The following is a 248,815-nucleotide window of genomic DNA, read 5'->3' on the forward strand; positions in this document are numbered from 1 at the left end:
AGGCAGAGCTTGCCGCGAGCCGAGATCGCGCCACCGCACTCCAGCATGGGCAACAGAGCGAGACTCCGTCTCAAAAAAAAAAAAAAAAAAAAAAAAAAAAAAAGATGGGGATGTCCTTTGCAGTCGCAGGATGTGAAATTAGTTTTAGTTTCAGAGTCAATTTCTCAGAGTCAAGCTGGGTGGATAAGGTGAATGATATCCTTTGTGTGGGTGAGGGAGGGGGAGGGAAAGGCTAGTTCTGTTGCATCCAGGTCCCAATAACAGTAATCAGTGAGGTTTTAGGGCTTTGATGTTCTTATTTTCTCTGATCCTAGGTTCTTGGTAGGACTTAGATAAGTCCTATACTTATTAAGGGATAAGTCTCCCTTAATAAATGATAATGTAATAAAAGTAACCAGCACAGTGTCTCTGACACAGAAAAGGCAGATGTTTTTGAAAATGAATTTAACAAGAAATTGAGGCCTGGAGAAGTGACACAGCTTGCACAGGGTCACAGAGCTAACATGTGGTCTCTGGTGTTCCTTTTCATAAAGCTAATCTTTTTTTTTCCTTTTTTTTGAGACAGAATTTTGCTCTTGTTGCCTAGGCTGGAGTGCAGTGGTACGATCTCAGCTCACTGCAACCTCCGCCTCCCAGGTTCAAGCAATTCTCCTGCCTCAGCCTCCCGAGTAGCTAGGATTACAGGCATACGCTACCATGCCGGGCTAATTTTGGATTTTTAGTAGAGACGGGGCTTCTCCATGTTGGTCAGGCTGGTCTTGAACTCCCGACTTCAAGTGATCCACCTGCCTTGGCCTCCAAAAGTGCTGGGATTACAGATGTGAGCCACTGCGCCCGACCTCATAAAGTTAACCTTCTTCTTTTTTTTTTTTTTTCTGAGAGGAATCTCGCTCTGTTGCCAGGCTGGAGTGCAGTGGCTCGATCTTGGCTCACTGCAACCTCCGACTCCTGGGTTCAAGTGATTCCCCTGCCTCAGCCTCTGGAGTAGCTGGGACTACAGGTGCGCACCACAGGTGCACCACCACACCTAGCTAATTTTTGTATTTTTAGTAGAGGTGGGGTTTCACCATGTTGGCTAGGATGGTCTCAATCTCTTGACCTTGTGATCCACCTACCTCGGCCTCCCAAAGTGCTTGGCCACCGTGCTGGGCCAAGTTAATCTTATAATTACGTAAGTTATATACCAGTGCCTTCTCCAAGTAAAAAGCTAAAACGTGAGACTGCAGTCCCTTTGGGCCAGCAACCCCAATCAGAAACCTCTTTCCCACCCTTCAGAGCCAGCCACTGTTATCAAGTTTGTATATTCCTTTCAGAATCCTTTTCTCCTGATCTGTCCATTTTTTTCTTTTTGAGACAGACTTTTGCGCTTGTCACCCAGGCTGGAATGCAATGGCGTGATCTCAGCTTACTGCAACCTCCGCCTTCCAGGTTCAAGTGATTCTCCTGCCTCAGCCTCCCAGGTAGCTGGGATGACAGGCACCTGCCACCACGCCTGGCTAATTTTTGTGTTTTTAGTAGAGACGGGGTTTCACCATGTTGGCCAGGCTGGTCTTGAACTCTGGACCTCAGGTGATCCGCCCGCCTTGGCCTCCCAAAGTGTTGGGATTACAGACATGAGCCACCATGCCCAGCCTGATCTGTCCATTAAGTCTTTGACTCTCAAGGGTGGTTTTTATCTTTGATGCTCCCACACATTTCTATAAAGCAGCAGGACAAAGAGGAGGAAGACAACAGACAAGACACAATCCTAGCTCATTGTCAAAAGAGGTGAGATAAGATACACCTACACATGAATGGTGATGATGATAAGTTCTGTTTTTTTTTTTTGAGATGGAGTCTCACTCTGCCTCCCAGGCTGGAGTGCAGTGGCACAATTTTGGATCACAACAACCTCTGCCTCCTGGGTTCAAGTGATTCTCCTGCCTCAGCCTCCCAAGTAGCTGGGATTACAGGCGCCCGCCACCACGCCCGGCTAATTTTTTATATATTTTTAGTAAAGACAGGGTTTCACCATGTTGGCCAGGCTGGTCACAAACTCCTGACCTCAGGTGATCCACCCACCTTGGCCTCCCAAAGTGCTGGGATTACATGCGTGAGCCATCACGCCCGGCCCAGTTCTGTTTGTTAAAGGCACAGTCTAAGCATTCTTTGGTTTTGTTTTTGTTTGAGACAGAGTCTGCTCTGTCGAACAGCCTGGAGTGCAGTGGTTCTATCTTGGCTCACTGCAACCTCCACTTCCTGGGTTCAAGTGATTCTCCTACCTCAGCCTCCTGAGTAGCTGGGATTACAGGCGTGTGCCACCACGCCAGGCTAATTTTTTTTTTTTTTTTTTTTTTGAGACGGAGTCTTGCTCTGTCGCCCAGGCTCCTGGAGTGCAGTGGCGCGATTTCGGCTCACTGCAAACTCCGCCTCCCGGGTTCATGCCATTCTCCTGCCTCAGCCTCCCGATTAGCTGAGATTACAGACGCGTGCCACCATGCCTGGCTAATTTTTTTGTATTTTTAATAGAGACGGGGTTTCACCGTGTTAGCCAGGATGGTCTCTATCTCCTGACCTTGTGATCGGCCCGCCTTGGCCTCCCAAAGTGTTGGGATTACAGGCGTGAGCCACCGCGCCCGGACATTTTTTGTATTTTTAACAGAGACGGGGTTTCACCATGTTGGTCAGGCTGGTCTCAAACTCCAGATCTTGTGATCCGCCCTCCTCGGGCTCCCAAAGTGCTGAGATTACAGGTGTGAGCCACCACGCCCGGCAGCATTCTTTCATTCAGATGAATAACAAAGGCCTTATTTGAACTAGACAGGACTGTTTAAGATGTCAATTGTTTTACTTAATAACCAGCAAATTAGTAATTAGCATAGTGCCCTGTACAAAGTTCAGTATAAGCTAATTCCCCCTTTCTACCTTACTTAGACTTGTTGGGCCCAATGGGTAGAGTGTGAAAATGATTACTGATACTTATCGAGGGTTTATTATGTGTCAAGCAGGCATTTTACATAATCTCATTTAATTTTCACAAGCCGGTGAAGTGGTGTTATTACAGAGGAAAGCTCCAATTGAAGTAAGGCATGCCGGGACTGCAAAGTCCTTGTATGTAACTAGCTTGGGATAAAACAGGCCAGTAAGTAGACCTTGAGAGCTTGTTTGGAGGACCTTGAGAGCTTGTTAACAGGGGCGTGCAGCTACTCCTATATCCTTGACTTGTCCTCTTCTATGGGGGATGCTCCTCCTTTTCGACCAAATATGCAGCTTCGGGAGGGACGCACATGGAGAGGTGCGGGAGGAAGAGGCCACCCGCCTAGACAGCCAGATCAGCCGAATCAGCCCTGGCGATCAGTGGGGTGACAGATATCTCAGCCAGATCGCCCTCACATCCAAACAGGCCAGTAAATGGAAAATACTTTGAAATACCATGCTACAATTATAAACCATCATCTTATTTATTCGTAATTCTTGGAGTTGACAACAGGTCAGATCCTATTGAGAGGAGGTCATTAATTTTCTAAGACAGAAAACCTGGGTCTCTTCGGTCAACAAACAACTCTAAGCTTCTTTTTTTATCCTTAAATAGGGGAAATCCTGGACTCAAGGGGTTGATTATATGATATAACAGAAATAAACGGCTGACTTGGAGTAGGCGTTCAATAGATTCTAGTCTTTTCATTCGGAAGGGGCTTGGGAGGGCAAAAGTAAAACCGCACTGAACAAGACTAAAAGTGGGCGCACCTTCCGCCTTGCAGAGGTTTTGGCTGCTAGCCGTTGGCGTTTTCCCGCGCAGGGGGCAGGGCGCAGAGCGAGCCCAGGAACGTGGGAGCGGAACCCCACCCCCCGCCAGGACTACACCTCCCAGCAGGCACCACGCTCCGCCACCTGGCGGGCGGCATCCAATGGTATTAGTCCTTCAAGTCAGCTTAGTCCGCTTTCCGTCCCGGCCTTCCCTCGGCACTAAGGTCACTAGGGGGTTCGTCTAGAAGCCCGCTGGAGAAAGGCTGCGGTAGGGGTCGCCTTGGCTGTGCAGCATATTGGGAGTCGTGGTCCCCTCGTGCAACATTTGGGAGGCCGGGCTTGCCCTGAGTGGTTGGACCACATCACGTGATGAGCACAGGGCGGCCACAGGGGAGCAACCTGTGGTGCTTTGTGAGGTCATCACGGCGCGACGAGCTGCAGTTGTGGGCATCCTGGATGCGGTGGGTAATACTCTCCTGATGACTCCGAGTACAATACATATTATCAAGTCTCCCTTATTTGTTCCTTTCGGTGGTCCCCACCTCCACGCGGTTGGCCTCGCGGGGTTGGGGTGGAGGTGGTGGCTAGAAGAGGCTGCGCGCCGCCTAGGCTGGCTATGAAGCCGCGCACGAGCTACGTGTTGTGGCTCCTCCTTCGTCCGTGACGCGAGGCCACGTGACGGGTTGGGCAGCCTGTGCCGCCGCCGCCGCTTTGTAAGAGGCACATTGGCAGGTAACGAGCGGCGGCGGCGGCAGCGGCAGCGGGTTTTGAGTCCTCCGAGAGCAGCAGCGGTAATTGCCATCCTCTCCCTCTCCTTCCCTGTTCTAGGTTCCTGAGCGCTGCAGCGTGTGCTTTCTAGTTCTGGGTTCAGCTCGTCTGAACCCCCACCGCCTGCAGACTGCCCCGGCGCCCACCCGTGAGGACCGGGCCGAGCTTCACGCGCCAGGTCCACGGTCCCTGTATGTCCAGGCCCGGGCTCCCTCCTTCCTCTTCTCCTCACGTTGCCTTGTGCTTCTTCCTACTTTCCCCCGTCCAGGTCGGCCGGGCCCCACCCAGCCCCAGGGGCGCCTCCCCTCCCCCATTCGGGTTTCTGCCCTGGAGGGTGTGGTTTTCTCTCCCACCTCGGTGCCTGCCAGTAGACTGGAGCTTCCCCGCCACGCTGTCGGTCCCATCTGATCACCTTTCCGCTTTCACGCCCGTAGCTAGTCTTGGGACTGGCCCTCTTATAGCCCCAACTTAAGCGCTCTCTAACCTTTCCTGGCTTACCCGGAGTCGCAGTTCAATTGTACTTCTTTTCAATTCTGTAGGGCATTGGTCTCAGTTGGGACTCAGTTTTCCTCCTCACCCGCCGTTCCTGTAGTCTGGTTATATCACAGTTCATTCTTTAATGTAGGTTTTTGAGCGCTTTGTAAGCCGCAAAGCTCTCTCTGTTAATAATACATACTCAAAATGTTATTCTTTCTTTGGTGCATTACAACTCAGTTCTGTTTGCCTCTGAATCACTTTCCCACTCGGCTTTTCCACATTTTCCGCTGAGTTTTTAGTCTAATTAGTTGCCCACGCATCTCAACTGTCACCACTCTGGTCTCTAATCCTTGCTCGCTTTAGGGGTTGATCCCATCATTATTACTGTTATTTCCTGTTTGATGTAATCCAGTCATTTACTACCACTTCTATTGGATATTGTTTTTACCTCACATTCAAGGAAGGTATATGGTTTGCCAGTATTTAGGCTTATTATCTTTCTACAGCACCAGTGTATCCTAACAGTTGAGAGATTTTAAAAAATTACTATTAATTTTAGAGATATGGTCTCCATATGTTGCCCAGGCTGGCCTGCAGCTCCTGGGCTTAAGCGATTCTTCCACCTCAGCCTCCTGAGTAGCTGGGATTACAGGTGTGCACCACGGTGCCCAGCTAGTTGAGGGTTTTTTCAGGTCTGCATAAGGTATCCAAAGATTATCTTTTATTTGAAGGGCGTATAATTTCTTGGGTGAACCCAGTTCTTATATTCCTCTTCCGTTGTGACAGCACTTTTTTACCAAGGGGTACGCGACTAGTTATTGCATTCCTCACTTTTCACTGTGAATTGTGTATCCTTTTTAGTGCCAGTTTGTGAAAGGTGGAAGGAAGTTGAACATGATACCTAAGCTCTTCCGTATCCTACATTGGTGTGTTCCCCTTTTACCTCAGGAAAGGGAATGTATTCCACTCCCTGGAGATGATAGTTTCTTTCAGTACACTCACCTGTGGAGCCCCTTCGCTAGGGTTGTCCTTCCATTGCTTTGAAGGCTTCTCTTATCATTAGGCAGAAGTGATTAGTTTCCCCAACTGCCCTTTTGCTTGCTACCAGCGTACTCCTGATTCTCCTACTTATGGCTAGTTGATACATGTGACGAGAGATTTTCCCACAGCGCTGATTTCCCCCATTTGCTTCCCTGTTGCCTCTCACCCTCAATAATTATGAAATCTTTCAGAGAAGGAAGGTTTTTGTTGTGATTGAAATATGCCTGAAAGTGGTAGCATGGGAGAGAATGAGGCCATGGGAAAGGGTTGTGGTAATTGCCTCTCTTGCCTGTTTCCTGCTGCTCTGGTTTCTTCTGTCCTCCCTTTAAATGTGGGCTGGATCAGCAGTAAGTCACATGGAGTTGCCTTTAGAACTATATTGGAACAACAACAACACCTCTGCTTCCCTTTCCTGGTTACTAGTGCAGTCTATGTAGTGATCACCAGGAGTGTCTCTCTTAGTATTATCCTGAGTGACTTTTATTGTGTGGGGAGAAACGGTGTGAGAACATGGAGACTAATAGGTTTATTTCAATATGTACTTGTATTGTGATGGGAACTGGTCCCTGTATCTACCCTCTTAAGTATAAAATATGTGTAGAAAGTACAAACTTTTCTTGAAGGTTTGGAGTGGTCTGAAGTGAAGCCTTTACTACTTTTTTTTTTTTTTTTTTGAGACAGAGTCTCGTTCTGTCGCCCAGGCTGGAGTGCAGTGGAGTGATCTCACTGCCAGCTCCGCCTCCCGGGTTCACGCCATTCTGCTGGCTCAGCCTCCCGAGTAGCTGGCACTACAGGCTCAGCCTCCCGAGTAGCTGGCACTACAGGCACCCGCCACCACGCCCGGCTAATTTTTTGTATTTTTTAGTAGAGATGGGGTTTCACTGTGTTAGCCGGGATGGTCTTGATCTCCTGACCCCGTGATCCACCCACCTCCCAAAGTGCTGGGATTACAGGCGTGAGCCACCGCGCCCGGCATGAAGCCTTTACTTCTAAAATGTTAGCTTTGAAGTGTTGATTTCCCAGTCCTCTTTTTTTTTTTTTTAAATGATGACTTATTGTTAAGATTTCCTTTGTTAATAAGACACTTTGTGGGGTTGGGAGTGGGGGTGGTTAAGTATATTAGCAAGGGTTAATGCCTGCTCTAAAGAAGCAGTCCGCAGGCATTTACAGATTGTAAAGTTCTCTGCCCTTAAGCACATCTGTCTTATTTTGTGTATTTTTCCTTGTGAGAAACCTGTATGTCAGCAAATACCCGTTCATTCTTAGTCGTTCATTCTTAGTCGTTATTTTGAGTAAATGGAGCACTCTTAAAAGCTAAGTGTTACGGTACCCATGGTGTTGACTGATAAGTTAGCAGATCTCTGATAGATTTTAGAAGCAGCTGTTTTTTCCAAGAAGAGTGGAGATATAACCTGAAGGAAGGCAAAGAGAGGGAGGACATGTAGGGAATATCACCATGTAATCTTTGTGGTAGATTTTGAAGTAATTTTGCCCCAACTATCAAGTATTTAGAAATAGGATCCTTTTTTTACTAACTCAAAGAATCAAATTTATCAGATTAGTTTTTACAATTTTAATGTAAACCGCTTGTGCTGATATTTCCTGCTGAGTTTACTTGACATTTTTTAAGTTTCTCAAAGATGCTGCTTAAAAATTTTCTTTTGTGACTGGGCACGGTGGCTCATGCCTGTAATCCCAGCACTTTGGGAGGCCGAGGCGGGCGGGTCACGAGGTCGGGAGTTCGAGACTAACCTAACCAACATGGTGAAACCCCGTCTCTACTAAAAATACAAAAATGATCCTGGCGTGGTGGCGCACGCCTGTAGTCCCAGCTACTCCAGAGGCTGAGGCAGTAGAGTTGCTTGAACCCGGGAGGCGGAGGTTGCTGTGAGCCAAGATTGTGCCATTGGACTTCATCCAGCCTGGACGGAGCAAGACTCCGTCTCAAAAAAAAATTTTTTTTAATTTTTATTTTTTTCAACCATTTTTTTTTTTTGTTTTGTCTTGTTTTTGAGACATTCTCACTGTTGCCCAAATTGGAGTGCAGTGGTGCAATCTCGGCTCACTTCAAGCTCCGCCTCCTGGATTCATGCCATTCTCCTGCCTCAGCCTCCTGAGTAGCTGGGACTACAGGCACCCGCCACCACGCCCGGCTAATTTTTTGTATTTTTATTAGAGACGGGGTTTCACAGTGTTAGCCAGGGTGGTCTCGATCTCCTAACCTCGTGATCCGCCCGCCTCGGCCTCCCAAAGTGCTTGGATTACGGGGGTCAGCCACAGCACCCGGCCTTTTTTTACCCGTTTGTAAACAATGTTTGATAAGTTTCCATTTTTTGATAACTCATTTTCATGCTGGACGTAGCATAATTGAATTGGAATCCAGTTAACTATTTGTATTTGAAGTATGAAATAGGGCTCACATTAAGGAGTAGAGTAGGTGTTTTATTTAAGACTAGGTAATACTCTTCATTTATTTATTTATTTAGAGATGGAGTCTCGCTCTGTCACCCAGGTTGGAGTGCAGTGGTGCGATCTTTGCCCACTGCAACCTCTGCCCACCGGGTTCAAGCGATTCTCCTGCCTCAGCCTCCCGAGTAGCTGGGGTTACAGGCGCCTGCCAACACACTTGGCTAATTTTTGTAATTTCAGTAGAGATGGGATTTCACCATGTTGGCCATATTGGTCTTGGAACTCCTGACCTCAGGTGATCCGCCTGCCTTGGCCTCCCAAAGTGCTGGGAGTAGAAAAATCAGCCATCACACCGGGCTAATTTTTGTATTTTTAGTAGAGATGAGGTTGCATCATGTTGGCCACATTGGTCTGGAACTCATGACCTCAGGTGATCCGCCTGCCTTGGCCTCCCAAAGTGCTGGGATTACAGGTGTGAGCCACCACACCTGGCTTCTTCTTTTGTTTTTATTTTCTTGAGACAGTCTTGCTCTGTCGCCCAGGCTGGAGTGCTGTGGTGCCTTGGCTCACTGTAACCTCTGTCTCCCTGGCTTAAGTGATTCTTGTGCTTCAAGTTCCCAAGCAGCTGGGACTACAGGCATGCATCACCATGCCCGGCTAATTTTTTTTTTTCCGAGACGGAGTCTTGCTCTGTTGCCCAGGCTGGAGTGCAGTGGCACTATCTCGGCTCACTGCAAGCTCCGCCTCCCAGGTTCACGCCATTCTCCCGCCTCAGCCTCCCGAGTAGCTGGGACTACAGGCGTGTGCTGTCAAGCCTGGCTAATTTTTTGTATTTTTAGTAGAGATGAGGTTTCACCATGTTAGCCAGGATGGTCTCGATCTCCTGACCTCTTGCGTGATCCGCCCGCCTCGGCCTCCCAAAGTGCTGGGATTACAGGCGTGAGCCACCGTGCCCGGCTAATTTTTTTTTTTTTTTTTTTGAGATGGAGTTTCATTCTGTCATCCAGGCCAGAGTGCAGTGGTGTGATCTCAGTTAACTGCAGCCTCCGCCTACTGGGTTCAAGCGATTAGCCTGCCACCGTGCTCTGATAATTTTTGTATTTTTTGTAGAGACAGGATTTTGTCATTTTGGCCACGCTGGTTTTGAACTCCTGACCTCAGGTGATCCACCTGCTTCGGCCTCCCAAAGTGCTGGGATTACAGGTGTGGACCACTGTCCCTGGCTTTTTTTTTTTCTCCTAAAACATGGAGTATATGTTTAAAAAAAAAAAAAAAGTTGGAACCTGGCTCCATGGCTCCTGCGTGTAATTCCAATGCTTTGGGAGGCTGAGGTGGAAGGATTTCTTGAGCAGGAGTTCGAGACCAGCGTGGGCAATATAGTGAGACCCTGTCTCTATAAAAAAATGTAAAAATTAGCTGAGCATGATTGCATGTACCCAGAGTCCCATCTACTTGTGAGGCTGAGGTGGGAGGATCGCTTGAGTCCAGGAGGTTGAGGCAGTGAGCTATGATTGTGCCATTGCACTCCAGCTTGGGTGACAGGGTGAGACCCTATCTCAATAAATAAATAAATAGGATCATACTTTGCATACTTGCTGATTTTTATTGAAAACTACAGCATAGTCTGGATGTGGTGGCTCATGCCTGTAATCCCAGCACTTTGGGAGGCCGAGGCAGGTGAATCACTTGAGCCCAGGAGTTGGAGACCAGCTTAGACAACGTGGCAAAACCCTGTCTTTACTAAAAATACAAAAATTAGCTGGGCGTGGTGTGCTTGTAGTCCCAGCTACTCAGGAGGCTGAGGTTGGAGGATTGCTTAAGCCTGGGTGGTTGAGACTGCAGTGGGCTGTGATTGTGCCACTGCATTTCAGCCTGGGTGACAGACCCTGTCTCGGAAGAAAACCCCAAAAAACAGCATACATACTGTAGATGGTATATGAGGCATAAAAACATGTAGAGCTGTCATTGTATAACGTAGAAGGTGATTGGGGGTAAAAACATATGTAGAGTTGTTTTTTTTGGAGACAGGGTCTTGCTTTGTCGCCCAGGCTGGAGTGTCATGGCATGATCATGGCTCACTGCAGCCTCTATCTCCCAGGATTAAGCCATCCTCCCACCTCAGCCTCCTGAGTAGCTTGGACCACAGGGATGCATCACCATGCTCAGCTAATTTTTCTTTTTGTAGAGAGGGAGTCTTACTGTGTTGCCCAGGCTGGTCTCTTAGGCTAAACTGATCCTCCTGCCTTGGCCTACTAAAGTGCTGAGATTACAGGTGTGAGCTTAATGCCTGGCCCCATATGTAAAATTAAAAAAAAAAAAGTAAAATGAACAACCAAGAAATAGGACATTACTGCTACCTGGAAGTCCCCTGTGTATGCCAGCTCCCAAGGCATTTCTTTTCGCTTTCCTAGAGGTAACCGTTACCCTACATTATAGGTTTACTATTCCTTTGTGTTGTTGTTTTAAAATAGAGACAAGGTCTAGCTATGTTGCCCAGGGTGGTCTTGAACTCCTGGACTCAAGTGATCCTCCTGCTTGGCCTCCCAGAGTCCTGGGATTATAGGTATGAGTCACTCTGCAGGTTCTACTGTTCTTTTTTTTTTTTTTTTTTTTTTTGAGACGGAGTCTTGCGCTATCGCCTGGACTGAAGTGAGTGTAGTGGCCTGATCTCGGCTCACTGCAACCTCCACCTCCCAGGTTCAAGTGAATCTCCAGCCTCCGCCTCCCAAGTAGCTCAGATTATAGGTGCCCACCACCATGCCTGGCTAATTTTTTGTATTTTTGGTAGAGACGGGGTTTCACTGTGTTGGCCAGGCTGGTCTCAAACTCCTGACCTCATGATCCGCCCACCTGAGCTCCCAAAGTGCTGGGATTACAGGCATGAGCCACCGCCCCAGCCTACTGTTACTTTTTTACAATAATTTTACCTTATATGTATATCCATAAGCAACATATGGTTTAATAGTGCCCATTTTCAGTCTTATTCTCAGTGTAAGAATTGTATGATTCTTCTGATGCTTGATTCTTTCACTCTTACATGCTTGAGATTTATCCATGTTGATTTTTTTTTTGAGATAGGGTCTCTGTTGCTCAGGCTGGAGTGCAGTGGCTCGATCTTGGCTCGCTGCAACATTCACCTCCTGGGTTCAAGCGATTTTCCTTCCTCAGCCTCCCGAATAGCTGGGACTACAGGTGCCCGCCACCATGCCTGGCTAGTTTTTGTATTTTTTGGTAGAGACGGGGTTTCCTTGTGTTAGCCAGGCTGGTCTCGAACTGTTGACCTCAGGTGATCTGCCTGCTTCGGCCTCCCAAAGTTCTGGTATTACAGGCATGAGCCACTGCACCCAGCCCCCATGTAGATTTCTTTTTTCTTTTTTTTGTTTTATAAGACGGAGTGTTGCTCTTTTGCCCAGGCTGGAATGCCAGTGGCATGATCTTGGCTTCTCAGCTCACTGCAGCCTCTGCCTCCTGGGTTCAAGCAATTCTCCTGCCTCGGCCTCCCGAGTAGCTGGGATTACAGACACCTGCCACCGTGCTCAGCTAATTTTTGTATTCTTAGTAGAGACGGGGTTTCACCATGTTGGCCAGGCTGGTCATGGACTCTTGTTTGTTTTTTTTTTTTTTTTGAGACGGAGTTTGCTCTTGTTGCCCAGGCTGGAGTGCAATGGTGCGATCTTGGCTCACTGCAACCTCTGCCTCTTGGGTTCAAGCAGTTCTCCTGCCTCAGCCTCCCAAGTAGCTGGGATTACAGGCAGGCGCCACCATGCCTGGCTAATTTTTTTTTTTTGCATTTTTAGTAGAGATGTGGTTTCACTGTGTTGGGCAGGCTGGTCTCGAGCTCCTCACCTCCAGCGATCCGCCCACCTTGGCCTCCCAAAGTGCCGGGATTACAGGTGTTAGCCATCGTGCCCGGCCCGTTGATTTCTTATAGTAGTATGATGTTATATTGTAAGGATGTGCCATATGTTATTTGTCTGTTTCATTGTTGATGGATATTTGTCTCATTTCCAGTTTTTTGAGATGACCAATTGTACTTGTCTTCATGTGGACATTTGCCACCCTGCCCACAACAAACAAAGTCCATTTTCTCAAGACTACATAACTGAGAGTGGAATTTTTGGTTTCTGTGTAGGGTATGTGTAACTTTACTAAGTAATGCTAAAGTGTTTTCCACATGTTGCACAGTTGTTCTCAGGCTTGTCAGCTGGACCACAGAACACAAAGTTGAGTGACTATTTTCTCAAATCTATCAAGGATAGTACATAATGAATTTCATTCTAGGTGTCTGGAAAAAGTTCAGCTTATACACACAGTGGATGCCCTAAGAATTGGGAATTCATTCTCAAAGACTGAGTGGTTTAAGAGTTCTACATCCTTGTCAACATTTTATGTTGCCTTTTTAGTTTTAGCCAATTGTAGTGGGATGTTTTAGATATATCTTTTATGAACGCCACATAGCTGGATTTTGCTTTGTTAAGTTAGCAACTTGCTAACTTCTTTTTAATTAACTAGAGTGTATTGCTATGTTGGCTGGGCTGGTCGTGAACTCTTGGGCTCAAGTGATCTTCCCACCTCAGTCTCACAAAGTGCTGGGATTGCAGGAGTGAGCCATCAGCTAACCTCTTTAACTAGAGCATGGAGACCATTCATATTTGTTGTAATTACAGATATTTTGGATATATTTCTGCCATTATATTTAGTCTTCTAGTTGGCTGGCCTGTGTGTTTGTTTTCTGTCCCTTTTGCTTTTTTTTTTTTGAGACAGAGTCTCATTCTGTCACCTAGGCTGGAGTGCAATGGCGTGGGCTCGGCTCACTGCAACCTCTGCCTCCCGAGTTCAAGGGATTCTCCTGCCTCAGCCTCCCGAGTAGTTGGGACTACAGGCGCGTGCCACCACACCTGGCTAATTTTTTTTTTTTTTGTGAGACAGAGTCTAGCTCTTGTTACCCAGGCTAGTGTGCAATGGCGTGATCTTGGCTCAACGCAACCTCCGCCTCCTGGGTTCAAGTGATTCTGCTGCCTCAGCCTCCCAAGTAGCTGGGATTACAGGCATGTGCCACCATGCCCGGCTAATTTTGTACTTTTAGTAGAGGCGGGGTTTCTCCATGTTCATCAGGCTGGTCTTGAACTCCCGACCTCAGGTGATCGCCCACCTCGGCCTCCCAAAGTGCTGGGATTACAGGCGTGAGCCACCGTGTGTGGCTTGTATTTTTAATAGAGACAGAGTTTCACTATGTTGGCCAGGCTGGTCTTGAACTCCTGACCTCATGATCTGCCCACCTCAGCCTCGCAAAGTGCTGGGATTACAGGCATGAGCCACTGCACCCGACCTTTTTTTTTTTTTTTTTTTTTGAGATAAGGTCTCACTCTGTCACCCAGGCTGGAGTGCAGTGGTGCAATCTTAGCTCACTGCAGCCTTGAACTTCCCACGCTCAGATGATCCACCTTAGCCTCTTGGGTACCTGGGACTACAGATTAGTGCCACCATGCCTAGCTAATTTTTTTTTTTTTTTTGTAGAGACAGGGTTTTATCATATTGCACAGGCTGATCTTCAACTTCTGGGTTCAGGTGCTCACCTCAGCCTCCCAAAGTGTTGGGATTATAGGCGTGAGCTGCTGCTCTAGGCCCACAAAATATATTTTTTTAGCCTCTTTCCCATCCAGTCGGGGTTTCTGTGTTTACATATTGTCACTGAAGTATTTTTATAGCCTCTTTTCCCATCCAATCAGGGTTTGTGTATTTACATATTGTGACTGAAGTACACTACTGAATGATAATCCTTTTCTCAGATGATTATTTTCTTAATTATTTATCAGATATAATTGCCAGTCAGGTCATCTGATAAGCAAGAAATAACTACTGCTGTTACTTAGCTCAGGTAATTTTCATCAATGCTAAGTAAATTGCTAATTTATTGTAGGATAAAATGTAACTTTTTGGGGCTTTTGGAAAGTCTAAAAATATGTATTCTATGACTGCTATGCCAACCCTAAGTTTTGAAACACTGATGAAAGTTTCCTTTGATTTGTGGGAATGAGGCAACGTTAGTAAAAACTTAAGGTAGTATATGGGCTGGGTGCAGTGGCTCTCTCCTGTAATCCCAGCTCTTTGGGAGACCAAGGCAAGTGGATCACTTGAGGTCAGGCGTTTGAGACCAGCCTGGCCAACATGGTGAAACCCTACCTCTACCAAAAAATACAAAAATTAGCTGGGTGTGGGCTGGGCGCGGTGGCTCACGCCTGTAATCCCAGCACTTTGGGAGGCCGAGGCGGGCGGATCACGAGGTCAGGAGATCGAGACCATCCTGGCTAACACGGTGAAACCCCGTCTCTATTAAAAATACAAAAAAAATTAGCCAGGCATGGTGGCACGCATCTGTAATCTCAGCTAATCGGGAGGCTGAGGCAGAAGAATTGCTTGATCCCAGAAGGCGGAGGTTGCAGTGAGCCGAGATTGTGCCACTGCACTCCAGCCTGGATGATAGAGCGAGACTCTGTCTCAAAAAAAAAAAAAAAAAAAAAAAAAAAAAAATTAGCTGGGTGTGGTGGCACATGCCTATAGTCCCACCTACTTGGGAGGCTGAGGTGGGAGAATTGCTGGAACCCTGGAGGGGAGGCAGAGGTCCGTGAGGTGAGATCGCACCACTGCACTCCAGCCTGGGCAGACAGAATGAGACCTTGTCTCAAAAAAAAAAAAAAAAAAAAAAAAATCGAGAAAAACTTAAGGTAGTATATTCTCTGTTATTTCTGTGAATGCTCAGTTTGCGTTACTACAGATTAGGCCTGAATGATGGTTCTCCCTGCGCAAATGGTATATGCTACTCTGTAGCTACTTTATAGGTGTTCACTTGAACGAATATTTATTGCTGCCAGTTATCAACAATGTTAGATGCTAGAATACAGATGAGTAATGTAGGTTCCTGATCTTCAGTTGCTTACATGTTGGTGAGCAGACAGACACAGTTTAAATGTGTGTATAGGATTCCAGGGTACTGCTGGCTGTGACAGAGAAAAGCATTGTTGAATTGAGCTTGAGTATTTGGCAAGGATTCCTTGAGCTGGGGAGGCTGAGCCTTAGTTTTCTTAGATTCTTCCTATAGAATCAAGTATCAAGGCTGGGCATGGTGGCTCACGCCTGTAATCCCAGCACTTTGGGAGGCCGAGGCAGGCAGATCACCTGAGGTCGGGAGTTTGAGACCATCCTGACCAACATGGAGAAACCCCATCTCTACTAAAAATATAAAAAATTAGCCGGGCATGGCGGTGGGCGCCTGTAATCCCAGCTACTTGGGAGGCTGAGGCAGGAGAATCGTTTGAACCTGGGAGGCGGAGGTTGCAGTGAGCCGAGATCACGCCATTGTACTCCAGCCTGGGCAACAAGAGTGAAACTCCGTCTCAAAAAAAAAGAAAAAAGAAGTATCAAATTCCTGAAGTTACAATTAAATTGTTAAAACACTTTAAATGTTGTATTCAGAGTTGTTTTATTAGAATTTGCTGTTGTTTTGCTTTGTTCTATTTTGTTTGAGACAGGGTCTTACTCTGTCACTCAGGAGTGCAGTGATGCGATCAGGCTCACTGCAGCCTTAACCTACCTGGGCTCAAGCGATTTCCCCCCTCAAAAAAAAAAGAGAGAAAATGGGCACGTGCAGTATGTCCTTGAGTAAACATGCCTGTGGAACATGAAGGCAAAAAGGCAGGGACAATTCAGGAGAATACCAAGGCTGGTTTGACCAAGTGTAGGGATTGGAAGGAATAAACAGTTTGCATTTCATTGAGGAGTTGATGGTTTGTGAACAGAAGTTGACAGTTTTTGTTGACAGTGTTTGTTTGTTTCTTTCTTTCTTTATTTTTGAGATGGAGTCTCGCTTTATATCCCAAGCTGGAGTACAGTGGCACGATCTCGACTTACTGCAACTTCTGCCTCCCAGATTCAAGTGATTCTCGTGCCTCACCCTCCTCTGAGTAGTTGGGATTACAGGCAGGTGCCACCACACCTGGCTAATCTTTATATATATACTTTTTTTTTTTTTTTAGATGGAGTCTCGCTTTGTCACCCAGACTGGAGTGCAGTGGCGCGATCTCGGCTCACTGCAACCTCCACCTCCCAGGTTCAAGCTGTTCTCCCACCTCAGCCTCCCAAGTAGCTGGGATTGCAGGCACCCGCCGTCATGCCCGGCTAATTTTTGTATTTTTGTAGAGATGGGGTTTCACCATGTTGGCCAGGCTGGTCTTGAACTCCTGACCTCAGGTGATCCGTCTGCCTCGGCCTCCCAAAGTGCTGGGATTGTAGGCATGAGCCACTGCGCCTAGTCGTATGAAATGTTTTGAATGACAGAGACAGATGAAAGAATGAGAACAGAAGAAAGATTTGACAATTAGGAGACCAGTGGTGACCTAGGGAGTAGCATTTTTCCTACTGTTAGAGTGATAGGGTGATGGAAACTAGAATAAAGAAGGTTAAGGAGATGTTTAGTGAGGAAATGGAGGCAGTGAATGTATTCATTTTGTGAAATACGGTTTATGTAGTTGTTGCTTACAAGATAGAACATGAAGTTTCAGGAGTGCTTGGAAGGTAATTTTTCTGAGCCTTTGTTTTCGAGAGTAATCCGGATGTAGAGAACAGTTGAGCGATTCTTTTTTTTTTTTTTTGAGATGGAGTCTTGCTGTTTCCCAGGCTAGAGTGCAGTGGCGTGATCTTGACTCACTGCAACCTCCGTCTCCCAGGTTGAAGCAATTCTCCTCCCTCAGCCTCTCCAGTAGCTGGGACTATAAGCTCATGCCACTACACCTGGCTAATTTTTGTATTTTTAGTAGAAACAGGGTTTCACCATGTTAGCCAGGATGGTCTTGATCTCCTGACCTCATGATCCGCCCGCCTCTGCCTCCCAAAGTGCTGGGATTACAGGCGTGAGCCACTGTGCCCAGCCAGTTGAGTGATTCTTTTAGACATATAAGGATGTGGGATATTTCTCATTAGTATAGTGCTTTCTTTATTAAGGAATTTTGTATTTTGTTTTTGGATGAAAACTGGGCCAGATACTTATGTGGCAGGTGTGTTAATGTTTAAATGGATGGTATGACTTTGTTTTGATAGATACATTCTTTAGGTAACAGACATTTTTAAGAAAGTTGCTTTTGGCATGAGTGATTAAGTAATGAGGATGTCAGTAAAATAAAACCAATATACTTTTACTAAAAAAAGAAAAACCAGGACTTGATATCCTGGATTCATTAGGAAAGTTGAAGAACTATAATGAAAAACTGTCTTAAGTATTAAATCAGTATTTATATTTTAGGCTTGTAATAAAACCTAGAGATGATGTAACTGTCTCAAAATGACTTAATAGGTATGTTGAACTTTTATAAATCACTTGTGAAATAATTTGTGAATTTGTGACAATTGAGTGCCAAATGTTGAAATGGTTCATGCAGAGATGTGAATAATGAGAATTATTATTTTAGGTCATCTGGTCTTCATTAAGAATTGATTTGAAGCTGGGCCTGGTGGATCATGCCTGTAATCCTAGGACTTTGGGAGGCTGAGGCAGGTGGATCACCTGAGGTCAGGAGTTCAAGAACAGCTTGGCCAACATGACGAAACCCCGTCTCTACTAAAAATGCAAAAATTAGCCAGGCATGGTGGCGGGTGCCTGTAATCCCAGCTACTTGGGAGGCTGAGACAGGAGAATTGCTTGAACCTGGGAGGCAGAGGTTGCAGTGAGCTGAGATCATGCCATTGCACTCCAGCCTGGGCAACAGAGTGAAACTCTGTTTCAAAAAAAAAAAAAAGAATTGATTTGATGCTTGACTGTAGTCGCAGCTACTTGGGAGGCTGAGGTGGGAGAATGTCTTGAGCCCAGGAGGCAGAGGTTGCAGGGAACCGAGATTGCACCACTGCTCCCCAGCCTGGGCGAAAGAGTCAGACCCTGTCTCAGGAGAAAAAAAAGTATACAATTAAGTTATTGACTATAGTTACCCTATTGTACTATCAAATAGTGGGTCTTATTATTTTTGTACTCAGTAACCATCCCTACCTCCCCCAAGTCCCCCACTACCCTTCCTAGCCTCTGGTAGTCCATCCTTCTACTGTCTGTGATTATGAGTTCAATTGTTTTGATTTTTGGTTCCCACAACTAAGTGAGAACATGTGATGTTTGTCTTTCTCTTCCTGGGTTATTTCACTTAACATAATGATCTCCGGTTCTATCCATGTTGTTTCAAATGACAGGATCTCATTCTTTGTTATGGCTAAATAGTACTGCATTGTGTATAAGTACCATGTTTTATCTATTCATCTGTTGATAGACACTTAGGTTACTTCCAGATCTTAGCTATTGTAAACAGTGCTGCAACAAACAGGAACGCAGATATTTCTTCAATATACTGATTTCCCTTACTTTGGGTATATACCCAGCAGTGAGATTGCTGGATCATATGGTAGCTCAATTTTTAGTTTTTTCCAGAACCTCCAAATTGTTCTCCATTGTAGTTGTACTGTGTGTTGAGTACTGTCATGGTTTTTCTGTTCTTGAAAATAAGAAGCAAGAGTTAAACATTGTGGCTTAGAGTATCAAGAAGCAAAGATGTTGATTTTTTTTTTTTTTTTGAAGACAGGGTCTTGCTCTGTTGCCCAGGCTGGAGTACAGTGGCGGCTCACTGCAACCTCTGCCTCCCAGGTTCAAGTGATTTTCGTGCCCCAGCCTCTGGACTAGCTGAGATTACAGGTGCGCGCAACCACGCCCAGCTAAGTTTTGTATTGTTTGTAAAGACAGGGTTTTGACATGTTGGCCAGGCTGATCTCAAACTCCAGACCTCAAGTGATCCGCCTGCCTCGGCCTCCCAAAGTGCTGGAATTACAGGCATGAGCCACCACACCTGGCCTAAGAAACAAAGATTCTTAATCTCTGTGACTGGTTGTGGTCATCATGACTCTACTAGAAGAAAAATTGTTTTATTGAACTTGTATCCGTAAGAAAGCTGAAGTAGGTTAGCCTATATTTTGATACCTTCCTTCCTTCTGACTGGCCAAAGGGGGAAGATGGTTTCCATCCTTATCCCCTTTCCTGTGAAGCCTTGAGACAGAGTAACTAGTGGGAAGTTAATCTTACTTTGGTGGATGCAGAGCTGGAGACTCAGGGCAGAGGGAGTGTGAGTGTATAAAGACAGAAATATGCCTGAGTCTTTATCACAGACTAAGGTTATTGTGTTGTTGGCATTAAATCTATGACTTAATTTGCTCTTACTTTCATCCTTTCAAGAGAGGATAGATGGGGATTCCTGCAGCTGAACATGGTTGGCGAGAGAGCTGTGTTTAGCTAGGTTTAGGGATAGAATTTGACATGGATGAGGATGTTCAGTTGGCAACATATTAGCACTTTTTAAATTTTTTGGTGCTATAGGGTCATGCTTTGTTGCCCAGGCTGATCATAGCTCACTGTAGCCTCGAAATCCTGGGATCAAGCAATCCTCCCGCCTCAGCCTCCCAAGGAGATGGGACCACAGGCATGCGCCACCATACCTGGCTAATTTTTAAATGTATTTTTTAGTAGAGATGAGGAGGTCTTGCTGTGTTACCCAGGCTGGTCTCAAACTCCTGGGCTCAAGAAGTCCTCCCTCCTTGGCTTCCCAAGGTGTTGAGATTATGGGCATGAACCACCACACCTGGCCTATTAGCACTTTTTGTTAATACACAGGAAATAGATACTCTTTTTTTCTTTTTTCTTTTTTGTTTGGGACAGGGTCTTGCTGTGTTGCCCAGGCCAGAGTGCAGTGGTGTGATCTCAGCTCAGTGAAGCCTCAGCCTCATACATTCAAAAGTTAGCCGGGCATGGTGGTACATACCTGTGATCCCAGCTACTCGGGAGGCTGAGGCAGGATAATTGCTTGAATTTACTTAGGAAAGCAAGTTAAGGCCGGGCATGGTGGCTCATGCCTGTAATCCCAGAACTTTGGGAGGCCGAGGCGGGTGGATCACCTGAGGTCAGGAGTTCGAGACCAGCCTGGCCAACATGGCGAAACCTGTCTCTACTAAAAATACAAAAATTAGCCAGGCGTGGTGGTGGGCTTCTGTAATCCCAGCTACTCAGGAGGCCGAGGCAGGAGAATAGCTTGAACCTGGGAGTAGAGGTTGCAGCGAGCCAAGATTACAGACACATACCACCACGCCTGGCTAATTTTTGTATTTTTAGTAGAGACGGGGTTTTGCCATGTTGGCCAAGCTGGCCTTTTTTTTTTTTTTGAGACTGAGTTTTGCTCTTGTAGCACAGGCTGGAGCGCAGTAGTGCGATCTCAACTCACTGCAACCTCTGCTTCCTGGGTTCAAGCGATTCCTCTGCCTCAGCCTCCCGAGTAGTGGGATTACAGGTCCATGCTACCATGCCCGGCTAAGTTTTGTATTTTTAGTAGAGAGAGGGTTTTACCATTTGGCCAGGCTGGTCTCAAACTCCTGACTCCCACCCTGCCAGGCTAGTCTTGAAACCCTGACCTCAGGTGATCCGCCTGCCTCGGCCTCCCAAAATGCTGGGATTATAGGCATGAGCTACAGTGCCTGGCCCTTATTTTATTTTTATTTTTATTTTTATTTTTATTTTTTTGAGATGAGTCTTGCTCTGTCGCCCAGGTTGGAGTGCAGTGGTGCGATCTTGGCTTACTGCAAGCTCCGCCTTCTGGGTTCATGCCATTCTCCTGCCTCAGCCTCCTGGGTTGTTGGGACTACAGGTGCCCGCCACTATGCCCAGCTAATTTTTTAAAAATATTTTTAGTAGAGATGGGGTTTCACCATATTAGGATGGTCTTGATCTCCTGACCTGGTGATCCACACGCCTGGGCCTCCCAAAGTGCTGGGATTACAGGCGTGAGCCACTGTGTCTGGCCCCTTATTTTATTTTTGAAACAGGGTCTCACTCATCTTTTGGGCACTGTACTAGGAGTGCACTGGTGTGATCACGGCATACTGCAGCCTTGAACGCCCAGGCTCAAGTGATCCTCCCATTTCAGCTTTCTGAGTAGCTGGGACCACAGGTGTGCTCTATCACACTGGGCTAATTTTTTTTTTTGTTTGTTTTTGAGACGGGGTCGGGGTCTGGCTCTGTCGCCCAGGCTGGAGTGCAGTGGCGCGATCTCGGCTCACTGGAAGCTCCGCCTTCCAGGTTCACGCCATTCTCCTGCCTCAGCCTCCCAAGTAGTTGGGACTACAGGCGCCCGCCACCATGCCTGGCTAATTTCGTTTTTGTATTTTTAGTAGAGATGGCGTATCCCCGTGTTAGCCAGGGTGGTCTCGATCTCCTGACCCCGTGATCTGCCCGCCTCAGCCTCCCAAAGTGCTGGGATTACAGGTGTGAGCCACCGCGCCCGGCTCACCTGGCTGATTTTTAAACTTTTTTGTAGAGACAGGGTCTCTCTATGTTGCCCAGGCTGGTCTTGAACTCTTGGCCTCACACTGCTCTCCTGCCACAGCCTCTCAAAGTGCTGGGATTACAGGCGTGAGCCACCGTGCCTGGCCTATGTATGCATTTCTTTGTTTTCTTTTTTTTTTTTTTTTTCCGAGATGGAGTCTTACTCTGTCACCCAGGCTGGAGTGCAGTGGCGCAGTCTCGGCTCACTGCAACCTCTGCCTCTCAGGTTCAAGCAGTTCTCTTGCTTCAGCCTCCCGAGTAGCTGGGATTACAGGTGCCCCCACCACAGCGGCCTAATTTTTGTATTTTTAGTAGAGATGGGTTTTCACCATGTTGGCCAGGCTGGTCTCGAACTCCTGATCTCATGATCCACCTGCCTTGGCCTCCCAAAGTGCTGGGTTTACAGGTGTGAGCCACTGTGCCTGGCCGCATTTCTTGCTTCTTCTTCTTCTTCTTATTTTTTAAAATAGAGACAAGGTCTTGCTATGCTGCCCAGGCTGGTCTCGATCTCCTGAGCTCAAGTGGCCCTCCCACCATGGCCTCCCAAAGTATTGGGATTACAGGTGTGAGCCACTGGGCCTGGCCTATGTATACATTTTCTTTTTTTTTTTTTGAGAAGTTTTGCTCTTGTTGTCCAGGCTGGAGTGCAGTGGCATAATCTTGGCCCATTGCAACCTCCGCCTCCTGGGTTCAAGCAATTCTCCTGCCTCAGCCTCCCGAGTAGCTGGGATTATAGGTACCCGCCACCACATCCAGCTAATTTTTTATATTTTTAGTAGAGACGAGGTTTCACCATGTTGGCCAGGCTGGTCCCAAACTCCTGACCTTCTGGTGATCCACCCACCTCGGCCTCCCAAAGTGCTGGGATTACAGGTGTGAGCCACTACGCCCGGCCCTATGTACACATTTTTAGGTGAACGTGTTTTCAGTTCTCTTGGGTGCATACCTAGGAGTAGGATTGCTTGGTCTTTATCATAACTGTTTAATTTCTTTAGGAACTGTTAGGAATTTTTTTAATTTTTTTTATTTTTTAGGAGACGTGGTCTTACTCTATTGCCCAGTCTGGAGTGCGGTGACATGATCATAGCACACTGCAGCCTTGATCTCCTAAGCTCAAGGATTCCTCCCACCTCAACCTCCTGAGTGGGTGGGACTCCAGGTGTGTGCCGCCAAGCGTGGCTAATTAAAAAAAAATTTTATTGTATAGACGAGTACTTGCCACGCCGCCCAGGTTTGCTCACCTCCTGCTGTGCGGCCCAGTTCCTAATAACCCCGGTCTTCAGCCTGGGAGTTGGGGACTGGGGATCCCTGCTTTATAGTGTAGGCTTTTTTTTTTTCCTTTTTGTAGGAGAGAGAGAACTGTTAGAAGTAGTGGTGAAGACTGGTTATGAATAATTACATGCTTTTCAAGAGATTCCACGGTGAAGAATCCTGGTTACCTGCTGGGCAAAAGACAAGGTTTAAGGCTGGTTGCAGTGGCTCACATCTGTAATCCCAGCACTTTAAGAGCCTGAGGCAGGCGGATCACTTAAGGTCAGGAGTTTGAGACCAGCCTGGCCAACATGGTGAACCCCATCTCTACCAAAAATACAAAAAATTAGCTGGGCGTGGTGGTGGACGCCTGTAATCCCAGCTACTTGGGAGGCTAAGGCAGGGATAATCGCTTGAACCCGAGAGGCAGAGGTTGCAGTGAGTCGATATCGGGCCACTGCACTCCAGCCTGGGTGACAGCAGCGAAACTCTGTCTCAAAATAAATAAATAAATAAATAAGTCAGGGTTTACAGCTGAATTAGCAGGATACGAATAGGACAGATGTGTGCAAACAGCTGTGGGCAATTAATTCCCTTCGTGGCCTTAGGTAACCTGAAAGAGAATTGTGACGATATCAAATAAATTTTGATGTTCTATAGTGTTTGAGTTCACCAGCACTCATCCTTTCCATGGGCAGATTATATCCATGGAACAGCAGATAACTTTGTGATTCTCTGTCAGCCAAGTGTGGGTGTAGGGGAGTTCAACCTTGTCCATCAGCTGCTAGAGGCCTGACCCTGCCTTTAACAGCTGCAGAGAATAGAAGTATCAGCTTGTTCAGCTCCTGGCATGTAGGGTACAAGCAGTTGAGCTGCATGGAATTGGATCTCATAGTTGAGTTTCTTGGCACCCTAGATACCTTATTCTCTCCTCGATTACGGGTGTAGACTTTGTCTTGGTGGCTGTCCTGGGCCTCCTAATTTAGTTGAGATTCTTTTCTTTCTTTTTTTTTTTGAGACGGAGTCTCGCTCTGTCGCCCAGCCTGGAATGCAGTCGCGCAATCTCGGCTCACTGCAAGCTCTTGCCTCCCAGGTTCACGCCATTCTTCTGCCTCAGTCTCCCGAGTAGCTGGGGCTACAGGTACCCGCCACCACGCCTGGCTAATTTTTTTTTTTGTATTTTTAGTAGAGACGGGGTTTCACCGTGTTAGCCAGGATGGTCTCGATGTCTTGACCTCATGATCCGCCCGCCTTTGCCTCCCGAAGTGCTGGGATTACAGGTGTGAGCCACTGTGCCCTGCCTATTTTTTTCTTTTTTAAATAATAGAAATGGGGTCTCACTGTGTTGCCCAGGCTGGTTTTGAACTCCTGGGCTCAGGCGATCCTCCCCCTCTTGGCCTCCCAGAGTGTTGGGGTTACAGGCATGAGCCACTACACCAGGCCAGATTCTTTTGTTTATTTTTTAATAAATAAATTCAAGTGGATTCTCCTGCCTCAGCCTCCCGATTAGCTGGGATTACAGGCATGCGCCACCACACCTGGCTTATTTTTGTATTTTTAGTAGGGTAGGGTTTCACCATGTTGGCCAGGCTCATCTCAAGCTCCTGACCTCAAGTAATCCTCCCGCCTCAGCCTCCCAAAGTGCCGGGATTACAGGTGTGAGCCACCGTACCTGGCCTTGGCCTCAGATTCTTAATCTGAGCTAATTTTGTCTTCTGCAGGTATGAATAAATGAACTTCCTCTGCAGAAAAGGTTGAGAATATTGACTGTTTTCTTAGTAGAAAATGCAGGAACACAGATTAGAAATTAAACAAAAATAATAGTAGTGGTCACAGAAATATACCAATATAGAACATATGGGTATCTGAAAGGCTGAGAAGCCAGGTGAGATCTGGTCTAGACCAGATCTTTGTCATCAGGCACAAGCTTTGCAGGTGATGCCAACAATAGTTATGCTGTTGTATAGAAGAGGAAGCTGAATTGGGAACTATTATTTATCTGTGACTAAACAGTTAGCCTTACAACATAGCGTAATAGTTAAGTGCACACTCCGTAGAACCAAATGTCCTGGGTTTGAATACTGCCTTTACCACTTACTAGCTGTAATTCTTTGTGTGTCTTAGTTTCCTCTCTGTAAAATGGGAGTAAAGTAATGTATACTCTAGAGTGTTGGAAAGATTAGTGACTTAATACTGTACATATAAAGTGCTTAGAATGGTGTCTGGCACATAGTGAATGGTATGTGCTTTCTGCTAGTATTGTCATTACCATTGGTTTTAGATTTTGGGAATGAGTGGACATATATAGATGAAGGACCTGAGACCCATCCTTGCCAGTCTAAGATAGACCTTGCACCACTGGTCTCATGACTCAGTGAGCAGCATCTCTGGACATTCTTGATGAAGACTTGCTTCTTCAACATAAATTGTGTATCCTGTTTTTAGTAGTTGAACCCTTAGCCCATTATGTAATTCATGTCATCTGAATTATATTTGGCTTGAAAAAAACATTAATTTTTCTGTTCTGAAACGTAAATTTATTTGATGTAGTAGCTGAGATACTTTGCACAAGTGTGTCAACATCCTGGTTTTAGAACTATCTTCCAATCAACGCTTTGTGATGCTGTCTTGAATACATGCAGTGTATGTATGTAGTTTGGGATTTAATTAACTGTTCAAAATTTTATTAAATGGCTGTTGAAATCTTCCCTCTTCTCAGTATGTTGTCAGCAAGTGTTCTCTAACTTTTCAGAATGATAAAATGTGTCCTTGCTTTTCGTTTAGGGTATATTACATGGTTTTTAGAAAAGTTTTTACCCGACCGTGTTTTTTGTATACCTTAAAGTTAGATGAATTTGTGCTTATGTAAGCTTTAACAGAAATGGTGGTGGTTGTTAAGTCAACCATTTTCAGTTAAGTCTAAACTGAGATCACTTGAAAATGTGGCTGTTTCACTGAGGTATCTTATCTTCAGAACGGTCCTTGAAAAAAACAGCAGTTAAGCCGGGCATGGTAGCTCAGGCCTGTAATCCTAGTACTTTGGGAGGCCAAGGTGGGAGGATCACCTGAGCCCAGGAGTTTGAGACCAGCCTAGGCAAATATGGGAAGACCCTATGTCTATGAAAAAGAAAACAAAAACGGAAACAAAACTTTTTAGGCAGTTAAAACTTTTTTCCAAAACTGTTTCTTCCATAGAGAATATCTTTGTAGTTTAATCAGGTTGGTTTATTTGGCTGGAGACTTTCTTTCCTCATTACATTTAGACAATTTTTTCACTTTAATCGTTAATAGGAAGCTTTATATTATATTTTGCTGATTTTGTTTCTAAAGAAGTTAAAAATGTAGCAGCAGTTATTTACCTGTGTTAAAATCTATCACATCTTTAATTCACTTTGAGGTGAGATATGGGTTTCAAAATTTGGTTGGATAGATTGAAGTAAACCTGGTGCTTCCTGCCCCTCAAGAACTTGAGATATGTATGTTTGAGTTTCTACTGGATTATTTTTAGAATCTTTGCTCTTGTCTGTTTCTATTCTGAGAATTCTCTTGGAACCTGTTCCAGTGTAGTAGAACTCTTGGGAGTGGAAAGTGATAGATGATGGAACACAAGTGTACACTGAATTCCTATGGTCTGGCAACTGGGTACTTGTTGTAGAAGCATTCCTATTTACTACACACAGCTCCGTTTCCCAGAAAAGGAGGACATAGAATTTCCTCATAACAGTATGTTAGTTGAAGGTGTTGATTTTTATGGTCTAGTTTCCATGTCTTAGTCATTTTTACAGTTCAGTGGTGGTAACAGTTTTTAAGGGTCTTGAAGAATATTTTGGTAACTTATGCTTTTATCTTGATTTAATGGATTCACAATTATCAGAAGTTTTTTTTTTTTTTTTTTGGGAGACAGAGTCTTGCTCTGTTGCCCAGACTGGAGTGTAGTGGCATGATCTCGGTTCACTGCAACCTCCGCCTCTCGGGTTAAAGTGATTCTCCTGCCTTAGCCTCCCAAGTAGCTGGGATTACAGGCTCACGCCACCACACCCAGCTAATTTTTGTAGTCTTAGTAGAGACAGGGTTTCGCCATGTTTGCCAGGCTGGTCTGGAACTCCTGACCTCAAGTGATCCACCCGCCTCAGCCTCCCAAAGTGCTGAGATGACAGGCGTTAGCCACCGCGCCTGGCCTTATCAGAAGTTTTATGTAAAATTAATACGGGAAAATTTGTCTGTTGAATCATGCATCCTGTTAAAGTCATTTTCTGACCCCTGTTTTTCCAGAAGATTTCAGTCACATCCCCCATACCCTGTGATTGTTCTGCGAAACCTGTTTCATCTCTGGAAATTTTTTTGCTGGACATCTTTAATATTAAGACTTTTTATGAATAGGGAATTAGCTATTTTATAACATTTCAGTGATAGTGTGGAGAGGCACAATTGACAGAAGACAAGTTAATCTGAATTTATTTAAGCATGCATTCTTGGATGTCCTGAGGCCCTTATAATTATTTTTATTTTTCAAAGAATGTATTTGCTAATTTTTTTTTTTTTTTTTTTGAGACGGAGTTTTGCTGTTGTTTCCCAGGCTGGAGTGCAATGGCGCAATTTCGGCTCACCGCAACCTCTGCCTCCCGGGTTCAAGCGATTCTCCTGCCTCAGCCTCCTGAGTAGCTGGGATTATGGGCATGTGCCCCCACGCCCAGCTAATTTTGTATTTTTAGTAGAGATGGTCAGGCTGGTCTTGAACTCCCGACCTCAGGTGATCCAGCCGGCTTGGCCTCCCAAAATGCTGGGATTACAGGCGTGTGCCACTGCGCCCATCCTTGTATTTGCTATTTTTATTTTTATTTTTATTTTTTTTTGAGACGGAGTCTTACTCTGTCACCCAGACTGGAGTGCAGTGGCGCCATCTTGGCTCCCTGCAAACTCCACCTCCCAGGTTCAAGCGATTCTCCTGCCTCAGCCTCCTGAGTAGCTGGGACTACAGGCGCGTGCCACCATGCCCAGCTAATTTTTTGTATTTTTAGTAGAGACGGGGTTTCACCTTATTAGCCAGGATGGCCTCGATCTCCTGACCTCGTGATCCGTCTGCCTTGGCCTCCAAAGTGCTGGGATTACAGGCGTGAGCCACTGCACCTGGCCTGTATTGGCTATTTTTAAGCTAGAAGTCTTTGTAGTAATTTATGAATATATAACCCAGAGCAGTAAACCTTAATTAAGAGGAAAACTTTTTCCAAACAATAAAGTAAGCCATGTAGTTTTTATGTTTCACAAAGCAACTATTCTGGTTTAGCCATGCAACCGGGATCATTATTTATAGGCTAATTACATATTCATTATGGAATATTAAGAATTGATGATTGGAAGGAGATATAGTCTTAATGTTGATACTGTGAACATGGACCAGTAAAATTTTAATAGTTTGCGTTCTAACAAAGAGTTATGGTTTTCTTCCTTGACAAGTGAGGATTCATGTACATTATATCAAAATGTTTGGTTATAATAGTGAGGCTATAAAGATTAAGTCATTTTTCTGTAAATCAAAAAATTAATGTACATTGAATATGGGTTAAGTATATTCCTTCTGTACATGCAGATTTTTATTACCGGATGGCACTACTGTATGGAGAAACTCTCATTTTGTTATTTCACCTAGATTATTTTCTTTCTTTTTTTTTTTTTGAGACAGAGTCTTGCTCTGTTTCCCTGGAGTGGAGTGGCGTGATCTCAGCTCACTGCAACCTCCACCTCCTGGGTTCAAGCGATTCTTCTGCCTCTGCCTCCCGAGTAGCTGGGACTACAGGCGCGTGCCACCATGCCCGGCTAATTTTTTGTATTTTTGGTAGAGACAGGGTTTTACTGTATTAGCCAGGTTGGTCACCATCTCCTGACCTCGTGATCTGCCCGCCTCGGCCTCCCAAAGTGCTGGGATTACAGGCGAAAGCCACTGTGCCCAGCTGATTATTTTCATAAATGGGGTCACTGAGAATAAACAGTGAGAAAAAGATCAGATAATCCAATCAACAGAACTGGAAATCTATGAGTAAACTACTCACTTCTTAAAAAGGTTTTATGGTAGGAACACCACTCAACCAGTTAGCTTTTGATTAGATGCTTAATTCTGTTTTATTCTTTTCTTAAAATGTATTTATTTAATGAGATAGGTGGCTGAGCATGATGGCTCACACCTGTAATCCCAGCACTTTGGAGGCTGAGGCTGGTTGATCACTTGAGGTCAGGAGTTCAAGACCAGCCTGGCCAACATGGTGAAACCCCATCTCTACTAAAAATACAAAAAAATCGGCTGAGCGCGGTGGCGCACACCTATAGTCCCAGCTACTTGGGAGGCTGAGGTGGGAGAATCACTTGAACCTGGGAGGCAGAAGTTGCTGGGCGGAGATCGTGCCACTGCACTCCAGCCTGGACAACAGAGCCAGACTATGTCTTAAAAAAAAAAGATAGGGTCTTGCTGTGTTGCCTAGCCTGGATTTGAACTGTGGGTTAAGTGGTTAAGTGATCTTCCTGCCTCAGCCTGCTGAATAGCTGGGACTACAGGTGCATGCCACCTTGCCCAGCTTGGATGCTTCACTTTAGATACTTAAGATGGAATTGCAGAGTATTAGTGCTGAAGGTGATTTTTTTAGATGGTGTCTCGCTCTTGTTGCCCAGGTTGGAGTGCAGTGGTGCAATCTCAGCTCACTGCAACCTCCTCCTACTGGCTTCAAGCAATTCTCCTGCCTCAGCCTCCTAAGTAGTTGGAATTACAGAGGTGCGCCACCATGCCCGGCTAATTTTTGAATTTTTAGTACAGGTAGGGTTTCACCATGTTGGCCAGGCTGGTCTTGAACTCCTGTCATCAGGTGATCTGTCTGCCTTGGCTTCCCAAAGTGTTGGGATTACAGGCATGAGCCACCGTGCCTGGCCTGGAGGTGATTTAAAAAATAATCAAATGGGGCCGGGCATGGTGGCTCATGTCTGTAATTGCAGCACTTTGGGAGGTTTAGGTGGGTGGATCACCCGAGGTCTGGAGTTCGAAACCAGCCTGACCAACAAGTTGAGACCCCATCTCTACTAAAAATACAAAAATTAGTTGGGTGTGGTGGCAGGTGTCTGTAGTCCCAGCTGCTCGGGAGGCTGAGACAGGAGAATTGCCTGAACCCGGGAGACGGAGGTTGCAGTGAGCTGAGATCGCACCACTGCACTCCAGCCTGGGTGATGGAGTGAGCTTCTGTCTCAAAAAAAAAAAAAAAAAAAAAAGGATTCTTTCTCAAATACAGATATGCCTTACATTTGTTTAAATGCATCACAGTTTTAAAACAGTGTGTTCGTGTGCATTTATTCATATCTGAGAGAATGCTTTAAAAATAAATGGAATCATGGTAAAACAATTAACCTTGTTCTCTATAGTACAACCAAAATGATAAACACAAACCAACAAAATTATAAAGTTGTTAAACTGAAAAAGGATGTAAAATGTGTATTCATACTGACTGGAGAGGCAGATTCAAATGCAGTAAAAAGTTTTAAACCAGTGTATTGAGCCTATGAGAAATTCTAGTTAATTGGTTGTTACTATAATGTAAAAGGCAGTACAATAATACGTCTGTGGCCTTTAGCAAGCCAGTTAATGAAGCTGTTGAAAAAATAAGTTAATATTAGTGCAGCTAACACAGAAAAATACTTGTCAGACCTCTTCTGGCTAAAATAGGTTTCAGGGACACAGTGTTCTTTGGTACCTGAATTAGTATGATGAATTATGGTTAGTCTCCTCTATTTTATTTTATGATACACAGATCAAAAATATGTAGAAATGTTATAATGTCATTAATCTGAAATGTATAAGATTTACAAATAGTGGAATATCTTTCCACATCATGGGAATGCTTGCTTTTGGGTGTCTAAAACTGACTGTTCTAGAAAACAGAATTCCGGCCAGGCGCAGTGGTTCATGCCTGTAATCCCAGAACTTTGGGAGGCCGAGGCAGGTGGATCACGAGGTCAGGAGATCGTGACCATCCTGGCTAACACGGTGAAACCCTGTCTCTACTAAAAAAATACAAAAAAATTAGCTGGGCTTGGTGGCAGGTGCCTGTAGTCTCAGCTACTCAGGAGGCTGAGGCAGGAGAATGGCGTGAACCCAGGAGGCGGAGCTTGCGGTGATCGGAGATCAAGCCACTGCACTCCAGCTTGGGGGACTGAGCGAGACTCTGTCTCAAAAAAAAAAAAAAAAAAAAGGAAACAGAGTTCCATGTATTGTTAAAATCACTGGCTCTGGGCTGGCTCGGTGGCACACGCCTGTAATCTCAGCACTTTGGGAGGCCGAGGCTGGTCGATCACCTGAGGCCAGGAATTTGAGACCAGCCTGACCAACATGGTCAAACCCCATCTCTACTAAAAATACCAAAAATTAGCTGGGCATGGTGTCACGTGCCTCTGGTCCCAGCTATTTGGGAGGCTGAGACAGGAGGATTGCTTGAACCTGGAAGGCGGAGGTTGCAGTGAGCCGAGATCGCACTATTCATTGCACTCCAGCCTGGATGATGGAGTGAGACTCTCTCAAAAAAATCATTGGCTCTGCATTGTTATCATTGGAGATGATAGCTCTATGTGTTATTGCACTGAAGACCTTCCAGTGGGACAGATGTGGAGATGGAAGACAGTAGTATTGATGATCGTGACCCTGTGTAGGCCTAGACTAATGTGTGTGTTTATCTCTTAGCGTTATTTTTTTTTTTATTTTTTTTTATAATGGAGTCTCCCTCTGTCACCCAAGCTGGAGTGCAGTGGGCTCACTGCAACCTCCGCCTCCCAGGTTCAAGCAATTATCCTGCCTCAGCCTCCCTAGTAGCTGGGATTACAGGCGTCTGCCACCATGCCTGGCTAATTTTTGTATTTTTAGTAGAGGTGGGGTTTCACCATGTTGGTCAGGCTGATCTCGAACTCCTGACCTCGTGATCTGCCTGCCTCGGCCTCCCAAAGTGTTAGGATTACAGATATGAGCCACCGTGACCAGCTGCATATTTGTTTTTGTTTTGTTTGTTCTAGGAGCTTCGTAAGAGTGGAATTGTTTGCATAAACAGTTTGTTTCTGATTGATGGGTATATTTCCTCTGTGGAGAATTCCATTTTGGAAATTTAACTTCTAAGGCATTGCCACATGTTTTTCTGTGCGTGTGTGTGTATATGTGTGTGTGTGTGTGTGTGTGTAGTAAAATGTACATAACATAAAGTTTATTGTAACCATTGTTACGTATACAGTTCTCTGACATTAAGTACATTTACATTGTCGTGCAACCACCACTGCTGTCCATCTTCTGAACCTTTTTATCCTCCCAAACAGAAACTCCATACCTGTGATACAGTAACTCCCCATTTTTCCCCTACCCCCAGCCTCTGGTAACTACCATTCTGCTTGTTTCTATGAATTTGACTTTTCTAAGTAACTTGTATAAGTAGAGTCATATAGTAGTATTTGTCCATTTTTTTTTTTACCCCTTGCCCCGAGAGTTTTGCTCTGTTGCCCAGGCTGGAGTGCAGTGGCACTACCTTGGCTCACTGCAACCTCCGTCTCCTGGGTTCAAGCAATTCTCCTGCTTCACCTTCCTGAGTTGCTGGGATTACAGGTGTGCGCCACCATGCCTGGCTAATTTTTGTATTTTTAGTAGAGATGGGGTTTCACCATGTTGGCCAGGCTGGTCTTGAACTCCTGACCTTGTAATCAATCTACCTGCCTCCTCCTCCCAAAGTACTGGGATTACAGGTGTGAGCCACTGCACCCCAGCCTTATTTGTCCTTTTTTGACTGGCTTATTTCACTTAGCATAATGTCTTTAAGGTGCATCCATATGGTAGCATGTGTTAGAATATCTTCCCTTCTTAAGGCCGAATAATTTTCCATTGTATATATATGTCACATTTTGCTTATCCATTCATCTATTGATGGACACTTGGGTATCTTCCACTTTTTGGCTATTATGAATAATGGCGCTTTTTAATTAATTAATTAATTTATTTTTTTTTATTTTATTTATTTTTTTTGAGACAGAGTCTTGCTCTGTCTCCCAGGCTGGAGTGCAGTGGCACGATCTCGGCTCACTGCAAGCTCCACCTCCCGGGTTCACGCCATTCCCCTGCCTCAGCCTCCTGAGTAGCTGGGACTACAGTCGCCCACCACTACGCCTGGCTGATTTTTTGTATTTTTAGTAGAGACGGGGTTTCACCGTGTTAGCCAGGATGGTCTCGATCTCCTGACCTTGTGATCCTCCTGCCTTGGCCTCCCAAAGTGCTGGGATGACAGGCGTGAGCGACCGTGCCCGGCCAATAATGGCACTTTTAACATGGAAGTACAAGCATCTCTTTGAGACTCTGCTTTGAGATTTGTTTTTGGTGCCTACCCAGAATTGGAATTGCTGGATCATATGATAATATAGGTTTCGATTTTTTTTTTAAGGAACCACCATTCTTTTAATGATGGTTGTACCACTTTAAATTCCCGTCAGCAGTGCACAAGGGTTCTAGTACATCCTCACTGATGCTTTCTGTGTTTTAAAAATTAAACAAAAAAAAATTATAGTATTACAGCTCTTTTAGAATTTGTCTAGCAGGTTTTCTGGTCTTTATCGGAAAATTCCCGGCTCTTCTGTCCAAAAAAAAAAAAATTGTAATCGCTATCCCTAAAGGGTAGGAAGTAGGAATCTTATTGTTATAATTTTTTTTTTTTTTTAATTGAGGTGGAGTTGTTCTTGCAATGTTGTCTAGGCTGGTTTCAAACTCTTGGGCTCAAGCAGTCTTCCCATCTTAGCCTCAAAATAGCTGGGATTGCAGGTGCATGCCACCGTGCCCAGCTTAGAATCATGTTTTGATGACATACTTAATTATGTGCTTGACACTTAGTAGCTAGTCAATAAATATTTGTTCAACAAATCAAAGAAAATTATATGCACAATTTTTTTTTTTTTTGAGACGGAGTCTGGCTCTGTCGCCAAGGCTGGAGTGCAGTGGCGCGATTTCGGCTGACTGCAACCTCTGCCTCCCGGGTTCACGCCATTCTCCTGCCTCAGCCTCCTGAGTAGCTGGGACTACAGATGCCCGCCACCATGCCCAGCTAACTCTTGTATTTTTAGTAGAGACAGGGTTTCATTGTGTTAGCCAGGATGGTCTTGATTTCCTGACCTCATGATCCGCCTGCCTCGGCCTTGTGAATTGCTTGGGATTATGGGTGTGAGCCACCGCGCCCGGCCACACAATTGTTTCTTTAAGATTTATTATTTACAGGTGACTTTTGCTTTTCGACATAGCTTGTTTCTTGACACATTTTAAATTGGGTTATTGGCGGGTAAAATCTTGGCGGGATGCAATGTTGTTTTGGGGTTCAAATACCAACTGCAAGTAGTAAGAGGCAGATAGCATTTCATGTACAGTGACTACATGTAGTGATAAAATGGTTGCTGGTTAAAATTGATGGTACTTGAGATTTTTGTTTAGATTTGCTAAGCTCGTAAACCATAGACTTAGATTGCAGTAGTTGAATTGGTTTAACAGATACCAGCAAAATGTAAAATCCTCAAGGGCTACTTCTTGAGAGTTTGTATTCCAGAGAGCTTTTATCTTTTATTGTAAGTGTCCTTGTTTTCTCTGAAGTACATGCTTATCTTTTACTATGATTGTTTTGCTTACCATCCCTACTTTCTTGCAGATTTTCTGTTTTGTACATACGTTATTTTGTATATACTGTATATGATGACTTCAGTGAGCAGTGACCATTGTCGAGGTGCTCGGGAAAAACCACAGATTTCAGCAGCACAATCAACGCAACCACAGAAACAAGTGGTACAGGTAAGTTTTTGTGGAACTCTTGTTTGCCTTGTTTAGAATTAAGGAAATTAAGGGAGAGCATATGATTTAATGTCTTCCTTTGTAGGGAACTTTAGGATTTTGGACCCTGTGTTTAAACAGTAGGTGATGGCCAGGTGTGGTGGCTCACGCCTGTAATCCCAGCACTTTGGGAGGCCGAGGTGGGTGGATCCCTTGAGGTCAGGAGTTTGAGACTAGCCTGGCCAACATTGTGAAACCCCGCCTCTACTAAGAAAATACAAAAATTAGCTGGGCGTGGTGGCGTGTGCCTGTAATCCTAGCTTCTCGGGAGGCTAAGGCAGGAGAATCGCTTGAACTCAGGAGGCAGAGGTTGCAGTGAGCCCAGATCACGTCACTGCCCTCCAGCCTGGGCGACAAAGCGAGACTCTTTCCTAAAAAAAATAAAATAAAATACATAAAAAATAAAAAGTAGGTAACGAAGAATAGAAAGGAAAGAGGTCTTGTACTTGATTCAGGTACAATTGGATGTTGTTCCATGAGAACTCTTTAATGCTAACCTTTTCCAGGTACCTCTTAGCTATTAGGCTGCCACTGCCACCACCACCACCACCACCACCACCACCACTGCCACCGCTGCTGCTGCCGCTGCCTCCTCCTCCTCCTCCTCTTCCTCCTCCTCCTCCTCCTCCTCCTTCTCTTCCTCCTCTTCCTCCTCCTCCCTCTCTCCCTCCTCCTCCTCTTCCTCCTCCTCCTCCTCTTCCTCCTCCTCCTCCTCTTCCTCCTCTTCCTCCTCTTCCTCCTTCTCTTCTCCCCTTTCACCTTCCTCTGCTTCCCTTCCTCCTCCTTCCCTGCTGCTTCATCATCATCTCTCCCTTTTCTCCCTTTTATTAATTTAAGTGTGTCCCTGGAATGAAATATGAAAATCCAAGGTAGATGGAGAACTAATAGTCTGAAGTAATAAAATACCTGAATTACAATAGACTTTAAAAAGCTGCCTTTGCTGGGCATAGTGGCTCATGTCTGTAATCTCAACACTTTGGGAGGCTGAGGCAAAAGGATTGCTTGAGCCCAGGAATTAAGAGCAGCCTGGGCAACATAGTGAGGACCTCGTCTCTACAAAAAATTTAAAAAGTAGCTGGGCATGATGGCTTCCATTTGTAGTCCCAGGTACTTGGGTGGCTGAGGTGGGAGGATCACTTATGATGGTGCTACTGCACTCCAGCCTGGGTGACGGAGTGAGACCTTGGCTCAACAAAAAAACAAAAACCCGCCTTTTCTTCAAAGCACAAGGAAGAGTGCTTGAATCTTAGAATGGCTTTTAATGATCAAGATCCACTTGAGGCCAGGCGCAGTGGCTCATGCCTGTAATTCCAGCACTTTGGGAGGCCGAGGCAGACAGATCACATGAGATCAGGAGTTCGAGACCAGGCTGGCCAACATGGTGAAACCCTGTCTCTACTAAAAAAAAAAAAAAATACAAAAATTAGCTAGGCGTGGTAGTGGGTGCCTGTAATGCCAGTTACTCGGAGGCTGAGGCAGGGAGAATTGCTTGAACCCGGGAAGCGGAGGTTGCAGTGAGTCAAAATCACACCACTGCATTCAAGCCTGGGCGACAGAGCGAGACTCTGTCTCAAAAAAACAAAGACCTATTTGAATAAAATTTTTAATGTTAAATACTCCCTCCTCCTCAATTTGATTATATTATTATTTTAAGTGAGATAAGTGCTAAGCACAGTACCTGGTGCAAAATTAAGCATTATATGCATGTTACTGACTAGATTGGCAAACCCTTTTTCACAGGCAATATGCAAGTAAGTAAACTATATCTAGTTTGTCTTACTTGCAGATTGATTTGACTATACTTTGATAGTTAATTAAAAGTGCTTCTTATAATCACTCATTTATACCCAAGTGCCCTGTTGATGTTAAGGGACATAGTGAGGAGATTTAAGTGTTGCTTTACATTTTTCAGTATAAAGTTAGTATAGTATTCTGCTGGTATTGACAGACAGATATCTCTGCTACTCAGTGCTTGATCCTAAATACACTTACTCTGATAGGAATTTATTCACAAACTGATCTAGTCCAGTGATGGAAAAATTTGGAAGTTTTAGGCTAGGTCCTCCTTTTATAGTTGAATTTACTTAGGAAAAAGTTTGCTTAATGAATGGTCTTTTTTTTTTTTTTTTTGAGACGGAGTCTGTCGCCTAGACTGGAGTGCAGTGGCCAATCTTGGCTCACTCCAACCTCCACTTCCCGGATTCAAGTGATTCTCTTGCCTCAGCCTTCCAAGTAGCTGGGACTACAGGCAGGCAACATCATGCCTGCCTAATTTTTTTTTTGTTTCTTTGAGATGGAGTCTCCTGTCGCTGAGGCTGGAGTGCAATGGTGCCATCTCAGCTCACTGCAACCTCCGCCTCCTGGGTTCAAGCGATTCTCCTGCCTTAGCCTCTCAAGTAGCTGGGATTATAGGCGCCTGCCTCCACCCCCAGTTAATTTTTGTATTTTTAGTACAGATAGGGTTTCACCATGTTGCCCAGCCTGGTCTCCCAACACCTGAGCCCAAGTGACTGCCCCCCCTTAGCCTTCAAAGGTGGTGTGATTATAGGCGTGAGCCACCGCACCTGAACTTTTTTTTTTTTTTTTTTTTTGAGACAGTCTCGCTCTGTAGCCCAGTCTAGAGTACAGTTACTTTATCTTGGCTCATTGTAACCTCCGCCTCTGGGGTTCAAGTGATTCTCCTGTCTTATCCTCCCCAGTAGCTGGGATTACAGGAGTGAGCCACCATGCCCTGCTAACTTTTTTGCATTTTTAGTAGAGATGAAGTTTCACCATGTTGGCCAGGCTGGTCTCAAACTCCTGACCTCAAGTGATCTGTCCCCGCTTGGCCTCCCAAGGTGTTGGGATTACAGGTGTGAGCCACCGCACCTGACCCTTTTAAATTTTTTTCTTTTAAACACTAGTATGCAATAGGAAAATTATTGATGTTTATTTATTCATTAATCCTATTCAGGGAAGTATTTGCTAAGAAAGTAATCTTAAATTGGGGTCATAAAAAGTGGCTTTATTTGGTAATTTTTTTTCTTTCTCTTTTTTTGAGATGGAGCCTCGCTCTGTCGCCCAGGCTGGAGTGCAGTGGTACGTTCTCAGCTCATTGCAACCTCTGCCTCCTGGGTCCAAGCGATTCTCCTGCCTCAGCCTCCGGAGTAGCTGGGATTGCAGGCACGTATCACCATGCCTGGCTAATTTTTGTATTTTTGGTAGAGACGGGGTTTCACTGTGTTGGCCAGGCTGGTTTCAAACTTCTGACCTCAGGTGATCAGCCCACCTTGGCCTCTCAAAGTGCTGGGATTACAGGCGTGAGTTACCACGCCCTGCCGGTTGTAAGATGTTAATTGCTCCATTTTAAATGTCCACTGTTATGTTAGAGGTGTTCTGAGATAACCTATTCAGGTTGCATGATGAAAGAGAGTTTTTTATTTTTTATTTTTTGAGACGGAGTTTTGCTCTTGTTGTCCAGGCTGGAGTGCAATGGTGCGATGTCGGCTCACTGCAACCTCTGCCTCCACCTCGCCTGGCTAATTTTTTGTATGTTTAGTAGAGACGGGGTTTCACCGTGTTGGTCAGGCTGGTCTTGAATTCCTGACTTCAGGTGATCCACCCGGCTCCGCCTCCCAGAGTGGTGGGATTACAGGCATGAGCCACTGCGCCAGGTGGTGAGAGTTCTTTTGAATCCATATAAACCAGGATTTTTGTCCTGGATCTAGCACTTACTAATTAGATGAGTTACTTATATCTCCTTTAAACTCAGTTTTTTTTTTTTTTTTTTTTTTTGAGATGGAGTCTCACTCTGTTGCCCAGGCTGCAGTGCAGTGGCTTGATCTCGGCTCACTGCAACCTGTGCCTCCTGGGTTCAAGTGATTCTCCTGCCTCAGCCTCCAGAGTAGCTGGGACTACACTTGTACATCACCACACCCGGCTAATTTTAGTATTTTTAGTAGAGAGGGGTTTCACCATGTTGGCCAGGTTAGTCAGTTTTGAATTCCTGACCTCAAGTGATCTGCCCACCTCAGCTTCCCAAACTGCCCGGATTATAGGTGTGAGCCACTGGGCCTGACCGTGAACCTCAATTAAAAAAAAAAAATACATTGTGAGACTTACAAAAAAGTTGCAATGGGAATATGAATAATTACTGAATACCCTTTTCAGATTCCCCAGATGTTAACATTTCTATCACATCTACTTTATCCTGTTCTCTTCCTTTCCCTACAGTTTATTCCCAGAAATGTTTGACAAGTAGTTGTGAATAAGGTTCTTCTTCACTTAATACCTCAGTGTTTTTTTAAAAAACAAGGATCTTTTTACATAATTACAGTGCAATTATAAAAAATCAGAACATCTACAGATCATACTTATATTTTTTCAATGGTCCTCATAATGCTCTTTTTTTTTTTTTTTTTTTTTTTTTGTTTTGAGACACAGTTTTGCTCTGATGCCCAGGCTGTAGTGCAATGGTGCGATCTTAGCTCACTGCAATCTCCGCCTCCTGGGTTCAAGTGATTCTCCTGCCTCAGCCTCCCGAGTAGCTGGGATTATAGGCATGCGCCACCATGCCTGGCAAATTTTTATATTTTCGGTAGAAACGAGGTTTCGCCATGTTGGCCAGGCTGGTCTTGAACTCCTGACCTTAGGTGATCCGCCTCCCTTGACCTCCCAAAGTGCTGGGATTACAAGCATGAGCCACTGGGCCCAGCTGTAATGTCCTTTTTAGCTAATTAGATTGTGGAATATACATTCTATTCAGATGTCAACTCTCTTGTGAATTTATGTGAAAATTCCACAAAATTATCTGAACATTCCACAATTATGAAGTGATTATAAGAATATTTGAAAATTATGATATAAAATGTCTTAGAAAATGTATGCTTCCTGATCAACTGAAAAAATATGTACAATTAAAGCAAAACTGTTGAACATTAATGAGAACAGGCTTAGTAGACTGTTAATAATGTTTATCTTTGGTGGTGGGCATAAATAATCCTACTTTATTATTATTTACAATTTTTTTCTGGGTGACAGTTCTAATTAAAAAAAATTTGGTTTCATTTGAAAAATTTCACATTTTCCACTGTGAAAGCAGCTTAGTTCGTAATAAGCCATGTGAATGGATAAGAGATCCAGACGAAGAGCTGTAGTGATGCTACTTTTCTTGGCAAGATATTTTTCAACTTGAGATGTGACCTAGTGTATGTCACTAATGTTTATTGCAGGGGAGGGTGCACTGACCTTGTTTAACTTAAGAATTACCAGTTGATCCTGATTTTTCCTCTTTTTTCCCAAGCTGTACCGACCTCTTGACACTTCCTAGAGCTCAGCCTGGTAACTTCCCTATTATACTCTTATGTTTGGTGCTTTGTTTATCAAATATTTATTGAATTGTTTATCAAAGAAAATTATTTTTTTCTTGACTTGGTATTTTATAAAGGTAAAAAAATACTTAAAGTTCTCATTAAAATTTATTTTCATAAATATGCTAGCACTAGTGTTACTATATTGTTATTGTTAAATGACTATTATGTGTATTGGCTATGCTTTCAGAAGTAGTCTGTCTATCCCTTTTAGGAATAAAAAAGATATTACTGAAGAGAAATACAGTATTTGTGTCATATAATACTTAAGCTGAAAAAGCTAAGTCTGAATAAATCAGTCATTGGCATTTACCTTACATATGGCAATGAATAGTGACTTTATAGTTAGAAATGTATGGGTGAAACAGTATCAGAATGATAATGTAGAAACATATATAAGCCCCAGACTGCCCCCTACAGCAAAACGCGATTATTAATAACTATTCTGCTTGAAATATTTGGTGAGATTCTTTCACCCATCAAGTGCTTGTTTGTTAATATTTTAATTGGGTCGGTAAGTGTTTCTTTGGTTTTGTAAATTGTGCACGTTTACAAAACACTGGCTATTCTCAGGCAGTTTTCAAGTTTAAATATTCTTGCCTTTAGAGTCATTATTTGTTCCTGGTTCCCCCACTCCGCCATTACTTTTTCATACTTTTTCCACAAAGATTTCAGCCATACTCCCTGACTTTGGTTTATCTTCTACTCTGACATTTCTGCATGAAGTAGTTTCTGTCTGAAATGTCTTGAAACCAGGGATGTTCTTATAATAATACTTACTGTGCAGTGAGTGGATATCCGCAAGTAGTCCATAATTTTACTTTAAAAAAAAAAATCTTTGTTGTAGCTCCTGTTTAACACATCTACCACCCCAAGCCGCCACCTCCACTCCTTTTCTGTCTGCCAAAATCCCTCCCCACAATACTTTATTATGAAAATGGTCACGCATGAAGAAAAGTTGAGAGTTGTGCAGTCAATAGCCATATGTTCTATTACCTTTTTGCTCTATTTGTTTTATCACATCTGTTTAGCCAGCCATTATTTTATCTAACTTTTTAATGCTTTTCAAAGTGAATTAAATGATTAATGGTACTCTTAATCACTTCAGAATGGATATCATTGACAAGGGTGTATTATTTGTTTATTGTCTCTTTTTTTTTTTTTGAGGCAGAGTTTCTGCCCTTGTTGCCCAGGCTGGAGTGCAGTGGCACGATCTGGGCTCACTGCAACCTCCATTTCCCAGGTTCAAGTGATTTTCCCACCTCAGCCTCCTGAGTAGCTGGGATTACCGGCACTCGCCATCATGACCGGCTAATTTTTCTATTTTTAGTTGAGACGGGATTTCACAGTGTTGGCCAGTATGGTCTCAAACTCCTGACCTCAGGTGATCTGCCCGCCTCGACCTCCCAAAGTGCTGGGATTACAGGCGTGAGCCACTGTGCCTGGCTGTTTTTTTTTTTTTTTTTTTAATAGACAGGACCTCAGGCCGGGCGTGGTGGCTCATGCCTGTAATCCCAGCACTTTGGGAGGCCGAGGCAGGTAGATCACCTGAGGTCAGGAGTTCGAGACCAATCTGGCTAACATGATGAAACCCCATCTCTACTAAAAATACAAAAAATTAGCCAGGCGTGCTGGTGGGCACCTGTAATCCCAGCTGCTTGGGAGGCTGAGGCAGGAGAATCGCTTGAACCTGGGAGGCGGACGTTGCAGTGAGTGGAGATCATGCCATTGCACTCCAGCCTGGGCAACAGAGCGAGACTCCATCTCAAAAAAAAAAAAAGAAATAAGAAATTGCCAGGTGAGGGGGCATGGTGGCTCACACCTGTAATCCTAGCACTTTGGAAGGCCGAGGCGGGCGGGCAGATCGCTTGAGCCCAGGAATTTGAGACAAGCCTAGACAACATAGCGAAACCTTGTCTATACAAAAATCCCCCAGACGTGGTGGCCTGTGCCTGTAGTCCCAGCCACTCAGGAGGCTGAGATGGGAGGATTGCTTGAGCCCTGGGAGGTGGAGGTTGCAGTGAGCAGAGATTGCGCCACTCCACTTCAGCCTGGGTGACAGAATGAGACCCTGTCTCAAAAAAAAATTGCTAAACTGTTCTCCAAAGTGGTTGTACCATTTGCTTTTCTGCCAGCAGAGTTCCAGTTCTGCTGGTGTAAAATCCTCACCAACACTTGGTTGCCATGCCTAGTGTTTTGGATTGATGTAAAGGTAGACAGTGAAATAAAATGGAGAGTCCAGAAATAAACTCACTTATATGTCGACAACCAGTTTTTGAGAGTGAGAGGCAATGTAGAGGGGAAAGGATGGCCTTTTCAATAAATAGTATGGGAACTATTGTATATCAATATGCAAATCACTCATAAAAACAAAAAATGGGTCATAGACTGAAAACCCCAAGCTTAAAGTTTGAGGTTTAAGAAACTTTAAATATGGGAGAAAGAAAGTATGGGAGAAAATCTCCATGCTATTGGTTTAGTCAAAGGTTTCCTAGATGTAGCAACAAAGGCATGATCCATAAAAGAACAAATGGATAAACTGGACTTTAGGAAAACTGAAAACTTATAGTTTCAAAAGATTGTTCAGAGAATGGAAAGACAAGCCACAGATCGGGAGAAAATCTTTGCATCTGATGAAGGACTTGTCACAAACTTTTGAAACAAAAACAAGGAAATAACACATTTAACAAAATGGACAAAAAGTGGAGCATGGTGGCTCATGCCTGTAATCTCAGCACTTTGGGAGGCTGAGGCAGGAGGATTACTTGCACCCAGAAGTTCAGGACCAGCATAGGCAACATAAACATAGGGAGACCTTGTCTCTACTAGAAATAAATAAAAAAAAATTGGCGAACGGGATGGTAGGAATCTTTAGTCCCAGCTGCTTGGGAGGCTGAGGTTGGACAATTGCTTGACCCCAGGAGGTCGAGGCTTCAGTGAGCTGTGATTATGCCACTGCACTCCAGCCTGAGTGACAGAGTAAGACCCCTGTCTCAAAAAAGGACAAAAGATTTGAATGAAATTTCACTCAGGAAGGTATATGTGTTGCAAATGAGTACGTGAAAAGATCCTTTACTTCATTAGGCTTAGGGAATCCATATTAAAATCACAATAACATGCCAATACAAAACTTGTTAGAAAAGATATGTCATTTCCTGCTGGGCGCAGTGGCTCATGCCTGTAGTCCCAGCGCTTTGGGAGGTCGAGGTGGGCGGATCACCTGAGGTTAGGAGTTTGAGACCAGCCTGACCAAGATGGAGAAACTCCATCTCTACTAAACATACAGAATTAGCCAAGCGTGGTGGCACATGCCTGTAATCCCAGCTACTTGGGAGGCTGAAGCAGGAGAATCTCTTGAACCCAGGAGGCGGAAGTTGTGATGAGCAGAGATCCCACCATTGTACTCCAGCCTGTACAACAAGAGCGAAACTCTGTCTCAAAAAAAAAAAAAAAAAAAAAAAGGAAATATAAGTCATTTATTTTCCGCTCACTTGAGTCCAGGAGTTCGAGACCAGCCTGAGTAACATAGTGAGACCTGTCTCTACAAAAATTACAAACTTCTTATACTGTATGGTAGGATAAGTGCTTGAATCTATTGGCTTACCAATTAATAAAAAAACATTTTGAACTGGGACATGGTGGCTCACACCTGTAATCTCAACACTTTGGGAGGCTGAGGTGGGAGGATTGTTTGAGCTCGGGAGTTCAAGACCATCCTGGGCCAAGTAGCGAGACCCTGTCTCCATAAAAAATATTGTAAAAAAAATTTATAAGAAAAAAGCCTTTTTGGCCAGGTGTGGTGGCTTGCGTCTGTAATCCCAGCACTTTGGGTGGCTGAGGCGGGTGGATCACCTGAGGCCAGGGGTTTGAGACCAGCCTGGCCAACATTACAAAACCACATGTCTACTAAAAATAGAAAAATTAGCTGGCCGTGGTGGTGTGCATCTGTAATCCCAGCTACCTGAAGGGTGAGGCACAAGAATCACTTGAACCCAGGAGGCAGAGGTTGCAGTGAGCCGAGATTGTGCCACTGTGCTCCAGCGTGGGCGACAGAGCAAGATTCTGTCTCAAAAAAAAAAAAAAAAACACCAATTTTTAGGGAAAAATTATTTTGGAATAATTTTAAGAGTTGTAAAAAAGTTGCAAAGAACGATAGAGATATTGATATATTCACCCAGCTATCCTAAATGTTAACTTTTTTTTTTTTTTTTTGAGACAGTCTCGCTGTCTCGCCAGGCTGGAGTGCAGTGGTGCGACCTTGGCTCACTGCAACCTCCGCCTTCTGGGTTCAAGCCGTTCTCCTGCCTCAGCCTCCCAAGTAGTTGGGACTACAGGCGCACATTACTGTGCTCAGCTAATTTTTGTTTGTTTAGTAGAGACGGGGTTTCACCATGTTGGCCAGGATGGTCTCGATTTCTTTACCTTGTGATCCGCCTGCCTCGGCCTACCAAACTGCTGGGATTACAGGCAGGAGCCACTGTGCCTGGTCACCTTTTTACATAAAGGATTGCCTAATCTTTTCTGTAAAGTGTTAGATAGTATCTATCTTACGCTTTGCAGTCCAGACACAATCTCTGTTGCATTTTTATTTTATTACGTTTTTGAGACGGGGTTCTCATATTGGCCAGGCTGGTCTGGAACTCCTGACCTCAGGGGATCCGTCTGCCTCAGCCTCCCAAAGTGCTGAGATTACAGGCCTGAGCTACTGCACCCAGCTGATGACAGGGTTTTTAACTTCTTTTGTGTTATGTCTTATTGCTTCCACACACCACCCTGGTTCAAAGGGAACCAGAAGGTAGTAGAATCAGATTATCCCAAAATTACTCATTTCCTGTGTCCCACTTTTTTTTTTTTTTTTTGGGATGGAGTTTCGCTCTTGTTGCCCATGCTGCAGTGCAATGGCGCGATCTTAGCTCTCTGCAACCTTCGCCTCTTGGGTTCAAGCAGTTTTCCTGTCTCAGCCTCCCAAGTAACTGGGATTACAGGCATGCGCCACCATGCCCGGCCCGGCTAATTTTGTATTTGTATGTGTATTTTTGTTTTTTGAGACGAGTCTTGCTCTGTCGCCATGCTGGAGTGCAGTGGCGCGTTCTCTGCTCACTACAACCTTCGCCTCTCAGGTTGGAGCGATTCTCCTGCCTCAGCCTCTGGCCCTCTTTTAAAATAATTGTGTCAGTAGGATGGTTCAGCATATGCAACTCAATGAACAGGATACATCTCATTAAGAAAAACAAGGACAGGCCAGCGCGGTGGCTTATGCCTAAATTGCAGCACTTTGGGAGGCCGAGGCGGGCACATCACGAGGTCAGGAGATAGAGACCATCTTGGCTAACAAGGTGAAACCCCGACTCTACTATAAATGAAAAAAAAAATTAGCTGGGCGTGGTGGCGGGTGCCTGTAGTCCCAGCTACTCGGGAGGCTGCGGCAGGAGAGTGGCGTGAATCGGAGAGGCAGAGCTTGCAGTGGGCCGAGATCACTCCACTGCACTCCAGCCTGGGCGACAGAGCGAGACTCAGTCTCAAAAAAAAAAAAAAAAACAGGGACAAAAAACATGATCATTTCAATAAACGCTGAAAAATGTATGTGAAAAAATTCAACATCCCTTTGTGGTAAAGATTATCAACAACCTGAGTGTGGAAGGAACATACCTCAAAATAATAAAGGCTATTTTTTTTTTTTTTTTTTGAGACAGGGTCACGCAGGCTGGAATATAATGATGAGAACATGGCTCACTGTAGCCTTGACCCCCTAGGCTCGAGATCCTTCTGCCTCAGCCTCTCGGGTAGCTGGGACTACTGGTGCGCACTTCCATACCTGGCTAATGTTTTATTTTTTGTAGAGACAGCGTCTCACCAAGTTACCCACAGGGCTGGTTTCAAACTCTTAGGCTCAAGGGATCCGCCTTCCTCAGCCTCCCAAAGTGTTGGGATTACAGGCGTGAGTCACTGCACCTGGCCTAACTTGAGTACTAGAAGTTCTAGCCAGAGCAAATAGGCAAGAGAAGGAAATAAAGGGGTCTAGATTGCAAAGGAAGAAGTCACATTATATTCTTATTTATAGATGACATATTGTATTTAGAAAAACCTAAAAACTCCACCAAACAACTGTTAGAACTGAGAAATGAATTCAGTGAAGTTGCAGGATGCAAAATCAACAAAAATTAGCCTTTATAATCAACAGCAAAACAGTTGTACTTTGTCTACATTGTTTAGGTACTCATTATATAGTATATGCTTCCCCTTTAGCCATTTAGTAAATAATATGTTTAGTAGTCACTGTCAATACTTAAGTCAGTTTCTCTAGTCGTTTTGATTGTCTGAACCCATTGGTTTTGTTGATTCCTCTGGAAAGGATTATGAGAACAATATTCCTTGTGTTTGATGTTGTTCGCAATTTATACTTTTTATACTTGAGTAGAACATCAGTTTTGTTGGCTCTAAGTGCTAGGCCCACATTTTCTTTACGTTATCTTTTTTTTTTTTTTTTGAGACAAGGTCTCACTTTGTCACCCATACTGGAGTGTAGTGGCACGGTCACGCTCACTGCCCTCTTCTCCCTTGACCTCCTGGGCTCAGATAATCCTCCTACCTCAGCCTCTTGAGTAGCTGGGAGCACAGGTGCATGCCACCACACTGGTTAATTTTTGTATTTTTTTGTAAAGGATTTTGTTGTGTTGCACAGGCTGGTCTCAAACGCCTGAGCTCAAGCAATCTGCCTGCCTCAGCCTTCTGAAGTGCTGGAATTACAGGTGTGAGCTGCTGTACCTGACTATCTTAAATATTAATTTTTTCTTGCACAAAGCATTGCTCTTGAGAAGTTTGTTGATATTCTAATTTCATTCTCTTCTATGTCTCTTGACATTTCTGCCTAGTTGTCCAGTGGATGTTTGTTCTTTTAGAGTCCAGTTCTTCTTCTTTTTTTTTTTTTTCTTTTTGAGGTGAGTCTCACCCTGTCTCCCAGGCTGGAGTGCAATGGTGTGATCTCAGCTCACTGCAACCTCTGGCTTCCCGGGTTCAAGCGATTCTCCTGCTTCTGCTTTCCAAGTAGCTGGGATTACAGGTGCATGCCACCATGCCTGGCTAATTTTTTTGTATTTTTAGTAGAGATGGGGTTTCACTGTGGTGGCCAGGCTGGTCTTGAACTCCTGACCTCAAGTGATCTGCCCGCCTCAGCCTCCCAAAGTGCTGGGATTATAGGCATGAGCCACCACGCCCGGCCAGAGTCCAGTTCTTAAACTAAAGAATGTCTTAGTGTGGACTGATTATTTAGGGATTGATATTCTCAAGTACAGTGTATTTTCATTGACATATTTATACATTTTTTGATTTGTTTTCCAGACATTTTTCTTAAATTTTAGTTTTAAGGATCTATACTGTATTTTTATTCTTTGGAGGCTTATTGTCCATAGCTTTAAGTTGGGTTGTCTTTTACCTATCTTCAGTGTTTGACACTTTGCTTTCTTTTCTCCCATTCCTATTCATCTCTTCATTTCTCTTTTTATTTCCTTTTTATAGGAAAAAAATTTCCCCAGTTTTATTCTCTGTTATTCTTGAGGCATTAATTGTTAAGTTTTATATTCCTTGTAGTTTAGACTCCATTTTCATATGTGATAGGACTTTCTTTAAATAATTATTTCTTGAATTCTGTAATTTAAAGAAGAAATAGAAAAACTTAGAGATATGTTATTCTTTTATCAGATTTTTTTTTTTTTTTTTTTTTTTTTTTTCGAGACAGGGTCTTGCCCTGGCTTCCGGGCTGGAGTGCAATGGTACGATATAGGCTCGCTGTACCCTCTGCCTCCCAGGTTCAAGTGATTCTTGCACCTCAGCCTTCCAGGTAGCTGAGACTATAGGTATGCGCCACCATGCCTGGCTAATTTTTTTTTTTTTTTTTTTTTTTCTTGAGACACAGTTTCATTCTGCTGCCCAGGCTGGAGTACAGTGGCACGATTTCAGCTCACTGCAACCTCCGCCTCTCGGGTTCAAATGATTCTTATGCTTCAACCTCCTGAGTAGCTGGGATTTCAGGCTTGTGCCACCACGCACTGCTAATTTTCGTATTTTTAGTGTAGACGGGGCTTCACCATGTTGGCCAGGCTGGTCTTGAACTCCTGACCTCAAGTGATCCACCTGCCTCGGCCTCCCAAAGTGCTAGGATTACAGGCCTGAGCTACCATGCTCGGCTGTTGTTTTCAATGGGATTTGAGAAAAAGGTGATGCAAGAAGTGTCTGATTTTTAAATGTTTTATAGAGATGGGGGTCTCACTATGTTGCCCAGGCTGGTCTCCTCCTGACTCAGCCTCCCAAAGTGCTGGGATTATAGGCGTGAGTCACTGTGCCCAGCCTTAAAATTTACTTTTTTTTTCCTTTTTTTTTTTTTTTTTTGAGACAGAATCTCGCTCTTTTGCCCAGGCCGGAGTGCAGTGGTGTTATCTCGGCTCACTGCAAGCTCCGCCTCCCGGGTTCATGCCATTTTCCTGCCTCAGCCTCCCGAGTAGCTAGGACTACAGGCACCCGCCACTGTGTCCGGCTAATTGTTTGTATCTTTTTAGTAGAGACGGGGTTTCACTATGTTAGCCAGGGTGGTCTCGATCTCCTGACCTCGTGATCCGCCCGCCTCAGCCTCCCAAAGTATTGGGATTACAGGCGTGAGCCACCGCGCCCGGCCTTTTTTTTTTTTTCCTTTTTTTGTGACCAGGTTGTTCTGTCACACAGGCTGGAGTGCAGTGGCGCCATCTAGGCTCACTGCAACCTTGACCTCCTCGGGCTAAGGTGATCTTCCCACCTTAGCCTCTGGGGTAGCTGGGACTACAGCACTTACCACCACACTTGGCTAGTTTTTCTGTTTTTTTGTAGAAATGAGGTTTTGCAGTCTTAATAGTGAGCTAAGAAATAAAAATTACACCAAATATAGGCCATTTTAAGTAATTAAAAAGTTTTAAAAGCTTTTTTAAAAAGTTCATTATGCCCATTTTGGGAAAGGTTTTGAGGAGGCAGGTTCTCTTATTTACTGCTCGTTGAGTATATATCTTTACAGCCTTTGTGCAGAGCATTTTTGTGGAGATGGTTTTAAACTCCTTTTAACACTGGTAGACATTTCTTTGACCCTATAGTTTTACTCTTTGTATTCATTATTAGAAAGCTATATTTGGGGCTGGGTGCGGTGGCTCATACCTGTAATCCCAGCACTTTGGGAGGCCGAGGTGGGCGGATCACCTGAGGTCAGGAGTTTGAGACCAGCCTGACCAACATGTTGAAACCCTGTCTCTACTAAAAATACAAAAATTAGCCGGGCATTGTGGCATGTGCCTGTAATCCCAGCTATTCGAGAGGCTGAGACACTAGAATTGCTTGAACCTGGGAGGTAAAGGTTGCAGTGAGCCAAGATTGCACCACTGCACTCCAGCCTGGGCAACAAGAGTGAAACACTGTCTCAAAAAAGCAAAAGAAAAGAAATCTATCTTTGGCCGTGTGTGGTGGCTCATGCCTGTAATCCCAGCACTTTGGGAGGGCAAGGCAGGAGGGTCATTTAAGGTCAAGAGTTCAAGACCAGCCCGAATAACATGGTGAAACTGCATCTGTACTAAAAATAGTAAAAATTAGCCAGGTGTGGTGGCGAACACCTGTAATCTCAGCTACTGGGGAGGCTGAGGCCAGAGAATCGCTTGAACCTGGGAAGCAGAGGTTGCAGAGAATCCCTTGAACCTGGGAGGCAAGGTTGCAGTGAGCCACGATCACCCCACTGCACTCCAGCCTGAGCAGCAGAGCAAGACTGTCTCAAAAAAAAAAAAAAAAAAAAAAAAAGCTATCTTTGATGTATGTACAGATTTGGGTATAAGAATGGACCTCGGCCTGCCACAGTGGTACATACCTGTAATCCCAGCACTTTGGATGGCCAAGGTGGGCAGGTCACTCGAGGTCAGAAGTTCAAGACCAGCCTGACCAACATGGTGAAACCCCGTCTCTACCAAAACCAAAAATTAGCAGGGCGTGGTGGCATGCCTGTAGTCCCAAGCATGAAAATTGTTTGAACCTAAGAGGCGGAGGTTGCAGTGAGCCGAGAGCATGCTACTGCAAAGCAACAGAGGGAGACTTCATCTCAAAAAAAACAAAAAACAAAAAACAAAAAACAAAAAATGAAAGAAAAGAATGGATCTCTGGCAGTGTTTTAGTAGTAATAAATATTTGCAGAGTAAGAAAGATATAGGCTGGGCACTGTGGTTTACACCTGTAATCCTAGCGCTTTGGGAGGCTGAGGCAGAGGAATTGCTTAAGCTTGGGAGTTCAATATTAATCTGGGCAACATGGCGGAACCTTGTTTGTACTAAAAACAAAACATTAACCAGGTGTCGTGTTGTGCGCCTGTATTCCCAGCTATTGGGGGAAATTGTGGGGGGTGGAGTGCGTGAGGTGGGAAGATTGCTTGAGCTTTGGAGGCAGCTGTAGTGAGCACTGATTGTGCCACTGCACTCCAGCCTGGCCAACACAGTGAAACCCTAGCTTAAAAAAAAATGTAAGGCTGGGCAGGTGGCTCACGCCTGTAATCCCAGCACTTTGGGAGGCCGAGGTGGGCGGATCATGAGGTCAGGAGTTCGAGACCAGCCTGACCAACATTGTGAAACCTGGTCTCTACTAAAAATACAAAAATTAGCCAGGCGTGGTGGCGTGCGCCTGTAATCCTAGCTATTCAGGAGGCTGAGGCAGGAGAATCGCTTGAACCTGGGAGGTGGAGGTTGCAGTGAGCCGATATTGCGCCACTGCACTCCAGCCTGGGCGACAGAACGAGACTCTATCTCAAAAAAAAAAAAAAAAAGTAGCACCTATGCAGTGGATTGTCATGTACCATTAAATGTGATATAGATATTCATAATAAATTGTGTGTGTGAGTGATTCTACATGGTAGTATGTTAAGTATTCTGTTTTTGATAAAAGGAAAATAGCCAGGTATGGTGGCTCATGCCTATAATTCCAGCTCTTTGGGAGGCAGAAGTAGGAGGATTGCTTGAGTTCAGGAGTTTGAGACTAGCATGGGCAACACAGTGAGACCTTGTCTTTACCAAAACAACAGCAACAACAAATTAGCCAGGCATGGTGGCTGCCATGGTTGCTACTCAGGAGGCTGAGGTCAGAGGAGTGCTTGAGCCTGGGAGGTCGAGGCCTTGGTGAGCTGTGATTGTGCCACTGCATTCCAACACAGAGTGTAATCCTGTTTTTTTTTTAATGAAAAAATATAAATACCAAATACATAAATAGTTTTGGTGTTAGATGGTCACATTATGGATTTTTCAATTTTTCTTGTGTTTGACATGTAAAGCTTATAATTTAAGAAACTGTAATGATGGGAAGGGATGAACATCAGTGGTGCTTGGATTGGAACAAGGCTACCTGAATCTGCTGGATAATGAGTATGGTACATTTTTTAGGGTTGAAACACAGGGAGCAGAAAATAATAGTATTAGGGAAAACGGGCAAACTCTTCATACAGGCTTCTTGCAACAGGGACACCAACAGTCTACTTTCATTTTGTGAAAATTGATTATATGAATTGGAGTTATCTTGTCATACCCAACTAAATTTAGAGTCAATGGACCAAAGGTTACGGTAAAGAAGTGCTTGGGGCACAAAGCACTTGCCCAGAGATTATATTGCAAGCCAGCTGCCACAATGACATGCTGTAACCTTAAATCCAGTTTTACCTACTAGCTGTTGAGATGAACTCTTGTGACTCTAAGTGTAGTTTTACCAACCGTGTTCACTCGCCAATCAGAGCTTACCAGCTCCCAAAAGCTTTAGTAGTTCCAGTGAGTTTTCTTTCAAAACAGTAGGCCACATTTCTTTTTCTAATAAAACTCCCAACCTTCTTTGTGTTCTTTGGACACACTGGAGGCTACCCTAGTATGTGTATGTATGTATGTCCTGGATTGCAATCCTACTTATATATTCTTCCCAAATAAAAGCTTTTTTACTTAGAGATTTGTTTCTCTCTATATTTTTGACTTTAACAGTTCATAACAAGTTGTCATTACTCCAAACCCAAATGTATAATGTGGAAATGCCATCTTTTAAAAACCCATCTCTCCCTTTGCTTTTCCCTTTTACTTCATCTAGTTATCACAACAATGGTGCTCTTGGCTGTGGCACTGGAACTTCTTGGTTGGTTATGATTCAGGAAAATGATTGTCTGATTTAGGGATAGTGAGAGTATATGTAAGGTCCTTACATTTACAAGGAACAATGGAGGTAAGATTTTCAGTAAGGGTAGACACTGAATTTCTGTACCAGTCTCTTTTTGGGTATAACGTAGCAGTACTGCAGCAGTTAAACTGAGGTCTCAGCAGGCACAGGTTGGGATGAACAGGCCAAAGCCCCTGGAGTTTGTATAATCACCCACCCACATGGCCTGGAAAGGCCTTTTGAAAAGTGCTTTAAAATGCAAAAAATGTCAACAACTCCCACTTATCCCACTTTAGTCAAGATTATTTGAAATGAGTGTATATAAAAAACTGAGAATAAAAGCTGTTTATTAGTTCCTTATGGCTTTTCTTCCTCTAAGATGTTTTTGTAAACTGTTCAGCTTTTTAAATATGTGTTGGGAGTTAGTATAGACTTGGTTAACAAGGCAACTTAAACTATTTTGGAGTAATTTTAGATTTAATAGACTGTTGTACAGAGATGATACAGATTGTTCCTGTATATTCCTCACCTAATTTCCCTGTTGTAATAATTATGGTACCTTCGTTAAAACTAAGAAACCAGACTGGCACATTACAAAGTCACTCCACAGAAGAATAACTTTCTTTAGAACTTTTCTGATTTTTTGTTGCTAAAAACATCAGAAAACGAAACTTCAGTCAGTAATATGATTGAAAAAATATTTTGAGTGACAAAAGTAACTAGAAGTTTTTCTGCAAATAGCCAGATGTGGTGGTGCGCACCTGTAGTCCAAGCTACATGGGAGGCTGAGGTGGCAGGATCTCTTGAACTTAGGAGTTGGAGGCTGCAGTGAGCTATGATGGCATCACTACACTGCAGTCTGAGGGGACAGAATGAGACCCTACCTTTAAAAAATTAAATAATTACAGCTGGGCGCAGTGACAGGTGCCTGTAATCCCAGCAACTCAGGAGGCTGAGGCAGGAGAATTGCTTGAACCTGGGCGGCAGAGGTTGCAGTGAGCCAAGATCATGCCAGTGCACTCCAGCCTGGGCGACAGAGTGAGACTCCATCTCAAAATACATACATACATACATACATACATACTCCAGCCTGGGCAACAGAGTGAGACTCCATCTCAAAATACATACATACATACATACATACATACATAAAAACTTAATGAAATTGTGATTTAGGCCAGGCGTGGTGGCCCAACGCCTGTAATCCCAGCACTTTGGGAGGCCGAGGCAGGTGGATCACCCGAGGTCAGGAGTTTGAGACCATTGTGGCCAACATGGTGAAACCCCGTCTCTACTAAAAATACGAAAACTAGCTGGGCGTGGTAGTGCATTTCTGTAATCCCAGCTACTCTGGAGGCTGAGGCAGGAGCATTGGTTAAGCCTGGGAGGTGGAGGTTGCAGAGTCAAGATCACGGCACTGCACTCCAGCTAGGGTAACAGCACGAGACTCAATCTCAAAAAAAGAAAAAAATCATGAAGAGGGTAACTTTTGCCAGACGCAGTGGCTCAGGCCTGTAATCCCAGCACTTTGGGAGGCTGAGGTGGGAGGATCACTTGAGCCCAGGAGTTCAAGACCAGCCTGGGCAACATAGTGAAACCCTGTCTCTTAGAAGAACAAAATTATTGTGTATAAAAAAGATAAAGTAACTTTAAAAATATTTTTAATTTAGCTAAATACAACTTTTTTTCTTCAGAACTGACCAGCATACCTTTTTAGACCTGACAACAGAGCTTTTTTGACACAAAGTTCAAAGCCTGTGTCTGGTCAGTTGTTTGCGTTCCCTTTTATTTTTTCTTTTATTATTTTTTGCCTACCAACTACCTCTAAAGATTTCATTACTTTTTAAGCCTTTTTTTTTTTTTTAATCTTTTTAAAAATTAAATAGAGACAGGGTCTCTCTATGTTGCCCAGGCTAATTTCGAACTCCTGGGCTCAAGCAGTTCTTCTACCTTGGCTTCCCAAAGGCATGAGCCACCATGCCCTGCCAAGATTTCATTATTTTTTGTTGTTCTGCTTTCTCTTGAGCTGATTTCCCCCACTCTACCAAGGGAAAGAAAATTCAAGTAAGTCAATGGCCGGTTAAGGTGAACAGTAGCTTTAGGTCATTTGGTCAAAGGAATGGTTCCTTTATGTTATTAATTTGATGCTTATTTTTCCTGTGGGAACAGGTTATATATGGTTGAGAGGCCTAAATTCAGGGTCTTTTATTTGTTGTTACTTAGTATTTCTAGTGCTTGAGAGCCTTATCTATTTGACCCAGATTTTGGAATCTAACTTATGCTTTTGGTGTTCAAATCCTTAACAATTGTATGTACTTTCCAGGCAACGGCTGAACAGATGCGTCTCGCTCAAGTGATCTTTGATAAGAATGATTCAGATTTTGAAGCTAAAGTTAAGCAGGTATGTTCCTGGCAAAGGATATCATCATTTTTTAATCTATTTTGATTGTGCTTAAAAAGATAATTTCAGTAAAGATTTTTGTTTTAAAGTATTACTTCGAGCTTCTAGTCTCACCTGAAATCTGTGTGTTGGATTTTGGACTTGTGATTAAAAATATCTTTACTGGTGGGCAAGTGAAGGAATTGAATACGTTCACCTACCTTACAATACAGTCTTTCTGAGTTACTAGTGTTTACATGTGAACACTGAACCAGACATTTCTGTAAGCACACTGAGATTTTCCACTACCTGTGCATAGGAAGTATATCTAACATTTGGCACAGTCTCTGGGAATTTTGTTTAATGTTAGAGATGAACTGAATTACCTTTAAAAAATTTTTTTTTCCATAGAGACATGGTCTCACTCTGTTGCCCAGGCTGTAGTGCAGTGGTGCTGTCATAGTTCACTGCAGCCTCAAACTCCTAGGCTCATGCTATCCTGCTGCCTCAGTCTCCTGAGTAGCTATGATGACAGATGTTCATCACCATGCCCAGCTAATTTTTAAAATATTTGTAGAGACAGAGTCCTGCAGTGTTGCCTAGGCTAGTCTTGAACTCCTGGGCTCAAGCAATCTGCCTTGGCCTCCCAGAGTGCTGGGATTACAGGATTACTGGCCTGAATTGCCATTTCAAACATGGTTGTGATTTCATACTCTTGCTGGAAAAGTATAAAATTAAATTTTAGGGCAATGTCTTCATTTCGAACTTTAATAAGAGGTATTTTTGATACCCTAATCTTAATTTCCAACTTTTCTTTGCTGACCCTTTCTCATCAAGATTCTAGAAATCAAGCTGTAACCCCTACCTCAGTGCCAGATATACCAACTCTTGGTAGATGTCGTCTAATAATTGTTCTTTGGAGTAAAGGTCTCACAATGAAATCTTATTTTGTCTTACAAGAAATCATAGATTTCTTTCTCTGGAATGAGATCTTCATACAGTTTGAGATATACTTCTATATATTACATTGCCTTTTATCTGAATAGTATAGATAGAACACTGGCCCAGGAGTTCAGAGGTTTAAGTTCTAATTTTAGTTCTGTCTGTCAGTAATCTGATCACTGGGGAAATTTTGATGTTGACTGTGTGTCTTAAAAATTGTATGTTGCAGGCATTCACTTAGTACAGATCATTGATAAAAATGAGACATTTATTAGTAGCTATCCAAAGACTGAAGCATCAGAAAGCTATAGAGTATGCAGAACTTTTGCTGCTTGATAAAATGAAAAGATGAAAGCAGGGAGGCCAAATGGTGTAGTGCAGAGAGCTGTGATTATGAGATCAGGAGGCCTGAGTTCTAGATGGGCGTTGCTATTAATTACCTTTGTGACCATAGACAAATCACTTGATATGTTGGGATCAAGCTGTTTTGAACTTCAACTAGTACATGTTAAAATAGTTAAATGTAGTTAAAATGCAATAGATATTAAATCATAGGTTTATTCACTGATACTTGAGAAACCTGCATTTTGCCTAGTCTGTGATCGTTCTAGCGATGCAAATGCTAAGTAACAAGTATCCCTTACTAATGAGAATAAACTGAAGAGTTTCTTTCATCATTACTTCAAGCATGGCACCATGTTGAAGATCCTTGAGAAAATATGTCTAGGAGTGTGTTTTGTGATAGTAGCAGAATTCCACTTGTAAGACTTTAGGGTGTTATATAACTTAGTATGTATATGGAATGATATTTTTTCTTCTTTTTTTTGGGGGGGGAGACAAGGTCTTGCTCTGTCTCCTGTGCTAGAGTGCAGTGGCACAATCATGGCTTATTTTCAATCTTCGCCTCCAGGGCTGAAGCAATCCTCCTACCACCACGCTTGGTTAATTTTTTGTAAAGATGAGGTCTCACTATATTGTCCAGTCTCGAACTCCTGGGCTCAAGCGATCCTCTTGTCTCTGCCTCCCAAAGTGTTGATTATAGTCGTGAGCCACTGCGGCTGGCCTTTGAAGTGTTCTAATCCAAATGGTGAAAGCCAGCATGTGGAATATTGTCCCTGACAAAAAATTTGTATTGGATTTTCCATGAATGATGACTGTGTACTCATATAGTTCCACCTCATATTTAAATTTAGGAATCCTGTGTGCTTGAATTAAATTTGATTATTCAGATACTAGATCTTGGGTATTCTGAGAATGTTGGTACGTATGTATGTGCTGCTGATTAATGATCTGCTCCTTGGTCAACTTGGAGGAAGATTGATTTGTAGTTAGATTCTACCAGTGTTAGTGAAAAGACATGCATGGAATGGCCACAAAAATACAAGTAAACATGTCCTCATTGTAAACTCAGAGTCTAGAAGAGGCCATCTTCATGTAGAAGGATTATGTAATTATTTGTATAGAAGAATCTTAATATCAAGTGCCAGTTTTTGGTTGCCTCTAACCATTTTCTGATATGTTCACTAGCTTATGGAAGTGACAGGGAAAAATCAGGATGAATGCATAGTGGCCCTACATGATTGTAATGGAGATGTGAACAAAGCTATCAATATATTGCTGGAAGGGAATTCAGACACAGTAAGTATTATTAATTGATTTGCATTGTTTACATTTGTCTCCAATTCCGTAGCACATTTTCAACTTCACCTTGGTTGGGGGTGGGGATGGAATGGATTATGGTGCCATTCCATATTTGTTTTAAGTTCCAGAAAGAACGATTACCTGAAAAGACTGTTTTTGTTATGTATGGTTTCTTCATGAAGTCGTAGAATCTGATGACTTGAAAGAGAACTTGTTGATCTACTCCAGCCTTACAGTTTCCAAAAATCTCTGTGCCTGTGTATATTTTCACCACCCCCACCTGAAAAGCATGTCTTGGCTCTGTTGCTTATGTTTCTTCATCTCAGTCCTCACCTCTGATTACTTCTTACATCTCTATTATAACAGAAAACCGGGATTTGCTGGTATATGTATTTGCTTATGTGGAATATTAAGTTTTCTTTTTTTTTTTTTTAAATATTGGATTAAGTTTGGTGAGCTTGCAGGCTCATGAGCTCAGGCCTTGGATTTTAAGAAGGATACAGCTAAAGCTACACCAGGCACTTGTGAGCCCTAAAATTTTGCTGTGTGTATATATTTATATTTATATATTATATATAGTTTTTATACATATGTATATATTTATTTATAAATATTTATTTATTTATAAATATATATTTAATATTTAATTTTTAAATTTTAAATAATAATTTTAATTTTAAATAAATTATTTAATATATTTAATAATATAGAAACATTTATAATATTTAATAATGTATAAATATATATTATATACAATATTTATAATGTTTGTTTAATAATATATAAATATATATATATATATTTAATGTATATATATATATATTTATTTTTTTGAGACGGAGCCTCACTCTGCCACCCAGGCTGGAGTGCAGTAGCGCAATCTTGACTCACTGCAACCTCCGTCTCTTAGATTCAAGTGATTCTTTTGCCTCGGCCTCCCAAGTAGCTAGTACTACAGGCATGCGCCACCATGCCCGGCTAATTTTTGTATTTTTAGTAGAGACGGGGTTTCGCCATGTTGGCCAGACTGTTCTCAAACTCCTGACCTCAGGTGATCCACCCGTCTCGGCCTCCCAAAGTGTTGGGATTACAAGTGTGAGCCACCACACCTGACCTGTGTTTATGTTTCTTAAATTGAGGAAACTATTTTAGAGTAGATTAAAAAAAAAATGACTCACCTAAAAGAGGATACAAAGATGAACACATCAATAACTGCCTTTCCTTGGAAAATTTAAAACAAACTGACCGTGTCAGTGTTCATATTTAATTGAAGTCTCATTTTAGGGTCATGCTGCATTAGGTGCAAGAAATACAAAAATGAACTCTGAGAAACTGAAAGCTAAAATGACTATCTTTTTAGTTGATGTGAAACAAAGAGAATGAATTCTTTTAGAGTAAAAATTAATGTGGAAAAGATTTCACTGTTTGAGTGTAGCAGTAATTGTTGGTAAAATTCCATGTAAGAGAACACTGGTACACAAGACAAACCACCAAATTTGTGATTTTTTTTTGAGAAAACCATATTAAATGATAAATTAAAATTTTGAATAGTTTTTGTTTACTGACCTGGGAATAAGTATCCTGGGTTTTGCAAAATATGGAGGATCTGTTTACCTTATTGCTAATGGGTACAGCAGAGAGTGGCTTTCAGTTATTTTCAAAGTGAACTGAAGAACCTCACTGCCCTCTTTGTTTAGGGAAAAAAAAAAAAAGAAAAGAAAAATCTTTGGGAATAGACAAAATAATCCGAATTGTTCACTGGAGAGGATCTTTTTGGATCTTTTTATGGTAGAGATAAGTCCAGACACTATTTTTTGTTGCCTTTCCTTTAGCTCCAGCAGATTTAATTCCTTTTCTCTGGTAGTTTGGTGAATTTTTAAGTCTTAAATGTCCAGTTTTCTCTTTCTGTTTTGAGTTTTAACACCCCCTCCTCATTTGGGACCGAACCTGAAGGAGCCGGTTCTGGGCTATGTATTAGAAAGTAAGACTGGCTGGGCACTGCGGCTCACGCCTGTAATCCCAGCACTTTGGGAGGCCTAGGTGGGCAGATCACGAGGTCGGGAGTTCGAGACCAGCCTGGCCAACATGGCGAAACCCCATGTCTACTAAAAATACAAAAAATTAGCCAGGTGTGGTGGTGGGCGCCTGTAATCCCAGCTACTCAGGTGGCTGAGGCAGGAGAATCGCTTGAACTGGGAAGCGGAGGTTGCAGTGAGCCGAGATCGCGGCATTGCACTCCAGCCCGGGCGACAGTGCAAGACTCGGTCTCAAAAAAAAAAAAAAAAAAAAAAAAGAAAGAAAGCAAAGCTGAATTTTTCATGAAGAACACCTCTTTGGTTACCTCTTGAACGATTTTATAGTGTGGGCTATATCTGACTTCTTGTTTTCTTCAAAGATAAGAAAATAGCAAATGAAGTTCTGAATATAGTTGTGAAAGAATACTTACTCGTTCAGGGCTGAGTGGGCTGTGGGGGACGGAAGTAGAGGGAAAGTCTTTGTTTTACTTGTTTGGCGTTTTGGGTTTTTTATTAAGACAGGGTCTCACTCAATTGCCCAGGCTAGAGTGCAGTGGTGCCATCATGGTTTACTACAGCCTCGACCTCCCGGGCTTATGCCATCCTCCAGCCTGCCGAGTAGCCGGGACCACAGGCGCATGCCACTATGCTTGGCCAATTATTTTTATATTTTGTAGAGTTAGGGGGTCTCTGTGTTTCTATGTTGCTCAGGCTGGAGGGAGTCTTTGAAACCCTGGTTTGTTGAGGACCATTCTCTGGTACATCTTGTCTCTCATACTGTTTGCCTTATCTCTTACCTAGTTGCCATCTGCCAGCACCCGTGGCTAAACAGCTTTGATTATCTTCCCTTGACTGAGATAGAGTTAATTGGAGTAGGGTTGACAGAATATAAACACTGTGATGTTGCTAGGAGCAAGAGCATGAAGGCAAACGATTCTTTTCCTATTGTCTAACCTTCCTCTGTGCCAGTATTCTGAAACAAAATTATTACTTGGAAAAGGTGTTAAGTGGAATCGTCCATGATGTTTTTAAGGATAAATTTATTTTTTCTTATGTAAGTATATCTGTCACAAAGGAAGATATTGAACATAAGTACTGAACTTTTTGTTTCATCATAATGTTTGGTTGATGTGACAAAATTGTTTTGAAGTATCAGTCTCTTGCATTAATGTACTTAACTGTTTTTAGTAAGTTGTTTGTGTTGGTAGTTTTTGGCAAAGGCAAAGTGGTGGGAGAGTAATTTTTGAACTAGCTGGCTTCGAAGACTGCTGTTCTGATTATTATGTGGTGGCTGGGAGGACCTGTCCTCTTAGAGTTTCTTCAGACCCATTCTGCAAGTAGCAAAATACCGATAACAGAGGTTGCCAGAAATTCTCTTGGAAATCCTCCATAATTACTTGGTTAACTTTTTAAAGTATGCATGCGTGCATACTTTGCAGACTTCTGCAAAATACACAGTAATCTTTTCAGCAGTTACTAAGGTATTGTAAAGATTGCTTCTTAAAGGTTCTTTTCCCTATTTGTGCCCCCCTGCCCAATAAGTTGTCTTTGTAGAGCTCATAAACCAAGAGTTTGCTTGAGGGGCAGTAGGATGGGGAGGGTATCTTTTTTTTATTTTTATTTTTTTGAGGTGGAATCTTGCTCTGTCACCCAGGCTGGAGTGCAATGGCATGATCTCAGCTCACCACAACCTCCTGCCTCCCGGGTTCAAGCGATTCTCCCGCCTCAGCCTCCCCAGTAGCTGGGATTACAGGAATGCGCTACCACGCCCAGCTAATTTTGTATTTTTAGTAGAGATGGGGTTTCTCCATGTTGGTCAGGATGGTCTTGAACTCCCAACCTCAGGTGATCCGCCTGCTCAGCCTCCCAAGGTGCTGGGATTACAGGCATGAGCCACTGCGCCTGGCTGCTAATTTTTGTATGTTTAGTAGAGATGGGGTTTCACCATGTTGGCCAGGGTGGTCTGGAACTCCTGACCTCATGATCTGCCCACCTTGGGCTCCCGAAGTGCTGGGATTACAAGTGTGAGCCACCGTGCCTGGTCAGGATATCATTTGCTATATGAAGTGGGGTAAAGTGTTTCTCAGATGTTTTACAAAGACAGCTGGCCCCTTTATAAAGATAGAGTACCTTTAGGCGAGGCCGTGTAAAGATGTACATTATGTATACATACACTTTATGCCAACTCTTCTGGGATGATTTTTCCAGGACCTCTGGAATTTACTTTTTGTATTCTAACCTAAGAGGACTGGACTCTGTTTTACATAGTTGTCTAGTATTTTCATATTAGCAAACATAATATATTGAGTTTGTGCAGTATGGGCATTATTTTCGCTGGCATAGATAAGCTTTATTGTTTAATTAGAAAAGAAATGCATAAAAATATTAAAGATTAAATCAAATTAAACATCCTTACTTAAATAATGACATACCTCTTCCTTCAGTAAGTACATAGGCTCCTATTTGAACTAAAAAATGTAATTCTATATGCTGTTTGCTGATTGCTTGCTTTTTCTATCAAGGACCTCTTTCTATATGTACCTATGCAACTGGTAAAATGGCTACATACTGCTCCATTTATGGATACACTAGACTACTTAGTCTCCTGAATTTGATATTTTGGGAATCCCCCTCCCCTCTTTTTATGCCGTTGATCATTTTGTCTGCACATAAATGTTTGAACAATTCTTACATTATTTTTTTTTTTTTTTGATACAGAGTCTCGCTCTGTCACCCAGGCTGGAGTGCAGTGGTGCGATCTTGGCTCACTGCAACCTCCACCTCCCAGGTTCAAGCCTTCGGGTTCAAGTGATTCTCCTGCCTCAGCCTCCTGAGTAGCTGGGATTACAGGTGCCTGCACCACTCCCAGCTAATTTTTGTATTTTTAGTAGAGATAGGGTTTCACCATGTTGGCCAGGATAGTCTCCAACTCCTGGCCTCAGGTGATGTTCCTGCTTTGGCCTCCCAACGTGCTGGGATTACAGGCATGAGCCAGTGTGCTCGGCCATGTTGTTTTATTTGAATAAGGGCCTAGAAGTAGAATTGCTGGGTTGAAAGAGTATGCACCAAATAGGCCAGGCGCAGTGGCTTATGCCTCTAATACCAGTACTTTGGGAGGCCGAGGTAGGTGGATCACCTGAGGTCAGGAGTTTGAGAGCAGCCTGGCCAACATGGTGAAACCCCGTCTCTACTAAAATTACAAAAATTGGCTGGGTGTGGTGGTGTACGCCTGTAATCCCAGCTACTTGGGAGGCTGAGACAGGAGTTATCGCTTGAACCCAGGAGATGCAGGTTTCAGTGAGCCGAGATCGCGCCATTGCACTCCACTATGGGTGACAGAGTGAGACTCTGTCTCAAAAAAAAAAAAAAAAAAAAAAAATTTTTTTGGGTACTATTTCTAAGTAACCTTCTAGAAAGGTTACAATAGATGCATGCTCACCAGAACTGTATGATAATACCTGATTGTTTCACCTTAACTGTTAGGTGACAGTATATTCAGTCTTTCATTATTAAAGCTTAGAGGTGGAATATAATTTATATCTTTTTCATATTTATTTTATATCTAATTAAATATGTGAGTTCATCACAGCTTTGCAGAAGACCAGATATTCCATTTCAGAAAAAGAGTTTGGAAGTTGGCTTCCACTGTTATGGAAATAATTCAGCTTATCACCCAAATTTCAGTTTATTAATTTCCAGTGCTAATGTTTACTTTGGATATACAATATCAAATTCTGTTTTTCTGTAAGGTTTTTAAAAAGCATAAAATAGTTACTCTTAATTTTGGATGGAATCACTTCCAGTCTCTTCTGAAATAAGGTAGATTATGAATAAGTAAATAGAAACTATTGGGCCAATTTTAGGATTTCTCTGTAACTACCCTGCTGGATAATTTTTATATCCACTTATAGTCAAGAATGTAGTATCTCTTTCTTTCTCAGCCGTTTATGTATATATGGTATGATTAGATTTGGTATCACCATTAGGGGAGAGGTGGAGAAGGGAGGTTATATAAATTATTTGACTTCTCACTAGAAGAATTCTTTGGAGGTTAAAAATTTAGGTACTTTATAAATTTTTTAAAAACCCACCAAAACCAAGCTAAAATTTTACTTACCTGCCATTAAATTGTTTTAGATAATTAGTTTGAATAATGGAACAGGCAAGGTTGTATTCCTGGAGCTTTTGGGGCATCATTCTAAGTAATTTTGTGGTCTTTGAATTAATAAGTAGATTTAAGGCCTAATAGAGAGGTAAGTGAGGTGGTGTAGAATAGGAGCTTGGGGAAATGACTTTTACTGTATTCCTAAATTTGCATAGGAAAGGGCTTTATGTTGGGAAAATGTACAGTATTTTGTCACGTCAGCTAATAGCTGTAATTATTTAGCAACAGGAGCTTAGCAAGAGGATTGTTATCTTGATCATCAATAAAGTAGAACTATATGGAAAGAATTTAAATGATAAGTAGGTGAGCTGCAAGCTGTGGGTAGTTAGGTTTGAAAGATACATGCATGGGCCGGGCGCGGTGGCTCACGCCAGTAATCCCAGCACTTTGGGAGGCCGAGGCAGGCAGATCACGAGGTCAGGAGATCGAGACCATCATGGCTAACACGGTGAAACCCCATCTCCACTAAAAATACAAAAAATTAGCTGGGCGTGTGGCAGGCGCCTGTAGTCCCAGCTACTCAGGAGGTTGAGGCAGGAGAATGGCGTGAACCTGGGAGGCGGAGCTTGCAGTGAGCCCAGATGGTGCCATGCACTCCAGCCTGGGCGACAGAGCGAGACTCCGTCTCAAAAAAAAAAAAAAAGGAAGATACATGCATGTGCCCTTGATAATTGTACACACTTTGAATGATAAATGATTAACAGCCGTTCTCTGATAGACTTCATGGGAGACTGTAGGGGGGAAGAAAAAGAATTTTGCAAAAGAAAATTCAGAAAACAAAGAGAATAGAGAGAAGAAAAGCGAGAAAGAATCCAGTCGTGGACGTGGAAACAACAACCGGAAAGGAAGAGGCAGCAATCGTGGCAGAGAATGTAAGTACAGACTTTCTCCTCAATTTTTTCTCTTCTCTTCTTTCATCTCAAGTGACCCTCCCGCCTCAGCCTCCCAAAGTGTTGGGATTACAGGCATGAGTCACTGCGCTCAGCTTTCTCAAATTTTTTCTTAGTTTTCATACATCCTGAACAACTGAAAGATTAGTCCATAGCATGCTCATAAATTCGTTCCTCAATGCAGAATTTGTTCTAATAGTTAACACTAGAAATGAGTGGCACCTGAGTAGTTTCATAAGAGCCTCCCATGTGGTATCATATCAGCATTGACTTGGGCTGTAGGCGGGTGGTTGTGTAGTGTGTCTTATGACTCCCTTCTGTTATGAGTCAGACACATTTGTTAATTTTAGAATGGTGTGTGTGTGGCGAAGAAGGGGCCAGGGGTCATTTACTTACAGGTAGATAAAGCTGTTTTTTATTCTCCATTTATAGACGCTCATGGTATAGACAAGGGTTAGATTAAGAGGAAAGTTGCTGAATAGGCAGGATTTCTTATAGGCAGGTCTCATTTCCATTAGACCTAGGTTTTCTAGGTTTTGTCACTGTTTATGCAAAACAACCTTGTCTGCTGTGGCAGTGTGTCAGTGTAGTTAAGTTATGAAAGAATAAAATGTAAATATTTAACATATCACCCTGAGACTCTTGCTGTCTCATATATTCCACCGATAATTGAGTATCTACTATGTAGTGGATACTTTTATAGGCATACAACAATGAATAAAATAGGTAAAATCTTTGCCCTTCTAAAACTTTTAATGAAGGTCAAATGGGATGTAACAATAAAGAAGATAAAATATTTTATATTAATATATTTTAATGATGTTATGTAGAAATTATGTTATGGGGAAAAACAGAGATGCAAATTGCGGGAAGAGGTCTGGCAAATTTAAGTGGGTTGCTAAGGAAAGCCTCACTGGAATTCATGTGAGTCAGCCTCTGAAAGAGGTGAGGGGAGCAAGCCATGCCAATATCCTTCATGAAATTTCTGTATTATATAGAGCTATTAATGCCAATATAGGGATGAGAAAAAGAAAAGACTCCGTGTTGGCATCTTCCCGTTAGTATCCTAGAAAAACTCAACTCTAGTTGAGTTTTAGTTTAGTTTTTCTAAGAACTCAGTGTTTCCTTGGTATTGCTATTTTGCTATTCTGTGCCTTTCCAGGCTTTGAACCTAACTAATGAGCAAATTCTGTGATATATTAACTTAGTTGCATAATGGAAGTAGTTTTTTTGAAGCAAAAACTTCACAGCAAGTCCACAAAGAAGAAAGAAAAATCAGTATGTTATTTTATTTTCAGAATTTTCATGTGAATTAAGGAAGATGTGATTTCATATATATATATATATATATATATATATATATATATTTTTTTTTTTTTTTCAATTTTTTTGAGACAAGGTCTTAGTCTTTCACCCAGGCTGAAGTGCAGTGGCATGATCACAGCTCACTGCAGCCTTGACCTCCCTGAGCTCAGGTGATCTTCCCACCTCAGCCTTCTGAGTAGCTGGGACTACTAGCTGCATGCCGTCACAACCATGCCTGGATAAGTTTTGTATTTTTTTGTATTTTGTGTGTTGTATTTTTTCTGAGACAGAGTCTTGCTCACTTGCCCAGGCTGGAGTGCAGTGAGGAGATCTCGGCTCACTGCAACCTCCGCCTCTTGGGTCCAAGCAATTCTCCTGCCTTAGCCTCTCGAGTAGCTGGGACTACAGGTGCGTGCCACCACACTTGGCTAATTTTTATATTTTTTGGTAGAGACAGGGTTTCCGTGTGTTAGCCAGGCTGGTCTTGAACTCCTGGTCTCAAGTGATCCACCCGCCTCAGCCTCCCAAAGTGCTGGGATTATAGGTGTGAACCACTGCGCCCGGCCAATTTTTGTATTTTTTTGTATGTTGCCCAGGCTGGTCTCAAGCTCTTGGGCTCAAGAGATCTGCCCCCCTCAGCTGGAAACTGCAAGTGCTGGAATTACAAGTGTAAGCCACTGTGCCTGACCTCATTCAGTTTTTAAGTCACTTTTGTTTTTGTTTTTCCTGTTTCTGAACCCGTTGTTTAAATTGTAGCCTGTTTGTCATTCCTTCTTTACCTTTAATAGGTGCTTGATAAGGTTATGTACAAGAGGTTTGGAAATGGAAATTTGATTTTTCTGCTCTTTTTCCCCTAGTTAGAGGTGAAGAAAATGGAATTGATTGCAATCAAGTGGACAAACCTTCAGATCGTGGCAAGCGAGCCCGAGGTAGAGGTAAGCTAGAGTAAGAGAGAAGAAAATGCTTTCAATTAGGGGGAAGAAGCAGGCAGTTGCTTTGCTGGACTGTGACTAGGGATGGCAGTGTGTTCTGAAAGAATAGCAGGTCATCTAAAATCTGATAATTTGTTTACTGATGCCTGTAAATGAACTATTTTGGGTTATGTAGTTTTGAAGAAACCAAAGGGTTGTTTTTGGATGAGCTGAGAAAGCCCTTTCTATGAATAATTTAAAACTTAAAGCTCTAACCAAAAGTATTGACAAATTATAATTGCATTACGTTTGGAATACAATGCAATAGGGTTTTTTAAACCTTATTTTAAAAATACTTTATTGCTAAAAAAGGCTGTGATCATTTGAGCTTTCAGTGAGTTGTAGTCTTTTTGCTGTAGTCCTCACTTCTAGCTATTTTGAAGTGTATAATACGTAACTGTTAAGTAGTCATCTTACTCTACTGTTGAACATTAGAACTTATTCCCTTTTTTTGAGACCCTGCCTGGCTAACACAAGGAAACTCTGTCTCTACCAAAAAATATAAAAATTAGGCAAGTGTGGTGGTGCGCATCTATAGTCCCAGCTACTCGAGAGGCTAAGGCAGGAGAATTGCTTGGACCCAAGAGGCGGAGGTTGCAGTGAGCCGAGATCTCCTCACTGCACTCCAGCCTGGGCAAGTGAGCAAGACTCTGTCTCAGAAAAAATACAACATACAAAAAAAATACAAAAATTATCCAGGCGTAATTAAATGCAGGGTCTTACTTTGTCACCCAGGCTGGAGTGCAGTGGCACCATCTCAGCTAACTGCAACCTCCACCTCCTGGGCTCAAACAGTCCTCCCACTTACTCTCCTGAGTAGCTGGGACTACAGGTGCACGCCACCATGCCCAGCTAATTTTTGTATTTTTGGTAGACATGGGGTTTTACCATGTTGGCCAGGCTGGTCTCAAACTCCTGGCCTCAAGTGATCCACCTGCGTAATCCTCCCAAAGTGGTAGGATTACAGGCATGAGCCACCGAGCCTGGCCTAGAATTTATTCCTTCTCTCTGTGTTTTAACCTATCCACCAATCTCTCTTTATTCCCCACCCTCTATACCCATCACCTTCTCTGCCTCTGGTAATTATCATTCCACTCTCTACCTGGATGAGATAACCTTTTTAGCTCCCACATGAGTGAGTACGTGTAATATTTATCTTTCTGTGTCTGGTTTATTTTATTTAACACTATGTCTTCCAAGTCCATTCATGTTGCTCCATAGGACATGATTTCATTATTTTATGGCTGAGTAGTATTCCAACGTGTAAATATATCACTTTTTAAAATCCATTCATCTGTTGATGAACACTTAGGTTGATTCTCTATATTTGTGAATATTGTGAATAGTGCTTCATTTTAAAATAGCTAGAAGTGAGGACTTGAAAAGTTCCCAACATGTAGAAATGATAAATGCTTATGGTGACGTATATCCTAAATACCTCAACTTGATAATTATATACTCTCTGCATGTAACAAAGTACCACATGTACCCCATAAATGTGTTTAAATATTATGTATCAGTAAAAAGTTAAAAATTAAAAAAAAATAGAAATTGCCACAGCCACTCCAACTTGGCAATCATGAAGCACTATTGGTTTCCTTTTCTTTGTATAAATATCCACTAACGGGATTGCTGGATCATATGGTAATTAATTTTTTGTTTTTGATAAATCTCCGTACTGTTTTCCAAAATGGCTGTACCAGTTTATATTCCCACCAATAGTGTATGAGAGTTCCCTTTTCCCTGTATCTTCACCAGCATCTGTTTAATTTGCTTAATTAATTAAATGCAGTGTCATGATCATAACTCACTGCAGTCTTGAACTCCTGGGTTCAGGCAGTCTTCCTGTTTCAGCCACCTCAGTAGTTGGGATTACAGGCTATTTTTTGTCTTTTTGATAATAGCCGTTCTAACTGGGGTAAGATGATATCTCATTGTGGTTTTCATTTGTATTTTATTGATGTTTAGTGATGAGCATTTTTTGTGTACCTTTTGGCCATTTGTATATTGTCTTTTTAGATCCTTTGTCTACTGTTTTTTTTCTCTTAAGAGACAGTGTCTCACTCTGTTGCCCAGGCTGGAGTGCAGTGGCGTGATCATAACTTACTGCAACCTTGAAATTCTGGGCTCAGGTGATACTTCCACCTCAGCCTCCTGAGCAGCTGGGACTATAGGCATGAGCCCCACCATGCCTGGCTAATCTAAAGAAAAAAAAATTTTTTTTTTTTTAAGAGATGGGGTCTTGCAGTGTTGCCCAGGTTGGTCTGGAACTCCTGGCCTCAAGCTGTCCTCCTACCTCAGCATCCCAAATCTCAGGGATTATAGGTGTGAGCTACTATGCCCAGCTGTTTGCCTACTTTTTAATGGGATTATTTATATTTTGGCTGTTGAGTTCTTTAGATTCCTTATATTGTCTGGATATTAGTCCCTTTTCAGATGAATATCATCCTGCAAATTTCTTAGGTGATACTTCCTTAATGCTGAGGCTAAATTGGAGACCATATTTTTAAATCCCAGGGATTCAGGCCAGGTATGGTGGCTCACACCTGTAATCCCAGCACTTTGGGAGGCCAAGGTGGGCAGATCACTTGACATTAGTAGTTCGAGAGCAGCCTGGACAGCATGGTAAAACTCCATCTCTAATAAAAATACAAAAATTAGCTGGGCATGGTGGTGTGTGCCTGTAGTTCCAGCTACAGGCTCACATCCAGCTCAGCTGGATGCTGAGGCACGAGAATTGGGGGAAGTGGAGGCTGCAGTGAGCCAAGATTGTACCACTGCACTCTAGCCTGTGCGACAGAGCGATGCTGTGTCTCAAATAAAAAAATCCCAGGGATTCAGTATTATTCTAGGTAAAGTTCCTTGTCATATGCCACATAGTAAATTGGTAAAAACCAAGTATAATTCTGTGTTCCACAAGCTGAAACTGCTTAGTGTTTTTTATATTTAGGATCAGGTTTCTGTAAAGCAAGTTTCAAACTTATATTGTCAAAGATAGAAAGATGGCAACGAAGAGTGTTGGCACGTACGCCTCTACTAATTTATTAGGTCTTAAACCCTGAAGTACCCACCTTGGGAAGGAAAAGAAAATAGACGGTAACAAAAAGAAAGAATAAAATGACTTCATTGACCCCTAAATTTTACTGTGTCTCACCAGAGAGGGCGGTCACAGTATAAGACCAGCGTTACGTGTGTGATTAGTCCTTACCACCCTGTTCTGGTTAAAATATCATTGCTCTGATATTCCTTTGTTCTTAAGGTTTTAGGAATACATAGTAACCCAGCTTCCCCTCTTACCAGGGAGAGGGTTTTCTTTCCTAGGGTATTTAATCTCTCAGATTCTTCTGCTGGCATTAATGGGTGTCTTAGAGAAATTGTCAAATCTTCATGACTGAAATCCCACTACTGACTACACTGTTGAATCCTTTACTTTTACCCTTTGACAGTAGGAATTTAGTCACAGTATGTATTTGGATTGGTTGTTTAGAGACATGTTTAAGGATTACAAGCTGATCCGTGTCATAAATCAGACAGGTTTATTGTTATAAAAACACATTATAGGGGGACTGGGCACGGTGGCTCACACCTGTAATCCCAGCACTTTTGGAGGCCGAGGCGAGCAGATCATGAGGTCAGGAGTTCGAGACCAGCCTGGCCATCATAGTGAAACCCTGTCTCTACTCAAAATACAAAAAAATTAGCTGGGTGTGGTGGCATGCACCTGTAGTCCCAGCTACTTGGAGGCCAAGGCAGAGAATCGCTTGAAACTGGGAGGCGGAGGTTGCTGTGAGTCGAGATCATGCCATTGCACTCCGGCCTGGGTGACAGAGTGAGACTCTGTCTCAAAAACAAAAAAACAAAAAAGACACCACACATTATAGGGGATAACCAGTGAATTGGAGATTGAGTATCTGTTAGGATGGGTACTGTTATTACTTTGAGGAAAAAGTTGATATGTTTACCTTGGTATTTAGGCTAATAAACCCCAAATAAATAAAAGTTAACAGACCATGTAAAATCACCATAGTTTTTCTTAATCACAAGTATGCTAGATAAATTTTGCAGGGGGTATGGTGTTTTATTTGACCTGTTCTTCCTGTTCTTACTGGGACTGTATGGTGGCTGTTCATATAATTTTCTCATCGGTATATATACCGGTGAATAGGAACAGAATGCAAACAATCAAAAACATAGTCCATTTAAACTATCTGGGCGACAAAATGGGCACTTAATTTTACTGTCAAAATCTATTACGTTCACTTTATATAAAAGCAGCTATGTAGGCAAACTACCTACCTATTTTTTATTTGTTTTGATTTTTGTTCTTAGCTTGATCAGTTGGCCCTGCTGGATAGTAAGTTGTCGTAAGTGTGGAGCAGAGTTTGCATTCAAGCTGAAGCCACTTGAAAAATCATTCCTATAGAGTATATCTTTCATAAGCTTTTTTGCTAGTGGAGTGTAATTGAGGATTTTTGCGAAGGATTTGGGTTGAAGCGGAATTATTAGAATGTCAGGTAAGTATGTTTACCAGCAGGCCCTTTGACAGCTTGGGTGAAAGAGGGGCTGTTGGCTGCTGGCTGCTGGCAGTTCTGCTGAGATTTTTTTAAGGACTTTCCTGAAGCTTAGCTTCAGAGTTGTAAAAAGCAACTGCAAGGAGTGGGGCTTGTCTTGGGATCTGCCGGGTATGTGATGATCATAGGGGAAGGAGCAACTGTGTTATATCTTAACAATTCTATTCTTCTCACCGGTATCCTGAAGAGAGGAAAGAGAAAAGCAGAGAGAAGTTTTCCACTTCATAGAGATAATGTGAAAATTGCTATGATTCTGACATTATTTTTTGTAGTGTACCTCAGTGTATTTCTTTCTCTCCCCTTCCTTCCTTCCTTCCTTCCACCTCAGTGTATTTCTTTCTCTCCCCTTCCTTCCTTCCTTTCCTTCCTTTCTTTCCTTCCTTCCTTCCTTCCTTCCTTCCTACCTTCCTACCTTCCTACCTACCTTCCATCCTTCCATCCTTCCATCCTTCCATCCCTCCTTGCAGGAGTCTGTGTTGCCTTGGCTAGTATCAAACTCATGAACTCAAGCAGGTCTATATCAATGTATTTAAAAAATAATTTCAGGCCAAGTACAGTGGCTCATGCCTGTAATCCTAGCACTTTGGGAGGCTGAGGTGAGAGGATCACTTGAGCTCAGGAGTTCAAGATCAGACTGGACAATGTAGCAGGCTTTTTTTGTTTAAAAAAAATTCGCCCAGCGTGATGGTGTGCATCTGTAGTCCCAGAAACTCAGGAGGCTGAGGTGGTAGGACGGCTTGAGTCTGGGAAGTCGAGGCTGCTGTGAGCTGTGATTGTGCCACTACACTCCAGCCTTCAGATATTTTAAACTTTTCAGACATTAGGCCTTTATTTACTATCATATCTTTCCCCATCTTTTATTTATTTGTATTTCTAGATATTTATATATATGAATGAAGTAAATAAGCCCATATTATTTTTTTGGTCTTGACATAATTTAGGAGTTCCAAAGCAATATAAAATTTCGTGTGGCTCACCATTTTTATTTACTGTATTTTTATTTATTTATTTTTGAGACAGGGTCTTGTCTTGTCACCCAGGCTGGTGTGCAGTGGTGTGATCTTGGCTCAGTGCACTCTCCACCTCCCAGGCTCAAGCCTCTTCCCACCTCAGTGTCCCTAGTAGCTGGGACTACAGGCACACGCTACTATGCCCAGCTAATTTTTGTAGAGAGAGGGTTTTGCCATGTTTCCCAGGCTGGTCTCAAACTCTTGAGCTCAAACAACCTGCCCACCTCGAACTCCCAAAGTGCTTAGATTACAGGCATGAGTCACAGCGTCTGGCCTGCTATTTCATTTAACTTTGTTTTGAATGTGCTTTATGCAGAAAAAGATATTAATATACTTAATGGACTTGACATAGATCCACCTTTTTTTCTTTGCTGTAATTGAGTGTGTTTATATATTAGAAATGACACTCGCAGGGTGTGGTGGCTTACGCCTGTAATCCTAGCACTTTGGGAGGCCAAGGTGGGCAGATCACGAGGTCAGGAGATTGAGACCACCCTGGCTAACATGGTGAAACCCCGTCTCTAGTAAAAAAAAAATAGAAAAAAAGATTAGCTGGCATGGTGGCGGGCGCCTGTAGTCCCAGCTACTAGGAGGCTGAGGCAGGAGAATGGCGTGAACCTGGGAGGCGGAGCTCATAGTGACCCGAGATCACGCCACTGCACTCCAGCCTGGGCAACAGAGTGAGACTCCGTCTCAAAAAAAAAAAAACAAAAAAACACTCAGGATTTGGATTAAAGCAGAATTATTAGAATGTCAGGATTTGGATTAAAGCGGAATTATTAGAATGTCAGCTAAGTATGTATTTGCCAGCTTTGCTTGAAGATTTGATTCCATGATATAGTTTTGTTTTGTTTTGTTTTTGAGATAGAGTCTCTGTTGCCCAGGCTGGAGTGAGTGCAGTGGCGTGATCTTGGCTCACTGCAACCTCTACCTCCCAGGTTCAAGCAATTCACCTGCCTCAGCCTCCCGAGTAGCTGGGACTATAGGAGTGTGCCACCATGCCCGGCTAATTTTTTGTGTTTTTAGTAGAGATGGGGTTTCACTGGTTACACTTATTTATTTATTTAGAGACAGAGTCTCGCTCTGTCTCCAGGCTGGAGTGCAGTGGTGCAATCTCGGCTCACTGCAACCTCCGCCTCTGGGGTTCAAGCAATTCTCCTGCCTCAGCCTCCCGAGTAGTTGGGACTATAGGCACCCGCCAGCACGTCTGGCTAATTTTTTATATTTTTAGTAGAGATGGGGTTTCATCATGTTATCCAGGATGGTCTTGATCTCCTGACCTCGTGATCCGCCTGCCTTGACCTCCTAAAGTGCTAGGATTACAGGTGTGAGCCACCGCGCCCGGCCTAGTTCCTGTACTTTTAAAACTAATTATTACATGAATACGGTCCGTATAGTACAAGTGCAAAGTAATTTTGAGCACCTACTATGTTTTACATACTTAAAAAATTTTTTTAAGGTAGAGAAGGGGCTCTTGCTCTGTTGTCCAGGGTGATCTCAAACTACTGTGGCTCAAATGATCCTCCCACGTTGACCTACCAAGGTGCTGGGATTGCAGACGTGAACCACCAGACCCAGCTTACTTTTACATTTCGAATCCTCTGTAGTACCCTCTTTGGGAGTCTCGCTGAGTCCTTGTTCCACACAGCATTTAATAAAATGTTGATTCTCAAATCAGTTACTGAACAGATAGGTTATTTCCTGTAATTATATAATGCCATTATTGTGCCTCTATATATGAGAGTTTAATCAATGAACGACTCCATATTTATGAAGTTGGGATTACAGATCAGTCCTTTTTTTTTTTTTAAAGACAGAGTCTCGCTCTGTTGCCCAGGCTGGAGCGCAGTGGTGCGATCCTGGCTCACTGCAACCTCCACCTCCCGGGTTCAAGGGATTCTCCTGCCTCAGCCTCCCGAGAAGCTGGGACTACAGAGATTGAGACCATCCTGGCTAACACAGTGAAACCCCGTCTCTACTAAAAATACAAAAAAATTATCCAGGCGTGGTGACGCACACCTGTAATCTCAGCTGCTTGGGAGACTGAGGCACAAGAATCAGTCGAACCTGGGAGGCTGAGGTTGTGGTGAGCCAAGATTACGCCACTGCACTCCAGCCTGGGTGACAGAGCAAAACTCTGTCTCAAAAAATGAAAAAACCTTGAACAGTCATTCAACAGAGATGTAGTAGAGTCCCAGGGCTTGAGGAGGAAAGGTACAGCATTTACCATAATATGGTTTATTCGCTTTGATAATCTTTGGAAACGTTGGACTTGGTTTTTGTGATTAAAAGACTCTGGATCTTTATTCTGAGCTGCTAGATTAATCTGTTCGTTCCAGATAACAATGCAGGGAAATGGTATATACACAGAAGCCAATGTTACTAGTAGAATTGCTACCAGGTGAGTAGGAAACAATAATTCTATTGTCTTGCTAGAATTTATGGGGACGATGGATTAGATTTTTTAATTTTAAAAAATTTTTTGTTTGGCTGGGCGCAGTGGCTCGCGCCTGTAATCCCAGCACTTTGGGAGGCCGAGGCGGGCGGATCACCATGTCAGGAGTTTGAGACCAGCCTGGCCAAAATGGTGAAACCCCGTCTCTAATAAAAATACAAAAATCAGCCGGGCGTGGTGGCAGGCATCTGTAATCCCAGCTACTCAGGAGGCTGAGGCAGAAGAATTGCCTGAACCTGGGAGGCGGAGGTTGCAGTGAGCTGAGGTGGTGCCACTGCACTCCAGCCTGGGCGAGAGGGCGAGACTCTGTCTCAAAAAAAAAAAAAAAAAAATTGTTTTTGTTTTTTCCAAGACTGAGTCTTACTTTGTCACCCAGGCTGGAGTGCAGTGGCGCCATCTCGGCTCACTGCAACCTCTGCCTCCCAGGTTCAAGCAATTCTCCTGCCTCAGCCTCCCTAATAGTTGGCATTACAGGCGTGCGCTACCATGCCTGGCTAATTTTTGTATATATATATATATTTTTTTTAGTAGAGATAGGATTTCACCATGTTGGCCAGGTTGGTCTTGAACTGATGACCTCAAGTAATCCACCTGCCTCAGCCTCCCAAAGTGCTAGGATTACAGCCACGAGCCACTGCTCCCAGCCTAAAAAAGAAAATATTCTTTATAAAATTTACATACCATACATTTCATCCATTTAGTGTACAGTTGAATGGTTTTTAGTATATTCACCAAGTTGTGCAATCATCACCACAATCAATTTTAGAACATTTTCCACACCTCAGAAGTATACCTTACCCTTTAACTATCATTTCGCCAATTCTTTCATTCTTTCACCTCAACCCTGAGCAGCAGTAATCGCCTTTTTATTTCTGTAGGTTTTTGTGTTCTGGACATTTCCTGTAAATGGAATTGTATAATACGTGGTCTTTTGTAACTGCTTCTTTCTCTTAGATAATGTTTTGGGTTCCCCATCGCCTTTACCCTGAAGGGCTTAACTTAACGTTTTAAACATTCATCCATGTTGTAGTATGTATCAGTACTTCATTCCTTTTTATGGCAATATAATATAATGTTGTATGAATATACTGCATTTTTTTTTTAGTTCAAGGTTTTAAGTCCTGAGAATAGTTTCCTTGTTTTGTAGCTTGTTTAATTTTGGCCTGTATTCTTGCCAAAAGCTGTAGACTGAAAGTTTTCTTCTTAGAGCTAATTAGCTGAATTTCTTACATTCTTGTAAGTCACAGTAATACCTCTGTGTGAAGTCTTACTTTTGCCTTCTTAAAAAAAAATTTATTAAAAAAATTTATTGTAGAGGTGGCGTCTCGCTCTGTTGCCCAGGCTGGTTTTGAACTCCTGGCCTCAAGCGATCCTCCTGCCTTGGCCTCCAAAAGTGCTGGGATTACAGGTGTGAGCCACCATGTCAGGCCTCAATTTGTTGTATAAACATATACCCACAAGCGCAATTTCATGATCATATGGTCAATCGTATTTTTTGAGGAACTGCCATACTCTTACCCATAGCAGCTGTACTATTTTACTTTTTTTTTTTTGAGATGGAGTCTTGCTCAGTTGTCCAGGCTGGAGTGCAGCGTTGTGATCTCGGCTCACTGCAAGCTCTGCCTCCCGGGTTCACGCCATTCTGCCTCAGCCTCTCGAGTAGCTGGGACTACAGGCGCCCGCCACTATGCCCGGCTAATTTTTCTTTTTTTTGTATTTTTAGTAGAGATGGGATTTCACCGTGTTAGCCAGGATGGTCTCAATCTCCTGACCTTGTGATCCATCTGTCTCGGCCTCCCAAAGTGCTGGGATTACAGGCATGAGCCACTGCACCCAGCCCCATTTTACGTTTTTACCAGCAGTGCACAATGGTGTGCTCCACATCTTCGTCAACACTTTTTTTTTTTTTTTTGAGATAGAGCCTCACTCTGTCACCCAGGCTGGAGTGCAGTGGCGCGATCTCGGCTCACTGCAACCTCCGCCTCCCGGGTTCCAGCATTTCTCCTGCCTCAGCCTCCCAGGTAGCTGGGACTACTGGCGCGTGCCACCACACCTGGCTAATTTTTGCATTTTTTTAGTAGAGACGGGGTTTCACCATATTGGCCAGGCTGTTCTCAAACTCCTAACCTCGTGATCTGCCTGCCTCGGCCTCCCAAAGTGCTGGGATTACAGGCGTGAGCCACCGTGCCCGGCCGTCAACACTTGTTATTTTCTGTTTTTTTTTTACTTTAATTTTGGTAGTAGTCATCCAAATGAATATGGGATTGTATTTTATTGTGGTTTGATTTGGATTTCCCTAATGATCAGCAATACTGAGTATCTTTTAATGTGTTTATTGGTCATTTGTATATCTTCTTAGGAGAAATCCATATTCAAGTCCATTGCCCACCACCCGCCACCCGCCTTTTTTTTAGTCTCACACTGTTAACCAGGCTGGAGAACAGTGGCACAACTTAGGAACTGTAGCCTCCGCCCCCTGGGTTCAAGCAGTTCTCCTGCCTCAGCCTCCCGAGTACCTGGGACTACAGGCATGCACCTGATTTTTGTATTTTTATTAGAGATGGGGTTTCGCCATGTTGGCCAGGTTGGTTTTGAACTCCTGACCTCAGGTGATCCTCCTGCCTTGGCCTCTGAAAGTGCTGGGATTACAGGCATGAGCCACCGGTCCTGGCCGTTGCCCATTTTGAATTGAGTATTTTGTTGTCGAGTTTTAGGAGTTCTTTGTATGTTCCAGATGTTACTCTGTGATCAGATATATAATTTATAAATATTTTCTTCCATTCTATGGGTTGCCTTTTTACTCTATTGATACCGTGGTGTTTTTTTGTTTGTTTTTGAGAAATGGTCTCACTGTCACACTGACTAGAGTACAGTGGTGCAATCTCAGCTCACTGCAGCCTCAACTTCGCAGGCTGAAGCAATCCTCCGACTTCAGCCTTCCGAGTAGATGGGACTACAGGCATGTACCACTATGCCCCATTAATATTTGTATTTTTTGTAGAGACAAGGTTTTGCCATTTGCCCAAGCTGGTCTTGAACTCCTGAGCCGAAGCAGTCCACCTGCCTCGGTGTTCCAAAGTGCTGGGATTCCAGGCATGAGCCACCGTGCCTAGCCAATATGTGTTTTGTTGCAGATTTTGTTGTTGTTGTTGAGACAGAGTCTTGCTATGTGACCCAGGCTTGCATACAGTGGTTTGATCATACCTCACTGCAACCTCCAACTCCTGGGCTCATGGATCCTCCTGCTTCAGCCTGTCAGGTAGCTAAGTTAGAGGCGCATGCCACCATGCCCATAAAAATAGTTTTGTAGAGAAGGAGTCTCCCTATGTTGCCCAGGCTGGTCTTGAACTCCTGGCTCAAGCCACCCTTCCACCTCAGCCTCCCAAATTGTTGAGATTATAGGTGTGAGCCACCATGCCTGTCCCAGAAAAGTTTTTAATTTTCATAAAGTCCATTTTGTCTATTTTTTCTTTTTTTGCCTGTAGTTTCAGTGTCATACTCAAGAAATCATTGCTAAATCCAGCGTTGTAAAGCTTTTGCTTTGTGTTTTTCTCTGAGTTTTATAATTTTAGCTCTTAAATTTAGGCCTTTGCTCTTCAGTTTGGGATTTTAATGAAGAGAATGTGGAAAGGTGCTAGTCATAATTTTCTCTTCTTGCTTGCTTGTTCTCATGCTTGCTGCCATTTTGGTCTTTGATCAAAGACCTAGTATTTAAAATGATATTTAACAGTGCCTTCAGCTTACTTTGCATTTTCCTCTTTCTGGTTCTCATTTCATTTTATAGTAGTGGGTTATAATTCCATGGTGTTAGCCCTTTCTGATTTTAAAAGATGCAGACTATTTTATAATACAACCTCCCTGTGTTTAGCTGTCAAATACCACAAATATAATACAAGGAGAATTTAATTCTTTGCTAGCCTTAGAAGTCACTAACTGGGTATAGGTAGTTGTATCAGCAGGGATCAGTAAATTGGATGCCCTGGATTGGAATGTTGGTGCCATTAGGAACAATGATAATATTGTGTGGGTAGTGAGTATAGGATGAAGAAGGAAGTGTAATTGTGTAGGACATAAGTATTATTTTATACTATAATTGTGTGTTTTTTTAAAGGATTTGGACGTAGCAGAGGGAGAGGGGCAGGAAGGTTCTCAACCCAAGGCATGGGGTAAGTGATAGCCATCCTATTTTTATAATTATTTACTTCCCTAGTTTTTATTCTGCAGTTGCTTCTAATACCCTGCATCTAATTTAGTCATCATGGTGAATCTAGTGTTTTCTATACTTAAAGAGATTTACAAATAAGAAAAATAATATGAATAAAATTGATTTTTTAAATAGGCATTAGAGCAGGGTTTCTAGCCTTGGCATTATTGAGATTGTGTATTGGATAATACTTCCATGGGGTGGTAGTATCTCCTGTATATTGTAGGATGTTTAGCAACATCTCTCCTCTCTGTACTATTAATAAATGTCAGTAGCACTTCGCCTGAAGTTGTGACAAAATACCTATAGACGTATTTAAATGGCACTGCCTAAGAGCCATTTTAGCTAATCCAGCAATTGTCTTTGAATGCTAAGTAAATGTAATGCTTATTTATGTATGAGTGATAACTTTTTCCTGAATTGTAATAGTGAACATTGAACAGACTCAAAGGCACTAAAATCAGAGGTTTATTTCTTGTTTCTGGGTGTTTTTTTATTTTTTGTTGCTTCTAAAACATTAGCTCCCATTGGATTTTTAGAAAAAGTTTTAAAACATCCTGTGGAAGCCATACGTAGATGCAGTCAAGGAAAGGAATTGGCTCCAAGAAAAGCCCTTTGTCTCTCTCTAACTTCAGGCAGCACTCTTGGTGTTAGTGCCTTCTAGAAGTGGTGGTGCCTCGTGCAATCTGCCTTCTGCCTAAGCTCCTTTGAGGAAAAGGAGAGATGAAAACACAGAGCGCAAACTCTCAGGAGCACTTTAAGACATAGCCCTGCTCATTAGCTTTAAATTGTTTTGTGGATTTTTCTGTTTACTTCACATTCCTTTGTGAAAATTTTAAAGGTAATATTTGTTTTGGCTCATGTTGGACCTCTGAACCATGATTCAATTAAACTGGGTGTTCAGTTTATGATTTTATTGAAAAGAAATAGAGGTGCTGAACAAAATGTTTTCTTCTTTATCTAATGTTTCTGTAAAGGAGCATATAAATCTAAGCTGTAAAAGATTCAAAGCCAAACTTGGATTCTGACTTGGGAAGAAAATACCTGTTGCCTATTTATGCCTTATTTTTCAGCAGGACTCTCATAAGAGCTCTTATTTTGCCTTGAAAGATTATACGTCTCCTTGTCTGCTTTAGGATGCTGAGGACCGTGTTTTAGGAAAATAAGGCTATTATACCAGAATGTGTGGAAGGTCCCTAGGCAACTTCTGGTTTTCACATCTGCATCTCCATGGCTGGCAGAATTAGTTATATTTAAATAGGGGAAGGAGAGGTGACGTCTTTTACAGTGGCTGTGAGAAGGCACTGGGCTTGTTTGGTGGAAGATCATGTATGGTTAATATTTTGGCTTAGGTGCTTGCTTCTTTTGCCTTTATTATTTCTTTATTTCAAACCCCAGGACATTTAATCCTGCAGACTATTCAGGTTCTACATCTACAGATGTGTGTGGGACAAAGCTAGTAGTTTGGGAAGCTGCTCAGAATGGTGCAGATGAGGGAACTGGTAAGTGTTCTGTTTTTGCCAGAGATGAGTTTTAAATGTTTGAGCTATTAAGAGTTTTATGTTCTCATACAAAGATGAAGTCTAAATGTGCTGATGGAAAAGAATGAAAAACAGGCTACTGTCTTACCTCTGAAACTATTCTTAGTTGGTTCTTACCACCAAAGTCTGTCACATACAAATCTCATGATGACAAGGAATTTGATTTTCCCTTCTGCAAGCTAAGAAAGAGGCTATATAAGGTAGTCGGCATAAATCAGCACAAACCCACACTCTGATCAAAGTATGTCACAGATACATAGAATTTCTGAGGAGAAGATTTTTTACTGGAAGTACTTCCGATTTCTAATGGTGGATTCTTTGGCCAAATAATGTATGATAATGTGGTAGATGATAGATGGGTTTGTAGCAACGTTGCCTCTGCAGGTTTTTCCGTATCATGCTGTTTCTGGATTATTTATTTTCTGAAATTCTTGGGGTAAATATTGGTTGTTTATTTATATAGAGTTCTTTGTACAGTAATTATTGAGATTATATTTATAGATACATAATTTAGCCGGGCGCGGTGGCTCACACCTGTAATCCCAGCACTTTGGGAGGCCGAGGCAGATGGATCACTTGAGGTCAGGAGTTTGAGACCAGCCTGGCCAACATGGTGAAACCCTGTCTCTACAAAAATACAAAAAATTAGCCAGGCATGGTGGCACATGCCTGTAATCCCAGCTACTCGGGAGGCTGAGACAGGAGAATCGCTTGAACCCAGGAGGTGGAGGTTGCAATGAGCCGAGATTGTGCCATTGCACTCCAGCCTGGGCAATAGAGCGAGACTTCATCTCAAACAACAACAAAAACAAAAAACAAAAACATAATTTAACACAATGAAATATAACCTAGACTTAGAATATAGCTCAATAAATCATCAAGGCCAGGTGCAGTGGTTCATGCCTGTAATCTCAGCATTTAGGTGGCTGAGGTGGGAGGATCACTTGAGCCAGGGTTTGAGACGAGCCTGGTTAACATAGTAAGACCTCATCTATACTAAGAAAACTTAAAAAATTAGCATGGCATGGTGGTGTGCACCTGTGGTCCCAGCTGCTTGGGAGGCTGAAGTGGGGAGCGTCACTTGAGTCTGGCAGGTTGAGGATGCAGTGAGCTATGATTGTGCCACTGCACTCCAACCTGGGCAACAGAGCAAGGCTGTGTCTGAAAAAAAAAAAATAATGCACACAAACATCCATATAACATCAACTCTAGCCAAAAAGTAAGAAAGTACCGCCAGAAGCACAACTAATCAACTGTAAATAGAGAAACTGTAAAGAGGGTCAACAAAATTTATAAGTTGTTATTTGAAAACACTAGTAAAATTGTTAAGCTTCTTATGAGATCATCAGGGGAAGGTGAAGAATGTGAATAATTGGTTCCAGGAAGGAGAAAAGGAATATTGATATGGATCATATAGATATTAGGAGATTATAAGATAACTTGGCTTGAGCTCAGGAGTTTGAGACCAGCCTGGGCAACATGGTGAAACTCCGTCTCTGCAAAAAAAATTAAAAAATTAGCCGGGCGTAGTAGCATATGCCTGTGGTCTCAGGCATGTGCTACTTGGGATGCTGAGGTGGGAGGATCACTTGAACCTAGGAGGCATAGGTTTCAGTGAGCTGAGATTGTGCCACTGCACTTTAGCCTGGGTGACAGAGTGGGACTCTGTCTCAAAAAAAAAAAAAAAAAAAAAAGAATTATACGTGGTATTTAAGTTTGCTTAACTGTTTTTTTTTGGGGTGGGGGGGTGTTTGAGGTGGAGTCTCTGTCACCCAGGCTGGAGTGCAATGGCACGATCTTGGCTCACTGCAACCTCCACCTCACAGGTTCAAGCGATTCTTCTGCCTCAGTGTCCTGAGTAGCTGGAATTACAGGTGTCCGGCACCCTGCCTGGCTAACTTTTTTGTATTTTTAGTAGGCAGGGTTTCACCATGTTGACCAGGCTGGTCTTGAACTCCTGACCTCAAATGATCCACTCACCTTGGCCTCCCAAAGTGATGGGATTATAGGTGTAAGCCACCGTGCCCCACCTTCTTTTTTTTCTTTCTTTCTTTTTTTAAAGAGAGAACATCTCACTCTGTTGTCCAGGCTGGAGTGCAGTAGTGTGATCATAGCTCACTGTAGCCTTGAACCATTGGGTTCAAGCCATCCCACCTTAACCTCACTAGTACTTACTGCTGGAACTATGGCACACACCACTGCACTGGGTGAATTTTAAAGTTTTTTGTAGAGATAAGATTTTGCATTGTTGCGGAGGCTGGTCTTGAACTCCTGGCTTCAAAGATCCTCCCATCCAGCCAGTGCTAGGATTACTGACATGAGCCACCATGCCCAGCTTAGTTTAACTTCTAAAAAACAAGTCAAATCAACTCCTAGATGCATACCCAAAAGAAAGGAAAATATAGGTTCACATAAAATCTTGTACAAAAAGATTGATAGCAACATAATTCATAATTGTAAAAAAGTAGAAACAACCCATACTTCCTATTGAACAGGTCTGTCTGGGGGGAAAAACCTCAAATGTTATCAATGGATGAATGTATAAGCAAAATATAGAATATACATAGAATGGAATAATGTTCAGCCATAAAAAGGAATTAAGGTACATGCTACAACATGGATGAACCTTGAAAATAGTATGCAGAGTCACAGAAAAACCACATATATTGTATTTTATGATTTTATTTATCTGAAATGTCTAAGGCAAATTTATAGGGACAGAAATTAGCTTGGTGGTTGCCTAGGGCTAGAACTATTTGGGAAAAGTGGTGACTACAAATGAGTATGGAGTTTGTTTTTGGAGTGATGAAAATGTTCTAGAATTAGAGGTGATGGTTGCACAAATTGTGAATATACTAAAAATTATTCAGCCGTCTGTTGTAAAAGGATAGATTTCATGTTATGTGTATTATATATAAAAATGTAGAAATTAGTATTATCCATTTAACAAAATTAAGGAGAAAAATCCATATGATTATTTCAATAAGGAAAAGCGTTCAGTATTCTTTCATAATTAAAACAAACAAACAGTGTTTCTGAGTGGCATGTGGGATTTGAGTCTGATAATGGCCCTTGATTCCATCAACGTGGAGACTTTGTACCACATCCCATTAGTGCTCGAATGTCCCAACCTGAAGCTGAAGAAGCCGACCAGGCTGCACATGCCCTCGGCCATGACTATGTATGCTCTGGTGGTGGTGTCTTGCTTCCTCATCACCAGAGGAATAATTTATGATGTTATTGTTGAACCTCAAAGTGTTGGCTCTGTGACCGATGAACATGGGCATCAGAGGCCAGTAGCTTTCTTGGTGTACAGAGTAAATGGACAGTATATTATGGAAGGACTTGCATCCAGCTTCCTGTTTACAATGGAAGGTTTAGGTTTCATAATCCTGTACCAGTCGAATGCACCAAATATCCCAAAACCCAGTAGATTTCTTCTTCTATTCACTGGATTTGTCTGTGTCTTGTTGAGTTTTTTTATGGCTGGAGTATTCATGAGAATGTAACTGCCGGGCAATCTGATAGGTTAGAGTGCCTTTTGAGAAGAAATCAATGGATACTGGATTTGTTCCTGTCAATGAAGTTTTAAAAGCTGTACCAATCTGCTATTGTGAAATGTGGAACAGAATGAAGAGCAGCAGTAAGGAAATATGTAGTGAAAACACTGGAAGTGTAGCTTGGAGTAAAATTTCTTCTTGGTATCAAAGAGACAAGTTTATCATAGTATTTTTTTTCCTGTTGACCTATTGACATCAATGATGTTGAGTGACATTTTCTTCTTAGTTTTTCATTCTTTAAAGAAAATATACTCCAGTTTACAAATATAATATTGAATAAGTGATTATTTTTTACAGCCCCTTTAACTTTTTTTTGGAGATGACATTTCTGATTTTCAGAAATTAATACAAAATCTGGAAGCAAGATTCCATAAGTGTAGAATTCTAGATGGCTAATCAGCTTTACCTGTGGTGCTTTGCCTTTTAATAGGTAGTGTGATGATACATTATTTCAGATATGTATTTATGACTGTTTCCTGAACAATAAGATCTATGAAAGGAGCAGAAATAAGTAATTTTTCTAGTTAAAAACAAACAAAACCCTGGCAGTCAGGAATACAAGGAATTTCCTTAATCAGATAAGGAATATCTGTAAACTTACAGCAGGTGTTACAGTCAATGGTGATATATTGAATGGTTTTCCTCTGGAACAAGATAAAAACACATGCGGTTACTGCTTCCATTCACACTGTACTGGAGGTCCTAGCCAGTGCAATAAAGAAAAAATAAGTAAGTCATAAGGATTGGAAAGGGAGAATAAACCGTTGTTTTTTGTGCTTGTGTAAAAGAATCTATAGACAAATTATTGGAGAGTTTCACAAGCACAAGATGCAAGACACAAGTTTCATGAAGGCATGTATTTCTATAAATCATCAACAAACAGAAAATGGAAAAAAATTGCTAGTAGCTTCAGAAAACACCAGATGCCTAGGAATAAGTCTAATGATATGTAAGATATGTAAGATTAGAAAAAAATATAAAACAATATTGAGAGAAAAAGAAGACAATAAATAGAGGGATATATCACTTTAATATATTTTAGTCTCACTGTTGTGACATTTAGTTTTTACTGACTCAGTCTTTGAATTTATTAATCCACGGTAGTCCGTCTCAGGTAAATTTTCCCCACTGATTTTTTAAAAAAATCAGATTTTTTGATGTAGTTTTTATATATATACACTTATATTCTCCCCTTTTTAGAGGTACAGAGGATGAATTCTAACAAATGCATATAGAATTATAACCATCATTAAAATATAATTATGGTACTTCTTTACTAGCAGTGAACAATTGCAAACAAAGAATAAGAAAAACAGTACTTTTTTTAGTAGTACCAAAAAAACAAGAAATAGTTATTTCTGACTACGTATATGCAAGATTTGTATGTTAATATTATGCAACATGTTCCAGAGGAACATGAAGATCAAAGAAGACCCTCATAAAAGGGAACATATTCAGTGTTCATGAATTGGAAGACTCAATATCTTTGAAATGTCATTTCTCTCCAAATTGATCGATAGCTTCAGCACAATTCCAATCAAAATCTTAGCAGATTTTTGACAACTTGATTCTTTTTTTTATTTTTATTTTTTTCGAGATGGAGTCTCACTCTGTCACCCAGGCTGGAGTGCAGTGTTGCGATCTCAACTCATTGCAACCTCCACCTCCTGGATGAGTGATCTCCTACCTCAGCCTCCCGAGTAGCTAGGATTACAGGTGTGCGCCACCATGCTCAGCTAATTTTTTTTTTTTTTTTTTTTTTTTTGTAGTTTTAGTAGAGACAGGGCTTCACCATGTTGGGCAGGTAAGTATTGAACTCCTGGCCTCAAGTGATCTGCCCACCTCAGCCTCCCAAAGTGGTGAGATTACAGTTGTGAGCTATTGTGCCTGGCCTTGACAACTTGTCTCTAAAATTTTTATATAATATTAAAGGGACTAAAGTAGCCTAAACAATTTTGAAAAGAAAAAAAAGTTCCAAGACCCACACTCCCTGATTTTTTATTTTATTTTTTTGAGATGGAGTCTGGCTTCGTCACTCAGGCTGGAGTGCAGTGGCACGATCTCTGCTCACTGCAAGCTCTGCCTCCCGGGTTCACGCCATTCTCCTGCCTCAGCCTCCCAAGTAGCTGGGACTACAGGCACCCACCACCACACCTGGCTAATTTTTTTTGTATTTTTAGTAGAGACGGGGCTTCACTGTGTTAGCCAGGATGGTCTCCATCTCCTGACCTTGTGATCCACCCGCCTCGGCCTCTCAGAGTGCTGGGATTACAGGTGTGAGCCACCGCACCCAGCCGACACTCCCTGATTTTAAGAACTGCTCTAACACTATAGTAAGCAAGACACATAATAGCATAGTAGTTTAGAAATAAACACATATACATATGGCTAATTGTTTTTTGTCAAAGATTATGAGGCAATTCAGTGCCGTACGTTATACTGTATACAAAAATTACCCTCCAAGTTTACACTTAAACATGAAACCTAAAAGTAAAACTTACAAAGAAGATATAGTGGCAAATCCTAGTGACTTTAGTTTAGGCAAAGATTTCTTATATAGAATCCAATAAGCCTGAGTCGTAAAAGAGAAAATTGACAAAGTACATTTTATCAAAAATTGTGAAATTCTTCTGAAGAGAAAAATGATAGAATGAGACGTAGTCTTGGAGAAAATGTTTATATAAAATCCATATTTGATAAGGACTTATATACAAAATAAATAAAGAACTCTCACAATTCAGTAATAAGAAAACAACCCCCTAAAACAAATGAGCATTTAAAAATGGGGGAAAAAATGGAAGAAGTTCTAGAAATGGATAGTAATGATTGTACAACATTGTGAATATACTCTGTGCCACTAAATTGTACACTTGGAGAGGGTCAGAAATGGTAAATTTTGTGTAATGTCTGTTTCAACACGGAGACTGGTGAAGGATAATTTCCTGTGAATCTATAATTATTTTAACATAAAAAGTTAATTAAAAGCAAAATATTTGCATTTATAAGGGAACATGATAAATGGATAGTAAGCAAGTCCGTGAGTGTGCTCATCATTATTAGTCATTGGGGAAATACAAAGTAAAGCCACATTGAGTTACCCCCATTCACCTATTAAAATGGCTTTAAAGGAAATGAAAAATTCCAAGTGCTGGTGAGGATTGTGGAATAACAGGTACTCATATACATGCCTGGTTGGGAAAGCATACCTTTATCATACAATCTGACAATCCCATTCTTAGATTTATATAAAAGTGGAATGAAAACACATCCAAACAAAAATCTGTATGTGATATTATAGTGCCTTTATTAATACCTCCACTAATGTTTTTTTTTCTTGCTTCTTTTTTTTTAAGAGATGGGGGTCTCAATTTGTTGTCCAGGCTGGAGTGTAGTTGGTATTCACAGGCATAATCTTAGTGCACTACAACCTCAAACTCCTGGGCTCAAGTGATCCTCCTGCATCACCTTCCTGTGTAGTTGGGACTACAGCCCTGCACCACTGTGCACAGCTTCCACACAGTGTGGAAGAACTGTGCGTGGAAGCTGTGCCCGCGTCCATGGTTTTGAAGCCGAATGTTGTGCAAGTGTTGAAGCAGAATGTTGAATTAGTCAATTAGTTACTTTTTTTTATTTTCTCTTTCCTCCTCTCTTTCTTTCATCTCCTCCCACTTATTATTTAAAGTAGCAGATTTCTTGCTGAAAAGCATTTAGATAAGCAAAACCAGTTTGTTGTAGAATACAGTTAAAGGATGTCATCAGCTAATGGTGCTGGCTGTTTTTCCAGAGGCCTCACAGAATGGTATTGGCTTGTTGATAAGAGAGTTCTGAGTCCAGGACTCAGCCTTATAGGCTCAGAAACCCAACTGTTGACAGTATAATAACCACAAATCTATTCCCGATGTGAGGAACACTCAAATTAACCAAACTAGAAAGACTTGTGTATACTCAGAAGGCTAATTTATAAATTTTCTAAAAACCGGTACCTGTTGAACAGATTAGAATGCTCTCTTTGATGAGTGAGAAGGGAGCTTGGTAAACATGGGCGTGAGAATGAGAATAATTGAAGTAATTTGAGTGTCCAAGAGCCATCAAGGATAAGATTCATAACTTGATTTGCAGTGACCTGTAAGAGTATGGATTTCAATTACATTTCACTATCCTTGGGCAGTAACGCAGCATATACATAGCTTTGACAGTGACCATCTTCTCTGTGATGAATACTTTCATTCTTTTGGTATGTTTAAACCCTCAATTTTACATTGGTCCACAGAACTGGCATCAAATACTCACAACATAGCTCAGGATCTGTCAAACAAAAGTTCTTGTGGACTCAAAGGTATGAATACTTAATTTTTTAATTTTTTAAATTAAGAATCTTATAAATTGCTTGCAATGTCTTTCATTTTTTATCAAAGCTAGCAAATAAAAATTTATCAGATAAATGTTTGTAAACTATACCTATTTATTTGGTAATCAGATTTGCAGTTTGCTAATGGAAATGTTTTATTGATTGACTTTCAAGGTGCCACAGAATTTTCATCATTGTTTTCCTTGTTCCTAAGTGGCCTTAACACATTCGTTAGAGGACTAACACCAAGTTAAATTGAACATAAAGCATTCATCTCAAATATATTGTTTTAAGCTGAAAATAAGGATTGTTGAAGTTTTTCCCTTATGTTTTGGGGTGTAGGTCTAATGTGGACCAAATTAAAATTTTAATATTCCAAAATATGATTAGGACCTGAGCCTCTGCCTTCTGTATTTAATGCCTAGAATTTTTTATAGTCTGTGTAGGTATGGCTAGTTCCTGCAACAACGTGGCACTTGCTTCTGATGTGGGAGTTTCCCCTGTAATTTCCTGACTTACCACTCTATCATGTTGCATCTCTGCTTATAACTGTTTCCCTGTTTTTCCTTCAGGCTACATACATAGTGCCTTGTACTTGCTCTTAAATGTACTCAGATTCTCACCCTATTATGCAAGTCCAAAGTTGTGTTTAATTATTTTCAAAATACTGCTCTCAAAGTGGTAGGCCAGTCTTTTTTATTTTTATTATATTATTTTTATTTTTATTTTTATTTATTTTTTTTGAGATGGAGTTTTGCTCTTGTTGCCCAGGCTGGAGTGTAATGGTGCAATCTCGGCTCACTGCAACCTCCACCTCCTGGGTTCAAGCAATTCTCCTGCCTCAGCCTCCCAAGTAGCTGTGATTTACAGGTGTGAGCCACCACCCCTGGCTAATTCTTTGTATTTTTAGTAGAGATGGGGTTTCACCATGTTGGCCAGGCTGATCTGAAACTCCTGACCTCAGGTGATCCACTCACCTCTGCCTCCCGAAGTGCTGCAATTACAGGCATGAGCCACTGCTCCAGGCCCTATTTTTTATTTTTATTTATTTATTTATTTATTTTTGAGATAGAATCTCGCTCTGTCGCCCAGGCTGGAGCAGTAGCATGATCTCAGCTCACTGCAACCTCCGCCTCCCGGGTTCAAACGATTCTTCTGCCTCAACCTCCCCAGTAGCTGGGACTACAGGCACACACCACCGCACCCGGCTAATTTTTGTAGTTTTAGTAGAGACGGGGTTTCACCATATTGACCAGGCTGGTCTTGAACTCCTGACCTTGTGATCCACCCACCTCGGCCTCCCAAAGTGCTGGGATTACAGGCATGAGCCACCATGCCCAGCCTTTTTTAAACTTTTAATACATCTCCTGAATTGCCATGGTAGGCCATTCTTACTACATATCATGTATAAAAGTCTGTTTTAACTTACTACATTAACTGTACGTACAGTGGCTGAGCTGCTCAAATTTTTATGTATTTTATCGCAATTTTAAAAATTAGAAAAAATAATGTATATTTTAAGCTTTAGAGTACTTTTAATATTTTTTTATGTAGGTTTTTGTAATGTTTCATTATTGTTTTTCTCCTGGAAATTTTCCTTTATGTCCCTGTGTGTGTATGTTTCATCTTCGCCATCAAGCTTTCCCTTACCATTCTGGCTTTCATTAACTTCATCCTCCAAATTTCCAATGTATTAGTGGTTTCTCAGACAGAATTAAATGTTTTCGGTTTTGAAATATCTGTATTTTATTTACATCCAAATATTGGCTCAGTTTACATCACATTTCACAGAGAGCCATCCCAATCTGAAATCAGGTACATCCTGTTAAAAACGTTCCATAAATAAGGGCTCTCTTTCTAGGAAACAATCATCATTTTACTTATGAGGAGGTCAGTTGTTTGGCTGTTTACATGATTCTAAGGAAGGTAGACATGGTTACCTGACTTCTTTTGTCTCACAGGCGTGCTCCTCCTCCTTTTCCCTCTCCATACACAACTTTTGGAGAGAAACGGAATTTTGTATGTCAGATGATTAACTCCTTTCTTCCTATAAAGGAACTGAAAACATCCATAATCCCGCTTTCTGGGGTTGTCGTTAATTTCTTAGTGTATTTCCTTTAAAACCATTATCTATGGGCATTTTTTTTAATACATGCTATAAACAATGGCCCTCTACTTATATAAGATCTGTAAGTAAGTATTTTTTGAGTAGCAACACTTTTGAAAGTACTTAGATGTGTTATGGATGAGTATTCTGTGAGAACTGTTTGAGCGCATCCTGTATACTGACTCCAGAACTTAAAGCAGCAGACTTGATATGAGCAAGAGTAATGTTAAACTTTGCTGGAGACCTATTAGGAAACCATGTAGTAGAGCTAATATTTTATAAAAAGGATGCTTCTCTAAATTTGATAATTCAGTAATCCACCTGAAATAGGGTCCAAGACAGGTTTGCCTTAAAATGAAATTTTTTGTTTTGAAGACTATATCATAAGAAATCAAACCATTGTTAAATGTCTATATTTGTGCTACATCCATACTTTCTTACTCATGGCAGAATTGCTTGGATGTGACCTATATTGAAGCAAAATCCATTTGAAACACTGATTTGAGGTTATGTAGATAGTGACTACTAGTCAAGTTGCATTTGTAAACATTACTTCAAAGAGAAGAGGAGAAAAGAAATATTACTGATTTTACCGAGAATAGATTAAGAACGTCATGTTTCTTGGGTTGTAAACTAAATTGCTAGTGAGGCGTATGTATCTTTTTTCCCGCATAGTACACAAAAAGGAATCATTTGGACTCAGACCGTATTTGACTTTGTGGTATAAATTTTGATTGCTGTTGTTTCCCAACAGGGGCTTGGAAGAATTCTGTGGAAGAGTGGACAGCAGAAGACTGGACTGAAGATGTAAGTGTTTGCTGTCAGATGAGATCTTTCTTTTTTTTTTTTGAAATGGAATTTCACTTTTGTTGCCCAGGCTGGAATGCAATGGTGTGATCTCGGCTCATTGCAACCTCCGCCTCCCGGATTCAAGCAGTTCTTCTGCCTCAGCCTCCCGAATAGCTGGGATTACAGGTGTGTGCCACCATGCCTGGCTAATTTTGTATTTTTTTTTTAGTAGAGACGATGTTTCACCATTTTGGTCAGGGTGGTCTCAAACTCCTGACCTCAGGTGATACACCCACCTCAACCTCCCAAAGTGCTGGGATTATAGGCGTGAGACACTGCGCCCGGCTGATGCCTGTCTTTCTTTCGGTGTTTGGTGGGGACTTTGGTGCTTGGAAGAAAGAGCCTGAGACATCTTATCTCATCTTGGCTTATTTTCTGGCATGTATCGTAGCCAGGGTTTTCAAGAGTTGGCTTTTTTAGCAGATGCTTCTTAAAAGGAACTTAGATTTTCAGATTTTAAGAATATTTGTTTTTGTGCTTAAAAATGACCAAGTGTCAAGATGATTGGGAAATTGGAAAAAAACAAACAAGAAAAAAGGTTGAGGTGTTAGGCTGGGCGTAGTGGCTCACCACTATAATCCCAGCACTCTGAGAAGCTAAGGTAGGAGGATCACTTGAAGCCAGGAATATGAGACCTGGCTGAGTAACAAAGTGAGACCCCTGTCTCTACAAAAAAATAATAATAAAAAAATTACCTGGGTGTGGGGTTGTGCATCTGTAGTCTCAGCTACTCAGGAGGCTAAGGCAGGAGGATCTCTTGAGCCCAGGAGTTCAAGGCTGCATTATTGTTCCACCGCCCTCTAGCCTGGGTGACAGAGCAAGAATCCATCTTAAAGCAAACAAACAAAATTTACCAGGTGTTAAGTAGGATTGATTTTTTTTTTTAAGCTTATCTGTGTTTTGTTTGGCTTGATAGCCAGCTGACACTGTTGCCCAGATTTGTGAACTACTATTCTTTAGAATATTTTCATTAGAGTCTATATTTTGGATCACAGTTGAAATTAACCTGAATAAGTTTGCTCTGGTTCCATGGCCAACCTCTTCCCCTTTTGACTAGAAGAACCCTTTTTTAAAAAAAAATTCCTTTATTCCACAGATATTTTTGAGCATGTTACACTAGCTTCTGGGTACTGTCAGTCTATAAGTTCTGCTTTCAGCATAGTATTTTTTTTGGAAAAATAAGTTAAATAATAAAGAGAAAAAAGGGATAAATAACCCAATACCATAAAATTTTATACCTCTTTTCTGTTTGACTGCCAAGTTCTAGAACTCTTAAGTTTGGTATCTGCCTGACACAGAGTTTGAGCAGACATTGAGAGGGAAAGAATAAATGGGTTACAAATACAGATCCTCAAAACTGTATACAATGACACAGACTTTGAGATTCTGTCTTTTTCTCTGTCTCCATATGTGTTTCCATTTATGCTAACAGGACCTGCTTGGAATGAGAAACAAGAAACATGATTTCTACTTGACTTGTTTAATGACCTTAGGCAGGGCATTGTTCCTTGGGTCTTACTACTCCTTCTCACACAGTATTATTTGGGTTTTAAGTGGTGTTTGAACAACTCACTACCATAGATAGATTCATTTTACCTTGTAAAAAATAAGTACTTTAATTTTTTTTTTTTTTTTTGAGACAGGGCCTTGCTCTTGCTCTGTCGCTCAGGCTGGAATGCAGTGGTGCGATCATAGCTCACTGCAGCCTCAACCCCCCAGGCTCAAGCAGTTCTCTTGCCTTGGCTTCCCAAAGTTCCAGGATTACAGGCGTAAGCCACCATGCCTGGCCAAAATTAAGCAATTTTGGACAAGCATTTTTTTTTTTTTTAAACTTTGTACTTTTGCTTCCTGTCTTTTTTTAGCAGGATTAAATCTGGATTGTTAGGAGTGAGCTGGGTAGAGTGTGACAAAGATGAGAGTAGATATGCTCCTTTAGTTGGGATTTGGGGGATATTTTCACTGCTGCTATATACTAATTGAAAGTCCTTAGTGTTGTGATGCCACCTGGCTCTCTAGTTATCCTTGGCTGTGCATCATACTGGTATGACGTTTGATACCTTTAATATCAGAGACTGGACTTGATAAGTGGTTATTTAAACCAGTGGAGGGTTGGGCACTAGCAAAGTGAATAGTCTTTGGACACCTTACCTTATTTTGAACAGAACCATCCCATGTATAAATGTTTTTTATTGTTAGATGTTTTGCTAAGGTTTTGTTGCGAGGTGGGATAGGAGAAGGTTGCAGGGCTAAAAGCTTTACATCTGGTTGCCTCTCAGGATCAGCAGGCGTGTTAGAAAATCAGCAAGGGATCAGAAGACAAAATTCTATGTAAATTCTAGCTGTTGACCTTCAACAAGGCATCTTTCCAGTCTGAGCCTCCTATTTTTCATCTGTATAATGAATATCATAATAGCTGTCCTGCCTAAATTATTGGAGTTTTCTGTGGGTCACATGAAGTCTTTTGATGAACATCTAGTATCAGGCAGTATACATGTACTCCAGAGAGTCATTAACATTCTGCTGTGTCAAAATATGTAATTCCTGAAAAGAGTTAACAGAGAGAATTTGGGTATTTTTTCTTTGGAATCATAAAAATTGTAAATTTCTCTGAGGTGATACAAAGTAATACTGATTGGTAGGGGAATAATCTGAAATGTGAATCCTAGATTCCTTCTAGATTTTAGAACAATAACTAGTCATCTCTTTTCTCCTTTTTTAAAAAATTTAATTAATCTATTTTTTATTTTTTGAGATGGAGTCTCTCCCTGTTGCACAGGCTGGAGTGCAGTGGCACGATCTTGGCTCACTGCAACCTCCACCTCTGGGTTCAAGTGATTCTCCTGCCCCAGCCGCCTGAGTAGCTGGAATTATAGATGCGCGCCACCATGCCTGGCCAATTTTTGTATTTTTAGTAGAGACGGGGTTTCACCATGTTGGCCAGGCTGGTCTCGAATTCCTAACCTCAAGTGATCTGTCCGACTTGGCTTCCCAAAGGTCTGGGATTACAGGCATGAGCCGCTGCGCCCGCCCTTTTTTTAATTTTAGAGGCTAGGTCTTGCACTGTTGGCCAGCTCACTCCAGCCCCAAACTCCTGTGCTCAAGGGATCCTCTTGCTTCAGCCTCCAAGTAGTTGAGATTACAGGTGCATGCCATCATACCTGGCCCTTCCTTTAAAAAAAAAAAAAAAAAAAAAAGGCCGGGCACATTGGCTCATGCCTGTAATCCCAGCATTTTGGGAGGCTGCAGTGGGCGGATCACCTGAGGTCAGGAGTTCAAGACAAGCCTGGCCAACGTGGTGAAACCCTGTCTCTACTAAAAATACAAAAATTAGCCAGGTGTGATGGTGGGCACCTGTAATTCCAATTACTTGGGAGACTGAGGCAGGAGAATCACTTGAACCCGGGAGGCACTTGCAGTGAGACGAGATCACACCGTTGCACTCCAACCTGGGCAGCAAGAATGAAACTCCATCTCAAAAAAAAAAAAAGGGGGGAGAACCATTCAGTGTTTTATTATCATGTTTAGATATGTCAATGTTTATAGTAGTTCTCATTTACTTCTTTTTCTCTTTTTCTTAAATCGATTTAATTTGTAAGTTTCAGGCAAAAATGGATTGACTGGGAATATTAAAATATACTACCTTGGGGCAGGCGCAGTGGCTCATGCCTGTAACCCTAGCACTTTGGAGGCTGAGGCAGGAGGATCGCTTGAGCCTAAGAGATCAAGAGCAGCCTGGGCAACATAGGGAAGCCCTGTCTCTACAAAAAATTTTTAAAATAGCTGTGTGTGATGGCAGGTGCCTGTAGTCCCAGCTACTTAGGAAGTGGAGGTGGGAGGAATGCTTGATCCTGGGAGGTTGAGTTTGTAGCTGCAGTGAGCCTCAGTGATCATGTCACTGCATTCTTGCCTGGGTGACAGAGTAAGGTCTGTCTCCCAAAAAAGAAAAGAAGAAAAAAAAAACCCTTCCCACACACCCTGTTTTGGAATAGGATGCAACTTAGGCCCTTCTTGTTGACTTGTTGAACTGGTAAACAATTTAGCACTTGTATACTGTTGAAGAAAATGAACACCTACTGTCTGCTGTACCTCCTGCTTACACAAAGTGTCTCATGCAGGAAGTCTCGTTTTATACAGTGTTTCTGAGACATTTAGAGTTGATAAGAATTATGGGAACCTTTTGAGTAGCATTTTTATGTTTTCCGTGTTACCTCATTAGATCAACATTTTCAAGCCTTTCAAAGCCGAGTCTCCACATTGAAAACATAAAAAGAACATGTATCTTTTATTAATGTCAGTTGAGGTTTCAAAAAATTTATCCTGAATGCCCTAAAAGTGAGTCAAAACAATGTGCATATATCCCAAAATAATTATGCTGAGTGAAAGAAGCCAGGAATAAAGGTTAGGATACTTTTATGATTTCATTTAAAATTCTAGAAAATGCAGCCTAATCTGTAGTGTCAGAAAGCATGTGAGTGGTTGCCTGGGGATGCAGACAAGTTGTGGGAATGAGTGATTCCACAGGGACAGGTGGAAATTGTGGGGGAGTAAAGAATATGTTCACTGTCCTAATTGTGGTGATGGTTTCATGGGCGCCTATGTATGCCAGACTCATTCAGTTATTCGGTTTGAATATTTGCGGTTTATTGGATGTGTTAGAATGCGATAAAATTAATTTTTTTAAAATAATAGAAACTCATGGTTTAATAAAAATGAAATGTAAAATTACTCATCAATTAAGTACTAAAGACATCTGTCTTGGGGGGGGGGGAGAAAACATCGATTATTTCACCTTTACAAACTTCTTAATGACTTCTTTTTCTTTTTTTTTTTTTTTTTTTTTGAGGCAGGATCTCACTTTGTCCCCTAGGCTGGAGTGCAGTGGTGTGATCATGGCTCACGGCAGCCTCAACCTCTGGACTGAAGCGATTCTCCTGCCTCAGCCTCCCATGTAGCTGGGACAGGTGCACACCACCACGACCAGCCAATTTTTTTTTTTTCCTAGAGATGAAGCCTTACTCCTGGCCTCAAGCAGTCCTCCTGCCTCGGCTCCCAGAGTGTTGGGCTTTCAGGTGTGAGCCACCATTCCTGGCCACCTTCTCAACTTCTTTTTGGCATTTCTGTTAGCATTGTTGGTGGGTTTATTGGTGTCCTCATTTTGTGTAATGACAAATAGAGAAGTGAGTCTGCGGTTGAGCCCTGGTTTGAGTGTTTCACTGTGTTGTTTACCATTAGTCTCATCATTTTCCTGATTTGAAATCATTCTTGTAGGCCTTTCAATCTAAAATTACCTTCACTTGCAGCCGGGCGCCATGGCTTATACTTGTAATCCCAACACTTTGGGAGGCCGAGGTGGGTGCATCACTTGAGGCCAGGAATTGGAGATTATCCTGGGCAACATGGCAAAACCCTGTTTCTACTAAAAATGCAAAAATTAGCTCGGTGTGCTGGCGTATGCTGGTGCGTGCCTGGAGGCCCAGCTACTCAGGAGGTTGAGGTGAGATGATCGCTTGAACCCAGGAGACACAGATTGCAGTGAGCCGAGATCACGTCACTGTACTCCTTCCTGGGCAACAGGGCCAGACCCTGTCTCAAAAAAAAAATTGCATTCACTTGAAAATCACTTGTCATGGTCACTTGTATATTTCATTTTCTTTAGAATAACTGTTATGTGAAGTGTAAGAGACTACTGATGACTACAAATGATCAGGAAGTCAGTGTTTTGGGTTTAATAGTATGTAGCATAAGATTAAATTTTTCAACTTTCCATACAGCTTTCTGAAACAAAGGTCTTCACTGCCTCATCTGCTCCAGCAGAGAATCACATCTCACCTGGGCAAAGGTAAATACTTTTTGCCATCTTATATTTGTTATTCAAAGCATTACTGAAATCTTTTGCCTCAGGAAAAGTATTTTCATTTTTGGGTCTCTTTCTATTTTTTCCCTTTTTATCCAAGGCCAACCTTTATTTTACCACTACTTGGTAATCTGACAGAGCTTCAATCATTTTCTAATTGATGTGTCCACTGATGAATTTGCTAGCAGTTGTTGCAGACATCATGTTAAACTGTTTTTTTTTTCTTTTTTGAGACGTAGTTTTGCTCTTGTTGCCCAGGCTAGAGTGCAATGGCGCTATCTAGGCTCACTGCAACCTCTGCCTCCCGGGTTCAAGTGATTCTCCTGCCTCAGCCTCCCAAGTAGCTGGGATTACAGGCATGCACCCCCACGCCAGGCTAATTTTGTATTTTTAGTAGAGACAGTTTTTCCATGTTGGTCAGGCTGGTCTCGAACTCCCAACCTCAGGTGATCCGTCCACCTCGGCCTCCCAAAGTGCTGGGATTACAGATGTGAGCCACCACACCTGGCTTTCTTTTTTTTTTTTTTTTGAGATGGAGTCTCACTCTGTCACCTAGGCTGGAGTGCAGTGGTGCGATCTCGGCTCACTGCAACCTCCCCCTCCCGAGTTCAAGTGATTCTTCTGCCTCAGCCTCCCAAGTAGCTGGGACTACAGGCGCCCGCCACCATGCCCGGCTAATTTTTGTATTTTTAGTAGAGATGGGGTTTCACCATATTGGCTAGGCTGGTCTCGAACTCCTGACCTCGTGATCCACCAGCCTCGGCCTCCTAAAGTGCTGGGATTACAGGCGTGAGCCACCACACCTAGCCTAAACTTTTTTAGTGGTTGCTATTTTCGCTTTTGTAGACCTGTTTTTTTCCGACAGAATGAACTTAATACATTGTATTCTTTGGTTTCTTCATGTACCATTTATTTAGATCTTCTGAAACTAATACAGATCTCTTATTTTATTTGAATTCTACTAGTTTTACTCTACTAGATTACAGAAAAGGAAGGAACTTATGGGATAACAACAACATTCTTAGAATGTACACTGAACCAAATGACTGAAGAGCATTTATTTACATTCTAGTTTTCACACTAAACACCTTTGAAAGTGGTTTCAAAGTATAGTGATCTGGAAAGATAAAAGACTGGTTACATATGATACCTTAGAAATGAAGGCAGTTTTGAACCTAACAGGATCAATCTCATGCTAAATGAGATGGTGATGAGATTTCATTGTAGGGAAATAAAAATGATTAATGATTATGTCTTATAGTATATTGTTTTGAGATTGTTTAGAGTTTCTTGTTAAATGCACATATTCTCTATTGTATTTATGATTCAGTGAATTTAGTGGGATCATTGTCATGAAATTCAACTTGGCTATAGTCTATAAGGGAGAGGAACTCAGGCTAGGAGCTTTGCCACGTGTCAGGAATGAGTCTTGAATTGTCCTATAATCTGCCTGTCTCATTGGCATGGTGAGAATGTTAGTTAGGAGAACTGATGGAAACTGGCCTTTGAAAGGATTGAATGGCATTCATTACAAGGTTAGGTAATACGGTGCATCTGGCAGGTCCTACTACACTAGGTAAGTTTAGAAAAGAGTTGGTACAGGAAGTTTGTAGCTCATTCTTGTCAGGTAGTCCAAATTGGAATATCTGTCTGGGGGTGTTTTAAGAGTTCTGGTTAACAGTATATTTGTTATTATACTGTGCATTTATTCCTGAATATTTTAAAGATAAAATTATATGGGCGCGCGTGTGTGTGTGTGTATTATATACACACACACTTAAATGTATTATGGGATAGAATGTAAAAATTTAAGATAAATATGAAACTTGGCCAGGTAGGGTGGCTCACGCCTGTAATCCCAGCACTTTGGGAGGCCAAGGCAGGCGGCTCACTTGAGATCAGGAGTTTGAGACCAGCCTGTCCAACATGGTGAAACCCTGTCTCTACTAAAAATACAAAAATTAGCCAGGCATGGTGGCACACGCCTGTAATCCCAGGTACTTCGGAGGCTGAGGCACGAGAATTGCTTAAGCCTGGGAGGCGGAGGTTGCAATGAGCCAGGGTCACACCACTGCATTCCAGCCTTGGTAACAGAGTGAGACACTGTCTTAGAAAAAAAAAAAAAAAAAAAAAAGTGAAACTTACTGAATTGCTTACTGCAGGTGAGGTCTTCATTCCCTAGAAATATGGATTTATTAGGAACTCTGGTTTTAGGTAATAAATGGGTAAAATATTCTAGGTAAAATGAACCAAACTTGAGAAAATTGTTTAATTTTACTTTATTGCTTCAGTTTATAATGTGTTAGTCATTACTTTGAAAATTTCTCAATACACCTTTTGATTCTCTTCTCTGCAAAGCCCTGCTTCAGTCTCTGTGGCTTGGTATGCTCTTTTGTGTGGATGATGCCCCCCTTTTGCCCCCTTAAACCCCATTTTCCAAAGGTTCTCCTCATTTGATTTTTAATGTAAATTCACTATATATTGATTGACTTCTCAAATTCATTTGTTGGTAAGATTTGCTTATGACTGGTTCCTCATTGCTTTTTGTCTGCTTAGCATTGATCTGGTAGCCTTGCTCCAGAAGCCTGTTCCTCACAGTCAAGCCTCAGAAGCCAACTCCTTTGAAACTTCCCAACAGCAGGGCTTTGGCCAAGCCCTTGTCTTCACAAATTCGCAACACAACAATCAGATGGCACCAGGGACTGGCAGCTCCACTGCTGTCAACTCCTATTCTCCTCAGAGTCTGGTAACTCACTTTTATTTCAGTGTGGGATTTTAAGAAATATACCCATTAGCAAATGTATTCTAGAATATGATACCTGCCTTATAATTACTTTCTAAATATAAAAATATCTACAGTAAGGCCAGGCATGATGGCTAATGCCTGTAATCCCAGCACTTTGGGAGGCTGAGGCATGAGGATTACTTGAACCCAGGAGTTTGAAACCAGCCTGGGCAAAACTCTGTCTCTACAAAAAAAGCAAACTAACAAAAATTAGCTGAGTGTGGTGTTGTGTGCCTGTAGTCTCAGTTACTTGGGAGGTTGAGGTTGGAGAATCACTTGTGCCCAGGAGTTTGAGGTTGCAGTGAGCCATGATCATGCCTCTGTACTCCAGGCTGCGTGACAGAGCGAGACCCTGTCTCTAAAACAAAACATCAAAAAATTCTACAGTAGATCTCAGTCCAGAAAACAATGATGTGGTAATTTCCAAGCACATATCTGATGATTCCATGTGGAATTTAACTACCTGAGTTTCCTGGACAAAGATAAAATTTTTTTTTATCGTTTGTCGAATTCTTTGAACTGATGATCACTCTTGAGATTGAAAGCACCCCTTTCTTCTGAATGATGTTTTTCCTTGTATTTTGTTTCATATTGTGTCTCTCTAGTTAGTATATTCAATTTCTTGTTTTCCAATTAAATGCAAAAGTTCATCAGAATTGACTTGCTATAAAATCATGTAAAAACAGTCTAAGTCTGCCTAGGTGCTTATGTTTTTTGCTTTTTTTCCCCCCTAAGACCATAAAATAAGCTACATTTTCTTAAGATGCCAAATGATTAACAGAAGCCCTTATAGTTTGGATGTGTTTTTATTGAAACAGTGTCATTTAGTACTGTATGACTGACTTCCAATGTGAGTTAAGCTCCCATCCAGAAGGAACTTCAGGAACTGTTAGTGAAGGCTGTGAAGATAGGCTTATGGAAGTATAAGCTTAGATCATAGCTTATACAAGAATGTTTCTTTAGAATGGTGAACTGAAGTTCCTACCCAACTACAGGAAGTTCTGAGCTGGCAAGGGGAAGTTGGAAAGGTCTATGGATGCAGAACTACAGCTCTTACTAGGGATAATTATTTTAGTTTGTTGCTGTGTTTTTCCTGAAATTTATTGCTGAGAAACAGAATTTTCTCCCCTGAGTCAAATCATTTGTTTTACCCTGATAAAATTGATAATTGAATATTTAACCTTTTCCTTAGTATTTTCTACTCTGTGTAGCCATATCATGTGTTGGGCTTGGGGACTTGGTGTTTTTAGTGTCATTGGTATATGAGCTGGTGTCAGTGCTTGAAGTAGGACAGCCCAAGGCTTCTCTATTTTGAGAAGGCCTAATAAAAACCCTGATTTTTAATTGAAGCACCAGAGTCTTTTCCTCCTCTGCCTTTCCCTCTGCTACTGGTATAATGATGTAATGCCCTTGCTGAAATCTATGTGTGTCCACTGAATTGATAAGAAGGACTTGAGTTTTTACAGCGATCTTCAGATATGTTGCTTTATGTAGTGACCAGCATGAGAATGACCAACATGAGAAGGCAGAATAAGAATTGTTTGTGTGGCGTTGTATTAGAGCAGTGGTTCTCAACCCTACTCTGAACTTTAAAAATCACTGGGGGCTGGGCGCGGCGGCTCACACCTGTTATTCCAGCACTTTGGGAGGCCGAGGTGGGTGGATCACCTGAGGTCAGGAGTTCGAGACCAGCCTGGCCAATGTGGTAAAACCCCATCTCTACTAAAAATACAAAAATTAGCCAGGCATGGTGGTGGGCACCTATAATCCCAGCTTCTCGGGAGGCTGAGGCAAGAGAATCACTTGAACCCGGGAGGTGGAGGTTGCAGTGAGCCGTGATCACGCCATTGCGCTCCAGCCTGGGCGATGAGAGAAAATCTATCTAAAAAAAAAAAAAAAAAAAAATCACTGGGGAGGCCAGGCATGGCATGGTGGCTCATCCCTGTAAATCCCAGAACTTTGGGAGGCTGAGGCTGGAAGATTGTGAGATGCCAGGAATTTGAGACCAGCCTGGCAATATAGCGAGGCCTCATCTTGCTAAAATAAAATAAGCTGGTTGTCATGGCACATGCCCTGTAATCATAGCTACTGTAATCCCAGCTACTTGAGAGGCTGGCATGGGAGGATCACTTGAGCCTAGGAGGTTGTTCTGTGGCCCTCCAGCCTGGGTTGACAGCAAGACCTTGTCTCCAAATAATAATTAATAATAAAATAAAATTGCTGGAGAACCTAGTAAATAACAGCAGCAACAGAAGTGATGATGATATTTCCCGAGTCTCTAAAACAAAACGTGTCCTCATCTTTGGGATTGGGATTTGGGTACTGTGTGTGTTTGTGTGTATGTGCATGTATGCACATGTGTGTATTGTATACATTTAAAAAATCTCTCCATTGATTTAAATGTGTAGGTGGACTTAAGAGGCCTATGCTGTGTATTACCTAGGGCATGGCAGTAGTCATTGATTCAGTGATTTCGCTGTGTTGTAAAGCACATAGTGCATTTGATAAAACTAGCTGATGCATGTTAGGGATTATGTAGGATAACAGGATGAAGAGAGTCATCACCTGGGAAGCCTTCATTAAATCAGTGGGCCTGAGCTGGATTTTTGCAAATTGGTAGCAACCTCAGACCAGTGTATTGGGCAACCTGAAAAAAGAATCTGGAGCAGTGATAAGTAATGTTAGCACAGCTGTTTCCATATGAGCAGATTCTGTGTCACAGCTGTCCGTAACCTAATGTTTTACTCAAAGCGAAGCTAGGATTTCCATACAAGTGGGACATTCCTTGCCTTTGAATGTTGATAATAGAAGTAATTGTTTCAACTTACTTGAGGGAAGGCAAAGTATTTGTTTTTGACCTTAAATGGATATGAAATGTTATTTTTGGGCCAGGCGCGGTGGCTCATGCCTGTAATCCCAGAACTTTGGGAGGCCGAGGCAGGCGGATCACAAGGTCAGGAGATCGAGACCATCCTGGCTAACATGGTGAAACCACGTCTATACTAAAAATACAAAAAAAAAAATAAATAAATAAAAAATAAAAAATAAAAAAGCTGGGCGTGGTGGTGGGCGCCTGTAGTCCCAGCTACTCGGGAGGCTGAGGCAGGAGAATGGTGTGAACCTGGGAGGCGGAGCTTGCAGTAAGCCGAGATCGTGCCACTGCACTCTAGCCTGGGTGACAGAGCGAGACTGTCTCAAAAAAGAAAAAAGAAAAGAAGAGAAATGTTATTTTTGATGAAGAACTTATATTTCAGAATGATCTTGATACATAAAAATGTAGTTGATCTTCCATTGTCTTTTCTAGTCATAGGCTTTCATTCTCTTTAGATCTCGACCTGTCAGGACAGATGGGGGAGGAGTAACATTGTTTTTCCTGTACTTATTTATGGAACATATTTGGTGTTCTTAGTCATCTAAACAACTTGAAATGAAAATAGCAGTGTCTATGATATTTGCTCAACTTCAAATACCTATGTATTGCAGTGTTTCATTTTGGAATATTAACCACTTAAGTTCAGTTCTTTGACCTGTATTTGATCTTGTGTGTATGTGTGCGTGCATGTGTGCACACACATGATAGACGAGTCTAGCTCTGTCACCCAGGCTGGAGTGCAGTGGTGCCATCTCACCTTACTACAATCTCCACCTCCCGGGTTCAAGTGATTCTCCTGTCTCAGCCTCCCGAGTAGTTGGGATTACAGGCGTTGACCACCATCCCTGGCTAATTTTTGTATTTTTAGTAGAGATGGGGTTTCACCATGTTGGCCGGGATGGTCTCTAACTCCTGACCTCAGGTGATCCACCCACCTCGGCTTCCCAAAGTACTGGGGTTACAGGTGTGAGCCACTGCGCCCAGCCTGACCTGTATTTGATCTTGCAGGGTCATCTCACACTGATCTCTTCTTTGACTGTACATCTTGTAATCATTAACGATGAAGACTGTGGTTCACAGATTAGGAAAATAATGTGTTTTTGTTGGTCAAGCATATCTTTGTCATGTATTTCATGGCATTCCTCTTTAGTTTTTTTAAATAGTGATATTTAATTGTGAACTTACGACATCACTTTTTATTATTTTATATTTATTTATTTATTTATTTATTTATTTTTTTGAGACGGAGTCTTGCTCTGTCGCCCAGGCTGGAGTGCAGTGGCGTGATCTCTGCTCACTGCAAGCTCCGCCTCCTGGGTACCCCATTCTCTCCTGCCTCAGCCTCCCGAGTAGCTGGGACTACAAGCGCCTGCCAAAACTCCCGGCTAATTTTTTTGTATTTTTAGTGGAGAAGGCGTTTCACTGTGTTAGCCAGAATGGTCTCGATCTCCTGACCTCGTGATCCGCCTGACCTTGTAATCCGCCTACCTTGGCCTCCCAAAGTGTTGGGATTACAGGCGTGAGCCACCGCGCCCGGCCAACATCACGTTTTTAAAAATTGATTTCTTCAAATTCATGGCAAATATTTCCCTTCCCTTTAACTTCTTATGTCAGAATGAGGAAGGATAGCTTTATTTATTTAGTCAGTTTTTATTGCATAGTAATATTTTCATCAGTATTTTCTAAGTTATATTTTAGTAATTCATATGTTTTAGATTATAGGTTTTAACATACTTGTGAAAACACTTGATGTGTTTTAAAGCCTTGGGTAGAAATTCTGTGTTGTTGAGGATTTGTTCTTTTATCCCCCTTTTAAAGTCATCCGTCCTTGGCTCAGGATTTGGAGAGCTTGCACCACCAAAAATGGCAAACATCACCAGCTCCCAGATTTTGGACCAGTTGAAAGCTCCGAGTTTGGGCCAGTTTACCACCACCCCAAGTACACAGCAGAACAGTACAAGTCACTCTACAACTACTACTTCTTGGGACCTCAAGCCCCCAACATCCCAGTCCTCAGTCCTCAGTCATTTTGGTAGGTATACATTGTTTGTGGGTTTGCCCCTACTGAGGACATTTCAAGCTTTGGCAGAGTGTGTTGACTTGTGAACACTAATGTGGAATTTGTCCAGAGATGTTTCTTTTTAGTAGAACTCTTGCAGTTTCTCAGTTAAATCAGTCTTCCTTTGTTGTACAATACCTGCATTTGTTTTTGTTGTTGTTCTTGATAGTTTCATTATTGTTGGTAGTAGTGGTGGTGGTAGTACATGCCTTGAAAAGTATGGTAAAAGCATGCAAATATGAACATCTAACACTTTGTGTAAATGCATGGACAGAATTTTCTGAGCTCTATTAGAAGAGGGTGGTGATAGAACATAGAATGTGGAAAACATTTTAAGACTTTTTTTTTTTTTTTTGAGATGGGGTCTTCCTGTGCTGCCCAGGCTGATCTCCACCTCCTGGCCTCAAGCAGTCTTTTCATCTCAGCCTTCTGAGTAACTGGGATTATAGATGTGCACCACTGTATCCAGCCTAGACAATATTTTAATTTATTATTTTATTTGATTATTATTTTTTTGAGTCAGGATCTTGCTCTGTTGCACAGGCTGGAGTACAGTGGTACAGTAACCCGTCACTGCCATCTTGACCTCCCAGGCTCAGTTGATCCTCCCACCTCAGCCTCTCTAGTAGGTGGGACTATAGGCACATGCCATCACTCCTGGCTGATTTTTTTGTATTTTTTTTTATGTGACAGGGTTTTGTCATGTTGCCCAGGCTGGTCTGGAACTCCTGGACTCAGGCAATCTGCCCACCTTGGCCTCCAAAAGTGCTGAGATCACAGGTGTGAGCCACCACGCCCAGCCTGGACAGTATTTTAACTATCATACTCTCATGCTTTCTCATTCTAACATTTTGAAGTATCAACTATGATTTCATCAACCTTTACATTCCGTGGTTTGTATTGTAAAGGCCCCATGTATAGACTGGATGTTTTGTAAAGTAAACTCCCACAGAAATTGTAACATCAAGCCACCATTCCCCACCAGCACTCACATGCCACATTGTATTAAGGAATAGCAGGGGATTTCATTCATTACGGAGCTGGCCATGTGGGCTGGTTTATGGTTAGGGCATATGGAGAGACAGGGAAGCATATTCCTCTGTTCTGTGAAATGACTTACTGTGTTGTAAGTACCTGAGACCACTCCTGGGTTTGAAGCGATGTCTACCAAGGGAAATCATTAGAGACTCAGTGTCCAAAGTTTTTGCTGGGGCAAGAAATGTAGGTACCCTGTGCCTACATTTTTTGCTATAGCACATAGCAAAATTACAGATTCCTAGAAGGAAAGCAGATGTTGAGCATAAACCACATTGTTTATACAGACATTCTTAGCACAGTGAGCCACTCTAATAGGTTAGTGTGTTGGCACCCTTTGCCAAGTGCATACCAGCAGTCCAAATTCGCAGACATTAGCCAAGGTCCAGTCATCAAGCAGGCCTTTTTGAGAGGAATTGTAGGTCCCTATATTAACTTTTTCTGCACACGTAACTAGTGAGTGATAGGACTTTTTAGATAGAACCATGCTATTCCCATATTCTTTATAAAGCCTGTGTGTTTGGTGCATGCCTATAATACCAAGTTCAAAAATGAATGCATCTAAACCAGATCTGCCATTTGTTTTTTTAAAATTAAATTCTGTTGACACTCAGCCAGCTGGGCACAGTGGCTCATGTAATCCCAGCACTTGGGGAGGCAGAAGGAGGAGGATTGCTTGAGCAGGAGTTCGAGACCAGCCTGGGCAATGTGATGAGACACAAAGGTTAAATAAAATATTAGGTTGTTGTACTATCTGGCCCCATAGAGAAAAAGATGGCCAACCTCTGTCCCATGTGCTACAACTGGCTTTTCAAATCAATAGTGAAAAAACGGTTTATTAAAACCGTTTGAAAAATGAAGTTGGATCTCTATACCAAAATGCCAGTGGGTCAAATAGTTAAACATAAATAGTGAATCTAGAACTATAATAGAGAAAACACAGGAGAATTTTTTTGTTGTTCTGTGTGAGGGAGACCTTTCTGGGTATGGCAGAAAACACCAAATTAGGCAGACAAACAATGAAAAAATACTCAAAGTTTGTATCATAGACAAAAAGAGTTAATTTCCTTAATATAAAAAGAGTAACTAAAAATAAAGCAGATCAACAAACAGGTTAAAAAACTGGCTAAAGAGATAAGAACAGAGTCTATAAGTAAAGAACACTTAAGTATATGAAATGATACTAAGCATATTTGTATCATTTTAGTTTGTATTTTTTAATACCATTTTCCACCAATTAAACCAGGAAATTCAAAAGTGTTTGATATTAGAGTGTGTTAAAAAGGATGTGTCCTGTCTGTGGACAGTAATTTTATAATATTTATCAAAATTCAAAATATATTCACCCTGTGAAGGAGCATCTTTATCCTAGCAGTTGATCCTACAGGTATACTTGTACTTGCACAAAATATCTTACATACAAATATATTCATTAGTGCATTGCTTTTAATAGCATAAGATTTGACCTAAAAGTCCATTAATATAGTACTGGTTTTATAAAATGATACCTATGTATACTAGATTTTTGTGTAGTCACCAAAATGGGTATGAAGTAGCTGTTCGAACATTAATGTGAGACACTCAATGGAAATTAAATGATTTGTGAGACAGTAAGGTATACAGTGTGTGTATATATATGTCTGTCTGTCTGTCTATATATATTGTGATACAGTATCTCTGAAAGAGACATTCAGGAAAACCGGGTACAGTGTTTGCCTTTGTGGAGCAAGTATGGGAGGGTGGTGTGGAAGAGAAACTTAATATTCAGTGTACATATTCTTGTATCTTTTGGATTTTGTTTTTTGTTTGTTTGTTTGTTTGTCACCCAGGCTGTCACCCAGGCTGGAGTGCAGTGGCCCGATCTCGGCTCACTGCAAGCTCCGCCTCCTGGGTTCACGCCATAGGGCCTGCCTCAGCCTCCTGAGTAGCTGGGACTACAGGTGCCCGCCACCACACCTGGCTAATTTTTTTGTGTTTTTAGTAGAGATGGGGTTTCACTGTGTTAGCCAGGATGGTCTTGATCTCCTGACTTTGTGATCTGCCCGCCTTGGCCTCCCAAAGTGTTGGGATTACAGGCATGAGCCACTACGCCCAGCCATCTTTTGGATTTTGTAACATCATATATATATATATATATATATATATATATATATATATATATATATATATCTCAATTAGTCCAAAAACTTAATAATTTTTTTTTTTAATTTTTGGATGAGACAGGGTCTTGTTTTGTCACCCAGGCTGGAATGCAGTGGTGCAATCATAGCTCACTGCAGCCTTGTACTCCTGGGCTAAAGCAATCCTCCCACCTCAGCCTCCCAAAGTGCTGGCATTATAGGCATGAGTGACTGTGCGTGGCTCAAATTTTTAACAGTTATGTAGAAAATCCATAAAATAATAAAAGTATGATTCTCTGTTAGCTAATGGTCAGGTGTGTATAGCACCATAATATTGTTCTTACGAGTTCATCACCCCCTGTGCTTAAACATAAACCAAATCTCTCTGGATAGGAAACAAGGTGTGTACCCATTTGGGAACTTTTCCCGTTTATCATAAATGAAGTGTTACACATAGTGTGTGTAAAACCTAAGAAATTCAGCTGGAAGTGATTTGGAGAAATTGGTGGTAATAGAACACTTCATGTTCTATTGAAGAACATTGTGAAGCCATTGTGCCTCATTAATTGCTGCTTACTTTTTTAGACTTCAAATCTCAACCTGAGCCATCCCCGGTTCTTAGCCAGTTGAGCCAGCGACAACAGCACCAGAGCCAGGCAGTCACTGTTCCTCCTCCTGGTTTGGAGTCCTTTCCTTCCCAGGCGAAACTTCGAGAATCAATGCCTGGAGACAGTCCCTCCACTGTGAACAAGCTTTTGCAGCTTCCCAGCATGACCATTGAAAATATCTCTGTGTCTGCCCACCAGCCACAGCCCAAACACATCAAACTTGCTAAGCGGCGGATACCCCCAGCTTCTAAGGTGGGCATTTCATCATGAAGTCAGCGTCCTAAAGCTGGAATTATTTTTACATTCAGCTCAAGTAGTGGGATACTAAGTTTTGGAAACTGGGGTACAGTGTTTTTCAAGCACATAGCTTATTGATTGCATAATAAGGATATGGCCATTTCTGAGTGACCAGGCTAGCATTAGAGGGAATGGGTTTGTGCTGAGAGCCACAGATCCTTATTTCAAGTACAGATTTGAAGATCTGGCTCAGAGAACTGTTGTTCTCGAGGGTTTTGCTGTATCCCATAGTTGGAGGATGCATGGTTCCTTGACCAGGTGATACTTTCATCATTGGTGAGTCCCCAAAAATAGAGTAGTCAGCTCAGTGTTCACTCCCCACCCACCATCACAACTCCCCCGCATTGCTCTTAGATGCAGGTGGTGATATTAATGCCAACCATTCCTGTTTAACTTTTAATTTCTCCTTTTTTTTTTTTTAAATGAGACAGGGTCTCGCCGTGTTCTCCAGGCTGGTCTTGAACTCCTGGGTGCAAATGATCCTCCTGTCCTGGCCTCCCAAAGTCCTGGGATTACAGGCGTGAGCCACCATGCCCAGCCAACTTTTAATTTTTCTTAGCTTGTTTCTTTTCTTTCTCTTTTTAGAAAAGTCTTAGCCTTTTTTCTCCTTGTTTCTCATTCCTCCTTCTTGCCAGTATTGCTTGGGAACCTAAATGCTTGTTTGGCTCTGTTATAGGCCTTTGTGACCTGGAATCTGTGATCTCTGTTCCTGACACGACAGCTTTGCTTTTTCAGATCCCAGCTTCTGCAGTGGAAATGCCTGGTTCAGCAGATGTCACAGGATTAAATGTGCAGTTTGGGGCTCTGGAATTTGGGTCAGAATCTTCTCTCTCTGAATTTGGATCAGCTCCAAGCAGTGAAAATAGTAATCAGATTCCCATCAGCTTGTATTCGAAGTCTTTAAGGTACTGAATTTAGTCCTTTGTTATGAAGCAAAATAGACCCTAAGAGATCACCTGGTGGAAAGAATACATCCTGTGGTAATAACATTGTGCAGCTATCCTCAGTGTTTATCCAGACCTTCCATCATCTCCATGAGAAACCCCATACCTGTAGCAGACAGTCTCAGTTTCTTCATTGCCCTGCCCCTTAGCAACCAATAATCTGTCTCTGGATTTGCCTACCTGGACATTTCATATAACTGGAATCTTGGAATATGTGGCCTTTTATGTCTGATCTTTCACTTAAAGTTTTCAAGGTACACCCATGTTTAATGTATCATTTCTAGTGCCAAATATTTCATTGTGTTGATATACCACATTTTATTCATTCATTATTTGGCAGACATTTGGGTTGTTTGCTCTTTTTGACTAGTGAATCATGCTGCTATGGACATTTGGTTTCGAGTTTTGCATGCTTTCAGTTCTTTGGGATGTATATCCCAGGAGTAGAATTGCTGGGTCATATGGTAACTTAACCATTTAGGAAACTCCCATACTGTTTCCACTGTGGCTGTAGCATTTTACATTCCTACCAGTAGTCTATGAGGGATCTAATTTCTCCACATCTTTGCAGCAGTCGTTTTCCTTCAGTGGAATATTTTATAAATACAAAATCTCAGATTTTAGTTTTCTTTTCTTTTCTTTTTTTTTTTGAGATAGGGTCTTGCTCTGTTGTCTAGGCTGGAGTGCAGCAGAATGCTTGGCTCGCTGCAACCTCTGCCTCCCAGGCTCAAATGATCCTCCTGCCTCAGATTCCTGAGTATCTGGGATTACAGGCATGCACCACCATGCCCAGCTAATTTTTTAATATGTTTTGTAGAGACAGGGTTTCGTCATGTTGCCCACACCGGCCTCAAACTCTGGAGCTCAATGAATCTGCCTGCATCAGCCTCCCATAGTGCTGGAATTACAGGCATGAGCCACCGTGCCTGGCTGACTTTGTTGTTGTTGTTGTTTTAGTTTTTCCACATTCCAGAGGCGCAAAACCTGATATTTGTTTAAGTTTCCTTTTTAAAGATGGTCTCAAACACCTGGATTCCTTAAAGAATCTTCTTATTTTTTTTCTTTTTTTCTAGACAGAGTCTTGCTCTGTCGCCAGGCTGGAGTGCAGTGGCGCGATCTCGGTTCACTGCAACCTCTGCCTCCCGAGTTCAAGTGAGTCTCCTTTCTCAGCCTCCAGAGTGGCTGGGATTACAGGTGCCCACCGCCACGCCCTGCTAATTTTTGTATTTTTAGTAGAGACGGGGTTTCATCATGTTGGCAAGGATGGTCTCGATCTCCTGACCTCTGGATCTGCCCACCTCTGCCTCCCAAAGTGCTGGGATGACAGGCGTGAGCCACCGCACGCAGCCTGTATTCTTAAAGTATTCTTAAAGTATTCTTAAAGATGTCCCCCTATCTCTCAGTTAAATTAGGTGGGTCTCATTTGGGGTAATAAATTGATGCAGTAGTTGCATTTCGTGAAGCTGTTTATGTTTCTTTTTATGAAGCTATTTAAAGTAACAAAATTATGTTGAATATCTTTGACTCTTTTCAGTGAGCCTTTGAGTACATCTTTACCAATGACCAGTGCAGTACAGAACTCCACATATACAACTTCCGTCATTACCTCCTGCAGTCTGACAAGCTCATCACTGAGTTCTGCTAGTCCAGTAGCAATGTCTTCCTCTTACGACCAGAGTTCTGTGCATAACAGGATCCCATACCAAAGCCCTGTGAGTTCATCAGAGTCAGCTCCAGGAACCATCATGGTAAGTGGTATTTTAGTTTTTTTCTCATAAGATGTCTGTCTTATTTGGAAATTAATGTTTGGTTAAATTATGCTTCTTGGATATGATTTTATTTTACAAATTGACTACCTTTTGAGTAGAATCCTTATAGTTCATTGAGTTTGTTTACAGTGGGCATCTCTAGCACCCATGCTCTTGAGTGTGTGGATAGATCCGCAGGTTCATACACTTTGTGGAGAAAACCAAGCATGCATGTAGTATGAGCACTTTGGCTGTAGTACTGGGTACTTCTACATTGTCTGAAATATCTCTGAATATTTCATGTACTGCTTTCTCTCTGATTGCCCAATTTGCTTTGAATGTATTTGCTTCTTCATCACTGTTAGGTATTTTTGTGTTAAAATTGTGTATTTTCTACCTAGTTTTTGTTAATAATACTGGACTATAGATAAAGGAACCAGATCTATTTTTGATATAGTTTTAAAGTTTTACCCTTCTAGATTCTTGCTAGCTGCATATCTGATGGTCATTGCCAGTTGTATTGCTTTCTGTTAAATTGAGATCTACCAATATCTCCTGAGAATCTTAGAAAGAAACTTAAAAAAGAACAAGTAAGTATACACATTTCATGTCACACTAGTAATACTTGAACATCATTCTCTCCCAGGAAATTAAAATAATATAGATGACACTACAGGCATACCTTGGAGATACTGCAGGTTGTTTTAGACCACTGCAATAAAGAAAGTTGCGCTAATTTTTTGGTTTCCTAGTGTGTATAAAAGTTACAATGTGGATATCTTAATTAAAGATACTTTATTGATAAGAAATGCTAAAAATTAATATGTGAGCATTCAGTGTGAGCAATTCTGTGGGTTGGTTGTTTGTTTTTTGGGGGAGTACAGGTTCTTGCTTTGTCACCCAGGTTAGAGTCCAGTGGCGCGATCACAGCACACCATAGCCTTGACCTCCCGGGCTCAGTCAGTCCTCCCACCCTAGCCTCCCAAAGAGCTGGGACTACAGACATGCATTGCCATGTCTGGCTGACTTCTGTATTTTATTTAGAGACAGGGTATCACCATGTTGCCCAGTCTGATCTTGAACTGCCAGGTTCACATAATCCACATCTTGGCCTTCTTCCAAAGTGCTGGGATTATAGGGTGAGCCACTACACTGGGCTCTTTGTTCCTTTTATCACTTGACATTATTTTGTAAATATGACATGATAGCTTAGGATTTCAGCTTGACAACTCTATATATCCAAGGTTTCTGAGTAAATTTTTAAGCCAACAATTTTTATTAACAGTGCTGGAACTTGATAATCCTATGAGTAAATCCAAGCCCTTGCCCCACAAGAACCCCTCCTACGATGTATACACCCTCACACATACATTTGCAGCATCTTACTTGGTGTAGGCAGCTGAGAAAAGTATAGATATGCTTCCAGTTTAGGAAGAAGCCTTTCTAGAGCCAAAGAAACAACTACACTGTGGTTGTTCCTATATTAAATCTGCGTGCATGCATCCGATGTCTTAACTGCATTTGAATTAAGGAATCTTGTCGTCGTGGCCTTCTTCCTCCTCCTCCTTTTCTTCTTCTTTTTCTTTTCTTCTTCCCCCTCTCCCTCTCCCTTTCTTCCCTCTCCCTCCTCTCCCTCCTCTCCCTCCTCCTCTCCTCCTTCCCCTCCTCCTCACCCTCCTCCCTCCTCCCTTCTTTTTTCTTCTTCTTCCTTCCTTCCCTTTCTTCTTCTTCCTCCTCCTCTTCTTCTCGTCCTCCCCATCCTCCTCCCCCTCCCCCTTTTCCCTACCTCTCCTTCTCTTCTTCATTTTGATACAGGGTCTGGCTCTGTCACCCACTGAAGTGCAGTGGTGCGATCACAACTGCCTGCAGCCTCAGCCTCCCGAGTAGTGGGGACTGCAGACACATGCCACCATACCTGGCTAATTTTTTTGTAGAGATGGGGTTTCATCATGTTACCCAGGCTAGTCTCAAGGAATCTTGTCTTATAAAGCACACAAATGGCTGAGAGCATTAAAAACACATAGGAATCTGGGCTCAGTGGCTCACTCCTGTAATCCCAGCACTTTTGGAGGCTGAGGCGGGCAGATCACCTGAGATCAGGAGTTCGAGACCAGCCTGGGCAACATGGTGAAACCCTGTCTCTACTAAAATACAAAAATTAGCCTGATGTGGTAGTGCGTGCCTGTAGTCCCAGCTACTACTTGGGAGGCTGAAGTGGGAGAATCGCTTGAACCCGGGAGGCGGAGGAGGTTGCAGTGAGCAGAGATCACACCGTTGCACTCCAGCCTGGGTGACAGAGCAAGACTCCATCTCAAAAAAAAAAAAAAAAAAAAAGACATAGGAAATCAAATAATGTTTTTAAGCTATGTTTTCTGAGATTATGCCACTCTACCTCTAATGAGACATAAAATCACAAACAGGAATAGAATCTTGGAACATATTAGCTGAGTAAAATGGAGCTTTCCATGTTTTGTCTTTTTCATCATTCCCTTCAACTAAACATTTAGAAAAATATTTGTGTGCCTTGTCCGTCTTGGATGGATCATCCTCCCTTCCTTCTTCTCTTCCCCTTCCACAGCCTGGAATATCCACAGATTAAAATTACCTTCTCAGAGACGCTTTGACAGAAATAAGTTAGAGTCTATATCCTGACAGATGGGCACTAAAACAAGAAAAACCATGTGAACTATGGAAATTTCAATGACAAGCTTGTTTTTTTTTTTTTGAGATGGAGTCTTGCTTTGTTGCCCAGGCTGGAGTGCAATGGCATGATCTTGGCTCACTCCAACCTCCGCCTCCCGGGTTCAAGCAATTCTCCTGCCTCAGCCTCCCGAGTAGCTGGGATTACAGGCACCCATCACCATGCTGGCTAAGTTTTGTATTTTTAGTAGAGACAGGGTTTCACCATGTTGCCCAGGCTGGTCTCGAACTCCTGACCTCAGGTGATCTGCCTGCCTTGGCCTCCCAAAGTGCTGGGATTACAGGCATGAGCCACCACGCCCGGCCAATGACAAGCTGTTTTTGTTTCAACATAAGTTTTTGAGAAGCTCATCGTGTAACATTTCTTACATAATCTAAACAACCATGTTGGGCTGGGCATGGTGGCTTATGCCTGGAATCCCAGCACGTTGAGAGGTGGAGGCAGGTGGATTGCTTGAGGTCAGGAGTTCGAGACCAGCCTCAGCAACATGACAAAAAACTCTATCTCTACAAAAAATACAAAAAGTGGCTGGGCGTGGTGGTGCGAGCCTGTGGTCCTGGCAATTTGGGAGACTGAGGCAGGTGGATCACTTGAGCCCAGGAGTTCACAACGAGACTGGACAACATGATGAGACCCTGCCTCTACAAATAATAATAATAATTAGGTGTGATGGTACACACCTGTAGTCCCAGCTACTCGGGAGGCTGAGGTGGGAGGATGGCTTGAACCAGGAAGCGGAGGTTGCAGTGAGCCAAGATAACGCCACTGCACACCTGCCTGGGTGACAGAGCCAGACACTGTCTCAAAACAAAAACAAAAGAAACCTCCCAAAACAACTATACATCTGATAATATAGTGTGTGTAAATATATGTATCTATTTTTTGAGAGGGAGGTTTGCTGTTGCTGCCCAGGCTGGAGTGCCATGGTCCCGGCTCACTGCAACCTCTGCCTCCTGGGTTCACGTGATTCTCCTGCCTCAGCCTCCTGAGTAGCTGGGATTACAGCCGCCCACCACCACACCTGGCTAATTTTTTTTTTTTTTGTATTTTTTTTTAATAGAGATGGGGTTTCACCATGTTTGCCAGGCTGGTCTTGAACTCCTGACCTCAGGTGATCAACCCACCACAGCTGCCCAACGTGCCAGGATTATAGGCATGAGCCATTGTGCCCAGCTTAATTTTTTTTTTTTTTTTTTGAGACAGAGTCTGGCTCTGTTGCCCAGTGCAGTGGTGCGATCTTGACTCACTGCTACCTCTTCCTCCCAGGTTCAAATGATTCTCTTTCCTCAGCCTCCCGAGTAGCTAGAACTACAGGTGTGTGTCACCCCACCTAGCTAAGTTTTGTATTTTTAGTATAGGTGGGGTTTCACGATGTTGGCTAGGCTGGTCTCGATCTCCTGACCTCAAGTGCTATGTCCGCCTTGGCTTCCCAAAGTGCTGGGACTACAAGGTGTGAGCCACTGCATCGGCTGTCAACTTGATACTGTGTATTCTCAACTGCATGCTAGATAATTTTACTTATTTACACCCCAGACACAGTTAAATTGAACCTTTGTTAGACTTTTCCCTCTGTATATTGCTACTTGTTGATTTTCCATCCTGGTTTTAGACATTAGTTCTTGATGTGCTACCATGCAATATAATTTTCACTTTTTTTTTTTTTGAATCACCACCAGTCTCACTTTATTTTTTAGAAAGAGTTTGTGTTGAATTGTTCTCCCTCCTACCTTAAATATTTAGTAGCATTCACCAGTATAGCTGTCTGGGCCAGAAGTTTTCTTTGCAAGGAGTTTTGTAATTGTAAATTCAATTCCCTCAATTGGTAGAGGGCTATTCAGACTTTTTTTTTTTTTTTTTTCCCGCGCTGGAGTTTTGCTACAGTGCCCAGGGTGGTCATGAACTCCTGGGCTCAAGCAATTCTCCTGTTTCAGCGTTCTGAGTAGCTGGGATTACAGTTAGGAACCACTATGCTTCAGTTTCTTTTGTTATTTGTGTATGTCAAGGAATTTGTCCATTTCATCTAAGTTGTTAATTTACTGGTATAAAACTTCAATGTATTTCTTTCCTGTTCTTTTAATGTTTCTGAGATCTATAGTGGTATTGTCTCCTTCCTTTCTTTCTTTCTTTGTTAGTTTTGTTCTGTTTTGTTTTCTGAGATGGAGTGTCACTGTTGCCCATGCTGGAGCTCACATGGCGGCCCACACCTGTAATCCTAGGACTCTGGGAGGCCGAGGCGGGCGGATCACTTGAGGTCAGGAGTTTGAGACCAGCCTGGCCAACATGGTGAAACCACATCTCTACTAAAAATACAAAAATTAGCCTGGTGTAGTGGTGCGCGCCTGTAATCCCAGCTACTTGGGAGGCTGAGGCAGGAGAATCACTTGAACCTGGGAGACGGAGTTTGCAGTGATCTAAGATGCGCCATTGCACTCCAGCCTGGGTGACAGAGCAGGACACCATCTCAAAAAGTTACCTTTAAAAAAAAATTATTTGGGTCTGGGTGTGGTAGCTCATGCCTTTAATCCTGTGCTTTTGGAGGCCAAGGCAGGAGGATTGCTTGAGCCCAGGAGTTGGAGACCAGCCTGGTCAACATGGCAAAACCCCATCTCTACAAAAAATACAAGAATTAGCTAGGCATGGTAGGATGCACCTGTAGACCCAGCTCCTAGGCAGGCTAAGGGGGCGGATCACCTGAACCTGGGGAGGTGAAAAAATTTTTTAAACATTTTTGTTCTTGCATGAGAGTTTGTTGTTTACCTTCCCTTTATTAAAAAATAGAATAAAAGAGATCATTGTTTCTTGATTAAGCTACATGTTATAGAAAGTATAAAAAGCCACTCAGGTAATGATTTCATTTTGTAAGTTTATGTTCTCTTCTTTTCCTTATAGAATGGACATGGTGGGGGTCGAAGTCAGCAGACACTAGACAGTAAGTATAGCAGCAAGCTTACTCTTGTCATGGCTGGTGCCAACCAAACAGAGGAAGAGGATAGCTCACGTGATGTGGAAAACACCAGTTGGTCAATGGCTCGTTCGTTAAAAAGCAGCCCTTTTGCTTTTTTTTTTTTTTGGACCAGGTGTTGGCTGTGGTGTTATTAGAAATGTCTTAGCCACACAAGAAGGAGGTGATGGTCTCATATTCTTGTGCCCTAATCAGACTGCACCACAAGCGCAGCATACAGTATGCATTTTAAAGATGCTTGGGCCAGGCGGGGTGGCTTATGCCCATAATCCCAGTGCTTTGGGAGGCCAAGGCGGGCAGATTGCCCAAGCTCAGGAGTTTGAGACCACCCTGGGCAACATGGTGAAACTCTGTCTCTACTAAAATATGAAAAATTAGCCAGGTGTGGTGGCGCATGCCTGTAATCCCATCTACTTGGGAGGCTGAGGCACAAGAATCGCTTGAGCCAGCTTGGGCTACAAAGTGAGACTCCGTCTCAAAAAAAAAAAAAAAAAAAAAATTCTAAAGCAAAAATCTACTGTTCTTGTTCAGGAAAGATAGGCTCATTGTCTTTAGGACCTGAAGGACTGTTGCTTAGAAAGAGAGATATATGTTCACTGTGGACATTTGGGAGAAAATGAGACCCCCTTTCCAATAGCTCAGTGATTACCAAAGATAGTGCAGGCAAATCCGTTAATTGCTTCTTTTCTGTAGTTGGCCAGCTTGTCTGTGATTGTTTATAGTAGTTTTCTTTCTTTATTCAGGAAGGCAAATGGGTGGGGAAGCCAGAAAGACTCTCTTTAAATAGGATTTTCTGGGAGTGCGGATATTGAACTTAAGTAGACCGAGGTGAGCCTCAGTTGAAACTGTAATGACAGATTTGGAGCCCCAGGATTTTGGTTTGACATTTGCTGGTACTGTTGGGCTGCCAAGGCTGTTTGGAGATTCGTTGGTCGTTCTGAGCTTGTTGGATGACAGAGGAACTTTTTACTCTAGCAGTGGTAGTGGCAGGTTTCTTTTGTCTAGGCATTGGTCGAGAACTAAAGTATCTGGGAAGCAGTGTACATTAACCTACTTTTCATTTCCCATACTCTCTTCTCCCTCACTTCCTCCTCCCCTTCCCTCCCCATTTTGTTTGTTTGTTTGTTTGAGAGAGGCTTCCTGTGAAGCTGTTAGCATCATAATACAAGGCCCAGGGCGGTACGTTTTGGGGTCTTAGTTTTAGGTGAGGTATATCTGTGGTGTCTTTATACAGTTTATCTATGAACAAGGTTTATATATGGAATAGACTGCCAATAAAAAGAAGCCCTCTGTAAGAACTGACCTCGGTGTAAGTTGACCCTTTCATTGCTTGTGTTTGTTTTTGACCTGCCCTTCCTTTAGAGACTCAAGTGCTTTCCCTGGGTTTTAGAAGGGTCAAGGTTGCTCCTCTTTCCTAACTGGAAAAGACAATGATGTTTTATTTCCAAGCACATATCTGAATTGTATGTGTGGACAGCACTGAGACTGAGTCTTTCCACAGCTAGGACTGAGTGTCTCCACGTCCTTTCTGAAGCCTTTGAAGCTCATTTATGTGCTCTGAGATTCATCTATTCAAGCACATACCAAGGAAATGCTCACTGTGCATTTGGAAGTAGGTGTTGGACAGTTGGACTGCAGATATTAGGTGTCTGTGTCTCTCCACAACATATGCATCAACCCCAATCTACCTTACGTTGGCCGTGAGCATTGGTAGAGTCAGCCTGACTTGGTGGAAGCACGTGTAGGTGGTCTCGCCTGTCAGCTTCTTACTCCCCCTTGCTGTGCCCTTTGAGGAGTTTGCCTCACGTTATAATTCTACATATTAGGATCAGCACCTGTTTTTCTTTCTGGTTGCATCTACAGCTTAGGTTCCTTTAGGTGGGAAAAGTATGTCCCCATATAGGATAGATTGGGTTATAAAGGTGTCATTTCCTATTCTTTGCTGCATCTTGAACAGGTGACCATGGTGTGTCCTTTGATAGTGTTGTTTGACAGACAAGGGGCTATCTGGCGACATGCTTGACATTTTCCCGGGGAATGTAACTTTATGGACGTCTCAACTGAGGCTGACATGTCACAAGATATTGAGCATATTTTCAGGTACTTAGGATTGGTTTTAGAAATAAACAGATATGCTTCTTACAGCTACTTCATCTGTTCCGGCTCCAAAGACAACAGGCCCTCCCTCTGCCCTCCCGTCTGTGAGCTCCCTGCCCAGCACCACCTCCTGCACTGCACTTCTGCCGTCCACATCCCAGCACACTAGCGACCTGACCAGCAGCCCTCTCTCTCAGCTTAGCAGGTATGCGGAAGGTGTGGGCCCAAAGTGAGAAGTACCTTGGGGCAAAGTCCTGGAGCTCCTGTAGAAGGTTGCTTCCATGAACAGAGCACACTTGTTGTCTCTGACGTGATATCCTGGGCTTTTGCATTGTGACTGTAGCTTAGGTTTTGGCCAGGTTGTGCCTTAAAACCACCAGATATGGAAACCTTGCCTGCTTGTACCGCCTCTGCTGGCACAGAGCACTGGGTCCCCTGGGAGTAGGGTGAGGCCAGCAGCTCCCTCCTACCTGTCTTCACCCTCCAGAGGGTACCTGAGCCTAGCCTTTCTGGGCATCGCTGGGCCCATGCCACTGAGGTGGAATGAGAATGATGGATTTCTGAGCAGGTGTCTGACTTGAACTTTCCATGGCTGAAGAAACGATGTTATTAGAACAAGGTGTAGGAAAATGGGTGGCGTTGCTACCTGTGTCTTCTGAGGAGTGTTCTCCATCACTCTTTAGCTAGGAGCAAAAGTGGATTTGATGGGAATTGGCATGTGGAGTTGAGCATAGGAACTTTGATCCCTCATTCACAGATTGAATGGGGTTGTCAAGGATGACCGTGTTCTTAGTGCAACTCTGTCTTCACTTTTCGCATCTGAGGAGCAAATGGATGTCGTTGAGGGAAGCTGGCTCTGGAGTTTTCCAGACCTCATGGCGAGTCATTCCTGTCCACCAGGACCCCATCACTGGGCTCTGTGGGGATAAGAATGAGGATGGGTCTGAAGCTGGTCCTTTGCTAGGAACTAGGGACAAGTTTGAATCTAGCTCACTGACCCACATGGGTCTTGTTCATCTGGAGTCACTTGTTCAGGTGGACATACGGCGCTCTGTTTTGTCTTCTAGTTCCCTCTCCAGCCAGCAGAGCAGCCTCTCCTCTGCGCATGCAGCCCTCTCCTCGAGCACATCACACACAGTAAGTGTCTGCGCGGCTTCCTCTTCCTCCACCATGCTTGGGGAGCCTGGAGCTTAGTCACATGCAGTTGGGGCTTCAGTCTGATTTTTAGTATCTGATAATCTAGAGTTGCTTGGCTGAAATGTCTTGATGGCGTGATCTGGTTTGAGCTTCTGATTTCCTGGGCACCATCTGGGGACATCTTGCTTTCTAAGTTTGTAGCGCCTGGGAAGAATCGTTGCTCCAGACCTTATCTGTTATTGGCAGGAGTGTCAGGTGGTGACCTTGCTCCCAGGAATTTGCTGTTTGATCCTTCCTCGTGCCTTCTTTCCTGACTCAGGCAGAGACTGTGAGGAGGTCGATGTTGGAGAAGGGAGTCTTAGAGGGTGGAGGACAGGAGTGGAAGCCAACATGCACTGTCGAGAAGCCAGGCAGGAGGGCTGGAGTGGGCGCGCCAGCTGGGAAGTGTCCTCATATGCCGAAGAGTAGCCCTAGATTATGGTTATTGAGGTGTGGTTCAGTGGGTCCTGGAACCATGAGCATGGTTTTAAGTGGTAGGAGTCAGCCAGATTGTGGTGGGTTGCGGAGTGAATGGTAGTGAGATGGAGAGGAGGAGGCGGATTGTAGAAGGCATGCAATGAAAACTTAGGAGAGGCTGGCGCCTCTATTGGGAGGATAGAAAGGTGCCTGGATTAACAAAATGTGCATGCTCCTGGACAACAGGAGGTGTCGGGTGAGGTTGGAGTAGGCAGGTCCACAGGCTGGGAGGAAGGATTAGGGTGCAGACGAATGGAGGAGGCAGGAAACTGATGAACTTGGTGTCCTCTGAAGAAGGCAGTAGCTCACCAGCAGAGTGAGGTGGTGGAAAAGGGACGTCCTGTCCTTTCCTCTGGATCTGGCTGATGCTGTGGCTTTCACACTCTAGTGTTCCAAGTCAAACCTTACACAGAATCTTTTATCATAAAACACACAAACTGCCACTTTCAAAGTAGAGCATAGTGTGGACACCTCTGCCTGTCCCCCTGCCTCTGCCCTCTGTGGCTCATGGGAGCGGTGGGCTGACCTCAGCAGGAGTGCCGTGGAGCTGTCCTCTATGTCCGTGCCACTGCTGCCTGGGAGCCCAGTGCTCCTGCACTCATGGGGAGCTGCACTCTCCATCTCCCCAAAAAAAACTCCAGATCATGTATTCCAACCTGCCACAGCCAGAATCGTCTCATCCAGTGGGTCCCATACTTTGTCAGCATGACAGAACTGTGACATTGCTAATACAGTTGTCCCTCCATATATGCAGGGGATTCATTCCAGGACCACTGCATACACCAAAATCTGCACATTCTCAAGTCCCGCAGTTGCCCCTGTGGAACCCGCCTATAGGAAAAGTCAGTCTTCCAAATACGGGTGTTTTCAAATTATGCATGCGTGCATCGGGTTGAAAAAGAAATCTGCCTGTAAGTGGACCCATGCATTTCAAGCCTGTGTTGTTCAGGGGTCAACTGTTTGTTCATAATATTTCATCTGAAAAGTTACGGAAAGATAGACAATGAAAAGTTTTTCTGTCTCTCATCTACTTGGCTCTACCCTTACATTTTCTCCATCCTTTTAATAAATAAAAGTCAAAACACGCAGTGCATACACATAGTCATTTCCCCATTATCATCTGCCTTTTTTTTTTTTTTTTTTTTTGAGATACAGTCTCACTCTGTCGCCTAGGCTGGAGTGCAGTGGCACAATCTTAGCTCACTGCAACCTCCACTTCCCGGGTTCAAGTGATCCTCCTGCCTCAGTCTCCTGAGTAGCAGGGGTTACAGGATCATACCACCACGCCTGGATAATTTTTGTATTTTTAGTAGAGACGGGATTTCACTGTGTTGGTCAGGCTGGTCTCAAACTCCTGACCTCGTAATCTACCTGCCTCGGCCTCCCAAAGTGCTGGGATTACAGGCGTGAGCCACCGTGCCCGGCCTATGTGAGCTATTTATATTCTTGGTTCCTTTTTTTGTCAGGTCTTTGGTCTCTATTTCTATATTAGGGAGCCCTTCGTGATGGGAAGTACAGGTATTTTTCCCTAAGTTTGCTGTTGATGATTTTTTTTTTACATAGATCTGTGTATTTTCTTCCATTTTTTTGTAGTTAGATCTTTACTACTCTCCATCAATACATAAAGGAAATCTCAGCATCTTCTCCTGCCTTTATTTCTCTGGGCCCATCCTGGGGAGTTGACTGCATAGGCCCCATTGGATGGACTGAGCGAGGCCTTGAAAATTAGTGTTGACCTTTTAATCCAGCAGGTTGATGTCCTCCCAGTTCTGGAAGATGAGGGCCAGAGACAGGAACCCCATCGGGCAGCTAAGGGAGAAGAGACTTGCCAGATGACTCTTGAGTCCCTTTCAGCAAGTCAGGACCTAGTTCCCTAGTGAGCATCTCTTAGCGATGGGGAATGTGTATTTTTCCTTCCGAGATTAAAAGGTTGTATATATCCAAGTACACTTGCGAGCACTGGTCAGAGCTGTTCCAGATTTCTGTGGCAGTTGGTGGAGAGTCTGGCTCCTTAGCGAGAACCTAGATGGTGGGCAGGCCAGTGCATCCTTTGCCCTGCTCCGGGTGGGGCTCTCTCCAGTCTGGTCCTGCCCATCTGTGCTGAAGGAACAAGACGCCTTGGAGCCCCAGGAAACCATGTTTTTGGCTGTCTTTACCTTGGTGAATCTGTTCTGGATGTTACTTCCTTAAAGCCAGTGCCCAGGCGGGTAGTGACCTGTGGGCATGGGATGGCGGCGGAGAGTTAGTCTGCGGAGGCAGGTTGGGTCCTTCTCCTGGGCCCTTCCTGTTCTTTGGCTTTTCTTCTACAAGTTTATATGCTGCTTTCTATGCCCTGGTTTGGAGACTAGTCTCCCTCTTACAGAGCTTTTCTTCCCTTTTTTGGGACTTGCTTTGTCCACCTAGGTGTGCCTCTCCCACCTACCTGCTCAGAGCTTGAAGTTCTTCATAGGACCCTGTTGCTAGGCTTGGGCACTGGGCAGGGCTTCTGGGACTTGGGGCTGATGGAGCATCCGCTGGTTCACTCTTTCTTCCCAGGGGTACCTTGTCAAACAGGCATAGTGGCAGGCCATACCCTCTTATGTGGGCACTGGTGAGGCATTGGTGGACTGAAAGGTGTCACCAGGTTTTGGAGCAAAGGCCTCTCTCAGCCTCCTGTTGTTTCCAGACCACAGTGGCTGAGAATCCCAATAGAAGGGAAATCTCCAAAAGATTGAGACTTGCGCTGGGCTTCCTGTGGCCTGTGCTCGCCTCTTCTCAGACTGTTTGCTTTGCTTTGAGGTAGGTACTCGTCCCGTATTCAGAGAGTCTGTGTTCATTTATGATCTGAAGTTATCTTGGGATTTCTATGCCCTCATTTTGGATGCCAATGCATGAGCAACTTGAAGGATTTTTACAGAGAGTTGTGGTCATTAAAGCTTAATGTTAATAGTTTTGATGTTCAGTTTATGTATTGTATCCTGATGGCTGGAATCAGCTGCTATGTGAGGGGCCGCAGTGAGCACTGAGCACAGAGCCTCTCACCTTAAGGGAGCCTGGGTTGTTACATCATTGCCTGCCTGCTCAGCCTTGAGACTGTGGACCCAAGCGCCAGGCCAGGCTCTCCCCAGCACCCTCCTCCTCTGCCTCCAGATCCATGTGTCCTGGCTTTTCTTTTGCCAGCATGCCAGTGTGGAGAGCACCTCTTCCCACCAGTCCTCAGCCACCTTCTCCACGGCAGCGACCTCCGTCTCAAGTTCCGTATCCTCAGGCGTCAGCCTGTCCAGTAGCATGAACACCGCGAACAGCCTCTGTCTGGGTGGGACCCCCGCGAGTGCATCCAGCAGCAGTAGCAGGGCCGCGCCCTTGGTGACCTCAGGTATTTGCTCCAGAGGCCTTTCCTGCCCACCCCTGAGCCCCTCAAAGGTGCCTGCTTGGCGTCCCAGGAAGGCAGTGCAGGTGTCAGGAGAGTCTCAGGCCCACCAAGTGTGCTGTGTGCTCCATTGACCTTGAGGCCCGGTCTCCCCACCCCGATGGGGATGAATTCTTCCTGGCAGGATTCCTGGCCTCTGCGTGCTTCTAGCTTTTCAATCTTTCCTCTTTGTTCTTTCCTGGAGCCGAGTTGACATTGTGACTTGGAGGGGCTGGGGACGACTTATTGTGGGCTCCACGACTGCAGACCTAGGCTGTCTGTGGGCCCAGCAGACTATGATTTGATGGTTGCTGTTAAAACCGACTTCGAACTCAGCCTGTCCCTCTCCTGACACTGCATGGCTTCCTTGCCCTCTTTGGAGGAGGCAGATTCTCTTTATATTTCTCTTTGCTCAGTGCAGTGGGACCTTAGGGATTGGGGGAAAGGGGCTGCTTTTGTCTGGGCCCAGAACTCTCTGACGTTGAAACAACCTCAGTGTGGTGGCTGGGCTTTCTGTCTCCCCTTCACTGCTTTGTAGAATGACCCTCTGCCTCATTTGGCCACGCCCTTCTTTGAACCCATCTGGGGTAGCTCAGTGACTGAAGCAGCCGAGGACTCTCACTCTTTGTGGTGACCACTTCACTCCATTTGATTTTTCCCTCTATATAGGCAAAGCACCCCCAAACTTGCCTCAGGGGGTGCCTCCCCTGCTGCACAACCAGTACCTCGTAGGTCCCGGAGGACTGCTTCCTGCCTACCCGGTGAGTGTATGGCGGAACTCCTGGCCTGCCCAGCTCCCCTGGCCCCGGGGGCTGGCACCTGGCAGGAACCTGGCGTTGGGCCCAGGTTGCCCGCCTTGAGCTGCCCTTCCATCCCTGAGCCCCCCCGTCTCCGCCCCGCTGAGCCCTGGTGGTCTTCTTCCATCTAGACTCCATGAAGGCAGGATCTGTTCCCGTAACAGCTGATCCAGATCCCATTCCCGGGTGTGTTACAGTCCCCCAACCTTGTTTTGACTCCTAGAAGGACCTGGGCTTCCCAGGGGATGGTATGTGGTTCCTAAAATACACTTTCTGGTTCTCACACAGATCTATGGCTATGACGAGCTCCAGATGCTGCAGTCACGGCTGCCAGTGGTGAGTGGGGTATGGACTGGTTGGAGCAGAGGGTTCAGAATCTTTTACATGTCCCCCCTCTTATGGTCTTGGCTGCCACACTCTCTGGCCCTTAGGATCCTCTGCCTGAGGAACCTCTCAGCACCACTACTGAGAAAGCTGTTTTCATCTGGCGGTTGTGCCAGGTGTGACCATAGCTTTGGCACAGAGTGTCCAGTGCTCATCCCTGGGAAATGTGAAGGCCTTTGGGCCCTGGGGCCCTGGTAGGCCATGCCCCCTGTTAAATGTGGGTCCTTATCTTCCCTCCTCCATCTTGTTTTCTCTCTCTTTTTTAAAAAGAAAAACCATATGACACAAGACATGGAGGTTGCTTACTTGGCCCTGGAGTTTTATACTGTCTTCCTCTTCCTCAGAGTACCATATAGTGTCTTTGGTCTGAGGTGGCCAGTGACTGCTCTTCTGCAGTCAGCTGAGTGAGTGGCTTGAGCTGATGGTCTTTAAGGTCTCTTCTGGGTCTGGCCTCCCATCTAGATTTGTGAGAATGCCTGCCCTGGGACGTCCCTGGTGGTTGCAGCCTTACTCTGAGACCAGGGTTGCCTCTTTCTTCTGACCGTTGGTGCCAGAATGCAGTGTGGGCCTTTCCTGGGATAGCCACATGAACAGAACTGTGGGGACAGAGGGGAATAGGCCCGCTCCTTGCCCTGCCCATGGGTAGGACTTCCTCCTGGGAGCCACTGTCTTCTTGCTCTGCCATTTCCCAGGGCACTTGTCAGAGAGTTGCAAGCAGTTTGGACACCGCCTCTGCTGGAGTCTTTCCTGTTCCTGGAGGAAGAGGCTTTCTCCCTTGTGCAGTGATGCCTTCTTCCCCGTTGGTGTTGCCCCCTTCTCTGCCGCACCACAAAGAGCTGATGGAGCTGCTCTTGTTTCAGAAGAGTAGCCCTTTCCACTGGCTGGCCGTATTTCCAGAAGCAGAGACCTAGCCTGGGAGCCGAGCGGCTTCTCCCCACTGTGCAAACTAGCAGCCCTTTAATCTGCTGGCCAAAGGCCCAAAGTGCAAGAGGTGGTGCTGAGCCCCGGGATTCATTCTGCTTCAGGGGCTCTCCGTGGTCTCCACATTTATTCACAGCACTCTTTTGGCTTTTATCACTTTGTGCCTTAGAGAAAACACCCTCTGGAGCCCACCTTTTGAGATATGTTGCTCTATCCCTCGGGTTGTTTGTTCACCTCTGCTGCTTGTGAGCCTAGTTCCCTCCTGGAGATTTCTCGTGTTCTGTGAAAGTGCTCCCCCTTCTGGGCTTTCTCTGCTCCCGTCCTCAGTTGTGCAGCTCTGTGTGTTCCCAGCTCTGCCTGCCTCTCCCGGGGGTTCTAGGATGCTATGGGTTTCCGGGAGGTTTCCTGGAGGGTGTGAGTGCCATTCCCAGCCAGGATGGCTCCTTTCTGGGATCGGGCACAGCCCAAGGGCTTTGCCTTTCCCCAGGAGCCAGGTGTGTCCAGGAGTGCGAGGCCCTGGATGGTGAGTGAGGGTCAGGTCAGACCTCCCCTCCTCCACGAAGCTCCACTGTGTTTTGCCGTCTCTGTCTCCACACTTTGTTGTATCTGCCATACTTCCCCCAAGTCCTGGGCCAGGGGTGTCCAATGTTTTGGCTTCCTTGGGCCACATTGAAAGAATAATTGTCTTGGGCCACACATAAAATACACTAACATTAAAGACAGCTGATGAGCTTAAAAAAATTGCAAACAAATTTCATGTTTTAAGAAAGATGAATTTGTGTTGGGCCACATTCAAAGCTGTCGTGGGCCGTGGGTTGGACAAGCTTGTCCTGGGCCATGTCAGTGTTTCGAGAGCAGTGTAGGTGGTGACAGGCCAGTTCCAGGCTTCACCTGGAGTCCTGCTTATTCCTGTGCCTACCTGGCACTGCCCCCTGTCTCCCCTTAAACCTTTCAGGCCCCTGCACTTCTGTTGCCTCCTTTTTCGGGTCTGTTCTGTTTAGTCAGCTTTCCTAGCTGCCCTGTAGTCTCTCACACAGAAAAGCCAGCGAAGTTGGTTCAGCCCGAGGCATTCACACAGGCATCTGCCTGTGGTGTCAAATGGATGTGTGAGGCTTGGTCTCCAGCAGCGCTGCCTGGTGAAGCTGCAGGGTTGGCTGGTCTGTGTGCTCATGTGTTAGGCAGGCCGCCTAGTTGCACTCTTCCGAGGGGGCACCATTTACTTGGCGTTCCCTGGGACTGCTGGCTTTCAGGCGTGCAGTCTATTTCAGGAGCGTGGCGTCACCACTTCCATGTGCTGGTTCTGCTCTCCTGGGAGTCAAGCAGGGCCAGTCGCTGATCGAGCCTGCCTGGTCTCTCCTAGGACTACTATGGAATTCCCTTTGCTGCACCCACAGCACTTGCCAGCCGAGATGGGAGCCTAGCTAATAATCCATATCCAGGTGAGTTTGCTCAATGGATGTGAGGAGTAGCCCGGGGCCGGCTTAGCGCGAACTCCAGGAGCTGGGAAGCAGCAACAGCAAAGCTGAGAGAGGCCTCTTAGCAGCCTGTGCTGAGCTGGCAGCCAGACCTGTTCTGTTTGCAGAAGCCAGCTTGGCCTTTCTCTGGTTGGAGGAAGGGCAGTGGCTGGAGTCAGTGCTCTTTCCTAGGTGATGTCACGAAGTTTGGCCGTGGGGACTCTGCATCCCCTGCACCCCCTACCACACCAGCTCAGCCACAGCAGAGCCAATCACAGACCCACCACACAGCCCAGCAGCCCTTCCTGAACCCTGCACTGCCACCTGGCTATAGCTACACTGGTCTTCCCTACTACGCAGGCATGCCCAGTGCCTTCCAGTATGGCCCCACCATGTTTGTGAGTATTTCAGCGGGTGTGACTGTGTCTCCTGGCCTTGGGTTGCTGGCAGGTGGAAACCTGGGACCTGTCTTCCAGCAGGGAGGGAGGGTCGTGATTCCAGTCCATCTTATCTGGTCTTCAGAAACTGTTCAGGCTGGGGACAAGGTCACTTTTCCCCTGCTGTGTTTAGGTCCAGCATGTGTTGCACTAATGAAAACACAGGTCCCCTGTGGTTGTGGGTATGTCACCTGCTGCCTTAGGCTCTGGCAGGGGTACCTGACCAGCCTCAGCTTGCCTCTTCCTATACTAATAGCTCATCTGCCTGCCCCCGCTAGGTCTCTCCAGCCTCAGCCAAGCAACATGGGGTGAACCTCAGCACTCCCACACCTCCCTTCCAGCAGGCTGGTGGTTATGGCCAGCACGGCTACAGTACAGGTGAGGGGTACTCCCCAGACAGAGACACACGGGGTCAGACAGGCTTGCCTGGCTCACACGTGCCTCTTGTACCCTGCCACGCTAGGTTATGACGACCTGACCCAGGGGACAGCAGCAGGAGACTACTCCAAAGGTGGCTATGCTGGATCATCGCAGGCACCAAACAAGTCTGCAGGTTCTGGGCCTGGCAAAGGTAGTGTTTACCTCTCCTTTCCAGGATAAGTCCTGGAGTGGTGGGCTCCTGCCTGATCCCCTCTCAGGCAGGGCAACCCCTGGGTGACCCTGGAGGTGGGGAGCCTGGAGCTGGGAACAACTGCTGTGGGGAACAACTGCTTTTCCTCCTAGGAGTATCAGTGTCTTCAAGCACCACTGGTCTACCTGATATGACTGGTTCTGTCTACAATAAGACACAGGTGAGGGACAAAGGTGGGTTGGGTGTATGTTTTTGGGAAGTTACAGCCCAACCTGACTTTCACCATTGTCTTCTTTGCCCTGTAGACTTTTGACAAGCAGGGATTTCATGCAGGGACCCCTCCACCTTTCAGCCTGCCCTCGGCCTTGGGCTCCACTGGGCCCCTGGCCCCGGGAGCGGCCCCTGGCTATGCGCCCCCACCATTCCTGCACATCTTGCCAGCCCACCAGCAGCCCCACTCACAGCTGCTGCACCACCACCTTCCGCAGGATGCCCAGGTGAGCACAGTGATGGAGGCAGCCACCCTGCTCTGGGCCAGGGGTTCTGCTCCAGCCTTGACAGCCTTCCCTTCTCCTCTTCCTCAGAGTGGCTTGGGTCAGCGCAGCCAGCCCAGCTCCCTGCAGCCTAAGTCTCAAGCCTCCAAACCTGCCTACGGCAACTCTCCATACTGGACAAACTAAACCCGGAAGAGAGGGGTGGGCTGGGGCAAGGCTTATCCTGGGCAGGAGAGAACACACGAGCACATATTTGGGAGCCCAGTGCCCTTTCCTAGAATTCCCCAGACACGTGTCAGCCATGCCTCTGTGGGGAATCTGCCTCCCAGACTGGCTATTGTATGTAATGTATTTATGTATGTATTTGTAAATGTGATAGAAGTCTGGGGGGGAGTTGGGGGATGGCGGCAGATGTTAGCCAGGTCTGCCCTCCCCATTCAAGCCCCTTCTCCACTGTAGCAAAATAAGCACCCCCACCCCACCTGCCTTCAGGTCTTCTTCACAGCCTGCACTGCCCAGTGGGCCATTAGGGGCAGTCTCTGGAAGGGCTGGTTCAAGGCTGTTTGGGTGTAGGGGTCAGGTACCAATGAAGAATCACGACTTGTCTCACTCCTTTGGAAATTGTTTTCTTTCCTGTGTAATTACTTTATACCTCTGTTTTTGAGAAACTGTTCCTTTTGTCATCTGTCATGGGCTCCTTCCACCAAATCTTGATCTGGGAATAGCAGCGATAGCCCTCCACCCAACACAAGTATGGGCACCTGTTTGTCTTCATATAGAACACAGGCTTCTGGTCTGGTAATGTCCCTAGAGACTTATTAGAGACTAGCTGACCATGAAAAAAAAAAATCTGAGTTGTTCAGCCAGTCAGCTCCCCTTTAAAAATCAAAGGTATCTCCAAGCAACACATCTCCATTGTAGTTGTCTTGAACCACATGGGCAACTGTTTCAGGGGTTTTCTCTTGCCCAATCCCCACCTAATAAAGTTCTGAGAGCATGCACGGTCTCTGTGTGTGGTGTGACTGAAGGGCAGCTCAGGGCAGAAGCTCTGGACTTCACAGGGCTAAAGGAGACCCCACATGGTCATAGTCTTCTGACACAGGCTAAAGGCTAGAAATGGTTTTCCTTTTTACTGGACCCTCTTGGCCCAAGTCAAATGGCTGTAAGGACAGCTAAACCTCCTTACAGGGCCCAGGCCATGTTGATCAAAGTTAACCTGGCTTTTCTTATAGCTCCTTAAGAGACTTAGGGATAGGGCAGTGTCCCACAGAGCCCTGGCCACTGGACACCAGGGCAGGGTAATTTCTTTTCCAAATCTCAGTGGACTTTTAACAATCTGAAGCAAAGCCAAGAACTGAGAGCAGGGTTCTAGGCCTTAAGGGAGAGTAAGTAAGTATGAACAGGTATACCTGTCTTTTGCTTGTCATCAACTGAACATAATCTTGATTGGCAGTCAAAAGCTATGGTAGAACATGTGACTAGTGAGTTTTGGGGTGTCATGAGGTAGGCTGGTGGATCCAGGGCTACGCATCTGCTCCAGAAAAGCCCAACCAACCATTCACCTTGTGTCAGGTCAGAAGCCAGGGACTAGCCAAGGGCCATAGGAAGGAGGCAGATCTCCTGTTGGCCAACCACAACTGTGCTCCAATCCAGCAGGCAGGAAGCTCAGGGCCTAGAAGTGTTGCCCAAGGTACTACAGCCTCTCTTTTCACTCCTAAATCGCTGCTTCAGATCAGTTAAATAAGGAAATAAAATGGCTAGTCAGGTCATTGTGTCAGAACCAGCCTAGGGTCACAATCTACTTTTTCTGCTTTTGGCCTCTACAATTGAGAGCGATAGTCCTGTCATAAGATGGGACCGATACTCCTATTAACCCACAGCTTGGGACCTTATCTAGAAAAAAGGTAAGTGTCTACAAGTAAAATTAGGACTTTTATTAAATAGGGTGATCTGCCTGATCCCTACTATTAGCAGAAGTTAGGAAAACAAATGACAGTGAAAATGTTTGCCTAAGGAAAGCAGCAGAGCACCCCTCAATCCCTCACTGACCTACTCGTATCAGCTCCCGTTTTCAGAATCAAGTTTAACAAATGGCTACGTCTATAAGGAGCTTGAAGGGATTGGGGATACACCAGGGAGGTGAGTTAGAAAGGCAGACTCCCCAGTTTTGGTTTTCGTCTAATTTTTCAGCTGAGCCCTAGCGTAATCTGCAAGCGTAACAGTGATAATGAGACCACTTTTTAGTTTCCTTTAACACAAGGTAAAAAAAGAAGAGGGTCATTTCATGGGGAAGTAGCAATACAGGTATTTTATTTCACATTTTATTAGTAGACAGATGATGGGCAGAAAAAGACAAAATAAACCACTAAAGGGGAAGTCAACACAAAATCCATCAGATAATCTTTGCTCATAAGTTAAACTGAAGAAAAACATCTACAATTTCAGCTAAAACTATTAAAGTCAGGTGTGTCCTGCTGGTTTCAGAATAGTTGAAAATTGCATCTGAATCCTTTTAGTTGTAAATGTAAACCTTGTTTATCAGGATGGGAGGGGTGGAGAGTTCCTTTTCAGTGGAGAGCTGCACATTTCCCCTTCCAATCAGTTTCTTACAATATGTGCCCCAAACGTAAGGAAACCAGCAAGTTAAGAAGCAATTTGCCAGGGTAAGGGAAAGAAGGTTCTACAAAAAAGTTTGACTAATAATTAATAGAAAATAACTCTGGAATGATAAAAGGAGAAGGGGGGAAGACTGAAAGAATCAACAGCGGAATCATATACTTTCTCCACCCAGCCTCAAAATACACAGAACTGAAGAGCATCTGGTGAGGCCTCAATTAGAATGAAAAGGAATCTAAAAATGCAGGATTTTGAGTTCATGTCACACCAAATAATAAGCAAAATTGTACGTACATGGTTCCGGATTGAGCCTGAGACCTCCACTCCCAGAAAGGGGAAAAAAAAAAAAATTACAAACTCAAGTATTTTCCACAGGGATGTGTTCTCAGGGACAGAGCTCTGGAACCAGCCTCTGGGTTTCATTAAGTCAGTCTAAAATACCAGAATGTCCACCTGCTAGCAAGAGACTTACCCAGTCTTCTGGAACTGATTGTACTCATCAGAGGCAAACCCAGCCCTTGACACTTAACACCTCAAAGGGCTGAAAGGTACAACCTCCACTTGGCGCTCTGGCTCCCTGAGTCAATGTGTAACAGGCCAACAGGGCCTGATGGAACAGAGCTGTGCAGCACAGCACCTCCCGCAATGCCAGGGTGCTGGGGCTGCCCTGGGGGTGAGATGCTTTAGCAAAGGGGAATGAAAGGCTTAAGTTTAGGGCTCCAAGAGAATAAGAAAGACCAAGCTACTGGCTGTAAACTTGCATGGAGGTTTGGGGGCATTTTTGGGGAGGTAAATCAGAGCACTGTGAGAGGCTTTGGCTCCACAAGATTTGCAGGTTAATCTGGAAGCATTACTTACAAAGTATGGGGAGTAAAAAGGTAGTTCCAACATCTTTTTATGAGAGTTTGTAATCAGGTAACTTGACAATGTATTACAAAGCTGTTCTGTTCCATGGATCTGACTAAAACCACTAGATTCTGGGCGCAAGTAGCAACCCTGGCCCTGTGGAGATCACAGAGATTCTGGGACCAGGCTCAACAGTGTCCCCTAAGAGCCTTGCTTGTTAAACAGTCCCATTTCATACCAGACCAAACTAGAGGCCGGGAAGGGCTGCTGGGAAGAAGTCATGTGTTTGGGAGTTTGAAGAGTGAAAACCCTGAGATCAGAATGGAAGGAGGAGCTAAGGAAGTAATCGTCACCTACTCTGGCCGTCCTAGGATCCCTCCTGCCCCTGTCCCTCATCTGCCCTTTGGTTCTTTCTGAGTTACGAGCCAAAGGAGGAGTTGACACTAGTGCCCAGGGGTCTGAAATAGGACTACAGTCAGTCCTTGCTGCATTTTCCTTCTGAAATCTGATTTTACGTTATAGCGGTTTCCTCCAAATAATGCCCTCCTATGATCTGGTGCACCCCCGTAACAACCAAAAATTACCTTCAAGTTCTGAAGTCCCCTGGATGGTGAAGGCTGCTGGATCTCAATATTGATTGAAGCAACACAATTGAGATCTGGAAAATCAAAAGCTGCAGCGAGTGCATCACAGGAAGATCTAGCCTTATCTGGCCTAAAAACTGCCTGCAGTCAACTCCCTCAGCCCTGCCACAATTTCTATGCACAATTCTGCTTGCGCTCCACAGCCTAAGTATGTTGAAAGGAGAAAAAAAGTCCAGATCACGTCCAATGAAGAAAGCGGTAACTCATCTCACACACATCCAAGTTTTTCACTATCAGTATAAGCAGCTCGATGAAAACCGAAATCTTAACACATGCACCTAGGATTAATACTGAGTAATTAAAAGTGGCTACTTAAAAAACAAAAACAAAACGTCATGGTAAGAGTGTATTTTTGATGGGAAGGCCATGCTAAATCTGTAAAACAGATGTTTCCTCTCCCAACAGTGGTCACCAGTAGTTTCAACTTTTTCCCCCCAGTAGCATCAACTTAGCATAGTGATTTTTAACTCTGCTCCCACACACACTCATCCCAACTTCCCCACTTGCCCCACTCCCTGGGGGGAAAAATAACCCTGCCTTTAAAATAAATAGCAACCAAGTGCTCAGTTCTATGTAAAGTATGAATATTTATTTTAGGCTTTCGATCCCAATCGATTTCAAAAAACAAAGTCTGATTTCTCTCCTCAGAGCAGCTGAGGCCTCCATGTTACGATGGTTTCATGGAGATTGAAGGAGCACATTTCATCAGGCTTAGCACAAAGTCCCTGACGCCCACCATGTCCCAGCCTTAGGAAGGGAAAGAAACAGAATTCACCACCATGGGGCTGAACGAATGCACACACACTAACGTAAATGAGCAGCTAAACCTTGGCAAATTTGCTTTTTTTTTTTTTTTTTTTAAAAAGTTTGTTTTGTGGGTTTTTTCCATTTTCTTTTGCTACCCAGTATATGCAGCACTTGTGAACTCCCAACAGGTTCCCAGCTTTAAACACATTAAACATCTTGAAAGACTATTGAATTCTTCAAGAATCTAAAAACAGACCAAACGTGTTTTGCTGTGAACATTCTGTAGAGACGAAGTGAGGCGGGAGTTTGGGTTGATGTTTTTTTAAAAAAGAATCAATATAGTGATGGAAGGGTAAAGAATGCAAGAATTCAGACATTCTGTGGAGGGTTACTCTCTCTCCATTAAAGGTCCATAAAAACCAAACTGAGATCCATAAGGGGAGTCAGCAGGAGCTGTGTGTGTTTCCCCACCCGCTGTGAATAGGTTTTTGCTGAGGGGCCATGGCCAGGTCCCCACTTGCTCCCCTCCCTTTGGCCTGAGACGGCAGGGCAGTACAGGGGCACTGAAGGAGCGCGTCACGACTCCTCATTCCCAGAATCATCATCATCGTAACAGTCGGCATCTTCCTCCTCCTCATCTTCATCATCAATGTCGTCGTCATACAAGTCGTCGTAAAGCAAATCTGAGCTGTTGTCATTGGAAGGCACTTTAGTTTTGATGCAGTATTCCGCCAGGGTTGTGGGGACCTTCACTCCATCCTTTTCTGCTTCGGCCTTAGTGGCTGAAACTTGTTTCCTGAAGGGAGGGTGACACAGAAATGGTTTATCGTAAGTCTTGTCTTAAGACAGATTTATAATTGGCCTTAAATAATCAATATTACTTATGACTCAGCTCTCCAAACTTCAGTACCTGCCTGAAAGCATCTGACAGATACCCTGTACTACACCAAATGCTTTCAACCCATTGGGTACAATTTTGAAGTAAACTTTGACTTTTTAGGGGGGGAAATAGACTGTTAATATCAAGGGAGTTTAAAGCAGTGGATCAGTTATAGCCAGAATCACCTCGTCAACTGGCTGTCCTCCGATTCATGTAAGGGCCAATAGGTCGGCAACTTAAGAATCAGAACAGGTATTGACTTAGTGGGCGGAATGTCATGCTTTGTTGTTTGCATGTGTGAAGCACAGGGATAACTGCCAGAATAAGAATAGATAATAGAAGGGCTAATACACCTCCTAGTTTCCTGGGGCTAGATCATAAAGATTGCATATGTGAATAAAACATGCCACTCTGGTTTAATGTGGGGTGGGGTGCTTAGGGGATTGGCTAGGGTATAAGAGTTTTGGCCTAGTCACCTCACCACCAAACTCAAGTGCCCCAACAATTGTTAATTTAATTATCCTCTTAATTTTCACTGATAGTAAAATTCAAATGCCTATGCCAGATTCCAGTGTCTTGCACGACCCACTCTTCCCCACCCAAGACGGAGTCTTGCTCTGTCACCCAGGCTGGAGTGTAGTGGCGCGATCTCGGCTCACTGCAACCTCGATCTCCCAGGTTCAAGCAATTCACCTGCCTCAGCCTCCCAAGTAGCTGAGATTACAGGCTCCCGCCACCCCACCTGGCTAAATTTTATATTTTTAGTAGAGATGGGGTTTCACCATGTTGGCCAGGCTGGTCTCGAACTCCTGACCTCATGATCTGCCCACCTAGGCTTCCCAAAGTACTGGGATTACAGGCGTGAGCCACTGCACTCGACCACATGACCCACTCTTACATTTTCTCCAGCCCTTCAACACGTTCACCCTGGTCTTTTTTTGGAATCTCGGACCCACCTTGTTGATTTTTCTGTCTGGACCAGTTGCTCTTCCCCTGCCCCACACATGCCTGGCTCCTTCTTGTCACTCAGAATCAAGGCCTCAGATATTAAGGCTTAAATATCACCTTAGAAAAGGCCTGGCCTGACAACCCAATTTAAAGCAGCCATCTAGTCATTCTTTCACATTATCCTACTTAGCACTATCTAGTATTTTTTGCTTGCTCACTCTTCTGTCTCCACATATTTGAATGTGAGCGTAAACGTCTTTCTTAGTCCCATTTCCCCAGTCAGTGCCTAGCACATAGCCTGGCACATAAGAGGTGTGCAATAAATACTGATTGTATGAATGAACAGAGCAATAAATTGTTTCCTTCAACAATCATAAAAATTTGAGTCATCAAGACTAGACCACTCTTCCTGGTCTTCCTAATGTCAATCTCTTAGTTGTGCTTGAAGCTTTTCTTCTGTTACCTTGCTTTGAATATTAATGGTCCTGAGCCTTCTGGGCTTCAATCTCCACACTCTCAGCACTCTCCCTGGGACATCATCTCTGTTCCCATAATTTTAACCACCACTCCCTTTATGCTGACAGCTCTTGGCTTATATAAACAAATGCCTTTCGGAAGCCTCTGTCCTGATGTTCCATATGCAGAGGTAGACTACATATGCATTTTCTACCACTATGGACAGTTTCTCCCATTTTACTTCTCTGAATAAATGAGCATTGCTTCTTAAAATAATAAATCTCACTCCAAAGACCTATTGCTTTACAGCTTAAATATTTTTATATCTGTCCCCTCATCCCCATTACTACTACCTCAGTTTAGTCCATGTTGGTCCCCTGGCCAACTGTTTGATTTTTTTTTTTTTTGAGACAAGGTCTCCCACTGTCACCCAGGTTAGAGTACAGTGATGCAATCTCAGCTCATTGCAACCTCTGGCTCCAGGGCTCAAGCAATCCTCCCACCTCAGATTCCCAAGTAGCTGGGATTACAGGTATAAATAAGCCACCTCTCCTGGCTAATTTTTCTGTAGAGATGGGATTTTGCCATGTTGCCCAGGCTTATCTCGAACTCCTGGGCTCAAGCGATCTGCCCGCCTCGACCTCCCAAAGTCCTGGGATTACAGGCGTGAGCCACTGTGACCAGCTGACTTTTTTTTTTTTTTTTTTTTTTGAGACGGTGTCTTGCTCTGTTCCCCAGACTGGAGTGCAGTGGCGCGATCTCAGCTCACTGCAACCTCTGCCTCCTGGGTTCAAGCGATTCTCTTGCCTTCAGCCTCCCGAGTAGCTGGGATTACAGGTGTGTGCCACTATGCCCGACTAACTTTTGTATTTTTTGGTAGAGACGGGATTTCACCATGTTGGCCAGGTTGGTCTCGAACTCTTGACCTCAGGTGATCCACCCACCTCAAAGTGTTGGGATTACAGGTGTGAGCTATCACACCAGGCAGCCAATTCTTTTATCAGAACTCAAATAGCATCACCTCTTCCCTCCCAAAAATACTTAAGTGGTACCCCATCACTTCTTAGATTAAGAACCATATTCTTATCATGACTTCAATGTCTTTGAAGACCCTGGTGCCTCTCTTGCTTAATTTTCTAATATTTCCCACATCAGAATTTACACTCAAGCATTTGAAATTCCCTTAACATGTCATGCTATTATACTCCTGTATTTTAGCAAACATGGGTGTTTTCCCTTTTTTCACCTGAAAAAGTATTGGTTATAAGGAATTATCTCTGCTAGGAAATCTATTACTTATATATTTTTCCCAGTGTATCTTGTTTAGGCTTCTATACGTATAATACTACATGGTCATTTGTTTTCAAATGCTAATAAAGTGAGCTCCCTAAGGAGACAGGCTATGCCTTAATGAGTACCTGACACAAAGCTGTTGCTTAGTGTCAGGTACTGTACTAGGTCATTAAGGAATAGATAGAATGAGATAAACGGACCCTTAAACAAATTAAGAAATATATAGAAGTACCTTGGGAATATGTATACCTAAGCTTTCCGATCTTTCAATCCTTAGTACACTCCCACTCCTCTAAATTTCTGTAGGATCTTACTGTTTCTACTAATTATCTTCAATGTTTGGTACACATCAGTCACCTAGGTGAGATATATATACACACAAAGATGCCCAAACTCTGTCCTTGTAATCCCATAAAAGACAGCTATTGTTTAGGGACAGTTTAAAAGTGATCCCAATGGGCAGAAAACTTAGAACTGCTGATTTTATATTACTCAGCAGTCACCTCATGTGCTTTCCCAGCATTGTTTTAACTTTCTTCATATCACATGGTCTCAAGCCAACAAGATTTTATTCTTATTTGTATAAATGCCAATGCTTAGTAAACTCCTATGCACAGAGGAAGCTGTAACTGTATTTGGGGTCTCTATTTTAAGAAATAAAAATGTAATATCAAGGGGGGTTGAGGCCAGGCATGGTGGCTCACACCTATAATCCCAGAGCTTTAGGAGGCTGAGGCAGGAGGATCACTTGAGGCCAAGAGTTCAAGACCAGGCTGGGCAACACAGCAAGACCTCATCTCTACAAAAATAATAATAGAAATTAGCTGGGTGTGGTGGTGCATGCCTATAGTCTTAGTTACTTGGGAGGTTCAGGTGGGAGGACTGCCTGAGCCCAGGAATTTGAAGTTACCATGTAATCACACCATTGCACTCCAGCCTGGGCAACAGAGTAAGACCATGTCTGTCTCTTTAAAAAGAGGTGGAGGAGGCTGAGCGCAGTGGCTCATGCCTGTAATTCCAGCACTTTGGGAGGCCAAGGCGGGTGGATCATGAGGTCAGGAGTTCGAGACTAGCTTGGCCAACATGGTGGAACCCTGTCGCTACTAAAAATACAAAAATTAGCTGGGCATGGTGGTGGGCGCCTATAATCCCAGCTACTCGGGAGGCTGAGGCAGGAGAATTGCTTGAACCCAGGAGGTGGAGGTTGCAGTGAGCCGAGATCACGCCACTGTACTCCAGCCTGGATGACAGAGTAAGACTCCATCTCAAAAAGAAAAAAAAAAATTAATCAGAAACAAAAAAAAAGAGGTGGAGGGTAGGGGAAGTGTAGGGTTTGTATTTATTGCAAATTTCTTGGGTACTATTATAAGAACCTGATGTCCTAAGAGATTAAAGGTTAAGCTTTTTTCCATTTTATACAGAGGAGAAAGTAAAAGACCCCAAAAATTATCTGATAAATGGTCCCATGAGTAGATTCCAAGTCCCCTGAATCTTATTCTAGGGCTCTGTTATACCATACATTAGTGTTGCTGATAATGAGGATTTCCAAAAGATCCTTGCTGCTATGGTCAGGAATGCCAATAAACTGGAAGGCTTTATTTATTCCATTTTTTTTTTTTTTTTGAGATGGAGTCTCGCACTGTCGCTCAGGCTGGAGTGCAGTGGTGCGATCTCAGCTCACTGCAACATTCAACTCCTGGGTTCAAGCAATTCTCCTGCCTCAGCCTTCTGAGTAGCTGGGATGACAGGTGTGCACCACCACACCTGGCTAATTTTTGTATTTTTAGTAGAGACAGGGTTTCACCATGTTGGCCAGGCTGGTCTCGAACTCTTGACCTCAGGTGATCCGCCTGCCTTAGCCTCCCAAAGTGCTGGGATTACAGGCATGAGCCACCGCGCCCGGCCAGAACCTAGAAGTTCTGGTTCCTAGAAAATCAGGTCTGCTACTGCCTTACCTTCTAGTGGCTGTTCTCTCAGTAAATAGCAAAGTTCTTTAGGCTCAGGCAGAAATCTTCTCTTCCCACACTATAAATCTAATAGAGGAAAATTATCCTGGAATGGACAGGATATTTAAGTTTGATTTAAACCCTTGGTTCCAGAATATATTTTGGTTTTGTATAACTTGAGGTAATAAAAAAAAAAAACCTTACCTAATAATTTCAGCATATTCTTTGTCTTTTCCTTTACTGTCTCTCCATTTCCTGAACATAACTGAAGCATCGACATTGGCTGGGGAGAAGGTGTTGGGCTCATTAAGCAGTGAGATTACACTTAATAGGATAGTCCTAGAAACAGGAAAAAAGGATCAGCTATGAATACCCATATTTACAGTATTTAAAAGTATTCTGCTTTTTAAGATAGTACAATCAGATTTCAAATTCTCCCTCCCTTAAAATTTTTCTGATACAATTAAATTTAAGACCTTGTGGGAATAGAGATATAAATTTTTTATTGATAGTTTTCATAAAAGGCATTTAAGAAAAATAAAAAAAATTTTTTTTTTCAGTACTAAGAAACAAGCTGCTAACTTGTAGGCAAAGCAGAGGAAATCTGTGATTCTAAGTCTAAGGTGATGCACAAGGCATAAAAATGAACTTGATAGAAGGCCCTGTTTCAACTGGTCACATGTTCCAACCTACAGAAAGCAGATGTCTTAGAAGCTTTCAAGTACTGTTTATTTTAAAAATTACAAATTAAATGGCATGGGGGAAAAAGCTTAAAATATTTAGTTTCAAGGCAATCTTGATGTGGGAGAGGGTAAAAATGATGCTATTCTATATAACCAGGTTTTTTTTTTTTTTGAGATGGAGTTTCACTCTTGTTCCCCAGGCTGAAGTGCAATGGTGTGATCTCGGCTCACCGCAACCTCTGCATCCCAGGTTCAAGCGATTCTCCTGCCTGCCTCAGCCTCCCGAGTAGCTGGGATTACAGGTGCCTGCCACCACGCCCTGCTAATTTTGTATTTTTAGTAGAGATGGGGTTTCTCCATGTTGGTCAGACTGGTCTTGAACTCCTGACCTCAGGTGATCCGCCCTCCTCAGCCTCCCAAAGTGCTGAGATTACAGGCATGAGCCACCACGCCCAGCCGTTTTTTTTTTTTTTTTTTTTTTTTTGACAGGGTCTCGCTCTATCACCCAGGCTGGAGTGCAGTGGTGCCATCTCAGCTCACTGTAACCTCTGCCTCCTGGGTTCAAGTGATTCTCCTGTCTCAGCCTCCTGAGTAGCTGGGATTACAGGCATTGTACTACCACACCTGGCTAATTTTTGTATTTTTAGTAGGGACAGGGTTTCACCATGTTGGCCAGGCTGGTCACGAACTCTTGGCCTTCAGTGAACTGCCCGCCTTGGCCTCCCAAAGTGCTGGGATTACAGGCATGAGCCACCGCACCTGGCCCTATATAACCAGTTTTTATTGTGGCCTCTTAACCTGAAAAACAGTGCTACATCCAAATGTATTTTTTCCATACTTGGAAGGAAGACAAGAGTAATGCAGGAGAATGGAGGAAAAGTAGAATCCTTCAAACAGAAGAACTAGAGTCTCTGAATAATAGAAATCTTTATTCAAAAGTATTTACTATGTACCTACTGTGTGCCAGAGGCACCAAGTGAGATGCTGGATGTACAATGGTGAGCAAGTTAGATGCCATCCCTAGTCTCCCATGGCTTACAAATCTAGTGGATGTTACAAACGGCCAATTTTCATCCACAGATAAAAATTAGACATTCCAAATAATCAGGGAATAAAGTTTATGTTAGAAAGCATAATAGGGGCCGGGTGCAGTGGCTCACACCTGTAATCCCAGCACTTTGGGAGGCTGAGGCAGGCAGATCATGAGGTCAGGAGTTCGAGACCATCCTGGCCAACACGGTGAAATCCCGTCTCTACTAAAAATACAAAAATTAGCCGGGCGTGGTGGCAGGCGCCTGTAATCCCAGCTACTCGGGTGGTTGAGACAGGCAAGAGAATCGCTTGGACACGGGAGGCGGAGGCTGCAGTGAGCTGAGATCACGCCACCGTACTCCAGCATGGGCAACAGAGCAAGACTCCATCTCGAAAATAAATAAATAAATAAAAGCGTAATAGGCTCCAAAACTGTTCCAAATTATTCCTAGGCCTTTTCCCCCTAAAAATTATGTGCATTAGGAGAAAATGGGAGGAAAAATGAAATTTCTCTATCTTTTCTCATTGATGAAAGGTTAGAGATTGTGTTGTTGCAAAATACCCTTTTGCTCCGGGCCCCAGGTCAAAAATAAAGGGAGGAAACCAGGCAATTAGATGTTTGATTTGTTGAAAACTTTTCCTTAAAAAGGTGAAGAATTTCTGTTACATGATTTATACAAGATTATGACAAAGGCATTTTCAAAGAAAACATTTCTACCTAATTAAAATCCATTGATTGCACATGCTCCTATTAGGTTAAGGATAACTCCTTGGCCTTCCTCCCTTAAGAGCTTTCTGGATTTCTTCAGTAATTACATTAAAAAGAATCAAAGGCCAGGCGTGGTGGCTCACGCCTGTAATGCCAGCACTTTGGGAGACCGAGGCGGGCAGATCGCAAGGTAAGGAGATCGAGACCATCCTGGCTAACATGGTGAAACCCCGTCTCTACTCCTGGGGTCAAGTAATAGTCCTGCCTTGGACTCCTTAAGTACTGGGATTTCAGGTGTGAGCCACTGCTCCTAGCCAGAAAAACAGTGCTTTTAAATTTTTATTTATTTATTGTTGAGATGGGGTTTCACTCGTTGCCCAGGCTGGAGTGCAATGGTGTGATCTTGGCTCACTGCAACCTCTGCCTCCCGGGTTCAAGCGATTCCCCTGCCTCAGCCTCCCAAGTAGCTAGGATTACAGGCGCGCACCACCACAGTTGGCTAATTTTTTGTATCTTTAGTAGAGATGGGGTTTCACCATGTTGGCCAGGGTGGTCTCAAACTCCTGACCTTAGGTTATTCACCCACCTCAGCCTCCCAAATTGTGGGACTACAGGCATGAGCCACCTTGCCCGGCCAGAAAAATAGGTTTAATTGTCTAGATCAGTACTGTGTACTAACAACTTTCAATGACAACGATGATGATGATGATGATGATGATGATGATGATGATGATAATGTGTAACCTATGCTGTGCAATACAGTAACCACTAGCCACATGCAGCTACTGAGCACTTTGAAATGTATCCTGCACAAATGAGGAAGTGAATTTTAATATTTATTTATTTATTTATTTAAAGACAGGGTCTCACTATGTTAACCCCGGCTGGCATACAGAGGCTATTTATAGGCGTGATCATAGCACACTACAGCCTCAAACTCCTGGGCTGAAGTGATACTCCTGCCTCAGCCTCCCAAGTAGCTGGGACTACAGGTGCGTGCCACTGTGCCAAGCTAGTATTTAATTTTAATTCAAATGTAAAGAGCCTCATGCAGTTAGTGGCTACCACATTGGACAACACAGATCTAGATGAATCCTATTACTTGAATTAAGACAAAATTCCCACAAGTAGTTTCACCAAGTTGGTTTTCTTACATCTTGTGTATTAAGATGATGTGTATATTGCGAAACAAATTTTTAAATGGTAAATCATCCATATCTAACAAAATGAGAAGTTCTAATTCCATGTCCTCCTAAGTTAAAAATCCAGGATGTTTTAAGAGGCACTGAGTAATATAGCAGACTAATATAGTGGTAACTGTCAACCCAGTAAGTTTTCTTCTGTCTGAAGAGCAGGATCTTTCTTCTGTCTGAAGAGCAGAATTTTTCTTTTTCTTTTTTGTATGGGGAATAATCTCCTTCTCCTACCATTGTGCCACACCTCCTATACAAACAACCTACCTACCCACAGCAGTAAGACATAAAACCAAGCAAGTGCTGAAAGGATTCCATCCCTCTTGTTACGGCGATGCATTTGAAGATATGCATGTGACCTAACCTGGGCCAATCAGGAGCCTGGTGGGAACTATTCTTGATTAGATGGACAACCGTGAGAATAAGGGAAAAAGCTGACAGAATTGGTCTCCTCAGGCAGATGGATGGATGTGAACTGAAAAAAAACTAAACTGCTGAGATAATACTGTTGGAATACACAAAACTGAATTTGAATTTAAGAACTATTTCAGGCCGGGCGCGGTGGTTCACACCTGTAACCCCAGTACTTTGAGAGGCCGAGGCAGGCGGATCACCTGAGGTCGGGAGTTCAAGACCAGCCTGATCAACCAATGTGGTGAAACCCCATCTCTACTAAAAATTAGCCAGGTGTAGTGGCACATGCCTATAATCCCAGCTACTCGGGAGGCTGAGGCAGGAGAATCGTTTGAACCCGGGAGGCGGAGGTTGCAGTGAGCCGAGATCGTGCCATTGCACTCCAGCCTGGGCAACAAGAGCGAAACTCTGTCTTAAAAACAAACAACAAAACAAAACAAAAAACTATTTCAACTGCCGGCTCATTTTTTTGTTTAAAAAATGAGTTTAAGTGTTTAAAATCCTTATTCATTTACTGTATTTTCTCAGGAGAAACAAGAGGTTGGGCTAGCAAAATAGACCCTGAGGGCTCATCATCCCCAGACTCTCGGTTCCTATAAAGAATAACTGTACTACCCTTTGCTTTCCCCGCCCCTCCACAAGAACACACTGGTGCACCACCCTTCTCTACTCCACGTCTAGAGGAACAGATCTGATCTATCTCAATCCAGCAGAATACATGTTTAACATTTATTACAACAAAGAATAGACCTAGAGGGAATTTGGGATAAGAATGAGGGCCAGAGAGTTCTTAGTCTCTGTGGTTCATTACACAATTCCCACCGCCACCATTCAAAGAGTTAGGGATACTCCCAGAAATAAATGTGCTCCTTCTGCCCCTCTTTATGCCACAGCCAGGGAATAAGATAGGTCTTTTCAGGATAGAGGATCTAGGCCAAAAGAGAAAAATGCTAAGAAGAGAAAGGAAACACAGAAAAAAAGGACAGGCAAAAGCACCTCACTTCACAGTCTTCGGGTTCGTATTTCAGATCCTTTTGCCTGCTTCAGTAATCTTTGGTCAGACGTTATTTAGCTATCTTGTTTTGAATAAAAAATAAGTTTGTAAACAATAAAAACCCTCAAAGAAAATGAAGACCAACACATCATATATAATATATATTACAGACTAGCCAACAGCAAATCAAGCTGTGAAGTTCTGCAGAGCTCATATGTGTTTAAAAGACAAAGCAAACTTGGGTCTCACCCGGCCCCCAGGCTCCAGTGCAGTGGCAGAATTACAGCTCACTGAAGCCTTGACCACTTGGGCTCAATTGATCTTTGCACCTCAGCCTCCTGAGTAGCTGGGACTACAGGTGCACACCACCATGCCTGGCTAATTTTTTTGGTAGAGATGGAATCTCGTCATGTTGCCCAGGCTGGTTTTGAACTCCTGGGCTCAAGCAATCCACCTGCCTTGGCCTCCCAAGTTGCTAGGATTAAGGACATGAGCCACTGCGCCTGGCCTAAAGAAGTATTTAAGGGAAACTGGAAATTAGGATTGTATGACCCAATGAGTAATACTCCATTTGCCCATTTTCAACATGTCAATAACCCTTTCTCTGTTAGCTACTATGTCACCATAAGCACAACTTTAACAGGGTTGTGATAGCCCTAGCATCACAAATAAGACCTGGCTCGAGGGTCTGCCTGGAAACCAAGCAAGAGAAGTTCAGAATTTTGAAGGATTACAGACTGGCACCTTCCCCTGCCCCCACCTCCCATGTATATATCCCTCCAGACAGCATGGGAGAGTAGAAAGGGCTTATTCCTAAAAACCAAAAAATCTAAGCTTATGCCAAGTGTGGTGGCTCACAACTGTAATCCCAGCACTTTGGGAGGCCGAGGTGGGCGGATCACCTGAGGTTGGGAGTTCAAGATCAGCCCGACTAACACGGAAAAACCCTGTCTCTACTAAAAATACAAAATCAGCTGGGCATGCTGGCGCATGCCTGTAATCCCAGCTACTTGGGAGGCTGAGGCAGGAGAATTGCTTGAACCCAGGAGACGGAGCTTGCAGTGAGCTGAGATCGCACCATTGCACTCCAGCCTGGGCAACAAGAGCAAAACTCCATCTCAAAAAAACAAAAACAAAAAACAAAAAACAACAACAAAAAACAAACCTGAACTTACTTCACTCCATAATCATGGGCAAGCATGCATGTATGCACATGTGCACACACACAAACACACACACAGATTGATTTAGATACTGAGTATTATAGACCCAGCGTAATGTGATGACAGTTGATGTGTTAAGTCCAGTTCTCTGGAGCCAAACCTAAATCCTGCATACTGTTACTACCACCCTTACTGACTCTGGGTTCTACCCTGACCTTTCTAGTTGTCCTGGGTCCTTAAAATCTCTCATTTCCACTCTATCAAAGGATGGGCCACTAACTGCAGATGACTAGTTAAAGCTCAGTCCTCATTACATGTTTCAATGTGGGGGAGGGATTTAAAGAGGACATCATGACAAAGAACAAAGAAGCCTGTTATGACAGGGAAAACAGGGCAACTGATGGTAAAATATAGTAGCTTAATGGGCTTACATTATTATAAAGTTTCTCTTTAGGCTGCTAAAGCAACCAACAAATATAACACCTCCTTCTGTGCAGTGCTGGATCTGCTGCTGACTGATGTATCCCTGAGAATGCAAGGTAGGAATACAAGTACAGTTTTTAAATGCCCAAATTATGTATCATTTGCAGAGAATGGAATTGGCAGGTTGAGGGCAGTGGGACCCCATGCACAAAAACCAAGGAAGCAAATAAATAAAACCACAGTGTTCCAGAATTGGGTTTAAAAGAGCTTTAGGAACAGCATGGTTATGCCTGTTTCCCCTGACCCTGCTTACCTTGGCACCCAATGCTAGGGGTGATGTCTCTGGCTCTCTGTTCTTAAGACTAGACAGAAAAATATCCTACCCCACTTTTGAGACAGACTCTTTCATACCAAACAACAGCCTCTCTTGATTGGGTTAATAAATTTGGTTTCACGCTTTATTTTTGAAATTGAAAAAGAAAACATTATGTATGCCTCTTTCAACATAAAGCAAATCCACACCAAGACCACTTCACTATCCCAGAGCCTATAGCAGATAGTAGTTCTGGGGATGGTGTCTCACAGAGAGCAGCTGTGAACTCTATAGCAAAGTCTGAGGGCTTTGCTACTCCCTCTCCCACCCTACCCTATCCCCAAAGCTCCCGCATCATTCTAGACAAGTCATGTATTAAGGTACATTTTGTTTCCTCCATCAGGAAGAGGCATGATGCTGTGAACTTCTAATCAAAGACGTGTGGCAACTCCCAACTCCATTCTTGCTGACAAATGCCTACTCCTTAAAACTCTCCAATTCAGGAAGAAACCCTCCCCACCACCTCCAGCCCCACCAATTTAATCCTGGCCCTCTGGGAGGAGGAGGCCTGTGGATGTTTTCTTTCAAAAGAAGTATGCTGGTTTTCCCAAGAGGCAGCAAGCTACTGAGCCTTTAGTGAACACCAGTTGGCTGATTCTCTGCATCCCTAAAATTCTTCCTTTTCAGGTTGGCTAACTCTCACTACTCACCAGATCTGATAATACAGACTGACTTAGACTCGTGAAGGTAGCTGGAGTGCCTTATTCTTCTTCAAGTTACAAAAGTGCTCCATTTGCCACTTTATGTTATAAATATGTCCACTGAGGTGCTGAACAATAGTCTTGAGTACACGTGGTTATGGAGAAGAAAACCAAATATGTGAATATGGAATCACTTTCAGATGCCAGTGAGAGGCAGCAGACAAGACTCCAAAACAGGACGAGATGAACCCTATGCCATCTCCATTGCTGTCTTACTACAGCCACCCATAAACTGGACATGGAGCCCAGAACCCTTAGACAGTTGCTGGCCCTAGATAATTTAGCAGCAGAGAGGTACAAGAAGGAAAATAGTTGCCCATTTTCACTACATCTTGTACCTTCCCTCTTAATATTTCAGTGCCATAAATGACCCGTTAGAAAATATAACAGTTTACTACTTTAAAACCTCCCTTGTCTCACAACCAAGTGAACACAGAAACAAAAGGGATAAGGGAAAGTATTCCACATCTGCTCATTAGGTAGTGCTTTCCTGACTTCCACTCAGAGTTCTGAGCACCACCAGGTATTCCAGACAGGTGAGGTTCCAAAAAGTGTACAAAACATCCCACAGCCCCCGAAAACACCAATAAGATCAAAATGTTGAAGGACTACCCAATGATTACATAGAACTAAGTGATAAAAAGTCTAAGAAAGTAAACAATTTCCAACGCAAATACCTTGTAGAGCTGTGTGAAGATGTTAGGTGTAACTCCACATAACTAGTTGTAGTTGGGAAGCTTCTAAACAAAGCAGTATAAAAGCAGGGAAAACAATCTTGATTTGAGTTTGGGGAATGTCCCTAAATTGTGGCTCAGGTGGCCTGGGGACTCAAGTGTGAGGAAACAAAATGATGCTAGTACCCAAAGTAACAAAGGCAGTTTCAGATGGGCAGATAAGTATAAAAGGAATCCTCTGCCTCCAAAAGACTGGATTACATGAGAAGTAGGCCTATTTTAAAAGAAAAAATGTTCACAATATTTTCAGCTGAGATAAGGCAAATGACATCATTTGCGTGTAAATGCAAGAGAAGTAAAGGATAAAAAGCCTGAATTCCCGTGGGTGGTGGCAATACATTATCCAGCCAGGCAGCATAAAAATGCAATGAGGAAAATCTTGTTTGGGCCTTTGTATTTGAGGAAAGGGGAAGCTTATTTTCTCAAATAGGGAGGGGGTGTAAGCATTTGATTCAACATTCAACCATCAAAACCAAGAATCACCAGTATCATAGCTACCACTTCCTCTAATCTAGGGTTACTACTCGTCCTGAAAATCCATGCACCAGAATCATTATTAAAGGACAACTGGGGATTTTTTTGGATGCAATTTTTTCAACAAATCATCCAAAATATTTTTTAAAAACTTTTATACACATTGTCTAATTATAATGTCAAAATAATGTGCTACAATTACTTCTGAAGACATAGCACCCTCAAACATACTCTTGAGTAATATAGAATACATAAAACTCAGACTTTTTTTTTTTTTGAGACAGCATTTCACTCTTGTTGCCCACGCTGGCGTGCAGTGGCATGATCCTGGCTCACCGCAACCTCCGCCTCCCAGGTTCAAGCAATTCTCCTGCCTCAGCCTCCCGAGTAGCTGGGATTACAGGCATGTGCCACCATGCCCAGCTACTTTTGTATTTTTAGTAGAGACAGGGTTTCTTCATGTTGGTCAGGCTAGTCTTGAACTCCCGACCTCAGGTGATCTGCCCACCTTGGCCTCCCAAAGTGCTGGGATTACAGGCGTGAGCCACTGCGCCCGGCCTAAAACTCAGAATTTTTAATACTAATTTAAAATTGAGTCTATCAAGATAATTCATGTATACATAATTTGCTACGTAGGACACTTTTCCCCTCAAAAAAAGAAAGCGTATTCTCAATTACAGAGTATCTCAAAAACAGCTCAAAACAATTATTTTATTTTCATGTATTTAGAACCCAAGATAAATTATGTACTACTTGAATTGGTTATGATACAGGCATCTAGCAATTATGTCTCCCTGTAGCAAAATGAAACAAATATGAGGAACTAAGAAATGTGTTTCTCTTCTAATAGATAGCAAATGACTGCTTCATATTAGACCCAAAAAATTCCTTGAAAATAATAGCTGCAACCCAAGCCAGCCAGGTAATATCCACCATTCTAGTACGTTTACATGCATTATTCACTTAAATTCTATCAACAACCTACTGAGGTAGGTATTATTCTTGTATAGATAAGAGATTCAGAAGGCGGGTGTAGTGTGAGCACCTGTAATCCCAACACTTTGGGAGGCTGAGGCAGGGGCATCACTTGAGCCCATGAGTTTGAGACCAGCCTGGGCAACATGGTGAGACCCCATCTTTACAAAAAATTTAAAAATTAGTCCAGGTGCTTTGGGGCACACCTATAATCTGAGCATTTGGGGAGGCCAAGTGGATCACTTGAGCCCAGTAGTTTGAGACCGGCCTGGGAAACAAAGCAAAACCCCATCTCTCTACAAAAAAAATATAAAATCTTGACCAGACACCGTGATGCACGCCTGTGGTCCCAGCTACCCGAGAGACTAAGGTGGAAGGACTGCTCAAGCCCAGGAGGTTGAGGCTGCGCTGAGCCGTGACCGCGCTGCTTCATTCCAGCCTGGGCGACAGAGCAAGATCCTCTCTTAAAAAAAAAAAAGAAATATAAGAAAAAAACATTCAGAGGGATGATGGTTGTCAAGGTGAGGTGTAAAAACACATTTATTTGAATTTAAAAAGAAAGTAACATTTTTTCTGTCTTAAAAAATATATTGGTAAGATATGCTGAAATCTTTAATATATCTATTTTCTCAACTCTTTCTAAATAAATTGGATGGAACAAGGTACCCAAAGGAATGAGTAACAAACATAATCAACAGTCATTTGATACATCTTGAAGAGCTTCTATTACAAGTCAGGAAGCTTCCAATTCTTCACTTTTGATAAACCTGGAGATTCTAATCAAGTTGCTAGTTTTTGTATCAGTAAATATGTTTAACAAATGATTGAATAAACAAATAAAGGGGGAAGAATAGATCAATCCATGTAGAAGAATTCAAAATAATTTATATAGATACCCTGGCTTCAAGGAGGTATAGCCACCCTCTCCTTAGTTGTGGGCTATGCATATTCCTTTCAAGGAGTACAGAATGAAAAGTTCGGGAAAGAGCAACTTTACAGTGCAGAAAAGCTAAAAATATTATCTCAGGCAGGTGATGAAAGGTATCCCATCAACAGGGATAAGCCACACTGATAGTAAATACTTCAGATATGACATAATGAAAATGGCACATTACTTCTCTGGTCTTTCTTCCCCAAACCTATAACCCTAGACTAATCATGAGAAAACACATAAGAAAAATCTCAACTGGGGGACATTGTACAAAATACCTAATCAGTACCTCCCAAAATTGTCATCAAAAACAAGAAAATTTATAATCAAGAGTTGCTTAATAGCTAGGTATGGTGGCATATACCTATAGTCACAGCTACTTGGGAGGCTGAGGTGAAGGGCTCACTTGAGCCCAGGAGGTTGAGGCTGCACACCAGTCTGGGTGACGGGAAGACACTATCTCAAAGATGAGAGACAGAGAGACAGACAGAGACAGAGAGAAAGAGAGAGACAGACAGAGAGAGGAGTTGCCCATGAAGACATGACTATATTTTGTGATGAGCAGGGCACAGTGGCTCATGCCTATAATCCCAGTGCTTTGGGAGGCCAAGTGGGGAGGACTGCTTGAGGCCAGGAGTTTGAGACCAGCTGGGCAACTTAGTGAGACCCCATCTCTACAAAAAATTTAATTACACATACGTATACATATACATATATAGATATATATTTATACGTATGAAATATTTTGGAGCAAAACAACGACAGGTAAAAACAAAGGAAATGTGAAAGCATATGGACCTCAGTTAGTTATAATGAATTAACATTGTTTATTAACTGTAACCAATGAATGACACTAATGTTAGATGGTAATAAAGAACCAGAGTAGAACTAGGATAAGGTAAGAGTAGGGATTCAGGCTTGAAAATCTATTCCTAAGTGAACACAGGGAAATGAGAATCATATACATTATTGTTTAGTAAATACAGCTCTTCAAAATGACGCAAACATATTTCTTAAAGCTCTAGCTGAAGACAAAGAAACTGAATATGAGAAAGATGATTTTTTACATGTTAAAAGACAATACGTAATTTTATTTTACTAGGGGCAAAGACAATAAGGAGATTAAGAATAACTCCAAAACCAGATTCCTCCTTACCTCACATTCTGAGTAGGATTCCACCTTTCAGAAGGCAGTTCTCCACTCTGTGGGTCATCTACAGGCGGATGAAGAATCGAAATGCATACATCTCCATTCTACGAGACACAAACATTACATTCAGTAAATACTCAAAAAGTGATGTACAAAAAGGGACATCGGTTCTAAAGTTTCCTTTATTCCTAGAAACTGTTTTTTCATCAAAGAAGAAAACAATTCTGCTTTTTATGTTCAACATCAAAGATAAATAATAATTAAGCATTTTAAAAATATTTATTTTGACCAATCTCCAAATAATATTTTCTAGTGAGAAGACTTACTATTCCTATAGAACAATCCTGATGAAACAAATGATCCCTATGTTCACTTAGGAACATTAAAATATAATATTTAATTTGACCAATCTCCAAGGTATATTTTCTAGTGAGAAGACTTACTATTCCTATAGTACGATCCTGATAAAAAATTGACTGGGGCTGGGCGCGGTGTCTCACGCCTATAATCCTAGCACTTTGGGAGACCAAGGCGGGTGGATCACCTGAAGTCAGGAGTTTGAGACCAGCATGGCGAAACCCCATCTCTACTAAAAATACAAAAATTGGCTGGGCGTGGTGGCTCACGCCTGTAATCCCAGCACTTTGGGAGACCAAGGTGGGTGGATCACAAGGTCAGGAGTTCGAGACCAGCCTGACCAACATGGTGAAACCCCGTCTCTACTAAAAATACAAAAATTAGCCGGGCGTGGTAGCACGCCCCTGTAATCCCAGCTACTCAGGAGGCTGGGGCAGGAGAATCGCTTGAACCTGGGAGGTGGGGGTTGCAGGGAGCCAAGATCACACCAATGCACTCCATCCTGGGCAACAGAGGGAGACTCCGTCTCAAAAAAACAAAAACAAAAGACAAAAATTAGCCGGGCGTGGTGGCGTGCGCCTGTAATCCCAGCTACTCAGGAGGCTGAGGCAGGAGAATCGCTTGAACCTGGGAGGCGGAGGTTGCAGTGAGCCAAGATAGTGCTCCGGCCTGGGCAACACAATGAGACTCCATCTTAAAAAAAAAAAGACAAACATAATAAATCAAGATTCAATTGTCTTAGAAGCAGCCAAATATATATCCCTTTGTTTTCAGATATATCTGTGTACCTAGAGTACATAAAAAGGAAGAAAAATATCTAACCTTGCTTAATATCTACTCAGGTAGATGCTATGTCAATAACCATGGCTTATATAAACCAAAAATATGCCTCGCAGCAAATGTTAACATCCTCAAGATATGGTTAGAATGACTTCCCACTATGGCTATTATATTTTGCTTCATAAACTTACACAACTTAATCCACAAGTACATTTAGGTTAATTCATACACATATGGATTGCCTACCATATGCAATACAGAACACAATTCAATAGAAAAGATAAAGTTAGGTAAAATACAGTGACTTATCTCTTGGGACTTAGCCTAACATGGAAGGTAAGATTTATTTATTTATTTAATTTCTTTCTGTCTTTAGAGATGGGAGTCTCACTATGTTACCTAGGCTGTAGTGCAGTGATTATGCATAAGACAACCATGGTGCACTGCCGCCACTAACTCCTGGCCTCAAGTGATCCTCATACCTCAGTAGTCCCATAGCTGGGACTCTAGGGTGCTACCACACACGACTTAAGATTTATATTTTAAAAAAACTGGAGGTATAACTATATAAAGTACAAAAATCTTACATATACACCCCAAATTTAGACACATAGAAACTATATGAATATATATGTAAACATTATCAATATAAAATATTTTTAAAATAAAATTAATACAAAATATTATATTCTAAAACACTGCCTTATGGTTAGATACCATAAGGCATGTAAAAAGTTACTACAGAAAAAAGAAGAGAGAGGCCAGGCACGGTGGCTCACACCTGTAATCCCAGCACTTTGGGAGGCTGAGGCAGGCAGATCACAAGGTCAGGAGTTCGAGACCAGCCTGGCCAATATGATGAAACCCCATCTCTACTAAAAACACAAAAATTAGCTGGGCTTGGTGGCACCTGTAATCCCAGCTATTCAGGAGGCTGAGGCAGGAGAATCCCTTGAACCTGGGAGGCAGAGGTTACAGTGAGCCGAGATCACGCCACTGCACTCCAGCCTGGGCGGCAGAGCAAGACTCCATCTCAAAACAAAAACAAAAAAACAAAAAGAGAGCCGGGCGTGGTGGCTCACGCCTGTAATCTCAGCACTTTGGGAAGCCAAGGCGGGCAGATCATCTGAGGTCAGGAGTTTGAGACCAGCCTGACCAATATGGAGAAACCCCATCTCTACTAAAAATACAAAAATTAGCCGGGCGTGGTGGCATGCACCTGTAATCCCAGCTACTCGGGAGGCTGAGACAGGAGAATCGCTTGAACCCGGGAGGTGGAGGTTGCGGTGAGCCGAGATCACACCATTGTACTCCAGCCTGGGCAACAAAAGCGAAACTCTGTCTTAAAAAAAAAAAAAAAAAAAAAGAGTTTTTCTGAATCCCAGCACTTTGGGAGGCCGAGGCCAGCGGATCACGAGGTCAGGAGATTGAGACCATCCTGGCTAACACAGTGAAACCCCGTCTCTACTAAAAATACAAAAAATTAGCCGGGCGTGGTGGCAGACGCCTGTAGTCCCAGCTACTCAGGGGTCTGAGGCAGGAGAATGGCATGAACCCAGGAGGCAGAGCTTGCAGTGAGCTGAGATCGCGCCACTGCACTCCAGCCTGGGCGACAGAGCGAGACTCCGTCTCAAAAAAAAAAAAAAAAAAAAAAAAATTAGGCCACAGAAGTATGCTACTTGGTTCAGAGCATAATATATATTAAACAAACAAACAAACAAAACACAAAAAACACAACCTTCTTAGTAGTGGAATGAACTGAACAGATTTGCATTTCAAAATGACTTATTAGAAAATAGGCATCCAAATTGACACAGACAATGGATTTGACAAAATCTAACACTCATAATAAAAACAATCAGAAAGCTATGAATAGATGGGAATTATCTTAACATGATAAAGGGCATTTATTAAAAACCACCGTTGCCAGGCACGGTGGCTCACGCCTGTAACCCCAGGACTTTGGAAGGCCAAGGCGGGCAGATCACCAGGTCAGGAGATCAAGACCATCCTGGCTAACACAGTGAAACCCTGTCTCTACTAAAAATACAAAAAAAAAAAAAAAAAAAAAAAAAGCCAGGCATGGCACCACGCCAGTAGTCCCAGCTACTCAGAAGGCTGAGGCAGGAGAATCTCTTGAACCCGGGAGGCGGAGGTTGCAGTGAGCCGAGATCGTACTACTGCACTCCAGCCTGGGCAACAGAGTAAGACTCCGTCTAAAAAAAAAAAAACCAAAAAAACCCACAGCTAACATCATACTCAGTGGTGACAATGGTGAAAGACTAAAAGCTTTACTCCTGAGATCAGGAGCTTGACAAGGATGCCTGCTTTCACCACTGCTATTTAACATTGTACTGGAAATTTCTAACCAGAGTATTTAGACAAGGAAAAGAAAAAAAGGAAACTGAGTTGAAGGGGAGAAAAGCATCTTTATACACAGATGACATGATCCTATATAAGAAAGCTACAAAAGCTAATAAATTCAGGAAAGTTATAGGATACATAATCAAAACTCAGTCACTTTTATTTTTATAAACTAGCAAAAATAACCTAATAGGATATTATGAAAACAATTCCATTGATAATTGTCATTTAAAAGAATAGATCTGGCCAGGTGGGGTGGCTCATACCTGTAATCCCAGCACTTTGGGGGGCCGGGGCTGGCAGATCACTTGAGGCCAGGAGTTCAAGACCATCCTGGCCAACATGGTGAAACCTCGTCTCCGCAAAAATACAAAAAATTCGCCAGACATGGTGGCGCATGCCTGTAATCCCAGCTGCTCAGCAGGCTGAGGCAGGAGAATCGCTTGAACCCGGGAGGCAAAGGTTACAGTGAGCTGAGTACGAGCCACTGCACTCCAGCCTGGGCAACAGAGTGAGACTCCATCTCAAAAAAAAAAAAAAAGAGAGAGAATAAATCTAGTCATGGAAGGGAAAAGACTTGTACGTTGAAAACTACAAAACAGTGCTCAAAGAAATTTTAAAAGACCTGAAAAAATGTAGAGCTATGATGTTAAGATGGTTCTATTCCCCAGTTTGATTTACAGATTCATTCAACACAATCCTTATCAAATCCTACCTTCCCGTTTTACAGTTATTGACAAGGTAATCCTAAAATTTATATAGCAATTTAAGGGACCCAAAGAGCCAAAACAATTTGGAAAAAGAAAAAGTTGGAGGATTCACACTTCCTAATTTTAAAAATTACTACAAAGACAACCATGTTGTTCAGTACTGGCATAATGACAGACATATAAACCAATGGAATATAATTTAGAATTCAGAGTCCAGAAATAATCCAATACATTGATGGCCAATTGATTTTGACAAGGATGCCAAGTCCATTCAATGGGGAAAAAACAGACTCTTCAATAAATGGTGGTGGGACCACTGGATTTCAACAAACAAAAAAGTGCAACTGAACTCCTACCTCATGTCATATACAAAAATTAACTGAAAATAGATCAAAGACTTGGAAATAACTGCACTTCATTAAAATGGAAAACTTTTATGCATCTAAAGGACATTATCAAGAAAGTGAAAAGACAACCTATAGAATGGGAGAAAACATTTGCAAATCATATATCTGATAAGGGTTTAATATGTATAATACATAAGGAATTCCTAAAACTCAGTAACAAAAAGATATCCATTTCAATAATAGGGAAGGCCAGGTGCAGTGGCTCATGCCTGTAATTCCACCACTGTGGGAGGCTGAACGGGGAGGACTGCTTGAGGCCAGGAGTTCAAGACCAGCCGGGGTGACATAAAGAGACAAGGTCTCACTTTGTCTCTCAGGCTGGAGTGCAGTGGTACAATCTCAGCTCACTGCAGCTTCTACCTCCTGGGCTCAAGTGATCCTTCCACTTCAGCCTCCCAAGTAGCTGGGACCACAGATGAGAGCCAGCAAACCTGGATAATTTTTAAATTTTTTTTATAGTGATGGAGTTGCGCTGTTACTCAGGACTGTCCTGACTCCTGAGCTCAAGCAATCCTTCCACCTTGGCCACACAAACTGCTGAGATTACAGGTGTGAGCCACCACACCTGGCCCCCCCACCCCCAAAATTTTACTAGTCAGGTGTGGTGGCACACACTTGTAGTCCCAGCTACTTGGGAGGCGGATGTGGGAGGACTTCTTGGGCCCAGGAGTTTGAGGCTGCAGTGAGCCATGATTGGGCCACTCCAGCCTGGGCAACAGAGCAAGACGCCATTCCCCAAAAATGAATGAAAAATAAAAAATGAGCTAGGACAGACATTTCTCCAAAGAAGGTATACAAATGGCCAATAAGCACATGAAAAGATGCTCAACATAAGCCATGTGGGTAATGCAAAGCAAAACCACAATGAGCTACCACTTTACGCCCACTTAGGATAGCTATATTTTGTCCTTTTTTTTTTAAATATAGAGATGGGGATCTTGCTATGTTGCCCAGGCTGGTCTCAAACTCCTAGCCTCAAGCAATCCTCCTGCCTTGGCCTTTAAAAGTGCTGAAATTACAGATGTGAGCCACTGCACCTAGCCTTTTTTTTAAAAAAGGAAAATAACAAGTGTTGGTAAGGATGTAAAGAAACTGGAACACACACACGCTGCTGGTAGGAATGTAAACAGTTCAGCTGCTATGGGAAAAAATTTGGCAGTCCATTTAAAAGATGGCTGGACACAGTGGCTCACATGCCTGTAATCCCAGCACTAATAGGAAAATGGGTTTAAAAAAAAAGAAAAAAGAAGGAAGAAAAAGTCAGCTGGGCGCAGTGGCTCACACCTGTAATCCCAGCATTTTGGGAGGCCAAGGCAGGTGAATCACTTGATGCCAGGAGTTCTAGATCAGCCTGGCCAACATGGCAAAATCCCGTCTCTACTAAAAATACAAAAAATAGCTGAGCGTGGTGGTGCACACCTGTAATCCCAGCTACTTGGGTGGCTGAGGCATGAGAATAGCTTGGGGCCAGGAGCAGAGGTTGCAGTGAACTGAGATCCTGACACTGCATCCCAGCCTGGGCAACAGAGTGGACTCTGTCTCAAAAAAAAAAAATAAATAAATAAATAAAAAGTTAAACACAGAATTCCCATTTAACCCCACAATTCCACTCCTAGGTATGTAACCCAGAGAACTGAAAACAGGTACTCAAAAACTACATGCACATGCATGTTCAGAGCAGCACTATTCACATATACAAAAGGGAGAAACAATCCAAATGTGTCCATCAAAAGATGAATGTAGAAACAAATTGTGGTATATCTATATAATGCAATATTCTTCAGCCATGAAGAGGAATGAAGTACTGATACATACTACAAGGTGGATGAATCTCCAAAATATTGTGCTGAGTGAAACAAGCCAGACACAAAATGTCACATACTATAGATGCTATTTATACTAAATATCTGCAATATGTAAATCTATAGAGACAGAAAGCAGATGAGTGGTTGCCAGAGATTGAGGGAACATGGGAACGGAGAGAAATTACTTCATATATAGTGTATTTTAAGTTGGAGTGTTGGAAACACTTTACCACTACATAGAGGTATTAATAGTTGTACAACATTATGAACATACTAAATGCTATTGAATTGATTATTTATTTATTTATTTATGAATGAAGGATATAGTCTTGCTCTGTCACCCAGGCTGGTGCAGTAGCATGATTATAGCTCACTGCAACTTCGAACTCTTGGGCTCAAGGGATCTCCCTGCAAATTGTTTACTTTAAATGGTTAATTTTATGTATGTGAATTTCATCTCAATAAATTCTTTTTTTTTTAATGAGGAAGTTATTGGACTCTAGAATGGGGATTCTAAAAGATAAAATGAAGAATTATCTAGCCTACAGCCCATCCAAATCCAATTAAATAAAATTTCCAGGATTCTTTTTAATAACTTCTCCACATGATTCTGATATATGGCCAAATTTGGGCATGTCAATACTTAGGAAACCTTTTCCCTATACCTTAAAATGTTAAGAGAAAATGGATAAGATCTGTAAATCCAAGAATTACATAAATATGGATAAAATCCTGCTTGTGACAAGTTATTTACAAATAACTTTGTACTTGTGAAAAGTACAAATTTGTGCTTGTGAAAAGTACAAATTTAGTGGCCTAAATACTAACATATTCTAAATGATGGCTAATGTACCATACAGATAAACCTATAATGTATATCCCCATAGAGCAACTTATAAAAAGCTCCATACTGTGTTCTACAACACACTAGTAACTATTAATAAAATAATCAGCAATTTTTTTCTCTGAACTTTCCCCTCAATTTTGTAATGAACCCAAAACTGCTCTAAAAATTAATGTCTATTATAAAAAATGTTTAAGTACTAATGAACAGTGAAATTCTATGTGTTGCCATATCTGTGAATTCTATAGTAAAGAAAGTGTTATATGAACTCTCATTGTAATACAGTTTGTGAAAAATATGGTGCTCATTAGTTGTCTACTTTTTAACAATATGACCAGAATGTAACCAGTAACATATATATTAAGGCTCACTAAACACAGTGCAAAACAGAAAGAAAATAGATTGTGCAGTACAATCACTGATGACAAATTCCTATCAAATTTCCTTAGTTTTCCTAGTTCTCCATTGATACTAATGAATTTCACAAATATGGTAATGATGAAAATATAAACATATATATACACACACATACACAGTTCACTGCAGCCTCGACCTTCTAGGCTCAAGTGACCCTCCCACCTCAGCCTTCCAAGTAGCTGAGACTACAGGCATGTGCCACTATGCCTGGTGAACTTGCCTCAGCCTCCCAAAGTGCTGGGATTATAGGCATAACCCACTGTGCCCCGCCAACAACAACAAAAAGTTTTGCAGCTTTAACTCAAGAAGACAATTTTAAAATAAATCCACTCATGTAACACAACAGTTATTTACAACTTTTGGGGGCTGCAGTAATATATCTATACATTTATTTAATAAACTGTGACCAAAGCACTTGTCTTTTGATTTATTTATTTATTTACATTTTGAGACAGGAGTCTCACTCTGTCGCCCAGGCTAGAGTGCAATGGCGCAATCTTGGCTCACTGCAACCTCCACCTCCTGGGTTCAAGCGATTCTCATGCCTCAGCCTCCCGAGCAACTGGGATTACAGGTGTGCACCACCATGCCCAGCTAATTCTTTCTATTTTTAGTACAGGTGGGATTTCACCGTGTTGGCCAGGCCAGTCTTGAACTCCTGGCCTCAACTGGTCCGCCTACCTCGGCCTCCCAAAGTGCTAGGATTACAGGCGTTAGCCACCACACCTGACCACACCTGTCTTTTTAAAAACATAAGAGCCGGGCGTGGTGGCTCACTCCTGTAATCCCAGCACTTTGGGAGGCCGAGGCAGGTGGATCATGAAGTCAGAAGTTCGAGACCAGCCTGGCCAAGATGGTAAAACCGCGTCTCTACTAAAAATACAAAAATTAGCCGGGCGGGCACCTGTAATCCCAGCTACTCAGAAGGCTGAGGCAGGAGAATCGCTTGAACCTGGGAGGTGGAGGTTGCAGTGAGCCAAGACTGCGCCATTGCACTCTAGCCTGGGTGACAGAGCAAGACTCCATCTCAAAAAAACAAAAAAACAAAACAAAACAAAAAAACAAACAAAAAAAACAAAACCACAACAACAAAAAACATGACATAAGAAACTATTTTTGGCCAGATGGGGTCTCTAGATCTCTATTACCACAAATACCAACACTGGCCCTCAAAAATTTCAATTCTGATACCATTTCCATACTGCTATGAAGGTTAATAGTCACGTGAGAAGAGTTTCTTATGATTCCTTTGACAACATCAAATTTAATTCCTAAATATGATTTGTCACTTCTTCCCCCACCCACCCCCTCCCCGCAAGATGGAGTCTTGCTCTGTCGCCCAGGCTGGAGTACAGTGGCACGATCTCAGCTCACTGCAACCTCCGCCTCCTGGGTTCAAGCAATTCTCTTGCCTCAGCCTCCTGAGTAGCTGGGATTACAGGCACCTGCCACTGTGCCTGGCTAACTTTTGTATTTTTAGTAGAGACGGAGTTCCACCATGTTGGCCAGGCTGGTCTCAAACTCCTGACCTCATGATCTGCCTGCCTCGGCCTTCCAAAGTGCTGGGATTAAAGGCGTGAGCCACCGAGCCCGGCCTTAGCTCAATCTCAGCTCACTGCAACCCTCCTGGGTTCAAGCCGATTCTTCTCCTGCCTTATCCTACTGAGTAGCTGGGATTACAGGCGCGTGCCACCACACCTGGCTGATGTTTGTACTTTTAGTAAAGACGGGGTTTCACCATGTTGACCAGGCTGGTCTTGAACTCCTCAACTCAGCCTCCCAAAGTGCTGGGATTACAGGATGAGCCACTGCACCCGGCCTATCACTTCTTTAAAAACAAAACATTTGTGTGTGAAAAATATCTACACATTTATGGGATATGCATGCATTTTATTGTAGAAAAATTCATTATGAATATGGAAAAAATTTTATATCATGATCTAATGGTATCTCTTGAAAGAACTAAGTAGCCTACGTACTGAAAAAAAAGTGGAAAGGGGAGTGTAATTACCTACCTACACTTCTCGTTCCTGTAGAGCTTTGACTCCTTTATCCTATTTTTCTGTTTCTTTTTTGAGAGGTGTTTGGGAATTAGATAACTGAGATGGAAACAGTACGTATATGGCTTTAAGAGCAATTAACTCTCCGCTGGGTGGTGCAGTGGCTCACGCCTGTAACCCCAGCACTTTGGGAGGCCAAGGTGGGAGGATCACAATCAGGAGTTAAGAGACCAGCCTGACCAACATGGTGAAACCCCGTCTCTACTAAAAATACAAAACTTAGTTGGGCGTGGTGGCACACACCTGTAGTCCCAGCTACTCAGGAGGCTGGGGCAGAAGAATCCTTGAAGGGAGGCAGAGGTTGCAATGAGCCAAAATCACGCCACCACCCTCCAGCCTGGGTGACAAAACGAGACTCCATCTCAAAAAAAGAAAAGTAATTAGCTCTCAATTGCAAGACAAAAGTTTGCTCCTTCTCACTTCTCTCTTGCTATCTAAAATCTATATATACACCACATAACTGTAAAGGCAAAAACCTTTAATTATTAGACAGGGACATTGTTATGGTCTGAATTTTGGTGTCACCCACGAATGGGATTAGCACCCTTATGAAAGAGGCAAGAGAGGGCCGGGCGCGGTGGCTCACGCCTATAATCCCAGCACTTTGAGAGGTCAAGGTAGGCGGATCATGAGGCCAGGCAATCGAGGCCATCCTGGCTAACATGGTGAAACCCCGTCTCTACTTAAAATAAAAAAATAAAAAAAAAAAAGAAAGAGGCAAGAGAGAACTGCCTTGCCTCTTCTCCCATAAAGATGCAACAAAACAGGTGCCATCTATGAAAAACAAGCCCTCAACAGACCAAATGTGTTGGTGGCTTGGTCTTGGACTTCCCAGCCTCCAGAATTGTGAGCAATAAATTTCTGTTGTTAATATATTATCCAGTCTAAGCAAATGTACTAAGACAGATACCAAAATACTGCTGTGCGTACTGAACTCAGTTTGAACTTAGGAAACAATGAATTATTTCTACAGACTCTTTCCAACAAAAGGAAGATAACGTTGTTACACAGAACAGTGTATTCACTATTGTTTATTTATATTATGTCAAATATTAAACAATATTTAGAAAGCTTATTTCTAAAAAGAAAACTATATATCATTTCAGTACCAGTCTGTTCTGTCTGAAAAAGAAAAATTAAGATGTCTTACATAAGAAACAGACTGTGGAAAATGACACAGCTGCCCCAATGTGCTCATTTATACAGAATGAACTCCAAATTCAAGACCCTAGAGCGGGTTCTCCATTTCTTGCCTAAAAGCAATTTAAAGGTGGCCAGGCATGGCGGCCTACCCTGTAATCCCAGCACTTTGGGAGGCCAAGGCAGGCGGATCACTTGGGGTCAGAAGTTCGAGGCCACTCTGGCTGACACAGTAAAACACTGTCTCTGCTAAAAATACAAAAATTAGCCAGGTGTGGTGGTGCACACCTGTAGTCCCAGCTACCCAAGAAGTGGAGACAGGAGAATCGCTTGAACCCAGGAGGTGGAGGTTTCAGTTGGCTGAAATTGCACCACTGCACTCCAGCCTGGGTGACAGAGATTCCGTCTCAAATAACAAATAAATAAATAAAATAAAAGCAATTTAAAGGTGATGTTAGCTCAGTTTCTGGAGCAAAGGTACTTCCAACATCCACAGGGCCAAAAAAAAGAATTGATGCATAACTAAGATGGCAAGAATCTAAAGCAATTTCAATGCTTGGGATGCTGCTATGAAAAAATGAGACCACTGCAAAACCATATTGCAACGAAAAAGATTACAGAATGGTTTTTTGGTTTTTTTGTTTTTTGAAATGGACAGAGCTGGCAGGCAGAAAATAAGTAAAGACATAGCTGGACTCAGCAACACCATTCTTCAAGTGTATATAATGAGCATTATAGACTACTACACTCGTAACTGCAGATTACACATTGTTCTTGAGTTCACAACCAACTTTCATGAAGATATACCACATTCTGGGCCATAAGGCACATATTGACAAATTTTTAAAAATAGAAATCATATAATATCTGCTTTCAGATCACAATGGAATTTAACTGGAAGTTCCTAACAGAAAGATACCTGCAAAATCCCCAAAACATTTGGAGATTTAAAAACACACTTTTAGAATAGTAGGCCAGGCGCAGTGGCTCACGCCTATAATCCCAGCACTTTGGGAGGCCGAGGTGGGTGGATCACAAGGTCAGGAGTTCAAGAACAGCCTGGCCAACATGGTGAAACCCCATTCTCTACTAAAAATACAAAAATTAGCTGGGCATGGTGGCGCATGCCTGTAATCCCAGCTACTCGGGAGGCTGAAGCAGGAGAACTGCTTGAACTGGGAGCCGGAAGGCAGAGGTAGCAGTGAGCGAGATTGCACCACTGCACTCCAGCCTGGGCTACAGAGTGAGACTGTCTCAAAAACAAACAAACAAACAAAAAAGCACACTTATAGAATAGTGAAGAGTAGCCTCAAAAGAAAAAAACTAGCGGGCCCTGATATATCATCCTGAGAAACAGAATGCATTATTCTAGTATCCTTATGGATTAGTCCAAAGCTAAGTACGTTTCATCAGCAAAGCTAGAAATGCTTCCCCCAGGCATGTGCACTTGTCTAGTAGAAGAACCTCACCTTGAATTTATTCCAAAAGAGCCTCTCAAATGTTCAGCAGCAATTCCTAAAAGGAGGCCAGTCCAAATGTAATGGGATAAATCCCGCTCCCCCCACCAAAAGCTGAATCTTTCATCATAGGAACAGGTGACCCTTGCTGTGAAGTTAGAGGATAGGCACACAAATAAATTTATATTACATTATCTACTAAATTTTTAAGTGCACATGTTAAACACATGTGTATTATAACCCTAGCAATGAACAGCAAAAGTCTAAAGCCCAAATCCTTTACTTTATCCTTTATCCTGTAGAATATACACAGGATATTATAAAACTACACTAATGTTAAATAATTAATCCAGAAACTGTTAACTGAAGTGCAAAATCATTAATATTTCTCTATGGCTACAAAAGCCTAACTATCAAAGTGTGCTGAGATAGGCTATTTTAAAGTACTGATTTAAAAAAAAAAAATCTTCAGAGAAATTTATGATGGATGTCTCTTACCTCATAAATGTTGGGGTGCCACATTTTGGTCAAGAATCTGAAGGTAGGTGGTGAATAGGGGTAGTCAATAGGAAATTTAATATGCGCCTGAAAAGAAAAAAAATGAAATGCTAATAAATGAGACTATAACTTATTCACCTGCCTAATAATTCACCCTACTACACCCCACAGAAACAAAGCTCCTTTCATAGAGTAAACTCTTGAGATTAAAGTAGCTCAGATATACTTTGTTATCCCAAGTGCCAGGGTCATTAGTATGTTCTTACAGCACTCCTTCAAATATTTATAAAAGCCTTTTTTTTTTTTTTTTTTAAGACGGAGTCTCACTCTGTCAGCAGGCTGGAGTGCAGTGACGTGACCTCAGCTCACTGCAACCTCCACCTCCCGGGTTCAAGCAATTCTCCTGCCTCAGCCTCTCGAGTAGCTGGGACTACAGGTGCACACCACCACGTCCAGCTAATTTTTGTATTTTTAGTAGAGACGGGGTTTCACCATGTTGGCCAGGATGGTCTCAATCTCTTGACCTTGTGATCCACCTGCCTCGGCCTCCCAAAGTGCTGGGATTACAGGCGTGAGCCACTGTGCCCTGCCCCTATAAAAGGCTATTTTAAGTCACCAAAACTCACACACTCACTCACATACACAAACATACATAAATATAATTTTAACTTGGCTCACGAGTGAAAAACAGTACTCTGTACATTTTATTTTTATAACAAAATAATCTAATTTTAGGGTACACAATATGGAACAATGGTATTTTTCTTTTTACTCACATAATTTAACTGTCATTCTATCACCCAGAAATAATAAATGCTGACATTGCTGATTTCCCTTACAAAACTTATTTTTAAAAACTTCAACATACTGTATTTTGTATTCTGCTTTTTTCACCTGTATCACATTGTAAACATTTTTTTCACCATAAAATATTCTCTTTACATGGGTGACTGACAGTATCTGCATTATACTCCATCAAATCTATACCTACATGAACCATCTTATAAAACTATTTCCTTATTTTGGGCATTTGGGTTGTTTCTCACACCTTTGCTGTTACAAATCCTGCTGCAGTGAATGTCCTTTGCAGTATCCGTGTATTTTATATATGAAGAAATCCAGAAAACCTGAAAAGTTCTCTCTTCCATAAAAGCAATGGGAAAATTGCCAAAAATTATAGGCATCAACATTTTCAGAATTCCAGAAAATAACCAGAGGCTTGCAACAATTCAAGGAGTAGATACTTAAAGAAAATGGCTGACATTCAGTAAGAACATCAAGCTATGTGATTTTAACTTACCCTAATCCAATCTCCTATACTCTAGCTGTGCAGCAGCCTTAAAACACATTCAAAGTAAAAACCAAGGAAGCTGACAGGCCCTGGAGAGGATAGAATGGGCTGGCATTTCACCAAAGCCTTACTCCCAGAGAATTGTCATTAAGTTTACCTTTCTAATGGTTCCCTAGAAAACTCCACTTGCAAGGCTGTCTACGTGTGATTGGATTTGGAGCTTGGCCAATATGAAAACATTTTCCCTGGCAGCTTTGTTGAAAACAATGGCAGGCAACTATTTAATCTTAAAGGTACCTGAGGCAGTGGAAAATACAAAACAGACTAACCAAAAAACGTTAAGGAAAAGCTGGGCTGGTGGGCTAAGAGTTGTCCATTATGGTTCTGAAAAGCTCTGACAAATTATTGTGAGTCTATAATACCATGACAATGTGTAGAGCTATGCACATGCCCAGCACTATGCACATGCTCAGGAAAGCCCTAAGAAGGCCCTAACTTTATACCTCTGGCTTAACTTGATAATGTATGCAACAAGAAAGTAAAGAGTTTGCAAATGCCTGTCTGAATTAAGTTGAAGACATGCAATGACACATACGCAGAGCCTCTCCACAAATTCCAGCTAACTAACTGGTTCTAGAAAACCAAGGAAATCTCTGTTCAATCATTACCTGACCACTAAGCTGAGTGGAGAATTCACTGGCCACACACAACAAATAATATCGACATTATATAATTAGGTAAGAGAAGTCAACAGTAATTACAACAGCAGCAGCAATGGCAACAACAAAAACCCTGGGGAAGAGGAGAATTGGATTTCTGCAGGTGCCACTGCAGAAATTTCTAGTTTTCAGCAAAATATTACAAGGTATGAACAAAGTATGGTCCATACAACAGGAGAGAAAAAAAAGAATCAATAGAAACTGGAAACCTAAGTATTAAAGTTACTAGGCAAAGACTAAATCAGCTTATCTTTAAACCTTTAAACATTTCAAAGGACTAAAGAAAATCATGGCTAAAGAACTTAAAGGAAAGCACGAGAATGGTGTCTCACCCATAAATAATGAATATCAATAATGAGATAAGTTATTTTTAAAAATCCACAAAAAGTGGTGGCTCATGCCTGTAATCCCAACACTTTGGAAGGCTGAGGCAGGTGGATCCCTTGAGCCCAGAATTTCAGACAAGCCTAGGCAAGGTAGTGAGACCCTATCTCTACAAAAAATTTAAAAATCAGTCGGGTACAGTGGTGTCTGTGGTCCCAGCTACATAGGAGGCTGAGGTGGGAGGATCACTTGAGCCCAGGAGGTGGGGGGCTGCAGTGGGCTATGATCATACCACTGCACTCAGGGCTGGGCAACAGAGGAACAGCCTGTCTCAAAAAAAAAAAAAAAAAGAGAAAATAAAGGGGTTGGGGGTGGGAGGGGGAAGAGAGAGAGATTCTTAAGTTGTTAAGTACAAAAACTGTTGATTCTTTGAGACAGGGTCTTGCTCTGTCACTCAGGCTAGACAGAGTGCACTGGGTTACAGCTCACTGCAACCCTGACATTCTGGGCTCAAGTGATTCACCCACCTCAGCCACCTGAGTAGATGGGACTACAAGCATGCACCTCCAAGCCCAGCTAATTTTTTTGTGGGGCTGGAGGTTTCATCACGTTGCCCAGGCTGGGTCTCGAACTCCTGGGCTCAAGCAATCCCCAACGCCTCGGCCTCCCAAAGTGCTGGGATTTACAGATGTGAGCCACCACAGCTGGCCTGTTCATTCCTTTTGATGACTAAATTTAAGAAGTACAAAAACTGAAATTAAAAAAAAAATTAGGTGCTGAGCAACAGATTTGAGCAGGTAGAAAAAATAGTGAATTTGAAGAAAGTTCAATTTATTGACCTTATTCTTTTTCTTTTCTTTTTTTTTTTGAGACAGAGTCTTGCTCTGGCACCAGACTGGAGTGCAGTGGTGCGATCTCGGCTCACTGCAACCTCCACCTCCCAGGTTCAAGTGATCCTCCTGCCTCAGCCTCCTGAGTAGCTGGGACCACAGGGGCATGCCACCACGCCCAGCTAATTTTTTGTATTTTTTAGTAGAGATGGGGTTTCACCATGTTGGCCAGGATGGTGTCGATCTCTTGACCTCGTGATCTGCCTGCCTCAGCCTCCCAAAGTGCTGGGATTACAGACATGAGCCACCGCACTCCGCCTTATTGATCTTATTCTTTTAAGGGGGCGTAGGGGAAATCCCAATGTATAGCTGATTCATCAGGAGTATAGGTCTGCCATAGGCATCCGAAATGGAGGCAGTCTTTCTTGTGGGACTGAGTCCTTAACCTATAGAATCTGATGCTATCTCCAGGTAGACAGCGTCAACAATGAATTGAATTGGAGGACTAAGATAAGAGAGAAACTACAAAATTCCTAAAAGAAAACATAGATGTAAATCTTCATAACCTTGCATTCACTAAGTTTTGTAGATGTGACACCAAAAACACAAGGAACAAAAGTAAAAAGAAATGGGACACAATTAAAATTATTATTATTATTATTTTGAGATGGAGTCTTGCTCTGTTGCCCAGGCTGAAGTGCAGTGGCATGATCTCAGCTCACTGCAACTTCCACTTTCTGGGTTCAAGCGATTCTCCTGCCTCAGCCTCTCGAGTAGCTGGGATTACAGGCATGTGCCACCACCACTCCTGGCTAATTTTTGTATTTTTAGTAGAGACGGGGTTTCGCCATGTTGGCCAGGATGGTCTCAAACTCTTGACCTCAGGTGACCCGTCCGCCTCAGACTCCCAAAGTGCTAGGATTACAGGTATGAGCCACTATCCTTGGCCCAAGGTTTCTTTTTCAGATGACAAAATGTATTCTAAAATTGATTTTGGTGATGGTTACACAACTTTGTGAATATGCTAGAAACCACTAAACTATATACTTTAATAAATGGGTGAACTGTATGACATATGCATTAAAATCACAATAAAGCTGATTAGGGGGAAAAAAGGCTGGAGCCCAAACACTCAGGTCCCTCAGAGATCTCGATTTCTAAAATATCATTATTTGGCTGGCATGGTGGCTCATGCCTGTAATCCCAGCACTTTTGGAGCCCTAGGCGGGTGGATCACGAGGTCAGGAGTTCAAGACCAGCCTGGCCAAGATGGTGAAACCCCATCTCTAGTAAAACTAAAAATTAGCCAGGCGCAGTGGCAGGTGCCTGTAATCCCAGCTACTCGGGAGGCTGAGGCAGGAGAATTGCTTGAACCTGGCAGGAGACGTTGCAGTGAGCGGAGATCGCACCACTGCACTCCAGCCTGGGCGACAGAATGAGACTCCATCTCAAAAGATAAATAAAATAATATAAAATATCATTATTCAATAAAAGGAACCGGGGCCCTTTGGTGAAACAACTGATTCTAGATCTGTGGCAGGAAAAATAAAAGACAAGCCTAGAGCATCTTATAATGCCAAAAAGTAAGTGCTAAAGAAAACAAATTGGAGTATTTCAAAACAGCATAGGAGCCAACCTGCAAGAGCTTCTAATGGCCAAAACTAGAACAATCTAAGCTATAGAATACATAATGTAATACTGTTACCCAAAATATGAAATAAATATAAATGAGTACATACTGATAAGTATTACTGAATGGAAAAATACTGGTGGAGAAGGGTCAAATCTTCCTTACAGTAGTACTACAAATAATCATAATCCACATTCAGGTGGTGAAGTTGAATTCCCCTTTCCTAGAGTGTGGGCTGGATTTAATGACTCACTTTCTAACAATAGAGTATGGAAAGAAATAGTAGCTCTACCGTAGAGAAATCTGGCAGACATGTTAACCAAGTGATCAAGGTTAACATCACTAGCGATAAATCATATTGGTATCCTGATATGATGTGGTAAGAAAGGCACTTCGTCTTTGTGGTATTCTTCCCCCAAAATCTATAACCCCATTCTAGTCATGAGAAAAACATCAGATAACCCAAATGGAGGAATATTCTACCAAATCTGACCCATCCTCTTCAAAAATTGTCAAGGTCACAAAAAATAAGGAAAGACAGAGAAATCATCAAAGACTGGAGGAGACTAAAAAGACGAGATAACTAAATATAGTGTGATATCCTGAACTGGACTCTGAAATAAGATGATGATATGGAGGCATAGGAGAATACAGAGTGAGTGCTAATGAGTATGGGGATTCTTTTTGAGATGATGAAATATTCTGGAGTTAGATGGTGGTGATGGCTGTACAACCATCTGAATATACTAAAAACCACTGAACTATATACTTTAAAAGGGTGAATTTTATGGTATATGAATTATACCTTAATTAATACATTAGTGCAGAAACTGGTGAAATCTAAACTAAACTAACTGGAGATTAGTTAATAAAGCTGGAGTGGCTATCTGAATAACAGAGAAAGTATACTTTAGAACAAAAAATATTATCACAGATAAAGAGGGTAATTTCATAAGGGGATCGATTCACAAAGACATAATATTAACTGTGTGTGCACTTAGTAACAACAGAGCTTTAGAACACAAAATGATGTAACTAAAAACTTTTATCACCAAATGGAAAAATAGAAAAATGCACAATTACAGTTGAAGATATCATCACTTCTCTCTCAACAGTCTAAAGCAGCGGTTCCCAACTCTTTTGGCACCAGGGACTGATTTCATTGAAGACAAGACAAGAGGGCGGAGGAGTGGGAAGGGTAGTGAGGTGGGTGTTTCGGGATGAAACTGTTCCACCTCAAATCATCAGGCATTAGTCAGATTCTCATAGGGAACACTCAACCTAGATCCCTTACATGCCCAGTTCACAACAGGGTTCGTACTCCTCGAGAATCTAATGCCCGAGCTGATCTGACTGGAGGCTGAGCTCACCTCCTGCTGTGCGGCCTACTTCCTAACAGGCCACAGAGTGGTATCAGATCAGTATCGGGTAGGGACCCTTGGTTTAAAGTACAAGGAGACAAAAACTCAGTAAGGATATAGAAGACAATATGCCACCAAACAGCAGCAGCATACAAATTATTTTTGTGGACACACAGAACACGCACCAAGACATACCATATTCTGGAACGTACAACATCTATCTACAAAGTTTAAAGAAATGACATAATACATAGCATATTCTTTGACCACAATGAATTAAGCTAGAAATTTTGATTTTCTAAATTCAAAGATATTTAGTAAATCCCCAAATATTTGGAAATTACATAACTGTACAAATCACAGTATAAAGAGGAAGCCACAAAGTTACTTAGAAAATTGTTTAATTGAACATGAAAAAAATGACAATGAAAATCTGTAACATACACCGAAAGCAATACTCAAATAGAAATTTTTAGTATTGCTTACACTGGAAAAGATGTAGGTCTTATTTCAATAATATAAGCTTCTACTTAAGAAATGAGAAAAATACAAAATTAGGCCAGGTGCAGTGGCTCACACCTATAATCCCAGCACTTAGGGAGGCCGAGGCGGGTGGATTGCTTGAGCACAGGAGTTGGAGAGCAGCCTGAGCAACATGGTAAGACCTCATCTTTACAAAAAATACAAAAAGTTGCCAGGCATGATGGTGCACCCCTGAGGTCCCAGCTACTTGGGAGGCTGAGGTAGAAGGATCACTACTTAAGTTTGGGAGGTTGAGGCTGCAGTGAATCATAATCTTGCCACTGCACTCCAGCCTGGGTGACAGAGTGAGACCTTGTCTCAAAAAAACAAAACAAAACAAACAAAATAAAAAAAGAGGAAAGAAGAAAGACAGACAGACTATGAAATTAAACTAGAAGCAAGCAGAAGAAAGAGAACTGACATAAAAGCAGAAATCAATTAAACAAAACACCGTCTCACAAAAAAAAAAAAAAAAAAAAAGGTCTTGTGACCAGGCGCCATGGCTTGTGCCTGTAATTCCAGCACTTTGGGAGGCCTAGGTGGGCAGGGTGCTTGAGTTCAAGACTAGTCTGGGCAACATGGTGAAACCCCATCTCTACAAAAAATACAAAAATTTGCCAGGCATGGTGGACGTGCCTGTAATCCCAGCTACTCAGGAGGCTGAGGTGGGAAAATCACCTGAGCCCAGGAGGTCGAGTCTGCAGTAAGCTGTGATCACGCCACTGCACTCCAGCCTGGGTGACAGAGCGAGACCCTGTCTCAGAAAAAAGTCTTGTTAAGATTACTTAGGATACTAAGAGAAATCTTTGCAGTGATGCATGAAAATTTATGTAGAATAGATGATATGCACCAATATAATAAAAGGTAGTACAGGACAGCAGTAAAGAACACCGACTCAAGAAGCCAGGACTATCTGGGTTTGAATCCTGACTCTACAACTCAGCTGTTATCTTAAGCGACCCTTACTTAATTTATATTGATCGACTGATTGATTGACTGATCAAGACAGGGTTATGCTGTCACCCAGGCTAGAGTACAGTGGCACAAATATGGATCACTGCCAGCCTTCACCTCCCAGGATCAAGTCCCAGCCTCCTGAGCAGCTGAGACCACAGGCCATGCCACCATGCCCAGCTAAATATTTGATTTTTTGTAAAGATTTCACCATTTTGCCCAGGCTGGTCTCAAACTTCTGGGCTCAAGCAATCCTCCCACTTTGGCCTCCTAAAATGCTGGGACTCTGTGTAGTCCTAATTAGGGAAAAGGAGTCAGGCTAGTGGGACCGAGGGAAAAGCAATAAAAGAAAGCAGATAAGCCACAAGTCAGCCTTTCTTCATTGTCCAGGACACATAAGTCCTCCTGTGCAAATAACTCACAATCTTCCTGTGCCCAACTATCACCACACACCTGCAAGTTAGCTCACTGCAACCTTGGCGTTTTCAGTACTCCACAAATCCCTCTTCAGCATACAGCATAAACACTATCCTATAAAATCTCTAGCAAGCTTTTGTTTCTCTGCAGTTGGCTTCTCTCTGGCAGGCTGCTGGCATCCCTTGCAATGTATTTTCCTATGTTCTCTAATAAACCTGCCTTTTTTTGGTAAATCTGAGACGGGGTCTCACTCTGTCAACCAGGCTGGAGTGCAGTGGTGCAATCTTGGCTCATGGCAACCTACATCTCCAAGATTCAAGCGATCCTCCCATCTCAGTCTCCAGAGTAACTGGGACTACAGATGCGCACCACCAGGCCTGGCTAATTTTTCATTAATTTTTGTAGGGACAGGGTTTCATCATGTTTCCAAGACTGGTCTCGAACTCCTGGGCTCAATGATCCTCCTGCCTCAGCCTCTCTAAATGCCGGGATTACAGGCGTGAGCCACTGCACCTGGCCTGCCTTCCTTTACTTACAACTGCCTCAGTAAATTACTTTACTCAGTAAGTTTGGACCTGGGCCACTGGTCCGAACAGCCATCGTTCTCCTGGACAGATTACAGACGTGAGCCGCTGCGTATTGCTCAATTACTTAATTTATATCTCAGTTTCCTCACCAGTAAAAAGGGGATAATAGTACTTATTTAATGTGTTTGTATGAGGATTAAATGAGGTAATGCTTGAACAATGTTTAGAACTGTGCCTGACAAATAAAAGATATAAAAATATAAATGGGTGGATGGGTGCAGTGGCTCACGCCTGTAATCTCAGCACTTTGGGAGGCTGAGGTGGGCGGATCACCTGAGGTCAGGAGTTCAAGACCAGCCTGGCCAACATGGTGAAACCCCATCACTTACTAAAAATACAAAAATTAGCTGGGCGTGATGGCAGTTGCCTGTAATCCCAGCTATTCACGAGGCTGAGGAAAGACGGAGAGAGAGAGGCAAAAATCATGAAGGCTGTTTTATATATTGCTAATTTTCACTGTTTTATCTCTTTTACCTACTCGCCCTTAGATTATAATACTACCAGCTTTAGCTAAGACAACTGGAAAGATTAATACCAACCTTAAGACTTTGATGATTATGGAATTAGTTTTCTTAGAGCCTTAGCAAACCTAATTATATTCTACTTAAATCTTAATAAATATTGGTTAGTAGTATTAATGGGGTTTCTGTATTTTCTCTAAGCATCTACTAATATTTTGAATTATTCTTGAACTTTCAGCTTTTTGACCATTATCTACTATATAATCTTTTAAAAATACTACCTCCATCACGCTTGTAATGCCAGCACTTTGGGAGGCCGAGGCGGGTGGATCACGAGGTCAGGAGATCGAGACCATCCTGGCTAACAAGGAGTAACCCCATCTCTACTAAAAACACAAAAAATTAGCCGGGCATGGGTGGCAGGCACCAGTAGTCCCAGCTACTCGGGAGGCTGAGGCAGGAGAATGGCATGAACCTGGGAGGCGGAGCTTGCAGTGAGCCGAGATCACACCACTGCACTCTAGCCTGGGCAACAGAGTGAGACTCTGTCTCAAAAAAAAAAAAAAAAAAAAATCAATCATAAGTAGTTTTAACATGACCCTTTTGACTTTATTCTAGAAGTATTTTTTTTTTTTTAAGATGGAGTTTCGCTCTGTCGCCCAGCTCACTGCAACCTCCACTTCCCAAATTCAAGCTGTTCTCTTGCCTCAGCCTCTGGAGTAGCTGGGATTACAGGCATGTGCCAACACGCCTGGCTAATTTTTGTATTTTTAGTACAGTTGGGGTTTCACCATGTTGGCCAGGCTGGTCTCGAACTCTTTATTTTATTTATTTGTTTTTGAGATGGAGTCTCGCTCTATTGCCCAGGCTGGAGTGCAGTGGCACAATCTCGGCTCACTGCAAGCTCCACCTCCTGAGTTCACGCCATTCTCCTGCCTCAGCCTCCCGAGTAGCTGGGACTACAGGTGCCCTCCACCATGCCCGGCTACATTTTTTGTATTTTTAGTAGAGATGCGTGCGTTTCACCATGTTAGCCAGGATGGTCTCGATCTCCTGACCTCGTGATCCTCCCGCCTCGGCCTCTCAAAGTGCTGGGATTACAGGCGTGAGCCACCGCCCCCAGCCTTATGATTGATTTTTTTAAAGCATCATGCCTAAAGTATGCTTACATTACCACTAGAAGAGGTAACATTGGTTGGTGTGCTTCTGGTAAGGCCATTTAAATTGTACTAAGAACTCCTTCAGCGGAGTTTACAATCCTCAACTATTCAGCTGAAGTTAACATTCAGGGGGAATATCCTGCTGTAATGCCTCCCTGAGCAATTATACAATTTTATCTCTATCTCTATTATTTTACTTATTTTTCAGAACCTTATTAACTGTTTATTTATTTACTTATTTATTTTTGAGACAGAGTCTTGCTCTGTCACCCAGGCTAGAGTGCAGTGGCGCAATCTTGGCTCACTGCAACCTCCGCCTCCCAGGTTCAAGCAATTCTCCTGTTTTAGTCTCCCGAGTAGCTACAGGTGCGTGCCACCACACCTGGCTAATTTTTGTATTTTTAGTAGAGACAGGGTTTCACCATGTTGGTCAGGCTGGTCTCGAACTTCTGACCTCAGGTGATCCACCTGCCTTGGCCTCTCCCAAAGTGCTGGGATTACAGGTGTGAGCCACCATGCCCAGCCCTTATTAACAATTTAAACATACTATTTCACATGTATATGGTGACCTATAGTTATCTATGTATTACCTCATACACATATTTAATACTCCTACTTCAGCCAACTTGTCACTGAAATTTATTTCCTTTTTGAAATTTTATGAAATAAGATATAACTTGCTGTAAACGTATGAATATGAGATCTCATGCCATTTCAGTTATATTCACAGAACAATATAACGATTTTAAAAGAAGAAGGGAAGGTACTAGAATCAGTAGCCCTGTGTTGTAGCCCTGGCATGATTCTTGACTATTTAATTTACATTTTTCTATCTTTTATTTGTCAGGCACAATTCTAGGCATTGTCTTTGCTAGGCCTCTGACCTTAGGTCAACTCATTTAAATCTCTAGATTTGAAGTTCCTCTTTATGTAACATGGCGAAAAACACTGACCCTAGGGAGTTATCATGAGGATCATATACAAATTTTAAGAGAACCTTCAAAAATGGATCCCAAGACACAATTATTTTTTATTTTTTAGAGACAGGGTCTCACTATGTTGCCCAAACTCAAGACCTCAAGTGATTTTCCCACCTCAGCCTACCGAGTAGCTGGGACTACAGGGGTGTGGCACCACGTCTGGCTCCAAGATAATCTTAAATCATCAAACCAAAGGTTAAATCATTATCATTGTATTCACGAGCATTAATAAATATTAAAGTATTTTCCACAAGAAGTAAAATGGAAAATAAAGTTCAATATATTAGAAAATTTGCTCTTACCCATTATAGATCTTAGTAATTGCACGGTATGATTTGAACAAACTAAATTTATGAGAACAAGGGAAATGTAAACATTGACTGGATATTAAGGAATTATGAGCTTTTTTAGTTGTGATAATAGTATTACAGTTAGGTCTCAAAAATACATGTTATTTAGTTGGTGCTGTAGTAATTTTCATTTGAAGTTTTTTAAAAAGTAAAACAAAACTTGGCCAGGCGCAGTGGCTAATGCCTGTAATCCCAGCACTTTGGGAGGTCGAGGCAGGTGGATCACAAGGTCAGGAGTTCGAGACCAGCCTGGCCAATTAAAAAAAAAAAAAAAGGTAAAACAAAACATATTTTAAAAATACATTTTGAGGCCGGGTACAGTGGCTCACGCCTATAATCCCAGCACTTTGCGAGGCTGAGGTGGGAGGATCAACTTGAGCCCAGGAGTTCAAGACCAGCCTCAGCAACATAGCGAGACCCCCAACTCTACAAAAAAATTCTTTAAAATCAGCCAGCCATGGTGGTGTGCACTTGTAGTCCCGGCTACTCAAGAGGCTGAGGTGGGAAGATCGCTTGAACCCAGGCTGCAGTGAGCTATAATCCTGACATTGCACCCCAGCCTGGGAGACAAGTCGAGACCCTGTCTTAAAACAAACAAACAAAAACTATTCTGAAATTTTCACAAATGAAAAGTAGAAATTAATTACAAAATAAAATGGAGGAGGGGGCGGGTAGGATACAGATAATAATAATAATAATATATATATATACATATATAAAAACCATGTGTGCATATATATTTCCTCATATGCATTATGTATATATTTAAAAAGACTGAAAAGACACATTCCTAACCATTAACAATGATTAGCTCAGAACAGAGGGCAACGGAGGAAGAATGGGGCATTTAAAGAACTTTGTAACTTCTTTATGACTGATATAATGAACATGTTATTATTTTTATAAACTGAAAAAAGAAGATTTTTCACTTGTGAATCTTCTATACAATGGTCTATACCTACTTTGCACTGAAAATTGACATCTGGAATGATACACTCAATTAAGTTTGAAAATATAAAAACTAAGTTAAGGCTGGGTGCGGTGGTTCATGCCTGTAATCCCAGCACTTTGGGAGGCCGAGGTAGGCAGATCACTTGAAGTCAGGAGTTCAACACCAGCCTGGCCAACATGGCGAAACCCCATCTCTACTAAAAATACAAAAATTAGCCGGGCATGGCAGCAGGCACCTGTATTCCCAGCTACTTGGGAGGCTGAGACAGGAGAATCGCTTGAACCCGGGAAGCAGAGGTTACAGTGAGCGGAGAACGTGCCACAGCACTTCAGCCTGGGTGACAGAACGAAATTCCGTCAAAAAAAAAAAAAAAAAAAAAAAAAATTTAGGCCAGGCACAGTGGCTGGCTCATGTCTGAAACCCTAGCACTTTGGGAGGCCAAGGCAGGCAGATCGCTTGAGCCCAGAAGTTCAAGTTCAGCCTGGACAACATGGTGAAACCCCGTCTCCACACACACCGTAATTTTTTTAACTTAGGCAGGCATGATGGCTTGAGCCTATAGTCCCAACCACTCAGGATGCTCAGGTGGCAGTATCCGCTTGAGCCTGGGAGGTCAAGTATGCAGTGAGCCGTGATGGTACCACTGCATTCCAGCCTGCGTGACAGAGCGAGACCTGGCCCCTCCCCAAAAAAGTTTTAATATAAATTACAGGATATTTTTCATTCGAAATTGTGTACATATGAAATCTATGAGTTATAACTGCACTTCCTTAGGAAGTTTGATAGCCTTAGGGAGTCTTATGTTTAGGTCACATGTGGAATTATCATCTTTACTTTGCAGTTATACAGTGCATATACATAAGCACTGATTCTTTCTGCAGTAAACTTTTATTCAAGTTATCAATAAACTTTTGCTTAATCACGCTATCTGTTAAACTGTAAAAATAATAACTTAGTAATAGTTCAATTATATCTAGAAGTCACAGTTGGTTGTCCAGCCCTAAACGACCTAGGAGACATTTTACCATTGCTGTGCTAAGGAGTGGGGGAAAAAAACAGCAGCACAAAATTAAAGAGAAAAATTACTTTCATTTACCTACAGGTCCATTTAATTAAGTTAAAGTAGTATCTATGATATTAGATCTTTTTTTTTTTTAAGACGGAGTCTTGCTCTGTCGCTCAGGCAGGAGTGCAGTGGTGCGATCTCCGCTAACTCCAACCTCCACCTCCCAGGCTCAAGCAATTCTCCTGTCTCACCCTTCCAAGTAGCTGGGATTACCGGTGCCTGCCACCACGTCCAGCTAATTTTTGTATTTGTAGTAGAGATGAGGTTTCACCATGTTGGCCAGGCTGGTCTCAAACTCCTGACCCCAAGTGATCCACCTGCCTCAGCCTCCTAAAGTGCTGGGATTACAGGTGAGAGCCACAGAGCCCGGCCTGATATGAAATCTTAACCATTTATTTCCGAAACTGTTAAGTAAGTGTACTAAAGCGTATCTGCTAACCAAATTCATACACACACCAAATCTTTTTTTTTTTTGAGATGGAGTTTCGCTCTTGTTGCCCAGGCTGGAGTGCAATGGTGCGGTCTTGGCTCACTGCAACCTCCACCTCCCAGGTTCAAGCGATTCTCCTGCCTCAGACTCCTGAGTATCTGGAATTACAGGCACGTGCCACCATGCCCTGCTAATCTTGTATTTTTAGTAGAGACAGGGTTTCTCCATGTTGGTCAGGTTGGTCTTGACCTCCTGACCTCAGGTGATCCACCCACCTCGGCCTCCCGAAGTGCCAGGATTATAGGCGTGAGCCACCGTGCCTGGCGCCTCAATTTTTAAATATTGAAGTTTACCATTAAAAAAAATTATCCTCTGTAACTTCCTCTCAATTTTGCTGTTAACCTAAAAACTGCTCTGAAAGAGGGTCTTTTTCTTCTTTTGAAACAAGGTCTCACTCTGTCACCAAGACCAGTGCCATGGCATGATCACAGCTCACTGCAGCCTCAATCTTCTGGGCTCAAGTGAACCTCCTGCCTCAGCCTCCCAAATAGCTGGAACTACAGGTATAACACCACCATGCCTGGATAACTTTTTTTTTTTTTTTTTTTTTTGGTAGAGATAGTTCCCCATGTTCCCCAGGCTGGTCTCGAACTCCTGGACTCAAGAGATCCTCCTGCCTCAGTCTCCCATGGTGCCTCATGCTTGTAATCCCAGCTTGAGCCACCATGCCCAGCTAAAAAATAGTCTTTAATTAAAAAAAAAAATTATTAATGAGGTAAAGTTTTGAATTTGACCTATATATCAGCTGTCTCAAGAAATACAGGAAATAGGCCAGGCGCAGTGGCTCACACCTGTAATGCCAGCACTTTGGGAAGCCGAGGCAGGTGGATCACGAGGTCAAGAAATGGAGACCATCCTGGCTAACATGGTGAAAACACGTCTCCACTAAAAAAATACAAAAAATTAGCCACGCATGGTGGCATGCGCCTGTAGTCCCAGCTACTCAGGAGGCTGAGGCTGGAGAATTGCTCGAACCCGGGAGGTGGAGGTTGCAGTAAGCCAAGATCACACCACTGTATTCCAGCCTGGGCGACAGAGCAAGACTCCGTCTCAAAAAAAATAAATACGGAAATGAATCTGAGACGTTACTTAATAGACGCAATTGTTACAGAAGTTAATTACAATCTTGAGAGGCTCTTTTTTGGGCAACTCCTTACATCTTTTTTGACTAATATGCAAACTCATAAGAACAAGTACTTCCCCTAGTCCATCGCAAATACAATTAAAAATAAATATATAAAAAGAACAAGTACCTCCAAAATACACTTCTGTACCATTACCACATATGTCCTCCCTAAAATGCCTGAACCACTCACAAGCATATCCTATTTAATTTTTAAAGTTTCAACTCACCCTGACAATGGACTAAGTGTACCCTCAATGAAATCACCAAACTCATCAGACACCTATTTTTAGTTATACAAACACTATTTATGTGACTATTTTCACTTATTCAATTTCTCAACATATTGTTAACCGAAAACCAAACATGTTACCATGTACCAATATGGGAGGTAGGAAATAAACATATTTAGAACACTATGCCTGAATGGCTATCTTTTAATTAAAAGACAGGCATGCAAATAAATGATTACAAATTAAGTGCCTCAAATGAAATCTCTACTAGTTGCTAAAAGAGCACTGTGAAATAAATGCCTAATTCTGGCTGAGACATTCAGGTAAAATTTACAAAAGGGTGCTACTTGAGCCAAGTATTGAGGCCAAAGTGAAAGGGACCTTACAGGCAAAGGGAAAAATAATGCAGAAACACATGTGAGCAAAGACAGAGGCAGCTGGAATAAACACAAGAAAACGTATTTTTGAGACATATAGTTACTCAGTTTTGAGACATAGTTTTGAGACTCAGTAACTGATTTAATATTGGGATTGAGGAGAAAGAAAAATTCAAGGACAACTCTCAGTTTTCTATATTGAGGGAATAAGTGAACAACGACGATGCAAGTAGTGATAAATAATACTCATTAAGTGCTTACTATATGTCAGCCATTGAACTAACTGTATCACTTCATCACTCAGTTGTGAAATTAACAGTTAAGAAGATATAGACATAAATGCATATGACCTATTTATTGAGGAATAGATAATTTTCTAGTCATCTATGACTACCAAAAAGCATTTTCCCATTTATCATTTTGTCTTCTTGAACCAGTTTATTTCCTGGGTTTCTCCAATTTCACTGTCTCCTAATGCTCTAACTTTTCTACTCACTCTTTCTCATACTTCTTGGCTCCTCCCAAGATCCTCTTTTTAATGTACCCTCATCATAACTTTCCTTGGTTTCCTATTCTCCCCAAACGTAGCACATTACAAAAATAAAAGCCGGGCATGGTAACTCATGCCTGTAATCTCACCATTTTGGGAGGCCGAGGTGGGCAGATCACCTGAGGTCAGGAGTTCGAGACCAGCCTGGCCAACCTGGTGAAACCCCATCTCTACTAAAAATACAAAAATTAGCTGGGAATGGTGGCATGAGCCTGTAATTCCAGCTACTGAGGAGTCTGAGGCAGGAGAATCACTTGAACCCAGGAGGCAGAGGTGGCAATGAGCCGAGACTGTGCCACTGCACTCCAGCCTAGGTGACAAAGCGAGATTCGATCTCAAAAAAATAAAAATAAGGCTGGGCACAGTGGCTCACGCCTGTAATCTCAGCACTTTGGAAGGCCAAGGCGGGCGGATCACGAGGTCAGGACTTCAAGACCATCCTGACCAATACGGTGAAACCTAGTCTCTACTAAAAATACAAAAATTAGCTGGGTGTGGTAGCACATGCCTGTAATCCCAGCTACTCAGGAGACTGAAGCAGGAGGATCGCTTGAACCCAGGAGGCGGAGGTTTCGGTGAGCCGAGACCACGCCATTGCACTCTAGCCTGGGCAACAAGAGCGAAACTCCATCTCAAAAAAATAAAAAAACAAAACAAAAAATAATTTAAAAATAAAAAATATCTAGGCAAAGAAAGATATACCCTAAAATGCATAAGCAAGAAGTCATTAAAAAACATTATGTGCCGGCCAGGCATGGTGGCTCACGCCTGTAATCCCAGCACTTTGGGAGGCCGAGGTGGGCAGATCACCTGACGTCAGGAGTTCCAGATGAGCCTGGCCAACATGGTGAAAACCCCGTCTCTACTAAATATACAAAATTAGCCAGGTGTGGTGGTGGGCGCCTGTAATTCCAGCTACTAGGGAGGCTGAAACAGGAGAATCACTTGAACCCGGGAGGCCTCAGAGATTGCAGTGAGCCGAGACTGCACCATTACACTCCAGCCTGGGCAACAAGAGCGAAACTCTGTCTCAAAATAAATAAATAAATAAAACATTGTGTATGTAAATATGTAAAACCAAGTATAAACTGACTTGGAGCAAAATTTAGGTAACCCCCAACGTGCAGTATTAAATAAATTTTGTTATCCTACTAATTATTTTCAGATGGAATTTCAGCAATGACAAAAAAAATTACATGTTTTTGTTTGTTTTGAGACAGGGTCTCTTGCCCTGGCGGGAGTACAGTGGCACAATCTGAGCTCATTGCAGCCTCAACCTCCCGGGCTCAAGCAATCCTCCCACCTCAGCCTCCCAAGTAGCTAGGACTAGAGGCCTGCACCACCACACCCAACTAGTTTTTTTCATTTTTAGTAGAGACAGGATTCTGCCATATTGCCCAGGCTGGTCTTGAGCTCCCAAGCTCAAGCAATCCACCTACCGCAGTCTCCCAAAGTGCTGAGATTATAGGCGTGAGCCACCGTGCCTGGCCAAAAAACAATTACATATGAATAATGAAATATATCCCAATTATTCCTGCTACCTATTTATTAATATACTATTAAATAGGTGAAAAAGTTTCCTAGTCCTAAATACAATTGTACTTGGTAATAGCTCAGTTGATGGCAAATGTAGTGTTTACTGTTGTATTTGGATTTGTGCCTGGATTTAGTGTGAAATAAGGATATTCCCGCTGCTGAGTTTTTCTGCTATGTCATCAGATCACATCTGCCATAGGATATGTTTCCAATATAACATCAGCAAAAGCAATCAAGACATATTTTTTGGGGGGAGGGTAGAGCAGGTTTTCATTTTTCCAAAAATTGCACCAAGGTAAAGCAAAGCTCTAGCTGAGGCAGGAGTGTTGTGTAGGCATTAGCAGTGCTGCCCTCGCTATGCACTCCTTGGACAGCAGCGCAACCCCAAAAAAAGGGTGGTTAAAACATGCTTTCTTATTAACTTGCTGAAAGTGTCAAGTCTGCCAACTACAAATCTTTAAATTGTTCAATAGTAGTATGTGGGAAAAAAAGTGTGTGTACACACACACATCCCCCCTAGTAAGGCTATATAATGTGCTGCAGGTTTTAAGGTCAAACTGACAGAAGGGCTGGGATCCTGGCTAAGCCCCACCCTTAGGTTTGCCCTAAGTGAAAACAGCTGACCCTATTTTTCAGCCCAAATGTTGCCTTTCTGGCCTGCCCTGCCCCTATCCTGTGCCCATAAAAAGACTTCAGCTGGCAGAGCAACACAAGCGGCTGAGTGTCAAGGATACAAGCAGCTGAGCACAGGAAAATTTGGCTATCTTCAGACAGTGCAGCTTCGGAGAGGGGCCTGCCAGAGACAGCCCAGCTTCAGGGAAAGATCACCTTCCCATCCCCTTTCCAGCCTCCCTTTCCACCAAGGGCCACCCACTGCTCAATAAAGTCTTCTGCATTCACCACCTTTCAAACAGTTCGTGTGAGCTGATTCTTCCTGGACACCGAACAAGAACAGGGTGCCGAGAGGACAGGGGCCACCATCCTGACTGACCCTCCACTGAGGTGGCTGGTACTTGGCAGGCCCTGTCTTGCTCTGTTACTCAGAATGGAATATCGTGGCATGATCTCAGCTCGCTGTAGCCTCTACCTCCCAGGTTCAAGCAATTCTCCTGCCTCAGCCTCCCAAGTAGCTGGAAGTACAGGCGCATACCACCACGCCCAGCTAATTTTGTATTCAGGAGGCTGAGGAAGGAGAATGGCATGTACCCAGGAAGCAGAGCTTGCAGTGAGCAAAAAACTTGAACAGGCATTTCACAAAAGAGGATATCTACATGCCAGTAAATAAATTCAGTTAATATGGTGTTCAACATCATTAGTCATCAAGGAAATGCAAATTAAAAGCAAAATACCTAAAATGAAAAAGACTGGCAGAGATGCAAAACTACCATAACTCTCATATAGTGCTTACAGGAATGTAGAACAGGTACAACCAGCTTAGAAAACTGGCAATCTTACTACACTTGTACATATATGTATCCTAAGGTTCAAAAAGTTCACTCCTTAATAAATATTTTCACCAAAATACAAAAACTGGAATGTTCATAAATAGGAATATACATACAGACAAAATCTGAAACTACCCAAATGACCCACAATAGGAGAATGGATGAAGTGGAAGAGTCATTTATAGATTACTACCTAGCATGAGAACAAATGATCTACAACTACACATAATGTGGATAAATCACATCAACATATATGACAAAGAAGCCCGACACAAAAGAGATTCAAAAAAGAAAAAAAATTATGGCCGGGCACGGTGGTTCACGCTTGTAATCCCAGCACTTTTGGAGGCCAAGGCGGGCAGATCACAAGGTCAGCAGATCGAGACTGAAATGGTGAATTTTATGTTATATATATTTTACCACCAAAAAAAGCAGGAATATTTAGGACATTGGAGGGGACAAAAGTTTTAAAATAGGACACAAAAAGTAATATCCATAAAAGAAAACATTGATAATTCTGATTTTATTAAAACCAAGAACTTCTGTTTCATCAAAAAAATCATTAAAACAGGGAACAAGCAAGCCACAGAGTGGAAGAAGTTATTCTCAATACATTTATGTGGACTCACATACACAATCCAACAAATGATTTAATATGCACAGTATATAAAGAACTCCTATGAATAAAGAGTATGACTCTATTTATTATGAAATTCAAGAATAAGCAAAATTAATTCATACTGTTAGAAATTAGGATAGGGATTATCCTGGGAGGTGGGAAGATGGTTCTGTAAGAGAACACAAGAAAGGGCTTCTTGTAGTATTGGCAATTTTCTTTTTTCATGATCTGAAGACTAAATATACAGATGCCCCAGTGTGTGAAAATCCACCAATTGGTATATTTATGACACATACACCTTTCTACCTTCACATGTTTTGATCAAATTAAAAATGTTGGCTGGGTGCGGTGACTCATGCCTGTAATCCCAGTACTTTGGGAGGCCTAGGCGGGTGGATCGCCTGAAGTCAGGAGTTTGAGATCAGCCTGACCAACAAGGTGAAACCCCGTCTCTACTAAAAATACAAAAATTAGCCAGGTGTGGTGGCAGGCACCTGTAGTCTCAGCTACTTGGGAGGCTGAGATAGGAGAATTGCTTGAACCCGGGAGGCGGAGGTTGCAGTGAGCTGAGATCGCGCCACTGCACTCCAGCCTGGGTGAGTGCCTCAAAAAAAAAAAAAAAAAAAAAAAGTTAATTACATTTCAGTTAAGTACGATAACCATGTGTATTTAAAGAGATTTTATACTCTGTCAGAGTTCAGGGATGAATTACTGATAAGCACATTAGAAAACTAAATGTGAGCCGGGCACCAGTGACTCACGCCTGTAATCTCAGCACTTTGGGAGGCTGAGGTGGGCGGATCACCTGAGGTCAGGAGTTCGAGACTAGCCTGGCCAACATGGTGAAGCCCCATCTGTACTAAAAATACAAAAATTAGCTGAGTGTGGTGGTGGGCACCTGTAATCCTAGCTACTCGGGAGGCTGAGGCAGGACAATCACTAGAACCTGGGATGTGGAAGTTACAGTGAGCCGACATTGCTCCACTGCACTCTAGCTTGGGCAACAAGAGTGAGACTCCATCTCAAAAAACAAAAACAAAAACAAAAACAAAAACACAAACAAAAAAACTAAATGTGGAGAGATGAAGAAGAATTCCAGCAAAAACAAAAAACAAAACACTACACTACACGTGAAAGAAAAGGTAATAATGGTGTATGACATGGTTCAACCAGAACTATTATTTACATAGTCATATTAATGTAAACATTGAAAATTAGTCTAAATTAAAACTATAACTACTGGAAATATGGGGAGCTAATGAGTATGTTTATGGGATGGGGTGTTACTGTAATGAGAGAAATCCTCATCTTCCACAGTAGAAGCATGATAGTTAACAAAAAACTAGAAATTTTAAAACCGAAAAACGGCATTAAAAATATTTAGAAGGCCAGGCGTGGTGGCTCACGCCTGTAATCCCAGCACTTTGGGAGGCCAAGGCAGGCAGATCACGAGGTCAGGAGTTCAAGACCAGCCTGGCCAATATGGTGAAACCCCGTCTCTACCAAAAAATACAAAAATTAGCCGGGCATGGTGGTGCACTCCCAGCTACTCGGCAGGCTGAGGCAGGAGAATCGCTGAACCCAGGAGGTGGAGGTTGCAGTGAGTGAGCCGAGATCGCACCACTGCACTCCAGCCTGGGCGACAGAGCAAGACTCTGTCTTAAAAAACAGACAGACAGATAGATAGATAGATAGATAGATAGATAGATAGATAGATAGATACAAAGTAAGTTGGGCGCAGTGGCTCACACCTGCAATCCCAGCACTTTGGGAGGTCAAGGTGGGAGGATCACTTGAACCCAGGAGTTCAAGACCAGCCTGGGCAACAAGTCAAGACACCATCTCTACAAAAACATTTTAAAAGTTGGCTGGGCGCGGTGGCTCACGCCTGTAATCCCAGCACTTTGGGAGGCTGAGGCAAGAGGATTGCTTGAGATCAGGAGTTCAAGGCCAGCCTGGCCAACATGGTGAAACCCCATCTTTACTAAGAACACAAAAATTAAACGGGGCCATGGTGGTACATGCCTGTAATCCCAGCTACTCAGCAGGCTGAGGCACGAGAATAGCTTGAACCTAGGAGGCAGAGGTTGCAGTGAGCCATGATGAAATCCCATCTCTACTAAAAATACAAAAATTGGCCAGGCATGGTGGTACATGCCAGTAGTTCCAGCTACTCAGGAGGCTGAGGCAGAAGAATCCATTGAATCTGAGAGGCGGAGGATGCAGTGAACCGAGATCATGCCACTGCACTCCAGCAGAGTGAATGACACAACGAGACTCTGTCTCAAAAAACAAACAAAACCCAATAAAATTAGTAATCAGTTTTGCCCCATATTAGAAGAGTGTCCTTAATATAAGTTTAAAATGATAATGAATAATCAATTCCAAAACGTACAAAATAAACATCAATTATATTCTTTCTAAGTTTTTCATGAAAAACACTAAATCTACCATGCACTTTTTTTTTTTTTTTTGGAGATGGAGTCTCTCTCTTCCCCTAGGCTGAAGTACACTAGCAATGCAATCTTGATCTCGGCTCACTGCAACCTCTGCCTCCTGGGTTCAGGCGATTCTCCTGCCTGAGCCTCCCAAATAGCTAGGATTACAGGCATGCACCACCATGCCCTGCTAATTTTTGTATTTTTAGTAGAGACGGGGTTTCACCATATTGACCAGGCTGGGACCTCAGGTGATGAACCTGCCCTGGGCTCCAAAAGTGCTGGGATTACAGGTGTGAGCCACCATGCCCGGCTTACCATGTACTTTCTTTCTTTTCTTCTTCTTCTTCTCTTTTTTTTTTTTTGAGGGAGTCTCGCTCTGTCGCACAGGCTGCAGGAGTGCAGTGGCACGATTTTGGCTCACTGCAACCTCTGCCTCCCAGGTTCAAGCGATTCTCCTGCCTCAACCTCCCGAGTAGCTGGGATTACAGGTGCGCGCCACCATGCCTGGCTAATTTTTTGTATTTTTAGTAGAGATGTGGTTTCACCATGTTAGCCAGGATGGTCTCAATCTCCTGACCTCATGATCCGCCCACCTAGGCCTCCCAAAGCAGGTGTGAGCCACCACGGTGGTATACTTTCTTTAGGCATGACACCAAAGATTAAAAACCTTAAAGAAAGTAATAGATGAATTTTATAAAATAAAAGTTAAACAATTCTATGTAACAAAACATACTGTTTATATGTTAAAGGCAAAACCACAAAATGGGGGAAATGTTTAAAACTTTTTTCAAAGGATTATATGAGTGTTTCTAAATCAAGACATAAAGACAAACCCTTCTACAGTAAAACAGGCAAAAGACACAAGCCAAAAAGAAGAAACATACTCTACTACTTACCAGACTATTCATAGATTTTTTGAGGATTCTGAGAAGCTTAGCTAGAAAACCACTCCTATAAGCAAAGTGCGTCAGCAACTTTTAAAAAATATAGGATAGCATTTTTTTTTTTTTGTATACTAGTGGGAAAAAATGAGAGCACACAGCATGTAATTCAGCCAAAAGGAGAAATATATGTCAAACATCAAGCTTATTGACAAGAAAAGAAATGAGCAGTTTGCCTATATACTATCTTTGGCAGTTCTGTCTAATTTAGCCACCAGGAAAAGACACTCCCAAATTCTTGGGCAGGCGACTAACGTAACGAAAGAAGTTCTGGATGTGAGGTGTGCATGACAACCGAATGGGGTTAAACTACCAGATATGAAGGAGCAAAAGTCTAGGTTATACTGATGGCAAAGGCAAAAGAGAATAAGGAAGACATCGAAATCACTAACTTTTGGTTGTTTATCATACCAAATGATAAGCAATAAAGTTTTATTACCAACTATGAAAGTGGATCAACAGGCCGGGCACGGTGGCTCATGCCTGTAATCCCAGCACTTTGGGAGGCCGAGGCAGGTGGATCACGAGGTCAGGCGTTCGAGACCAGCCTGGCCAACATAGTGAAACCCTGTCTCTACTAAAAATACAAAAAATTAGCCAGGCGTGGTGGCAGGTGCCTATAATCCCAGCTACGTGGGAGGCTGAGGCAGGAGAATCGCTTGAACCTGGAAGGCGGAGGCTGCACTGAGCCAAGATCGTGCCACTGCACTCCAGCCCAGGTGACAGTGTGAGACTCCGTCTTAAAAAAAAAAAAGAAAGTGCATCAACAAATGGTATCTCTGGGGGCAGTCATTTGTAAAAGAAACAACAGACTGAAAAGATTTAAAACCCTTTCATCAATCCATATTTTATTCCACCAAAAAACATTCAAGTTTACCTTAAATATGTTATCGCTTTTGAAAAAGTACACAAAATAAACCCTTTAAAATTAAAATTGCAGAAGACTGTCAGATACTGTTGTTTCCCATTATCTAATTAACGAAGACTAGCTTGTTCAAATTTTTTTTTTTTTGAGACAGGGTCTCACTCTGTCGCCTAGGCTAGAGTGCAGTGGCATGATCTCAGCTCACTGCAACCTCCACCTACTGCAACCTCCACCTCCCAGGTTCAAGAGATTCGTGTGCCTCAGCCTCCTAAGTAGCTGGGATTATAGGCTATGCCTGGCTAATTTTTGTATTTTTGTATTTTCTATTTTTTGTAGAGATGGGGTTTGTAGAGATGTCGGCCAGGCTAATCTCAAACTCCTGACCTCAGGCAATCCACCCACCTCGGCCTCCCAAAGTGCTGTGATTAGAGGCATAAGCCACCAACCCCGGCCTGCTTTTTAAAATTTAACACAGGGTTGGCCGGGCGCAGTGGCTCACGCCTGTAATCCCAGCACTTTGGGAAGCCGAGGCGGGCGGATCACGAGGTCAGGAGATCGGGACCATCCTGGCTAACACGGTGAAACCCCGTCTCTACTAAAAAAAAAAGAAAAAATTAGCCGGGCGTGGTGGCGGGTGCCTGTAGTCCCAGCTACTCTGGAGGCTGAGGCAGGAGAATGGCGTGAACCCGGGAGGCGGAGCTTGCAGTGAGCCGAGATAACGCCACTGCACTCTAGCCTGGCGGACAGAGCGAGACTCCGTCTCAAAAAAAAAAAAAAAAACTTAACACAGGGTTAACGATTGTGGGGAGGGGGTGGGAGGGTGGGGTGTCTCAGTCTGTCACCCAGGCTGCAGTACAGTGGAATGATCATAGTTCACTGCAGCCTTAAACTCCTGGGCTCAAGAGATCATCCCACCTCAGCCTTCCAAGTAGCTAGGGCTACAGGCCACCACACCCACAATATTTATTTAATTTTTTTGTAGAGATGAGATCTCACTATGTTGCCCAGGCTGGCTTCAAACTCCTATACTCAAGTGATCTTCCTGCCTCAGCCTCCCAAAATTGGTGGGATTACAGGTGTGAACCAACATGCCAGGCCTTGAGTTAACTCATATTCTATTTTACCACACCACCCCTAGAAAGAAGAAAATCCAAACAAATAAAACAAATAAGGTCAAACAAATAAAAAATGAAAATCTGATGTTACACAACCATCAATCTGTGAAAATTCTGATTTCAAGCACACAAGAATTCAAAGAATGAACAAAGGAAAAGGTATTGACAGCAATGTTTTTACACAACCGAAGAGTGGTAGGGCATATTTACAGGTCACTACCACAGGATGCTGGATTCTCTTCCAAAAATGTATCTGCCACTTACAACCTAATTAATGACAGAAAAGGTCAGGGGAAAGCAACTAGGAATCAGAGGAAAGGGGATGGTAATAAAAACATAAACTTACACAAAAGGCTAAAATGTCAGGAGGAAGAGCCTTGTGTATCAATATTTTGCCTGTCAGGAAGGTTTTCTTCCCAATCAAAAGAACTTCCTTTTACATAATTACTTGAGAAACGTGCCTTCCTAAAATGCTATTAAAAAAAAAAAAAGGGCAGGCAAGGTGGCTCACACCTGTAATCTTAGCACATTGGGAGGCCGAGGCAGGAGGACTGCTTGAGGCCAGGAGTTCAAGACCAATCTGGGCAACACAGGGAGACCTCGTCTCTATAAAAATTTTAAAAATTAGGTGGACATGGTGGTTCATGCCTGTGGTCTCAGCTACTTGGAAAGGTGAGGTGGAAAGATTGCTGGAGCCCAGGAGGTTGAAGCTGTAGTGAGCCCTGATTGTACCACTGCCACTGCACTCCAGCCTGGTCATAGAGAGAGATCCTGTCTCACACACACACACACACACACACACACACACACACACACACACACACACACACACACACACACACACACACACACACACACACACACACACACACACACACACACACACACACACACACACACACACACACACACACACACACACACACACACACACACACACACACACACACACACACACACACACACACACACACGGCTTAGATAACCACAAGGATTGTATGTTAAACATTAAACCTACATTTAAATAACCAAATCATATTTTCTTGAATCCAAAATTATTCTGAAAAACAAAACAAAGAAATTTAAAGTCTCAAGGCTCCTAATGTCACAAAAATGCTTCTGTAAAATTTTATTTTCAGCTATTTAGGGGGGAAATACTAGTTCTACTAAGTTTTCCAAAATAAAGATGTAAGGAAAAATAGTATCTCAGAGTCCATCCCAGTCTTAAGATTTTAATACTCTACATAAACCACTCTTGTGGGCATTTTGAAAATATGACCTACTATGTTAAAACAGGGATATTCTCAAGGATCTAAAACTATCAGGCAGGTTAGGGATTCCAAACTAAACTTGGGCAATGAGCCTAAGCAAATTTCAATATAAACTATGTTTCCCAGCTTAGCTTAGTTTTCATAAATTTCTGAATATGCCAGCTTTGAGCAGATATCAGAGTATTTTTAATCTACCAAAGATAAAATACACAGAGTATAACAGCAATTACATTTTGAAAACAAAAATTTTATAAAGGTTTAATGATTTCAAAGTATATGCATTACTGCTCAGAAACCACATTTCATAGCATATATTTTTTAATATTAAAATGAACTCTTCCGGCTGGGCGTGGTGGCTCATGTCTGTAATCCCAGCACTTTGGGTGGCCAAGGCAGGTGGATCATGAGGTCAGGAGTTCAAGACCAGCCTGGCCAACATGGTGAAACCCTGTCTCTACTAAAAATACAAAAATTAGCCAAGTGTGGTGGCAGGCACCTGTAATCCCAGCTACTCGGGAGGCTGAGGAAGGAGAATTGCTTGAACCCAGGGGGGCGGAGGTTGCAGTGAGCTGAGATTGCACCACTGCACTCCACCCTGGGCGACAGAGTGAGACTCCATCTCAAAAAACAAAAAACAATAAAAACTCCTCCATAAACTGAAATGTAAAGAGAATACACTATTACCTGGCATAGTCCTAGAGTAGAATGCAATGATTTAGCACCGATTCCAATTAAAATATTTAATATTGGCCTGGCAATGGTGACTCATGCCTGTAATCCCAGAACTCTGGGATGCTGGGGTGGGTGGAGTGCTTGAGCTCTATCAGGAGTTCAAGACCAGCCTGGGCAACATGGCGAAACCCCATCTCTAGCAAAATACAAAAAGCCAGGTGTGGTGGTGCATCCCAGCTACTTGATGAGTTGAGACAGGAAGATTGCTTGAGCCTGGGAGGTCGTGGCTGCGGCTAGCCAAGATCATGCCACTGTATTCCAGCCTGGCTGACAAAATGAGACACCATCTGAGGAAAAAAAAATTAACATCTATACTCTATTATAGATTACAAATATTCAAAGAACCAAGTGCTTAACAAAATACACTTATTGTTCTCACCTGTTCTCTACCTTCCTATTTTCTTTAATTTCTGATTAGAATGTAAAGATGAGACAGAAGGTGTCTCCTGTCTCTCCTGAGACAGTAGAGTATGGAGTACTATCTTTTGATAATGGCAAGCTACCTTTCGGAATCTAACTTAGTCTTCCTGAGAAGATTCTAGGGTACTTCAGGATACAACAAAAGAGAATTGTTATTTACATCATCCGGTAATGTACTATATAGAGAGATATGAAAGTGAGTAAGTATTTTACCTTCAGGAGTGGGTAAATTAGCTTTTATTATATGCGATTATTCTGTGAGGTGAGGGAAAAAACTCTCAATTAGGAGAAACTGGTGCCTCATAAACTTAGCATCTTGGCCTTACAGTAATAAGGACTTTCTAACTTATATGTAATAAATGAAAGAACATATTCCCATAGGGCTTTAGCCATTATTAAGGAAAAATTTCCATCTTAAGAAGCTTAGCTGAAAAAAGAAATAGGGGGGAAAAAAGGACAAATGAACAATAAACTCTCAAAGAACTATAGGCAAAACGTTCACATGCCATTCAACAATCTGTCAATTTCTATATACTTAAAAGCATAAAGGTTAACCATGCCAGTCTAATCAGCCACTCTTTCATACACACAGCTACATTATTCCACAGTAACATTATTACCCTACAAATAACTACATACGACTTTCAAGTATAGTTTATCATAGTAACACTTTCTAATTTAAAATTTAAAAGTCAACACTTGGTCACGGTGGCTCACGCCTGTAATCCCAGCACTTTGGAAGGCCAAGGTGGGTGGATCACCTGAGGTCAGAAGTTCCAGACCAGCCTGGCCAACATGGTGAAACCCCACCAACTAAAAATACAAAACTAGCCAGGTGTGGTGGCGCACACCTCTAATTCCAGCTACTTGGGAAGTTGAGGCAGGAGAATAGCCTGAACCTGGGAGGTGGAGGTTGTAGTGAGCTGAGACAGTGCCATCGCACTCCAGCCTGGGCAACAGAGTGAGACTCCATCTCAAAATAAATAAATAAATAAATAAAAGTCAACACTAATTTCAGTTTAACCACATTAGAATGAACATAAGTACTCATCTCTACTGTCTTCTGAAACCCTACTAAAGTGACAGTAAGGGGAATAAAAAAAAAAACCATATAAACTCATAAGGGGCCAGGCAGGGTGGCTCATGCCTGCAATCCCAGCACTTTGGGAGGCTCAGACGGGCGTATCACCTGAGGTCAAGAGTTAGAGACCAGCCTGCCAACACAGCAAAATCTAGTCTCTACTAACAATACAAAAATTAGCCTGGCCTGGTGGCACGCGCCTGTAATCCCAGCTACTCGGGAGGCTAAGGCAGGAGAATTACTTGAACCCGGGAGGTGGAGGTTGCAGTGAGCCGAGATTGAGCCACTGCACTCCAGCCTGGGTGACAGAACGAGACTCTGTCTTAAAAAAAAAAAACAAAAACTGAAAGGAAAGAAGGAAGGACAGACGCATGGATGGATGGAAGGACGGAAGCACAGAAGTAAAGGGGTTTTACAGTTCTAATAGAAAATCTGGAATTACAGATGAGAATGACAAAGGAAACAACATAAAATGAAAAAAACAAACAAACAAAAAAAAACAAGAAAACTTGAGGAAAAACAAAAGATTTTCCAAGAAAGGTAATGTCATCATACACAACTGAGAAGAGTCAACATAGTATTTATACATAGTTAAAATAACATAAACACTTGATATTGCTATCGCTATAATGGAAAAGATAAAGGAAGGGAAAATGGTGGTAAAGGTAAGGCTGAGTGGTATAAAAGAGCTAAACTCATGTTCCACAATAGTAAATCAATAGAAAATGCTAAAAATTTAAAAATCATTAATTAGCAATATAAGCACACTATTTAGAAATCTAGTGGTAAGTAATGTACCGGAAAACAAACAAGACTAGAGAGAGGAAATGTGGGAGGGAATAGGTAAAGCAAGAAACTACTGTTTCACATCATAAGCCTAGTATTGATAGTTTTTTAATTTTTAAAATTACATATACATACAGTATTACATTGATACAAGTAAACAAAAAACTTCAGAAAATAATGCTTTGCTGAGGACTGACTGGGAGTAGGAGGGCTACCTGGGGAAGGGTGAAAAAAAGCATTTACATTTTGTCCTTGGTTCTCACCCATTTACACTTTGGGAAAATCATTCCCTGTCCTTTGCTTGCCAAGTGTATACACAGTAAAACCAGGACAGGGTAAGAGCCCTGCTAGTATAAGGTTTTGTTTGGTTTTTTGAGGGAGGTTCTATCACCCAGGCTGGAGTACAGTGGCACAATCTCGGCTCACAGCAGCTTCAACCTCCCAGGCTCAAGCAATCCTCCCACCTCAGCCTCCCAAGTAGCTAGGACTGCAGGCACGTGCCACCATGCCCAGCTATTTTTTGTTTTGCCATGTTGCCCAGGCTGATTTCGAACTCCTGGGCTCAAGTGATCCGCCCACCTCAGCCTCCCAAAGTGCTGGGATTACAGGCATGAGGCACCTTGCCTAGCTGTAAGGTTTCAATGAAAACAGATGCAGGCTGACTGGCCATCCTCAGCATTCACTGTTCCAGCCTTTCCTCTTACAAATTTCCTGGCTGGTAGATTATAATTTTAAAAGAAGGTCTCCTTCCACTACTGTCTAGGAGTTTCAAAGTACAACTGTGTCCAGTGTTGTTACATGGTAAAATGACAACAATCAGGAATGATCAATGCTGATTTTGTGTTGCCTGGGGATCATCCTCCTCTCAGAAGCAGACAAGAACTTGAATTGAACTTGGATTTCCATTATTTCCCCAATATACATAACCAAACATAGTAGCTGAAAACCCCAGGAAAAAGAAACTCATGAATCAAAATAATTAATCACCCAAAGAGTACATACAACTGTACCAACAGATGGACAAAAACCAGATAAAATATACCATTCTGAATTCCTAAGTTTCTTAAATATATTATCATGCTTATTTTAAGTTCTTGGTCCATCTGTTCCAAAATCCAACAACGCTATCTACAAGACACAAAAAAGGAGAGAAAAATGTCACAGGAAAAAAATAAACTGAAGGAAAGCTGAAGAAACAATCTGATAAAATGAAATTCAAGACAAAAAAATGCCATGAGGGGCAGTATGTACTGCTAAAAGGAATAATAAAACAAGAAGATACAACCATAACAAACAAGCCTGCATGTTTGTGACCTAGAAATTACAGTAACAAAATATGTCAAGTAACAAATGAGAGAATGCAGAGAAAAATATATGAATTAACTATCGTGGCCAGGAATGGTGGCTTATACCCATCATTGATGGTGATAATCCTAGCATTTTGGGAGGCTAAGGTGGGTGGATCACTTGAGCCCAGGAGTTCAAGACCAACCTGGACAACATAGTGAAACTCTGTTTCTACAAAAAATAAAAAAATGTGGAGGTGGGCGCCTGCCTGTAGTCCCAGCTACCCAGGAGGCTGAGGCGGGAGGATCACCTGATCCTGGGAGGTCGAGGCTGCAGTGGGCTGTGATCACGCCACTGCACTCCAGTCTGGGTGACAGAGTGAGACCCTGTCTCGAAAAAAAAAAAAATTGCACTTGCAGATTTTAATACTCCCTTCTCAGAAACTAATCATATAGAAAAAAATAAAAGTACTGAAGATCTGAACAATATAATTAACAATTCTGGGCTGGGCACAGTGGCTCACACCTGTAATCCCAGCACCTTGGGAGGCCGAGACAGGCAGATCACGTAAAGTCAGGAGTTCAAGACCAAAGTGAACATGGTGAAACCCCATCTCTACAAAAAATACAAAAACTAGCCGGGCGTGGTGGCGGGCACCTGTAACCCCAGCTACTTGGGAGGCTGAGGCAGGAGAATCGCTTGAATCCAGGACGTGGAAGTTGCAGTGAGCTGAGATTGTACCACTGCATTCCAGCCTGGACGACAAGAGCGAAATGTCGTCTTGAAAAAAAAAAAAAAAACTCAACAATTAGACAATATATAGAACTCTGCACACAGCAAAGATAAAGAAGGAAGTCTTTTCAAGCACACGTTTACAGCCATAAAGCAAGCCTCAATAACATCCAAATAACCAGTATCACAGAGATCACATTAACTATGATATAATGAAAATAGATATTAATATCAAAAGTAGAGTTTTGTTTAAAAACCAATATATTTAGAAACTAAAACATACTAAGTGACTTGTGTTGAAAAGAAAAATAAAGGAAACTAAGAAACTTTGTCAAAACACTACATTTTGTGGGACACAGTTAAAACAATTCATAAAAAAGTTACACCATGAGGGGACGGGTGCAGTGGCTCACGCCTGTAATCCCAGCACTTTGGGAGGCCAAGGTGCTAGGATGGCTTGAGCCCAAGAGCTTGAGACCAGTCTGAGAAACACAGCAAGATCTGGACTCCACAAAATATTTTTTTTAATTAGCTAGGTGTGGTGGCATGTGCCAATATTCCCAGCTGGGTGACAGAGAGAGACCCTGTCTCAAAAAAAAAAAAAAAGATAGGGAGGAAGTAACAAAAATAAGGTTGCTTGCACAGACCAATGACAACATGGGCCATAAAACTGAGGACTGTGATTAATCATCTGTGCCTGACATCTAGAAAGAATTGAGATGTTGTGGGTGGATAAATGAATCAGCAGAAATTTGAAAATGGTGAGAATATGTAATAGAATTAAAATAGAAAAGGTAGGCCGGGCACGGTGGCTCACACCTGTAATCTCAGCACTTTGGGAGGCCAAGGCGGGCGCATCACCTGAGGTTGGGAGTTCGAGACCAGCCTGACCAACAAAGAGAAACCCCGTCTCTACTAAAACTACAAAATTAGCCGGGCATGGTGGTGCATGCCATAATCCCAGCTATTCGGGAGGTTGAGGCAGAACTGCTTGAACCCAGGAGGCGGAGGTTGCAGTGAGTCAAGGTTGCACCACTGCACTCCAGCCTAGGCAACAAGAGCAAAACTCCATCTCAAAAAAAAAAAAAAAAAAAAAAAAAAAAAAAAGAGAGTGTGAGAGAAAAGGTAAAGCCAGGTAAGTCTTGCTTTAGAAGAATCTTTTTTTTTTTTTTTTTTTTTTTTTTTGAGACAGAGGGAGAGAGAATATTTTTACATACTCAGAACCAAGTACAGATAGTAGGCCTTAAATAAATACTTGAAAAAAATTTCTGAAGTACGGGAAAATAGTTCCTACACAAATCATCCACACGGTTTCTCTTACTGCTAAAACAGTTGGGCCTTCCATCTTAACTGCTTTTTTTTCCTTTGTTAAAAATTAATTATAATTTTTATTTATTTATTTATTTATTTATTTTTGAGACAGAGTCTTGCTCTGTTGCCTAGGCTGGAGTGCAGCAGTGCAATCTCGGCTCACTGCAACCTCCGCCTCCTGGGTTCAAGCAATTCTTATGCCTCAGTCACCCAAGTAGCTGGGATTACAGGTGTGTGCCACTATATTCAGCTAATTCTTGTACTTTTAGTAGAGACAGGGTTACACCATATTGGCCAGGCTGGTCTTGAACTCCTGACCTCAACTGATCCACCTGCCTCGGCTTCCCAAAGTGCCTGAGCCACTGCACCCGGCCCCATACTTGTTAATTTGAAGAAAATTTGAGATAAAATTAAAATCATCAATAGAACAGTAAACGCAGTTACCTACCATTCAGTATGGCCCTGACAGAGGCAAAGGCAAGGCCTAGAAGAAGAAAATAGGCCACCTGTCTTAGAAAGCAAGGAAGCAAAGAATGGGTCTTTCTCATTCACAGCATTCTCCTCGCCCAATCTTCCAGGATTGTGCCAAAGAACTTGACATCAACTAACCACACCTGAAATTGCTGCCAATGTGTGGAAGTCTTAGCCAGATTTGTCACCATTTATATTTATACTCAAGTGGACAACTGTCACCAGGTGGCAGCAAACCACAGCTAGGACTAGGTCAGATTTGGATCATGCAGCTGGATTCCTTTAACTCCAGGCCAGCTAGAAATAACACTAGTGTGATCAAATTTTGTTTCTGAGATGGGGTCTGCTCTATCACACAGGCTGGAATGCACTGGTGCAATCATAGCTCAATGCATTCTCAACCTCGCGGACTCAAGCGATCCTCCTGCCTCAACCTCCCAAGTGGCTGGGACTACAGGCACATGCCACCCCACCTGGCTAATGTTTTTTATTTTTTGTAGAGACAGGGTCTCACTATGTTGCCTAGGCTGATGTCGAACTCCTGGTCTCAGCAGTCCTCACCCTCACCCTCCCAAAGTGCTGGGATTACAGGCCTGAGCCACTGCACCCGGCCTGATTAAATATGTTGAACCCCACCTATCTCATTATGGTAGAGTCTTACTACCAATCAGATAATTATCCTGAACCTTCTAGAATATGACTTTCTGGATGTAGATAATATTTTAATACTTTAATATATATAGTTATATATTAAAATAATACTATCTATGCCAATGTAATATGCATGCATGTAAAACACACTTTATGTGAATGTATACCATTATTACCCATTTAATGAAATAGGAGATGAGTCCATTGAGATATAAATAAATGAATAAATTAGAAGTTCAATAGCGATAGGATGTTTATGTAGTTTCAAAGCACCTCCTCACAAAATACTCATGAATTACAAGGAAAAAGTAACTTGATAGTGGAGAAGCCCGGCAAACATCTTCTAAGTGACCCAAGTGGACATCACCAGAAATGAGACAAATCAAAATCATGTATCACCTAAAAAGAATATAAAGAACATAAGGAAAATTTACCCAAATTGAAGGAGATTCCACAAAGTAAGTGACCTGTACTGCCGTAACTATAAAGGTCATGAAAGTCTAGGACATGACTAAGGAACAATTACAGGCTGAAAGAAACTACAGAAACAGAAAAACTAAAAGCAAATACATGGCTCTGAACCAGATCCTTCTGCTATGAAGAACATTATTATAACTGACAAAACTAAATGGGTGCTGAGAATTATTAACTTCATAATTGTTGATAATAGTTATAATGATGTGGAATGCACTTGTCTGTAGGAAATACACTTTAAAATATTCAGAGGAATGGTGAAACTATCAGAGGTTGGCAACTCACCCTCAAATGGATCAGGAAAATAATTCTTTGAACTTGTCTGTAAGTTTGTGGTTGTTTAAAAATTTTTACTTTAATTGTTTTTAAAAAGAATGCCTACCAAAGGATATGAACAAACATACTACAATGTTTGCCTAAGGATTCAGAGGGGAATAGAAGTGGGAATGGAAATAAAAAGAAATTAATACACATATGCATACCAACAAGCAAGAAAAGGCCTGGAAGGCCAAAATGCTTAAGAAGTATTAATGAGAAGTATGACTATGAACTGAACTCTAGAACAATAACCAAAAAATTTGGTTTAAGTAAATACTGGCCTAAGTGACTGCATCTGGGGGCAGGGCTCACCTGAAGTGTGGCTTTATGCTGGAGGTGACCACAGGAAGTAAACAAAAGACTCAACTTTCTCTCCATTTTTATAAGAGCTGAAAGGGGTTGCTAGTGAATAATAGGGAAGAGTAGGGAACTGATTGTTCCTTATTTTAAGTCTTACACCACATGTTACTCTTAAAACTATATATGTGAACTATTTTTATAAATAAACAATTAAATGTAATAGAAAGGAACAAAACAAGTTTGAAATCAGTAATATGAAGGCAAAAAGGAATCCAGATTGGCAGGATTTGTAGGGGCAGGCAAATTTAAGAGGTTAAAATTAAGCCAGAAGTCGGGAAGCTAGATATGCAGGTCAGTTATCAGCCATAAGGACATGGATGAAATGTGGTATTGCAGAGGGCATCAAACCATGAGTTTGGTAGGCTTGTCTGTTCAGCTGATTTATCAGGGAATAGTAGATCTAGTATCATGGAATGAAGAATGGTTACAGGTGACTGAGAAATGAAGCAATTAATGGCAGCCTCATTCCCAGTCTCTGCAGCAATCCTCTTTGCAGTTACTGCCACTTTAAACACGTCCACAGAATCTGGGCATCCCTAACTCCTAAGAGAAATTCTGACTTGATTTTTAGAGCTCTAGATCCTCAGCCTCATCCAATCCTTAATGGTCTAATTACTGGATGCCAAGCTGAATACCACTGTGTGCTCTAATTCCAAAATTCTTGTTCTAATAGCATATTTAGTTTCTGCTTGCCATGTCCCGTGTACTTCTCTCAAGGCTGTACTCTGTCACAGACTCCAGCCCAGTGCAAGCGTTTCTCTGGTCCTCTTACCAAACAACTGCCTGACAAATTTCTGTGTAAATATCCAAGTGTCACCTGCTTTGGAGGCAGGAAAAAATATAGATATAGGCAGACAAACTTGTATAGGCTGCAGAACCAGGAATGCAAACTAATCACTGAAACCTTGGACAACTCCCTGTGAACCTTAGTTTCCTATACATATAGAATTGTGTCAGTGGTACTTGTCTCATTGGGTTGGTGTAAGAAATACAAAGAGGGGGTCTGGTTCTGTTGCCCAGGCTGGAGCGCAGTAGTAAGATCGTGGCTCAGCTCACTGCAACCTCCACCTCTTGGGCTCAAGTCACCCTCCCATGTCAGCCTCCTAGGCAGCTGGAACTAGCAGCACATGCCGCCACGCCACCCGGCTTTTTTTAAGTAGAGATGAGGTTTCACCATGTTGTCCAGGCTGGTCTTGAACTCCTGAGCTCAAGCACCCTGCCTGCCTCAGCCTCCCAAAATGCTGGGATTACAGGCGTCCATCCATACTCTTGATTCTTAAAACAACCCTATGAGGCAGTTATTATCATCAAACCTGTATTACAAATAAGGAAAATGAATACAAAGGATTTAAGAAACTTACACAGGGTCACACAGCTAAGTAACTAATGGTTGGTTGATATTACTTACATATCTCTTTATATATACCTATATATAACAGATATTTCTTTAAATATTTGGTATATATATATATGTTTGTGTATATACACACCTACACACACAAAAAGAAAGGATATTTCCCTACTCAGCACAGAGCAGTGCACATATTAATCACTCAATAAACAAGAGTTTATTTATTTATTTTTTTGAGACGAAGTTTTGCTCTTGTTGCCCAGGCTGGAGTGCAATGGCGAGATCTCGGCTCACCGCAACCTCCGCCTCCCAGGTTCAAGAGATTCTTCTGTCTCAGCCTCCCAAGTAGCTGAGATTCCAGGCATAAGCCACCATGCCCGGCTAATTTTTGTATTTTTGGTAGAGACAAGGTTTCTCCATGTTGGTCAGGCTGGTCTCGAACCCCCAACCTCAGGTGATCTGCCCTCCTCGACCTCCCAAAGTACTGGGATTACAGGTGTGAGCCATGGCACCCGGCCTAAACAAGAGTTATTATTATCTTTGTAGTTCTCTGATAAATTAAACAACTTTCTCATTTTAAGATTAGACTCGGCGGGTGTGGTAGCTCATGCATGTAATCCCAGCACTTTGGGAGGCCAAGGTGGTTGGATCACCTGAGGTCAAGAGCTCGAGACCAGCCTGGCCAACCTGGTGAAACCTGTCTCTACTAAAAATACAAAAATTTGCCGGGCGTGGTGGCGGGCGCCTATAACAACCTCAGCTATTCGGGAGGCTGAGGCAGGAGAATTGCTAGAACCTGGGAGGTGGAGGTTACGGTGAGCCGAGATCACGCCATTGCACTCCAGCCCAGGCTACAATAGCAAGACTCCACAAAAAAAAAAAAAAAAAAAAAGATTTTATAGCTGTATGGTGTTCAGAGCTAAAGGACAGAATTCAATCTTCTGTAGTCTTTTGAAACTGAGGTGATATATTAAGTCTTTTGAAAACTGTAACCCAGCCCCAACCTAAATCAATCCTTGACTGATTTGAAGTGAACAGCCCCACATCCTATCTACCTAGCAAAGGAAAGAGGGAGAAAGATATCATCTTAGTCTCTAGGATTCTTTTGTATGCAAAGTCTGTATACAATTAAAAAAATTAAGAAGTATGGAAAGAGGGAGAATGACTGATAAGAGGAGGAAAAAGTACAGAAACAAATCCACAGACGATTCAGATATTGGAGCTGGCAGACGTGGACTTTAAAATGACTATGATTAGTATGTTAAAATAGAAGAAAAAATTGCACAAAATGAATTTATGAAATGACTTTTTGGAATGAATTTTAACAGAATACTGGAAACTATTTTAAAAATTTAAACCTGAAATACAGTAACTAGAATCTGTAACTCATTGGATAGACAGTATAAAACAGAATTAGTTAACTTAAATTCAGGTCAACGGGCCAGGCGCAGTGGCTCCTGCATGCAATCCCAGCACTTTGGGAGTCAGAGGCGGGTGGATCACCTGAGGTCAGGAGTTTGAGAACAGCCTGACCAACATGGTGAAACCCTGTCTCTACTAAAAATACAAAAAAAACTAGCCGAGTGTGGTGGCACATGCCTGTAATCCCAGCTACGTGGGAGGCTGCAGTAGGAGAATGGACTAAACACAGGAGGCAGAGTTGCAGTGAGCCAAGATCACGTCATCGCACTCCAGCCTGGGCAACAAGAGCGAAACTCTGTCTCAAAAAAAAAAAAAAAAAAATTTCAGGTCAAATCCAAACCGAAGCACAGAAAACAAGGGCAAAAAGGACAGAACACAGTGTTGGAGACACACAGAACATAGTCAAAAATTCTACTATACATAGGTTAATGAAGAGGAGAGAGAGAATGAAGCAGCAATATTTGAAGAGATAATAGTTATGAATTTTCTAAAACTAATGAAAGATAAAGAAGCTCAGTGAACCAAAGGCAGGAAAGAAAACCACACCCATGCACATCAAAGTTAAACTGTTGAAAACACAAAGAGTAAATATTAAAAGCAGCCAGAGGAAAAAAGACATTACTTTAAATGCAGCAATAATAGCATTACTAAAAGAAATTAAGAAAGCCAGGGCCGGATGCAGTGGAACACGCCTCTAATCCCAGCACTTTGGGAGGCTGAAGCAGGAGATCACTTGAGGCCAGAGTTCAAGACCAGCCTGGCCAACATGCTGAAACCCCATCTCCACTAAACATACAAAAATTAGCTGGGCATGGTGGCACATGCCTGTAATCCCAGCTACTCGGGAGGCAGAGAAGGAAAATCGCCTGAACTCGGGTGGCAGGGGTTGCAGTGAGCCAAGATCATGCCACTGCACTTCAGACTGGGCAACAGAGTGATACTCTGTCTCAAATAAATAAATAAAGCCAGAAAACAATAAAATGAAAACTTCATAGTACTGAAAAGGGGAAAAAAACCCAGCCTATAATTCTATATCCAGAAAAAAAAAAAAACAAAAACCTTCAAAAAAAAAAAAAAAAGCAAAATAAAGATGTTTTCAGGCAAATAAAAACTGAGACGGGTTGTTGACAGCAGATCTGCACTATAAAAATTATTAAAAGTTCACTAAGCTGAAGGAAAATCTCTCAGATAAAAGTACCACTTCAGGAAGAAATGAGAAACACTGTTAAGGAAAATATGTGGTTAAAATCAAAAGAATAATATTTGTGACACATAAAAACTATACAAAACTCGATAAATGAAGTTTTATTGGAAAACAACCATACTCATTCATTTATAACTTATCTGTGGCTACTTTAATGCTACAATGGCAGAGTTTAGCAGTTGCAAGAGACCATATGTGGTGTTCTCATCACTTCACACTGCTGCATGATATACTACAAAATTACAGTGATATAGTAGCTATATTTGACAATGTTTTGAGAGCCACACATAATGCTGTACTGGGATATTTTATTTTTTATTGTCATTGCTTAACCCATCATATCAAAACCAAAAAAGAGAGAGAGAGAGAAAAGTGGACTTGAAATGTCATACTTTTAGGCGCAAGGAATGTTTTGTCAAATTAGATGACAAAGCATTGTCTTTATTATGCAATGACAATGTAACTATCCTAAAAATATACACTATTCATAGACATTACCAAATTACACTTATCACACAACAGTACCTAACTCACGGGAAAATAGTAGCAAAAAATTAGAATATTTTATTTTAGAGATGGAGTTTCGCTGTTACCTAGGCTAGAGTGCAGTGGTGCAATCTCGGCTCACTGCAACCTCTGCTTCCTGGGTTCACGTGATTCTTCCCCTGCCTGAGCCTCCCGAGAAGGTGGGATTACAGGCTCGTGCCACCACACCTGGCTAATTTTTGTATTTTTTTTTTCGAGACGGAGTCTTGCTCTGTCACCCAGGCTGGAGTGCAGTGGCGCGATTTTGGCTTACCGCAAGCTCCACCTCCCGAGTTCAAGCCATTTTCCTGCCTCAGCCTCCCGAGTAGCTGGAACTACAGGTACCCACCACCTCACCTGGCTAATTTTTTGTACTTTTAGTAGAGACGGGGTTTCACCATGGTCTCGATCTCCTGACCTCGTGATCCGCCCACCTCGGCCTCCCAAAGTGCTGGAATTACAGGCATGAGCCACCAGGCCCGGCCAATTTTTGTATTTTTAGTAGAGACAGAGTTTCGCCATGTTGGCCAGGCTGGTCTCGAACTCCTGACCTCAGATATCTGCCCGACTCAGCCTCCCAAAGTGCTGGGATTACAGGCTTGAGCCACTGTACCCGGCCTAGAAAATTCTAAATGGAGTATCTTATTACAGTAGAATTTCTTCATAAAATAATGAAAATAAAACAGCAACTAAATTAGGTGAATGGCTCATTTGTTAGCCTATCAAGAACTACTTACTAATGATTAGTTCATTAAAACATGTTTGATTATACCAGTCAAAGAAATGTATCCAGGCCAGGCCGGGCGCGGTGGCTCAAGCCTATAACCTCAGCACTTTGGGAGGCCGAGGTGGGCAGATCACAAGGTCAGGAGATCAAGATCATTCTGGCTAACACAGTGAAACCCCATCTCTACTAAAAAAATAGAAAAATGAGCCGGGTGTGGTGGCAGGCGCCTGTAGTCACAGCTACTCGGGAGGCTGAGGCAGGAGAATGGCGTGAACCCAGGAGGCAGAGCTTGCAGTGAGCCAAGATCGTGCCACTGCACTCCAGCCTGGGTGATAGAGCAAGACTCTGTCTAAAAAAATAAATAAAAAAAAAAAGATTGTGCCACTGCACTCCAGCCTGGGCGACAAGAGTGAAACTCCGTCTCAAAAACAAAAAAGAAAAAAAGGAATGTGTCCAGAGGAAATAAGATTATTAGCTTTTTGGTGAGAACAGTTGCTCAGTAAGCTGAGAATACTGTAAGCAACATCAACAGTTGATTAAAAAACAAGGCAATGAAGGCAGGGCTTGGTGGCTCACACCTATAATCTCAGCACTTTGGAACGCAGAGGCAGGCGGATCATTTGAGGTCAGGAGTTCAAGACCAGCCTGACCAATATGGTGAAACCCCGTCTCTACTAACAATACAAAAAAATTATCCAGGCGTGGTGGCACATGCCTGTAATCCCAGCTACTCCGGAGGGTGAGGCAAGAGAATCGCTTGAACCCAGGAGGTGGAAGTTGCAGTGAGCCAAGATCACACCACTACACTCCAGCCTGGGCCACAGAGCAAGACTCTGTCTCAGAAAAAGAAAAAAAAAGGCAAATGATTTCGAGTGGTTTTCCTTGGCTCTAGAGGAGTCAACATATGTTACTGATACTGCTCAGTTGTTTATTTGAGCAGTCAATACAGACTTCGAAGTGACTGAATAATTAGCCTCTCTAATGAATGTTTGGAACACCACCACCAAGAATATTTTCAAACTTGAATAAACACTAATTCAGTTCAACCTGAAATGGAATCTGCTAAAGAAACATTACAACTGATAGTAAAAAAAAAACAGGTGTGGGACAGCCGGGCGTGGTGGCTCACGCCTGTAATCCCAGCACTTTGGGAGACCGAGTCGGGCGGATCATCTTAAGTCAGGAGTTCGAGACCAGCCTGACCAACATGGTGAAGACCTGTCTCTACTGAAAATACAAAATCAGCCGGGCATGGTGGCGCACAGCTGTAATCCCAGCTACTGGGGAGGCTGAGGCAGAAGAATCGCTTGAACCCGGGAGGCGAAGGTTGCAGTCAGCGGAGATTGCGCCACTGCACTCCAGCCTGGGTGACAAGAGTGAAACTCTCTCAAAAACACTTATATATATGTGTGTGTGGAACAGAAAAAAGGCTTATTAATTGGACAAATTAATAAAACTTATGACAATATAAAACATAATAAAGTGTTTCAAGCTTATGGTTACTCACTGTATTATTCATCAGCAGGTACTGATGGCAGTGATGTTTTAACTGCAATTTTTTGAGCTTGGGATCAAGACAAATTTTTCTGAAGAAGTAACCTCAACTATCATTATAGAATACTAAATGGCCTTGGAAATCAGCTTTTTTACTGCAAGCTTGATAATGCCTCTTAATAGATGTTTAAACTAAAATTATATGACAAATAGCACTTATGTACAAAACTTATGCAGTGGTAAAACCCAAAATATTTGGATGAAAACAAAGGTTGTCTGAATTATAAGTAATGTCAAACATCTCTATAAACTTCCTGCCTTAAACAAAAGTTAAAACAAGAAGTAGCCTGGGCGCAGTGGCTCACGCCTGTAATCCCAGCACTCTGGGAGGCCAAGGCAGATAATTTGAGGTCAGGAGTTCAATATCAGCCTGGACAACATGGTGAAACCCCATCTCTACCAAAAATACTAATATTAGCCAGGTGTGGTGGCGCGAGCCTATAATCCCAGCTACTAGGGGGACTGAGGCAGGAGGATCGCTCGAACCCAGGAGGCGGAGGTTGCAGTGAGCTGAGATCATGCCACTTCCCTCTAGCCCTGGGAGACACAGCCAGACTCCATCTCAAAAAAAAAAAACAAAAAAGTTAAAACAAGAAGTAAAACCTCCATTTCCAGACAAATTTGCTATGAATATATTTTCCTTTTCTTCTACTTGCTGCATTACTGCTAATGAAGTAAGTTGAGTGATTTTTTTTTTAAAAGAGGTCTGCTTGCCTGGGCATGGTGGCTCACACCTGTAATCCCAGCACTTTGCGAGGCCAAGGTGGGCAAACCACCTGAGGTTAGGAGTTTGAGACCAGCCTGGCCAACATGGTGAAACCCCATCTCTACTAAAAATACAAAAATTAGCTGGGCGGGATGGCGCATGTCTGTAATCCCAGCTATTCGGGAGGCTGAGGCAGAAGAATCGCTTCACCCCCAGGAGGTGGAGGTTGCAGTAAGCCAAGATCGTGCCACTGCACTCCAGCCTGGGCAACAGAGCAAGACTCCGTCTAACAAAAAAAAAAAAAAATCGGGTCTGGTTTTTTGTTTTTTTTTTTTGTAAACATGGTCTCACAACTGTCACTCAGGCTGCCATGCAGTAGCACGATCACAGCCTGGGCTCAAGCCATCCTCCCACCTCAGCCTTCCAAGTAGCTGGAACTACAGGCATGTGTCATGGCACGTGGCTAGAATATATTTCCTGAGCTCAAATTGCAGCTTCAGCAGTGTTTTTCAGACCTTCAGCCAAGTACAAAACGAAATTTATATACATCAAAATCCAGTTAACTGTGCAATTGTAGCGCTTCCACGTACTCTTTAATTGAAAGTGATTAATCTACACTATAATGGCATGCTAAAAAGCAAATATCAAGAGAAGAATCTAACAGAATTCTATATACTGCCTCCCAAGCAATAAATATCACAATGAAAATCATATGCCCATGTACTAGTATCTGCATTTAGCAGTACCAATCTGTATGAAAAGACATTTTCAAAGAGGAAATCTCATTCGAGATCAACATGAGCAATCCATTTTAATGAAAACAATAACCTTATTAAGTGATGCAATTATCCATCCCTCCAAAATTAATTCAATTCTTAATGAGACCTGCATTACCAAAAAAAATTTCGATTATTTTTATTTTGAATTTTGTCAATACAAATTGGTGGAAATTTATCTTCTCTCTTGTAATATAAATCTGTCACCCAGGCTGGAGTGCAGTGCCATAAGGCTCACTGCAGCCGCAACCTCCCAGGCTCAGGTGATCCTCCCACCTCAGCCTTTCGGGTATCTGGGACTACAGGCGTGCACCACCATGCCCAGCTATTTTTTTTTTTTATTTTTGTGGAAACAAGGTCTCACTATGTCATTCAGGCTGGTGGAGAATTCCTGGGCTCAAGTGATCCTCTGACCTCGGCCTTCCAAAGTGCTGGGATTACAAGTATGAGCCACTTTGCCCAGCCTAAATACAGTATCTTTAATTTTGCCTCCGGGCCTGCAAAAATTAAAACATCTGCTACCTGGCCTTTTACAGAAAAAGAATGCCAGCCACTGAACTATATAATTACTTACAGAATAAAAACAAATTAAGGTTGAAAGAGAATATTGTATGTAATGAATAATCTGACAAGATAGATATAATACAGATATGATGATGTGGGGGGGTGATGAGGACAGCATACATGAAACAATTTATGCAACTATTCTCAGCAATCACATTGCTTATGGTATTATTAGTATTGCTATTCTGAGACTACTGTGTAATGTAGGAGAAAACAAGCGAGTAATTAATAGTGAGGATATTCTAATTCATTATTCCCTATCCTTGAGAACCAGAATTTTTAACATGGAAAAATATACACCGACGTATTGTAATACAGAAGTGGCTAACTTTTATTAAAAAGCATGTGTACAGATACACACATATACATATATATTACCCATAACTCTGTCCTAGAAACAATGACAACTCACAGCAGCAATAATCTCTAAGGTCCATATTAGGCTCCCTAAATACCTCTGCCACTAAAACCAGGGCTTCTTGGAGAAATAATAGGTTATAAATCTGGGGTAGAAACTGTAAAAGATAAGCCTGCAACACCTAGTCATACCAGATAGCAAAGATCCTACAAAAACTACAAGTAGTAGACCAAGTCATTCAGGAGTCAACTTGAAGAGGCTCCAACTGGCCAAAGACATAAGGCTGGGTGCAGTGGCTCACGCCCGTAATCCCAGCACTTTGGGTGCCCGAGGCAGGTGGATCACCTGAGGTCAGGAGTTCGAGACCAGCCTGGCCAACATGGTGAAACTCCGTCTCTACTAATAATACAAAAATTAGCCAGGCATGGTGGCACATGCCTGTAATCCCAGCTACTTGGGAGGCTGAATCAAAATAGCTTGAACCCGGGAGGCAGAGGTTGCAGTGAGCCGAGATCGTGCCATTGCACTCTAGCCTGGGTGACAAGAGTGAAACTCCGTCTCCAAAACAAAAAAAATTTTTTTTAAAAAGAGTCAACAATATTAACTGCCATTGATTAAAGCCCAACCCTTATGTTTAAATCCACTAGTTTATAATGATTTTTTTTTTTTGAGATGGAGTTTCACTCTGTCACCCAGGCTAGAGTGCACTGGCACGATCTCAGCTCACTGCAACCTCCGCATCCTAGGTTCAAGCGATTCTCCTGCCTCAGCCTCCTGAGTAGCTGGGATTACAGGCATGCGCCACCATGCCTGGCTAATTTTTTTATTTTGAGTAGAGTTGGAGTTTCACCACGTTGGCCAGGCTGGTCTCAAACTACTGACGTCAGGTGATCTGCCCACCTCGGCCTCCTGAAGTGCTAGGATTACAGGTGTGATAATGATTTTTCTAAATAGCTGTTTCTGGCTGGGCATGGTAGCTCATGCCTGTAATCCTAACACTTCGGGAGGTCTAAGCTGGTGGATCACCTGAGGTCAGGAGTTTGAGACCAGCTTGGCCAACATGGCGAAACCCTGTCTCTACTAAAAGTACAAAAATTAGTCAGGTGTGGCTGGGCGCGGTGGCTCACGCCTGTAATCCCAGCGCTTTGGGAGGCTGAGGCAGGAGGATCACGAGGTCAGGAGTTCAAGACCAGCCTGGCCAAGATGGTGAAACCTCGTCTTTACTAAAAATACAAAAATTAGCCAGTCGTGGTGGTAGGCGCCTGTAATTCCAGCTACTCGGGAGGCTGGGGCAGAGAACTGCTTGAACCCGGAAGGCGGAGGTTGCAAAGAGCCGAGATCGCGCCACTGCACACCAGCCTGGGGGATAAAGCAAGACTTCGTCTCAAAAAAAAAAAAAAAATTAGGCGTGGTGGCAGGTGCCTATAATACCAGCTACTCGAGAGGCTGAGGCAGGAGAATTGCTTGAACCCAAGGGGGAAGAGGTTGCAGTGAGCTGAGATGGCCCCACTTCACTCCAGCCTGGGCGAAAGACTGAAACTCCATCTCAAAAAAATCAATTAATTAAATTAAATAAAATAGCTGGTTCTCTTAGAGAATAATAGGGAACTAAGTCACTATTTTTGAAAAAGAATAAATAAAGGCAAAGAATCAAGTATATATCCTACCTTTCCTATATAACTGTGCCACTGGATAACTGAACAGTAGGTAAGCAGAAGCATCTCTTAAAAGTATTCCAACAAAAAATTTTTTAAAAACCCACACAATTAGAATGTCACTATTTTTAAACCATTGATAAACGAATGGATCTGGGCACTGAGCCCAACAACTGCTGACATGATTAAAAAAAAGAGAAAACCAGATTTCTGCCTCCCCATCAAAGAACATAACACTGCCTACAGTATTGCCAAAGAGACCGAACCAGAGTGTGACCAAGTCTCTGAGTTCAGTAACCAATTTGCAAAATATACAAGGAATGAAGAAAGATGCAACATGAGTGTACAATCAGTAAAATTCATACTTTGGTTAACTCTCCCTGGGTTCTTCAACATAAAAACTAAGGAAAAAAAGGGACAGATGCATAAACTGTGGTTTAAAAGACATCATAACACTAAATAAAATATAATGTCTAAGAATGTTCACTTGGTGATAAAACTATAAAAGAAAAGGAAATGACTGAGAGAGAGTGAAGTAGTGGTTATTTTTCTTTTTTGGGAGGTGAGTTACAACTGAAATGGAACACACGGATGGCTCCTGGATGGCTGAAAAGTTCTGTTTCTTGAACTGGGGATATGAATATTTGCCTTATTTTTTAAAAAAAGAAAAAAGAGGGAAAACGCGCTATCTGTATGTTTGTGAAAAAGACATTTTCTGCTAATTTTACATACAAATATTAAAAGTAACTTAGAAAACATACCTACTTAGTTCATTCAAGCTGCTACACCAAAAGTCATAAACTGGGTGGCTTATAAACAACAGAATTTTTTTTTTTTAAGAGTCAGGGTCTCACTCTGTTACCCAGATTGAAGTACAATGGCACAATCATAGCTCACTGCAGCCTCAAACTCCTGTGCTCAAGCAATCCTCCAACCTCAGCCTCCCAAGTAGCTAAGATTACAGGTGGACCACCACACTTGGCTAACTTATTAAATTTTTTTGTAGAGACAGAATCTTGCTATGTTGCCCAGGCTGGTCTTCAACTCCTGATGGCAAGCAACCTTCCCACCTCAGCCTCCAAAAGTGCTAGGATTATAGGCATGAGCCACCACTCCTAGCTTAAACAACAGTAATTTATTTCTCACAGTTCTGGAGACTGGGAAGACCAAGACACCAACACATCTGGAGTCTAGTGAGGGCCCATTCTTCATATACGATGCCTTCTTGCTGCATTCTCAAGTAGTGAAAAGGACTAGCTAGCTCTCTGGGGCCTCTGTCATAAGAACACTAATCTCCGGCCCAGCACGGTGGCTCACACCTGTAATCTCAGAACTTTGGAAGGCTGAGGCGGGTGGATCACCTGAGGTCAGGAGTTCGAGACCAGCCTGGCCATCATGGCGAAACTCCGTCTCTACTAAAAATACAAAAATTAGCCAGGTGTGGTGGCAGGAGCCTGTTATCTCAGCTACCTGGGAGGCTGAGGCAGGAGAACTGCTCGAACCCGGGAGGCAGAGGGTGCAGTGAGCAGAGACCCTGCCATTGCAGTCCAGTCTGGGCAACAAGAGTGAAACTCCGTCTCAAAACAAAAACAAAAACACAAACACTAATTTCATTAATGAAGCCAGAGCCCTCATGACGTAATCACCTCCCAAAAGCCAGACCTCCTTATACTATCACATTGGGGATTATGTTTCAACATGTCTTTTGGGGATACACATTCAGACCACAGCAACTTTTTTTTTTTTTGAGACAGTGCCTCGCTCTGTTGCCTAGGTTGGAGTACAGTGCCTTTATATAAGCTCACTGCAACCTCCATCTCCCAGGTTCAAGCAATTCTCCTGCCTTATCCTCCCGAGTAGCTGGGATTACAGGTGCGCTCCACCATGCTCGGCTAGTTTTTGTATTTTTAGTATAGACCAGGTTTCTCCATGTTGGCCAGCTGGTCTCGAACTCTTCATCTCAGGTGATCTACCCACCTCGGCCTCCCAAAGTGCTGGGATTACAGGCGTGAACCACCACAACTGGCCAGACCACAGCAACTATGTAAAACAATAATACTGTTGCTTTAGAGGTTTATAAGAAAATATACCATCAATAGGGCAAAGGACAAGAAGGAGGTAAAAAGCTAAATGTATGGTTCTTGCATTTCCTGGGAAGTAATAAAACCACTAACATAAACTAAACTGTAGTAAATTAAGAATCCATAATCCACCTGTCTCAGCCTCCCAAAGTTCTGGGATCACAGGCGTGAGTCACCACGCCCAGCCAAGATATACACATTTTATTGTATGTACATACACCTCAATTTAAAAAAAACTACTAAGCAGATTAACATTAGCAAACATCTCAGGAAAGTTTACCATGAAACACTTAAAAAACAACTCAACGTGAAGAAAACAGTCCATGCAGGAAAAGTAAAATGTATTAAAAATGTATATATATATATGTACATACATATATATAAACATTATATACATATACACAGTAGGCCCTCCATATCCCTGGGTTCTACCATCAGTGGATCAAAAATATTCAAGCGAAAAAAAAAAAACAAAAAAACAGTAAAAAAAGCAATAAAAAATAATACAAACTAAAAAATACAGCTAGACTGCCACTGCACTCCAGCCTGGGCAACAGAGCAAAACTCCATCTCAAAAAAAAAAATTTAAAAAAAAAAGCATATGCGAGAATGTGCATAGGTTAAATGTAAATATTACACCATTTTATATAAGGGACTTGACCATTCAAGATTTTGGTATCAGTGGGGGTCCCTGGAGCTCCCCCTATGGATACTGAAGGACAACTGTAAATAATGGCTTATATATGAGACACATAATTACACATACATAAAACTATGTATACTTCTATATAAGCTATATATATTTACCTATATATCTGTATATACATGATGTCTTCAGAGAGCTAATAGAAGAAACGACAACCATGATCAAGACATCAAAACCAAGACATCAAAAACAGAATGTTGGCTAAGCCCAGTGGATCACACCTGCAATCTTAACACTGTAGGAGGAATGCTTGAGCCCAGAGTTTGAGACCAGCCTGGGCAACATATTGAGACACCGTCTCTATTTAAAAAAAAAAGAACAGGCCAGGTGTGGTGGCTCTGTAATCCTAGCACAATGAGAGGCTAAGGCAGGTAGATCAATTGAGCTCAGGAGTTCAAGAACAGCCTGGGCAACACAGCAAAACCCATCTCTACTAAAAATATAAAAATTAGCTGGGTGTGGTAGCAGGTGCCTACAGTCTCAGCTACTTAGGAGGCTGAGGTGGGAGAATCTCTTGAGCCCAGCAGGCAGAGGTTGCAGTAAGCTATGATCGCGCCACTGCACTCCAGCTTAGGCAGCAGAGCAAGAGCAGACCCTGTCTCAAAAAAAAAAAAAAAAAAAAAAAAAAGAAGCAGCTGCCTAAACTGAAAATAAGAGGCTGGGCACAGTGGCTCACACCTGTAATCACAGCACTGTGCATGGTGGGGGGGCTGAGGTAAGAATATCGTTTGAGCCCAGGAGGTTGAGGCTGCAGTGAGCCTTGATTGCACCCCTGCACTCCAGCCTAAGCAACGAAGCAAGATTCTGTCTCAAAAACAAATAAAGGAAAAAAAAGAGGAAAAGATACGTTAACTAGAAGAATTAATTCAGACTGTTCTATATCCAGATAATGGGTGCTCCCAAAAAAAGATGAAGAAAAACATAGAGGAGAAAATATCTTGAAATAATTCAAGAAAATTTCCCAATGCTGAAAAACATGAGTTTAAAAGTACCTACAGCAATGTGAAATTTAAGAAATCAGGGATACAAAGAGAGTCCTGCAAACTTCCAGAAGAAAAAACTCTTCACATACCATGCACAGGATTTAGAACATTCCTGAATTTCAAACATCACCTTTGGAACTAAGAACCCAATACAGTAATGTCCTCGAAATTCTAAAGCTACACGATTTCCAATCTAGAATTCTATACCCAGCCAAGTAATTTCAAGTATAAAGTTAGAATAAAGCTTCAAAAAGTTTACCTGCTAGGCACACTTCCTCAAGAATATCATTTTTTTTTTTTTTTGAGACAAGAGTCTTGCTCTGTTGCCCAGGCTGGAGTGCAATGGCACGATCTTGGCTCACTGTATCCTCTGTCTCCCAGGTTGAAGTGATTCTCCTGCCTCCACCTCCTGAGTAGCTGGGACTACAGGCACGCGCCACCATGTCCGGCTAATTTTTTGTATTTTTAGTAGAGATGGGGCTTTGCCATGTTGGCCAGGATGCTCTCAAACTCCTGACCTCAAATGATCTGCGTGCCTCTGCCTCCCAAAGTACTGGGATCATAGGCATGCGCCACCAAGCCCAGCAAAATATTCTAAAATTGACTGTGGTGATGATTGCACAACTCTGACTAAAAACCACTGAATTACAGTCATATGTTGCCTAATGACAGGAATATGTTCTGAGAAATGCATCATTAGGCAATTTCATCATTGTGTGAACATCATACAGCATGCTTACACAAAAATGGTATACTTGTACCTAGATGGTATAGGCTCCTACACATCTAGGCTATATGGTATAGCCTATTGCTCCTAGGCTTCAAACCTGTACAGCATGTTACTATACTGAATATTGTAGGTGAGTAACTGGGATTAGAGGCGCCTCCCATCACGCCCAGCTAATTCTTCTATATTTTTAGTAGAGATGGGGTTTCACCATGTTGGCCGGGCTGGTCTCAAACTCCTGACCTCAGGTGATCCACCTGCCTCACCCTCCCGAAAGTGCTGAGATAACAGGCGTGAGCCACTGTGCCCTGCCCACAATTCTTATAGTATACAAACTTTTAAACTTTTTGACCTTCGAAACAACACTTAGCTTCTTAGCTTAAAACGAAATCACACTATACAGCTGTACAAAAATAAGTCATATCTTTACTTTCTTCTACAAGCCTTTTTTAGAGAAAGGGTCTCACTCTGTTGCCCAGGCTGGAGTGCAGTAGTGCAAACATATAACTCACTGTAACCTTGAATTCCCAGGCTCAAATGATCCTCCCACTTCAGCCTCCTGAGTAGTTGGGACTACAGGTGCGTGCCACCAGGCCTGGCTGGTTTTTTTTTTTTTTTTGTACAAACGGGATCTCCCTATGTCACCCACGCTGGTCTTGAACTCGTGGGCTCAAGTGATCCACACACCTCAGCCTCCCAAAGTGCTCAGATTACAAGTGTAAGCCACTGTGCCTGGCCGACTCTGTCTCAAAAACAAACAAAAATTGTAAGGACATATAAAGTTTCCTGCAACATTTTTTGTATTAAGGAAAAGGCTGAAACAACTTAAGTGTCCAGCAATAGGAATGAAGTACAGCATATACACTACACGGCATTTAAAAAGTATACTTAGGCCGGGCTCGGTGGCTCACGCCTATAATCTCAGCACTTTGGGAGGCTGAGGCGGGTGGATCACCTGAGGTCACAAGCGGAAGACCAGCCTGACCAATATGATGAAACCCTATATCTACTAAAAATACAAAAATTAGCCAGGCATGGTGGTGGGTGCCTGTAGTCCCAACTACTCAGGAGGCTGAGACAGGAGAATCACTTGAACCTGGGAGACAGAGGTTGCAGTGAGCCAAGATCGTGGCATTGAACTCCAGCCTAGGCAAGAGAAAGAGATTGGGTCTCAAAAAAAAAAAAAAAAAACCTACACTTAAGACATACATGTTCTCTCATGAAAAGATAGCTAAAACATATTCATATTAAGTTTCAAAACATATTACAAAACAGTTTATGTAATATGTTCCCAACATGCATATCTGGAAAGACAGACAAAAAGGAAATATTCATTACTCTGGGAAATGTGATCGTGGGTAATTTCTCTCTTTTTCCATTTGTTTATCAATATTTTCTTTTCTTTTTTTTTTTTTTCCCTGAGACAGAGTTTCGCTCTTGTTGCCCAGGCTGGAGTGCAATGGCATGATCTCGGCTCACTGCAACCTCCACCTCCCGGGAACAAGGGATTCTCCTGCTTCAGCCTCCCGAGTAGCTGGGATTACAGGCATGTGTCACCACATCCGGCTAATTTTGTGTTTTTAGTAGAGACGGGGTTTCTCCACGTTGGCCAGCCTGGTCTCGAACTCCTGACCTCAGGTGATCCACCTGCTTCAGCCTCCCAAAGTGCTGGGATTACAGGTGTGAGCCACCACGCCAGGTCTATATTTTCTAATTTTTATATAATGAATAGGTTTTATAAATATAATTAAATAGTAGCTATTTAACAGCTAATATCGTGACAAGGTCATGGAAGATGGTGGACTAAGGAGCTCCAGGAAGGCCGGGCGTGTGGCTCACGCCTGTAATCCCAACACTTTGGGAGGCCAAGGTGGGCAGATCACCTAAGGTCAGGAGTGCGAGACCAGCCTGACCAACATGGTGAAACCCGTCTCTACTAAAAATACAAAAAATCAGCTGGGTGTGGTAGTTCGTGCCTGTAATCCCAGCTACTCTACAGCTACTTGGGAGGCTGAGGCAGGAGAATCGCTTGAACCCGGGAGACGGAGGTTGCAGTGAGCCGAGACTGAGCCATCACACTCCAGCCTGGGCAACAGAGCGACACCCTGTCTCCAAAAAAAAAAAAAAAAAAGAAAAAAAAAAAAAAGAAACTCCAAGAATCTGTCACTACACCTAAACAACCACTGAGCTGGTAGAAACTGTCTAAAGTTAACTACTGTGGGACTCTAGAGTCTATCAAACATTTACAGCATCCAAGAGAGAACAGCATGATTCACAATAACCCAAAGGTGGGAACAACCCAAGCATCCATCAACAGATGAATTATACAAACAATGGAATGTTATTCAGCCATTAAAAGGGATGAAATTCAGAGACATGCTACAACATGGATGAATCTTGAGATAATTATACTAAGTGAAATAAAACAGACACAAAAGGACAAATATTTTATGACTCCATTTCTACAAGGTGCCCAGAATAAACAAATTCATGAAGACAGAAAGGAGAATTGAGATTACCAGAGAATGAAGGCAAGGGGGAAAAATTAGTTACTATTTAACGGCTTCAAAGTTTCAGTGTGGAATGAAGAAAAAGTTTAGAAAATAGGTCATGATGCTGGTTACACTTCACAGTGAATATACTTAATGTCACTGAACTGTACTCTTAAAAATGGTTAAAATGGTAATTATATGATTCACCACAATCAAAATAAAATGCGATGTCATAAAATGTAACTGAGAAGTGACAGATGTAGTTTAAATCCTTCTTTTCATATAATCTTCCATTACTTAGAACATTTTTTTTTGTTAAGTAATGCTGAAGCTCTTATAAGAAACGACCATATCAGCCGGGCACAGTGGTTCATGTCTGTAATCCCAGCACTGTGGGAGGCTGAGGCAGGCGGATCACCTGAGGTCAGGAGACCAACCTGGCCAACATGGTGAAACCACGTCTCTACTAAAAACACAAAAATTAGCCAGGCGCGGTGGCTCACGCCTGTAATCCCAGCACTTTGGGAGGCCAAGGCAGGCGGATCATGAGGTCAGGAGATCAAGACCAACCTGGCTAACACGGTGAAACTCCGTCTGTACTAAAAATAAAAAAAAAATTGGCCAGGCATGGTGGCACGCGTTTGTAATCCCAGCTACTCGGGAGGCTGAGGCAGGAGAATCACTTGAACCCAGGAGGCGGAGGTTTCACTGAGCTGAGATCGTGCCACTGCACTCGAGCCTGGGCAATACAGCAAAATCCTGTCTCAAAAAAGAAAAACCTCATAATTTTCAAGTTAGTAGAACCCAAATTAGTGAGGACTCGCTGTACCACACAAATAATAACTCTTAGTCCTCAGGGCCATTTCCCTCATATTTTAAGAAAAAAGAGTAACTTCATTTTGTTCTCACACAAATTTGATATAAAAACTGCCCTGCTGTGGTCATCTTTTTCTTTAAAAAACCGAATATGACTATACATTTATCAAAATTCATAGAACTATGTAACTAAAAAGATGAATTTTAATGTATAAATTATACCTCCATAAACCTGACTACTTAAAACTATAATAGAATTTAATTAAAGTTTTGATTCTGAGAGCATTAAAAAAAACCTTGAAAAAATTTAATTAAAGTTCAACCAAAGAGTATTAAATAATTTCTTTCTTTCTTTCTGTCTTTTTTTTTTTAAGACGGAGTCTCACTCTTGTTGCCCAGGCTGGAGTGCAGTGGCACGATCTTGGCTCTCACCGCAACCTCTGCCTCCCAGGTTGTCGTCATTCCCCTGCCTCAGCCTCCCAAGTAGCTGGAACTATACAGGTGCTGGCCGCCAAGCGCGGCTAATTTTTTTGTATTTTTAGTAGAGATGGGGTTTCACCCTGTTAGCCAGGATGGTCTCGATCTCCTGACCTTGTGATCCACCTGCCTCGGCCTCCCAAAGTGCTGGGATTACAGGCGTGAGCCACCGCGCCCGGCCGAAAAAATTTAATTAAAGTTCAACCAAAGGGTATTAAATATATATATATATTTTTTGAGATAGATTTTCGCTCTTGTTGCCCAGGCTGGAGTGCAATGGCGCAATCTCAGCTCACCGCAACCTCTGCTTCCTGGGTTCAAGCGATTCTCCTGCCTCAGCCTCCAAAGTAGCTGGGATTACAGGCACGCACCACCACGCCTGCCTAATTTTGTATTTTTAGTAGAGATGGGGTTTTCTCCATATTGGTCAGGCTGGTCTCGAACTCCCAACCTCAGGTGATCCGCCCACCTCGGCCTCCCAAAGTGCTGGGATTACAAGCGTGAGGCGCCGCACCCAGCCTAAATAATTTATTAGTGAATGCTATCGCTGATTCAATGAATCAAGCTTAAGAATACCTGGGTCGCAGGTCGGGCGTGGTGGCACACGCCTGTAATCCCAGCACTTTGGGAGGCTGAAGCGGGCAGATCACCTGAGTTCGGGAGTTTGAGACCAGCCTGACCAACATGGAAAAACCCCATCTCTACTAAAAATACAAAAAACTAACCGGGCGTGTTGGCAGGCACCTATAATCCCAACTACTAGGGAGGCTGAGGCAGGAGAATGGTGTGAACCTGGGAGGCGAAACTTGCAGTGAGCCGAGATCGCGCCTCTGCACTTCAGCCCAGGCGACATAGTGAGACTCCGTCTCAAAAACAAACAAATAAAATAAAATAAATAAAACAGAGTTCGAGACCTGCCTGGCCAACATGGTGAAACCCCATCTCTACTAAAAATACAAAAATTAGCCAGGTGTGGTGGTGCATGCCTGTAATCCCAGCTACTCCAGAGGCTGAGGCAAGAGAACAGCTTGAACTTGGGAGGTGGAGGTTGCAGTGAGCCGAGATGGCGCCACTGCACTCCAGCCTGGGAGACAGAGCAAGACTCCGTCTCAAACAAACAAACAAAAAGTATTAAGTCATACGAAGGAAAATACTCTTCTGAATAACAAAACTGGTTTTTTTTGTTTTGCCTTATTACATATATCAGGTATGATTACAAGTAAACTTAAAAATCTGTTTTTTAAGATTCAAGCCATTGTTTCTTTTTTCTTTGTAGAGATAGGCGTCTCACCACGTTGCTCAGCCAGTCTTGAACTCTGGGCTCAAGAGATCCACCAGCCTCAACCTCCCAAAGTGCTAGGATTACAGGTGTGAGGCACAACGCCCAGCCACCAGTCTGTTTCTGTGAAGAACTACTACATATTTTCCAAGGTTTTATAACTTTGCCTATTCTTTTTTTTTTTTTTTTTTTTTTTTGCTAGTTCAGTGAAACAGAGGGAATGATGAAGAAACTAAGCAATCTGTAACTGGTTGTGATCAATAGGTTGTAAACACCACTGCACTTGGACCAGGCTACTCTACTCATTCTTAATATTATCTTATAAATGGAACCACAGTTATTTCAACAAGGTAGAAATCATTCAATGTTTAAAACCCAAATTACTATGTTTGCTACTAAATGAGCCACACAATCCGAATTATTTTATGGGACTTATCCTTCAAATTAAATACCAGCTGCCCATGCAACAAATAAGCAAAGCAGATATCTTTTTTTTTTACTTCCTTTGAGAGGGATTCTCGCTGTGTCCCCCAGGCTGGATTGCAGTGGCCGATCTTGGCTCACTGCAACCTCTGCCTCCCGGGTTCAAGGGATTCTCCTGCCTCAGCCTCCCAAGTGGCTGGGATGAGAGGCGCACAGCACCACAACAAGCTAATTTTTGTATTTTCAGTAGAGACGGGGGTTTCACGATGTTGGTCAGGCTGGTCTCGAACTCCTGACCTCAGGTGATCTGCCTGCCTTGACCTCCCAAAGTGCTGGGATTACAGGCATGAGCCAACGCGTCCAACCAGCAAAGCAGATATCTAAAGAATTATGAGGCTGGGCACAGTGGCTCATGCCTGTAATCCCAGCACTTTGGGAGGCCGAGGCGGGCGTATCACCTGAGGTCAGGAGTTCGAGACCAGCCTGGCCAACATGGTGAAACCCCGTCTCTACCAAAATACAAAAATTAGCTGGGCATGGTGGCATGCGCCTGTAGTCCCAGCTACTCGGGAGGCTGAGGAAGGAGAATCGTTTGAATCCAAAAGGTGGAAGGTGCAGTAAGCTGAGGTCACGCGACTGCACTCCAGCATGGGTGACAGGGCAAGACTCTGTCTCAAAAAAAAAAAAAATTATGAAACTTGGAAATCCAAACACAGAATAAATTAACCAATTAAAACTACTGCACTGATTAGGCTGGGCGCGGTGGCTCACGCCTGTAATCCTAGCACTTTGGGAGGCTGAGGCCGGCGGATCACCAGAGGCCGGGAGTGCGAGACCAGCTTAACCAACATGGAGAAACCCTGTCTCTACCAAAAATACAAAATTAGTGGGGCGTGGTGGCACATGCCTATAGTCCTTGCTACTCGGGAGGCTGAGGCAGGACAATCACTTGAAAACCCAAGAGGCGGAGGTTGCGGTGAGCCGAGATTGTGCCAGTGCACTCCAGCCTGGGCAACTAGAGCGAAACTTTTTCAAAAAAAAAAAAACTATTGCACTAATCTAAAGATGCTGTAATAGAGGTTAAAAAATACCACTCACTAGACTCAAAATGAGGAAACTGCAAAGAATGTTTCCCTAAGCTTAGGTTTCCCCTATGATGCTTAAATATACTTGGAAAATATCAAGGCATTATTATTTTAAAAGCATAAACCAATATTGTATTGAGAAATTTAACTTCATCATCTCTCACTTTCAGAGGTACTATATCATCATTTCTCATCCCAAAACCAACTTTTTATAAAAACAGATTTCGGGGGTACCCATGCAGTTTTGTTACATGGATGTTTTGCATAGAGGTGAAGTCTAGGCATTCAGTGTACCCATTATCCAGAGTATACATTGTACCCATTAGGTAATCTCTCATCACTTAAGCTGCCTCCATTCTTCTACCTTTCTGAGTATCCAATGTCTCCAAAACCAAATTCTTAGACTTATATTTTTCTCAATATTGGCACCATTCCCACCCTCCCCTTAAAGTAATGTTAAAGTTGCTATTAAATAAATCAATTTGCTAATAAAAAGCCTTTCTGAAATATGATTTATCATTCTCTTATTCAAGTAGTCCAGAATTTTTTAAAAATCTATTTTTTCCTGTGGATTCAACAGACAAAAGGCCAGGCGCGGTGGCTCACACCTATAATCCCAGCACTGTGGGAAGCCAAGGTGGGCAGATCACTTGAAGTAAATTCAATCCCAGCCTGGCCAACACGGTAAAACCCTGTCTCCACTAAAAATACAAAAATCAGGCAGGGCATGGTGGCTCACGCCTGTAATCCCGGAACTTTGGGAGGCTGAGGCAGGCAGAATCACCTGAGGTCAGGAATTCAAGACGAGTCTGGCCAACAGGGTGAAACCCCATCTCTACTGAAAATACAAAAAATTATCCAGGCATGGCAGTGTGCGCCTGTAATCCCAGCTACTCAGGAGGCTGAGACAGGATAATCACTTGAACCCGGGAGGCACAGGCTGCAGTGAGCCGAGATTGTGCCAATGCACTCTAGCCAGGGCAACAAGAGCAAAACTCCATCTCAAAAAAAAAAAAAAAAAAAATTAGCTGGGCATGGTGGCACATGCCTGTAATCCCAGCTACTCGGGAGGCTGAGCCAGGAGAATTGCTTAAACCAGGGAGGCGGAGGTTGCAGTGAGCCGAGCTCGCACCACTGCACTCCATGATGGGGAACAGAGCGAGACTTGATCTCAAAAATAAATAAATAAATAACAAAAATTAGCCTGGTGGTGGCACATCCCTGTACTCCCAGCTACTTGGAGGCTGAGGCAGGAGAACTGATTGAACCCAGGAGGCGGAGGTTGCAGTGAGCCAAGATCACTCCACTGCACTCCAGCCTGGACGACAGTGAGACTGTGTCTGCAAAAAAAATAAAAATAAAAATAAAAGTTTTAACACACAAAAACTGAAGTCATCAAAATTTAAAACAGTTCCTTGTAAAACACTCCATAAGTCTGATTTTAATTTTTTTTTTTTTTTGAGAAAGAGTCTCGCTCTGTTGCCCTGGCTGTTGTGCAATGGTTGGATCTCGGCTCACTGCAACCTCAACCTCCCAGGTTCAAGCGATTCTTCTGCCTCAGCCTCCCGAGTAGCTGGGATTATACGTGCTTGCCACCACAACCAGCTAATTTTGTATTTTCAGTAGAGATGGGGTTTTACCATGTTGGTCAGGCTGGTCTTGAACTCCTGACCTCAGGTGATCCGCCAGCCTCAGCCTCCCAAAGTCCTGGGACTACAGTGAGCCACTGCGCCCAGCCTAATTTAATTTTTAATTTTATTAATTTATTTTGTTTATTTGTATTTATTTATTTATTTTTTTGAGAGGGAGTCTTGCTATGTCGCCCAGGCTGGATTGCAGTGGCACAATCTGGGCTCACTGCAACCTCTGCCTCCCGGGTTCAAGCAATTCACCTGCCTCAGCCTCTTGAGTAGCTGAGATTACAGGCATGTGCCACCATGCCCAGCTAATTTTTGTATTTTTAGTAGAGACAGGGTTTCATCATGTTGGTCAGGCTGGTCTTGAACTCCTGATCTCAGGTAATCTGCCCACCTCAGCCTCCCAAAGTGCTGGGATTACAGGCATGGGTCACCACGCCGAGCCCGATTTAATTTTTAATTTAATTTTATTAATTAATTAATTTTTTTTAGATGGAATTTCACTCTTGTTGCCCAGGCTGGAGTGCAATGGCGCAATCTCAGCTCACTGCAACTTCCACCTCCCGCATTCAAACAATTCTCCTGCCTGAGCCTCCCAAGTAGCTGGGATTTCAGGCGCGCGCCACCACACCAGGCTAATTTTTGTATTTTTAGTTGAGACAGTGTTTCGCCATGTTGACCAGGGTGGTGCCGAACTCCTAATCTCAGGTGATTCGCCCGTCTTGGCCTCCCAAAGTGCTGGGATTACAGGCGTGAGCCACGGCGCCCAGCCTATTTATTTTTAATTTAACTTATTTATTTTTGGGACTGAGTCTTGCTCTGTCACACAGCTAGAGTACAGTGGCATGCTCATGGCTCACTGCAGCCTCGACCTCCCAGGCTCAAGTGATCCTCCCACCTCAACTCAACCTTCTAAGTAGCTGGGACCAAAGATACAAACTACCATGCTTGACTAATTTTTTTTTATTCAAACAGCGTCAAAAAAAATAATAAGACAATAACCAAAACTCTATTTTTTTTTGAGGCAGAGTCTCACTGAAAATAATAATAATAAGACAATAACCAAAACTTTATTTTTTTTTTTTGAGGCAGAGTCTCACTGTCGCCCAGGCTGGAGTGCGGTGGCGCGATCTCGGCTCACTGCAGCCTCCGCTTCCTGGGTTCAAGCGATTCGCCTGGGTTCAAGAGATTCTCCTGCCTCAGCCTCTCGGATAGCTGGGACTACAGGTTCACGACACCATGCCTGGCTAATTTTTGGATTTTTAGTAGATATAGGGTTTCACCATGCTGTCCAGGCCGGTCTCGAACTTCCGAGCTCAGGTGATCTGCCCACCTCTGCCTCCCAAAGTGCTGGGTAAAAATTATAAGCGTGAGCCACTGCAACCCACCCAATAACCAAAACATTTTTATATGTATTTGTTACTAAATCAAATAAAGGTGTTTAAAGTAGACTATTCACTTTTCTTTTTTGGGGGGGGGGGGGCGGCAGGGGACAGAGTCTCATTCTGTTGCCCAGACTGGAGTGCAATGACATGATCTCAGCTCACTGCAACCTCCACCTCTGGATTCAAGCCATTCTCCTGCCTCAGCCTCCTGGGTAGCTGGAACTACAGGCACGTGCCACCATGCCCTGCTAATTTTTTGTAGTTTTAGTAGAGATGGGGTTTGACCGTGTTAGCCAGAATGGTCTCAATTTCCTGGCCTCGTGATTCGCCTGCCTCTGCCTCCCAAGGTGCTGGGATTACAGGCGTGAGCCACCACGCCTAGCCGCTTTGCATCTTAAATACATATTCCAACACCTGAATTTTCCAATTATCATGTGGAAGATCATTTAAGTAACATCAAACCTTGGTGATGTGAACTAAATTTAGCTCTTCAACTTAGTATCTATCATTCCATTCACTTCAGAGTCAACTCATTTTGAGGTATATAAGCATAATCTCTGAATAACAATTTCTTGCTGAATAAAGTTGATATTAACACAATCAAAGAGGTTCAATTTTACTCAGGCATCTCTGTAGGAATTTTTTTTTTTTTTTTTTTGAGACAGTTCTGTTGCTCAGGCTGGAATGCAGTGGCACAAGATTTTGGCTCACTGCAAACCTGCACCTCCTGGGTTCAAGCGATTCTCCTGCCTCAGCCTCCCAAGTAGCTGGGACTACAGGCACATGCCACCACACCTGGCTACTTTTTGTATTTTTAGTAGAGACAGGGTTTCACCATATTGGCTATGCTGGTCTTGAACCCCTGACCTCAAGTGATCTGCCCATCTCAGCCTCCCAAAAGTGCTGGGATTACAGGCGTGAGCAGGTGTGAGCCATTGCACCCAACCAACTCAGATATCTCTGTAGTCGTATGTGAAGCAGTTCAAAAGTAGTTCAGAAACATAAAAGAATTAAACCTTTTCAATATAATCTTTAAGCAAGATGGAAATCTATAGTCCTAAACTCTGAATTTATACCTTTTCCTCACTGTTATTTTTCCATAACTAGATTATCAGAGGTAGACTAATTTGCTGGATGGTCTCCTTTCTCTCACCTGTCTCCAACTGACCATTAAGTTGGAAAGATGGAACAGAACATTTTATCATTATGTTGAAAAATGGTCTAACTAGCCTTAAAGCTTTAAAAGCTTTGCTTTTGGACAGGCGTGGTGGCTCATACCTGTAATCCCAGCCCTTTGGGAGGCTGAGGCAGGTGGATTACCTGAGGTCTGGAGTTTGAGACCAGCCTGACCAACATGGTGAAACCCCACCTCTACTAAAAATACAAAAATTAGCCGGGCATGGTGGCACACGCCTGTAGTCCCAGCTACTTGGAAAGCTGAGGAGGAGAATCGCTTGAACCCGAGAGATGGAGGTTGCGGTGAGCCAAGATTGCACCATTGCACTCCAGCTTGGGTGACACAGACTCCGTCTCAAAAATAAAAAATAAAAATAAAAAGCTTTGCTTTTATAAAGATCATTCTTTTTGTTTTTGCTTGCCTCCCAAAGTGCTGGGATTACAGGCGTCCGCCTGGTCGATCATTCTTAAAAGCTCTAAGGTTATCATTGTCCTAATGCTTTCACTTACTATCTTTAAGGAAGTGACTTTTCCTACAATTTGCTTTTCCTTTAATGAGTCCTCAATAAAAACTTTTCCTGACACAAAAGGTGAAAAAAGGAGAATCAATGCAGAGTATTAATTAGGACCTAAATCCTTCATTCCAGGAAGAAATAATCCTTATTTTAGCAAATCTAAGACATTGAAACTGGTATTTAAAAAAAAAATTACCAAAAGATTTCAATGAAATGGTCTCTCACAACTAGGTTATAAGTACCACTTGGCTGATGGCAATTACAAGACTTCATGGATTCCAAGAATTTTTTTTTTTTTTTTTTTGAGACAGAGCTTCGCTCTGTTGCCCAGGCTGGAGTGCACTGGCATGATCTAGGCTCACTGCAGCCTCCACTTCTTGGGTTCAAGCGATTCTCCTGCCTCAGCCTCCCAAGTAGCTGGGACTGCAGGTGCGGACCATCACACCCGCTAATTTTTTTTTTTTTTGAGACGGAGCCTCGCTCTGTCGCCCAGGCTAGAGTGCAGTGCCTCGATATCGGTTCACTGCAAGCTCTGCCTGCTGGGTTCACGCCATTCTCTTGCCTCAGCCTCCCGAGTAGCTGGGACTACAGGTGCCCACCACCATGCCCGGCTAATTTTTTTGTATTTTTTTAGTAGAAATGGGGTTTCACCGTGTTAGCCAGGATGGTCTCCATCTCCTGACCTCGTGATCCGCCCGCCTCGGCCTCCCAAAGCGCTAGGATTACAGGCGTGAGCCACCGCACCCAGCCCACACCAGCTAATTTGTGTATTTTTAGTAGAGACGGGGTTTCACCATGTTGGCCAGGCTGGTCTTGAACTCCTGACATCAGGTGATCCACCCGCCTCGGCCTCCCAAAGTGCTGGGATTACAGGCATGAGCCACCACACCTGGCCATCTAAGAAATTTCTTAATCAAAAAGAAGTTAAAAGGTAGAAAAATATGCATCTTGTAATCAACTAAACAGGATAAAAGCATATTCTATGAAAAACTAAGGTATCATATTTGGTTTGAAAAATGTTCTGAGAAACAACAAAAAGTGAAACTTCATTTAGTTTCCAAAACCCTTAGACCTTAACTGTGTTTCCATTTATAATGTTGCCTTAGTTCACCCAGTACTCAAGACAACTTCATCTTCCAGAAAGAGTCAGCTAAATGCCCTAAGAGGTAGCTTCAAAGTTAACTGAGAGAAATGGGGGAATAAAAGAGCATTCATTTTATAATTTTAAAAGAACTGTTTAAAATTGTCTTTAAGTTGCCTATCCAAATACCTTACAGGAGGATTCTTAGCTCATCGGCAGTAAACCCTCTGAAAAAGATACATAAAATTAGTTTATGTGTACCCATTTTCTCTGAGAAAATTCTTCAGTTTCTCAAAAGAATCCGTCTCAAAAAGGCAAACAATCATTTTCCTAAAAAAATTTTTTCAGCCAGGCGCAGTGGCTCACGCCTGTAATCCCAGCACTTTGGGAGGCCAAGGCAGGTGGATCACCTGAGGTCAGGAGTTTGAGACCAGCCTGGACAACATGGTGAAACCCCGTTTCCACTAAAAATACAAAAATTAACCGGGTGTGCTGGCACGCACCTGTAATCCCACCTACTTGGGAGGCTAAGGCAGAAGAACTGCTTGAACCCGGGAGGCAGAGGTTGCAGTGAGCCAAGATCGCGCCACTGCACTTCAGCCTGCGCAACAGAGCAAGACTCCATCTAGGGAAAAAAAAATTTTTTTTCAACTATATTTTACCAATTAAAGAGTCATAAAATAGGCTGGGTGCAATGGCTCAGACCTATAATTGCAGTGCTTTGGGAGGCTGAGGCGGGAGGATTACTTGAGCCCAGGAGTTCAAGACAAGCCTGGACAACATAGCGAGACTCTGTCTCTAAAATAATAATAATAGGCTGGGCACACTGGCTCACATCTGTAATCCCAGCACTTTGGGAGGCCAAGGTGGGCAGATCACTTGAGACCAGGAGTTCAAGACCAGCCTGGCCAACAGGGCAAAACCCCATCTCTACTAAAAATTACAAAAATTAGCCAGGCATGGTGGCGCACGCCTGTAATCCCAGCTACTTGGGAGGCTGAGGCATGAGAATTGCTTCAACACAGGAAGTAGAGGTTGCATTGAGCCAAAATCACACCACTGCACCCCAGCCTGAGCAACAGAGCAACACTCAGCTAAAAAAAAAAAAAAAAAAAAAAAAAAAAAAAAAAAAAAATTAATAAGAAGAAGAAAAAGAAAAAAAGAAATAAAATATCTAAATGACACTGCCAGATCTAGGCTAAATCTGGTTTTTTTTTTAGGGGGAAGAGGGAAGGCAGAAAACAGATTCATTCATTGCAAAACAAACGAAGCATAGGAAATAATGCATATTCTCTTATTTAAAAAAAATTATTTGGCTGGGTGTGGTAGCTCACATCTGTAACACCAGCACTTTGGGAGGCCAAGGTGGGAGGATTGTTGGAAGCCAGGAGTTTGAGACCAGCCTGGCCTATGAGACCCTTTCTGCACAAAAAAAATTTTTTTTAATTAAAACAAGTGTGGTACGCACCTGCAGTCCCAGCTACTCATGAGGGTGAGGCAAGAGGATCCCTTGAGCCCAAGTGTTTCAGGCTGCAGTGAGCTATGATCACACCACTGCACTCCAGCCTGGGCAACAGAATGAGACCCTATCTCTTAAAAAAAAAAAAAGTTTTGAAGAGTTTCTTTAATATAAGTCAGTGTAGGCCGGGTGTGGTGGCTCAGGCCTGTAATCCCAGCACTTTGGGAGGCTGAGGTGAGCGGGATCACCTGAGGTCGGGAGTTCAAGACCAGCCTAACCAACATGGAGAAACCTCATCTCTACCAAAAATGCAAAATTAGCTGGGCATGGTGGTGCATGCCTGTAATCCCAGCTACTCAGGAGGCTGAAGCAGAAGAATCACTTGAACCCAGGAGGCGGAGGTTGCAGTGAGCTGAGATCGCTCCACTGCACTCTAGCATGGGCAATAAGAACAAAATTCTGTCTGAAAAAAAAAAAAAAAATATATATATATATATATATATAATTAGACTCAACACTGACATACACACACACACACACATATATATATATATATATATATATATATGTATGTCTGTTGAGTCTAATAAAGATGTTCCTAATAAGGAAAACTTTAAGTATACAACAAATACTTTCTAAATTGTCAGACTGGAGTTTTCTAAAAATGGAACACATCTGTATTTCATTATCTCAATCAAATTATTTAATAAAATCAAAACTATAAAAGGTTGGCCAGGAGTGGTGGCTCAGGCCTCTAATTGGGATTACATTTTGGGAGGCTGAGATGGGCAGATCACTTAAGGTCAGGGGTTCAAGACCAGCCTGGCCAACATGGCGAAACCCTGCCTCTACTAAAAATACAAAAAGAATTAGCCAGGTTTCATGGCGCACGCCTGTAATCCCAGCTACTTGGGAGGCTGAGGCAGGAGAATCACTTGGACCCAGGAAGCAGAGGCTGCGGTGAGCTGAGATGGCGCCACGGTACTCCAGCCTGGGCGACAGAGTGACACATCTCAAAAAACAAAAACAAAAAAACTATAAAAAGTTAACTGCATGGGAGGCTGAGGCAGGAGAATCGCTTGAACCCAGGAGGCAGAGGTTGCAGTGAGCCGAGATCGTGCCACTGCACTCCAGCCTGGCAAAAGAGTGAGACTCCATCTCAAAAAAAAAAAAAAAAAATTTTTTTTGTTATGCATATCATAAAAGAGGCACTCTTTCTGGCTCTAGACTCACTGCTATAATGCTTTAGATAAATAATGCAAAAGTTCCAAGGAGGTTCAGTACTAAAGCACCCACACTAAGCTACAATCCTTAGCAGGAGTTATTTGAAAAGATAGTTCCAGCCCGGCATGGTGGCTCACGCCTGTAAAACCAGCACTTTGGGTGGCTGAGAAAGGAGGATCCCTTGAACCCAGGAGTTTGAGACCAGCCTGGACAAAACAGTGAGATCCTACCTCACTTAACAATACTGAAGAAAAAAAAATTAGCCAGGCGTAGTCATAGCTGTAGTCCCAGCTACTCAGGGGGCTGAGGTGGGAAGACTGCTTGAGCCTAGCATGTAGAAGCTGCAGTGAGCCATGATCACACCACTGTACCCCAAACTAAGTGACAGAGAAAGACCCTGAAAAAGTTCCTTTCAAAAGAAAGGGGGTGAACTTGTTAAAAGTCTTCATTAGCTACTGACTTGATCCACAATTTATTTTTCTAGTAACAATAAAATTCCAACTTGCTTCGGTAGCAAAATAAGAAACTACACAAAAAGATAGTAAGGCCAAAAAAGATGGTATAGTATTCAGAATGGACAGAAGAAACTATCTTTGCCCATCCTACATCTATATGGCCCAAAACTAAGAATCACATGGATTGGAGATATTAAATAAGCAAAAGCAGGATGAATAAAAAAATTCTGTGAAATACAGGTCTCACAAATCTCCAATGCAGATCCTGTGGTTAAGAGACAAGAGCCAACTATTTCAGGGTGAAAAAGATCAGTTAGAAACCTATTAATATATAAAAGTTAAAGGAATTACAGTATGAAAAATGTAAAGAATGACTGGCAGTCCCACTGCCTTCACGAATGACTATGCCAAAAAGGGAAAAGAGTTTAACTTGAAAATAAATTATACTAAATGTTCAAGGACTAACATTTAATAAGGGAGAAGAGTGATATGGTAGGGAAAGCTTTGTGCCAACTTTTAACTGCAGCTGTAGTGAAATACACTAAAAGCCTTGTCTTAAGACAAAAGCAGTAAAATAAAAACAATGGTTTTAAACATATCCCCAGGGTTAACTGCTCATGACCATAAATTTGCCTTTTTCTAATGAACGACTAATGGGATAAAAGGCCATATAAGGGAAAAAGTAGTCGAAAATAAAATCTAACAAACTTCTCACACAAGACTAAACCATAAAACCTGTTTACAAATTTTCATACATGTCAGAATTAAAGGTAAAAACACTCAAAGCTTAAGAAACCTAACATCACAAAGCAGGAGATTAAATCATTCTTTTTAAACAAGGACTGAAGTTCAGAAGCATTTAATTTAAATCAGTGTATTAACACAAGGAATCCTTCCATACTACCTATTTCAGAGAGGGTTCTCCACACTCCTTTCCCAGACTTATGCACAAATATTACAATTTGCAACCCATTATCTTCTCTCATGTACAAGTTTTGTTTTGTTTTTTTTTGCTGTTGTTTTTAACTTTATTGGAGTGAGATTATTCTAACTAGTACCCATTTATTTATTTTAAATATCGGTTGTACCAAACAATGACACTTTTTGGAAATCAAACTTTATTCCACTAACATTAGCCAGCAGATTTTGCTAAACAATTTCTTGTCAGAAAAGGCATCATGGCCGGGCGCAGTGGCTCACGCCTGTAATCCCAGCACTTTGGGAGGCCGAGGCGGGTTGATCACAGGGTCAGGGGTTCGAGACCAGCCTGGCCAATATGGTGAAACCCCATCTCTACTAAAAATACAAAAATTAGCTGGGCGTGGTGGCGTGCACCTGCAGTCCCAGCTGCTTGGGACGCTGAGGCAGGAGAATAGCTTGAACCTGGGAGGCGGAGGTTGCAGTGAGGCAAGATCGCGCAACTGCACTCCAGTCAGGGTGACAGAGCGAGACTCCGTCTCAAAAAAAAAAAGAAAGGCATCACATACATTCAATTTTGTACAACTAATTTTTCCAGTATGCATAAAAATTTATATTTGACAACAGAATATGCTTCAACATAAACACAGCAATACCTTTTCCACTTTGTTACTAATAACTTGCATGTTTTCTTAGTAATTTTAAATATCTCCATCTGAAAAGTATAGGGTAGGCTGACCACAAAAGATGAAGCCTAACAGTTGGTAGGGGTACCGCGCTTACATAATATTCTAAAAACGTGCTTTTCCTAGGTACTCAGTGACTATACAGTAGTGAATATTAAACATTCCTGTATCAATCCCATTTCCTACAAAGTTGACCTAATTTCAAGCATAAAACTGAGGTTTCCACCTTTAGAAGGGTAGAAAACAAGAGTTAAGTAATTGGGTAGTCCTAAAAATACACATCACAACTACATGACTAAGATACTCATTTAAAACTTGTGCCAAGATAACCCCTCCCTTCCAAACTAAAATTGACTCACTGGCCTATTTTACTTAATTTTGAAAATAAAAAAATAAAACTAAATGGATTCCTAAGCACTCATTTCCTCTCTCTGCCCCCATCATTTAAAACATTCAAACTTTCAATCTGTGATTCCTCCCTGCAAAAACACTCAAGTAAAAACAAAACAAAACAAACATTCATTATCTCCAAGTTAACTACCTCGGAGTTAAAAAAAAATCATTAGATTCTGGAATGATAACCACTGTTCTAAAACCATATAAAACAACAGAAACAATGTCTGTGGTCGCTAAGGAACCATACATCCCACCCAGAGAAACGATCTCGCCTCAGATGATATTTGTCATCTGTGAGACCACCCCTTTAGCTAGAGTTAACCACTTGAGCAGGTTTCAGTTTTGTATCTGAAAGTGGGAAGCTATCAATCTCCCTCCCTACATGACTCGTTCCACCCTTTGTGGATACTTCTACCTGTAGAAAAAAAGGCTGGCAAACTTGGTGGCATGGTGAGGACAAAGGGCATTTTGAAAAAACCAGTGACTGAGGTAAGCAGAGAATGTGAACGGAAAGAGGGTTAAAGTTCCCCCAAATGGATAATGACAAGACGACGCGGGCACCCTTTTTTTTTTTTTTTTTTTACCACCCCTAGGGTCCCATTCTTCACCACCACCCATTGGAATGCAAAGTTGGCACTACCACTACCCAAGAAGCCCAACAAATCCTCAAAATGTCAGGGCACTCGGCAGCTTCTGAAATGACAAGCTGGTGCCCCTCCCCCACCCCAACCCCACCCCCACCCCCCAAAAAAGAAAAGTCCAATCCAGTCGGTGCAGGTCACCCTGCCCTCTGGGGCAGTTCCAGCCTGCGCAGGGAGGGGTTCCGACGGGAGGACAAGAAAGCACAGATAGACCACCGCTCTTTCCACCCACCCTCAGCGGGGGAAACAAAGACGGCCTCCTCCGCCCGTAGACACTACCCTAACCAGAGAGGCTCTCCGATTTCCCGGTGCAGCCTGCCCTCCCGCCCCCGCCCGAGCCCCCGCCCCCATGACAAAGAAAAGGCACTCGGCAAGCAAGGCCTTCCTGCCTCCACGGATGGGGGAGGGGGCTGCACGGGTGAGAAGCCCTCTCCACTCGCCCGTGCTCATACTCCTGGTCCCAGGAACTGCAGAAAGCGGCGGGGAGCCGGAGGCCTCGGCCGCGAAGGCAGGGTCCGGGAGGAGGGTGAGGGTACCTTGAAGTAGCCGCCTTCGTAGAGGGTGTTGGGGGGCCCGAAGATGGCCACCTCCCAGTTGTAGAGGTCGGACTCGTCCACCAGGGTGATCCGGAAGCCCTCCACCGGTTCCTCCTGCAGGGATTTCAGCTCGAGCATCAGGGCCTTCTGCGAGCTGGTCATCTGCTGCTGGGCCATCGCGGCGGCGGCGGCGGCGGCGCCGGGCCCGGGCCCCAGTCCTCACGCACCGGCCGGGCCGGACCAGGCCCCTCCCCTCCGCTCGCCCTCCGGCCGGGCCGCACCGGGCCCCGGTCTTCACACACCCGGCGGGCCGGACCAGGCCCCACACGGCCCGTGGGCCCGCCCGGGGTCCTCCTCACACACGACGCAGGCCGGGCCGGGCCCTTCTCCTCACACTCGGGCCGGGCGAGAGGAGAGGTCGAGGGAGTTAGGAGAATTCGCTCCGGGTCCCGGTCCCGGGCCTCCCCCCCCCGGAGGGGGCCTCAACTTAGGGGGGGGGAGAGGAGGTGGAAGCGGAGGAAGGCGGCGGAGGGCCGGCGATGGTGAAGGGAGGGGGCCGGGCCAGCCCGGGAATGCCGCGCTCGCTCGCCCTCTCGTTCTCTTCGGGGGCCGCAGGGGCCGGAGGGCGCGCGGGGCTGGAGAGGGTGGGGGGAGAGCGGCGTGCGGGGGTCTCGCGGCGGTGGCGGCGGGGGCTGCGCGGGGGGAGGGGTGACGGCGCAGGAGGAGGAGGAGAGCGAGAGCGCCTCGCGCCGCGGGAGCGACGAAGCCGAGAAGCAGGGAGGGAGGGAGGGAGGGAGAGAGGGAGGAGGGGCGCACGCCGGGTGCTGGGCGGCTCTCAGCGGCTGGCGGCCCGACGCGCGTGCGCGTGCCCCTCCCTCCCTTCCCCCCACCGTGCCTGGCTCTCCTCCACTACCACCTCCTCCTCCTCCCGCTTCCACGCCTCCTCGCGGCCTCCCGCGCGGTCGCGGCGCTTTGTGACGCCGGCGCGTGTCCCCCGCCCATAAAGATCCCAGAAGCAGCGGGGGCCGAGGGTGGGCGCAAGGATTGCCGTGGCCCCGGAGTGACGGTTGTACGGCTGGACGCCGCAGTTCCAAAGGCGTGCCCGGGAAGGGAACCCAGGTCCCCCGGCTCTCGGGGCCCTCCCCACTGTGGATCCAGAGGCCTCAGCAGCCATCCTGGGACGGGCCTGGTCGCTGCAGGCCCCTCCCCGTGACACCCAGTCTGCGGTCCTTCCACTTAGTAGCTACTTGATTAGGATGTGCTGACAATGTAGGTCTTTTCGGTGGGAACAGACCTTCCCGTAGGCCAGCCCACAGGCAAGTGTGCCCTTTGGCACGTTACCCACCCTGGGTGCGGCAGTTCCACGTGAGAAACGGGGTGAGACAGAAAGGTCAGCTTCTGCTTCCCTTCTTAACTACAAAGAGGAAGTTGTGAGGATAAAGAGACAATAACAAACTGGGTCTCTAGCCCTTCTCATTGTGATTTGGGGCAAGTGCTCCCTTCGCCTTCGCCATTTGTAAAATAAACTACTGGTTGAACTTTGACCCCTTATAGGTGCTTTTGGCTTGAATGTCCACCCTGGAACTGAGGGACTTTCGAGATAATCATAACCGAAGTGAGATGTGGGGACAGTCTTTGGTCCCCGTGGTTCAGAATACAGTACTCCTTTCTCTTAGGAAGGCATGTCCTAGGATAACGGCCTAAAAAGCATTTCCTAGAAAAGCCAGAATACTGTGAGAGTTCTACACACACAATTTCGGAACTAGACAGATCTTGGTTCCAACCCTAATTCCACACATTACTTCTCCCTGTATCATCAGTTTTTTGTTTTTTGGTTTTGTTTTGTTTGAGACAGGGTCTTGCTCTATCACCCAGGCCGTAGCACAGTGGCGCGATCACGGCCCACCGCAATCTCCGCCTACCAGGTTCAAGCGATTCTCCCACCTCAGCCTCCCAAGTAGCTAGGACTACAGGTGCATGCCTCCACACCCGGCTGTTTAATCAGCTTCTGTAAAAGGGGATTAATTATACCCAACACAAGCAATTGTAATGATTAGATGTATGTACAGCATTTAGCGTAGTGACTGGCACATAGTAAATGATTCATAGGAACTTGAAAGAAAAAAATTTAAGGCATAGCTGTATTCTGGATACCACCACTACCCACCCCTTTTATTGAGACAGGGTCTCACTCTGTTGCCCAGGCTGGAGTACAGTAGAGTGATTATAGCTCACTCTAGCAGTAATCTCCTGGGCTTAAGCAATCCTCTAACCTCAGTCTCCAAAGTAGCAGGACCACAGGTGCGTACCGCCATGCCCAGCTAATTTTTGTATTTTTAGTAGAGACGGGATTTCACCATGTTGGCCAGGCTGGTCTCCAACCCTTGACCTCAGGTGATCCATCCACCTCAGCCTCCCAAAGTGCTGGGATTACTGGCATGAGCCACTGTGCCCAGCCAAGGACAGTTTTAGATTTATAGAAAAATTGAAAAGATAGTTGAGTTCCCCTACACCCGGCGCCCAGTTCCCCCTTTTATTAACATATTACATTAGTAGAGTACATGTATTACAATTAATGTGCTAATATTGATACATCACTATTAACTGAAGCTCATACTTCCCTAATTTTTACCTAGTGACCTTTTGCTGTTCCAGAATCTCATCCGGGATACCAGACTACATTCAGTTTTCCTGTTTCCTTAGATTCCTCTCGACTGTGGCAGTTTCTTAGACTTTGTTCTGATGACCTTAACAGTTTTGAAGAATACTGGTCAAGTAATTTGTAGACTGTCCCTCAATTGGGATTGTGATGCTTTTCTCATGATTAGACTGGGATTATGAGTTTTTGAGGGTAAGATCACAGAGGTGAAATGCCATTTCATCACATCCTATTAAGGGCACAAATAGCAACATGACTTAGCAATGTTGATGTTGACCTTGATTGTCTGGCTGAGGAAGTGTGTCAAGTCTTTCTACTGTAAAGTTACTCTGCCCCTTCCTCCCCTTTTCTATACTGTACCCTTTGGAATGGAGTCATTCTACACAATCCACACTTAAGCAGCCCCCCTCCTTTTTTTTGGCCTTTTTTCCCCCTAAAAGATGAGGTCTCAGTGTTTTAAAACATCCTTTTCTAGCTGCCAACGCTACTGTCCAGGTCTTGAGACGGAACTCTACTGGAATTAGAGCTCCCCCGGAGAAGAGGGAGTATCCTAGTGAATGTAGCCCCTCTTATCAAAATGATGGTTTATGTCCCATTCTGTCTTTCCCTCCAGTACCAGTCAATTTAGGGACAAGAGGATTGCTGACCCAGAAATGTGAAAGATGATGTTGCCACCTTTAATAGCAAGGCGGTGAGCAGATAAATCGGTAGAAAGGTCATCTTCAAAGCATTTCACCCACAAAAACTAATCACAGCCCCACCCTGACCTGGAGGATGATGAAGCCCTAGTCTAACCCACTGGAACATACACCTGGCATCCAGACCAGAAGCAGCCCCCTGGGCTTATGTCAACTCACAAACTCACTAAGCATCCACTGCGGGCATGCCTCTATGCTGGGAGGTTGGAAGCTCAATGTGTTAATGAGTTTTATAATCAAGGCTGTTTATTCTCAGGTCACAGGAACTGGAATTCCATAGAACTAGCTCATGTGTTTTTATTCTAGCCAGTAAGACATTGTTTATTAGTAGACTGCCACTGTGTCTTATTCATGCCTGAATCCTCAGCAACAGGCACACCATCTGACACAAAGTAGACACTAAGTAATTGTTCTCAAGAGACTCATGGCCAAGGACAGGAAGACAATGAGTAATCACAAAATCACAAATTGAACCCTACCCTCTATCCCCATGCCTATCTGTTCTCTCAAGCACATAGTAGGTGCTCAAGACTATAAATTCCAAAACTCTACACCAGCTACTCCAATGTTTGGCACATATTAAGTGCTGAAAACATATTTGTTAAAAAGAATGAATGCTAGAAACAGCTTCCTAGAGCTTTCTCATATTGTTTCATAATGGCATGTAGATTGACTTGCCTGATTGGTGCCCTCTGGTGGTAAAGAAAAACAGCACTCAAAATTAAAATTTAAAAAATAATTTTTTTTTTTTAAAAAGAAAACAGAGCACTTAACGCTTAGTGTCAGGCATCACCTGGTACTTTCCAACCAGGGTACTTCTTTTTCTTCTTCTTCCTCTTCTTCTTCTTCTTCTTCTTCTTCTTTTTAAACTGAGACAGAGTCTTGCTCTGTCACCCAGGCTGGAGTGCAGTAGCATGATCTTGGCTCGCTGCAACCTCCGCCTCCTGGGTTCCAGCAATCCTCCCACCTCAGCCCCCGGAGTAGCTGGGACTACAGGCACAGTGCCACCACGCCCGACTAATTTTTGTATTTTTAGTAAAGACAAGGTTTCATTATGTTGCCCAGGCTGGTCTTGAACTCCTGAGCTCAAGCAATCCGCCCACCTCAAACTCTCAAAGTGCTGAGATTACAGGCATGAGCCACCACGGCAGGCCCACTACTAATTTTAGAGGAAGACTGTGGCTCCTTAAGAGTAGTGTCCAAGTTTTACATATATGTTAACATATTAAATTTAAAAAAGCTGGCCAGGTGCAGTGGCTCACGCCTGTAATCCCAGCACTTTGGGAGGCTGAGGCAGGCAGATCATTTGAGGTCAGGAGTTCGAGATCAGCCTGGCCAACATGGTAAAACTTTTTTCAACATGGTTAAATTTTTTTCCTAAGTATTTTATTTTCTTGTAGCTATTATAAATGGGATTTTCTTCTTGAATTCTTTCTCAGCTAGTTATTATTGGTGTATAGAAATGCTACTAATTTTTGTATGTTGATTTTTTTATCCCACAACTTTTTTTTTTTTTTTTTTGAGACAGAGTCTTGCTCTGTAGCCCAGGCTGGAGTGCAGTGGAGCAGTCTTGGCTCACTGCAACCTCTGCCTGCTGGGTTCAAGCGCTTCTCCTGTCTCAGCCCCCTGAGTAGCTGGGACTATAAGTGCATGCCACCATGCCTGGCTAATTTTTGTATTTTTAGTTGAGACGGGGTTTCACTGTATTGGTCAGGCTGGTCTTGAACTCCTGACCTTAGGTGATCCTCCCGTCTTGGCCTCCCTAAGTGCTGGGATTACAGGCATGAGCCACCACGCCTGGCCATATCCTACAACTGTACTGAACTTATTTATCAGATCTAAGAGCTTTTGCTGGAGTTGTTAGGTTTTTATAGATACAAGATTGTGTCATCTGCATAGAGGGACAATTTTACTTTCTCTTTTCCAATTTGGATGTCTTTTACTTGTTTCTATTGCCTGATTGCTCTGGCTAAGACGTCCAGTACTGTGTTGAATATGAATGGGGAAAATAGACATCCTTGTCTTGTTCCAGTTCCTAGAGGAAAAGCTGAAAGCTATGATAGTATGATGTTAACTGTGGGTTTGTCATATGTAGGCTTTATTATGTCGAGGTATTATACACTCCTTCAATGCCTAGTTTGAGAGTTTTTATCATGAAGAGATTTTGAATTGTATCAAATGCTTTTTCTACATCTCTTGAAATGATTTTATGGTTTTTGTCCTTCTTTCTGTTGATGTGATGTGTCATCTTTGTTGATTTGTGTATGTTGAACTACCTCTGCATTTTTGGGACAAATCCCACTTGATCCTGGCGTGTTATCTTTTTGATGTGCTGTTGGATTCAGTTGGTTAGTATTTATTGAAAATTTTTACATCTGCATTTATCAGGGATATTAGAGTGTAGCTATCTTTTTTTTGTTGTTGTTGCATTCTTACCTGGTTTTGGTATCAGGGTACTGCTAGCCTAGTAGAATGAGGAAGAATTCCCTCCTTTTCAATTTTTTGGAATAGTTTGAGGAGAATTGGTGTTAGTTTGTCTTTGTTAGTTTGGTAGAATTTGGTATTGGAGTCATTAGCAGTGAAGCCATTGGGTCCTGGGCTTTTCACTGTGGAGATACTTTTTATTATGGATTCAATTTCATTACTCATGATTGGTCTGTTCTGGTTTTCTGTTTATTCCTGATTCAATCATGGTCGGTTGTATGTGTAAAGGAATTTATCCATTTCCTCTAAGTTTTCTAGTTTATTAATATAGTTGTTCATAATAGTGTCTGACGATTTTTTGTATTTCTGTGGTGTTGGCTATAATGTCTACTTTTATTTATTTATTTATTGAGATGAGTCTCGCTCTGTTGCCCAGGCTGGAGTGCAGTGGCATGATCTCAGCTCGCTGCCAGCTCCACCTCCCAGGTTCCAGTGATTCTCCTGCCTCAGCCCTCTGAGTAGCTGGGATTACAGGCATGTGCCACCACATCCAGCTAATTTTTTTGTATTTTTTTTAGTAGAGATGGGGTTTCACCCTGTTGGTCAAGCTGGTCTCGAACTCCTGAACTTCTGACCTCATGATCCACCGGCCTTGGCCTCCCAAAGTGTTATTTATTTTTTGACACTGGGTCTCGCTCTGTTGCCCAGGCAGGAGGGCAGTGGTGTGATCATGACTCACTGTAGCCTCAACCTCCAGGGCCGAAGTGATCTTCCCACCTCAGACTCCTGGGTAGCCAGGAGTACAAGTGTGTCTGGAATTGGTGGGTTCTTGGTCTCGCTGACTTCAAGAAGGAAGTCGTGGACCCTCACAGTGAATGTTACAGTTCTTAAAGATGGTGTGTCCAGAGTTTGTTCCTTCAGATGTTCAGATGTGTCCAGAGTTTCTTCCTTCTGGTGGGTTCGTGGTCTCGCTGACTTCAGGAGTGAAGCTGCGGACCTTTGTGGTGAGTGTTACAGCTGGCCAGTTTCCTTAGAATATTTTTTAACCTGGAGCTGGATGGCCTCCAGCTCCATCTGTATTGCTGCAAAGGACATGATAGTGTTTTTTTTATGGGTGCATAGTATTCCATGGTATATGTACGCCACATTTTTTTATTCAGTTCGCCATTGATGGGCACTTATGTTAATTCTGTGTCTTTGCAATTGTGAATAGTGCTGTGATGAACATATGTGTGCATGTGTCTTTATGGTAGAATGATTTATATTCCTTTGGGTATATACTCAGTAATAGTATTACTGAGTCTCAGGGTAATTCTCAAGTTCTTTGAGAAATCACCAAACTGCTTTTTATAATGGCGGAACTAATTTACATACCTATCAGTAGTGTATAAGCATTCCCTTTCCCCTGCAACTTAGCCAGCATCTATTTTTTTGGCTTTTTAGTAATAGTCATTCTGACTGGTATGAAATGGTATCTCATTGTAGTTTTGATTTGCATTTCTCTAGTGATTAGTGATGTTGAGCATTTTTTCATGTTTGTTAGCTGTGTGTATATCTTCTTTTGAGAAGTGTCTGTTCATGTCCTTTCCCCTTTGTCTTTTTAAATGAGGTTGTTTTTTGCTTGTACATTTGTTTAAGTTCCTTATAGATTCTGGATATTAGACCTTTGTCAGATGCATAATTTTCAAGCATTTTTTCCCATTCTGTAGGCTGTCTGTTTAGTCTGTTGATAGTTTCTTTTGCTATGCAGAAGCTCTTTAGTTTAATTAGGTTCCACTAATCTGTTTTTGATTTTGTTGCAATTGGTTTTGGCACCTTCATCATGAAATCTTTCCAAGGTCCTGTGTCAGAATGGTATTTCCTAGTATTTTATAGGTTTTTTTTTTCTTTTTAGACAGAGTCCTCCTCTGCTGCCCAGGCCGGAGTGCAGTGGCATGATCAGGGCTCACTGCAACATCCACCTCCTGGGTTCAAGCGATTCTCTTGCCTCAGCCTCCCCAGTAGCTGGGATTACAGTTGTGCACTACCATGCCCGGCTAATTTTTATATTTTTAGGAGAGACGGGGTTTCACCATGTTGGCCAGGCTGGTCTTGAACTCCTGACCTCATGATCCACCTGCCTGGGCCTCCCAAAGTGCTGGGATTACACGCATGAGCCACCACGTCCGCCCTTTTCCAGATAGTTTATAATTTTAGGTTTTACACTTAAGTCTTTTATCCATCATGGGTTGCTTTTTGTTTGTGGTGAAAACAAGGGGTCCACTTTCAATCTTTTGCATATGGCTAGTCAGTTATCCCAACACCATTTGTTGAGTAGGGGGTCCTTTCTCCATTGCTTGTTTTTGTTGGCTTTGTTGAAGATCAGATGGTTGTAGCTGTGCAGCTTTACTTCTGGGTTCTCTGACCTGTTCCATTGGCCTGTGTGTCTGTTTTCATACCAGGGCCATGCTGCTTTGGTCACTGTAGCCTTGTAGATGGTTTAAGTAGGGTAGTGTGACGCCATCAGCTTCATTCTTTTTGCGTAGGATTGCTTTGGCTATCTTCCACATAGCTAATCCATCACAAGTTGTGCTAATTTTTTCTGCTGTTTCTCAAACCTGTCTGTCCTCTCAATTCTTACTATCACCCTGGTTTTCAGACCATCAACATCTCTCACCTAAGCTGTGTAGTAGCCTCCTAACTGATCCCTGACATCTCAGTGTTGCCCCTCTGCCCTCACCACTGAAACGCAGACTACCTAAAACATAATTATCATGAGACTTCCCTTCTTAAAATCCTTTTTTGACTCTCTATTTCCTATTAAATGATGTCTATACTTCTTAATGTAATGTACAGGCATCTCCTGTTCCTCTCTGCTCTACATTTGTTACTGTAGTAATAGGTAAATGTTTATAATTTCCCCTGAAGTCCCTCTGCTATTCAGTGCTTCCATGTATTTGTTCATTATGATCTTTTTCTCTGAAACTCCCTCACCACTTTTCCTCCTGGTTAATTATTTACTGTCCTTCAAGCCTAAGCTCAAGCATCATCTTTTTCAGAAAAACTACTTTGAAGTTCCAGCGTGGACCAATGGCCCCTTTAATGCTCCCCATAGTCATCGTGTTGATCTCTATCTTTTCACTTTAAACATGCTTTTAAACCTACTTCCTGAGTATAAAGTTTGTTATAATTTTAGTATTTGTATTTTTCTATGTCTTGTTCTTCTCTTTATGGTTTCTGTTGACTCCTGCTTATGGTAGTTTGACCCTTAAACTCTTTGTTAAATTTTATAAATTGCTCATATTTGTCTAAACTTTAACTTTGGGTTTCCTGAGAGACCAAAATTGAGATGATTTGCTTGGTTTCTGCTTGGCTCTGGAAGCAGGACCAATCAGGAACCATTCTAGTTAGATTTATTGGTTTGAGTTTTCTTGGACTATGAGTATGGTGTAAATTCAAATTCCAGCATAAAAGTAAAGCTGGTTAGAAATATTAGGGAAGACTATTAAAATTATTAATGTTTTACAATCCACCGCCTGCAGAGACTGATTTGCTTATTGGTTCACTTGTCATATCCTTCCAGCTTTGTCTTTTCCACTAAATATATAGCCCATTTTGGTGCCTGGATTTATGTGGAGGTCTCAGATTCAGTTTCCTACTTTGTCAGGTTCAAATCCTGTTAGTTAACCAGAAAAATTCTAGATTCCCAGGAATGTGTCAGAGCATTTCAGTGTCCCCTATTGACATCTCATTCCCAGCTTTTTAAAAAAGAAAGTATTTTTATTTTCCTATTGATTGCCCCAATTCCTATGTACTACCTCAGGCAGCCACAATATTAACTAACAAAGCTCTAGGTTTTTGGTTTGGGCACACTTCCAGGGCATCTCTGGCTTCTGTGTTGACTGATGACTTTAGTTTCACCTCTAGATTGTTTGCGTGCATGCGTGCATGTGTGTGTGTGATCATTTTGTACTTCCTCTACATTTTTGTGAGTTCAGAAATGTATTTAAAAGTATATTTGGGGTCAGGCACAGTGGCTCACACCTGTAATCCCAGCACTTTGGGAGGCTGATGCGGGAGGATCACCTGAGTTCAGGAGTTTGAGACTTTTCTGGCCAATATGGCAAAACCCCATCTCTACTAAAAATACAAAAGTTAGCTGGGCATGGTGGCATGGACCTCTAATCCCAGCTACTAGAGAGACTGAAGCAGGAGAATCGCTTGAACTTGGGAGGTGGAGGTTGCAGTGAGCCGAGACCACGCCATTGCACTCCAGCCTGGGCAACAGAGCAAGACTCTATCTCAAAAAAAATAAATAAATAAAAAGTGTCTTTGGAAGTGATGTCAGTAAAAATGGCAAGCTAGGAACCTTCTAAAATTCCTATCTTCATAAAAGCAAACTCAGAAAAATAGAAGTAACTTTTTCAGAACTCTGGAAAATATCTAAAGGTTTGCTGTAATCTTGGAGCATTTATTCAAGAACATAGGCTGAATTTTGGTTAGAATAGTGAGCTTTGTAATTTATTTGCTCTATGCTCATCACATCCTCCCAGCTACATGGTAGCCTTGAAAACCAACATCCTACAATCTTGGTGAAAAACAAGCTCCTGGGAGCCATATAAAGAAACAAAAGGGGGTTGGGACTCATTCCTTTTTTTTCCTCTCCCTCCCACTGTCAGACAGCATGGGCTGTACCGTGCATTCCTTCCTCTGGAGAAATGACGGTAGGTTTCCACATCTGTGTAGTATCTCCTGCTCTGGAGATCACCCTGAGCCCTTGCATCTCCCACCAGGTAAGCCAAGCCCAGTCCAGGCCTGGCTGTGAGCCTGGGCCTGGCACTCAATTTTCCTGAGTCATTATTTACACAACAGAAATAATGAAAGTGTCTACCATGAAGGGATGCTGTGAGGACTAAATGAGCTGTATACATAAAAGGCCTGGCCCAGAACGAGCACTCAGGGATGGTGGATGTAGTTTTTTGTGCGAATAAAATGTTCAGACAGTTTCCCCAAGCTTCATCTGCGTAAAGTTTTAACATGATCTCTGGATGCTTGTCAGATAATTGTCTAGATTAATCACTTGAAAAGCATTACACACACACACACACACACACACACACACACACAGTTTTGTGATCTGCTTTTTTCAACAAAACAAAATACTGGAACAAAATTTCATGTTTCAATTCTTCATCTAGATCATAATTGTAAATAGCTAATTGTGTGATGATACGCAGAGTGATATTTAATCAATCCCCTATTCTGAAACATTGAGGTGGTTTTCCGCTTGTCATTGTTTGAAAAAATTCATGCCAAATGTATTTACAATATTATTCCCTTTACAATATTATTCCCTTGCCAGATTTTCTAGAATACATTTCTAGAAATGGAATTACTGATTTGAAGAATATGCATGTTTTTAAGGTTTTGATTTCTGTTACCACTAGAACCTTGCTAAAATAATTTTACGGAGAAAGTGAGGTGGTACATTTTTGTATGAGGGCCATGTTTTTTATTTTTTAAAAATTGCAGCAAAATACACTGAAGAATGCAGTTTAGTGGTATTAGACATTTATGTTGCTCTGTTACCATTACCACCGCCCACCCTCACACTCTTTTCATCTTGCAAAGCTGAGACTTTGTATCTATTAAAAATAACTCCCAAATGAGTTCAAAATTTATGTCCACACAAAGACTTAAACATAAATGCTTATAGCAGCTTTATTCATTAAGTGCTAAAACTTAGAAGCAACTAAGATGACTTTCAGTAGATGAATGAGTAAATAAACTGTGGTACATACAGACAATGGGATATTCAGCACTAAAAAGAAATGAGGCTGAGGCAGGAGGATGGCTTGAGGCCAGGAGTTAGAGACTAGTCTGGCAACATAGCCAGACCTCATCTCTACAAAAAAATAAATAATTAAAAAAAAAGTGTTGGGTGTAGTGGTGCACACTGTAGTCCCAGCTACTTAGGCAGCTGAGGTGGGAGAATTGCTTGAGGCCAGGAGTTTGAGGTTACAGTGAGCTATGATGGTGGCATTGCACTCCAGCCTGGGTGACAGAGTGAGACCCTCTCTCCATGAAGAGACATGAAGAAACTTTTTTTTTTTGGTATTTTTTGTAGAGACAGAGTTTTGCCATGTTGCCCTGGCTGGCCTCAACCTCCTGGGCTCAAGCCATATGCCCACCTCACCCTCCCAAAGTGCTGGGATTACAGCATTGAGTCACTGTGCCTGGCTGCGAAACAGGAACTTGGGATGCATATTACTAAGTGAAAAAAAACCAACCTGAAAAGGTGACATAGTGCATGATTCCAATTACACATTATAGAAGAGGCAAAACTATGTAAACAGTCAAAAGATCAGTGATTGCCAGGAGTTAGGGAGAGTGAGGAATGAACAGGTAGAGCACTGAGGATTTTGGGGGTCAATAAACAATTCTGTATGATACTGTTACAGTGGATACATGTCATTATATATTTGTCCAGACTTACAGAATATGCAACATCAACTGTGAACACTAATATCAACTATGGACTCTGGGTCATAATGATGTGTCAGTGTAGGTGCATTGATGGGAACCAATGTAACACTTTAATATAGGATGTTGACAGTCGGGGAGGCTGCGCATTTGGGGAAAGGGTAAAGGGTACATAGGACCTCTCAGTACTTTGGGCTCATTTTTGCTTTTAACATATAACTGCTTTAGTAAATAAAGTCTGTTAAAAAGTGTTTTTAAAAAAGATAATGAATAGATACAAACACCAAGATGACAAAGAAATTCAAATGATTTGATAGATGTCTTAAAGCAGTCATGATAAAAATGCCTCCAATGGCCGGGTGCGGTGGCTCAGGCCTGTAAGCCCAGCACTTTGGGAGGCCGAGTGGGGTGGATCATCTGAGGTCAGGAGTTCGAAACCGGCCTGGCCAACATGGTGAAACCCTGTCTCTACTAGAAGTACAAAAATTAGCCAGGCATAGTGGCACGCGCCTGTAGTCCCAGCTACTCGGGAGGCTGAGGCAGGAGAATCACTTGAACCTGGGAGGTGGAGGTTGCAGTGAGCTGAGATCATGCCACTGCACTCCAGCCTGGGTGACAGAGTGAGACTCCATCTCAAAACAAACAAACAAACAAACAAAAGCCTCCAACAAGCAATACAAACATGCTTGCAAAGAAAGAGAAGATACAAAGAAGAGATTGAGAACTGAAAAATAATAATATAAATAACAATATAAACCTCAGCATATGGGTTCAACAGCAGAATGGAAGGGATAGAGAAAATAAATTAGTGAACTTCAAGATAGAACAATAGAAATTACCCCAGCTGAAGAACAGAGAGAAAGTGGACTGGAAAAAAAAAGGGATCAGAGTGTCAGGAACCTGTAGGACCAACAAAGGATCTAACATTCAGAACACTGTTGTCCCAGAAGGAGAAGAAAAGGAGGACATGGCAAAATAAGTACTTGAAGAAATAATGACCAAAAATTTTCCAAATTTGATTTGGCAAGAGACATAAACCTACAAATTCAGTGAGCTAAGTGAATTCCAACAGGATAAATCTCCCAAATCCATGTCAAGACACATCCATAATTCAACTCCTGGGGTCACCAGGCTGAGGTGGCAAACATGCTAACTGTGATTTGTGCAGAGCAAAATTATTTCCATTTATAGAGGAAGAGACTGAGATTCAGAAGGATTCTGTCTTGCTCAAGAATACAGATCTTGGCAGAGCTCACCATAAGGCCAACGGAAGCCATGGAGAGTGCTGTGAAGTGTGGGAATTGCTGCAGGTGGCATCTAAAAGGAGATTTATTGAGGATCAAGGCAGAGGTCCCCAGAGGACAAACTGTACATCTGATTCCTTCCTGCTGCTTTTCTTCCTGGCAGAAATAGATGATTGAATTCATCTTTCTCCTGGTACCTTGTCTCAGAGCCTTACCTTGCCACAGTTCCAGACCCATCCAGGCCATGACTGCCATGTAGATGACACACCTCTCTGCTCACGAATAACTGGCCAAGCCTGAGGTAGCCAGGTTTTGGAGCATTGATAATATGGGCTTTTCCTGTGTTGCCCCTAAACATGTTGTTTCATTTTGTCCCCTTGTCATGGGGTCTTCACACAACTCCTGCCTTAGAGGATAAGGAAAGACTCTTGCTGTAGCAACTGTAGACACCAGTGTGCACTAAAGAGGGAGGTGAACCTTGGCAGAAGATGGAAACTTTTTTTGGAGAAGGGGATTTTTGGATCAGTGCTTGTGGCTCTGACTCTCTTTCTGAAAGGGAACACCCAAGAACATGAGGATTTTCTGTATCTAGAGCTTGAAGACTAGCCTTCTCCATTATTTTGCGCTCTTCCTTAAACGATCATAATATAGTCTGAGGTCAGCTTTCTTCAAAAAGGAATGACTTTACAGGCAGAGAAGATAGCTATAGGTGGAGACTGTTACCTCATACTGTAGACTCAGATGGGTAGGATAGGTTGAGATCCAACTGCCCAAGCTCAATTTGGAGGACATGCCATTCTTGGTACTGTTCATTTTGAACTATAAATTTCTTTGTCTGCTTCTCAAGACCTCTTTCTGGCTTGTGTTTAGTGCTTAGGACAACAAACCACTTTCCTTCAGTTATAACAGTGAATCATTTCTGTGTGCTTACTATATACCACATAACTTAGTATACAGCATGTAACTCATACAAATTAAGAATGTTTTTTTTCATTTTATCATCACAACCACCTTGGGATTGCCCATTTTCCAGATGATCAAATGAGGTTTCTGGAGGTGAAGTGACTCTTCCATCTCCCAGAGCCAGCAGCTCCCAGCCAGAGTCAGCCCTGCCTGCACCCAAGACCTTGGCAAAGCAACCAGAGCCAGAAAGAACCACGAGAGAAGCTTTCAATGACTTTCAGCCGCTTTGTCCGCCTTTGTTTCTCTTCTCCTCTGCTGCATTTTTCTCCATCTTCAGGTACAGTTCAGGATGTGGATGCCTGTCCCCACACAAAAACACTTGAGATTCATTCCTCATACCCTAATTCATCCCAATTTCCCCCC

General features: G+C 42.8%; 3 protein-coding genes and 4 non-coding genes across 33 annotated transcripts; 5 read left to right on the forward strand and 2 right to left on the reverse strand.

Moving 5' to 3' along the window:
- The first annotated feature begins 4,125 nt into the window (after positions 1 to 4,125).
- UBAP2 (ubiquitin associated protein 2) lies at positions 4,126 to 130,584 on the forward strand. 25 transcript variants are annotated; one of them, XM_063714152.1, is made up of 29 exons: positions 4,127 to 4,187; positions 34,750 to 34,889; positions 54,774 to 54,851; positions 57,300 to 57,410; positions 64,312 to 64,465; positions 66,646 to 66,723; positions 78,907 to 78,961; positions 80,398 to 80,501; positions 88,371 to 88,436; positions 91,310 to 91,362; positions 97,176 to 97,243; positions 99,815 to 100,004; positions 104,734 to 104,947; positions 108,715 to 108,989; positions 109,770 to 109,939; positions 111,513 to 111,726; positions 117,317 to 117,356; positions 119,535 to 119,691; positions 120,554 to 120,623; positions 124,269 to 124,494; positions 125,197 to 125,288; positions 125,613 to 125,660; positions 127,990 to 128,068; positions 128,276 to 128,481; positions 128,799 to 128,898; positions 128,984 to 129,091; positions 129,244 to 129,311; positions 129,397 to 129,588; positions 129,676 to 130,584. In XM_063714152.1, the coding sequence occupies exons 2-29, from the start codon at positions 34,791 to 34,793 to the stop codon at positions 129,769 to 129,771; spliced, it is 3,411 nt and encodes a 1,136-aa protein (XP_063570222.1). In that variant the 5' UTR covers positions 4,127 to 4,187; positions 34,750 to 34,790; the 3' UTR covers positions 129,772 to 130,584. The 25 variants fall into 25 exon arrangements, with proteins under 25 accessions (XP_063570237.1, XP_063570222.1, XP_063570232.1 ...); XM_054519729.2 differs by having other exon boundaries at positions 4,129 to 4,187; positions 124,299 to 124,494; XM_063714153.1 differs by lacking the exon at positions 4,127 to 4,187 and adding an exon at positions 19,040 to 19,144 and having other exon boundaries at positions 124,299 to 124,494.
- On the forward strand, positions 33,625 to 33,686 carry LOC112135019 (U7 small nuclear RNA). Its single transcript, XR_002916339.2, has one exon. It is a non-coding gene; the product is annotated as a U7 small nuclear RNA (small nuclear RNA).
- Positions 80,508 to 85,082, forward strand: LOC129047791 (oligosaccharyltransferase complex subunit OSTC-like). The gene has a single exon (XM_054519736.2). The coding sequence runs from the start codon at positions 83,585 to 83,587 to the stop codon at positions 84,047 to 84,049; it is 465 nt and encodes a 154-aa protein (XP_054375711.1). The 5' UTR covers positions 80,508 to 83,584; the 3' UTR covers positions 84,050 to 85,082.
- LOC112135050 (small nucleolar RNA SNORD121A) lies at positions 100,440 to 100,521 on the forward strand. Its single transcript, XR_002916364.1, has one exon. It is a non-coding gene; the product is annotated as a small nucleolar RNA SNORD121A (small nucleolar RNA).
- LOC112135051 (small nucleolar RNA SNORD121A) lies at positions 118,808 to 118,888 on the forward strand. Its single transcript, XR_002916365.1, has one exon. It is a non-coding gene; the product is annotated as a small nucleolar RNA SNORD121A (small nucleolar RNA).
- A 3,670-nt stretch (positions 130,585 to 134,254) lies between the features above and the next one.
- On the reverse strand, positions 134,255 to 234,235 carry UBE2R2 (ubiquitin conjugating enzyme E2 R2). Of its 3 annotated transcripts, XM_009244349.4 has the most exons (5): positions 234,003 to 234,235; positions 164,750 to 164,836; positions 151,917 to 152,014; positions 140,166 to 140,300; positions 134,255 to 135,234 (listed from the first exon to the last, which is right to left on the reverse strand). In XM_009244349.4, exons 1-5 carry the CDS (start codon positions 234,177 to 234,179, stop codon positions 135,015 to 135,017), a joined length of 717 nt encoding a protein of 238 aa, XP_009242624.1. In that variant the 5' UTR covers positions 234,180 to 234,235; the 3' UTR covers positions 134,255 to 135,014. The 3 variants fall into 3 exon arrangements, with proteins under 3 accessions (XP_009242624.1, XP_009242625.1, XP_054375710.1); XM_009244350.4 differs by lacking the exon at positions 140,166 to 140,300; XM_054519735.2 differs by lacking the exon at positions 164,750 to 164,836 and having other exon boundaries at positions 234,003 to 234,196.
- LOC112135047 (U4atac minor spliceosomal RNA) lies at positions 182,937 to 183,062 on the reverse strand. Its single transcript, XR_002916361.1, has one exon. It is a non-coding gene; the product is annotated as a U4atac minor spliceosomal RNA (small nuclear RNA).
- Positions 234,236 to 248,815: the final 14,580 nt, after the last annotated feature.

The sequence above is a fragment of the Pongo abelii genome, chromosome 13 (assembly GCF_028885655.2).
Source record: "Pongo abelii isolate AG06213 chromosome 13, NHGRI_mPonAbe1-v2.0_pri, whole genome shotgun sequence".
NCBI classification, from domain to species: Eukaryota; Metazoa; Chordata; class Mammalia; order Primates; family Hominidae; genus Pongo; species Pongo abelii.

What these genes read in the sequence shown, in the direction of transcription:
- UBAP2 (XM_063714151.1), top strand. Translation starts at nt 34,791, where the DNA reads ATGATGACTTCAGTGAGCAGTGACCATTGTCGAGGTGCTCGGGAAAAA. An exon ending in TGGAAGGGAATTCAGACACA is followed by an intron (nt 57,411 to 64,311) that starts GTAAGTATTATT and finishes GTTCTCTGATAG; the next exon opens with ACTTCATGGGAGACTGTAGG. An exon ending in CCTATTCTCCTCAGAGTCTG is followed by an intron (nt 100,005 to 104,733) that starts GTAACTCACTTT and finishes CCCCTTTTAAAG; the next exon opens with TCATCCGTCCTTGGCTCAGG.
- LOC129047791 (XM_054519736.2), top strand. Translation starts at nt 83,585, where the DNA reads ATGTGGGATTTGAGTCTGATAATGGCCCTTGATTCCATCAACGTGGAG.
- UBE2R2 (XM_009244349.4), bottom strand. Translation starts at nt 234,179, where the DNA reads ATGGCCCAGCAGCAGATGACCAGCTCGCAGAAGGCCCTGATGCTCGAG. An exon ending in GGCACCCCAACATTTATGAG is followed by an intron (nt 152,015 to 164,749) that starts GTAAGAGACATC and finishes TGTGTCTCGTAG; the next exon opens with AATGGAGATGTATGCATTTC. An exon ending in AATCCTACTCAGAATGTGAG is followed by an intron (nt 140,301 to 151,916) that starts GTAAGGAGGAAT and finishes TCCTGTTTCTAG; the next exon opens with GACTATCCTATTAAGTGTAA.